The 288358-nt window shown below is 40.3% G+C and overlaps 1 protein-coding gene across 4 annotated transcripts; it reads right to left on the reverse strand.

Annotated features, from left to right (window-relative positions):
- Positions 1-15441: 15441 nt before the first annotated feature.
- On the reverse strand, positions 15442-185359 carry foxp4 (forkhead box P4). 4 transcript variants are annotated; one of them, XM_036559387.1, is made up of 19 exons: positions 184269-184667; positions 134102-134279; positions 105522-105611; positions 84225-84347; positions 73470-73556; positions 65249-65402; positions 63681-63725; positions 58853-59057; positions 57130-57228; positions 54579-54683; positions 43760-43847; positions 38913-38996; positions 36307-36508; positions 36013-36089; positions 35571-35672; positions 29894-30015; positions 26616-26682; positions 22172-22344; positions 15442-21555 (listed from the first exon to the last, which is right to left on the reverse strand). In XM_036559387.1, exons 1-19 carry the CDS (start codon positions 184286-184288, stop codon positions 21408-21410), a joined length of 2169 nt encoding a protein of 722 aa, XP_036415280.1. In that variant the 5' UTR covers positions 184289-184667; the 3' UTR covers positions 15442-21407. The 4 variants fall into 4 exon arrangements, with proteins under 4 accessions (XP_036415280.1, XP_036415281.1, XP_036415282.1 ...); XM_036559388.1 differs by lacking the exon at positions 184269-184667 and adding an exon at positions 184727-185359 and having other exon boundaries at positions 21408-21555; XM_036559389.1 differs by lacking the exon at positions 184269-184667 and adding an exon at positions 134658-134806 and having other exon boundaries at positions 21408-21555.
- Positions 185360-288358: the final 102999 nt, after the last annotated feature.

Raw genomic sequence — 288358 nt, forward strand, 5'->3', positions numbered from 1 at the left:
AAATAAACACTAATTGTAGAAAAATAGAATAATAAAAAATATATAAATATAGAAGGTCCTGAAATGAACACTAAAGTGATATAAGGCACATACAGATTAAGGTCTGTGGGTATAAATAGTGCAAATATAAACAGTAGTGCAATTAGAATGAGCTTATGGAGCTGTTAAAGTGATGAGTGCATAACAGAAAGTGATGGGTGCGTAACAGTCCCTGAGAATGTCAGAGTTCAGTATTGGGGAGTGGGGGTCAGTAACCTGTGTTTGGGTCCAAACTCTGTGTGTGTGGGGGGCAGAAGTGGGGAAAAGTAGGGAGAGAGTTCAGCATCCTGACAGCCTGGTGGATGAAGCTGTCCCCCAGTCTGCTGGTCCTGGCTCGGAGACTCCGCAGTCTCCTCCCTGATGGCAGCAGGCTGAAGAAGCTGTGTAGTGGGTGAGTGGGATCACTTGCCATGCAGAGGGCTTTTCGGGTGAGACGGGAGCTGTATATCTCTTGGAGGGAGGGGAGGGAGGTGCCAACGATCTTCTCAGCTGCTCTCACGAGGCGCTGGAGTGTCTTGCGGCAGGACACAGTGCAGGCGCCATACCACACGGTGATGCAGCTGGTCAGGATGCTCTCGATGGTACCTCTGTAGAAGGTGCACATGATGGGGGCTGGGGCTCTGGCTCTTCTCAGTTTGCGGAGGAAGTAGAGGCACTGATGAGCCCTTCTGGCCAGTGATGCTTTGTTGTTGGCCCAGGAGAGGTCCTCTGTGACGTCCACGCCCAGGAACTTGGTGCTGTTCACCCTCTCCGCAGCAGCACCGTTGATGGTCAGAGGAGCATGCTGGGTGCACGTTCTCCTGAAGTCCACTACGATCTCCTTCGTCTTCTCAATGTTCAGATGGAAATTGTTGTGTCTACACCACAAGGCCAGGCGACTCACCTCACTCCTGTAGTTTGTCTCATCATTGTTGCTGATGAGACCCACCACAGTCGTGTTGTCCGCAAACTTGAGGAAGAGGTTGGAGCTGTGCGACATTAGAGTGAATAAGAGGGGCTCTGTACACATCCTTGGGGTGCCCCCGTGTTCAGTGTGATGGTGCAGGATGTGTTGTTGCCGGCCCGTACTGCCTGTGGTCTCCCAGTCAGCAAGTCTTACAGCCAGTTGCGCAGTGAAGTGTTCAGCCCCAGCCAGTCCAGTTTGAGAATGAGCTGCTGGGGGATGATGGTGTTAAATGGATGGTGTTGATAGAGTCTTTTTGTCCAGATGTGTGAGGGCTGAGTGGAGGGCGGTGGAGATGGCATCATCAACAGAGTGATTAGGTCGATATCATACATCTTTGTTGCATTTTCTATATATTTGTTGCAGTATCTATATATTTTAATTGTTATTATTTTAATTAAGTTAAAAATTTTAAAAAGCCCTCTCACTGAGGATTTATCTCAATATTCTGCACCATGTGATATCATTTCCTCTGGAAAAACATGCTTGAAGGACTTGAAGCTATGTCCTGTCATTCCTTTTTCTAAATACGTTTTTAAAAGGTCTGCTTACAGTGTTGCTCAAGTGCTGCTGTAGTGTGAGGAGGCTGTGGTAACCAGGGTATCTTTACTGGATGCCCTTATATCACTATTGATGCAATTTTATATCTATGATGGATAGCCATAGTAACAGTACTGGACACATTTATTCTATTTATTTTCCAGTCAAAACAGCCTTTAAGCATGAGTTATTTATTTTTCAGTATCAGAACTACTTTTTTTCCTGATGCTGAAAAATGAATAACTAATGCTTAACAACTAAATGTAATAATATTTTCAGTAATTAATGTGTCCTTTATTTAGCTTCCAATCTTTTTGTGAGACTTGCTTTAATTTTTTCAAGGAAATCTGCAGGAAGATTTTTTCATACCTCCAAACTTCAGTCTTAGAAGCTGGTTGCATTTTCTGCTTTTCACAACCTGAGATTTATCAGTCCATAATACAGTATTGCACATCTTAGAAGTCCAGTTTCTGTGTTCTAGTGCAAATGTTCTTCTTTTTTCTTTCTTTTCTCAGCAACTGCTTCTTAAAGGCTACACATCCTTTCAGTCACATAGTGCTGAGTGTGAAGGATCACAGTGGAAGGATCAGAAACACCTGTGGATGTTTTCAGATCTGAAGCAAGAGTGGAGCTTGATTTTCTCCTCTCTCTCAAAGATGAAAGCTTTAAGTACTGTTTCTCTGGTGGGGACAGTTTTGGTGGTCTATCAGGTCTTGCATGGTTAATAGGAGTCCCATTTACTCTGTATCTTTCCATCGTTTTTTGAAGTTCAGTGTTGGAAACTTTCCTTTGATGTTCCTCTTCCTTATGAAATATTTTGTACATAACCTCTTCAGAAATATCTCCTTTAGCCATTTAAATGCACTCTCTTTTGGGACAGCTTTTGTTGGGAGGACACAGCTGGAACTTGTTGGTTTTAAGATTGGAAGGATGGAAGAGTTAAATTGGCAGTGGAGTGCACATATATTAACAGTGGACTACTGAAATACTAAGAGATGTGATATTATACCTAGCACTGAAGGCTTTTGTATAGATTTTTGTTAAATACATCTTTCCTGCTTTATGTTCTGACAGTGAAAAATTGACTTCTACTTAATAGTCTTTTTGACTGGAAATTAGACAAGAGAAGGGGTGGTCTCTGACTTTTGCACAGAACTCGTTATCATAATTGCCCATCATGAGTATAAAATTGTACCAGTAACGATGTAAGGGGTTTGAATAAAGCAGTGGCGAACCATGACTATTAAAGCAAGGCCTTCAGTTCAGTTCGCCATATATGTCAAAACTACACTGTATGATAATACTAATCTCTGCTAGCTTTCATATGGAATATTTAGTAGTTTGTTAGTGCTAAGCTAACAGTGATTTGCATAAACAATTTTTGGCAGTTCTAGATGAAACATGCTCTTGTTCAGTTAGTGACATATCTAGGACTTCCAGAAGGCTTAGAGTTATTCTCACAAAATTGGTACCACCTATTGATAATGAAAACGTGACTGGTTGATTGGAAAATATTGATGATTACACTAATACCTCAGCCCAAATCAATAGGAGAGCTTAGCTATGTTTACCTAAATACCATGGAAAAAAAGAATTCCTGATTTTCCCATAAGGCAATGCAAGAATTTAATCTTTTGTTTCCATCCAAAACTCAGGAATCACATAGTATAGTACTGCAATACTTGCAGAGTTCAAATACAAGCATGATTAAGTATTTTTTCTATAAGCCTTCATTATCTATGTAAATCAGCTATGCAGTTAAGACACTAGAAGGTCTGGGAGCCAACAGCCCCACAAAATGCTCTTTTAGAATTAGAATTATTTTCATAAACATTACATCTTTTTATGCAACATTTGTAATGTAATAAACAATAGTGCATAAAGAGGCCCACTATGTTTTTTTTTAAATAGGACCCATAAGATAGTGGTTACATCATTGCCATATGTTAGCTATGATTTATTTTTCATTTCACCTGAAGTTCTAATGTTTTTGATCTACAACCATGTCATCCTTCAAATCTTATCATGTTTAAGTGCAGCAGATAAGGATCATATGCATAATTGACATGAAGAAGAACAGTTGGTGTTTTGTGATTCGTAAATCAGTTTTATCTGCTGGTGGATCCTTTTGTTCTGGCCTAGGTGGCATGGCTGATTTTACACATTCCAATTTATATTCATTTTGTCTGCTTTAATCTTGAATTCCTCAGGCCTGGAGAAAATGTGGTTTGCACATTTTCTACACTATATATTCACTGTGTGCCTATATGTCTGGCACTGCACCTTCAAACATGGCTGTAGAGTAAAGGAACAGGGTGTTTACACCGATATAGAGTGTTCCACTTGTAGTATATGCACATAATCTCAGTTACATGTGCTCAAGTAAAATTCTAATGAATTTATTCTGTCCTATGTATTTTCCAATGGGGAACCATGAAGGCCTTCAAAGAAGGCCAGATGATGTCTGTTCTCTAAGTTGAATCAAAGATGAACATAAGTGAAAATAAATGAAAATAAGTCCTCTATAGAGAACAAACATCTGCACATTTTAGTGCACAATTACAGTTTATTTGCTGATTTTAACATATTAGGAAAAGAGTAAAACATATATGAACTGTGCGAAAATCATGCTGATGAAACGAGGAAAGGGTGTGTGAGAGAGAGAGAAAGAAGAGAGAAAGGTCGAAAGAGAAAGATGCAGAAGAGAAAAAGGGAGACAGGGGAGAAAGAGAAAAGGAGAGAAAGAGAAGGAGAGAGAGAAAAGAGAGAGATACAAAGAGAGAAAAAGAGTAAGAGATTACAGAATGAAAGAGGGGAGAAAGAAGTAAGAGAGAGGACAGAGAAAAAGAGACAGAAAAAACATGTAGAAAAGAGAACAAGGAAGACAAATGTGAGGAGAAAAGAGAGAGAGAGAGAGAGAGGGAGAGAGAGAGAGAGAGTGAACATACTGAACATACCCTTCCTGTTTCATTGTGTTTGCAGGTGTCATACATTGTCCTGCTGTATGTCTGTATCATGGCCTCAGTTTAAGATACTGTTTCATGGAGACAGTGATCTGCTGTTCTCCTCTATAGGCACAGTTTAATGAAATGTGGGCCAGTCCAGGGCTAATGGTGCTTGGCCAACCATCAACATTGTTCTACATGCAGCCTGCCTGAGCATGTGGTATAGAAACACACATATGTCTGCCTACAGAGTCTGGCAGCGCAGGGGAAACCTAGGTAGTGCATATGTCCAAGACTGGACTGGACAATCTGTGTAATCAGCTACGCTACGAGCAACGGAAGCCTTCTGCAGGAGGAATTACAAAACAAAGTTAAGTGAATCTCTTTCCAGGGAACAGCTTGTGATTGTTCTTTCATTAAAAGAACTGAAATGGATGATGCGATCCAGACACATCAGTGATGATCAGAGTAAACAAGTAGAGATGGAGATAAAGAAGCAGTGGAGATAAGAACTGAAAGACAGACAGAGAGAGAACATAAGAGAGCATAAGAGAGAGAGTCAGAGAGAGAGAGAGAGAGAGAGAGAGAGAAAGAAAGAAAGAGGGATAGAGGAAGAGAGGGAGATTTTGAGAGGGAAAGAGAAAAGAAAATGAGAGAATGAGAGACAGGTATAGTAAGAAAGTAAGAGAGAGAGAGTGAGAGAGAGGGAAAAGGGACAGGGACAGAGAAACAGAAAGAGGGAGAGTCACAGAGAGAGAGAGAGAGAGATACAGAGAGAGGAAGTCACAGAGTGAGAGAGAGAGAGAAAGAGGAAGAGTCACAGAGTGAGAGAGAGGGAAAAGGGACAGGGACAGAGAGACAGAGAAAGAAAGAGGAAGAGTCACAGAGTGAGAGAGAGGGAAAAGGGACAGGGACAGAGAGACAGAGAGAGAAAGAGGAAGAGTCACAGAGTGAGAGAGAGGGAAAAGGGACAGGGACAGAGAGACAGAGAGAGAAAGAGGGAGAGTCACAGAGTGAGAGAGAGAGAAAGAGAGACATTTCTGGCAGCATCTAAAATTCAGTAATCCAAATTCACTACAGTATAAAGCACTTAAAACCCAAGAGCTCAGCCCTAAACCCAGTCCCCTCTGTCAGCTGGTTATGAGACTAACTAACCCACTGACCCCTAACACACAGCAGCCTCAGTCCAGCACTGCTGACCAAAGTCCAATCAGAGTAAACCAAATTATCAGACACAGTAAAAACACTTATCTGGAACATTGGGACAGCGAAACCAGAACTCAGTCTAAATTACAGAACTATCGGGCCCTAAACAGAGAGTATGAATTGGCAGAGTATCTCTTCACCGTCAGAGACCCACAGCAGAGACAGATCCTGACCAAGTACAGGCTTAGTGACCACAGTCTGGCCATAGAAACGGGCAGATATAAAAAAATCCTGGCTGCCCAGAGAGAGAAGACTGTGCGGTCACTGTGAGAGCGGTGAGGTCGAGACAGAGCTGCACTTCCTCCTTCAGTGTGAAAAATTCAAATTGGCACGAGAAAATTTCATAATAAAATTAAAATCATTCTCCCAAATTTTGAAATTCTAACAGAATATGAAAGACTACCAATCTTCCTTGGTGAGGGCAGTACAGCGTCTCTCGCTGCGAAATATGTGGCAACTTGTCACGGCCTGAGGGACAGCAACACACTCCACACCCCCACTTCCCTGACCCCTCCAAACTCTTCACTGTATATAGGTTAAATACACCGATTGGAATTATTTTTATTATATAAAACACGTTGTCTTATCTTATTTATTTACTGTATTTATTTATTTACTTTACCAAGCTTTACAACATGTATTATATTGTCTTATTTTATTTATTTACTTTATTTATTTTAACATTGTTGCTGTTATTTCAATGACCATTATTCATTGTTACTATTAATTCTATATTTGTTTTTTAGTTCTACAAAACATGTTCCGCTTTGAGCTGAATTTTATATGCTTTGGCAACATTGTACTCAAAACAGTCCTGCCAATAAAGCTACTTTGAATTTGAGACAGAGGAAGAGTCACAGAGTGAGAGAGAGAGAGAGACAGAGGAAGAGTCAGAGTGAGAGAGAGGAAGAGTCAGTGAGTGAAAGGGAGAGAGATTTTGAGAAAGAAAGAGAAGAGCAAGAAAAAAGAATGAGGGAGAGGGAGAGGTAGAGAGGGAGGGGAAGAGAGAGTGAGTGAGTGAGTGAGAGAGAAAGAGAAAGAATGAGAGAGAAAGAGGGAGCAGTAGAGAGAGAGAGTGACAGAGAGAGAGAGAATGAGAGAGAAGGAGACAGATGAGATGAAACGTATGAAATACCTTTGAGAATTCTAGGTATATGAACTCTGTGTGTGTGTGTCTGTGTGTGTGTGTGTGTGTGTGTGTGTGTGTGTGTGTGTGTGTGACTGATGTATGTTACACGCTTTGGCAACACTGTCATGTGATACAGTCATGCCAATAAAGCTTTCTTGAATTGTATTGGACTGTGAAAAGTCAGAGAGAGGAGTAGAGAGAGAGACAGAGAGAGAGAGAGAGAGAGAGAGAGAGAGAGAGAGAGAGAGAGCATGATATACCACAGGTATCTATCAGTACCTTTTTCTTTTTTTTTTGTGGTATTATTTTAAACTTTTGATGCTGTTTGTTTTCAGTGGGTTTGAGCAGTTTGGAACGGTGGGGAAGGAAGTGAGAGAGGGAAGGAGGAAGAGAGGGAGAAAGAGAGGGAGGCGGATGAAAATGTGGTTCCAATCACTCACAAAGATGCTTTTGTTCTGCTGCTGTGGTGCTATATGAGCCAGTGGTCCAGCCCAGGCTTAGCCTGTCAGAGAGCGCTTAATTAGACTCATTAGGGAGGGGATGAGTGCAAAGTCATCTTGTGCAGCAGAGAGCGGAGCTTAGCGTGGATGTTGTGAGGATTTCAGCAGTCATAGTCATAATCTAAACAGGTTGGAGCCTGCAACAGACAGGCTTACAGGGGCGCAGCCTTCGCCTTTGAGTTCTGGTGATTTGTTTTAAAGGCAAGTCCTTAAAGAGCCCAACTAATTTAATCATATACATTAGGTTCCTTTTTTAAATAATGTAGTATGTAAACATTATTGCATAATGTAACATTCACTCTCCAGTCAGTACAGTCCATTTGGAATTTTTGTTCTTATAATGTCACAAAAAACAATGGATTATTCAAGATCAGATACTCTTATTCACGCTTAAGGTAAAAGGAGTGTTTCAGCCTGGTCTGCTTTTTGAATGAGCAGCCAATCAGAATAGTTGTATGTCATATGCAGAAGTTTGTGCACCCCTGGTCAAACTAGTTTTGTTGATTTTGTAAGTGAAACTAAGTTAACATGTCCTCTACGGAGAACACACTTCTGTACATTTTAATGCACAAATACTGAATTTAACATACAAGAATAAAAAAGAAAATATAAAATGTGGCCTGTGCAAAAGTTTTAGGTTTTTTTTTTTTCAATATGTTAAACTCAATATGTTAAATTAAATAAATGTGTTAATATTTATGGCATATTTGGTTGGAAATTGGTCATATATATATATATATATACACACATTTGTATTGTCAGCAATTATCTATATATTAAAAGTAAATAAAAAAATACAAAACTAAGACTGATACAATGTAAGACTGTAACAATGTAACAATTAAGAAAAGAAAGTGTTAAGTATCAATTAGTAATATAAAAATGTATATATTAATAAAACAAAACCGGACATGCGTCTGCAGTATATAACAGGAATAGACAGAAAATAAATATAAATATAACAGAAAATAAAATCTGATGTATTTATGTAATTAAGTAGGGAAAAAATATATACACACAAGTATATATGTAATATATCATGTATCTGTCCCTATTAAATAGTCCTTAAATCTTTGAATGAATGACAGAATTTGAGTCTGTAATGGTGAGAAAGATTCCTCTGCCTCCATACTGGTGTGGGTCAAAGCATTTGTTGTGGGTTGTATCCTACGTCATGCATTCACACTGGCCAAATGCTAATTTGCTTATTGACACTGCTGTGCATCATGACATTTTTGGCCCTCTCACTGCCACTGAGGTTGACTGCTGCTTACGTATGTCACACATTAACTCTGTTTTCCCAAAATTTCACTAAAGTATCCTTAGAATCCAGTGGCCAGGGTCAATTTCCTGCCTGACAAACCACATTCATTCTTTCAAGAATCACCTCAATGAAATAAAAATCTAATTCTTCCAAAAATGTCTCCAACCTTTTGCAGTGTTTGCAGTGAAGCACCTTGTCAGGAAAGAACTGGCTGTGTTTTCTGAAGTTTTGAGGGCAGATTTCAGACATGCCGAGCTATGGCAGATGGGAGAAGAGAACCTGATCCTGAGCCTAAGTGAGCTGAAATAACACTCCACACCCTGTGCATGTGTGTGTGTGTGTCTGCACAAGGTTTTCTCAGGAGTGTGAAAGGGCTCTCTGACTGGGCCTGTCCTGCTGTTTTTCCTTCCCTTGTTGAATTTTTTTTGTGTTTCACTCACTTTTTGACTGGCTTATTTACCCCTCCTGGTGGACAGAGCCTGTAACACAGCAACTGAAAGGCCACTGGGCAGTCACCGTGCACTCTGTGACTTCACAGCCCGCTGCGGTCGAAGTCCTGCTGATCTGAAAGCCTCTGCAGGAAACAGCCAGAGAGCGCAATCGTCCCAGATGCACTAAAACCTTCAGCATTTCACAGTTTTTGTCTATAACCAATGATTACTGTTTTTTCGAGTCTATGAACAATGTCTTTATGAATCAGACTTTGAGAATTTTGCAAAAGCTGTCAGTCATTTATGTAAATGGTGGTTGTATTTTTATAATGAAGATCCCTTAAAGGGGAAGTCCACAATTTTTCAAAATTTAATCATTCAGAGGTAAACACTGTCATTCAGAGTAGTTTCATGTCATTTATAGAGTATCAGAATCATTCAAACTGGTAGTGAAAGGAACCAGACATCTGAGGCATTTAAAGCCTCTTAACGCTACCTCATTTAAAGTTATTACGTATAATGGTTATGAATACTTTGCCTGATGCATAAGATACTCTTTTACAATAGTTTTGAGATATTTTTTAATATAATATAAAAGTTTATACACAGTTCCTCACTTTCATAACTACAACTTGCATATTAGTTTCATGGTAAATCTAAAATAATTTACGGTAGTTACTGAATGAGTCTTGAGGTTAATAACTGAATAATAAGTCTACAGTGTTTGGGTTTAAAATACACAGCACTGGCTTTTCTTCAAACACTTTTGTCTCTAAGATTGAGCCATTAGTTTGGTCTGAGTCACCAACATAATTCTTACTCACCGAATGTGTCACTGAGAGTGATGACAGCTCAGGCCACTGCTGGATAACTCATTTCCTGGAGAGGAAAACAAAGCACAGCTGATTAACATGGCCGGCCCATAAATGTGCAATAAAGTATCTCACAATGTCAATGGTGGACAGTAACAGAGTGCATGTATTCATTACTGTACCTAAGTACTTTTTTGAGTATCTTTTACTTTAATTTCACCAAATTTCTAAGTAACACATTTTTCACTTCACCACTGTCTGCAGGAATATGTCATCACTGCTTACTCTGAACTGAGAGAAAAACAGATTTTTTGAAATATTTAAAAAAATGTGATGCACTTTTGAATAATTAATCATAGCACACCTTTTACTAAATGCCCTAAATAATGATTGTCCAATTACAGTGTAGCAGAACATTTAACTTTAAAATGTTATGTTTTTATTCTGTTATACTCTGTCTATTCTACCAAACTAGTTCAAAGTTAGAGATGAAAACACATTTTAAGTGACTTGGACTTAAAATCCTTTTGCTTTGAGTGACCCTACACCTTAATTATGTTTATTAAAGAATATGATTGAACATTTCATTTGGTCACTACTAAAACAATAATAACACTACTGAAACGTTACCAAATGTTTCAGTAGTGACCATTTTAGCTAATTTTGAGCATAAATGCTAGCCAGTACATGACTAGCAAACACAGCTTTGAACAGTTGTACACACATAAAATCATAATATATTTCATTAAAAAACAAAAAAGAAAATATGTGTTGCAGTAGTGACAACACATCATGTTACACACTGATTTTCAGACTTAGGGACACATTTACTTCAAAACAATGGGATCTAACTGCTCACCATGTGGCTATTAGGGGCAGCCATGCAGTCTCACCTCCTGCTCTAAAATGCAGGGGTGTGGCTAAAATAGCCTCCACCTATGGACTAAAGCTCTGTGTTTTGGTAGTGACATGCAAGCAAGGGACAGCATTTTTTTTTTTTTAATATTTCAAAATTAAACTTATGACAAATATAAATCTTTCAACATCAGTTTAAAAGAAACAAAAGATAAAAAAAAACAAAATTGGTAAAAAGTATTATTTGCTCAAGCTGACATTTAGGGGTTAGGGTTTGGGTCAGCTGCCTCACTACAAAAAGTACCCTATTAATGATGATTTTGTATATATTTAGCTTATTACTATGTCAACTGATGCCTTTAAATAGGTCATGATGGTTTAAATAGATCATAACATAATCCCTCCAAGTATCAAAGCTCTGATAGTTGAACTGGACAACTGCCCATCCTGTCTGGTCTGATGCTGTTCCAAGATCTACCTCTTATCCTATCAAAGACATTGTTCACCTGCCTCACAATATACTGAGCTCTTCACGTGTTCATACTAACGTGCTTCTAACAGTAGTCGTTGGTTTCCATAGTTCTATTTCTCATTGATTCTCTGATAAGCCTCTAACAGCAGTCATCGGTTATTACTGGTTAATCTGAATACTTCTGTCCAATGACAGGCTCATTATTCTGTACTCACTATTGTAGACTGTCATTGTCAGTTCTTCTTTCTTTATTCATATTACTCTGGTTATGTTATTGTTTTGCTATCCAGTGTTGACCAGAGGAGGATGAGTCCCTTTTGAGGGTTTTTTTCTTGACACTGTCGCCACTGGCTTGCTCATGGGGGCTCGGACCCAAATTTTTTTTTCTGTACAGCTGCTTTGCGACAACGACTATAGCAAAAAACGCTGTGTAAATAAATAAATCTTGAATTTCGAATCTTTGATTGCCTGATATACACGGTCATGTGATATCAGTACAGAGCCCTGATATCGTTTCAAATTCACTTTATCAAAGAGAGAAGAACAGATGGGAAATAAAATCAATCTTTTATTATTCTCAAGCTTGGCCAAGGGGAGAAGCCTCACTGCCCAGTTCTGCATGGTATTCTCATAAAAATGAGAGATTATACGTAGGTTTTTAAACCAAACATTCCTAATGCAATATTTTAAATAATTGTCTTCTCATTGGCTGATTATATTTTAAGAATCTCTCATTGGCCGAATATATAATTAGCATGTATATTGAAGACTGAACATACCGTTTCTGTTTAGAAACGTGTTTTCTTCCATGTTGCTAAGAATCTATCAGACCTGTTGGCTGTTCAAGGCCAAAAGCTGTCTTATCTCAGACACAGCTGGCTCCAACTGACCCTTTTGAAAACAAGCTTCATTTCTGTCCTAATTTGAACCCAAACTATAAGGCTTTAATTCAGTAAGAACAGAAATTAAAAAAGAGAAGAATCACAGCTTCACACACATTACAAAAGTTCTCTCATGATGAAATGACTATATACAAGTAAATATAAGACAGCGTAAGAGTGCAGAAGAATTGAAGTATAAAATCTTGATGTATAAAAAGAATAAAAGCATAAAATCTTCTCCTATAGTAGCTTAGCAACTGTAACCAGGCATGGGCTCCTCTGACAAGCTTTCAGAAATGAGCCATATGCTGTAATATGTGAATATAATCTGTTTCTGATTCATGCAGTTTTTAAATAAGCAGGAATGTTGGCCTAATTGTAACTGTTTTGCATGTCTGCAGTCTCTTCATTAAAATGATATAATAGTTATATATATTATTTTTTATACCTGAGAACATTTAAAAACAAATAGTTTTGTACTTTAATGCATGTACAAATATAGATACAAGACTTTTACTCAAATAATAATTTTACAAGTTAGGTACTTTGTCCACTGTTCTAGATGTACCTAAAAGGGAAATTTCAACGATTCTTCAAATTGTATGTGTAATTCAAAGATGTAAATTCATTCACAGTGGCTTGATGTGAAATGCTCTATTGTAGAAAACCTTAACAAATCAGAATTGTTTACAGTGGTGGTGATAGGAACCAGACACATTTAATGTCTCTAAAAGCTCCCTCACAGAAACTTATTACATGAAATGGTTATGAATACACTGATGTTGATACCTGATGCCGTTGTTTTATGATAGTTTCGAGAGAAGGCTTTGGCCAAAAAAACATATGTTGTACAAGCTATTTCTGGCACAGTTTTCCACGCAGGACATTCTAATGTCAAAGAATTGCCAAAGAAATTTTTTTTTATTTCCATTATTTTACTCTTAGGTATCATTATCAACGTTACATATAAAAACTCAGAAGATTTGAGGGAGTTTGGGGAGTTTTGGTTCCTATCACCACCACACATTTCACATCAAACCACTCTGAATGACTTTGTTTACATCTTACATGATATAATTATGTAGAACTTTTGAAAAATCAGTGTAATTTCACTTTAATAAATGGCTCCAGACTAAATGCACCAAAAATGCTAAGGCATTTTTTTGATTCAAATGTACATAATTTCTACATTATAGAGGAATTTTACTGATTTTTTTTTTTTAATTTCTGCATAATTAAGTCGATCAGATGTAAAGAGTTAGTTATTGGGCTAATGGTTACGAATATGCTGTGATGCCTGAGACATTGTTTTATGATTATTTTAAGATAAGGTTTTCTAAATGCATTTTTCCAAATTACATTGATGTGAAAAATGACGTACATCAATTCAATGCATCACATCACAAGTTCTGTGCTGTTAACAGTATAACGCTTGCTTTCATCTGCTAGCCGATCTCTGCCCCTTGAGATGAGGGTCACTGGCTGCAGCTCAGACTGCGTAGTATCTGTAAGAAAAGTGTGAAGTGTGCGAAGGACCACTAGTTCTAAAAGTAAAAGCAGAGGCAAATAACTGTCATTAACTTGATGCTCTTAGACAAAAGCGCCCTTGTAAACATTACTTTATTACTGTCATTTCTGCAGTGAGCAGGCATGGAGGCCTATTTCAGGCAGACTTCAGCCAGTCTTCGGGATTAGTGTTATTATAAGACACCCCCCACCCCCTTTGCTCTCTCCAGATGTTTACCCCCCAAATGTTCCTCCCCAAAAAAGCCGCTGTCAAAATGCACCAGCCCACAATCCCCCTTCCCCACCTTCCCCCCACACCGCTTCCTTTTCTACACCAGCCAGTTCAGATCGTTCCTGAATGGCAAGTGCTATGCAGACATTTCCGGAGGCCCCGCAGCAGAGGCCCCGGCTTTCGGGTCCGATCATTTGCTCGTGCCAAACTCGATGCGGCCAAGTGTCACGTCTAATGCTATTTTCTTTCTTTTTTTCTCCCCTTGTTTTTTAAAGTGAGACTCCTCCTTCCTTCTCACACTCCTAATTGAGAGCACATTTTTCTGCCTTCGCACACAATGCAAGGCTTTCTGCAGCTGTGAAGAAAAAGAGAGAGAAAAAGAGACACAGCTGATAACATATGGCTGTCACTAAGTCCAGCAGGGTCTACATGAGCAGCTCTCACACCTCGACTTATGTTTGTCCTGCAAATTCCCCCAAAAAGTTTGCTTCAGACTAAATGTCCACATTGCCCTACTCTAAATTTACCCAACTGTGACAGATTTTACATTACACCTGTCCATTTGTATTTTGTACTTTTATATTTTCAATATTTGTAGGTTTATTTTAGGGACGTCACAGTTACTCGAATAATTGATAAAAAATATATTAGAATACCATCCAGTTGAATCGTTATTAGCAATTTGCATGATTATAATGCACATTTGAAATAGACTAAAACTAGGCTATATATGTGGATTATTTGACATGAGGTTTTTAATTATTATTTTCATTCATTATTTATTTTTCTTTACATTTTCCAGGAAAGTGTTTTAGAATTGAAGCATATTATTATTTTTAATTAATCTATTGAACTTTAGCTTTTCATTAAATCACCATTGATAAATTGACCATTTGCACAATATGTATCTGATGTATTTTGTCACAGGGTTTTTACTGGTTTATCTTGAAATGCTATACATGGTTTGTTATTATTCAGTTAAGTCTTAATTTTTTAATCTTCGGCCATAAAAAAATAAAACAAATGAAAAAAAAATATTTCACTTGAACAAATGAACAAAACATAATTTGACCAGGGTTGTTTAAACTTTTGCATGCAACAATAGATTACTTGATAGTGACAACCCTGCTTCATTTGCACTATAGTTCTTACATATCTAATTTGTTATAGATTATATTATATATGACTATTAAATATAGTTCTTTAAAAAGATGGTTCTTTAATGGTTCTAAAAGAGACAATATGAACACTCAAAGAGCCATTTGCATGGTGAAATGGAGAATGTGTTGTATATAGCTCTATGCAGAACCTTTTTGAAATGATTCTATATAGCACTCAAAAAGTTCTTCTATTGTTATGATGTCAAGCTTCTAACAATGCAAGAACCCTTTTTGGGTGCTATAGATAACCCTTTTCATCTATAGCACATTCTCTATCAATGTGAAGAACGCTTTCATGCTGCAAAGAACTCTTTAATCATGCAAAAGGTTTTTTGAGTGTTCATGGTTCTATATAGAACAATTTTCTTTGCTATTCTTCTTTGCTAAAGACCCCTGGAAAATCATTTTTTAAGGGTGTATATTGTATGTATTTGTCTCTGTCAATTCAGCTGTGAACACACTAATAATTTTGCTGCACAGTGAACTCGACATAATTTGAAAAGGAGCACACAAACCAGGCCCAGAGGACAGTGTAATAAGTATTTTATTGCATTTTATAATGCCATTGTCAATAATTAGTACAGATTACATGCAACTAGAACTACTGTACAGTTTTTTTTATTGTCTGCATGGGCAGACACAAGAAGATTCAGGTTACAAATACACAGATATATGTGTTTTTTATACAGCATGAAGAAAAAATGGCAGTGACTGGCATAAACATGGTCACCCCGGGGTAAAAACAATAATGGTGGATGGCTAGTTGCCTTTTTTTTTCTATACCATCTCAGAACCACCACCTATTCTTTCCCCAAAGTCTCATTTGAAAGTTAAAACCAAAAAAAAAGTAAACAAAAAATATATATTTATATATATAATAAACTAAGTACATAGAAGTCACTGCTGAAAAATGTACACACATTCTTAAGATGCAATGAAAAGGAGAGCTGAAGTGGTAGTTCCATTCGATTGGCCAAAGAAGTTAATACCATCAGGCTAAGCTCCCCTGCAAGGATCCCTTTCCTGGACAAACGTCACCTTGGAGCTGTCAATCAAAGGGCAGTGGCGCTTTAGGCCAATCACAGGGCTGGATGAAGGCAGTGCTTGCTGCTCTGTGACAGTTAAAAAGTCGTATAGTGGAAACGAAGGAATTGGAGAAAGCACATTTGTGCTGAAACGCTGCTGTTTCACCTTCATTATGTCTTAGTTTGGTTCCAGCTGTGGTGGATTTCACCAATTTGGAGCAAAGAAATCTACACACAACCCCTTTGGCAGACAAAGAAGATGAACTGCAATTCTGAAAGCCTTTGCGGGACTCTTATTTGGTACGCTGCTGAGGAAAAGTCTCAAAATTCTATGCAAAAAAGAAAACATAAAAGTATAAATAAAGGTAATCAGCGTCTGTGGATCTAACCTCTCTCTGAGAGAAGAAACAATGACTGAAATCATGATGCCATTGTGTTAAAGACACGTTTTCAATGGCTCTCCATGCAACAAAAGAGTGAGTAAGCCAGTAAAACAGCGGACACTGCATCAGCTTATTTTTAATTACCGCACTGTTAATGCCAATTAAGCTAACGAGTGCCTTTCCCACCAAGCCTGCCGGGCTAAGAGCCAACAAAACGGAACTAAAGCGCCACTGCCGGGTGAGAGACGGCTACACGGTTATGATAACTACAGGAATGATTCGGTTTAAAGGGAGTCTGTACACACATATTGGCACCTAAAAAGGACCCACAAATAAACACCTCAAAGTTGCTCTTCTTTAAAAGCAAGAGAGGGCTACATATTTTTCTTCAGGTCTGTTTTTTTTCCTCTTTCTCCTTGTGAGGTTTTGGTCCTGTCTTTTTTAAGAAAAAGTCCTTCTGAGGTATCATTACACAACGAGTTCAACTTTTTTAGTTTTTTGTTTTCTCTCATTTTTTTTTCCTTAAAAATGCATAAATGCAATACAGAGACAAAAAGTATCAAAATAGACCTAACTAAGATAAATATACAAACAGGTGTTTACCTAAACCACTTATCTAACTTTTAATCTTTTTTTATTCTTTTTTTTTGAGATACACTTAAAAAAAATCATCGTCCCAGACGTTTTATGAAGACAAAATGAAAAAAAGAGAGGAAACAAAAATAAAACAAAACAAAACGAAACCTATTTAACCGTGATACCTGCAACACATAATATGATAAATACATACACTTCAGCATAAGCAATACAGTATAGGAATTCTGAAGCTCAAAGCTTTACAATAGCTAGACAAGTGTAGAAAATCAAAATAAACTATGTAGAAAAAAAAGAAAAAATAAAGAATCGGGGGGAAAAAATGCCCTTGAGAGCAAAGCCGAGCGGTAATATACAATAATACATCATTACAACAAGATTGTAAGAGTAACCAAAGTGTTATGGTGATCGCTAATACCATTGACGTATGTCAGTCTACACCTTATAAAACAACTTTGTTTACAGGTTGTACCTTAAAGCACAATTGACATTTTTATTTAGTGAATGCAGCAGTTCCTTTATTACTGAGAGATTCAGTAAAAAAATCCATATTTATATGCTTTGTTATCGTCATTATATCCATCTGTTTCTTTTTTTTAGCATGTACAAGCACTTTTCTTTGGATATTTTGGTTTTATTTCACTAGCACTAGTCACATAGTGCTTCTCTGCAGCTAAGCCTGTTGCTTGTCTTGTATCGGAATGATCTTTGAGTGATCTACAGTATGAATAAAAGACCCACTGTGTTAGTCACCGCTAGTCAGAGCACCACGATCACTCGAGTGTGATTTTCCGTGCGTGCGTCCGTGCTTTTTTCTTTTTTCTTTCCCTTCTCCACAACGCCCCCCCCCACTTCTCTCTCCACCCAAAGCCGTCACAAAGCTACACTCTGCATTAATTGGAAAGCGGGGGCCATTTGAGAGAGAGAGAGAGAGAGAGAGAGAGAGAGAGAGAGAGGCCTGCGCTAATGCATTCTGCCTATCATCGTTTCTGACACCCAACTGACTGCCCCATTGAGCGCACTCTAATGACCGGCCGTTTCATTGGCTTAAAGCGGGGCCTGGCCCCTCATTATGCATGCGGAATTAGAACACACAATTAAGCCTCCGCACAGAGGACCTGTACATAGACACTATGCTAATAGATCACTTAAAGATGGCGAATATGCAATTTGGAGTAGACCTTTTTCAATATGTTGACCACTTTAATGCTTTGCACTTAACAAGAGTCAGCATTTTTTTTTTTTTTGAAGAGGGGAGAGGTAGTCATTTCTATTTTTTTCCCCAGCGTGTTGTGTGTGTCGTTTGCTTGTTTTCATTCATGCTAATGAATTTGGACTCAAAGATAAGCCAGGCGAGCTTTGTTCACAAGTATGCATCAATAAAGCATATTTTGGTTCTCAACTGGGTTTGGAGGATGAATGAGAAAACTACACCGTGAACATGACTATGAGTGTCTTTCATTGGCCTTTTTTGTTTTTGTGGACTATTTTCAAAAGGAGGTAGCAACATTTTTGGTCTCTATTTATTTATTTATTTTTTTTAAGTGTAAGAAACATGTGTCCGTTCCTAAACCAGGTGTGTTTAAACCTCTCTTAAAGCAGAAAAAAAAAAGACAAAAAGACTGTGTACTGTTTAAAAACGTCCCTCCCGGATCAAACGCAGTTTGAAGTGCAATCATTGTTTAAATCATTGCTCAAACGCGTTTCGTCTGTCGTTTCTGAAATGTTTTCATTCCTGTCAGTCATCCCTTACTTGTTTAGCGAATGGTGCGCTTTGTAGATGAGCGTTAATCTTTCAAACAATAATTTTCAAAAGACTCTTTTAGCGCTAATAAAAATCATCACATAAACGTTAATTGAATCTCAAACAATAGAAAATTAGTGGATTTGGTGAAAATGCGTTGGATGAAGAGATCATTTTTTTGTTGTTTTCGTGAAATGCTCGCCTGTTCTTTTTGGTATTTGTCAAACTGAAGTGTATTTTGAAGTATTGATAAACACTTCATTTAAGGAAATCATATCTAATGAACACAGGAACACTGAGTATTTGCTGCTGGCTTCTAGTGTCAAATGAAAGTGTTTCACTGTCATTCAAGTGCCTTATGCATGTAAAAGCATTATTTGCAATCTTAGACCTTGAGGCGTTTTTCTAAGGTTGTGTTCTTAACACTGCCATTGCCTGAGCACGAGAGGGTAGAGCTTTTTTTTTCCTACATTAAGTGCTTTATTTTATTATCTAAGGAACTGCAAGAGGCTTGTTAATACTGTTTTTGGCCTCATACCGTACATAGTTTTAACTCATTCACTTAACATATACTTAAACAGTTTTTTTCTCCTTAAACCAACAAATTCTCTTTTGCATCTCACACTTTGGTTTTTGGAATGCTCTGTACTGTAAGTTATAAACAAATTACTTCAAGCTAAAAAAAAGAAAAAACAGAACAAAAACTAAACATTAAATTAAGAAATGACTGTTCTTTTGGCCAGTTATTTAGGAAGAAAGAAAAGAAGAAATTAAAAGATGGAGGGTTTTTGGTTTACTACAAATCTCTTTGGTAACCTGTAACAAAAGCAAAAAGGGGAGGAAAAAAATTAATTAAAACTTAGTAGAATTTGGCATGGCACTGCTGAGAAGGATTATGCTGTTTTTGTTGTTTTTTCTTTTTAAGTTCACTGAAAGAAAAAGCTAAGTTTTAAAATCTCACATGCGAACGAGACACTTTTCAACTCACACAGTGAATTGCAGATAGCTTTCATATATCTAGATACTATAGATCTTTGAAGCTGAAATGGAGAGAGTCACTATGTTGGCTAGCCACAGCAAGGATCCTCCTCGTAACAGAGCTCAGAGGAAACACCGTGGTATGAGGTATTCCGTGACCGCAACGTTTTTTTTTCCGTTAAAGCAATACTTTGTATCACAGCTGATGTTCACCCACTAATAAAAAGATATTTCTTAAAAAAAAAAACAACCTAATACATGATGTAAATAAAAAAGGAATGAGTGCCTGTAGGGTTAGTCCAGGAACGTTCAGGGAACCTGCACTGTGTGACCCACTTTAATCTAGCCCATCTCTCTGCTATTAAACCTTCTCTACCTTCTTTGCTATGGGAGTGTGTATCTTCAGTTGTCTCCTTGCTATGTGTAGACTGATTTCATTTGTGGTCTTGCTTCCCTCTACCTTGACGATCCAACAGAGTGGAGCAAGTAATAGGGCATCATGGTAAAGTCTGAAGGAAGGATTATCGATATCCTCTCAAAATCCAGCCCGTCTGGAATGATGACAGAATGATTCAATAAAAAATGTATATATAATACTCGATGAGACACATCTATAACTGAAGTACATCACAATGTAAAATGTTGATCCTTTTCAGAAATAGCTGACTATGAATATGAAATAAAAGAGAGTCAAAAGCTACCTCACACATTTCAATCAACAGTACAGTCATTTTCTATGAGCCTCCTGCTGTTCCGCTGTAAATCCAGCACCAGTTGGTCCTGCTTCTTTTTCCTGAAAATATGCCTTTTTTTTGGGAACGATTTCTTCTTTTTTTATTGGTCTAACAAAAGCAGACAGAGAAAGAGAGTGAGAGAAAGAGAGAGAGAAATGTTCTAGCTGCTTTTTTTTTCCCCAGCTTGCTGATATCATCAGATATCAGGCAGCGACATCAGACGGCGACAGAGAACGGGCCAGTCAGTGTCCGAGCACGAAAGGTTAAAACTGCTCCAAGACAGGAAACGTCCCCTCTTCTTCTTCCTCGAGTCCGGTAACGTTAGGGTCAGGTGTCAGCGTACAACAGAGGCAGTCATTCGGTCAAACGGCCGTGCATCGGCCCTTTTTGCGTTCTGGAAAAGGAGCAACAAAGCCATATGACCCCCTGATAGAACCCATAATAACAAGGACAGAAAGGTCATTCTGAAGATGTTTCTGCTGTCTTCTCCTTTGAGCATCATTCTGAGGTAAACCACAGCTGTAGTTTAGCCCAAAGCATAGCAGTGTTCTCAGGCAAAAAAAAATAAAATAAAAAAATAAAGTAAAGCTGATAGAGAGAGAGAGATGCCTCGGGGGACTCGTGATGTGTTTGCCTGCAGATACACACAACCTGTGTGTACACTGAACTTCGGGGGTTTCCCCTCAACAGTTTTCAATAGGGATCCAACACTCACCGCATCTGTTACCAGTCCAAAATACATCAGCGGCTGGTTCTGGATGACTTAATGACTTAAAAATTGTCTCTCGGAGTTTAAAACACGTTTCTTAGTGAAGAAATGTAGAGAAGGAAAAAAATGAGAACAAAACGCATGTTCCGTGTTTTTGCATTATGAAGCGATGAGGTCTAACCCTGTTTTGGTTTCTTGACATTGTAGTTGGTTCTGTATCATCTCTCTTTGTTTTCCTCGCTTGTCTGTGGTCATTATTAACTTTACACCTTTGCGCAAGAACCAGTGGCAGGGCCTCCTGGCTCCACCCACTTCCTCCCTCCTCTTACTCCAGTTCCTCGGTGGGAAGCTCCTCATCCATGTCACGCTCGTCAACAGGCATGCTCAAGTTTTGAGTGACAGATGCCATCAGAGACACGGGCCTGCTGTCCTCCTCCATCTCAGCCGGTTCCTCCTTCACATGGACCTGGTGTCTGAGGCAGAACATATACATACAGAGCAAATCAATCCACTGACATGTTACTAATGCAGTGCATTTTGAAAATATTATTTGTATTTCCGTTATATACAAATACTAATACGCTAGAAGTAATGCGGGCAAGAATATCCTACTGTTCAAAAGTTTGGAATCACTTGTCATTCCATCACAACTTGAGAAATATTTATTATTTATTTTTTATTAAATATTCTAAACTTCGTGAAACAACAAGAAGTACTAGCGAATTATCCATTTAAAGTAATTTTGTATTATTTCCAGATTTGATCATCAGTTTTCAATTATGAGGCATTGAAAATGTGTTATTATGGAACCATGTATAGATATATTAATCATTATGGAAATGTCTCTCTTATTTTTTTTATTCTTCTTATTTTTTACATTATTTTTACATAATTTTGTTTATTATTTGATACATCTTGTAGGGTACTAACAACGTATTACATATAATCACTATGCAAATGACACATCTCAAATTGTTAATTTCCTAAAATAATAACATCATATTAGGATGGTTGTATACTTGCATCTGCAACGAAAGTAGTAGTGCAGCTTAAATTTAGACATGTTTCTTTGTAGCTGACGTGTCATACCCGTATTGTTGTGGGGACAGGCCGGGGCTGCAGCTGCCGTTGCTGTTCACCTGCTCCACAGTGCTGCTCACATCGTCATGGCCCACATGCAGCATGTTGAGGCTGGCGCCCGTGCTGTTGTTCACCAGGGTGGGGCTGTTCAAGAGGCTCAAACTGCTCTCCGCCAGCGCTGCCTGCATATGCACACACATTCACACTCATCAGTGAAGATCACAGCAGTCATTTTTTAAAGTAATATATACAGAGATAGCTGGGTGTTGGCAGTATTGGAGGGTGAAAGTAGATCATTCCATCTGGTGCTTGAATGGTACCAAAAACAATGGCTCTTTTGCCAGGCACAGCTGTTTATACAGTGTCAAGCAGCCAGTGCTTCACTGATAAAAACTTTGCTGATGATAAACGGGCTCAAGGTGGGCTAAGCCTTGAGTGTCCGTGTATGTTAGAGGGTGCAGTGAAAAAGAGAGACCATTAACCCCTGAAACTCAAGGTCTTTATTCAGATATTAATCTACTATGTAAGGTATGTAGTTGCAGGAGTGAGGAATTTTAGTTTGGAATTTTAGAGTTTATAGTGGATTTACGGCCATATTAAATCTACGAGGCAGGTGAAGCCATCTGTGCTCAGGTACCAACTTGCAGCAGCAAGAGACGAGCATACAGCTGGACTGGTTTATGACATGGCCAGGGTGTGACCACACTGTAGTCATCCACATACAGGCCTGAACATCATCTTTTTAACTTCTGCTCCATGATTTTAAACCTTGCACTGCCTCTGAGGCTGAATCAGCAAACAGGTCAACAACTGGGGGGGCATTTCACCATTCATTCACATTTGTGTCATGCAACACTTGATGTTACTGTGCTGTATCAGTGATGATCCGGGTGGATCCAGTTAAGCATGTCTTTATTTGCGCTGGAACACGATGGATCCAGATCTGACATCTCCCAGATTGGATCTCCACCGATCTCGAACCTTGCTTGTACATATTTAGTAAATTTAGGCTACAATCTGTAAATATCTCTTTAACAGTATGCTGCAAGTTTGACTAAAAGTAGCTAGCTATGAAATTTTCAGTTAGTCACATGTGCAGATCACGACAATCATATCATGCCATGGAATCCAGTTTACATTCCAATCTTTTTTTTCAGAAGAAATCTGGGAATATAGAGTGTCGTATATTGATTATTTTAAGCAGGGTCCTGAGCAAGACAACTGGCTCATGATATTAATGTATAAACTACCCATGTTAAGACAGTCTATGAAGCATGTTTGGGAAATCCACAAGCACATGGGCTTGTAGGAGTTGTAGGTTGGTGCGTGTCACCACTAGGGGTCCCCTTGCCTCCACACAACAGCTCTAGAGCCTCTCTCTCAAATTGCCTTGCATTTTTCCTCCGCTCACAGACGACTGTAGGAACGCATTCACTGCCCTATGTAGTGTATTTATTTTTTTAAAATTATGCTAAAAAAGCAAAATATTTTTGCCTTAACTTTTTTTTTTATTTCTTCTTGTCTACACATTTTTTTTTACCTAATTCTGAAGAAGATAAAGCTATTTTAAAAATATCTATGTGGCGTAATAAATGTTGGCCTTGGCTGTGTAAAACTGTATTCACAATTTGCTGAAATCACACAATAAAACTAAACTGAACTTTTCCTACTCTGCTAGTTCTTAAATAAATGTAAAAAGCAGGAGTTTATACAGGGGAAGTGAAAAGTGATGGTTGGGAGTCAAAAGAAATACATATTGACATTTTAATGCTTGAAGGAAGGTGGAAAGGAGAAGGAGTCCTGGTCAGTGTCTGCAGTTTTGCCGCACTCAACTTCAGAATGAGCCGAGCCGAGAATTTTATGTGCGGTTTTGTGCCAACCGAAACGGCCGGGACTTGCCAAAATGTGCCGCAGAGAGAGAGAGAGAGAGAGAGAGAGACAGAGAGAGAGAGAGAGAGAGAGAGAGAGAGAGAGAGAGAGAGAGAGAGAGAGAGAGTTAGAGAGAGTTAGAGAGAGAGGGAGAATAGGCACTCATTTCATTTTCACAGGGACAGAGCAGAGGTGGTGGATCTAAACTGGGTCAGACCGGGGTTAATTGAAACTAATGGGTGCCAAAAAGGAAACCGTTTTTGCCCTCAAAATATAACAAACTAACATCACCTCTCGCACCCTTTTAGAAAATGGCAAATACAGACACGCTGGAATGTATCACATGGATCTAATAATGTATTTGATAACGTGACATCAATTGAAATAACTGTAATAATTCATCTTTTGTCAGAGGTGTCGAGTGACATAAGGCAGAGCGTGAGCTCGGTATTTATACAGATATTCTGAAGTGCAAAATGTTTTTATAAAATTCTGAAAGTTCAAATTAAAGCAAGACAATATCTATGTCATATAGAAACCTCATAAACCTGTTTTTTCATTTTTTCGTGATAATAGAAATGCTTCAAAACTGGGTAGGATAAAGTCGAGTTATATAACCTTTTTTCTAATTGTAATTCTAATTCTAGTTTTGAGAAATCAACTGTTGCTAAAGTTCATTAAAAAGGAAACAAAACTATAAAACAGCATAAAAAAGTAAAAGGTTGCAGCACATTTTTTGAAATCAAATTCAATTCTTTTTAATACTTTTTTAAGACCTCAAGATAAAAAATATTAGCATTGCCACCACACAACAGTGCATACAGCCTCAAATATGTGGAATTCCACCAGTTTTTCTAAATTTCTGCAGATTCAAAAGCTGAGATGTAAACAGTCATTCAGAATGTTTTAATGTAAAACTTCTTTATGGATTTCTTTGATGTGGGGGTGACAGAGATCAGGGGGTGCGATGTCTATGACAGAAATATAACCATTTTATCCAAAATGACCAGTGAACCCACATGTCTTTTGAGTTTTGTTGACAATGATAAAAAAGTGGTAAATCAAAATAAGTAAGTTTTCTTTGTGCTATTTTGCATTTACCTCACTTCGATGAATTGCTTTTAGCAGAAGCTTTGGAAAATTGGTAGAATTCCCTTTTATTGTCTATTTTATTTAAACAGTGGTCAGTTTCTAACGATGGTGCAACTGGTATTTTTGTTTTTCTGAATTAGTTAATATACATAATGACTCTTTTCAGCCTGGTCTTCAGGCATCATCTTTAGGCATACCACTAATAATTAAAAGAAGAGTTTTTAAGACATTTTATGACCGTAAATTTTTAAAATAAATGTTATGACTTTATTCCGAGAATTTTTAAAGATATGCATGAAGCCTACATTTCTGCCAAAAAAGCTGCTCTGTTTCTGTGCACCACTGTGTGCGTGTGCTCTTTTGTTAAAGGTTTGTTTATGTGTGGCCTTTTCAGGATGAGCGGTCCCATTTCCATAGTGATGGCCCGCAGGGTCAGTGAGGGACAAACTGGGCCAAGAAGATGTGTGTGTGTGTGTGTGTTTGTGTGTGTGTGGCTGTGATTAGCTGGGCTGTTTGTTTGTCAGGCGCTGACATGGCTTGTCCTGTGAGGAGATGGATGAGCACAGAGCTGACACACAGTCTGAGCACACAGAGGCCGACCCCCCAGATCCATCTCTGTTCTATCACAGTGTGTGGGAAAAACATACACAGACAGATAGAAGTGTGCACACACACTCTAGACAGAGAAACACCGGTGATGTCAAAGATAAAGTGTTAATAATGCATTAATGCAATTAACTATTAATGGCACTAATTTGTAAATGTTTCTAATGCATTTATTAGTTTGACCCTTTAAACCATCCGTACTTCCAGCCTGTAGTATGTTGCTATGACTGACTCCTGCTACTTGCATACCGTAAATTTGGTTATCACTTTCGAGTCTCAAATAAGCAAATCATAATGCTGATGCCAGCCATATCAGTACTATCAGCAACGTTAGCACTTAGTTTGGTTTCAGCAGACTGGATGGTGAACTATGGATAAATCAACGAGCAGCAAACTAACAAAAGCAGCAGCTTAGAAAGGACACAATACAGTGGTATGAGAGCAAGAGGACTACAATCACAAGAAAAAAAAAAAATTACACACACACATACAAACAGACACCAGCAAGAAGCGCACTCTCTCACACTCCATCCACACTGTGACGTACCACACAGTCAGTTGAGGTTTTTTGAGTAGGCAACACAGAGCGGAATAAGCGGCGTGACACAGTGGCTTTCAAATGGATTTTCTAGGACAGACACTAATTTTATGCTGTGACCTTAATTGACAAATACTTGATGCTATAAATCACGGCGGGCTGGCTGAGAGAGAGCGCGCTAGTGTGTTTGGGGGAGGAGAAGAGAGGAGGTTTGGGAGAATGTGCTAATTAGTGGAGGAAATTGATATCAGTGCCCTTGTGCGCTTGATCCAGCCCGCTCCTGAGAGTGCGCGCTCACACGTATGTGTAGAGCTGGGATATAGACAGTAGAGACAAACACACACTCACCTGGTAGCTGGCATTCAGGGAGCCAAAGCCCAATCCAGATATCATGTTCTTCACCAGAGTGGGACTTCTGCAGGACAAAGAGAGAGAGAGAGAGACATAGTGAAAGAGAAGGAGAGCGAGGGGACAAGTGACTACATGTCTGGCTTAAGGCATGACATTTTCACAACACAGTGTACAGTGGCCCCAAAAAATGTTTTGGCATTTGTGCCATACTAAAAACAGATTAGGGCTGTGTTTGAAACGTAACAAACACTGCCTCCTCATAGATTATTCTGAGGCACGAAGATACCCAGTCATGTCTAAAACGAATACTGCCTGCCGAGGTTCCTCTGTTTGGCCGTTTTTTTGAAGGCAGTGGACATCTCTTTCGCTCAATATCCCATAATCCTGTGTGTCAGCGCTAATGTGGTTAGGAAAAAAGAACGGCAAACACCAGCACTGACAGAGTAGAGAGACTGGTTTGTGTACAAATACAACACTTTATTTTGGTTATAAAAAGTTCAGTATGCTAGGCGTCTTAAAAGACTTTTTTTGCGTAAAAGATAATGTCTAACGCTAACAGCGTCTCAAATGCCCTTCTGTTGCAGGTACCTTCATCACCTTCAGGCACCTTCAAGCACTGACGTGCCTTCTAAGGCACTGACTTATGATACAGCACAGGCAGCAAAGCAGCTGCCTTCAGTTTTGGACACAGCCTAAGTTTAGGAAACAAAATGTTAAACCAAGTGGCATTTATTTTAAACAGACCATTTCAAGACTGTCATTTCTTTTTGGCAATGTATTTTCATTTGAGTAGTTTCTCTGCAGACTTCTACAGGTTTGTGTCCAAAATGTCTTCTGAGTTCATGATCCCATCAATGAACACAAAGTCACTGACACGACTGTAAGAAAATAAGAAACAGACTTTAACGTTTCCACTTCTGTGCTTTACTTTACCATTAGTGCAGTCTGGTTGGAATTCTTCTCCAGGTTTTCTCCACACAATGGGTCTACCATCAGTTTGATACTGTGCTAAAAGTGTTTTTCTCTGAAATAATAATTAATTTGTCGAGCTGTTTATGAAGCAACCTAAACAACATTAAAGTTAACCAAAACGGTTTAACTGTCCAAATATGTTTTGGAGCGACTGTATGGAAGTTGGGATGGACAAAAATGTAGCACCACAATAAAAGAAATATGAAACATACACAGTTACTGTACACTAGCTGTTGTTTACAGATGCTCTACAATTGGTCTTTCTTCTGATACACACAGTTGTTCAGTGTTTTAAAAATAAAGATGACTCCGAGAAGCGCATCATGACGGTATTGATCAAGATAACATATCTTCATATTGCCCGCCGTTAGTGTGGAATAATGCATAAGGAGAAAAGAATGCTACAAAATGTGACAAAATGCAGAGGCCCTGAATTACGCAGGCTTTCTGAGCACCAGTAACAGTTTCAATATTATGTGTGCATCTGTGCAGACACGCAAACATGAATTCACGTAGTCTACAGTTATTCATTCTGACAAAGCATATTGTTGTGTATAAACACACACACACACACACACACACACACACACACAGAGTGTGTGCTGCAGGCTGAAATGTGGTGTGCAGGCCGTCGGCTGGGTAATTTGCCGTCGTCTCCCTGGCAGGCCTTGAGAAAGCGTCTAACATCTGTTTGCACAAATGCGAGCAAGCGAGCTTCTCTGCCGTGCATCTGCTTGCCTTGTACACTAAACACTAAAGACACCAAGGGGAAACGCATACACACACATAGGCATGCAGCACAAAAGAGACCTTTGTGCTTTTCACCGCGGAGGCAGCAATAGGGTAATGATGGTTAGCCCATTAGGGTAATCGTACACGCCAATAACGATTACCTCCATGCTTACAGGCAGGACCCACCGGCCGGCAACACAACTACACTCCACACGCCGGACTCTACTGCCAGACCAAACTAATCTATTTACAGCTCAACCAGGGCTTCATGGCTCTACTGTATGCAGCTGGTTTATAAAACCTTTAATAAAGGCTGAAGGGAGAGAATAACAATTTTAACCCTTAGATGCTGCAGTTATTGCTTGCAATAACAAACATATAGTTATTTTATATGAATAATTTCCCAGACCATTGAAAGAAGCAGAGAAATTCTGAAGAAAGTGCAAATTCATAAACGTTCTATTAATGCCTCATAAAAGTTTGTGATCACTTGTCATATTGATAATTGCTGCTATCTCAATAATAACTTATACAGAGTAGATCGAAATAACATAAGCTGGACACCAGAAGGTATTTTAACATTTTAACTAATACATAATATACTTTAATTATTGTAGTTTCTTGGTAAGTTATCTGATCACCATGTTTCAAATGTGAGGCATGTTTTAACTTTATTCTCAATGTTATAAGGCACTCTTATTCGTTCTCAGCTCTGTTCATCATTCTGAAAATATTATTGAAAACAGTGATTTCAAACTTTCGAATGCTAGTGTATATGTTTCGTAGCAGAAGAAGAAAAATTGATGAAAAGTTATTTTGCCAAAAAAAAATGTTTTTGTTGTTGCTTGCCTTTAGAACAAATAGCACAGACTGTTGATACAGAATGCAAGTTGAATGTAAATGAAATTAACTGCATAGCTATGTAGTTCTGCTATGTATACATACATAGATGTACATACATAACTATGTATTTCATTAGGTAATTTCATTTGAACAATACGGCAAAAAGAAATTCCTATGATAACTCTCAACTTATTAGAGTTAACAGGATGGAATTTGTATTGGGAACCACCTGTGTTGAAGAATGTTGCACTGTGATTGGATTTCAAAAGACTGGCATCATGCCACTGTGCCATTGATACTTGGCATCATGCCATTCTGCTCATGGCATTCCAGTGACATCAGCTATCAAATGTAATTCTAAACTCATATACCAGGACACAGCAAGGAACTACAATGAAAAAAACTGAAAGCAGAGAATCCACTGATTAAACCATGTACACCCTGTTCAAATTAATAAAATCTAACACATCAACACATTTGCTTTCAGGTTTACTTACTTTTGGAAAAAAAGTGTTGATGTAATGCATATTATTCATGTGGAAATAATATTCAAATTTGAATCGAGTCAATTCAGTTGTTTTTTTTTTTTTATAATAAGGGAGATGGCAGCAAAGAGATGGGACTGAAAACCACCCAAACTTCTGCTTCTACTTCAGAAAGAAAGCACTGGAGCGTTGTCTTTGGCTGCAGTTCTAGACTGGCGCAGAAAGGGTGAGGGGTCTACCTACCCGGTCATCTTTGGTGGTCTCCTCTTTTGGTATTCCACTTCATCCACAGTCCAAACGGCACCCTTGACATTCTCCACTCGCACGAAGCACTTGTGGAGGCTCAGGTTATGGCGCACGGCATTCTGGGTAAGAGAGAGAGAAAGAGAAGGGGAGAGATTAACAAGTGCATGTGAGGAAAAATGTAATTGTAGGACAGCTACATCTGTCTGGAGTTCGAAAGCATGTTCCGACGGTTCATTAATGGTAACAAATTCAATTTCAATATTTGTATCAAATATTACTGTAAAGAATGAGAGAAAGCAGGAGCGACCGGGATAGAACAAGAAAGAAGAAGAAAGAGAGAGAAAAAGAGAAAGACAGAGAGAGAGAGAAAATGGCACAAACAGAGCTGGTCACATGACATTACTGGAAATGCAATTACAGTACGGCCTCATATAAACAGTCTTTAATAGGAGTATAAATCGTATACCTGCCTTCTAATTAAAAGCCTGGATGTGGCGATAAGCACAAAAAGAGATTGAACAGTTGAGTTCAGAGAGGGATGTGTGGGTTGAGTTTATCTCCCCATCTCATATTCCTCCCTGCATACACACACCCACGTGATTACACACACTTATGCCTTCCACCACCACCAACACCACACACACACAGCACCAATTAAGTGCACATTCCACCAAGGGGTAGTGACACTGGGGTGCCATACCATCAAAACAGTAGGAGGCAAAAAAAAAAAAGCTCTCTATCTTCAACACTAAAAATAAGAAAAAGATGCGCTCCATCCTCCCCCCTCTAGTGAGCCCCCTATTTTTTTTTTTTAAATTTCACTAATCAGCCACTATCTAGAATAACACCCCCAAGGGAAGCCCCTTTCTTTTCATCTGCTATTTGTAGTTTGTTCATGCCCAATTTCATTACCAATTTTAATTCGTGTATAATTAAATCCTGTGTATTTTTTCTGACACGCTGCTCTAATCCATGAGGGAGGGACTGCTGCTGATGCCGGAATCACTCCTAACCGTAATTACAAGTGCCATAATCAGACGAGGCCTCCCTCCTTTGAATAAATTTCCCCCATGCAGGAGCGATGATGCTTAGTTTTGCAAATTAGTATGACCCCAATTTCAGCCTGCCACCTCGCCAATTTTATTTGCATTCCCATCCGTGATGAAAGACTAATTCTCCCAGTTAAAACATTAGCAGCAATTTAAAGGGGGTCAGCCTTGGCAGACATAAACAAAATGCCTCGCTGGCTGTGTGTGTGTGAGCGTGTGGAGCGCGATGACGGGGTGGGTGCTCTGGAGAGGGGCAGAGATATTAGAAAAGATGGAACTCGTGACGTGTGTGTCAAATGGGTCTTGTCTACTCGAGTGGCGGTGCCCACACAAAGAGGCTAGCCGCCATTTTAGTGCTGTGGCTATTCGTCTTCCTGTGGCCATATTAACGAACCGGCGGCGAAGGAGCTAAAGCACAGCCATTTTAAACACCGCTCAGACATACAGCTAAACGCTCTCCATCCATTTAACACTCAGGAACACAAGTCACTATAATGGGCTTAAATACTGGATAGCTTAGCGAAGACACAAGGCTAAGCACTCATCTTCAGCACAACAGCCATTAAATTACGCATGGCTCAGCGCTAAAGCAGGGACTAACGGAGGCTAAATACTGAAAACACTCCAGAGGAGCAGTCACAACAGCAGGATTAAGAGCTGCCAAGCAGAGTTTATAATAATGTGCTTATATAGGCAGATGCTTCATAGCAAAAGCATATAACATAGCCAACTTACACCATTCAGAGAATACGAATAGATGTCAGACGTCATTTTATCCTCCTATGTCTTGTTTAACATGTTAATTGTACGGCTTTGAGGCTCGTTTAGCACTGGTGTGTACTTACTGCATTGTAATTTGACTAGTCTATGCTCCTCCAAAATGGTTCTTGGATCTACAGTTCCAGGAGAAAGCTCTAACTTGTATAGGCCTTTAGATTCTTTGATCTTTGAAAAGGTTCCTCACTCTCACATAAAAAGTTTTAAAAGAAACGTCCACTGAAAAAAACTTATTTGACACCTTTATTTCTCTGTATGCCTTGATCACTTCTTGTTCTGTATGGTCCAGTAAATAATTGCGTGTCGCGTTGAGGCCAGAACATTGTTTCGTTCCAGTGTATACTTAAATACGGATGGGATGACAAATTTCTTTTTGACTTGACTATTATTAACAGTTGTTCCCCCATTTATAAAAACAAGGACGACTAGACTAGAACTGGAACCCGCAAAAGCAAAGTTGAACTGCGGGCCTCACCGTCAACTGACATCAAACAGCTCTCCTCAAGCAAACACACTGCAGGAGTGTGCGCTACAGAAAGAAGCATTAAGATAAATGGTGGTGGATCACGGTTCCAGGCAGTGTCCATCTTATGCCCAAGAGACAGCCTCCGACTGATCAATGACTTCCCCCTGCTCTCTAGCTAAGACTTTCTATGAAATATGGATGGCCATTAAGAGCGCCGGAGAACACAGATCGCCATTTCTATATTTAATACCGCGGCCAAACGACTGGCAAGAGAGAGGGAGCGAGTGTGGGGACGTATTAAAAAAAGAGAGGGAGATCAAGAGAGGCAAGTAGAGAGAGAAAGGTGGTGGAAAAGGAGAGGAAGAAGTGAGGATATATCCATTAATTGTTAAATTTCATAAAAATAAAATGAGTTATTAAAGACATTCCTGCCACCTCCTCTTCTCTTCTCCCTCCATCTTTAACCTCTCCGAACTGCTTTTGGGCATTAAAGTGTGGTGAGGTCATTGGCTCACACCTTTTCTCCCCCCTCCACCCCCTCTTTGCTCTCTCTCTCTCCCTCTCCAGAGGCTCAGGCTCAGGCAAATTAGCATGAGGCCAAGTCTGGGTGGACTATGCTGGACTAAGCTCCACTCCAGATGGCACCTGAGACACTTTTGCTAAGGAGGCATGAGGAACAGGGGGACATTAACACATCCGTGTCTGTGCGTGTGAGACGAGAGCAGAGCAGTTTTAATGACTGGTCAGGCCGAGAAAGAGCAGTGATGGTGCATGTGAGGGTTATGGAGCCAGAGTACACCCTTAATGACCTCTAATGACCACACTGACTGCACTGAACTAAACCACAACTCCAGAGCTTTTAGTAGCCGCACTGACTGAGAATGAAAGAGAAGGAAACTTGTCGACATACATTATCAATTTAAAAGCTTGGAATCACTTTGGAATCATATCGTTTTTTTTACGTTTCATAGAACAATAACATGCAATTTAGATTTAAATATTACACAGTTTTTGTGTATTTTTAGATGCTTTATGCAATATTGCAAGTGATTGGGAACTATAAAAAATATTAAATGATAAAAATAAACTAATTAGGTATTTACAATATTATTTGTAAAGTTGCTTACGAGGCATTCTGGATGTTAATTTTATTTCATTCTTGATGCTATACAGCTTTCTCTGCCAGTTTAGAATCATCTACATCTCAGTTCATCACACATTTCTTAACTTAATTTATTTTGGTTGTTAGAGTTCTACTAATAACTTGAAATTTGCAGCTGCACAAGACCAGTATGTTAGAATGATTTCATGCATTTATTTGCAAACTTTCAAACAGTAGTCCAGTACTAATGTACTAATTACTGATCATGAGTTGCAGCAAATCTATAGAGAAAGGCAGTGTGGAAAACTGTTGGGAGGAGAAAGACAGACAGATAGAGAGAGAGACAAAGACGAAACGGATGAGCGTTCTATTGCTTTCCAGTATCAGCTCCCCTGCGCTGCAGGTGGCACAGTAAGCGAACCGCATGCGCCTGTAGCAGGCGACTGGACATCAAAGCTCAGAGGTAAACACACACAGGTGGGAGTCCGGTGGTCTAGTCAGCAGTGGCAGATGTAGTCAGGCTCCGTGGCCAGAGGTGGTCTGGGTTCCTGGTGGGGGAACTCAAGCTGAGCAAGGCGGGCTGGAGGTGGGCCTGAGATGCAGAGCTGAGATAGAGCAGGGCAGTGGAGCAGCGGGGCGCGGCCTAATCAAGCGGGCCAAATTAAAGCAGCAGATAAGGGGAGCGCAGCATTGCACTGCTACGTGCCTGTGGTCTGATAAAACAAAGCCACAGAACACGAGTGTGAGTGTGTGTGTGTGTGTGTGTGTGTGTGTACACACAGCCAGCAGGAACAGTTTGACTCCACGAGAGAAAGGCTCATGCATAATCATAGCGCATAAAGAATGTACAATTCAAGAAACTTGGAAAGATGTTTTCATATTCTGAACATTTTACTCTTATTGCTCAAAGAGTATGGCTCAGTATCTCCTGTCTTGTACCAGTCCTGACACTAGAGTACCCCTGTCCTGCGCATTTGAGTGTTTTTCCTGGTTTAGCTTCTTTCTAGCTCATTTCTTGGTTAGCCAGACAGCTTAGGTAAAGATTCAAGTCCTGCAGGAGGTCAAGTAAGGTACTTTCCTACTGGACAAACTTTAATTAATCTATCCATGCTAAATGCATTCTTTTGTAGCTACCATTGCGAGTTTGGACAAGCTTTACAGAATGATCTTTGTTTAGAGACATCACATAGGTTGAACAGTTCTGTAAAGCTTGTCCAACCTCACAACAGGTGCTAAAACATAGCTGGTTTATGGGTGGAGCATGGATAAGTTTATTGAGGCTTAAATTATTCAGCTATCTAAGATATCTTTCTTTGTGAAATCCTGCCTTATTCAACTAACAGCTCACCAGCAAGGAATCTTAAAGTTACAATGGGAGTGGGGTACTCAAGTGCTAGGACTGGTGACCAGTCCTGCTAAAGCCTGTCCCAGCTCCTTCATCATCAGATCCAGCATGTCTACAGGGCCAACAAACAATTGTCCGAACACCAAGCGGCTGACCAGTCCATTCCTCTCTCTCCTCTATCAAACACTAGTCTGCCTGCTTGGCCAAACATCACACAGCTTTCTCTCCCACAGTCGCATGGGAGACAATGGAGAGGGCAAATCGGGACACTGTGAGAGAGGGTGATAGAAAGAATGGAAAAAGAAAGGGGGGTCTGAGCGGCTGGGGGTCACGTCCTGGCCGGCTGGGACAGCCCTGGCATCATTAATTACAGCTCTGCGTTATCAAAGCGTTCTGCTGGACGGTATTGTGGCTGGACCTGCAGTGGCCCTTGGCACCACGGCAGAATTTACTGCTGTTTGCATCAGGCAGAACAATGGGCTAACTCACTGTGTCTGCATTTTATCCACAGCAGGGTTGCACAGGGGAGACAGACACTTAGCTTTACAGCAAAGGTGTTCACCCAATAAAGCGGATGCACGAAGGAAAAACCAAAAAAAAACAAAAAACAAACCTGATTGACAGCTGCTGTCTTCAGCTGAATTTGCCAGCAGGCCAAGGAGAAAGCTGACTAGTGGAGCAGTTGAAAACAAAATTGGCCTTGAAGGAATACTTAAGTGTTTGTCAACCTAATCTCTACCTGACTCATCTGTGTTGTACAGCACCTGCCCATTAGCTTCAATTGTGAGTGTCTGAATCATCAAAATGATTGTCTGTGGTAACTATTTGTATGCTACAGATGTGGCATACTGAGATTAGGTTAAAAATGCTGGAGTACACTTTTAGGTTTCATACTTCGTAGGTTTATGTTTCTTGATAGAATAAGAAGCATTTACCTTCCATGTTGCCGTATTTCTCCTGAAATACGCAAACATTCTCGTAAACCAGTTGTAGATTTCGTTAAGAGTCAACTGTCGATCAGGAGATTCCAGAATGGCCTAGAGAGAGAGAGAGAGAGAGAGAGAAAGAGAGAAAGAGAGAGACAGAGAGAGACAGAGAGAGAGAGGTGATTTTAAATGGCTGCTATTAGAGGCACATTAGCTGATGAGCCATCTACAGGCAGTGTGCTGTGACTAGAGGAGCATTTCAGCATGGCCAACACTCAGAACGTTCAGGAATCATCATAAATCCTCAGTTATGAACACACACACTCTCGCTCATGTATAGGCATACACACACACAGTTGCAGAAGGGTGCCAGCACACAACATAAGATCTAAGTCAAATATCCCGATGTCTCTGACTCTCTCTCACACACAGTTAGAGGTAGGTGACTTACATGCCGTATAAGGGAGGCATATGTAAACGGAGGTCTGACATCTGCGTTTTTGTAGAATTCACAATTCTGTGCAAGCTCTGCAAGACACACAAAACAAGATTCAATTAAAACTCATTGAACCCCCTAAAGCTGCAGGCTTATTATTCTGTTATTAATCTTAAGGCTTATTACTACTATAAATGATTTGGTATCTCCTATGAAAGTAATATGAGAATGAGGAACTAAAGCCTGCCCCCACACACAACGTTCACAGATACAAACACTGTACACTAGTAAATGTTTTAGGGTGCTGACCCGATGCGATGGGGGTGCAGAACTTGTCGGAGTTGCGTCGGCGGATGGGCCCAACCCCGTGCAGGCTGGAGGAGCTGATGACGGAGGGGCCCTGCCTCAGGGGAGTGATGGGGGTTGCTGCTGAGGTGGGAGGATGAGGCAAACCCTCAGGGAAACCCTCACTGTCCCGCTTCAACAGAGAACCACTGGAGGCCAGATTCAGCTATAGAGAAAGAGAAGGAGAGAGAGAGAGAATTAAGATGCTGCAATTAAGGTTAGGGATCAGTTTTCTGTCCAGGAACCCATTCTTTATATATTTGCCGCATTTCTGTCATTTTTGACATCAAAACCAACAGAAAAAAGTCAGTGCAATCGAGCATAAATATAGTTCATTACATAACAAAGTGGAATTAATTACATAATTACACATTCACATTTAAATAGAGCAGTAAAATGACAGCAATGACTCGACTTCTAAGGTTTAAATCTATTAATCTGCATAAATCTAATCTGTGGATTTAGATTCACCAGGAAACTTCTTCCTCTCACCAGAAGTTGCTAACTTCCTCCTCTAAACGTTGACACTGACAGGAAGCTGGTGACATGACTTAGTGAACGAAGTTCATTTGATTACACTGTGATTCTAACGCTGCGTCCCCATCCGTGCTTTACAGTAATCTGCAGCCTTACTCATTACAGCGTTACGGGGAGCATAATCGCTGTCAATTTGCTATCCCTCCCATGCTGAGAGGAGCACGATCCGTGCCAGGACGGGCTGGCACGCCAACTCTATTATCAGAGACGATCCCACTCAGCCGGCGGAATTCAAACAAAGCCCCCTGTGCGTCTTTGACACACACTTGTGCGCATACACAAAAAGCTCCTTAGCGGCATATAGGCTGCAATTAGAGTCATGCAAAAAGGAGCGAAAACAAAACAATACAATGGAGGAGGGGGAGAAAGAATACAATCTGGCAACAAACAGCGTGTGCCAAAGCCGGCTGTGGTTAGCCGCCCTCTTGGGGGCCTTCGCCATTGCCCAATTAGCTTTAGCGGGCACGGTGAGGAGCGCTGGGAACTGTCCCCTCAAGCCTCCCCCCCACCAACTCAACCCCCTTTAGCCGCTGAGGGAGGCTTTTCCAGGGTTGCTTGTTTTGCTCTAATTAAAACCATCATGAGCACGCGCAAACGGAGAAAAGGGGGGTTGCGAGGGTGCGGGAGGACAGCGTAGCGGTGGGTTTGAAGCTAATATAGCGAATTAAACTGGTGCGGCCCCCTTTTTTTTTCTCACCCCTCTCATCGCCAGAGGAGCCAACCTGGCCCATCTCCAGTAATTAGGGGGCAAAATTGTTTAACAGGTACTTAATTAACGCTGGAGCCGTGCCAGCTTGCTACAGTGCCCGCCGAAGAGCCAAGACTGAAGGCAGATGCTAAGCTCCGCCTACCGGTGACACCCGCTAACGCTAGCTCAGGGCACCTCTGTCTTTCTCCTTCTCTCTAGCTCTCTCTCTCTTTCGTTTCCTCATTCTCTCTCATTCCTTACTTAAATTTCTCTCTCTATCTCTCCTTCTCTCACTGTGTCTATCCATCCTTCTCTCTCCCTTTAGCTCTGTTTTCTTCCTTCTCTCTCTCCCTTTCTTTCTCCCTACCCCTCTTCTTTCTCTATCCTTTACTCTCTTTCTCTCCTGCTCTGACTCCTTTTCACCCCCTCTCTCTTCCTGCCCCCACCCCCCTGTCTACGTCTCTCTTTCTAGGCCGTAAGGGTCATGCCTGGGCTGCGCTCCCCATTAGCGTGTAATGGCAGCCAATCCAGTGAATTTGTCACCAAACATGAGACGCGGCCTACTTTACCCGTCCCCCGTCCCCCTTCCTCTGTCGCCATTTATATCCCTCCCCCGAATTAAGACACTCCACTTCTAATTGACAATTAATTTCAACATCTTCATATTTTAATAAGACTCCTCATCAATCTTGCCATGAAATATTCATTAGATACCTAATAATTGCGTGCTGGGGTTGGCAGCTGTGGGAAAAAAAAAAATCCAATGCCTGAAAATTAAGGCTCTGCATTAACTATGAAGGTACGCTATTCTCTCTTTTTTCACTTTTCCTCCCTGTTTCTCACAGATCCACACTAACACATAGTACACACAAGCAGAAACATACACATAGCCACATTTGATCCATTTAGTTTTGAAGAGGCAGACACTAGTCCAACTGTAACTGATTTGTGTATCTTTAAGAGTCTAACTCTCACACCGAGCTCATGTTTAAACTGGATTGGAGAGGTTTGTTTGGACACATGATTAATTACTCAAGAAAACATGTGTAGTTGGATAATTGGTAAACAGTTACAGCATACTGTAGCGCATAACAGATCGGCCTGGGTGTTTTCCTCCACCGCTCTCGAGAAACAAATAAACGTTTTACAGCTGCAGAGGGTGAACGACTGTGGCAGCTTCTCCACAAGCCAACAGAGTGCGCTCTTCTGACTACAGATAAACCTAACCTGTGGCACCACTATGGGCTGTTATAATTTATGCATTAAAAATGGACATGAAAACAAATGCAGAAAAAAAATAGAAAAACCCCAGCAGGCACACTGGGGTCAAAGGGCATGAACTCACAGGTTGGTTGAAAGGCTTTGGCTCTGATGGACGCATGTGCAGGTGGGTCATCATGGCCTGCAGACGCTCGCTCTCCTTGGCCAGCTGCAAGCAAACACAGAAATATACACGTAAGTACCCACACATTACTAATGCCACAACACAAATATATCAGTGTTTACTCAGCTAAGATGCTTTAAGTGTTAAAAAGGAGACAGTGCTTGACCACAGGGCATTTTCTGTCTCTGAGCATGAGGGTTTGTTATTGCCTCCAGCAAAGCCTCACCCTACCGGCTTAAAACACTCTCCACGGGTTTAAAAGAGGCCTCTTGTGCGCTATATTGTTTTGCAGTGTACATAAGGAGTGTATGTGCGTATATATAGGCTTGGGCAACTCACCAAGGTCACCTCAAACTTTACTTGCACTCTCTGTGTGCAAGAGAGTGAGATAAGAGAGAGATAAGGGATACAAGTTGATCTATTCTGATTGTGAACACATACATCACATGTCCACTCTATATTTTATATATTTTCTTACGGTTCACATATATTTGCGGATCAAAATGGGCCAATCCTATCAATAGGAAATCAGGAATCAGCCCAACAAATACTGTAGATGGGTCCATGCTTAAGGTGGGAGTTTTTTAAAGGGGCCCAGAGTCTATGTTTTTCTTCTGTATGTGTTTTATTTTCCGCATGAAGTCCACTTACAGCACTAGAGTGGATCTATGTACCAAATACAGTCACAGTTCATTTTACATTCACATGATTTTTCCAACTTCTCTTTATCTCTCAGAATTAAACAGGCTGTTTTTGATACTTTTAAGATGGTCAGCTCTATTGTGCCTCATTCAAAAGGAGTCTTGACTGAAATGAGCAGTAACAACACTATTTATCACTTCAACATGAAGGGACAGGCCATACAGCTGCAGGCTACATGGAAATGTGCTTATAGTTGTGATGTCACAGCTATAATGAATTCAAAACTGCAGAGTGGTATGTGCTGTATGGACTGGGTAGTGAAATTTTAACAAATGTTCACACAGCATGTCAAACTCTTGCTTCATAAACACAGGCTGACATTTGGTTTTCCATGATATGGGCCCTTCAAATTGTGCAGAGAAGCAGATGTGCATAAGAAGAAATGAGAGAACGTGTGAGAGAAAAGGTGAGAGAGCCAGAGAGGAAGAAGGAGATTCCGGACATCATCCTAAGAGCGTAATTCTCAATTTCTGTCGCGTCAGTAAGCTCAATGGGACCCTCACACATCATCTCTCAGCTCCGGTTACCCACGGCTGGAAACGAGCCTTTCCCTCGCTCTCTCTTTCTCTCTCTCTCTGATACTTGACTTGCAGCTGTACTCATCTCTGTATGACTCTGGTGAACTCTATTTACAGTGTGTCGCAGTGTTAGTGGTGCCTTCAGCTCAAAGCTGTAGCAAGAGCTACGGCAGTTATTTATATGGCTCTTATTACAGCAAACACTGGCACAAAGCAGCTTTAGAGAAATAAAGGTCCAGACCAAAAAAACCTGAGGGTGACAGTGGCAGTATAATTTTTCTAAGACAAAATATTAAAAAAGGACCAAGACAGTGTGGGTAATGCCTAATAATGGTTTTCAGTTGGATCATGAACACCACAAAATCATAAATAGGCTGTTATAACACATAAATAAAAAGGCAACAGTGACCATTCACTTGCCTAATAATGATTTCAACTACAATGAACAAGAAAAGACATTTCATGATTTAACAGCCCTAATCTGACTTGTGGTAAAATGATAATTACACCAAAACTATTATGCCTCACATAATTGAAATAATCTGATTTGCAAAATCTAAATAATACATTTTGCTTACTGCACAGGCCATCAAGTACAATACTATTTCTGCTGAAAAAGGTCCCTGCTGTTAAACTCTTGTTCAAGGCCAATTTCCCCCCCTCTGTTTTCCACTCTCTGCATGTTTGTGTTCTGCTGTGGTGCCCGCTGCTGCTAGCTGCCCGCCACCCTCCGGCCTGTTTATTTGCCCATTAGCTGATCTGTGTTTAATAAGGCAGCGGTCGGCACTGGTCAGCCGCTTAACAAAGCAGTGGAAAAAGTGAGCTTATGAGCACCCAGCGAGTGGGCAGGCAGGCATGGCTAGTCTGGGATGGCCTGGGTTGGCCTGGCACTTGGCAGGAGGACCAGTATTGCGGGGGGGTGGTCAATGAGAAGTAGGGAAATGTGGTATGACGGGGGCTGCCCCTTGCATTGTTTAACATCTCCCTATGAAAGCAGGATGAAGGAGCCGCACTACTATTCAAAAGTTTGGAATCATTTGTTATATAATAATAACCTATATAGACTTACACATTACAACTAGATGCCAAGATGTATGTATTTGTTAGATATTTTACTGAATATTTTAAGTTTTTCTGAGATCAAAAGGGGTGTACTAATGCTTATAACAGGCTGCTATTATGATAGTTGATTATTATATACAATGAAGGATGCACAAATTTTTTGGCTCATATTTTTGGCTTATTCTAATATTCTTTTAAAAAGTCTGTGTTGTTTTTATTGTTTATACTCCACTACTCTGCAAATATTTCAAGATCCAGAAATTAGAAATTTTATGATTGACTGAATTATTTCTTGAAGAATTAGAATTAAGATGAATAGTTGTGATGTCAGAGATTTACATCCATCACCAGAAGTTATTAAATGCTAAATAATGCACTCTAATTGTCACCACTTTTGAAATACTATGCGTTCTGCCCGTTTAATTTTAATACAACTTTATTCCCTTTGCCATGGAGCTTTTACCTCAGAATCATCTAAAATTTTTCCTTAGAATCATAGAATCTGTTCTATAGAATTCTTTTATCCTTAGATTAAAATGAGTTTCAACCCAGCAGAATTATCTGCAACCAAACTGTTTTTGAAGGGTAGCCTTTGCCGGGAGAGCTTTGCTGGTGAAGAGGTTATTTTTGGGATCGGACGAGAAAGACAGGCATGAGGCGTGAGAGATGGAAGAAGCGTCCCAGTTTTCGGGGCCGTTTGGCAGGCTGGGTGAACGTGTGTAGACAGGGGTCTTGGTGTGTGTTATTTGAGGCTGGAAGGCCTGAAGCGGCCCGTCAGAGTGTAAACACAACTCAAAGGGCTACGTCTCGCTGCTTATTTTACAGCTTTAAAGGAGAGGAAAGTCCAGGCTTCGGGCACTGACAGGTTACCTCACTCGTGTCACTGTGCATTAAAGTGTGCAAGAGCATGTGTGTGTATGTGTGTGTGGTCTTCTCCCAGACTCCATTTCCTACAGCCAGTAGGCCTTTTTTCCTAATGCGACCTAATGCGGCTGACCGATGGCTTGTCAGCGTGGGCCACTGCCCAGACATCATCAGTGTCCAGCCTGATCACGCGGTCAGACACTAGATTCCAGTGCTATCTTCACCATTCCCCAACAGCGAGGTTAGCTTAAACGCTTTGATGCACGCTAAACGCTTGAGTGATGGCTAGACGGATGCGTATTAGCAGCCAAATTGACTCGGAGGTAGCATCTTTGTTTGGCAGAGTACAATGCTGGAAGCAAGTGGGGGGGATTGTTTTTGCCCTTTGATGTTATACAAAGTGATATTTTAGAGGTGGATTTCAATGCTGTGGGCTGTAAATAATACCAAAGACAGTGAAGATGGCTGGAGACCTTTGTTGGATCACTTTTAAAAGGCTGTCTAGCACAGGACCAATTGCTCATGTTCAGAAGTGAATGTCTATGGCACTCTTCTTGAAATGAAAGTCTTTTTCTCCAACTGTTTAAAACACTATGCATTAACACCTTCATTAGACACTTAATATTCTATACTCTGAATTGTTTTGAGCTGATTTGCTCATTCTCTGTTAGAGAAAGAGATAAAAATTTTATGTGTATGTGTAAATGCACTATTAATTATATCATTTTATTAGTAATCAATTAAGTAAGCTATTGATTATTCTGGTGATTGACACTTTAAAGGAAGATATGGCTTTAAAGAGCCATTATATTTTCTAACATAAAAGAGTTTGATGTAACATGTAAATACTGTTTCGAAATTTACCATTAACTCCTAAGAGCATACAGTTTATACATGAACACTAAGCCGCAACAACAACCCATTTTTAATGTGTTTGTGACGTCACCAAAACCAACACATTAACATATACAGTCTACAGCAGTTTAGCTTCATCCACGGCACCTGAAGTTATAAGGAGTGTTTCAACCTCGAATCCTGGTTGAATGAGGCACAATACAAGGCAGTCAATTAGAGCATAGATCAATTACATACAACAGTCTTAAAGGCACAGTAACAAAACCAGTCTCCCTCTTACTAAGGGATAAAGAGAAGTTAGAAAAAAGGCAATGTAAAAATGAACTTTGAATTCATGTTCTTGGTACATAAATCCTCACAAACGCCACTAGTAGGTGCCAGGGAAAATATAAAATACAAAAAGAAATGTAGGATATGCATTTGTAACAATTTTGTCTATACTGAGTCTGCGAAAAGAAAAACAGCTCTCTTTCATTGAATTTTTTTTCATTTCTCTAATAAATGTGATAGTAAACATAACATAGTGTTGATATTTTCTGTGTGTAGAGCCCATTCCCAACAATGTTTATCACAAAAAAAATCTCAATGAGGTTTACGCTGCTATTTGCAATGAAACCCTTCAAATGTAAAAATACAATGTGGGGTAAATGCAAATAAATTAATGTGTACATCTGTAGGAGAACTGAAATTCTCAGCAAGCAAACTGCTAACTTGTCATTTCAGGTTTATCACTAAGATCGTTTTTAGTCGATTTTAGCCCCCCCCCCCAAGTTGATTAATCGATTAATCACGACATGTATATCTCACCTGGATCTCCAGCTGCTGAACGACCTGCATCTGCACCCGACACTGGGCCGTACTGCGGTCATCAAGGGCATGCTCATTGTTGAGGTGCCTGAGAGAGAGAGAGACAGAGAGCAACAGAGAGAGAGAGAGAAAAGAAAAGCAGTTCAATGAGGCGATGGGATATGAATGTGATAAGACCTCATACGAATGTAAACTCAAAAACCGCACTTGTAACTCTACCCAGAAGAAGAGCTCATTGTGAGTATACCCAAGGGCTTAGAGAGAAATCTGCCAACATGCTGAGGCATCTGCCACTAAACCATATGCTACTAGCCATGAGTCTGCTCATACACACACACACACACGCTCTTTGTAGGCCCGCCGCAGAGACGGATCAGGGCGTGTGCAGCGTGTGTTAGTGCTACAGCCACCACTGCCTGACAACACACACAAACACAGAGGTCACTTCGGCACCAGGCAGCCAGCGAGGACGTCCCGGCCAAGCATGACTTCATATAAACAAACAGCCACATCAAAATCCAGCCACCAGATAGTTGATTATTTTCCCATTTTGAGTGAGGAGCATTTTTTCGCCGCTCCTCTGGGTTTTTTTTACGACGGCCCCTCTAAGGAAACGCTCCACAATAGTGGATTTCCACCCAAAGAAACACTTTTCACTAGGCGTATAAACTTGATTTCCTCTAACGTGAAAATAAAAATAATTTGAGTACATGAAAGGGCCGGCGGCAGACCTTTCGGTGTACTGTAGTATTGTGCCTGTGTGTGTTTGGGTGGTGGTGAGGGAGTGTGTAACAATCAAGTGTTGTGCAATTGTTTTGGGATAAACAGGAGGGGGAAACAGCACGCACGCACACACAAATACTTTTATAGGCTTTTTCCTTTAGTCCTAACCTAGGCTGTGTACTATTAAAGAAATCATCTTAATAAAACCTCATATCTCTAAAATGGTCACTATATACGAGAAAGAAAAAAGCATTCTTAACTTTAATGTACAGTAATGTGCAATAATCTAAGACAACTCATCATTTATTTAATTCCCAATCAAGTACTTCATTTTTCAGGAGATATTCCAGAGGAGATTAGATATAAGACAATCCACTTGAAGAAGGACGAAGGGAATAAGTCAAAAGAGAAGTTTCCAAAACGGAAGTTCAAAAAATTATTAAACGACACAGAGTAAATTATTAAACGACACAGAGAAATCATGCAGGACCTGAAAGACCACCAAACTGTCTCCATCAGATAAATAGTACTTAAAGCTTTTATCTTTAAGAAGAAAGGAGAAAATCAAGCTCCACTCTTGTTTCAGATCTGAAAAGTTCCACAGGTGTTTCTGTCCATCCTTCCACTGTGAGAAGACGATTCAACACTATGGGTCTGAATGAATGTGCAGCTGTCAAGAAGCCATTACTGAGAAATGGAAATTTACAAATCCAACAAGAACCCAGACCTTAACATCACTGAATGTGTTTGGGATTACTTGATGAGAAGCAGAAAATGCAACCAAGTTCTAAGACTGAACTTCGGAGGTGTGGAAAAATATCCCTGCAGATTTCTTTGGAAAACTGAAAGCGAAGGGCCACGAAGTTAAATACTGAAAAAGCGGTATTATATTTAGTTGTTTGACTTCTGTGTAATTTTCTGTTAAATATACATTTTCTGCTTTTTTCCTAACACTGAAAAATGAGTAAGATGAAGATTTTATTCTAAATGTTTTTGGATAATCTCTTTTGGTCTACTCATCATAAATTTTCACACATTGTAAAAGGTGGCTGAGGTTATCAAATGGTGTGTAATGTCCGGATACAGTAATTTAGAAGTATCAGTCAGCGTAAGAGCCTTCTTCATCATGAGGGGTCTACAATGTCACAGGTGTCCAAGTTTCTCCTTACCCAAAAGTAAAAGAGGCACCTTTAAAAGCAGGATGTTGTTACTATTTCATTTAATTTTGTTTCAAGTTAAAAAAAAATAATGTGCTGCAGGCCATGAACTCCATGAGTGGGAGGAAAAAAAGAAAACACCTGGATATGATATCATTTGTTTTTCGGGGGAACAGTCAGCAAACTCCGACTCACAATCTCGGAGCGCGGCCGACAGTCGTCCAAAACGATGTTTTTCTTCGTGAAGCAATCGCGTACCTCTCCGAAAACAAAACAAACAGATGATGAATAGCGAAAAAAAAAGAGTGAGAAAGGGGAGAGATGAGAAGGCGGAGGGAAAATAAGCGAGGGATGAAGTCAGAGTGAGAGAAAAGAGGGGAGTTTGAGCGATTGACAGGAGAAAGTTGGAAAAGAGGAAGGAAGGAGGGGGAGGAGGGAATGCGTACTGCTATAGCGATAGCGAGAAAAACACATATAAGAGAATAAAGAGGCTGTGTCTGCCAGGCTAACGTGTGGAGGGACTGGGTGCTAAACTGTAAATAACCCGGATAGGGCTGGACGGAGGCATGCTGGGAAAGATCACAAGGTCTCCCGTCCTTCCCCATCACAGGAAACAAACAGTTTAGACAGTTAAAACACACACACACACACACACACACACACACACACACAATGCCGCCACCGCTCTAGAATTTTATGTGCCAGTGTGCTGATCTCAAATCTGTAATCTTTTATAACAGATAGATCCGGTTCTAAAATCTGATAAAAATAAAATTCTGGATGTGCACACATATGATCAGATGAATTCTGTTTTAATGTGCCACTGTGCATAAGTCAGAGACCACCCTTCACTTAATTTCTAGTAAAAATGACAATTAAATACATATTACTGATTTTCATGAGATATTTATAGGGAGATTACATGCAAGATATTTAACTTGTGCAAAGAAGGAGACAGTCAAAGGAAAATGAATGAAAAAAACAACAATTTCAGGAGTAGGTTTTGGGTTGAGGTTAAGATTAGGGTTAGGATTAGGGCCAGGGTTAGGGTTAGGTTTTGCGTAATGGAAGTGATATTTTAACAATACATCTACTTAATGTAAGTAATGTATAAACAGAACATCTACAAGATATTTACTTCAATGTTTTCAGATGCTTCACTACTGCTACTTCACTGATATGTAGTTGATGTGTTACTGATAATCTGTTGAGAATTTGTTAATCATCTACAAAGGACCACTCCAAATAAAGTGTTTCCACAATTTCCAAAATGGGAATTCAAAAAAGGATTAAAACTTTCAGAGAAAATGTGATTCCTAATAACTCCTAAGACCTGCTAGACAACCAAAGCTTGAATTTTTGAGAGGAAAATCAAGCTCCACTCTCCAGAAAAAATCCACAAGTGTTTCTGTCAATTCTTCCACTATGGGTCTGAAAGGATGTGTAACTGTCAAGAAGCAAATACTTGCACATCAAATCTCAGAGTTCAGATCTCAACTTTACTAAATATGTTTGGGATTACACGGACTGTGAAAAGCAGAAAATGCAACCAACTTCTAAACCGGACTTTAGAGATGTGGGAAAAAGGAAAACTAAAAGCATGCACCTTGAAATAAATGTAATGAAGGAAAAGAGTGGACGCTAAATACTGAAAGATCTGATGTAATGTGTAGTTGTTTTTGTGTGATTTACTGCTAAATATTTGCTAATTTTTTTTTTTACTTGGTTTTGTTACTTTTCTATGCACCACAATAATCTGCTTGGCTCAGGCAGTGAACACAAGCTCAGTATAGCCATATTTCCTTTAGTTCTGGCGTTTCAGTGTGGAAGGAAAATGAGGGAAAAACATATGGACGGAAAACAATGACATGAAAACCATTTTCAAATGCACCCGTATTAGTGTGGACAATCAGCTGCTTATATGACCGCACACCTGGTGAGGCCATAGGACCCTGAGGTCAGGGGTCATGAGAGTGTCCAGGGAAGAGAAAAGGAGGGAACAGTGGCGTGCTTGGACTTCCCCTTTACGGAAATCAAGTTAAAAGGTTTCTTCCTCAGGCTTCTAAGCCCATAAAGTATGCGCTCTCTGGGGTCTGAAGGTTTGAGGATTAGTTTATCCCGAGGGGAGAATCCCCATGTTAAAAAGCAAGGCTACATCAGACACCCCCCTTCCCACCCCTTCGCTGACTCATATCTCATAAGCGCTGATCTACAAATCACACGTACTCCCCTGCTAACTCACGGCCTAAATCTCTCCGATAATTCTGTCCATCGGGGAATTCCCTCACTGTGTTTTCCACCGTCACGCTCAGCAGTGGGCGGACGAGTGGACTGGATCCTGGCGTGATGACAGAGCATCGTACCGACTCCAGTAGGCTGCCGAGGAAGACTCTTAAAGTGATAGCTTGGCAAAAAGATCAAATTTACACAATTTCCCCTTGACCCAAATGTAGTCAATCAGCCAAGACAGGTTGAAGTTTGCACTGGAGCATCATATGTGTTTCTGGCACTGTTGGAGTTACAGTTATCTATGAAATGTCTAGACAAAAGTATGGATGCACAATGAATGGAATCATATCACTATTGACAGCTAATTGTTTAAAATATGCATCAGCACTGAATAGTTGCTTAGATTTGACAGATGATTCAAACCAATTTTTGATGAACCATTTACTGTATTTTGGAAGTTGAGAATGGTTAAGTAACAGCTAAAATGTCTGTGTTTTATTCATGTTACTGTATTTGTGATCCTCTACAAATAAATATGACATTTCTCTGTATTGCTAATTGACGATCTAGTCACAATGTCTACCTTTCACAAATGCATATTGCTGTTGTCGGAAGAAAACCTCATATCTCCATTTTTGTTTTTCAGTTTTTGACACAATATGAAAACGCCTGTCGCCCTTTAAATTGTGTGTAAATTTCATGATGGACGGACCAAAACAAATGGCCCAAAATGACTTGAAAAATGAAAAATATCAGACAGTGGTATTGGCCCACAGTTCCCATACTGGTGCACCCAAGAAAACAGTATAAAGAAAATTCAGGCTTTAAGACTGTTTTAGTCACATGATGTATTTTTGTTAATTTCTTGTAGATTTCTAAGAGTATGTCATCACACAAACTCATTTATTTGTGATTACTTAACAATTTGATGCTGTATGAGACAGATTTAGGAATGATTTAGGCATTATGCTAATGATTAAAGTAAGTAAGGTTCCATTATTTGTTGGCTACATTAGCCTAGCAGCTCCAGTGTAAAACTAAGAAGCAAACTTCATACATCAACTGTGTCTTGGTTGACTGTCTATATTTGGGGAGGTATGGGGAAAATTTCTGGTAAGGGGAAAATGGTGTGATTTTTTGCCAAACTATTGCTTTGAACTCTGCCGCTTGATCTCATCCTCCAATCTTTGAGTATTTCTCTGCACTTCTTCGTCTGTCCATTCCTCACTGATGGACGCACAGCATCAGTGTCCAGGGCACTTTTTTGTTTTTTTGTCCTGAGAGCGCCAATTGTGAGGAGGCGGCTGTTCGCAAAAAATTAAACGAAAACAATGATGTCACCCACTCCACAAACCCAGGCGCAGATAGCAGTTTTTCCCCGCAAGCAAATGATGATAAAAACATGATCTCACCCCTCTTTTCCTTCTCTCACTCTCTTTCTCTCTCTCTCCCTCTCTCTCAACAGAAGGACACACCACAAGCTTTATGGCACATAATAAACAGTAGCCGCATTTTTTCCGAGGGACCCGACAATGAGGTACTGTTTACTTGCTGCGCCCCAACCGGGATCTAAGCAGCATTTACGACAGCTTAAGAGAAAGCGCCACGGGCCGGCCCCAACAAAAGGCCAGAGTATTCTAACACATGTAGTCGCGGCATGCCAGAGAAAATTGAACATCATTAAAAAGCTCAAGGGTGAGGGAGAGAGAGAGAGAGACAGAAAGACAGAGAGACAGAGGGACAGAGGGGGTAATGAATGACTGTTTTATCATACTTGTGCTACTCTATAGCAAAAAAAGGACAGAGATGGCCATAGCTGCTACAAGTGGCAGGCAGCCAGTTGGGGCTATAGAGGAGAAAAAATAAAGACCAGACAGAAAAAGAGAGAGAGAGAGATGGAGAGACAGAGAGAGAGGGAAAGAGCGAGGGGGTAAGAGAAAATAAATGAAAGAGAGAGAAAGGTAGAGAGGAAAACAGAGTGAGAGAATGAAAGAAAGAGAGACAAAATGAATGAGTGTTTTGTCATACTTATGCTACTATATAGAAAAATGACAGAGAGGCAGTCAAAGCTGCTACAAGTGGCAGGCGGCCAGCATGGGGAGAGAGAGAGAGAGACAGAGAGAGAGAGAAAGAGAGAAAGAGAGAGAAGGTGAGTTGCACACAAAGAGAGAGAACGGGGGATAGAGACAGAGAGAAAAAGGCAGAGAGAATAGGAAAAAAGCAGAGAAAGAAAGAGACAGTAAAATGAGAGGGCAACAGAGAAAGAACGCAAGAGCGAGTGAGGCAAAGCGAGAAAGAGTAAGAGTGGGAAAGAGAGAGTGAGAGAAAGCAAGCTGAGGAGAGAAAGAAAAGGAAGAGATAAATAAACAGTGAGAGGTGTGTGAGGGAAAGAGAGAGAGAGAGAAAAAGAAAGAGGGCAAGAGATGAACAGCAAAAGGGTGAACAAGAGAGGAAACGAGTGAAGAAAAGAGAGAGAGAAGGAGCTAGTGTACCATATCCTCTCTCTCCTCTGACAGTGATGAGTAAAATGTGCTGGCTGGGTCGTGGAGCTCAGGACTGACAGCATTATCTGTCACCCCCTCCCTCCTTTTCTCTCCCGTCTTTCTTTTTTCCCCCCTATCCCTTTCTCCGCGTGCCCCTGGGCTATGTGAAATGAGACACCGCGCAACCAAACAACAGCTTTGCTCTTAAAACTTTCCCAGACTCTCTGGCTCTTTGATGTGTGTGTCAGCGGGCCATCATCTCTCCGCTCCCGCTCCTCAGGCCCGTCGCCAGGGACGACGGCAGCTCATTTGCATGAGGTGGAGTGGCTGCCTGTCAGAGTGGGTGACCCCCGGAGGGGGTGGAGCCCCGGAGCCACAGGCTAAACACACAGGACCACTGGGCTGTATATGTTCATTAGTGGCTCACTAGGTCAGTGAGAGAGAAAGAGAGAGAGAGAAAGAGAGAGAGAGAGAGAGAGAGGGGGAACGCCCTGACCTGTACAATAACAAAACAGAGGAAGATCCTGAGAGATAGAGAGAGCAAAGAAGAGAGAGAGAGAGACGTAAAACTTTGTAACATGCTTTGGCAATACACATGTAACACTGTCTGTCACGCCAATTAAGCACCTTGAATTGAACTGAATTGAGAGAGAGAGAGAGAGAGAGAGCGAGTAAGAGAGAGAAGAGTTGTAATTGTTGTTGTTATTATTGTTGTTACTGTTAGTGTTATTATGCTGTGTCAATGTTGTACTTGATACAGTCATACTATTAAAGCTATCTTGAACTGAGAGATAGATAGAGAGAGAGTGAGAGAGACATAGAGATAGTATATATCTCAGGACTCTGTGTGTTCAGTGGGCTCTGCAAGGCCTCTAGGGCAGCAGCAGTAGTAGTGGTGTGAGTCACCCTCATATGACAGGCAAACGTGTCAGACCCCTTCCACTGTGAAGTCTCATTATTTTAACACACAAAGACAACGGTGCTGTTTACCAGCCCATTCATGCTCTGATCTACTCCCGCTTTATCTCCCCAATCCCCCCTCCACTGCACCCCCCACCATACACCCCACCATCCCTAAAGACCCCCGACCACAACACACTCGCTCCACAAGAGTGAGGGATGGAGAGAAAAAAGAGGAAAGAGGATGGGGAGAGAGGCAGACAGAGACGGGGGGTGGAGGGTGGGGGCTCCTTTTTGATGTCTTTGCTAGTGTTCAAGAAACAAAGGGGTCTAATTGTAAATGAGCTAATTAAGTAAACCGCTAACGAAGCATGAAAACAATTTGCTTGACCCGACGGAGGAGTGCGCAAGGGACGCTGGGGAGAGGAAAAGAGAGAGAGAGAGAGAAGAAAGAGAGAGGGAGCTAATCAGGGCCTGACAGCAGTGAGGAGTTACGGGCAGCTACCTGACAAGACACACACATATGCTCAAAACCAGGGGATAGGGCAACAGAAAGGAAAAGGGGTTTCAAGGGATATGTCACTATGGTTACTCAGTGGGGCATGACCTGCAGACATGTGCAGACTGGCTTCCTGGAAGAAAGCATTAAGTGCAGCTTTGGGGGAAAGTCATGTGAGAAAGCCAAACTGAAGCAAGAAAGTCTAGAAAAAAAAACTAGGCGACAGACTGAGCATCCACATCAGGGTCAAGTTTCAGATTCTGCCATCTTCATAACTCATCACAATGAGCAGTTTTATTGGCTTTAATAGCTGAATGAAAGCTTCACTACTCAACATGCTGATACTGTAACATGGGCTCATTTTAAAGTGGAAATACTGATGATTTTTAGCTTTCAAATATGTCACTGCTGTAGCTTTAGGCAGCTCAAAGTATTTAACGAACAACTGGTAAAAAATAAACGAATAAAACAAGATCATGGCATAGTGGGCTGCTGTGACATCTAGTCAGGTTCTTGCTACTATGCAGCTCCTATAGACTGGTTGTTTACAGACTTAAGCCACAGTCATACTGAACACGGGTAAAATCTGCCTTGCGAGAAAGCCAGTTCACTTGAATGGGAAAAGACACAAGAATGTAAAAATCAGCTCACTTCTGGCAGTGTTAAATCTTGCCTCATGTCAGGTTCATCTAGGTGAACTTTGATGCAAATCTGGGAACCGTCAGCCAATAGCATAAAATGCTGTGGCTTCTTCATTCTGAAAAATGTCACTTGTCACAGTTGCAATAAAAAGTTACCTAATTTTAACTGTTTTATGGAACTATACGCTCCCTCCAAAGCCAATGAGAAAAATAGCGAGGCGGCAGTCCAGTGTGACTGTAGCTTTAGAGTGATCTAAATCTGTCTTTTTTTAAGGTGCAGCCTGTATCTTGTACTTAAAAAGAAGCAAGACGCTCTTCTTAGGGGGCATGTTAACACATTTGATAAGTAAGTAAACATGAGAGAGAGTGACAATCAATAAATATTTTGAAACTGACACATACAAATGAATAGACTATTCAGATTTTATTGGACAACAGCCAAAACTAGCTTTTCCTTCATGCTGAAAAAGTGACTGATATTGATTGGTCAGGCGTGGATCATGCTTTTGTGTGTGCTCAGTGGCTTTTCAGTTTAATGCATGATTTTAAAACAGAAGTCTGTTGTGCAGGCTGGAGGAGTGCTTTTCGGTTGCTCCATAGACAATGATGAAAAGAAGAGTGCTTGAGAGAGTTGGAAGAGGCAGCATTTGAACGTCATCTGCAGTGGTTCAGTGCTGAAGGTGCATTATAAGCACTCAGAAAAGTGCATTATATTTTAAGCAACAGTTAGTTCCAAATATATAGTGTGATTGGTTGAGAGGCATTTTACCCATGCTTATATCACATAATACATTTCTCACTACAGCTGGATTGTTCTGCTGAGCAACGGTAGCTAAGTAATGGCTTGTTTTATGCTACAGCTAATCGTTACTACGTTTCTACTTGTTTTTAGCACTTACAAAAACAGAAATGGATAAAATTTGATAACTTTTATGAGACAATATTTGACTTTCAGTCCAGTTGGTCAGATTGTTCATCAGTTGACAGCTATGACAAAACAACTAAGCAAACTAAAATTAGCCAGAAACAAACAGAATGCAATTTTGCAAACAAGATGGGCTGTAATCTGCTTTACAGACTGGACTGAACAAAATTATATTAAGGTTAATCTGGCAAATATTGAAAAAGCTGAGCTGAATGAGTTTTATGGTTCTACCCAAAATGCGAAAGGTAGAAGGACTTGCGTATACTAAAACACATTTGATACAATGTTCAGAGCTTGTTTTACTTTTTTATTTATTTTACAGGACTGTTGCAATAGAACACTTGAGGTTGTGCATTATCGCAAATAACATGACAGCTCTGATGAAGGATTTTACTCACATTCGGCTCATGCATGTGACCGAATGTTACACGCGATAACGCTCTCCCTCTCCTGTTCTGCTGCTTAAACTGATCACAATAACAACAATGTATTATTATATCGTCTACCCCTGGTTCACAAACAGTAAATGCTAGAATGTTCTTTGTAGCTCAGAACTACTTTTAAGCGCATATCTTACTCACAGGTAAACCATGAACTAAACTCATATAGTACTACATAACTGGTGAAAGCCACTGGTGTTCCCCTTTAAACAGTGACAGGGGACATTGTCAGTGTGTTTAATTTGACAGTGATGTGTGTTTCTAGCATGGCTGCCCTCCAGTTGTACACAGTGTTCAGTCCCACACCGACGGAGAATCTCTCACTCCTCCACCAGCAATAATCTCTCTCTCCTCCACCTCGCTGTGGAATTCATCCCTCTCTTTTCTGTTCAAACATGATACCTAAAAACCGATACCACTCTCTCGATCGTGCTCTTTCTGGTTCTCAGGCTCATATTAACCTGTTTGCGTGACAGAGTGACGGAGAGTGCTTATTTTGTCACCAAACCGCAAGCTCATCAGATGAAGCACATGGAAGATGAAGGGACATTAGCTACAGCAAAGCTAAGTTTGTTTGTGGAAGACGGACGGCAGTGAATGTTGGGTCATCATCAGTTCATGAGAGTTAAAGCCCAGTTGTTGCAAATGAAACTAACGTAAAATATGTAATTACTGACGTATGCCATAGGTCTTACGAAAATGACGAGGCCTAACTTCTTGGTGCTATAACATCTTTAAAGGACAGGAGTTCAACTCCCTCGCTTTAGATGGTTTAGGTGTTGTGTGTATGAGTGGGACAATACTTGACTGACAGTCACTCACTTGATAAACTGGCCCATGTCTTCACAGAGCGCCTCGCAGCCTGGCCATTTACACTCGCCGTGGCCATAGAGCGGATGCGAGGCTGTGTGCTCCTCATGGGTTGAGCTGAAGGACAGAGAGAAAAGAAGAGGAAAATTGGTTAGTTTGTGCCTCTCCAGCTGAAAACTCCCACAACATAGATTCTAAAATATCTACTACAAAATCTCACTGCCATTACATTACTCAACAACATACCCATCAGCTACAAAGGTGAGAGACACTGTTTAAATCAGTGGGAAGCTGCACTAAAAGCGTCATTCAGAGAATATAAAGAATAATGCCTCTATAGGGGCATAATAAGGATTGCAGCAGGTGAAGTTTCTTAAAAAGAATAATAAGATGAATACTGTTTGCACAACTAGTCAGACAGACAAAAATTACTTTTTCATTTAAGGAGAACATGTATTTTGATTGTTGCAACAAAACCTCATATTACAAAAATTGTAACTTCACAGGAGACGGAAAAACACTCATAATGGTCTATGTAAGTTAATGTAAAGAGATTTTAATCCAAATTATTTTGACTTATTCAATTGGTCCGTAAGTCCTGAAATTTTCACACAATGTAAACAAGAGCTGGTGACAAAAATGGAGACACAAGGTTCTGTTCCGACCCTGATGATACACAGTGCCCCAGTTTGTCTCTGGTTTTCCTACAAAGTCAGAAAATCAGGACTTTTGTCCTCAAAATGTACAAAACACACACAGACTCTTCTAGAACTGTGGCAGGTTAAATAGCTTTTAGACATAGTGTGGCCCCAAACTGCTTGTCAGCACATAAATGCACACCATTCGACTATTACATAGCAATGAAATCTGACATCCAAGTCTCAATGGTGCACCACTGCTGAAAAAGCGTGCATACTTCTCTTGCGGGCTGGAAAGCTTGGACGTTTCCAGGGTTTTTTGACATATCTTCTGAATGGCAGCGTCCTTTCAAAAACACCTGATGTGAGTGACATTGTATCCTCTGTCAGCTTCCAACTTCTTTCAAAGCGTCCAAAAACAGCCAACCACGAACGAAAGGCCTAAAAACATTCCGCCGTTTCTCGCCAACTTCTTCAGCCATCTCGCTTACGGATAAGGTGGCTTTGAAGCACTGACAGAGTGAGCTAGTGGAGTGTGTTGGGGGGTGGACTTGTGTTTAGTTTGAGATGCTGCCATTGTGTTTGTTGTGGGCGGGCAGCTGGAGTTGCAGGGTTTGGATCACGTCTTCTGGTCTGGCTTCTCTAAAGACCCACAGCAGTTTTGTCTCTCTCTCTCTCTCTTTCTCCCTCTCTCTCCCTTTTTCATTCTCTTCCTTTTTGCTCTCTGCCCTCTCTTTCCTCTTCTCTTTCTTGCTTTCTCTCTTTACCCTCATCTTTGCCTCTCTGTCTGTCTTCTTTCCCTTCTCTCATCTCTTTCTGTCTTTTTCTCTCCCTCTTGTCTGTCTTTTTTCTCCCTTCTTCATCTCTTTCTCCCTTTCTTCCTCTCATCTTTTTATTTCTCTCTATATATTGCTCATTCTCTTTTCTTGTGTTTTCTCTCTTCTTTCCTGCTTTGTCTTCATCTTTCTCTTTACATTTTTCATTCTCTTCTCAACTTTGTGTTTCATTTTTTCATTCTTCATCTTTCTTCAACTCTCTCCCTAAGTTTTTTCTCTCAGCTTCTTTCTCGTCATTTGCCTTTTTCACTTCTTGCCTCGTCTTGTTGTCTCTCTTCTCCCTCATCTCTTTCTCTGTATTTTTCTTATTTCTTTCTCTCATTTTTCTCTATTTCTCTTTCTCTTTTTCTCCTTCTGTCTCTCTCATTTGCTTCCTCTTTCTCCTCTCTCTCTCTTTATCCCTTTCCCCCTCTTTCTCCCCTGATCTCTCTCTCTCTCTTTTTCTCTCTCTCCCTCTCTCCCTCAAACAGGCATCTTTCATTTCAGTCCCTGGCTAGCGGCCATGGGTTAGCATGTAGTGCAGGCTTTAGCAGGAGCATTGCGACCGCAGTATCTTCTGTCATGTGTCTGATTGCTGCTAAGCATGAGTTAGGGTAAGCGTGTGTGTGTGTGTTTTGCTTGTGGTGGTTGAGGGTCCGGGGAACTCTTCCCAAATCCACATCAGAGTGCTGTTTAACGCAAAGCAGCTTGCTTGCAGATGAGGTTCCCCCTGATGTGGAGCGCACACACACACACACACACACACAGACACACACTCCATTCTCTTTGTCAGATGTGCTGGCAGTAGAGAGCCCACTCAATTCAGAAGCTGCTCCGTCTCTAGACATTACAAACTACTGGCAACCACACTGTCCACATGCGCCATGCATTAGCCTCGCCGCACTGTTTTTCTTCTGCTCGGCATGTGTGTGTGTACGCGCGTGTATGTGTGTGTTTGTGTGTGTATAACTTTGGCCCAGCATGAGCACACAGTCAGAAGAAATGAAGGGGTTAGAACACCCAGTAAAATGGAGAACAGAGAACACACACTGACTTCACCAAGCCCATGCATCATTACGAGGGTGTGTGTTTGTTTGTGTGTGTACTCACTGGGTGCTCTGCAGAGGAGTGCCTTTGGAGTAAGGCGTGAGATGCTCGTCACTGGACTCCCCCTTGGTGAAGGACGAGATCCACTCAAAGAGTCTTGCTCTTTAAAAATGGAGAGAATCCGTCAGGACCCCCAAACAAGGGGCCACATACACATGCTTGCTTTCATACAATGTTAGGAGATGGACGTGGCCATATATATATATATATATATATATATATATATATATATATATATACTTAGCACTGTGCAAAAGTCAGAAACCACAAGTAGTTAATTTTTCAGAGTCCGGAAAAAAACATCTATATTACAGCTTCCTTTCTTTTTAGGAGACTTGCTTTCAGTTTTGCTAGGAATTCTGCAGAGATATTTTTCCACATCTAAAAAAGTTCAGTATTAGAAGTTGTTGGCATTTTCTGCTTCTCATAATCCATGGAATCCAGAACACATTCAGTGATACTGATCCAAGGCTATGAGTCTGAAAGGATGTGTAGCTGTCAAGAAGCTGTAAATGAGAAAAGGAGGGAAGAGAGAGCAAAATCTGCAAATCAGCCGCTCCAAACCGCCCCACAGTCCAGACCTCAAAATCGCCAAATGTCTTTGTGATTTCCTGGATTATGAGAAGTTGAAAATACAAACTGAACTTTGAGGTGTGGAAAAATGTTCCAACAGATTCCTTTGTTAAACTGAAAGCAAGTCTTCTGAAAACAATGAAAGCTGTAAAAATGGCGACACACTGAACAGTGAAAAAATACATTATATTTAGTTGTTGAGGCTTCAGTGTAATTTTCTGTTAAGTACATGTTTTCTGTTTTTTTACAGAAGGCATGGAAAAATATCCCTGCGGATATTTTGAAAAACTGAAAGCAAGTCTCCTGAAAAGAATAGAAGCTGTAATAAGGGCAAATGGTGGACACAATAAGCACTGAAAATGGCTGTCTTGACTGGAAACTAAATAAATGAAGGGTGGTCTCTCACTTTGCACAGTACTGTACAAAACCTATCATATATGTATAAATGTAAGTACCTGTATGTAATAAGACTTTTTAAGACTAATCCGCCTAACCTAGTAACACAGTTAATAAAAACAAAAGTTCCACCCTATCCATTTAAAAACTAAACTTTAAACTTTATAAAATCACAATTACTTTTTTTGGTCCTCACATTATAAGTTATCCTCTGCTCTTTGTCCTGAAAACGTACAAAAACAAGCACCACACTTACGCACACACACACCTTTCCCACCTGGACTAAACCAGTGCACTTTTATCTTCGCCACACACACACACATGCTAAACTAACACAGAGGCGCCAGGGACGCTAAAGGCATGCTATATTTTGAAGAACTCGCACAAGCACCAAATATTAAATTAACCCAGGGCACTTTACACCTGCACATCAAATGAGACCCTGACAGCACTGGCCATGAAATATTAGATTTGAGAAAACAAAACACATGTTCATGAAATTTGGGCATTTCAGCAATGTGCCACTTACTTACAGGATGTACTTCATCTGAAAAATACCATGCTATTCATATCATACCCCAGATGTGCTTTTAATACCTCATCAGTCTTCCATTTGGCCCACATTCCAGTGTCAGAAACTTCTCAAAACAGCTATTACAGAGTGAGGGTCAAAGGCAGAGGCATAATCCACATTAACAATACATACCTACCTCTGAGGCTGTGTGTTTTGAGCTTTCGCATTTGAGGCTTTACTCACCTGTCTCTCTTTGGAGTGTGCACAGAGTTCTGTCCATTTGGCAAAGGATGATGGGGGATCTGAGGTGAGACCTTGGAGGCCGAGTATGAGGTAGAGTTGGAGCTGTTGGTGCTCAGGTCGAGGCCTTCATGCTTAATGGCCTCCTCTGCGCTCTGCACGCTCGCCACATCCTTCCACAGCTGCTGCAGGTCCGTGGGACACATGGCTGAAGAGAGAGACAGAAAGAAAGAAAGAAAGAAAGAAAGAAAGAAAGAAATCACTTTAAAAAAGGAATCTGAAGGAAAACATCTAAAGGAATCAAATAACTAAAGTAAATAAAAAACTAAATCGTTTTTTGTAAATATGTTCGTAAATGTGGTAGTGCTTCAAAAATATTCAAGAATTTTATTTTGTCCAAAAAATAAGCACATACTGTATTGTATATTATTGCAATCAATTATAATCCATTATAACACTCTTAAATACACACTCCAGGCCAAACATTTGAAAGCAACCCAAACTTATTTTTTCAAGGCAAAACAGAAAGTGAAATAGTTATTTACATAAAGTAAAAGGGTTAGAGGGTTAAACAACAGCGCTAGTGTACAACTAACTGATTTCTCATCTGTTTCGCTCCTGGTGATTCTCTTGCAGCTCTAATCAGATCCACTCACTCAGATGCTCCCGAAAGTTTTTTAAAAGATGTGAATGTCAAGAATGTATAAAGAACTGATGAAAGTAGAGTAGTTATCAACAAAGAGCGTGAAAGCTTTTTCACTGTAATATGTTACAGTGAGCGATCACTACAAACTAGTGAAATACTGTGGAATAGACCTCTATTGCGTTGGTTGTTGATAAATTAACTCAGTTGTAAAATACTTCCATATTTTTGTCCTGTAGTATAACTGAACTTCACAAAAACAATGAAAATTGGGTCTCTATTAAATTGGGCATTATTAAGAGAAGTAGTTTGCATGCACTACAAAGACTATACATAAGCGATCATTTTATTTGTATTTCCGCTGAGATGCAACAGCCACAGGCTGTGAGAGATACTCTAAGTGTGTGTGAGGAGTGATGGGGATGCCTCCTCTTTATCACCCCCTCCCTCCTCCAGCCTTTTCTTGAACGCATGCCAACTGGCACAGCGCGTCTCTCCCTGGTAGATCATAAAGCCTTGCAGCACGCTGACATTAGCATGGCAAACCCATAAAACACCAGGCTTGCCCCACGCCACACTCGGCCGGGTGAGCGGGACTTGTTAACTTCGTGGGAGAGCAGCAGCAGCAGCAGAAGAGGAGGAAAAGAAGCTTGTCCCAAATCGGAGGAAGCGAGCAGCTAATTCCAGCATGTTTTTGTTAGCTTTCCACATCTCTGCAATTCCCCCGGCTGCCCCTATTTGTAATTATTGCTGTCCCGACCAACATCGCTGCCCCCTTCTGTCACCGGCCGTATTAATCTTGGCGAGGTACTTTCTTTTCTCTCTCTCTTTTTTCCCCTACTCTTTTTTTCCTTCAAACTTGCTGAATTCAGGGTTGTTTTTGTTCCTCTCACTTTTCCTCTACTTTCAGCCGCAACAGAGGAGGGGGCTGCAGGTTGAAGCAAGGGGATGGAGGGAGTGAAGAAAGGCAGAAGAAGCAGGAAAGGAGGAGGGAGTAATTCCATTGGTCACTTTACACCACCATCCCCACCAGCCCCCACCCCCCATCCACCCTACCCTGAGCATGTCTGGCGCAAGCTGTTCCCGAAAAGCCACAGCCTGCTATGCTATCACACATGGCAGGGACTTAATAGCAATCCAAATATTATGTCTGGTGCGTCGGCATTCTTGTCTCGAGCCCCGCCAAAACAAAACTCCTGGCTGGGGCCTCTGCTCTTGGCTCTCAACAGGACGGGTGCTGGGGGGGTGATCTGCAGCACCACTTTAAGCTTCTGACCTGGCCACCCCCCTCCCCCTTTATGAGACAACCTGCCGAAGCAGCAAAGAGCCACTGGTCCCCTCTGACCCCTACAAATCACCACTGGTGGGGCAAGAGACACAGCAATGAAGAAAGAGGGGAAAAGGAAGACGGAGAGAGAGAGACTGAGTGAACCAAGGGCGATACAAGAGAGAGAGAGAGAGAGAGAGAGAGAGACAGAGACAGAGACAGAGAGAACAAGACTGGGTGAGCCAGGGCAATTTGCAGGCCAGAATGTAAGTGAGAGAGAGAAAGAGAGAGAGAGAGGATGCAGGGTGGAGACAGAATGGTTTACCTACCATGAAGTGTTTTTGTTTCTCACTTTCTCCCCAACACACACACACACACACACACACACACACACACACAGACACACACACACACACACACACACGCACACACACATACAGAGGGGCAGGTGGGGCGTTTCCTCTGTGGCTAGACTCCAGTGCTTTTTCTCAATGCCCACAGCCACCCCTCCTCGAACAAATATGCATGCACACACAAATCAAACACCTCCATTTCGAGACCACCGAGCTAAGCACCCAAGAGAAGACCATGCAATTCCAGAAATCTCTGTCTTCCTGAAAGAGCAGCATATGGTTTATGCTTTCTTGTGCATGTATGTTAATTCAAATATGTTTGCAAAGACAAACTGTTCTAAGCAAAACTACAGTTTGCCTTCCCTACACTTCTTTTAACCCCTTACACTATGGTGGCTCTATGATTTCTCAGGCTCATAATTATATTCCTTACATAGTAGTTTCACGGTAGTTACTAAATAATCCACAGTAGGTACTGGACACCAAGCCTTAAAGGAATCCTTCAGCGTGCTTTAACCTAATGTCTATCGGCCACTACTGCATCATACTATCTATTACCACAGACAGTCGTTCAGCAGAGTTTCCCTGTATTTACAAGACAACATACAGTCATATGTTTTAACACCCCTGATTGCATGTTTTGTTGATTGTGAAAGTGAAGTGAAAATAAGTTAACACAGCCTTTACGGAGAACACACTTTTAAACTCACACACTGTTAAATTCCGAAAGTACACAGTGATCGTGCATTAAAATGTGCAGAAGTGTGTTTTCTGTAGAAATTTTCAATCAGAAATTCAACAAAACATGTTATTTGACCAGGATTGTCCAAAATGTTGCATTCAATTGTATTTCTGGATGTTTTCAATTCTTTACGTCCTTTTATCTTATTCTATTGGTAGATTGTTTGCTTGTTTAAAGCCATAATACAGATCATTTTAGTAATAATAGTCCAAACAAGCATATGATCTGCCGACAGAACGAGGCAATTTCTCTAGATAAAATAACAAAAAGTCTATCAATATTCATACAACAATCTCAAAATGAGAAACATACTATATAATCCAACTAGACTGAAGCTGATTTCACTTAACAAGACAGTTCTTTCGCAGTATAAAAGCCAGAGGGCAGGTGCTTCAACATCTGCCCACTGACCTCATGAATATGTTTTGAGTCAACATGTTTTCTGTTCTTTTACACAGTGCAGGGCAATTCCATAAAAAGTCTGGGGTAACTGACTGTATACTACAGATGTGACAGATAGACATTTGATTGGAAAACATAAGAGTATTCATTAAAAATCAACAGCTAAATAATAAGACTAGTTTAAAGGGGTTAATGTTCTTATGGCTGTTGCTTTTTAATATTAAGCACAGTGAGGGCCCAGTAAGTGGGCTGCAGTGACGGACAGCACTTTCAGCCTATCAGTGTGTTAAATCTTCCACTGCCTGCCTTTCAGTCCCTCTTCCAGCCTGAAACAATGCAGATGAGAGGCCCTGTGAAGGAGGTGTAGAAAACTTTGACCGAAGAAACCATGATGCACATGACAGGTATTGATATTAGAAAAACAGCCACAGTTAGTCATCTCTCTACGGGATTTGGTATTGAGTCATTCACCAAGTCGAAAATGCCAGCCTGCCTGAGGGAGCGATTTGCGATGCGCAACAAACAAAAAACAACGCACTAGGCGGTGGCGCCACCCGTGGACCGGGAGGACAAATCCTTTTCAAGCGGCCGGCCGTGGCCAAGCATGACTGGCCTGAAGAATGTGCACGGTTGGCTGGCTGGCTTTAATGGAAGGCCTCTTTTCAGAGAGGGATTGCTGGGGAAATTCCACAATGCTGCTGCTGGCCTGTCGCGGCGATTCGAGGAAGGGAACCCAAGAGCCTCGGCTTTATTGTTCTTCTTTGGACCCCTCGGAACGATGATGTCAACAAGGGGGTGGTGGGCGGGGCTAGAAATGACATGCCAAGGCCAAAAGTTTGCAGCTGTCGAAAAAATTACGTCCCCTAAGCCTGCAAGCCTTCCATATAAGCTCTCTTGGTCTCTCTCTCTCTCTTTTCACTCTCTCTGTCTTTCCACCAGATGACATTCCTAAAAACAGCCTTCTATGTGTGTGCACACGTCTGCACACACGTGTGTACGTGTGTGTGTGTGTGTGTGTGTGTGTGTGTGTGCAACGGGCCGCTCAGGACAGAGCATGGCGAGAACTGTTTTCTTAAGATTGAAATAATCAGAGATGTCAGGGGCAATGAGAGCAAATGAAAGTCAAGCGCAGTAATAGACGGCCAGTCTCATTTCAGAGGCCCTCTCTCTCTCTCGAAGGAGAGAAGGGAGGGGAAGTCTGCTGCGGAAACTTGAGAAGCCTCCTTGTTTGTTCTCTCCTATTGAGGCTTTTGTAATGTTACGGTCACTGTGGAACCCGTAAAAAGCCATGTGTCTCGTTACGAAGCACGCCGGGGCCGGCCAGTTTGCAGTCAGGACTCATTTGCGGAGAGGCCAATTGACGAAACGAGGGATGTAGGAAAGTATATATAAGGCACACTTAGAGCAAAATAAAAAAAACTAACCAAAAAGCCTCATTTCCTCTGGCGGGATCAGTGCGTCTGGCCCACCTAAAACTCGAGGACACACACATACACACACACATACACACACATACACTTAGACAAGTGCACACAATCCTGCACAGAGACCAGTGAATTTTGTGGCATATTTTACCTATTATCCAAATGACTGCCTTCCACAAAACCAACAATCAAGTGTGCCTTTTATCTTTTTACGAGCTGATTAAGTTAACAAGCTTCACATGTGGCTCTGCGTACAGGGCTGTGGTTAGTCTCCGGGGGGTCACCCATCCCACTCTAATAGATTAAGACGATAGGTTGTTGCTCAGTTTAGAAGAAGGCCATGGAGGCGCTTGTTTTATAGCTAGCATTATTAGCGCTTGACACTGCGCGTGTACATGTTTATAGCAGGGGGGTCAGCTTATATGTGTGTACATATAGAAGGCCTACAGGCAAAAGTTGTACAGGCAGAACGTATGAGAGTAAGAGTTAGGCTGGCCTAGGCCTGTGAAGACCATCTGGTCCTGGGCTAAGTTAAGAATACACAGGCTGTGTTTATTTAGCATGCTGCATTTTTTCCTGGGCTACGCATAGAGTTAGCTTTCCTTTAATAGGCATCTCTAAAGAAGTGAACCCAGGGATGTGTGGTGTCCCAGTCACAGGCCTGGGAGAAGAGGAGGTACTGGATCAGAGAGAGACCACCTGGATGAGAGGCTTACGGGTGTAGTACCTCCCTCTGAGGCTAGGGGGAGCTTTAAGCAACATCCTAAATGGAGCAAAGGCAATTTAAGCTTGATTTCATTTGAGAGTTTATCGTTTTTTTCGTGTGAAATTATCAACAGAATAATGCCATACAAAATTGTTGATGCATCAATCTGAAGATGGTAAGTCAACTGCATCGATTTTGTAACTTTAGAAAGCATTATTATAATACTGAGTAAAGTATGTGCTCATTTTTTTTTTTGGCCAAAATGAAATTTTTTATCAAAACAAAAATAGTAAAAAAAAACCCCTCAATTTTGTGAATTGTTTTTGTATATACCTCACTCTACAAAAGTCTTATACACCTAAGCAGAACCGGTAATCTGTTCTTGCTTGTAAAAACACAATATTACATTAGAATAAATGCAAATCAATATCAATGCAGTAAAATGTACAAAAAAGTAGTTGATCTTATAAGCTAGAAGTTCTTAGATCTTATAAGTTAGAAGAACAAATTTTGTTTCTACAAAACTGTCACAAACTTGTCAACACATTGACACACACAGAATCACTATTTACTCTGTGAATGTTCTTTGTATTTTTTTTCCAGCACAAACAAACAACTGCTGCCCCAATAAATGGGTACATAAACATTTGCACGGTACTGTATGTATATTGTTTTTGTACTATTAAGTAAATACTTGCTCCAGTCACATTTGTGTATTTAATTTATTTTTAAGAATTATCCTGAATGACCAAACTAATCAGATCAGATCTCATGAAATAGTGGTGAAATTAGAGATCACCAAACAAAGAAAAATGAGTAAGAGTAAGTGTTTGAATGCTTCTGGATACTTGTGCATGTGTACCTTGCTGCAGGCTCTGTATGGGTACTGCTCCTTGGCCAGGCTGCAGGCTGACGAGGCCCTGCCTCTGCAGGTTGAGGATGTGCTGCTGCTGCAGCTGCTGCATCTGGATCAACTGCTGCTGGAAGGCCAGCTGTTTGTTGCCCAACTGCTGCTGCTGGAGAGAGAGAAAGAGAAAGAACGTTCAACAAGTTAAACAATGCAAAGGGATGGGAAAAGAGAGGAAGAGGCACAGAGAGTGGCAGGATGGAGAGGGAGGGAGAAAAGGAGACACTCATTTGCTTTTATAAGCCTTCAAAACCTCGACCAGGACATGTTTAGATAAGACACATCCTGGAATAGAGAAACTTTTTTCCCTTTGGTCACCACTGTGCTTCCTGCAGCAGTGGACATCAAGTGCCCATACACGAGGCAGCTGTGTGAAAAAAAAAAGTGTTTGCCTGGAGTCGTTATAGATAATGCACGATCTATGAGTGACTGCACATGTGGTCTGGAACCCACTCCACCATGTGTAGCAATCTGTTAGTATGTGGCTGCTGCACAAATTAACACAGCAATAAACAATGACAAACGACATCTGCGCATGATGTTAAGCACAGTTCCAAATTATATGACATCAGATGTTTATCATTTTACGATAAGGCGCAATTCTTGCCCCCGCCCACGACACACACACATAAAAATTCTCACTGTAACTCTAACCGAAGAAAAGTAGGGCCTCCAAAAATCCCCATTTAGAAAACAGGCCTAAATGTGTGCGGCACACTTAAAGTGGCTATGAGACTTAATCTATGATGTGTGCACTCCCAAGAAAAAGAGAGAGGGAGGAAAGGAGAGAGTTATCCCATTCGTTATCAGAGCTATGACATAAGGGCTGGAGCAGCAGGAAGAGAGCGGCCTCTCGGCTTCATCAAAAGCACACGGGCTGCCTAGAAAAAAAAAAAAAACACACCTCTGATCTCTGGCCAGGGCTAGAAGGAGTGAGGTGTGGGGGGGTGGCAAGTGTACCCCAGTAGAGTGGAGGAGTGAAAAACATGCACACACAGTCAAGAGTCCATCCATCTCTGGGGTGGAGAAGCTCAGATTTGGGGAGCCGGGCCGTGTGTGTGTAAGGGCTAAGGGTGAGCGCTGCAGACTACATGGCATGTGCCGATAACGTCAGGCGGTGTTGTGGTGATAAATGTCCCCCTTCCTGAACGGCTTTCCAGCGGGACGCTTTTTGATGTTCCCCCAAACGCGAGATGGGGCCTTATCACGCGCCAGATAACGGACAGAGCAGGGAGAGAGTACAGAAGGATGAAAAATACTGGAGGAGGAGAAGGAAAATAAATAAATAACAGCAGTTTCTCCATCTCGGGCCGCCGGGGCAGGCAGTCTCAGGGGGAAACACGGGCCAGTCGGGTCAATTCTAGCTGCTACAGGGCTAGAAATCCACTACTGCTATAAAAGCCTATTGAACCCACAGTAAAGCACTGCCTCTGAAATAAATCTACAGCTAACAGCACTCAGCATTCAAGCACCGATCTAGACCGGAGCGTGCTTCTGAGAAGTTTTGGAGAACTGAGTGACAATGGACTATGAGACAGATGTGGCCTGCTGCTGGGGGCACACCTGTTTATCACTTGGAAAACTAAATGATGGAGGAGGGTGATGACAAAGAGAATGAGAGCATGAGGGTAAAGAGAGAGCAGGAGGGAGGGAAGGAGGGAAAGAGGGAGAGTCTAACCTTCAAATATGTTGCTTAATTTTAATGTTTACCCTTATTGTTTACTTATATTTTTCATATTTCTGTCAGGGTTGTTTCTTTTTCCTTATTAAATTTCTTTGATATATTATCGTATTTAAGCTTCCAACTTTATGACTTTCTTTAAATCATTTCTTCATCTCAATTCTGTGCTTGTATATTACTGATAACATCGATATAACCTGTACAGGTTTGGCAACATAGATCATTTTCCTCTGTCATGTCAGTTAAGCATATTTAATTTGATTTGAGAAAGAGATGGAGATAGTGAGTGTGAAAGAGAAAGAGTGACAAAGAGATAAGCAAAAGAATGGAGTCCTAAACAACTACTAGAAGAAAAGGCACTTCTCATTTCCTTCTTTTTGTCCCTGACTGTTCAGTCTATCCTTTTCCACTCATCCCTCCCTTCTCCATCCACCTCCCCCTACTCTCTATGTCCATTTCTCACTCTCTCTCTCTCTCTCTCTCTCCGTCTGCGCTGTTCTCTTCTCTCCTCGCTCGCTCCCCTGGGACACGGTTCAAGTTCTTTAACACATTGTGTCTGCACGCTGTTTACATTAGATGCACTTGAGTGGCTAAAGCTAGCGGAGGAACAGGCCTGTCAGCTTGATTTATGAGCACATCAAACAGAGTTTGGGCATGCCAGCCACGAATGACAGGCCTACTTCATTAGGCTGACTCCGGGGTGACTCCACGGCCCAACCGTCAAACACACACACACACACACACACACACACAGAGAGCCGGGGAGAGAGAGCGAGAAATAACAGAGGCAAGAAAAAGTTTAAAATGCCAGAATTGACAACACACGCAAACGTGAGTGGCAACTGTCTCTCTCTCTCGATCTCTCACCTCATGTACATGCTGCTATGCTGACAAGAAGTGGAGCGGGCAGCAATTACAGTGTGCTTTACTGTTTTACTGCGAGAGGGAGCAAACTTCAGGCCTCCTCCACACATTTTCAATCCCTTTTAAAATCAAGGACTTTGTGTGAGGTGGCCTTGTCAGAACTTTACACACTGATGACATCAGCAGGTTACATCGCTTTCTTTTTTTCTTTCTTTCACCACTCCATGCGCTGTACACAAGTTCTGACTTAGCTCAGATATGATAAACCTTAATTTTAAATAACACACTGTATAAATTACATTATTCAAGATAAATGTCTCCTGGCAAGGGATATCCTGATCACCTCTTTTGGGCCTTGATTTTAATCCCAAGTGCAATCTGATATCTGTTTTTTTCACTGACACCACAGTCATACAGTGTACACTTCAAGTAAAATAAATATAACAAAACCAATCCAGTTTATGCAAGCTATATATGGGGAATGCGCTAAATTTGTCTTTAAAGTTGCTCTAACGTTCACAATGCAGGCCTACTCCTTTTTTATTGCTTTTTATTAGCTTTACTGCTAATAATAGCCACACATTCATTCAGAGTGGTTTGATGTGAAATAGTTCACTGTACAGGAGCTTACTGACTATAAAGTCTACAACAGCCATTTTATTTACTATCCAAAATGATCAGTGAACTTACATGTGTCTTCTGAGTTCTTATATGTAATGCTGATAGTGGTAAAACAGTGGTAAATCTAAAAAAAATGTTTATTTGAGGACTATTTTGCCTTAGAATGCTGTGCATGTACCTCTCCAACATGAAAAAATAGGTTTTAGGCAAAAATCTCATCTCAAAACTATCATAAAATGATATCAGGCATTTGGGCCATGTATTTGTAACCATTTAATGTAATATCTTACTGTGAAGCAGCTTTTAGAGGCATTAAACGCTTAGGACGTCTGGTTCCCATCATCACCACTGTGAAGTTTCTCTAGAACATAGCATTTCTCATTAAACCATGCTAAATGACTTTGTTTACATCTTAACTATTTAATTATGTGGATATTTTTGGAAATGTGGCCGCTAATGCTGGGTATCGAAATTTAATACTTTATGGTACCGACCGATTTTTAATGAGAATATCACAGTGTCACATAGTGTTTAAGCCACACCCACTCTCAGTCTCCAACACTGGCCTTTCATATTGGATTAGGACATCCCCACTACTCACTGCAAGGGCAGTCAGGGCGCACTGGTAAGCAGACTTGTAAGGCACATAAGAGAACAGGTGGTGTGTACTGGTGTGTAAGAATGTGTTGGTGAGCAGTTCATGTTTCTGAGCTGCTCTAGCTAACCCTTCTCCTGGGTTTACATGGAACAGTTAACAGGGGTGAGCGTGGGCCCCAGTGGACTAGCTGCCGGTTCTGGACTCAACCTGGGAATGAATCAGAGAGGAGGAGAGAAAGAGAGGGATAAAGGAGGGCTGCAAGAGAGGCAGAGGGAGGAGAGGCACGCATTCTTTTCTTTCACGCTCTCTTTTTCCTTCTCTCTCGCCTGAGCACCTCTCGCTTAGTCAAGCATGGACACAACTCTTTCCCCCCAGGGCGCACTCTACACACCGAAAACACACACACACACACACACACACACAAACAAACCATAACCCAGTCTGGACATGCATCTACCCCTTACACATCCTCCTTTCTGCAGTGCTATAACCTAGATCTGTTCACGTGACCATGTGTAGCCCACTAGCCCCAAGCTGACCCGTCCGTTTGCAGTGTGTAGTGATGAAGTGATATAAAAATGCTTGGCTAAAACTGAAATTCGGGGAAAAAAAATACACCACAACTGAAAACCCAAACCAAAATCTGTGCCATATTTTTTGTGATATTTCATATCATTTTAAAATTATATTAACTAATTTTGCTTTTGTGATTAGAATGAAGCTTTACTGAAAAACAGAAATGTGATGAAAAAAGTATATATTAATGAAAAGTCAGTGATCTTTGAGGACCAAGAGGAGTTAGAAGTTTTCGACCCTAACTGAAATTTCGGCAAATTAAATTTTCTCCAAACTGGCCTTTTAACTGAGACAGGAATGCAAATGTATTCCTTTTAAACAGTCCTAGTTTGTATTTGTAGCATTAAAAGATAATACTTTATTTTGATCCTATTAAAAAAATATTAAAAAAATGTCTCAGTGTTACTTTTTGGTAAAACTTTTCAATGTTCACACATGCTTGTTAGGTCACTCCCATCACACAGTGCTACCAAAATGAGAGAGTGAGAGTTAACATGTGCAAGTTAACAAGTGCATCTTTACAAACATGCTTAGAAGAGAGTTTTGGCTGCCAATTCTCTTAAGTCAGCTAACAGACATTTGACTTGCCTGGCTGCTCTTTAGGAAACCACCTGAAGTAATATTGAATAAGAAGATATCTGAAAAGTCCTGAGTCTTTAAATTAGATTAAAAAGATTTTTCACTCTCTCCAGAGCCTTTTCCTTCTTTCTGTTTTTTTCCTCCTTTTATCAGCCTTTGTCATGTTCCTCAGCTTTCAGGGAAATGTCACTGGAGGTGTGCATGATCTCTGGATCAACTGTGTGTTGCACATGGATCACAACTTAGAGCGTGCTCGTCTATCAACGTTTTTATGTGTCTCTGCCTGTGTGTTTGTAACTGTGTGTTTGTGAGTGAGTGTGCTGAGACACCTTGTTGTGCATTTGCCACGCATTTGCTCCATCAGTCACAATGCTGTCTGGGCCGTTTCTAACAGCTCTTAATCCCTCTTCTCTCTGGCCACACTGCTTTCCCTCAACCTGCCAGTAACTCCAGACCTTCTACAGCATACCTGCTACCTTCTACTGCTACCTTCATTTTTCTTCACATCTTTACAATACACTACAATATTAGCATTAGTTCATATATAGCACCAGTCAAAGTAGACATACCTGATCAAATGCATGTTTTCCCAGTCTCCAAGATTCTTTGAATTAAACACCTTTGGTTAAACTGGTTAAAGACTCAAAAGCGTTTTTTGTAAAGTTATTTAGATCTATATATATATATATATATCGCTGCTGTCTAAATAAAACCTTTTATCTCCATTTGCATCTCCTTTTCTCAGTTTTTGACATAATTTGAAAGTACCTGTTGCTCTTTACATTGTGTGTAAATTTCATGATGAAAGGACCAAAAGAAATGGCCCAAAATGACTAGGAAAAAAGTCTGGTTCCATTGACTTACATTAAAAGTAAAGTAGGTTTTTTTCCTTTTTCTGTACAGTTATCATCATGGAGATATGATGTTTTCTTCCGACAACAGCAAGATAGATACACACTCACACACACACACACACACACACACACACACACACCCCAGAATTCAAAAGTTTTCACTCAAATAAAAAAAAAAAACCTACAAATTTGATGCAGATATATGTATAAAATGATTATTATTATAGTCTACAACCACAACTTCACAGATTTCAACTCATTAACTGGTAGCTGTGAAAAGTAAAGAATGATTCTAAAATGACTAAGAAATGTAGTTATACTAAAAAATTAATATCCAGAATTCCTTGCATTTGACAGCGGTGATCAAATCTCACTTCTCAAAAAATATATATAAACAGATAATTACAGTATATTTTAGTATGTGCTGCCAAAAACTTCAAATACAGAATAAAATGTCTCAAACACCTTCTGAACTCTAATTTATAGTATTTTAATCTACCTTAAATAAGTTATTACTAAATAAAATTGCAGTAACCTTTAATAGGACAAGTAATTTTAAAAGTTAATTACGACATATAGTTTTCAGTTGCTGACCAGCGGGCTTGTGCATTCGGAATCAGCTAAGAATGGAATCGGCCCATCTTTGCTCTAAACAAACAATCAGCCAAATTATTTTTGCTACGGCTGATCTGTCTTGTAATTTATGATAATAATGTAAATAATGTGAGGCAGGTAAGTGCCCTTACCTTGGATGCTGCTGCTACACCCATACCAAAACGTATTAGCACCTCTACTGTCAAGTGCTCAGCATATGTGAAAGTTGCGATGGAAATATAAATCTGATTAAAGCTATCTGGCACTCTTCCTTCCTGTCCTTTCACTGTAAAGATAGATTACACATGGACACAAACACACACTGAGAAAAAAACGAATTCCTTTCAGCTTCTGTAAGTGCCTTTCTTTACAGTGCAGCAGCTGACCAGACCAGACTCATACCCCCTCCCTCACTTCTGCAACTTCACTCAGACAGAACATTAGGAAGCCATGACGTCTTCATACAGCCCCAAAAACCCATCAGTCTTTCTCCTCATTTCCTTCTGAGACCCTACGTGTCCCTATGCTCCAAACTCCTCTAATCAGTGGCTCTACCAGGCACGACTACTCAGGCATTCAGACTACATGATCACTTCAAGTACTGTAGGTCTGTCATGATTACTCAATTTTAAAAACGATTTACTGAAATCTACCTCCTTAATGAATCAGCAATAATGAACTGGCAATTTGCAAGCTAATGTATGTCACGTTGTTTTTAAATATGCTTTTAAATTTAATCTTTTTATAACTTCTTAGTTTATTATATTCCTATTAAAGTATTCTGGAATATTTAAAAAAACATTGTTCAGTTAAGTCTATTTTTATTGTCTAAAAAACAATTGATTAGTCATTAATCAGTATTAATACAATCAATATTAACAGCTTTAAGGATTTTTCATCCATTCTAGCAGCCTCCTAAATAAAGTATTATGAGTAATTTGGGAACTAAAGTTAATTTACGTATTTATGAGAGTGAAAAACTTAAGTTGTGGGTTGAACGAGGTGAAGTTTAAGGGATTAAGGTATCTGAGCAATTCTGCAATGGAGAGTGGGAGTCAGTAAAAGACAGACAGACAAACATAGACAGGAAGACGGACAGACAGACAGAAAGACATGGATTCTTAACTCCAGTGCCACTCTGGCCACTGAAATTTGGGATTTGGTTTGAGCATCAGATTAGAGGTGATCTCCAGCTCCACTACAGAGCGCAGGCAGGCCTTTGTTGTTTTCTGGCTTGATCCACTCACCTTCATTACCCAAAGCAGCTCTCTCCTCCTACACTGCCTTCACTGACAATTAAAGAAGCTCTCCGTGCCCGCCACAGATCCGTAATAGGGATTTTCCACTAGGCTTAGCAAGCGGCGACTTGTAAATTAATACTTAACGAGTATTAGCGAGAAGCCCGTGGTGAGGTTTGAAAAACGGCTTCGGGTCTTTTGGGGAAAAATAAAAATCCATATTCCCTTGATGTCTTAAGCTGAGCGTTCAGATTGCAGAGTACACAAGATGCAACCAAGCGGATGAGCGGGAAAAAAGGAAAAGTATAATGTGCTGCATCTTGGTTTTTCTTTCTGATGTTTAATAGAAAGATATTTTGGACTACGTATCACTATATGAGCATCTCCTATGTTTTAATCTTCTATGTTTAAATGTTCAGTTGCCTGGGATATTATTTAGAGCTTTATGTATGGAAGAAAAATATTTCTTATCCCAGTTGTGTGGGAATTGTGAGGGAATATTGGCCTTTGCTGTGTGTTATGCATCTTGATCGCACTTATAAAGGGTACATATAGGAAAAAGTACACTCACCTCTTTGGCCTGCTTCCCTGCTTGCTGCTGCTGGCTGAGAAGCTGAAGATGCAGCTGCTCTTGCTGTTTCTTATAGTACTCCTGCAGCTAGAGAGAGAGAGAGAGATGGAGAAAACGAGAGATTAAGATGGATGATATTTTGCTTAACAGATCTTGTTGGTCAACTATAATTACGCATTTCTTTCTGAATACCACTGCTGTCAAAACAACACCTCATTATAATTTTTTATTTTCTTGCACCTTTTAAAAACATCAGCTCCCTCTTACAATGCGTTTCATGATGAGTGGACCAATAGAAAACACCCAAATTAGTTGGAATAACATCCCATTACGTCAACAAACGTTCTCCTATAAGGTTAGCATTTGAGAGATACAAAGTTGCGGTACAACTCGGACTATAGTTGAATTCAAGTCCATTAGAGGCGAACCTGAGTCAAGACCAAGACCTGGACACATCAAGTCCTTTTCAAGACTGAGAACAGGAGTGGCGATACCGAGACAAGTCCAGATTAAGTTTTATAGAATATAAAGAATATAAAAAGAAGAAAAGGGGAAGTTTTTAAAATTTACTTGTAGTTCATTGTACATTCAATATAATTCATTATACACATATACTATTATATTTTATAAAATATTTTGAATAATATAAAATGAATTTATATTATCTTAGTCCAACTTTTGTAACTTATTCACAAGCCACCTCCTAAAGTGAAATGAATATAAACCAAACAACAAACATCCAATTTTATTATTAAATGAAATATATGCCAAATCGGAAAGTCATATTATTTTGTAACCAACCAAATACTACCCAGTTAAACCAACACGGAAAAAAACATTAATTAGATCGTCAATCGGCAGAAATTATTGTTGTATTATTGATATTAAATAATAGAAAAAAGTTCAGTTTCCAATGACCTCAGATGTAGGAATCACATCACGACTGGTCTCAAGAACAATTTCCGGGTCCACTTTCCCTCAACATCAAGACAAGACTGAGTCAAAATGACGTTGTGACTGAAACCGAAAATGTACGCTCTCAAGATCGAGACCGGACTCGAGTACTACAATACTAATGCTGACATTATCCAACCTACCTCAGTCTACACCAAGAACAGAGTGCAGACAAATCAAACACAGAGTATAACAGTGATAAAGCCTACAATATAAAAATGCAAGGGAAAAACACAGTTAAAAAAAAGTTCACCAAGGCCGAGACCTTTAAAGAAAGAGTGGTAGGCTCGTTCTTTTAAAAACGCCCGCATGCTTCCTCTTCTTCATACAAAAGCCAACCATCCTGTTTTCGTTCTTTTGTTAAAAACCAGACAAAGCTCGAAAAGCAATCAGAAAACAGGCGCGTGGGTGCTGGTGTTCTTGAGGAGTGGAGATTTCAGACTATGTCACTACTACCAGAAGCATCCTCTCCAACACAAAAACAGAGTGTATAGAAAGGGTACACAAGTCGTCTTATTCAAACCCAGAATGAAGATTTTCTAGTGTCTATTAGGTGCTGACCATTATTTTGTTTGGTCGATAAAACATTAAGATTACATGTACTTACTGGTATCGATAAAACACTTCTAATAAATGGCTTGTTTTATAACGAGCATGTTGACATGAAATGATATTCATTTGTAGAATGTTTTACAGTTTCATGCTGTTATGCAAATCTTCACAAAGACTGCTAAGCTACACTTAACCAACCACTCACAATATTTACATTAAGATTTTGTATTTCTGCCATTTATTTGAATTTAAGAAATTTGACAAGTGAGAGCAACCACTGACCATTAACAGCTAACAAGAGACAGTCGGTAAGCACTATTTAACTTAAAAGCATCAGAGTTTTTGTTTTTTTCATATCAGTTGGACCATAGTACCTAGAGAAAAGCTTTTGAGGGACCTAGTCAGGAAAAAAAAAACAGCCTTGCATGATAAAACAAGTTTGATTCTTGCTTAAGGGATGAAAGGTTTCCACCAGAAAGACACATCAATTTTTTTCTGTGCTTTCGGTAAAAGTGGAGAAGAAGCACCTGGCGAGGGGTGTTTGGAGGCAATCTGTAAATCTTCCCGTAGACGTGGCACACCTGACAACATACAAGCTTCTTTATATATGACTGACTCAACTTCAGCACCTGTCCCAAGAGAGCTTTGGGATGAGTCGACTTTTAAACTGATTTGAGACAATATTTTCAGTTTATGATACCTGAAGGTTGTGAGGGATTCGCCTAAGGGGAACTGATTCTAGATCAGTATAGAGGGGCTGCCATGGAGCAGTGAGCAGTTAGAAGATACTTGGTGAGCAATGGTGCCGTGACATAACTACTAGTAGTACAGGAAGGGCACTAATACTGGGGGCTGTGGGTCAGAGGCATAGTGGGGGGCAAGTGCAATATTGCTTTCTGCATCACAATTTTATATCTAAAAGTTATAAGTAGCTAAAAACTTAGAGCACAATAGAGCATACACAAACAAATGTATTTTTTATTGCATATTTTCATACACTACCATTCAAACATGTATGTACTCATAGAAAGGTTTTCATTATATTTGTTGCCCATAATTTAGAATAAAATAATTTAGTCTATAAGGAATTATGTAGTGACCATCAGTTAAAGAAATGTGTTAAACAAATCAAAACTGTCCCCTATTTTAGATTCTTTTCTCTTAGGCAGCTTCATGAGGAGACTGTTTTTTCAATAGGCATCAAGAAGATATACATATGCCAAGAACATGCTTTTGCTGAAAACCACTTGTTGGAGGCATTTGAAATATACATTCATATGCAAAAGTTTGGATACTCCTGTTAAATGGCATGTTTTGTTGATTTTCTATGTTAACAAATCCTTAGTTAACTAACATGGAAATGTCTGCACATTCAATTTATCTGCTGAATGTAACACACAAAATATTTTATATTATTAATTTTAATAATATATTTTATTATCTTATATAAAATACTATATTTTTCTTTTGAAAATAATTTATTACAGAATTTTGCATTTGGCTTAGACACAAATTTCATTCGCAATTCATCTTAAGCTTTTAGATTGAAATGTCCTTACAAAAAAAATCATTATAAAAATGCATATTTGTGTCCAACAAGCTCCTATATGATCTCCCTATTACACTAATGTCACCCTATTCCAGCCAGGTAGCTCTAAGTTAGGTTGGTCTGTTCTTTTAAAACCATGTGCTGAAGATTTTAATACTAAAAAAGACTGTTTGATGGTATAATCACAGGTTGGGAGACCAATCTGAAATGAATACATTAAAAATGCTGTATCTCACTAATGGTTCTACAAACACTATTAGTCATATACAGTATAATTATCATGTGTTACCTTTCAATGACCTTGCATACACATGCACATACACACACACACACACACACAAAAGCCCAGAGGTAACAGACTGTGTGGCATACACACTGACACCTAGTTTCTGAGAAACAGCTCGATGTGTTTGCCCTGGGGGACAGGAGGAGGTTGGTTAATAAAGAACACGAAAGTGTGTTTACACGCTGGTTACTGATTTAAAGCTCAACTGAATGAGCCGCGATCTTTGTACACAGGTAAACACCGCCGTGTGTGTCTTATCACAGGGAAACACTTCAGAGCGACACACCTTGCCAACACAGATTACAGCCTTGGGGAGATGTGTGTGCGTGCGTGCATGCATGCATGCATGTGTATGTGTGGGACTGGTGTATGAAGAGTGCGTTTCATTCTTCTGAACAATGGAAGGTAAATACAGAGACTGTAAAAGTATACAGGTGCCAATGAAAATAAGGTTGTTCATCAATGCAGTTATTTATTAATAAAGCCAAGGAAACCGTGTTGAGAAATTCTGAGGCTTGATGAAACAGGTTAACCAATGTCATCATTTGTTCCTCAGTCAAGAAAAAAAAACTGAAAATAGTTCTTAAAAATCTCTAAAATGCCTTTAAATTCAAATACTTTAATATTTAATAACAGAGCTACACATGCATTTGCTATATATTTCCTTGTTAAAATAAATAATTTATAAATAAACAAACACATAAAAATAAATACAGATACACATAAATTTATGTAATAATGAATTAATTAAATATATTACTTTATCAATACAAAATAATGCAACTATACATATTTTCCACATTTTGTGCCTAAAACTATATTAATAGAAATAAATACATAAAATGTGTAATTTAGGTAATTTATAAATAAAAAGTAATTTTATGAAAAATCTTAAATTAATTAATTAATATTTCCTGTCCTGTTATGCTAGGGAATTTACATTTTGCTTTGCAGGGCTATCGCACCAACATGGCTGCACAGTCATGCCACATCTCCTGCTGCAGCGCTCCCCAAAACCACAGTGACCGCAGCATGGCCTGGTGCTGTTTGTTTTCCTTTCAGATTATTAATTTACCCAGGAAGCCCCATTAAGATTAGAATCTCCACTTCGTATGGATGACCTGTCCGACACGGAAGAGTGTGTTGGCCGGGGGCATAAAACAGGGGGGCATTTGGTGGGGCCACTGGCTGGTACCTCAGGGATGCCAGTAAGAAGAAGAGGGGAGAAAATGTTACAACAATAAGCTCATTAGGTCCTGCTTATTCACTGTATGAAAACAGAGGGTGTCACGTGGATCTACAGTTACTTGGCATGGAATAACCTTGTGGTTGCATATGGTTGCAAAACCTTTTTTTGAATGAATGATATTATTTTGATTCCTCCCGCCTTGTCAAACTTGATTGTTTAAATAGCAGTGTTGTACCCTGGTTCATATTCCATTGAGGGACCTCCACCTCAGGCCAGAAAGAGCTGTCTGCTTTATTGCTTAGTCATGGCCTCCATCATTGTTAATGCATCACTTAAGGAAAGCATAGCCAACTAGAAGGGTGTTCACTCATCACATTTTTTTGACAGCCATTCATCAGAAGGCCAACTGGCCTAAAGTAAAGGGGTTGGCCAGGAAGTCCAGGCCATAAAACTCAGACAGGATGTCTATGCAGGAGACAGCAAAACCCCTAGTTTATTTTTTCTTCATCTTTTTCTCTCCTTTCCTTGTGAAGCTTCGAAGAAAAACTTTTCTTGGGCTGACCGGGGGTGTGCACACATCTCTGGTCACAAATGAAGCCCAAACATACTTGCTCCAATTTGAAGGGTCCATATTGTGGAAAAATGTTCATGCTTTTTTGAAATACAAGAGTTTTATGTATTCATTATCAGAGTTGCAAAACACACCATTCACTCCACAGTCCATACTTTGTGGAAACTAAGCTCCAAAAACAGCTATTTTTAATTCACTGTTTTTGTGGTCACAAAAAGTTACGCATTTAAATTAATCTGCCCATTCAGCTTACAGCAACTTAGCCCATTCATACTGAGGTTATAAAGAGTGTTTCAGTCTGGACTGCTTTTAGAGTGAGGCATAATTTAAGTGAGCCAGTCACGCCAACTGTTATATACCTATATCAGTCAAAACAATATTAGTTACGACTGTTTATGGTACATAACTGCACATAAACCTAACACAAATGTACATAAAATGGACCTCAGGGAAAAAAAATCAAACAAAACATTAAGCATAAAGCTTAACAGGTAAGCAACTCCCCTGAAGAACATGCACAAAAAAACCTTTTGTTATATCAGGTACTATCCATCGTTTCACTGATTTGCAGGACATTTTAGGTGAGTTACCTGCTTCGCCAAGCCCAGGCCATCTAAAGAAAGGCTTCAGCCAACCGTGCGACCGGTGGCAAAACTCTATTTAACGCACTGGAGCCACACCGATCCAATATGTTGGCCATTTCTCCGGGCGGAGCTGCAAATCCACGCCTGGCTGCCATCAGGCCGGCCCCGCGCCCACTCACCCGCTCATTACCCTCTTAATTCATGCCCGTGTGGAGACGAACGGTTGGGGGAATAATTAAAAGGATAATTAAGGGTTTTTTTAATGATTTGATTCACTGGACCCCTTTCACGTTAACTGCACTGCCTTTAGAAGGCATTCACCTTAAAATTCCCATTATTGTGACCTTGGCTTTCTTTAATAGCAGAGAGCGCAGAAAAAAGTGGAAAAATATATATCAGCTGGGCTGTAATTAAGGGTTGGCGGGATGTAAAGGTTAACTCGTGCATGTATAAGCACACACATACGCATGCAGTATGTATAATCAAACGTGTATGGCTATTCACAACAGGAAAAAAAGCTTTAGCCCACTCTCTCTCCCACACACACTAGAATGAGAGCAGAAATGGACCACTGTGTGTGCGCATATATGTGTGTGAATGTAAGCGAGAGAGCGAACAGCTTCAGCATAGCGGAACACCTGGTTAAACAGCGCTGCCTTTTACTGGTGAGGTAAAATGCACACGCTGCATCCATGCTCCTCGTTAAAAAATGGAGCGAGAAGAGTTCTATAAGAGCTGCTATTAAACAGCTGAATTTTGATTTCTGCGAGCGAGCACGCTTTTCCATCCTGATAAATTCGTCAGATCTTCTCGACACAATTTCGATTTGCCTGAAGCAACCTCCTCCTCCTCCTCCTCAGCTGATTATAACATCCACTGGCTTTTGTAACTTCCACTGTTCTTCAAGTTCTTTAATGTAAAACAACTCTCTTTCACTACCCCCTCTTTCATCAGTGACAATTCTGTTCACATCTTGAGTGTTGAGTGTTTACGTATGTGTATATTACTTCACCGATACTGATACCAGTCTGATATTTCTTCTTTAAAAACTTCTGACGTTTAAAATAATATAAAAGAGGTATTGTTGCTGAAGCACTTCACTTAAGATGAACTAGAGCTTGAAATATTTGAACAAACCTGACAGAACCCAACTGTTCATGTCAGGTTCTAATGTCATTTCACAAACATGTGTCAGGTTGGGTTAAAATTTCATGCTTGGGTTCTCACAGCCCAACTTTGAACAGATTTTATCCTGCATTTCCCCTTGCTTTAGTTTTACTTTAATTCCTTACTAAATTACTTTCTCCTTACTCTCTACTTTCATTACTTTAAAACAGTTTTAATCTGGGGTTACCCACTCAGACTGAACGTAGCACTGAGGTCCATTAAGCCAGTGATTGTGAGAAAATAGATGCAGGTACATAAAACAGCACATCAATTCAGGAAAGTACAGTTTAGTGCAGCCAAAGGAACATTTATATACAGTTAATTTAGCCAAAAATCATTTTTATGTTACATCTATGTTTAGAAACAGAGTTTTAGGATGAAACAGGTAAAGGCTAACATCTTGTTACATCAGCACTGCACAGCATGAGAACAGCATAGTTTATCTAGAATAAAAAACATTTGGGATGTTGTTTGAAAGCACTGAAAGAGTGAAAGAGTGCTGGACTCAAAACTTGACAATGTGGGTCGGGCCAAGTTCAGACTCCACACTTGATGTGGGGTTAATGTTGAGTCAAGTTCAGACAAAAATCTGTAAGGCCTGGGTCAATTTTGGACTCCAAACCTGATGTTGTGGTTCAGGTCGGGTCAAGTTCGGACAAATTTTGTTGGGCTCAGGTGGGATTCTGATTCCAAACTTGATGATGTGGTTCAGGTCAGACTTAAAGGACAGAAAGGTCTCAGGCTGTACTCAGGTTTCCCAGGGAAACATCTAAAAGCAGGCTACCATGCTCTTGAACAATCTACAACCCCACAGGAATAAAGAACACAGCTAACAACATCACAATGTGTGCTATTACAGGGTGGATCTGTTACAGAACTGGACCAGATTCATCATCTTATTTCCTCCGATTTCCAATCCAGCCTTTTCTGCTGATACCAGCCTGATACTGATAACCATCTATACCAACATGTCATCTCTACACTCTGTGATTCTGTGTGTACATGTATGTGTGTTGGGGTACTTGAGTGAGTTTGTCCGTGTAATGATCAGGGGCAGAGCAGGATAACCTAATTTCTGTGGGGTTAAGTGGTTGTGGGGCAGAGCTTAGGGAGAGTTGTTAAATATTTGAGAGACGTGTGCGAGACAGAGGTGTTTGTTTCTTCTTGTCGGTGCAGGGGCCACACCCCGGCCCCCTGGCGACAGGGTGAGAGAGTAGAGGCTTCAGTAAAGAGAAAGTGAGAGGAAGAGAGGCTGTATCCCAAATGGGTTCCAACTGGACATGTACCATACTATATACAGAAGCCACTATTTCACTACCTTCAATAAAGGGTGGCAATACAATGATGTTATTGATATGGTGATTACACCACAATAATGTATATATTTAATGTATATATTTATGTATGTATGTATACACACACACGTGTGTGTGTGGTATGTGTCAAGTTTTTTTCATTTTTCTGTATTATAAAAGACCACCTTAGAAAGCCTGTAAACAACAACAATCATGGCAAAATAACTGCATAAACTGCATAATAACAAGCAGCTGATTGGTACGTTACGATCTGATGGTGACAGTTTAGATGGTTTACCAAGTCTTGCATGGTTGTTAGGAGTTCCATTCTCTCTGTATTTTTAAAGATTTTTTAACTACTGTTTTTACATTTATTTGACTTTGACTTTATCCTTCCTGCACGTGGATATAACTTTATCAGTTCTCCTTAGAAATATCTCATGAAAAGATTTCGACTGGAAATTAAACAAAAGAAGGAAGGTCTCTGACTTTTGCACAGTACTTTCCTTTGCCATATCATCCACCCTTAACCTATGTCACTATAAAGGGAGTAGGTGGAGCACTTTGAGATTCTACCAAAGAACAGAAGAAGAAGAAAGAAAGAGGCAGGCGAGAATGCCTGTCTCACTAACATAAGCTTTCCATGGCTAGCAGCAGGCGAACGTGTACATGCATGAGCCAAAGGAGGCGTCGCCCGACCTCATAAACACTGCATATAAAGACACGGTGCCAGAGCACATCAAAGCCATGAGACTTATCATTCTGTGTATGTCTATAAGGATGCAATCAAACCGTACTGTTTCAACTACTCTCCTACATTAAACAGCCTCATACATAAACTTCCTTTAACAGAAATCGCACCTAAATATAAGGCATCTTCATTTACTGCAAGCATATACATGCTTATATGCTTCTATAAAAACCCAGGGAACAGTGTTCGTAATAAAGAGTATCGGTTTAAGACTTCCTTCACAAATTTCAGCTTCTGCACCGAGTTGGCAGAGTAACTCTGACTGAACTAATTCACAGTGAAAGCATGTGTAATGAAACTGAATAAAGCTGCCTCGTTCACTAAGAGTCTCAATTAATACGGCTTAAAGCTGAGGTGTGGGAGAACACTCAAGCAGCATGAAACTAAAACTTTTAAAAAGAGCTCAGATGTGTGTGTATACTGAGGGGAATGAGTGTTTGCCACTGTACGTGTATGTGTTGCAAACAGGCCAAAGGTAGGACAACCTGGCTAGCTGTAAATAAACCTACAACAATATTTAGCCCCCCACCAATTCTCAATTTGTGTGAGTAAACCTTATATGTGTGAACTTTATCATGATCTTCGTTAGGCCATCAAGAGAGTGGTCAGTTGACCTGCTAAGACTGCACACCCAGCTTCCAGCTCCAAGCGACTCAGTGACTTGTACCTTTAGTCAGCCCAGCTGGTCTGAGAAGCAGTTCAGTTTATTTAAAGGAAGTTAGTGGGATAAACAGCTGACTGCTCTTTAGCACATCTATTCTGGTTATGCCCTGTGTTGTAGAGCTTTTGGTCTAGTATGTTTCAGTTCTCTGAAATAGAGTCTGAGCCACCTAACCAATTTTTTAGAACCATGTATCTCAGTGGTCATTGTATGTTTGCAAGTAAAAACACCATAAAATAACAGACTACACTATGGCTGTCAAATGATTCAAATTATTATTTATGATTTTATTTTGTCTAGTTAATCGCAACTCATTACATTTGTCTTACTAGCTTTGACTGTAAAGACTTTTTGTTAGAATTATATAAGCAGACAATATTCGCTTCATAAGAATGTACTTACTACCTTCAATAATTCACCCTGAACATTAAAACTGTAAACTGCCTTCACCTTTTCTTCAACACTGATGTCCAGTGAGAGCAACAGTGGCCGCACATTCCAACTCCTCTGTGATTGCAGCTTCATGCTATGTTACGTCTTGCTTTGAGTGAAACTGTAGTTTTCCAGTTTGCTGTTGCTTTTCTTAGACTGTGAGGTTTGCAGGTTGTTGATTTATGCTTAGTTCTCCCTGAGCACTGTCCAGCATAGTCTGTGGAAAGGTGTCCTCCAGTGTTAATATTACTGTTATTACTGATTTGCCTACAGCAGCCCTGTGTTTTTCTTATAAATAATATTTTGTACACGACAAACTTTAGTGATAAATAAACTCAGGATAAGGCAGTAGTTGGAAATAGTTTTATCAAGAGAACCATCAACGGAAACTGCCGTTCCAGACAGGCTGGAACTATGGATGGTTCAAAGGGTCAAAAATGGAAAAATAAGTAAATTTGTGTCGTTAATAATTTAGCGCATTAACGCTTTAGTAACGCTTTAGTTTCATGTTTAACAACAGGCTGTAAAGGCTGGCATGGTTGTGGCTAAAAATGATAATCTTTTCAACTGAAAACCAACTTCTGCACCATGTCAGAGATGCTCCATATTACTACAACTGAGTGGTTGCACAGCTGTGACCCAGGAGCACAGAGAGTTTTAACTTGGTTTGTAAAATTTACTCTGTTCCTCCATCTTTTTGACTGTGTGTGTCTGAGCGTGTGAGACTGAATGCGAAGGTGAGGTCGTGTGTGTGAGTGTGTTACCTGTTGCAGCATTAGGGCCTGTTGCTGCTGGAGCAGAGCCTGCAGCTGTGGAGGGGAGAGAATCTGCTGCATCTGCTGAGGAGTGATCATCTGAGGGGTCATCATCGCCATGGACACTGGCACCTGGCCAATCACAGAGCAGAAAAGATGCTGAGCAAATTGAATTATTTTATCTGTGTCTGTATGTCGCTCATGCACACAATGACCATAAGAGAGTGAATAAGGTGGGTCTGTATTAATTAATGTTTTATTTCGCCTCTCTCTATCTCTTTCATACATCTAAAAGGAAAGCAATCTATTTTTAATAAGTGAACTCCAACTCTGCCATTCCTGAAGCGTGCACAACACAACTGTTCTGTTGACTCAAAAGCACAGCACACTGTCGCCATTGTAATAAACCTGGCCATTGTTCCAAAAAAGAAATAGAGAGAAAAAAGTACATATACATATATCACGGTGATCAAATTTTCTTTTGGCTATGAACTCTTATCTACTCAGAACTACTTCAATAAACATATTATTATGATGTGCTATCTAGAGAATCGAGTCTTTGGCAAAAATAACAAACAATCTGATAAGATCGTTATCATCAGGAAATGGCTTGCAACAGTCTGGAAAAGAGAGTGCAATTTGCCCGATGACAGCGAGGCGTTAAAAAGAGAGGAGTGATGCTTATCTTACTGCAAATATGCCGAGAGAGAGAGAGAGAGAGAGAGAGAGAGAGAGAGAGAGAGAGAGAGAGAGAAAAAGAGAGAGAGAGAGACAGACAACAAGAGAGAGGGAAAAAGAGAGAGACAGAAAGAAAAGAGAATGAGAAGAAAGAAGACAGAAAAACAAAGAGTAAAAGGGGAGAACAAGAAAATGAGAGAAAGATAAGAAGTGAGAGAGAGAGAAAGAGAGAGAGATGGAGACAAAAAGAAAAGATAGAAGTAGAGAAAAAGAAGGGAAGAAGGAACGAAAGAGAAAAGGAGAGAAAGAGACAAGGAGAGAAAAAGAAGGAAAGAGGGGAATGAAATGAAAGAGAGTGAAGGGAAGAAAAAGAGAAGAGAGAAAGAAAGAGAAAGAGAGAGATAAAAAGAGAGGGAGGGAGAGAAAGAGAGAAACAGAGTGACAGAAAGAGAAGAAAAGACAGAAAGAAAGACTGAGAAACAAAGAGTAACGGGAGAACAAGAAAACGAGAGAAAGATAAGAAGCGAAAGAGAGAGAGAGCGCGATAGAGAGTAAGACAGAGAAAAAAGACAGAAGAAGAGAAAAGAAGGGAAGAGGGAAAGAAAGAGAAAAAGAGACAAGGAGAGAGAAAGAAGAGAGATTAATATAATGAGAGAGAGTGAAGGGAAGAAAAAGATAGAAGACAGAAAGAAAGACAGAGAGAGAAAGAGACAGAGGCAGAGAGAATCAGAGTGAGAGAAAAAAAAAGAGAGAAAAGTACATACAAAGCTGCGATTTCGTAATTTGGAAAAGGCCCCAAAGGCATACCGCCTGGACGAGCTGACTGACCGCTTCAAGCCAGCGGACCTGGCCACACTGAGCGTTTGGGCAGCTTTTAGTTAGCGGACTAGCAGTTTCCTCCACCGCAGGCTGTGAACCACTTCCTCGAATACCAGCATCATTCACAAGAACACACGCACACACATAGCGCAGCTTAGCTGCTCCGTGGTGTCCCATTTATTTTCCTATTTACTGCTCAAGGGCCATAACTGATCATGTCTCTGCGACTGCTCAATAAAAATAAAGCTATTTACAGGCAATGGCTGCTTGAAGCCAGATATATGAGCCCGAATTACAATCCCTATAACACATACATTCATCAGCGTTTTCTTCACGAAGGAGGGACATAAAACAAAAAAAAAGACGGAAGAAAGCTGCGAGAACTTCCCAGCCCACTGCCGGTCCAAGATGACATTTGCATTCATTTGTTTTGAGACAACGCTTGAGTGCGCTTATTTTGAGCAGTCTATCTATTCAAAGCCTGAGGGGCATGTAAGGAGGAGTAGAAAGAGGGAGAGATAAAGAGAGAGGGAGAGAGAGAGAAAGAGAGAGAGAGTGAGAGAGAGGGAGAGAAAGAGCGCTGTCAGTGGCCAATTAAATCTGTAAAGGTCTGATTTGACTTTGTAAACAAGACTGGTGGTAAATACGAACACACTTGTTCTCTCTCTCCCTCTCTTTCTCCCTCCCTCGCTCACTCTATCTCTCTCATCCTGAGAAAAGGATAAAGTCTCTCTCGCTTGAAGCCGGAGGCGTGTGGTTATCAGTTGAGGAGCGCGAGCAGCGGGCCTTGTCCAATCCTTTATTGTAAACCGCCGTATCGTGATCAAACAAGCCATCCATAACCTAACACACTCAATCACGAAATCCCTCTAGTGGAGGGGAAAGAGGTGAGGAAGCACTGACAGAGACAAAGAGACAACATTACACACTCCCTTAGCCTGTGTGTATATGTCTGTCTGTGTGTATGTGTGGACGACACGCTTGGAGTGGAGATGCGACGCTGGATTGGATTGGCGTGAGTCATGCGGAGCCATTCTATCAGGCCCATGTTTGCCGTGGCAACTTCAGGCAAGTCCGGGCTTCACTGAGCGAAGATGATATCATATCTCTGATGGCGATGTCTGGCTGCTATTAAACGAAGGTTAAATATGATAAATGTGTTAAGTGCCAGGCCATTTTGATATACGGTTCCCTACAGGAGATCTGGCAGGCTACCTAAGTGAGTTCAGGCAAAAAGTTCAAGCAATCGAGAGCTCTCCAATTAGAGCTTCTGAATCAGAGGTGGTGGCTACGTGATATGCAGGTTTTTGCCTTATACCCACTAGTAAACCACTAAAGCTGGCAGTTCACTTCAAACGTTGTAAGAACTAAACAAAATCTGACAACAAGGTTGTAAGCGCACGTAAAGAGAACTACATCTCAGCATCGTTAAAAGACTTTGTGTAGAGGACCAATCACAGTCAGTGGAGATCTTCGGTGATTAGAAGCTCTGTACAAACTGTACTGCTGTGTTGTTTTGGCCAAAAAGATGTGGTTTTGCTTGAAAATGTCATTGTCTTCCAAAGTATACTGCTGGATTAAGATTTGGTATACTCACTTAAAGTTTCACTATTGCTGTATGTGCAATTCAGATGCAAGTATTTGCAGGGAACTTCACTTCTGAACTGTCATGAAAATTAATCTCCTTTTCTCTTCAAGAATTCGAAAAAATTAAAAACAAAATGTCACAAGAGTCACACAACTCTGTATGAGTGCTTGTATGGTTCTTTAGAGATCCTGGTAACGTTAATGTTGCCAACAGCTATTTTAATTAACCTAGTTGGAACTAAATTTGCCACACAGTGATTAGTAATCAAAAATGTACATATGTAAAAATAGTTAATGTTACAGTCATAGTACAACTGAAGTGAAATGACAGTATGGAGTTAATGTCAATAGGTTATATTTATGTAGTTTACGGTAGTTGCGATTTGTTAGATTTCAGCTTTTCGCTACTATCACATCAAGCATTTTAGCAGTTGGTTTTTACTAACTCACTAGCAAACCAAAACAACTGCAACATAACAGAGGGGGGGGGTGGTAAGCTAGTTACATATCCACTACTTCAGAACAGACTGCAACAGGGATGGGAAATACGACTGAAATATCACAATAGGATTCTTCGATATTTAATTTACCAAGATAACAGTAAATATTGTCATATTGCCCACCCCTAGACTGCACCAGTTAGTCAAAGAGTGAGAGTAGTGGAAAGTAGTGGAACAGAGACCGCACCGGGATAGGGTCTATTCAAACTGAGAAAGGTTCGTGGAACCAGGGTCGGGCTGGACGGCTGCATGCACACGTGTTTGTATGTATGTGCCAGCTCAGTTAAGCCGGGTAGGATGATATTCAGGTGGGGTGGGGGCGGGATTTGCTGTAGGATGCCAGGCGTTTGGCAGCGCGCCAATTTGCCGCTTGTCACCAGGGCTCGGCTCCCGAAACGCAACCCCATAATTAATCCCTCTTCCGCGTCCCATTCTCCGCCACCGACAACCCATACACTTTATTTTATACACACGTTCATTGACATTTCGGAGTTGCGGGCGTAATAATTACCGGAGTTATAACACCTTCCATTGCGGCAGCGGCGGCGGCCCTGACGGCCCGGCTGAATGCCGAGTTGTTAAGGTTTGACGCCGTTAATTGCCCCTATAATCTAATACCACAAAGGCGGGCCATTACGCGGCCGTGCAATTCGACACTGCGGTTTCGGGAGCTGCTGCGCGAAAACAAAAGCGTCGCCATTAGCCGCTTGACGGCTGCTGACAAAAGGCCGTGCACAATGCCGAATTATATTTTCATTCGGCTTTGTCTCACACCATAAATGATTTTCTCTCTCCTAGCCTCCCCCACCCCCCAATCCCTCCATCCCACCGCCTTTCATTTGGAGCTGAATGGGCCTTGTAATAGAGGAGACCAAAAAACCTCCAACCATTTGAAGTCAGGCATTTATTAAATGCATTTAATTCCCCCCCCCCATTTCTTTCTCTCCCTCTCTTTCCTTTTGCAGTGAATGTTATTTTAAAAAAATAAGAGAGAGGGAGAGAGACAGAGATGTATGCGAGATTAGCATAAGGCAGCGAGGGCCTAGGTGAGCATAATCAAGCTCCAATACTCCCTCTACTGTACTTGCTTTCAAAACAGAGACAAAAGGCATTGTCTCCACGTGTCATGAGGGAGAGAGATACGTACAGAGAGAGAGAGAGAGAAAGAAAGAGAGGGAGGCTTTAGAGGTGTATTGTTAGTTAGAGCATTAGCTTTCAGGAGGCTTTCAGCAGCAGTACTACACACAGGCCTTGGCCAAAGCCTTTGAAACACAGGCCAAGCCCTCAGGGAGAGTAGAGCACCTCTTGATCCACAAGCACACAAAAACACGCCTTTCTTTCACTGCCTTACTTGCTCGCTCATTCACTCACTCACTTTCTCCAACCGCCTGTTTCAGTGTGTGCGCACTCAGCATTTTATGTCTGAGTCTGCAGGCTGGCAGCACCCACAAGGAAAGGACAGGATCAGGCCATCCTCTAGTGTGTTCTGAATTCCTGCATTAGCTAGTAAATAAGTAAAGTACATTAAGTAAATAAAAACAGGGACTGTGTTTGTGTGCAATTATACTCACTCATTGGTGGACTACTAATTATTCAGTTTAACTGGTCCACTTATCTTATAGGTGCACTTTACAGTTCTACAATTACAGACTGTAGAGCAGAGAGAGAGAGAGAGAGAGAGAGAGATACCAGAGTTTTGTGAATTCTAGGCATATATTTGTGCCAGTGAGTGTGTGTGCTTGTGTGTGTGTTTGATACCCCCCACCACCCCCACCAAAGCCGTCTCCATGAGCATCTGAAATTGTCTCTTAATGAGGCAGTGCCTGTGGCACCTCTGCAGCGTCCCACTGCCATTAAGATTCACCAGCACTGTCCACACATACCACTCTACTGACAGAGGTCAACTCCTACAGAGAGACAGAGAGAGAGAGAGAGAGAGAGAGAGAGAGAGAGAGAGAGAGAAGAGTAGAGAATAGAGAAGGGAGAGAAAGAAGAGTGGAAAAAAGTGAAGCAGAGAAATAGACAAAAGGAAAGATAGTAAGAAAAGAAAGAAGTAGATAGTAGAGAGAGGAAAGAACGAAGAGGGTGAGAGAGAAAGAAGAGAGAGTAGGAGAGAAAGGAAAAGAGAGCTAGAGAGAAAAGAGTAGAAAGTAGAGAAAGAAGGAGAGAACGAAAGGAGAGCCAGAGAGAGAAGGGAAGAAAGGGGAATGGAGAGAGAGAAGAGAAAAAATGAGACAGAAAAACAGAAAGACAAAACAGAGAGGGAGAGACAGAGAATAGAGAGAAAAAAATAAGAGAAAGGGGAAGAAAGTGAAAGAAATAAGAGCAGAGAATAGAGATGAACAGAAAGAACAGTTAGAGGGCGAGAGGAGACAGAAACAGAGATGGAGAGAAAGAAAAGTGAGAAAGAAAGAGGACAGGAAGAAAGAGGGGAGGAGAGAAAGGGGAGAAATACAAATGGAGAAAAGAATAAACAATAGAGCTAAGTGACAGAAAGTGAGAGAAAGGGACCGAGAGAGAGAGAGAAAGAAAGGGACAGACAGAGAGAGAGAATGAATGACAGAGAGAGAGAGAGAGAGAGAGAGAGAGAGAGAGAATGGAACTGAGAGAGAGAAGGATAGAGAAAATGCAAAAGAGGTAGACAGAGAGAGAGACAGAGAGAGACAGAGAAAGAGAGAGAGAGACAGAGAAAAGAGAAAGACACGGAGAGAAAGAAGACAGAGAGAGAGACAGAAGGATAGATAGAGAAAATAAGAAGGAGGTAAACAGAGAAAGAGACAGAGACAGAGAGAAAGAGAGAAAAAGAGAGAGAGACGGAGAGAAAGATGAAAGACACAGAGAGAAAGAGACAGAGACGGAGGGAGAGAGAGAGAGAGAAAGAGAGTACAGCAGCAGGGGAGATGGGCATTTGCAGAGAGCGAGGAACAGTAATTAGAGGAGCTGTTTGAAGAGCAAGTTTAACTGATTAACAAAGGGAGGAGAGTGGAAACGAGGGAGCGAGGGAAGGAAAGAGAAAGAGAGAAAGGGAGGGCAGGGGAGAGAGCGAGAGAGAAGAAGAAGAGTGATGCGTCCCAGAGGGTCATAAAGGAAGAAGTGGAGATGTAACCCGCATTTCAATGAGTTCTAATCTCATCCTTTTTTTTTTCGCGCCCTTGATGAATCGCGATTCTTCATACCGACCCATTCTACTCTTATTAATCAAGGCACAAGGACAATGATGCAAAGCTCCCGCGACCCCACCGAGCTGGACACTACGTCCAGATCCCACTGTGGCATGCTTTTATATGGGGGTCAAACTCCGAACAAGAGAATTTCCTGCCCAGTACATTTTAATACATCACTCCTCAGCACAATGCGCTGTCCGAGTGCCAAACGCTTCATTTTCATTAAGCTAAAAACCGACCCGCTCTTAAAAGCGAGAATTCTGATCGTCGTCCATCCACGCTACTGCACTCTATTATATTCCATTACTGTAAATGTATGCAGCTTCATAATGCCTGTCCACAAATTATAATCCGCGCCACCCTAATGAAGCGACCACTCAAATTATTAGGCATTTAGGAATGGATTCGGCTACTTCAGGTTCAGAGTAAATTTAAAAAAAAAGAGCAGGGTTGTGCTGGACTGAGTAGTTGGTGATGAATCGTTAAGAAAGATTCATGACTTGCTGGAAAAAACAATCACTAAAATGTCTTTTGTTAAAGGGGAATTCCACGACTTTTCAAAACGTCTGCATAATTAAATGGTTAAGAAGTAAACAAAGTCGTTGAGAGTGGTTTAATGTAAAAAGATCCACTCTAGACAAACTAAGTCAGAATTGTTCACAGTGGTGGTAATAGGACCCAGACGTCTGATGCGTTTAAAACCTCTAAAACAGGCGTATTATTGACTGGTTATTTTGGATAGTAAACAAAATGGCTATATTTGTTTGCACACATCACAATCCCTGGTTTCTATAGCCACCACCGTAAAAAAATCAAGAGGATGAGTTTGTTTTGGCTTTATGTCTCATTGATTGAATTATGTATATTTTTAAAAATGTGCATACACATACACGTGGAATTTTCTTTAAAACGATAAATATTATGTATTACACATGTATTGCTATAGCTGTACTGGTGTCACACAACAATACTGATTCAAGTTTTAGCAGTATTGATAGATCAAAAGTTAGTTAACAGTGTGTCGTTTGCTGAGAGCTTTTGATTGTTTTAAAACATTCAAAATATATACAAAACACTAAAGGACTTTTGTGGAAATCTAGTTTCTTTTGGTTAATGTTTAGAACAAGGTTCACTTGGGCGTCATTTTAGGAGAAGCAGAACATATAACATGGACCAAACTGTCCACTCATAACCAGCTATGTCAGGTTTGTAGGCCTTCGTTTAGTAAAGAATACCAATCCTCAGAAAGCATGAGGTCACTGACGTGATTACAGGGCTCATATGATGTCACAAAAATCTTTACATTTACATCTATCTGCCTATTCACATTTACAAAAGTCCACCTACAGCAGTTTATACTGAAGTTGTAGTGTTACAGCTTGGCCTGCTTTTGGAAAGAGGCAGCCAATCAGAATGGCTCATTTACATATACTAGTCTTAAAGGCACAGTAACAAAAACAGCCCGTTTAATTAAAAGGGACACAAAGAGGCTGGAAAAAGGTCATGTAAAGATGAATTAAGCCAGTTGCACTATGTACATAACTTGACATCACATCTGAGCTGACTTCACATGAAATCTGATAATACTGTAATAAATTTTAGCAATACAGCCCAGCTGACATTTGGTAGAAATTACCAATGTGAAACCAATGAAGCTTCGAAATAACATCATCAACAAAAATCTTTTGAAGCAAATTTAACATAGGACTCACTAAGTAGCTGAATGGAGAATTTACTGGTAAACCCTTGCAGATAATGCCTTGCAGATAATGCTTTTCTTTCTTGCCTCTCTTTATTAGAATTTGGGGGAAAAAAATAGGTGCAGTGAGCAACGGTGTGAGGACCGAGGGATGGGGAGAGTCGTTCTCTTCAGAAAAGGTCAGCTAGGCGGTAATGAGCGGTACACTAAATTATGGTATTTAAATAAATGGATGATGAATACATCTCCATTCTCTAGAGGTTTCTCTGCCATTCCACATTACGGGGTAATTATCACACGTAGGGCTGTGGTGCATACACACATACACACATGCGCATCCACACACGCAGAGACACACACACACACACACAATCAAGAGAGGGAGGGAAGGAGAAGGAAGGGAGGGGGAGAAAGCCAGCAGCTAGCGCGCATAAAAACATGCGCCTAAACTTTGAACAGACGTGGCGAATCAGCTCCATAAAGCCGTAATTGGGACTGGCTGAGTTCTTGAAAGGTTTTTTATTGCTGGAGAGGAATAATATACTCGTCCATATAAAGAGGGGGGAAAATCTGATAAATGGCGCTTAAAGTTGGTGAATTTAGAGAAGGCCATGAAGGTCTAGTGCTTTAAAGACTGCGGGAGAACTGCGCCTAGACATCCAGCAAGAATTATGACATGAAGCACGTTTAAAGGAATACTCCAGCGTTTTGCAACCTAATCTCTATTTGCCACATCTGTACAGTCGATTAAACAATAAACAAAAACACATTTCTCTGTGCTTTGAAAAGGAGCAGAAAACTTTCAACTAAAAACTTGCTCATAGTAGAAGTTAAAGTGCAGGTGCTGAAGCAAATGCTCATTGATTTCCATTACAGACCCTGCCTATTGTCTTCTATTGTATGTTTTAAGTCAACAGTTTTTTTTCTTTCCTAAGTATAGTAGAGGGGAACCCTCAGGGCCTTCTAGGCCTCCAGAAAAGGCCTAATAATTCCTGTGAAATAAAAAAAAAACACGTCTGTAGTTTTTCTTTAATAGAATCATTAAGCTCATTGTATAAGCTACAAGTGTTGTAGTACTTGGCATTCTTAAATCACCCAATTAAAAATGATTCAACCAGGATTTTCTCAGTGGTATCTAGGTAGATACAGCCATGTTAGCTCTCAGATTGGTTAGGACTTCAGGAGCTGAACCGCAGACTAGTGATGAACTGACCAATAAACCAATCACACTTTGATTGCCAACAGGTGCAATTATAGAAGTCCTAGAGATGTCACTTGCCAAAATAGTAACATGAAATATATGTTGATATGGCTTTTATAAATTAATATGAAATATACATTAAAATCTCTTTTACAAGTTTTAGATAAACCTGGAATGTCTTTTATAAGATTTTAATATTTGTGTCTAATCCAGAATAGCCATACATTTTTCACATGAACCTCCATTAGCTTCATGCTAACATAGTTCTACTTCCATAGTGGTGCTAACAGAAGTTAGAATAAATCACAGAAGTATTTTTTTCTCGCTTTTTTGATTCAGTTTTGAGATTTATGACCCAAACTGATGGGCCACAAAAAGTCACATTTCACAAGTGAAGTACAGGGAAATCACTGCTCATGGTAATCAACTGTATGCTGCAGATTAGAGATTAGTTTGCAAAAATTAGGTTGCTGGAATATTACTTTAAGTTACTAGTGCATGCCAACTCATATTGTAAAGTCGAAACAGAAGTGTAGTCATCTACCTGTAAAACCTTAGCTGATATATGCTTGCGCACACACACATTCACACAAGCAGGTTGTTTCACGCAGCAGAGACAGACTGTCAGATAGTGGTGAGAAAATGAACACAACTGTCCCTCTGTGGCACGCTCCGTAGCAAGAGGATGAATTTACTGCCAGAGTAATTCTCCCTGATGCATGCGGCTTTAACAAGCCCCTGAGCCCGCCTGCTACTGCTGCAGTCACTGTGTCTGTGTGGTGTGTGTGTGTGGCTCTGAAATAGAGAGCGATGGGGGAGAAAGGAACATATAATCAAAATATAAACAGCACACTCCATCTAAATGATCTGTCTTCAAGCTCACCAGCAGTGCCTAGGGACCTGGGAGTGGGGCAGATAATTGAAAAAATGACAAGGAGATAGCTGAAGAAGTAGCGCACACACACACACACACACACACACACACCTCAGCGCCGCGCACTAGGTACAACATCCCAGTGCTGTTTATCCCTGTCAGAAAGAATTACCCACCTCACTGAGGGAGGAGTGGACGGCCTACACACACCCACATGTACGTATACTTGTTTTTATGCAATGTCAGGACATTGGGTCATTCATATGTCCAACATGTATTATGTATTAGACATGGGCAATATGTTGATTTGTACTGTTACTGTGAATAATATATTTAGGACATCTAAACACTAATCAACTGTGTCATTAAAAAGATAAATATAATTAGTTATAATTAATTATAATTACTAGATGTAAGTAAATACTAGCGTCTATAAGCATCAATATGTTCAAGATGTCTGCAGTATTTAAGGTCTCTAAAAGCTACCTTACAGAAATATACTACGTGAAATAGTTACAAATATGCTGCCTGATGTAGAAACATTGTTTTCCGATCGTTTTGAGGTAAGTTTTTGGCCTAAAATGTATTTTTTAAAAGGACATTCATGGTGGAGAGGTACATGCAGGGAGTAGTAAGGCTCCCCAAAAAAAACCTGTTTCTTCAGATTTATTGCTATTTTACTATCATCAGCATTACATATAAAAACTAAGTAGACATGCATATGTATACTGGTCATTTTGGATAGTAAATAAAATGGCTATATTTGTGTTGTAGACATTGTGACCCCTATTTCCTATCACTACCACTGTAAAGAAATCTGAGTAGGTATGTTTTTCCCCTTGAGCACTTTTTTTGTCCTTTCAGTTTTAACCAGTGAAATGTGTAGCCTTTGTAAAATGTCCTCACGTTGTAGATTTTTCTCTGGTTTTCCTGCAATGTGAGAACATGTTTTGTCCTGGCAATGTATGAAAACAAATACACACATACACACACACACACACTTCACTCACTTTTTGTCTCCTTCACTACTAGTCACTCACTCTCTTGCACCCCTTCGCTCTCTGTCTTTCTGCAGGGTACCTGTGCTTTTTGCTCATAGGCATTATGATCTGTTTATTCACGCTGGTTCTCATCAGCCTCCTCTCGGTGGGCTCTAGCCGGTAAACAAGCCGTCACATCTCATTTACACAGCCTGCCGTTACTGCGCTGTGCTAAGGAATACCAACTACCAGGGCCAGAGGTGAGGAGAAGAGAGAGGCCAGAGGAGGGGGGCACTGAGGCCCACTTGAATAGGCTGGAGGGGGGAGTGGTAGTGGGGTGATGGTTGGGGGGAGGGAGGGGGGGGGTGCATGGTGGTGTAAAGAGTGAGCAACAGGACACTGTAAGCCTGCAGTTTTTATCTTGTGATTTGCAGGTGCACAGTTGAGTTGGGTGCAGTAATTTCAATACACAGATATGTGATATTAGTACTGGTTAACTTAAATGGATCTAAAAAGAACGGCATGTGTAGTTCAGAATAAAAAATGAAATAAATTCTGTATCATTTGCTGATCACTGTGCTGAAGGTACGACCACCAAAAATGTTGAGACACAAGCAGCTGCTATCATGTTTTATGTTAAATCAAATGGAGATGTCTCAGATATACTCAGATACTTCAGAAATCTATGCAGATCTATGTACTAGTGCCTGAACCACCTTAGAAATGACCCTCAACATTTATCTCACAACCCTGTACAGAACACATATTCTTTGCTGTTAGCATAGCATTTGTGACACCAACATATTTGAGGAATTTTTCAACTTAACCTCCATCTCCCATATGGCTATTTTACCATCAATATTTTTATATTTAGATTTTTAATGTAATTAATATTTTTAATTTGATCATTATGAGTTTACCTGCACTTACACTGTGTTCACATGGTTTCAGAAACTGCATCTAACATGCTCCCCCCACCCACCTCCCCTTTACCTAACACTAACGCAGCTTATCTAGCCAATCAAGGACTTCTGAAGAAGTTAATAATCTGAAGCAGATGTGACAAACTGTGGTTGGAACTAGCAGGTAGAGAGTAGACTGAAAAATGCTGGGGTATTCCTTTAAGAGAGAAGACCAAAATACCAGCATTGTACCACTGAAAAAATCCACCTCCCCCTAATCCTCAAAAAAGGCCAAAAGGTCACATTGCTCAGGTGCAACCGATGAGGGAGGCCCAAGCAGGTCAGTGAGAAAGAAGGGGGAGCATTTAAACCACCATACCGCCACCTTCAAACAGGCTGGAAGATATTAGGCAGCTTGTGGAGAGTGAAGGGTCTCTATTGAGTGGGGACACGCTGCTGAAGAGGGCTGTCATGTTAATAACGGCTGTGATGAAAGGCTCCAGGGACCAGGTGGATCCATAATACAAAAAAAAGACCCAGACAAAATCAGGCATGATGCATACAGTCCTGCATCTTTTTAGAAACGACTCCCTATCTCTACAGTAGGTGAGTTGATAAATATTGTGATACTGACCTCAGCAATACTGATATTGCAGACGGCTACAGTATGCAAATAAACTCTTTACCAGATTATTTTATTATTAAATGTGTACTATGAGCATCATAGATCCAGATAAGCTTCTTTAGGTGTTTTGATCAATCAAGTAATTCACATGACCATCACAATAATCTTAATGAGTGTAAAGAACTTTTCAAATAATTTATACATACTGTAATGATTCTCAGAGGAACCCTTAAGTTGGTAACAAACTCTTACACTATGTGAAGGTTCTTTGAACCTTTAAAAGGTTCTTAAGGAAACCAAAAGTGGTTGTTCTATGCATGAACACCCCTGTTCTACGGAATCACTCAAAGAACCATTTGTGACCTTTTTTCTGAGTGGTTGGTATAGTATGGTAGTTAACACCAAAAAGAGTCACTGGGGCTCCTAACACTACATTTGCCTACATCTGTAATATGATTAAAATTGTAAGTTGCTTTGGAAAAAAGCATCCGCCATAAATTTAAGGGTGTGGGGATTTTTTATGGGTAATTCTTGAGTTCTTTATCAAATGTTACAATATGTATTGCAAAAAAAGCTTAAAACACTGCAATCTGACTATCCCCCCTACATTTTTTTGGGTCCAATTTTTTTGAGGGTGTGTCTATGTTTAATAGTGCTTTAGGCAGGGTAAGCAGAGCCACAGTAAGTAATGAGAGCCAGTCGCTGGGGGCTTTTGGGCTGTCACTTGCTTTACTCACGGCCAGTCCAAAGCAACCTCGGCCAGCACAGTGCCCAGGGAGCACTTTTTCGACAGCGTTTGGACAAATGAAAAAGCAACGTTGTGCGAATGCCCCGAGCAGAGCAAGTTCAAGTGGAAAATCCGCCCCCCCCCACTCCCCTTTTCCACCTCCTCCTCCAACACCCCCCCCCTCCTTCTTCCATTAGGCTCCTGCTTTTCTGCGCTCGTCTCACACACACACACACAGACACACACACACATCCACACCCTCATGCCTCTATCTAACGCCCCACTGCCCCAGAATAAAAATGACAACAAATTTCCAGTAGAACACAAGAGAGAGGCTGACGGTAGCGGGGGGAAGTATAAAAGCCCATTATCGACTGGCCTTCATTGCTCGTTTCACTCATGTTTCACTTCAAAAAATGGAACTTTCACACTCGGCTGCTCCGAAACCCAAACTCCGAAACGGCCGGCCACTGCTTGCCCTGGACATTTCTTCTCCCTCCTCCATGGCTCCCTCTCTCTCTCTGTCTCTCTCTCTTTCATTCCATCAGTCTTTTTCTACAATTCCCTCCCCTCTCTCTTCACACCAAAGAAAACGAAAAAGTTCCAACTAAGCAGTTCCACTTAATGGACAAAAAACCGAATCGTTCCTGAAAGCCAGAGTTCAAGGGAAAAGCGTCCACGTCCAATGCGGATGTCTTTTTTTTTTTTTGATCAGAGGTTTCGATGAGAGTGTGTGTGTGTGCTGGAAAGAAATGCGGCTGAAGAACACTTCACATGACCTGCGCTAAAGCGGACATCTCCATAACAAAACCACGGCGTGAGAAAGAAAAAGAAAAACATGAAGCACCAGATACTTGGCGAGGTTAAAGTACTTTGAAAGTTTTAGCGTGTTAGCGACGCTATAGGAAAGGAACACAGCATGCTTGACCGGAGGAAGAGAAGTGAGTGATTATGTGAAAGAGAAAAAGAGAGTGAGGGAAGGAGAAGAAGAGAGAGGCGTGCCAGCTGGAGACACACATCTCTCCATCAGCTCATTTAAATGTGGCACTCTGTGTGCACAATGGAGCGGTGGCGACGCAGCCTCTCTGTTAGTGCGCAGGAGAAGGAAACTAATTAGCATGTCTCTAATGAGTCTTTTCATTTTTTTAATTAAACGAGGTCCTCAATAATACATGAAAAGAGGACACTTTTCCCCCCTTTTCAATTACCAATGGATATGTGGCTAGAGCCACGTGTGTGTGTTTTTCTGTGGGTGTATATATATATATATATATATATATATATATATATATATATATATATATATATGCGGTGAGTATGCATTAACGTGTGTGTGTGGTCTATTCCTGCCAAGTGAGTTTGTATGCCCCTGGCACACGCCACTGCCCCCACACAAAATTATACTTTTGGCGAAACCTGATCTCACCCAGACGGGAAAGGTTGAAATAAATAAATAAATAAGTTGTAAATTTGGGTTATCAATTAACTAAAATAATTAATTGTGATTAATAGTATTATTTTTATTTAGGTAATCCTGATGAATCAAATTGACTTGCTGAAATTTGACCCTAAAGATAGATTTTTCCATTTACAGAGTAGTGTATTGTAGTTACAGCTACACGAGTGGAAAAAATAAGCGACAGTATATCTTTTACCATTCAATAACATTATTTTAATCATTTAAATGCAGGGGTCACATGAACCTTAATATTAAAAATCATGTGATCGCAGAGTGAGAAGGATGAAAGCAGTTTCCAATTTTCATCACTGACATCCAGTGAGAGTAACAGAGGTTGCATGTTCCAGCGCAATTCTAGCCCTCTCACTTTCATTATGTTACGTTCTGTATTGTTCTAAGGTGCTTTTGTTAGTTTATGGGCTGCTCATTTGGCCACAGTTTTACAGTGAGCACTGTCCTCTAGCTAGTGTCTCCTTCAGTGGTAACATTACTGGTATTGCCAGTATCAGTGGAGTGATTTGGTAGTAAATAATGTTTCAGATTTAATGTTCTTCAGTGATAAACAAATTTACTGCATTGTAGTAGCCAAAAATAACTTTAGTACAGCACTCAATGGAACTGACATTTAAAAGCTTGTCATGAGAACTTGAATGAGAGGGCTAAAGTCACGGAGTGGACAAGGAGGTGGGCTTCAAATTAGACTATTTTAGACAGTTTACTAAATTCATTGAGTTAACATATTATTAACGCATTAACTTTGACACAAAAAATTGTAAAAATGTGAAAATATAACAAAATATTATCATAGATGTAATCAACCCAAATTTTGACCAAAATTTAAAAAAGCACCTCAATAATCTAACATTAAATTCTAGCCTAAGGCAGACTCATGAGCTAAATAATAGCATTAACTGTGCTGATCCAGGGCATCAAAAACAACAATTCAGCTCAGCAGCGCTAATCTGAGGTCCACAGAACTTCCCAAATAAAGGAAAGAAAAGAGAAGAGGAAAAAAAGTAGCAGAGCACACAGGGAGGAGCCTGTCGGTCATGGCCAAAGATCTTCTGGTGCGTTCAGACAAAAGGCTGCCTAATGTAACTTCTGTCTCCTTTGGAAAAGAAGAAGGGAGAAGAAAAAAATTCTAATTATCAGGCAGCAAAAAGATTATTATTCGTTAGGCTCCATTTGCATCTCTGAAAAGGGCTCCGCTAGGAGTTAACCCAAGCGGCAGCCATTTTCTGGCCGGTTCTCGCGAAGCTGTCTGTCATTGCGTCCTTCTTGCCCGCACCTTTCTCAAATGGCTGGATCTGACGACTTTCACACTTTGCCCTTACCACCGCTGGATGATTGCTTCAATTAGAGGGCCCAAAACCCACTGAAGAAATTCAGAAACCTTACAAAAATGATTTTTCGAATAAAGACTGAGAGTTAACGCCAGACTCCAGTGGTGAGCTACCAGTCTGCTGAAGCCCTCTATGTTGAGTCCTGTGAACTGTTTCCAAGCAGGAGTCGACTCTTCAATCTTATCAGTGAAGTTAAAACAAGCATTGTAAAAGGTTTATGTAAAGATGCTAGTCAAAATAGATTTAATTTTTTTCTGTTTTGGACAGAATTTTGTTGAGCTGGGGTAAGTTTCAGACTCAAAACTTGATGTGGTTAGAGCTCAGACCAAAATTTCAGGCTCGATTAAAGCTCTACCGGCCAGTAAACCCATGCATTACACCTACACATAAGGTAGAAACACAACTGTATAATGCAGAGGGCCTCTCTTGGTCTTGGAGAACCAATACCCTACACAGAGGCATTTTCCCTATATTAACTCTGAGCTAAAGAAAGCCTTGTTAATTTGCTGATTAGTTGGACCAGGTGTGGAAGGGAGCAATGGAAGACCAGGACTGAGAAAAACTAAACTGATGAAATAGCATGATATATTCTGTAGATAAATGCAATAAATTAATATAGATCAGTGATCTCCAAACCTGGTCATGGAGATCCACCTGATTCCAACTGCAATATGTCACACCTGCTTCAGCTAATTAACTTCTTCAGAAGTTGGTTGGCAGAAATAGAGGCATCAAAGATCTGTAAGGGGGAGGCAGTATATCAGACGCAGATTGAATCTAAACTCTAAAGGAAAGCAGATCTCCAGGAGGAGCGTTGGTGACACAGACTGATACAGACAATAACTTGTATATTTATGGTACTGTGCAACAGTCAGAGACCACCCTTCATTTATTTAATTTTCAGTAAAAAAGAAGGACAATAAGTGTAAGTTATTAATTTTCAAGAGGTGTGTAGTGGGTAGCGCTACAAGAGCGCAGCAAGAAGGGCCTGGGTTCGGTTCCCCAGTTGGGCGATCAGGGTCCTTTCTGTATGGAGTTTTCATGTTCTCCAAAGATATGCAAGTCAGGCCAACCTGACATGCTAAACTGCCCCTAGGCGTGGATGTATATATCTGTCTGTCTGTCTGTCCTTCGACGGACTGGCGACCTGTCCAGGGTGTTTCCCGCCCTCCGCCCAATGATTGCTGGGATGGGCTCCAGCACCCCTGCGACTCAGAAGGATAAGCGGTTTAGAAAGTGCGTGTGTGTGTGTGTGTGTGTGTGTATTTCTGAGGACTTTAGATATAAAATAATACATCTAAATAAGAAAAGATAAAGTGAAAAAAAAAGTGAAATCCACAGCTGTTCCTGTCCATCCTTCCACTGTGAGAAGACAACTCAACGCTATGTGTCTGAAAGGATGTGTAGCTGTCAAGAAGCCAGAAAAAAAGGAAAGAAGTACAAAAAATAGAAGCTGATGGTGCTCTGAAACAATGGACTGGCCACCCCAGACCTCAACATCAATGAATGTGTTTGGTAAGGACTGAGCTTTGGAGGAGTGTAAAAATATCCCTGCAGATTTCTCCAAATTCTCCCAAAAAGAATGGAAGCTGTAATAAAGGCAAAAGGCAAAACATTGAACATTCTGGAATTATATTTAGTTGTTGAGTTGTTGTTCTTGTTGTGTAATTTTCTGTTAAATACATGTTCTCATTTTTTTCCTTGAACCTGAAAAATTAACACCTTGTAATTAACACCTTGTAATGGCAATTTGACTGAGAATCAAGTAATTGAGAGAGCACTCCCTGACTTTTTCACAGTACTGTAGGTGTACATGTGTGAGAGTGTACATTGCCATTATGAGCTACTGAGATGATATTTAGATGCTGTAATCATTTGCCAGCTGACAGAACTGTGTGAAGGCCTAAAGAACTACAGTTATCTTTTAATGTGTACAGCTTTGGAACTAATTAATCTAATGAGAAGTTAAACATTCTCTAAAATCCACATCAGCTGCCCACAGATCTATCATTCTGACGAATGTGTGCTCTACATGCTCATACACACACTTTTACACACACACACACACACACACGCTGACACGGGTCTGGTAAAAATGTCCGCGTTTTCCCCCTTCCTGACTTTTCCTCAACTCGACACGCCTGCTGTAGCAAACTCCGGCCTAGAGTTCAATCTAATTAGTGTGGTTTGTTAATTAAATGAGCGCGGCACTAACGAGGTAACCTGCTGTTCCTTGATAATGTTAATTACCCTGAAGGGAAAACCTCTCAACACGGCCATTTAAACTGTCAGCCCACATTCGCCGCTGGATTATTGATGATTTGAAAAATTCAGGCCTGTTCTTACGCACTCCTTCCATCACTCACTCACTCTCTGCCCGCCCATTCTTCCCCTCACACGCCTTATTGACCGCTTCCTCCTGCCTTTCCTGCCCCAGAGTAAAGGTGGTCTACCTCTCGCTCCGCTGCTTACACCCCACTCTCTCTCTCTTGCTTTCTCGCTCACTGGTTCTTTACCTTGCTCTCTCTCTTTGTCACATTCTCTCTCTCTCTTTCTTACTCTGCCTTTCTCTCTCTTTTTCTACTATGCTTGCTCTCTTTCTCTACCTCGTTCTGTTTTTACCTTACTTGTTCTGTTTCTCTCTCACTCTACCTTGTTTGCACTCTCTATTTTCTCTATTTCTCTACTTTGACGTCTTGCTCACTTTTTCTTTACCTTGTTTTCTCTCTCTCTCTACTTGGCATGCTCTCTCTTACTCTACCTTTCTTTCTTTTTACCTTGCTCACTCTGTCTTTTTGTCACTTTACTGTGCTCTGTCTCTTTCTCGACCTTTCTCTCTCTTTGCACCTTGCTTACTCGGTCCCCTTTTCTACACTGCACTCTCTCCCAAGCTTTCTTTCTTTTTCTGTTTTTCTACCTTGCTCTCTCCCTCTCTCCTCTTTCTTCCTCTCTTTCTCTACCATGCTTGCTCTCTCTCTGTCTCCCTCTTTCTCTCTGTCTCTCTTTCAGCATCAATAGTATTTACTTCCATAGCTCTGTGTATCTGCATGCCAGTTTGTGTTAGCCTCACAGCCTTCTTTGTGAGTGTGTGTGTGTGTGTGCGTGATGAGAAAGAGTAGACATGGTTCATGACTGTGATATCAAAGCCTCTTTCTCTACTTCTGTGTGTGTGCTGCCTCTCTGCACTATTTTTCTACAGAAGGCCTACAGTTATCACTGTTGGCCCAATTTAATATGGCAGGTGTGGAGACTGGATTGTTCTGCTGGAGTAGGAATTAACACACAGACACACACACACACACACACACACACACACACACACACTTGAGCACACTTACACACTCTGCAAACATCAGACCCCACAGCAGATACCAGCTTACTAAAACAAAACTGTTAAAACTAAACTGTATCAATTCATTTTTGCCACTGTGACAACTCACAGTGCAGTTCATTTAGCACAAATACAGTCGGACAGCAAGCTGAGAAAAGCATACAAGTTTCTTAGAAAACTGGACATACAAGGAACAGTTTATAAGTAAACAGGTAAAATGTGACATCGGGACAGCACTTGACCGGTTGGGCAAGTTCATGTTGGTGGTGGGGGGGGGACGCAATGTGTTAACAGAACAATGTAACTGAGGCCAAACTCAGTTCACTTGAATGTTTAAACCCTCGCCATGCAAAAATGATCCTCATTTACGCAAAAAAACAAATGGTATTATTTATTTACAAATTACGTCAGAGCGAGACGCACATTAAAACGTTGGAGAAGCGTGAATATGAAGCAAGGTGCGTCCGCAGCTTCATTCCCTCATGGAAAGCAAATGCTAATGCTAAGTTTACTGACAACTTTAACGTGAATGTATTTTTAATAAAACAGAAATATATATAAGCACACCATGATATATATAAAGTATAACAGCACAACAGAGTACAAATTATAATACTGTCACTGTCATAACAAAACTTCATATTTCCAAAATGTACCTTGATGCAACAAGATATTTTAGGCCTTTTCTGTTGGTCCAGTCATCATGAAATATTCACAAAATGGAGAGTTGACATCATCATGGTGTAAAAAATAAAAATGGGAAGTTATGAGGGTTTGCTATGGCAGCAACAAAATGTTGTCTTAAACTACATTTAACTAATATATTAAAACATCACAGTGGGACAGTGAGCAAATATGTGGGCTCTACCACTAACACAGACAGATCTCTCTGTTACTTTACTTTTGTGTGTGTTTGTGTGTGTGTGTGTGGAATGGGGGATGGGGGCGTCAGGTGGTAGGGGATACTGCACTCCAGCTAACCTCACACTCACAGAGGGAACTGTGTTTGGACTCCACACAGTCCAGTGCACAGCTCTTCACTACAAAGAGATACATTCATCTGACTGCTTTCTAATACTGTACAGAGGGAGACAGAGAGAGAGAGAGAGAGAGAGAGAGAGAGAGAGAGAGAGAGAGAGACAGACAGAGAGACAGACAGAGAGCAAAGGAAAGTTGGAGAGAGAAAGAAAGAAAGAGGGAGAGAAAAGGAAAAAGACAGTAAAAGAGAGAGAGAAAGAGAGAGATGGGGCAGAGAAAGATGGGAAGAGAAAGAAACTGAAAGAGAGCGACAGAGACAGAGAGAGATACAGAGAGAGAGACACAGAGAGATAGAGAGAGAGACGCTAAAGAGAAGACTTCTGTATTTTGTCATAACTGTGTGTGTGTGTGTGTGTATGTGTGTGTGTGTGTGTCTCACCTGTACAGGGCTCTGTTTGACCTCGTTGCTGCTGGGAGAACTGAGTCCTGTGGCCTGCTGGAGAAGGAACTGGCGCGCTGCCTGGAGAGCCTGCGGACACAAGAGAGAGAGCACGGTGGTGAGCACCGCACACACTCAAAGCTTACATTTCCTCAAAATCACAGGAGAGATACACTTAGCACTGCACTGTGGACCCCATCCGAGTAAACAGTGTGTCCTTCTGTAAGAAATGACATAAACGTGGACAGATTTTCTGCCAAACCAGACTCACAACAATAACTCTGCATTAAGTTTTAGATCATAATAAAATATCTTCTCTTCTACTTACAAACACAAATCTGGCATCAAGTGCAAATTTAGAACCTGGAGAATAATAAATACAAAATCATGTCATGCTTTTGTTATCCCTATTGATAACTGCAACTTCTACAGATCAAAAAGCTTCCTCATACTCTGAATAAGAGGAGAAGGGGTATGTGGTTATATATCTCCTATAGTATCTCCTATAGATGTATCTATATATGGCTACACAAATCTCCTTTCTCCTCCCCTCTACTCAATCAAAGCGACACCTGCACAGCACCGTCCCACCGTCCTCAGGGCAAGAATTCTAGCCACTGTTTTTGTTTGACTGCACCAGCCCCCAGGACTGGCAGGCCAATGGCAAAGCACGGCTCTCCAAACAAAAACACTGGTCGGCAGTAAATCAGGGGGCAAAGGCAGTTTTTGAAGAGCGCCATCAGGATGCACATTTGTTTCCTGGCCCCGAAGAGTGAGAGGAAGGCTACATGGTAAATATTGATATATGAGGGGAAAAAAAGATGGGGAGGGGTTCACATAAAACAAAAAGAAAAGGACAGTAAGCATAAATCTTTAAAGTCACGCTCGAGTGTTGTTGGTAAATCCACCCAAAACAGTTCTTTCTCAATCAAGACAGCTGTGCTAGGAGCTTCAGTGATGCCAGCTTTACAGCTGAAAGGAAAGATAAGACTGCTTTATATAAACTGGGCATCAACAGACGCTGCTAGCACCTGTTGCTACAAGCCAGAAAATAAGTCCTAAAAATTAGGACGCAGGCCATGGATGCTGAACAACGAATGCACTCAACCATACTCAAATTGTACTCAAATGTGTACATGACTTTTACATGAATATAACACATCCCTTTTGTCTTTGTGTTTACACACTTTTGCCCACAAATGTGTTCATATAATGTCTTTAATTCAATGTAAAAGTAAATTTAATGCATTACTCTTTTTGCATGCATTGTCTCCTCAATATGGAAAATAAATATGATAAAAATGTCACTACAATTTTTTTTTGTTTTTTACAAATGTCTCGCTGGGTATAATTAATTAATTTAGAGTAAGATTAATAAAGTCATTTAGGCATCACCTGACACCCACAGTTTGAGCTAATAATGATATCAATTGCAAAAGCACTTGAGTGTGTGGGTGGGTGTATTGTGGAGCCCACTGTGCTGCCCTCTACATAAAAATCCCTATTCTTTTAAAAGAGAGAGAGAGCAAGAGAGAGAGAGATAGAGAGAGAGCCCCCATTGCAATCAAATCCATTGGTCTGCATGATGAAAACCATCTGCTGCATCGAGAGCACTTGTTACTTTTGCTGAGGTCGCAACTGAATAGCGCATGTGCATACGCACACACACACACTCACATCCCCACACACACCCTGAAAAAGCCCCGCAGTCTGGCTGCACAGGAACCAGTCCCTCAGAGTGTGTGACCTCAGCAGTAGGCTGTCCAAACTGAAGTGACCAAAAGCACCTCCCAGCCTCAGCAAGGCCATCTGTACACACACACACATAGTCCAGGCATGTGGTGAATATTAAACACACACATGAGCCTGTGTGCCTATACCCACACTAGCATTAGAGCATGTGCTTAAATACACATAGACACTCAGCAATGATGGCCCAGACTAGATGGGATCTGGCAACAATAAGGGCTAATTTGGTCCAAATTACCTCACTGATTACCACACTTTGGTAATAAACCACTCAAGGCGCTAATAAACGCAACTATTATCTTGAGGCGATGTCTGTCTCTACTTGAGCTGTTTCAAAAAGTCTGCTCGTTTGCCTTATGGTAGAACACGAAACAGCCTAGAAGGAACGGGTGGTCGCCGCTTCTGTGCTTCGTCAGGCTGAGCTGAGAGCAGCTCGGCAGGCCAGAGGTCAGCCAAGCCAAACAGAGCTGGAAGGAGCCCGGGCTGACCTGGAGTCTCCCTGTGGAAACTAGCGCACAGGCTTTCTCCGTTAAGGGTGGAGGAGAAGCTATTGGATTAGCCTCGACGATTTACAAACTTTTGGACGGGCTGAGTAAACTTGGACTAAGGAGTTGAAAAGGAAACAAGAAAGGAAAAGTTGTTTGGCAAGCTAGCCTCCACAAAAACTATAGTCCATGGGAGTCTCTATGCCAGCTAGCCTCCAAAGAACTAAAGTACATGCTAGCCTCCATGCCAGCTAGCCCCTATGTACTCTATGTATATGGTACCCTCCATAAACCCAACATACCAGCTAGCCTCCAAAAAAAAAAAAAGGACAATTTAGCTTCTGCTTCCCTTTCAGTTGCCCAAGTTTCTGATAACTATTTTGAGGGAGCTTTGAAAAGACCAGCCAATTTATAAAGAGCTGAAAAAGAAACAACAAAGTTAGCATACCCAGTCTGACAAAAAAAAAAATAAAATAAAGTAAATGCTAGACTAAATACTACACTAAACTACATGACACTAAAGTGCTAGCAAACGTTCATATTATTGGAGGCTAGCTGGCATTGAGGACTTTTCCTTATGGTTTCTTTTTTTTTTTTAGGAAGGAGTTGGGAGAAGCTTCTGAGGAAGAAGCTCTGAAAACATTCCTAAGGGAACGTCTTCGATGCTAGCTAGCCTCTAAAAACTAAAGTACATGCAAGCCCAAAGTAGACTGAAGTACATGTCACTAGAAATAGTTTAGAAATGACTGCTTGCCAGTCTTGGATATACATCTTTTATGTATAGTAACTGGCTGATTTACAAACATTTGGACAGGCTGGGGCAAACTAGAAGGGAAAAGTCCTCGGCCAGCTCGCCTCCGAATCATATGGCTACACATGCATGCTCTCTTCCATGCCAGCTAACATACATGTGCTAAAGTACACGTCCCTTGCAAAAGTTAAGAAAAGACTTGATTTATTTTTCTTGCTTGCTCTCCTTCTTTGCTTTGTTGCCTGTCTTTGACATAACTCTTTGAAGCAGCATTAGCATTGTACACTGACCAGCCGATCCTTTGGACCCTCCCAAAGGCCTGTGGCATTCACTGGCCAGCACTGCACCTTTAAAGAAAAATATGAGGGGAGGCGGCGGGCGGCTGGGCCCAACAACAGCTCCATTGTGCTGCAACGTTAGACAGGTTTTATTGCGGAGAGGGCGGGTGGGCGCTCTGAGAGAGTGAGGGAGAGAGGGAGGGAGAGAGAGAGAGAGAGAGAAAGAGAGAGAGAGAGAGAGAGCGAGAGAGAGAGAGGGAGTGAGGGGAAGGGGAGGGTGAAGAGGTCAGAGCCCAGCTTGGCGGCCCAGGCTGCACAGTGTGTGAGTTCTCCTGACTTGTCATCAGAGCACCCCCCCCCCGCCAGTCCCTCCCCCGTAAATCAACACTCCTGACATGGGCTTTAATAACAGAGCATTTTTTAATTCAGCGGGGCCGAGAGGGTGGGGGGTGGGAAGAGAAGGGGTTTGAAGAAGGGGGGATGTTGCAGTGTACCCATTTTTCCCCCTCTTTCTCTTCTCGTCTAGCCCTCATGTTCTCTTTAACAGGCTTCAGAAAAAATGGCTGACAAGCGGGTTTCTTTTTTCACAAAAGGGACGTGAAGGGAGGAGCTCTGGTGAGGGTCCATTAATGGAAAATAATAGGGAAAATTTAGTTTTGGCATAAGGCGGCGCACGTTCTCTTCATTCTCCTTCTCCACGTCCACCAAAAATAAAGTTGAACTTTTTTCTTTCATCCTGTTTGACGGATGTTCCAAAACGAGGCACTGGGATGCACAAACAGAGGGGGGGCTGATTGCGCGCCTCTTCCCTGGCGGGCCCAGGTTCTATTCATTAGGCTCAGGTTGCTAAAGCAAACAGTGCTCAGAGGTGATGAATCTGGGCCCCGATTCCGCTGTGTTTGGGTGAGCGAGGGGCAGAATGTGGGGTGTTCTCTCTCTCCTTCTCTCTCTACCCCCACACCCACCTACACCTTCCCTCTCTCTCTTTGCTGTAAATCCAAAAAAGAGGCAGGGCCAGCTTGTCTGGGTACAGGTGGGCACCAGATGCTGGAATGATCCATCATCGCTGACAGAGGACCATTGTTGACGCCCGCAACAACCCCCATGACTACTCCCCCCGTAGAAAAACAAGAGCCTCCGTCCCCATGACTTAGACTGTGGGTGTGTGGGTGGGAGGGTGTATGACTGGGAGGTTGCTGGAGGCAGAAAGGGTCAAGAGGAGTCTGGTTACCAAAGCTGGCTGGGCCAGGGCCTGCCGACACCTTCAGCCAGCCACTGTCTGCTGGAAAGCAGTCTGGGTCACATATGGACAGAAAAGAGAGAGGAACGAGAAGACGTAGAAGCAGGGACTGTTCTCAAGGCTTTAACCCTGAGAATATACAGTTATCACTGGTAATAACACAGGAGCGTGGTGCAATTCAGTTTTAATTATTTCTCACGTGTAACTTACTGAAAGTAGCTGAAAAAGTCTGTTGAGAGGAGGATTCTAAACTTTCAGTTGAAACCATACTTGTGTTTGTAAGTTGAGGAAATATTTTACCTAGATTTGAATTTGATGAAAAGTTACTGCTGTGTGCACAGTCGTCTTGAAAAAAGAAAAACTATCCTGTATATTTTTGCCATAGTTTTGCCATTTCCTGACTTGGAAACACATAAAAAAATGTTATGCAAACTGAATGTTAATGTAATTCATTATGTAACTAATATTGCAACTGCAATCAATAATGTAAATTGAACACATAGCTACATGAAAATAACCTTAGACTTCTAACAGTTAAATGGCTGTGTCTCAACTGTCAGACAAACTTGGGATATTTACAAGACATTTTTATGAAGTCAGTGCAGTGACGTGTCCATGACACATCCCTCAAAACTGTAGCACTTTTAATTCATTCTTTAATAGCCCCCCTTGTCAAAGCATTCCAGTAACACACTCAGGATTCTTCCAGCAAATGGCATATTTACTCCTGCTCTAAAGCAGCTTTGAGGTATTATATCACACACTCCGTGACTGGGCACAATAATGCTTTTGTCCTGAATGACTTCTTATTGGAGGGGAAAGAAAAGCAGATGATGAGACAACCAGGAGAAGCAGCACTAGATACAATCACCATTTTGTTTGGTGGAAGGGAAAGGAAAGCGGGAGAAGAAATCCCTTGTGTGTGAGCTTTGCAGTAGCATCCTGGTTTGAAAAAGTCTACAGTCAGTTTTCTACAAAATGAAAAGAAAAAAAAAAGAACTTGAAATGTCCCCTGTAATTTGTTCACACTGTTTAGAAAAGAAACTAGGTGTGACCACTATCTGACTAATGTTACCTACCTCATGCTAGCATGGAGCATATGGACCAGTGTGGTCAGACTTCTCCAGCAACAGACCAAAGAGACCCACAGGAAGGACTATTTTAAAACCAGGAGGGACGAATATTTTTCCAATTAACAAAATTACACTCCATAAATAACAAGTAACTGGATCTTTTTCCACACTCATCATTTTCAACTTTGTCAGGTGGCCCAGGAATGCGAAAAGCTTTAGAAAAACACCAAAGGCAATTCACACCAGGAGGAAAAAAAAAAGGTCCACCAAACTAAACTAAACTCAGCCTGGTTTTTGAAGTAAAGGCTGAAGGAGGACTCGTCACACTTGGGCAATTCTGCGCTGCATGCTTGCTAACTCAGGATCAGCAAGGAAGCGAGAAAAAAAGAGAGACAGCGAGAGAAAAAGAGACAAAGGCTTCCCTTCTTCAACGGATGGCATTCAACCTTAAAGGAAAAGCCAAGTTATGCCAAAGCTGTTTCTTTTAAGCCTAAGTCTTAGGAAGTTCTGTTTTCTTCATGTTCTCAGAGAGAGGGAACACAAACAGCAAAAAGACAGAGAGAAAGAGACTAGGCAAAGGAAAGTGGAGGGGGAGAGGTGGATTGTGCAGACATACATGCCAGGAACCCAAAGTGTCACTCATGTAAAAGGATTTGGCAAAATGCGCTGCACCTGGTTGTACAACATCTTCAGCTGTGGGCAACACGAGACGCTTAATACACCCGTGCCTGGCTGCCATCTCCGTCTACTGCCAGCAGTGCTGTGATTAGGCCTGGTGACTGCTATGACAGCTTGCGGGATTGCTTCATATCTGAAAGGCATGTTTAAGTGAAGCATTGGTTTTGTTGCTGCCCGTAATGTTTTGAATGCATCACTGTCGGCCGGTGGAGAAGTGTGTGGCTCCATTCAGAAAACCACTCCGGGCCTCAGGCTTGTGGTGGGCCAGCATGTGTACACTACAGCCGCACAATATGAACAAAATATTACATCACGGTCATATACTAACGTTCAAAAGTTTGGAATGAGTGTTTTCAATAAGATAAAACAGATTTTGTTGCAGATGCAAGTATAAAATGGTGCTAACATTTTAAAATGAACATTCTAAAATGCTATCCTAGTGTTCTACAACTTGATATAATTTGCAGGAAGCTATAAAAATGTAGGAGTTTTTGATGATTCTATAATAACTACATATATATATATATATATATATATATATATATATATGTGTGTGTGTGTGTGTGTGTATATATCATAAAAAACACCATAAAACACTGTCTGGTGTCCATTTTACAGTATTTCAATCTACACCGTAAAAATTATTATTGAATAAAACCAGGGATTGGCCAGTATGGGAACTGTGGACAGATGCCAATATCCAATATTTTTTATATACATAAGAGCTGATGCTGATACAGAAACCTTTCAAAAATGTAGAAATTTAGCCGTTTCAGAGACATTTATTTCTATAGGGTTACAAATGCAATAATGCAACAATAATGAATAAAAGCCAGATATTTCATTATAGTAGCCCAACATCACGTACATGTTCTGCTCTTCCAGAACACATACATTATCACATATTGGTTTGAAATTTTGGTCAAATCTAAACATTTGACTGATTACAATATTTTTTAAAGCAATTATCTACCGATACTAATATGGCTCTAATATCATTGTGCATCCCTAAATAAAATAACTAATTGTTGTGCAACATGCAGCACAGCTAGAAAGTAAGAGCTTCCAAGGCATCCCACATATGCTTATCAGTAGGGCTGCACAATGCATCACTTGTTAATATTGCTATGATGCTTTTTGCAATGTCAAAATCACAGAAGGCTATAATAAGTTTACTCTCAAAATCCCTAAATGTTGAACTGTGTAAACATTCTGACTAACAGACATAACAGATACGTTCCAGATACAATGTAATGTTAATAAGTCGCAATGAATGTTTTAATGTGAGTGCGATGTGTTATTTTGTCCACATTGTGCAGCCCTACTAAGCAGACTATCAGTGCAGTGCCTCTGAAATTGCTGTACATCTAGGCAGATGATGGAGGATTTATCCTTCGCTGGAGATCTGCCTGCCTTTTTTAAATGCTGGAATGCCTTGACACAGCTGGTGACCAAATGAGAGACGTCTACAGCCATGCTGTAGTCAGACACGTCTGGGCTGTTAGCAGCTGTCCGACCTGGGCCACAGGGCGAGGTGCGCACTCTTGGACCAGACCGGCCTCGGCCAAACTTTTCGTAGATCTTAATTTCGTCCCCACGACTCATTACCGTGGCTGTAGTCTGCCGAGTCGGCCAATTTCACGGTGGGTTACGAATAAACTGCACTTTTGACCATTTTTCTCTCCTTTTCTTCCCCCCTTTTCTCCCTCCTGTTGACCAAAGCTGGTTTTAATTTGCCACTTCCTGCTCCATCATGCAGTTTGCAGGCCCTCTCAGTCGCTTGTCACATTTGTTTTTACTCAAAGCCATTAGAATGTTAATCTAAAAAAAAATTGAAAAACCAAGCGAATTATCCAACACTTGAATTATTTGAGCGACCTTCAAACACACTATGTGCTGTCCTCTTTTTTGCCATTTAATGTAATGTTTCCGCAATATAAAGGCTACGGCAAAACCTTAAATTTTAAACAGCTACAGCAGGCCTCTCTGGACTCACGCTGGCCATTAAAATGAGGAAAAGGTGAACTGGAGCCAAGGCAATAAAAGAGAAAAAATAAAAATAAAGGAGGAGGGGGGAAAAAACTTCAAAATATGCTGTAATGTTTGAAAAGCCTGACCAGTTTTATTTTTTTTCACATCCTATTTTTCACAAAAGGGACCTGTTTGAAACTCGCAGTCTCTGCCGCTTTCCAGATGTGCGTTCCTCACCTCCAAGCCCTTAAAAAAAAGTCCAAACAAAAAAGAAAATAGAAAAATAAATATGGCCCGCAAAGTAATAAGTAACATTTTTTGGATATTGGAGCTATTCAGTGTGATTGAAAAGCGTACTAGAGATCGCGAGAGCTGTTGGACTCATTAGGGATGAGGAAACGGTAAACGGGACTCAAATGAGCTTGTGTGCCTTATTGCACTCACTCTCTCTCTCTCTCTCTCTCTCTCTCTCTCTCACACACACAGACACACACACAGACACACACAGACACACACACACACAGAGGAGTACGTTATCCCCATGTCTGCTCCAAAAAAGCCAGGGATGAGGATAATCCACTATTGCAAGGCTCTCAGGGCATCATTACTTTCACTGCTGGCACCATGAGACCAGATCACATTACAGCACATATTGAGATAGACACACAGACAGGTAGACAGACAGATAGGTGGACAGGTACACAGAGAGTGGTGAGATAGGGAGAGATAGTGAAGGGAGAGAGGGAGAGAAAGAAAGAGAGAGAAAAAGTAGAGCAAGTGAGAGGGAGAGAAAGAGAGATAACAGAGCAAGAGAGAGAGTGTAGAGACAGAGAGAGAGTAAGAGAGCACAGACACAGAGAAAGGAAGTGTTGAGCGAGTGAGAGGGAGAAAAAGAGAAAGAGAAAGATGGAAAGAAAGAAAGGTCATATCACGCAGGTTTACTCTATTGAACTGTACCGAACTGATTTAAGAGACACAAAACATTAAATTGGCAGTAAAGATAGAGAGAAAAAAGTCAATAAGAGAGGAAGAGAGACAAAGAGGAGAGTGAGAAGGAGAAAAAGAGCTAACGTAGAGAAAGGGAGAGAGAAGAGTGAGCAAAAGGGAGAGAAAGAGAGAATAAAAAGATGAAAGAGTGAGTGAGAAGGAGAAAGAGGTAGTGTAGAGAAAGAGAAAGAGAGAGAGAGGAAAAGAGAGGTACAGTACAGAGAGAGAAAGAGTAGAGCAAGTGAGAGGGAGAAAAAGAGTGTAAGTAAGAGTGAGGGAGAGTGAGAGGTGATGCTTTGTCAATACTGTAACTAAACATGGCCATATCATCTAAGTTTACTGGACTGAACAGAACTGAACTGAACTGATTTGAGAGACACAGAACAATGACAGCAATAAAGAGAGAAAGAAAAAGATATCAAGATGTAAGTGTGTGACTGTAGGCAGATGGGGAAAAGCCTCATCAGCCCCAGCAGCAGCAGCAGCAGCAGCCGCCGCCTAGCCAGCTAATTGACGGCAATTGCACGGCAGTTTTGCTGCGGTTTTCTTAACACCACCTCCCTGGCAGCGAAACAAAGTCTTACTTGATAGAGCTTCAACATCTCTCTGCTGCGAGCGCTGCAGAAACTAATAAGCAAAAATGGCCTTTCAAGGCCCTAAAGAGTTCTGAGCGCTTTTCAAGATCCTGCACCAGAGATGTTACTGGATTTGCTGGGACGAACGAGGGCACTCCAGGGGTGTGAGGCTGTTTTAAGTCATGACCTTCTCCACTGGCCCTAAAAGAGATGAAACGCTGCAACCTCCACCGTCCACCCTACATGCACACACTGATGAGGATTGCACTGACTGGCAGCACAGCGTCAACACTAGACATATGGAACACATTTCTGTGTTATTATTAATAAAGAAGAAAAAAACTAATAATAACGCACACAGAATGCTGCCAAAAAGTGAACTCTGGAGAAAAAGAAACATACACAGAGTATTGTTTAAACAGATGAACACCACGAGAACATTCTAGACCACTCACTCGGAAACCCATTACCTTGCACGTCTGGTCAGGAAGAGAAAAAAAGGAGAAGAAAGAGCTTTCATGTTTTCAGTTTAAATTTTCTACACCTGGTAATGGCTGAAAGTGCAGACGCAGAGGCCTGAGAAAGGACTAAAGGATCTCTAAAAACTCTCCATGCACGGCCGGTAAGAGTGGAGCCATCTGAAAAAGTGTGATAGTGTGGGTGAGTGGATGAAAGAGTGATTTAGAAGAGAATAACTCCTACTGGGCAGAAACAAGGGCATCACAATAAGTAAGTAAGGCCAAGTTTCATATTCATGCACCATGCTTTGTCTCCTGTTCACACTAGAGTTCAAAAACATTGACACCGATAAGGAGGTAAAAACGGATAGTAATTTCACATAGAATCCAATAGTTAAACAGGCCTTTACTGACTGATACAACTGCCATTTGTCAACTTTGAATTCTCAAATATGACTCAAAATTCATAAACACAAGTAAACACCAGAAACTATATAAGGCTGCTCTTATTTGTCATCAGCACTCTTCATATAAAGACTGTTTGTGTTACAGCATGATATATACTCATGCTAAAGACCAAGTCGGGGTGCATTTTACACATTTTTCTTATTTTTACCACAATGGTGGTAACACTGTGTACCACTTCGGTTTGAAAGTTAGCTGAGGGTGACTGCCAACGTGCTAAGACTGGTATGAAAAAATCAGACCACTTAAGATTCAGAAATGTTGGCTCTCAAGTGGCACAACCATCTTCCAATGCTGGTGTCTGTTAGCTGGTTTAACATAATTAGCAGTTGGCATTCTCCTCCAAGCATGTTGAGCTGACCAATAATGCTGCTTTACCAGCAATTTGAAAAGATCTGGTGGCACTTCACGTCTCGGAAGAATCGCATGCTAGCCTTCACTCTCCCAGCTTTGTAGCATCTTGTGACGGGGGAGACCCATCTAACAGGTAGAACTGGCTGCGACTAAATTGGGTAAATAAATTTATGGAAAAAATACCCTTCTCAAAAGTTCAGAAATGAGTGATTTTACTGTGTTTTTTTTTTTTAAAACAACAACAAACAAAATTCATGCTCTATTACACAATCAGAAGTTTTTTCACTTTTGGCCTACCAGTATATCTGTCTGGTCTTATTACACTACACACCAAACCCTAAAGAAAACAGGATGATGATGACAACAGGTACATAAACAAATTCCACCAAACACTGAGGATATCATACCGTATGAATACACAAAGTCTAGTGAAAGCAAACAGTGTATCCAAGACCACAGTAAAACCAACCACTGAACAAAAACCCATCAAACTCATCAATATTCAATTACATGCGTAGCATCGGCAATCCATCATCAATCAGTGCGATCCTGGCACAAAGGGCCTTCATCTGGCTTCCCTACCCAGCTTTGGCTATTAAAAAAAAAGGAGAAAAAAGAGAGAAACCAACATTCTCTCTTCTTTTCTCTTCCCCGATGCTTCTCCCTGTTGACTTTAATCTCTTTTTAAGATGGCAAACACAAAAAGCCAGCAGAAGCAAGCTAATTAGCAACACTTAAAAAAAGAATCTGGCTCCATTGTCTGGAGTCCCTGGCCCCCGCCAGTTACCACGGCAACAACTTTGAGAGTGTCGCTGGGTGCATTTTCTTTTTTCTCGTTTTTTCTTCCTCCTCTCCTTCTTTTTTATTCTTTATGCCCCCCCACCTCCTCCCACTGGGCACTCTATGACACAGGAGTGGAGAGTGGGGAAAGAGAGGGAGCTCAAGAAAGTAGAGGTGTCACCCCGTCCCACAGTGAGCAAAGGTTTTCTTGGATCGCATGGGGCTAGGCCTCAGCAAAAATGAAAACATGCAGTAGGATTACACTTATAATTTCTCACTCATTGAAACAAGCAGATGAATTTTGTCAAATTTGTGGATTCTGAACTTTCAGTTGATAACATTTGTGTTCTTAAGTAGAACGCAAGATATTTTATTGTGATATGAATTTGATTTAAAGTTATTTTTGGGTGCAATGTCTTGTTTTGCATTATGTAACTGCAATTATTACAAAAATGTAAGTATGCAATTAGTTATGTACATAATTACATAATTATGTTTAAACAGTACAGCAAAACAACAATCATTTAGACTGTTTTAAGACAGGTTAAGAAGCCATGCGTGGGGAACTGGTGAGGGAACGTCTGTGTGTTTATGTGTGTGTGTGTGTATATGTGTATGGGTGGGGGTCGGGGTGGGGGTTCCATTTGGCACTAGCTCCTGACAATTTTTTCTCTTTCCGCCTCGTCACCTGACCAGCGCTGAGACAGCAAAAACACACGCCAATTAGTGTCAATTATGGCCTCCATTTCCTGACGTGGACAGCGTCCAGTAGGAAATGTACTCTGGGCACGGCAGCCTACAGACCTCACTCTTCCATTCCCACCCCTCCCTGCCTCTCTTGAACCCCTCCACTTCCTCCCAGTCCCTTCTTTCTCCTCGTTTCCTCCCTGCTTCAATTCTTACCTACTCTCTCTCTCTCCCACCCTCCCTCCTTCTCTCCCTCCCTGCACAACTCTCGCTAAATCGCTAAATCCATTCACCCCCGCCATCCTTTGCCGTTCCCTCCCTTTTCCTCTCTTTCTTCTCCTCCCTCTCTCCCTGCTGCTCTGTCAATCAGCACGGAAGGAGCCGTGCCTCCCGACGCCCACACGCATTAACGTCCAGCAGAGGATCTTTCATAATCGCCATGGCGACTGGGAGAAGGTCAGTGTCCGCGGTGCCTCAAGAGCCGCCTGTGAAGTGCCTGAGTTACAGCAGACAATTCATAAATAAACTGTGCTCCTGGGACATCACTGTAGATGGCCTGTTTATGAAAGTTTTCTCTAAGGTGAAAACAATGACTAGAAAACAAAGATGTAAAACTAACAGGTGACTACAGTCTTAAAAATAAAGGTTCCTAAATGGTTCTTGGCTTGGATGTAGCATTCCAGGGTACTTAAATTGGTACAGATGTGGAGGTTCTTTAGATTTCAAACAGGTTCTTCACATTCACACATCACTAACATAAATTCTTTCAGAACAATGAATTAAAAGGTGTTTGTGGTTCTTCTATGGCAACACTCCAAAGAACCCTGGGCACTTATTTTTATGAGTGTAGGTGGACAATATCAAAAGAGTAAAATGACAATGACAGTAAGACAGTAAGACAGTTTGCTGGCCCAAACTAGAGTTCATGGCCTTTGACTCCACCTGAGTTCCATCACAGACCTGCTACTGACCTCAGTCTGGCCAGGTCACTTCACATAGCCCCGACAGCCACAGCGGTGACCTCTGACCGCCTACATGTAAATAACGGTCCACACAATCAACCATTCACGCCGCTACACAGAATGCTAGAAATTCCAGTCAACAGGAAGTACCGCTTTTGTGGTCAGAAATAAATGCCAAAAGTGACCATATATCAGCCACAGTATGGGTGGTGTGTGTTTGAAACCAGTTCAATTATATTTAATTATTTTCTAAACTAATATAGCCTATTTCCCACTGAAAATTTAGTTTGTAAAACCTGAGTCGCGAAGCCCAATTAAAAGCCAATGTAAAATACTCAATATACACTTACAAACATATACTAAGTTTGAACATCGCAGTCAAACCATGGGTTTTTTTGATTTTCCAAGTGAAAGTAAGCGAACACATCCTCGACAGCGAACAAACTTAAATATGGCATTTTTCTGCAACTTTTTAATTTCTATTTGTTTGTTAAGTTTAACATATTGGAAAATAGTTCAACATAAAACACAAGATGTGTCATAACCTTTAAACAGACCACAGTGAACAGAGGATAAATGCAGATGAAATGACAGGAACTGGAAATGTGTGTTTGTATATCATTGTTCTTTTATTTTTTAGATTCATTTATAGACTACTAATCAAAGAACACAAAACTACTGTACTACTACAATCTGAGGAATTTAGGGAGATGCACTTGTAAGAGACTGACCCTAAAATGCACCACATATGAAGATATGACTTCAATGTCACACCCCTAGTTTAGCTAAAATTACTCCATACAAAAGAATACCAGACATGCATACACACACACACACACCACCACATACATGCACACACAAACGGTCGACCCTGTGTAGTCCCTGGAAAAAGTCATAAATTAGTTTTATAACCGCCCCATAAATATGACATTCCCACATTCCAGAATTAGGACTGTGTGAAAAAATCATTAAATGAAGAATATAGGATATCACACAACACATGTGAAATCCATTATTTCTCTTGCACCCCTTCGCTTATAGAGCGATGCACATGTAAGCAATCAAATGTGTGAGATTACATGACTACATTCTCCCAATTTTAAATATATGCTTTTTATTTGCATTTTAACAATGTATTAATAGTTTTTTTGAGTTATATATATATATATATATATATATATATATATATATATATATATATATATATATATATAATTTATATTTGATAAAAAGTTTTTGTTGTGTCTCATTTTGTTGACACTGAAATAGACGGAAAAAAGTTGCAAGTGCAGCTTTTACTCTGTCCATACAGAAAAGTAAGAAAGAACAAAATTCTTTCTTTTTTTCATGAGTGGTTACTTCCACTTGTTGCATTCTAATTTTTCTTAGCCACTAAGAACCTGGCTAGGCAACAAAGTCCCCCTCCACACAGACACACCAAATGGCTACCGCCACACTGCCACCCAGCATGACCTTTCCCCTTTAGTGGCCTCCGGTACAATGAGCCCATCGGCAATTAAAAGCACGGAATGCTTTTAGGAGATGACACCTTTCAGTGTGCCGACAGCATCTGATTTACTGAATGTTATTAAGCTGGCTTCTGGCCTAGACCCCATCCGCACTTATCCCTGCCTAAAAGGGATATCATACTCTCATTCAAAGCCACAAATCTCTTCCTCCATTCCACCACTTCCCTCCATGCCGCCTTTTGTTTGTTAGCCTTAAGCTAGCCTTAAGCTTAAGCTTCTGAGGGACGAGAGAGAGAGAGAGAGAGAGAGAGAGAGAGAGAGAAGATGAAGAAAGAAAGAAAGAGAAAGAACAAGGGAAGGAGAGAGGGAGAGAGGGAGAGAGCGAAAGAGACAAGGAACACAGAAGGAAACATGAAGATGAGCACTTTCTTATTTCATAACGTCAATCGGATTTCTTGAATCTGATTATTGTAAGCATGTTAAAAGAGTATTCAAAGAGAACTCAGTCAAAACTTGGTGAACGACGTCTTGTGAAGATGTAAGTGAATTATCTACTATTCGCATCATATCACTGTTGTCAGAACAAAACCTCATATCTCCAAAATGGAAACTTTACAGGAGAAGGAAAAAACATACTTTACTTTTAATGTAAGTCAATGGAACCAGACTTTTTTCCAAGTACTTCTGGGCTATTCCTTTCGGTCCATTCATCATGAAATTTTGACACAATGTAAAGAGTAACAGGTTCTTTCAAATAATGTCAAAAATGGGAAAACTATAAAAATGGACATACGAGGTTTTGTTCCGACAGCAGAAATATATTAATTTTGCATTTGAGACCTAAACTTTGAGCCGGACCTTCTTTCTGAGTCTGTGCGTGCAATGTAAATACTTAAAGAAGTAAGGGCTGACAAAATCCTCCAAAATTGACCCACTGTCTCTGACTTTTAAATGACTATTTCAGGCTTTACAGAGTGACTCATAGCAGCACACAGACACATCGTATTTTATCAGGTTTTTTTCTGACTCAGAAATATCACTTCTTTAAATTTTAACAAAAAAGTCTTTCATTGTGCAGTTTTAAAGTAATTGGCAACCTAGCCTATCTTAGCTAAACTGGATTAGTGTTGCTAACTTTCAAGTACATAAATGCATGTACAATGAGGCTGAACTATGTGTGAAAACGCAAAATATCAAAAATCGCATCAAGACTCTGTGTCAGCATATATTCAAAATGAATATTAAAGGACTTGGATTGGGAACAACACTTGATTGGGGCCTCCATACTTTATTTTACACAAGGACGCAGTTCAGCCAGTATCGGCCATCCACTGCCGGCTGGGTAGTTGTTTCCTGGTCATAATGAGGCCACAGAAAATCAAACTGCAGCAGGTTAGCGCCTGTCCAAACCACGTCTCCCACTCGACTAGCCCTGTCACCCAATTAGAGCGTCTAGACTGACTTTGCAGGTATGCTGCAATCTGCCAGCACCATCATCATCCAACACCGACTCGATGCGACCTAATCCGCCCAGACATCTGAGATCTATATCTCTTTATATGTTCCTGTAGACACTTTAATTAAAGACACCATTAGGTCCAATTTACCAAAGCCATAATGGCTTCTTAATGGAAGATAGTACAAGGGAAAACAATACACCCTGCAACAGGCACAAAACAGTGGTATAAAACATTACTTTAAAGCATGATAGGGGGAATTTCATGTCTGTGAACATAAAGTCTACCTGAAAATAAAGACAAAGTTATATAGTTATATATATTGAAAAATATATGTATCTTTCACATAAAAGGTAAGTGGGAAGAAAAGTAAGTGCTATCCTGCTAATTGGCACACCTTCATTTCACCCATTTAGAGAGAGAGAGAAAGAAAGACAGAGGGAGAGAGGGAAAAGACAAAAGAAGTGCTGAGAAAGTAAACAAAAAGACAAGCTTGAGGTGATTGAAAGAGCAAAACGAAAGCAGAAGGGGAAGATGAGAGGAGTAAGAGCGGTAGGAGAAGAGGAAGTGAGAGAGACAGAGGCCAAGCACTCTCTCCGTCTCTCCATCTGTGTGACAAGAGCGAGCGTGTGCTGTGAGATGAGAGATCCATGGCTTCCACATGCATCATCTTAAATCCTTCTAAAAGCAAGCTGTCTGATGGCCAGCACTGTGAAGCTCTTCTGAGCGCCTGGCACAGTCCCAGAGGGCCAAGCAACAGCAGTCTCTCTTAGTCTCTCTCTCTCTCTCTTGCAATTTATATACTATATATATATATATATATATATATATGCGAGAGAGCGAGAGAGAGACTTAGAAAGACTTGCTGTTGCTTATATATATATATATATATATATATATATATATATATATATATATATATATATATATATATATAAGACTGGGAATGTTGTTAAATTTAACCATGCTTGAGGATAAAAGCATGGCATCCAGGAAAGGCCTTGTCTTTTATTAGCAAGGATGCATCGCGGCTTGTCGCTTCCCCAAAAGCACATAAATAAGCAAATAATCCAACTGTTTAAGAACAACATTCCTCAGCGAGTGACTACAGTACATTTATTGAAAGATTCAGAATACAGAAATACAATACAGAAAAATCTTTGAGTAAAAAGCAAGAACAAAAACCCTAACTGAATGCCTGTGACCTTCCACCCCTTAGATGGCACTGCATTAAAAACTGGCATGCTTCTGTTATGTATATCACCGCATAGACTCTGGAATACTTTGATGAACTGTTGTCAATACACACTGTTCGTGTTTATTGCAAGACTGTACTATGCTCAGTGGAAGTCAAATGTCAACAATATCCAGAAATGCTGCCAACTTCTCTGGACTGGAGCTTACCTGAAATGGACTGATGCACAGTGAAAACCTGAATTGTGGTCTGCTGAGTCAACCTTTCAGATTGTTTATGGAAATAAAGGATGTTGTGTTCTCCAGGGCAAAGAAGAAAAGGACCATCTACATTATTACCAGCATAAAGTTCCAAAGCCAGGATCTGTCATGATATGGGGCTTATTTGTGGGTAACTTACACATTTGTGCATACACAGCTGTGTAATCAGAGAGGGAGGCGTATGGCACATTAAGAAGTGCAAAATACAACAATGAAGGCGCTGTACAGTTGCGCAGTTGAAGACCTGAGTAACTGAAGAATGGCACAAATTTCCGCTTTCAAATCTAGATCAATTAGTGTCTTCAGTCCCCAAATGTATATTAAGTGCTGTGAAGCAGGCTAGAAAGTTTCAAAAAGCAGCATATGATGCCATGTTCTAAAGAGATTTAAATACAGATTCAAAGCAAAGTCTTTGAAATCTACCAGTCTGGAAAGGGTAACAAGCCATTGCTAAGGCACTGGGACTCCAGCGAAGCACTGTGATTTCTCCATTACCCACAAATGGAGAAAACATGAAACAATGGTAAACCTTCTTTGGAGTGACCAGCCTACCAAAATTTTACCAAGAGCGCATTGACAACTCATCCAGGAGGTCACAAAAGAACCCAAAGATCTAAAGAACTTCAAGTCTCACTTGCCTCAGTTAAGTTAGATGTACACGATTCCACAATAAGAAAGACACTGGGAAAAAAATGGCATCCATGGGAGAGTTACAGGGTACAAACCACTGCTGAACAAAAAGAACACAAAGGCTCATCTTGCATTTGCCAAAAAAACATCTAGATGATCCCCAAAAATCTGGGGATAATATTGTATGGACTGATGAGTCAAAGGTGGAACTTTTTGGAAGTCATGGGACCCATTACATCTGGTGTAAAGCTAACACCACATTCCACCATAAGAACCATAAGAAATCATGGGTCCCATTACATCTGGTGTAAAGCTAACACCGCATTCCACCATAAGAACCATAAGAAATCATGGGTCCCATTACATCTGGTGTAAAGCTAACATCACATTCCACCATCATACCAACAGTCATACATGGTGGTGGTAGTGTGATGGTCTGGGGCTGCTTTGTTTATGCAGGACCTAAACGACTTGTCATAATTGATGGAACCATGAAGTCAGCCCTCTATCAGAAAATCCTAAAGCATAAAATGTGCAATACATTTTTGCACATTTAAAAGTTTCTAAAAAGGTAATTAAAAAAAATTAAATCTACCAAAACGCACAACAAAGACTGAACATACCTAGGACTGTACTGTCACCTAGTATTAATTAAAGGTTTTAATTAACTTAGAATTAATTCTTTTTATTCAATAGATTTTAACCTACACACAGTCTGTGCTAAGAAACAGTCACTCCACTTGTTGCATTTTCATTCTTAGCTGCTCTGAAGTGAAGCTGAGAGCTTCCTTTGCCCCGGTGTTCCTTCTTTAAGTTTACCCAGAAAACCTAAACTGGGCAGAAGCCAGAATTCAGCCCAAAACTTCTCTCTCTCACTCTCTCTCTCAGCTCAGCACGCTGCCCGACTCTGCTTAGTGTTACAAAAAAAGGAGTCACCCCCTCCCCTTTCTCTTTTTCTCTCTCCTTTCCAGTTGAGTGGTACTCCTGGAGGAAATGGCACTTCAGTGGCAACATACGTCTCTCCTCTCTCTCTCCCCTCTCTCTCTCTGGTGTGCTGACACACAGGAGCGCTGCTGGTTCAGGTGCTACATCACAAAACGCAGCCCATGCTAAACCAGGCCTCTTACAGCTGATGAGAAGAGGATGCGCTTCTGTTGAACGAGGGGCTGTCTGCACTGCAAAGCCTCAGAGAAGGAAGGAAAACACAGAGAGAGACAGCGAGAGAGAAAGAGAGGTTTCCTGACAACTAAAAAAATGTGTGGTACCTTTTTAGGTGGTGGAGCTTAAAAAAGAGCCCAAAGTAGGGAGCAGAGGAGAAGGAAAGAGAAAAAAACACAAAGGGAAAAGAAAGGCACCTGGTTCTCGTCAGATACACATACACATACACACAAAGGCGGGCAGCAAAAGGAGGGGCTACTTGAGGCTTCACAGAGCCGGTCTGGTCCTGCCGATGTTTGTAACCTGCTCTGTGCCATTTGGAGCACATCCTGTCTGAATGACTGCTTTAAAGTAAAAAAAAACCTACTGGAGAGAGAGAAGGAGAAGGAGAGAGAAAAGAGTAAGAGAGAGAGAGAAAAGAGAAAGAGAAGGAGAGAGTGGGGAGGAGAGAGAAATGAGAAAGAGAGGAAAAGAGAGAGCTGAGAAAGACAACGATATGGAGAGAGACCGAGAGGGATCTACATAGAGAGATGGAGAGAGACAGAGACAGAGACAGAGAGAGAGAGAGAGAGAGAGAGAGAGAGGAGAAGAGAGAAAAGAGACAGGAAGAGAGAGAGCTGAGAAAGACAACAGTATAGAGAGATATATATAGAGAGAGAGGGACACAGAGAAAGAGAGAGAGAGCTGAGAAAGACAGAGCAATGTGGGAAAAAGGGGAAAGACAAAGAGAGTGTAGAGAGAGAAAAAGAGAGGGAGAGAAAGAAAGAGAGCAGAGAGAGATATACAGTCTAGTGGGTCAGCAGGTAAAGATGTGGGAGAAGCATCTGAAGATGTGAAGTGAAGCACTCACAGCAGTGAAAAGAGAGAAGGAAGAGAGAACAAGCAGAACAGACAGGGAGTGAGGACTGGGGCTGGATTCCTGTCTTTGTGGAAGAAGGGGATGAAATTCTAAGAGCACTCCACTAGTGTGCACTCTTGTTTTTTTTCTGTCTTCCGTCTACCCCCCCTCCTCCCTCAAAGTGGAGGGCTCCTCTGGTCTTAGTGTTGTGAAGCAGACAGAGGAACATTCCTCAGGGGGCCCCCAGCCTTTCTGACACATCTCAGCATTACACTTTCACCCCCTCTCTCTATCCCCTCTCTCTCTCTCTCTCTCGCTCCACTTCCACCCCACTCTCCCCCTTCTCTTCTCCATCTCTTACCCCTCCATTTTTTCTCTCGCCCTCTCAGCCCCTCTGTCCTAGTCTCCTCTGTCCATACCTCTCTCTCTCCTAGCACTCTTTCTTTCTCTTCCTCTAAGCATTTTCTCCATGTCTCTCCAAGTACTCTTTCTTTCTTGCTCTCTCTCCAAGTACTCTCTCTCTCTCTAGCTAAGACTTCTTTTTATTTTTCTCTCCAAGTACTCATTCTCTATATCTTTCTCCAAGCATGCTCTCTTTCTCTCTAAGCACTCTCTCTCTAAGCATTCTCTTTATCTCTCTCTAAGTACTCTCTCACTTTCAGCATTCTCTCTGTCTCTCTCCAAGTCCTCTCTCTCTCTTGGCATTCTCTCTGTCTCTCTCTCGTTAGGCATTCTCTCTCTCTCCAAACTGTCTTCCTCTCCCTCTCTATCCAAATACTCTCTCTCTCAAAGCACTCCTTCTCTACCTCAGTCTTTACCTCACCCCCTCCTTGACTTCGGCTCATCTCACTACTTTTCGCCCCACCCCTCCACCCCCCTCTATCTGTAGGATTGTGTTTGTTTTGTTGAAGGCCGGGGGGCTCTGTCGGAGACGGTGATGGCTGTGATTTCTCTCAGGCTCCCGAGGGGCCGATGGAGAGAGCGCTCTGTGTCCTGACAACCAGGGCCTTGTGAAGAGCAGCCCGACTGCTGCTTCTTCTTCTCTCTTTTTTTTCTGGTCCAGTGCCTCTCAGCAGGGCGTTTGGCCTCTCGCGCCAAACTGTAGCGCGTCCAGGTGAAAGTGTTGGCCTTAGAGGAGGAGCACAACGGCGTTGGGAGGGAGTATAGAGAAGCGATAAACAGAAGGCTTGGGGGGGGGGTTGAGAAGCAAGTATGTGTGGGTGGGTGGATGAGTGAGTGTGTGTGTGTGTGGGTGGGTGCTTTGGAGTGGGTGGCAGTGAGGCACTTCCTGAGAAAACTGTGGCAATCTTTGTTTTTGCTTTTTTAGGTGAGTCAGAGAGAAGTGAAACACAAACCATTAACGGATTTGAGCCTGCAAAAGTCCTTACATGAGTTTTCAGAAACTTAGGGGAAGTTTATAGGTTTATATACAGTACTGTGCAAAAGTCAGAGACCATCACTTGATAAGTACAAGTACATAATTTTTCATGAGATATTTCTCATGAGATTAGATACAACACATCCACAAAAAACTATTAAAAGATACAGAGAAAACTCCTATCAATTATGCAAGATCTGGTAGACCACCAAAATTGTCACCATCAGAAAAACAGTACTTAAAACCTTCATATTTGAGACAGGATAAAATCAAGCTTCAATCTTGCTTCAGATCTGAAAACATCCACAGGTGTTTCAGTCCATCATTCCACTGTGAGAAGACTCAACACTATGAGTCTGAAGGATGTGTAGCTGTCAAGTAGTTGTTACTGAGAAAAGAAAAAAACAAAATCTGCAAACCAAATAAAAAAGCTGCTGATGTTCTTAGTGGACTCACAAACCCAGACTTCCAAAGCAAAGTCCAGACTTCAACAAATGTGTCTGGGATTATTTGGGATTATTTGGTCTTGGCATGATGCAGAAAAACAACTTCTAAGAACGAACTTTGGAAATATGAAAAAAAAAAAAACTGCAGATTTCTTTGAAAAACTGGAAGAATTGAGACTTCTGTGGTATTTTCTTCTAAATATGTTTTCTGTTTTTGTTCCAAGACACAGAAAAAACTAATTACTTTTATTTAAAGGCTGCCTTGACTGCAAACTAAATAAATGAAGGGTGGTCTCTGACTTGGCATAGTATACATGTAACATATAGAAACAAAAAGTTTTGTACTTTCATTTTGTCGTTATATTATTTTTTACACCATTTAAAAAGACCAGAAGCCCTTGACATTGTGTGAACAATTCATGATAAACAGACCCACAGAAATTCTAAAACTGAGTACAACCTTTTTGAAATTAATATTAAACGAAGTTGAGAATGTTTTTTTCTTCTCCAATAAAGGTTCCATTTCAGATAAATGAGTTGTTAGACGCTTTATAATCAGATTTTAACCATACAGCAACTACATTTACATCTATTCTTTCTGTTTTTGACCCATACTTCTACCTTTAACGAAGCTTTACACGGGACAAGACATGATATTTCTTATTAACCATCTGCCAGAGGCTTGCAGGAGGGCAGGATATTAGAACTTGATAAATGATGGTTTTAGGAGCCTTCTCCCTGATTACACGTTACTGCTTGCTTTGCCATTTTCAGACCCTTATTCATTAAAGCCGTGGGCTTCAAGGCCGGCCTTCTCTGTCCATTTATAATCAAACGAGGAAACGGACCGACAAACTAATTCATTCATCAGATTTTTTATGAACAATTATAATCTAAGAAAGTGGAAAAATAAAGGCAGAGCATTTTTCTGGGGCCTTGCTGTCAGTATCAAAGGACGCTGTATGAATGTGAGCTGAAAGAAAAGAGGATGATAAAGCAGGGAGAGAAATAAAGCAAGTGTTTGTAATGTTTGCTCCTTGGATGAACAGGCCATGGAACGTAAGGAATGCAGCTTAGAACAGTGACAGTGAGTCCAACAATCTGGAACAAAGTTATGACTTCACTAAGTCACTAAAACTGAGCCGAACAAAACGCATTCAATTCCTTTTCAGTTTTTCTTTTTTTTCACATTTTTCAAATATTAACCTAGTATAAGGTATTATGGGGCGAGCGTGTGGGGGACATAGGTGGAGGGGGGGGGCTTGGAGCTATGGTGGGTGGAACTTCTGGCCTGCTAGTACCATGAAATGATAACTTTTTAAAAAGAAACACCATTAATGTTTATTATAAGCTATTATAAAGATGTATTCTAAAAAAAACAGCTTCTTTACAAACACTGATGCACCTCCTAAAGCCTGAGGAGACTGATAAATCAATGTGATTAGCCAGTTATTAATCCTAGTGTTACTAAAATCCTTTGAGAAATGATTGAACCGAACATCTTACACAGTAGTGGACATGTTCACAAGTGATAAGCTTAGCATTGCTGCTGTACTGGACTTGTGCATGCATTTTATGGCAAATTACAGTCATGTCATTACCTAAAAATCATGTTTTTGTTTGTGTTTGGAATTAGTTGTTTTTGGGATATGCTGAATTGTTTGCCTAGCTCAGAAAATGGCAGTGAGATTATGGTAACAGCAGTGGACTGAAGCTGGCGATGAGTCAAAACAATACTGAAAATTTTCTAACTTCATTTAAATACGTGCATTTTTCATGAAACATTTTGACTGAAGAATTACATAAAAAACAGTAGCAACTAGTACCTTTTCAAAGGTCTAAATATATGATGAATAGATTACTTTTCCATTACTTGTATTTTAATGGAATACATTATTAAATACATTAAGGACTCAGCATTACTACTTATCACTACTTTCCCAAAGTATTTTGCCCAACACTGCGTATTACTGTTACATCGCCCAACCCCTATGCCTGTATCACCCAATCATAAAGAACCAAACAGTTAATAAAACCATTTGTGCACTGGTAAGTTTCCAACATCAAAAGTGACAGCAGTTCAAACAGGCACCCTGGAGGGTGGTTCTAAATCTCAGAGTCTTCAGGGAGAGTCAGGAGACACCTCAGGAGAACGATGATAAAACGAGGAATGGGTGAAGAGCAGGTGTGAGGAGCTTCGCAACCGCTGCCCTGAGGGCTTGGAGAAATGGAATCCTTACAAACACACACAATCTCCCACACAAACACACACACTCAAGCCTCTCCACTTTCAAAGACCAACCACTGCCATACATTGCTATTGAAGCCCTATCCTCTACTGCATATAAGACTGCTGTAGCCTACACGGCAAACTGCATATAAAAGTTAAAGAAGGGGAAAGGAAGGAAAAAAAAGAAGTTGAGGGAAGGAGTGGTCTCTGATTCACTGTTTCCAAGAAAATGGCTGCTTTGTGGCACTTCTGGTCTCATGATATGACACAGACAATCAAAGTACAAACACCGAACAAAAACACAACCTACTATTGACGGTCCAAATGACCATCATCTAGTTTGTCAGCAGCACAGAGCAACAGCCTTACTGTAATTATGCAATCATAAATCCCAGCACATACTATCTTAGCCAAGAAGCATTCAGCAATGCAAGCTATTCTTAAACAATTATACTGAAAGGTCAGATTTTAAATTGGAAGGAAAATGTATTATCCTTTTTGTCTTATGTACGTCATCACTGCAATAAGAAAACCTTCAGAAGTAACCTGCATTTTTTTCATCCTTTATGGGTTTTTATATTATGTGAATTCACCAGCTGCCCTTCACACTGTGTGAACATTACATGAAAAATTGACCAGTAGAAATCCTGTTGCATTACTTTATATTTAAAGAACAGAAGTTTTTCATTCCCCTGTGAAGTTTCCATTTCAGAGAGACAAGGTTGTGTTACGACAGCGATAATACGTACGGTTCTGTGCAATACTCTTAGGAACCTAAGTAAATGGTTTCAAACTATTTATTTTGGCCTTAGGTGTGTAAGTGTGCTTCACTTGTAAAACACCTTACGATCTTAGAATGAATGCAAACCATCATAAATGCATTAAAAAGTAACAGAACAATTCTTGTTTTCAAAACTGTTCTTGGTATACAGTAGATAAAATAGAAGAGCACAGGTTTGGTTGCAGATTTCCATAAATTCCATTCCCAGCAAACCTGACTTAAAACAATAAAGAATTGATTAACCAAACTAATCATATCGGGCTGCCACGAGGACAGGTTTGGAAATGCTAACACACTGACATATATAACATCACTACTTATTGTATAATATTATTGTATTAACATTGGCATTTTTCTAAGCAAATAAGTGTATAAATCTATATTTCTCAGATGCCTAAAACCCATGCACATTATTGTATGTATGCATGTATGTGTGTGTGTAAAACTGAAAGGATGATGAAGGTGGATGAGGATATGATGAAGAGGTTCACTCTAAAATGCTGTATGTACCTTGGTAACAATTTTTAAATATAACAACTTTTTGACAAGAATAACAGCTGGCATATAATTTAAAACAAGTCTGGCTCTCTAAAAAAGGCATTAATCAAATTATGGTGAAACATCTTGCATTTGTAAAGCCCAACAACATATAACAAAAAAAAAGAATTCTCGAAAATGGTCAATAATGCATGGTGGAACAAAATCATTCAGGTACACTGATGCAATGATAATTTTTTTATAATTATTTACAAAATGACAAACCTTCAAAATCTTACAAATGACCAAGGCTGACTTTCTGTGTCCCTCAAAAACAGAGGGGGTTTAAGTAGAGAAAAAAAACATAAAGAGAGAGAGAGGTAGAGAGAGATTTTTCTAGGTTGAACATGGCAGTTTTCCCCTTACATTGTGTGACAATTTCATGATGATTGAACCAATAGAAATGCCTCAAAATCAACTAGAATAAAATCTTTTTCCATAAACTTACATTAAAAGTTAAGGGCATTTTTGCCCTCTCCTGTAAAGTTACCATTTTAGAGATACTTGTTTTTTATTGGACAGCGACAATATATATATATATATGTATACACACATATAGCAAAAGAGAGAGTGCACAGTACTGAGGCTGTAGCTGACATATGTTTGACATTGGAAATGGTCTGGAGCAGGAGGAACCGGCAGTTTCTATCTAATTAAAGGCTTCGGCTCACGTGACCACGCACAGGTGCAATAACACAGGCCTGCTGCACCATGGAAGAAAGGCCTGTTTGTGTGAGGTAAGGCCTCTCACTCGCTCAGTGGGAGGCTACACACATATTCACACACTCTCACTCGCACACAGGGGATGGAACCAGGAAAAGGAATCAAAGAGGGAAAGCAATTCACTTCAATTACATTCATTAGAATCCTCTTCCTCATTTCAATTGACACAAGTAGGAAAATGAGGAGGGTTTTTCCTATTTCCCCCCATTTATTTTCTTCCTTTCTCTCCCTCTCTGACTCTCTCTCCCTCAAAAAAGACCCTCAGACTGGGGCATCTGGTAACTTTTAAACTTTTGGCCGTCTGCAAGCAGCTAATAGGCATCGATCATTCAGCAGTCGCTGCGTGCTATCAAAGCTCATATGTTTGTCGTCTCGGTGACTCATACATTTGCAGTTCTTTTGTTCAGTAATATTAAGATAAATCAAATGAGTGAGGCAAACACCATCGTTTGGTAGGAAGGGCTACGTTTACCAGCATTTCTTTGGAGCCTGCAGACATTCAGCTGTCCAAGGCTAGCCGTTTTGCTATTACAGAGGCTATCAAAATGTTGTTGCAGTACCGCACGGCTTCTGTCAGAGTGACGAAGAAATAGAGACCCGTAACAGAGCAGGCTTGGCCTGCGTTTAGGGGGATGGTGCGAACAAAACGCGAGAGCGTCTCAGCCAAGAAGGTCCGGGAAGCAGCGAGGAAATTCCAGCTGACACACACTCTGGATGGGGGGAGACACTGACGCACAGGCCAGAGCAAAAAAAACACACATCAGCGCGGCATTCTCCGTGCTGACGTGTCATCCAAAGCAACGTGCCGCTGGGAGCATTAACAGGACAGGAGTTGCCATTAGGATTTGCAGGAATCAAAGTACTGATATGGGCTCAGTTACTTCTAGATCCCACGGTACTACAAAAGACAAGTGTAAAAATGCATCTATGCACAGTGATGCACCAATTTTAGAAGCAATTATAATGGTTCAAAACAACAGTTACGTTTTGCTACCGCTAAACAATAGGGGTAAAAACGCATCAATGTGTTGTGATACACCAATAGAACCGCATCTATTTTAACTGTTACAGTCAATTATAATGATTTATAACAACACTTAATTGAGTCTTCAGGGTTTTTTGGGCACTAAAAACAAGTGTAAAAATGCTCATTCAACTGCACTCCTTAAAAATGTTAAAATGACGACAGATATTAACAAAATATGTACACATACTTTTTGTACTTTTTGTGTACTGTTTTTTTGCCTACTCCATAGCAGTGTAATCAGCTCTTCCAGTCACATTTGTGTGTTCGAATCATACTAAAACTGTCAAAAAATTTGAGATGTCATGATGCACTGAATCATGTCCCAAAACGATTCCTATCAGAATTGAGTTTTACATGAATTGAAAATTACATGTTCAGGACAGGTGACTGAAGACGTAAAGGCCTTCATTAGAAAATATAGAGAGATCAAGGCTTGATTTAGGCTTTATCATAAAGACTGCTGGTTCTGCTGGTGAGAGATGTTAGTTATTCAGCTTAGAAGTGACTAATTACTATTGTATTATATTACAGAGGACAAAGTTTGCCCTGTCAAAAGTACAGATGGCTATTGTTGCATATCAGCTTCTTTGGAAATATGTGAATGTTTGCTTGCTGGCTGTAGGATATTTACTTAATGTGCACTTCTGATAAGGTAGAAAAGCCAGTGATAATGCCTAACCAGAGGGGTGAGGAAATACACAGTGTACACTTAAAGCCCTGCGATAATGAACTTGCGCAATGAGTGGTGACATGCTATATGGATTACAGTGTGCAATGTAAACTGCACAGTTTGCTTCTCATAAAAACCACTTGGGTGTTTATACATTACACAAGCAAAGAAATTGCACAAGACACAACTAACGGCACAACAACAGCCTTCCTGATTTAAGAAAAAAAAGCAGTGTGGGGTGTAAAAAAAAACTCTCTCTCTCACACACACACACACACACACACACACCTGCTGCTGTTGAAGGTGCAGTAAATCCACAGGGCTGATCTCGCCATTGGTGTCGCCGTTGGACCCGCCCTCTCTTCCTCCGCCCTCCGATTGGCTGCTCAGACTGCTGACTCCATTTTGATTGGAGGATGTTGTTCGAATGGTCTCAGTTGCTGATTCCACCATCATCACGTGGCACCTGTGGGTGAACAGGGACAAAGAGGAGGAGGGTTAAGCTGGCTGGGGGGGTTTTAAACCAAACAACGACTAAATGACCATGAACGATTGCAATTGCTGAAGTCATAGCTCTGGGCATGTTCAAGTCTCAGCAAGCAAACAAGTTTCGCAACAAGCGCAAACACACAACTCCAACCAGGAACACAAATTGCATTCGCTGCATGCCACAGCCCTTGACAATGGAAGCCTTCTGTGCACTACACACATTTCTCAGGCAATCTGAAGAGCGTCCTACAAAATGTCACATCTGCCAACCTTGAAAACACTCAGTAAACATGTTGACTGCCACTCTTTCAATTGGAGAGGGCCAAGATACCACCTGAGCCTCTTAATGACCTACACAATTGAAATATGAGGAAGACTTCAAAAGCTACTGGGATGAAGGTCTGACAGAGGTCTTCTTGGAGAATGCTCCTGCGTGGAGTGGAGCGCAGAAGCATCGTGTTGATCAGAGCCCTCCCAATGGGGGCGGCACGCTTCTCTTCATGCAAAAGGTTACCACACACAAGCACACAAACGCGTCTATTTCTGAGCATTGTCTCTTCGGGTACTTTGAGACAGATCTCCTGCGACAAACACCAAAGGTCCCTTTTAATTAGAAATCAATTGGGCAACACGCTCAAACAAAAAAACAAAACCAACCACTCCCGCACCTGCTTGTTGGTTGTTTTTTTTTCCTGAGATTGGGAAAGAAAAAAAAAACAGCATGTTCAATAACGCAGGAATGCAGTGGTGGAGGTTAAGAAGAGGGGGGAAGAGCGTGGGAGAGGAACGAAGAGAACAAACTGCTGGGGCGCGTGATCCATAACAAAAAACCTTCAAATGTGCGAACGGGGCCCTGTGTACCTCTTCTCATAACAAGCAGGAGCTCGTCTTTCTGCCTCTTCCAGTTTTAAAAATAAAGTTTTTTTGTTTTGTTTTGTTTATGTCTTTGTGTCTCTGCAAACCTGGGCTCGTCGAACAAAATGCCACGAAGGCATACCGCCGATGATTAGCTTCTGGGAACGAGGGCAAATGTTTCATTAGTAGAGAGAGAGTGAGAATGAAAGTGAGAAAGACAAGAAGAAGATGAAGAAAAAAAAAAACTCGAGGTGAGAGCCTGACATTTCCTTTGTCAAAACGCCAATAGATTTTCATTTAGAAAAATAAAAGGGAATGGAGGGAATAATACAGGCCATAGCAGGCTCTGTTTGTTGTGGGAGCAAAGTTATTGGTACATAGTGCAGCCCAGCACTTGTGGCCAGCCACAACAACAGCTGTGAAGCTCAAAGATAGACAAGGGCGGCTTCTCCTCCTCCTCCTCTCCCACTATGTCGCCCAGTCTGTGAAATCCTGAAAGTGTGTCAAAACGAGTCTTGGCTCTTGAGACCCCTGAAAAGTAGGTAGCTTTCACCGCGTCAGATTTCAACACAGTAAAAGCTCCATAAACCATGTCATTCAAACACACCTGGTGAAAGTTTGGCTGCTCCAATAGGAGCCAAATGAAGCGTTCATGCTTAGCCGCCAAGGGATGCAGGCATATCCAGCACTTATAGGGGACTGCAAACCAACATGAGGGTGGTTTGACTGCGGATAAGCCTCAAGACATCAGTGGTTAGCGTGTGTTCAGCCCACATTGCAATGTTTTCATTCTCAAGATCTGTTTCTTTCAGTTGTTCCTGAAAGCTTCAGCATCTTCCAGACATTGTTTCCAAAAAAATCAAATTTACACAACTTCCTCTTGCCCCAAGACATGTATGGTGTTCTGAGTTTTGTACTTTGTACTGAGGTCAATGTAGCCTGCCTCTCCAGGCTTACACCTCACCAATTAGCATTGCTCAAATCATCACACACTTGTTATCATATTGTTAACTGATCTCAAATAGACTTGATTGTGATCTCTGATACTGTATGACAAACTTATCTATTACAATTATAAACGTATAAAAAAAATTAAGGCTTCAAGATGAGCGTGTAGAAAATTTAGGTTGGCCTATTTTTGTACATTGAACATTTTTATTATGCAATTTCAGAAACATAACCAAATCTATATGAGATTTCACTATGATTTCAATGATTGAGGCTAGCAGCTTACATAATGCTAACTGTTGATTTAAAAGCTGGCATTACTTGTTAGCTTCATTAGCCTCGTAGCTCTAGCACAACACTAAAGAAATGAACCAAAGAAATACCAAACATGCTATGATAGCATCATGACATCTGGGTTAAGAGAAAAACTGCATAAATTTGATTTCTCTTTTGTTTTAAATACTTAGTTTAAATACGACAATAAATACTTATGCTCATCCGGAAAAAGACCTTTGTTTTGTTTCTAAAGTCTCTCCATTCAGAAGGTGCCATAGAGCTGTCCCAGGATCTTCCAATCCAAAGGGTTTTCCTGAGTGGCCGACAGGTATGCAGGGACAACACTGGCAGATCAGCCAGCGTGACAGGGCCGCACAGAAGCAGCTGGAGGTGTAAGCATGCATGAAGCCTTGTCATATCCAGTAATGGGCATATATTGCAGCTATAATGGGAGGTCGTGAAAAGAAGCAAGCCGATAAATCAGCAGCCGGGAACCACTGATTATGGCCGGGAGATGGTAGTTTGCAGAGTCTTGTAATCGTTTTTGGCAGGCTAGGCCAGCCCGGTGGTGGTGTTGAGGCTTGCTGCGTCTCGTTCAAGAACCCCCTCCAAACCCCTCCAGGTGAACTTTGACCTTGGAGAATATAGAAAGATGCATTCTTTCTCCCAGGGGTGTAAGCAGGGGAAGGAGGGATGGAAGGTGGGAAAAGGGGGGGCATTCTTCTTCAGATCTAAGAGATAAAGAATGCATTTAAGGGGCAAAGAGGAGGGGGAGCTGAGCAAATAAAAACGCACGTTTGCCTTTTAATTGGACGGAAGAGAAATGGGACCGAACTTGCCTTTGCTTCAGGGACTCAAAATCAGCTTGCTATAGATTAAAAAAGGAAAGAAAAAAAAATCAAGCAAAACCAGCGTCTTCCTGGCATAGTAATATGTAACGCATTTGCCCATGCGCTGTGAGATTTTTAATTTCTCTCTTTCTATTTTTTTCTTTAAACTTCTGATATCAGCACATTTTCCTTGGCACTTAGACGAAAGGGTGGAGGGGGACTGTGATTCATTCTCTATCCTGTTTCTGCAAGTACAGAAGGCTGCAACAAGCAAACCTTGGAAGCTCTTTCTAACTGCCTGTTAAGAAGTGTTTATACTGCTGATACTGAGAGTTGCTAAGGTAAGGTGGCAACCAAGGAATAAATACCTGCCTGAGTTTTGGTCGCATTCCAAAAGTGCTCATCTGCAGCGAGAAAACTGGAAGTTTTGCCAGTTTAGACGCCTTTTTTTTCATCGTGCATTGTAATTTAGGGAAGTCAAATACGCAAACAAGCTCAGGAAATGGTGAAACGAACCACAACTTATATCATTTATGACTAAATGTTGTGCTTCCCCGAATGAGACATTTTCTGTTGCTGTCTGAGGCCTGCAGACGCCCAGGCGTTCAGATGTTTTTTTTCCCCTCTCAGTTTCTCTCCCTCCTCATTTTCTCACTCTCATTGATCCTACACATCATGTTTGTTCACTTCCAGTTAACCTCACTCACTCTCTCTCTCTGGCCCTGTGTTTCCCTGCAGCAGCAGCAGCAGTTCCTGTGCTTCGGGCAGGGGCTGGCTGCTGGCACTGGAACAGACGGGCCAAAGCCGAATGGTGGGTGTCTGAGCCAGGTAGGCCAAGGGGCGGGAGGTCTCCCTGAGGGAAAAATCTCCAACAGGTGGGCCATCATTTCACACCCTCCCCGAAATGCAGCCGCTCCGGAGATAGCCATCGGCTCCCAGGTAGCTGAAACAGGCAGAGGTGAGAAGCAGATGCTCTTTATCCTCCCCAGATCCGATTTTTGTTGCTTTGGGAAACATTGATGACAAAGCAGACATTAATACACGCCTTATGAGCGGTACGTATGAAAGGTCTGCCTATCATTTCGTCTCACAGAACTTTATTTATCCCCTTGAGGCAATCTGTTTCAAGTCATATAAGTCACTAAAGAGGTAGAGAAGCACACGGTGTATTGATAACCAGAGAAGACGGTACACATAGAACAACTCTAGCCAGTAGCTCAAACTAGTTTTAACCACCTGCAGGCCAAAATTCCACAATGTTGTACGACGTGTTCATTGAGTGACATCTTATTTGTTGAGGTTTTGCTGCATCCAAAGATATAATACTTGAAAACGTCAAAAATAACTTTCATACGATACAAAAAAGCAAAGTTATTAATGCCGGTCTGAAATGGTTTCAGTTTATAATGTTCTCTTAGACGAGTATCAAGTTAAATATATTTAACCTACAGAGGTCTAGGGCTATTACTGTTGTTTTACTGTACTATTTAAAGTTTCCAAATTTTTTAAGTCAAACTGGAAAGAATGAACATGTTCTCCAAATAAGCATAGCCTTTCCTCCAAAACCATAAATACACTGCAGAAAAGAGTGCTAGTGCTAACCAACTTAAGTAGCTTTGTCTTAGGTAGCGAAATAATGAAGTACACTTGAATGATGACAAGCTCTAGGGCCTTGGCACAGGTACTGGAAAACTGTTCAAGCAGAGTCGAAGAGGAAGTAAATACCGAAGCTCCATCTGAACCTCTACGGCTGAGTACCGGTTCCTCAATGCTCCCATGGGCTGAAGATTGAAGCTGGTGGATTGCACGAAGCAAGCCCAGACTTTAGATCTAGTTCTGTTCCAAAACAAAAAGTCCAAAAGTCCCACTAAAGCTCTCCTACTTCCGCACTTTCAGCCCGGATCACCCCGGACACTCAAGAGAAAACAAGAAGCAGCCACTGCATACAGACCAATCTTTACTTAAATTACATACAATTTAAACTGAAAGTTTTTTATGAATCTATGATAATTGATGGAATCGTCTAATGCACATTGAAACCCTGATCATTTTATTGCACATGAGAAGTTTTATTATTTGCTATTTTTCCTGTCAAACTTACAGAGTGATAGGACAGAATTCTCACTGACCTGAAATGGGACATTTAAAAGAAAAAGAATAAGAAGAAAGAAAAAAAAACAATGTTAAAAGTAAAGGAAAGAATAGCATACCATAACTCACTTCCCAATGTTGACAGACTGGTTTAAATTTGCAACTCGGGCAGGGCTACACACACCAGGGTTTTGCTTAACTACAAAGAGCATCTCCCGCTTTTAAAAAGAAAATAAAAAACCATAATATGACAACGATGACAAGTTTGACCATATTTATGAAAATGAAATACGGCCTTTTGCTTCCATTCCATATTTTCCTACATTGCCTGCCATCATTCTCTATGTTGCTTCTTTTTTTGATCTCTTTCATTCTGACTTTTTTACCTTCTTGAATCCTACTTGAAATCTTCAAGTGTATGCTGAAATACATTATGGCTCATTTTTCATCAGTAAGGTTTAATCTCTTTTCTGCACCTGTGGCTACCCCCAACAACTCTGCCCCACCCTGCCCCGTCTTTCTTCACCTTTTTGGATTTTTACAGCATCTTACCGGCTTAATAACTCCTACCGTGTAAAAGCTTCATGCGGGTTTATTTATACAGGCCCCCAAAAGCCTGTTTCTACAGCCTTGCGTCAGCTCACAAGAACGCATCTTATTAATAAAACAAAGCTGGAAGTTAAAGTGATTGGAAGAGACAGTTGTGATTGTGCCAACACATCTGCCAGCCTCCCCCCATGGGCTGCCCATACCATATCACTTCCACTGAAAAGTGTACACTTTATCAGGGGTGCGTACTTCCCCCCCCTTTTTGCTCCCCTAATGCTTCCTTTAGCATATCTTATTTTGCAAGGGAGAGGACTCTGTAAACATGTGCCGGAGAGGAGTAGCCTGAGGGCTAGGAGTAGCTCCTGGGACAACTGACGACTGATGAAGACCACTGTGGAACTAAGGTGGAAACTGCATTAATGCAATGAAGGAATATGATACAAGTGTTATGAAAAAAGAGCTCAGTACAAACAAAATAAACCATTCTGTTCAATTTGGCCTGTAGTTACAAAAACTGTTTTTAAATTCTTAAACTGCAGGCTTACAATTCAGTTATTCATTTTGAGACTAATCATTTACAAAACGTTCATAGTAAGGAGAGTGAGGAAATGAAACTTGGGCCCACATATGAGCCCTTGAATTTGAGCCCTTAGAACTAGAAGAGTTATTCTTGTAATTTTGCTATTTTCCTATTTAAATGTAATTACATAGATACAATTAATTGCACAGTTGCATAATGAATCCTGCACACATTTGCTTTCTGTATCAATCGGTTCAGGCCTGCACTTAATATTTTTTTGGTTTCAATTTCGATCAAATAACAGTTTCTTCTAACATTTATAGAGTTAAATGTAACATTCCAGGGTTAAGCAACTGAAAGAAATAAAATATCTAGGTGGTGCAGTGATATGCATTAATATTGTTTATTTACTCGCCTGGACAGGAAGAACTGCCTTGGCGATACAAACACTCCAGACCATAGACTACGGAAGGATAGGGTGTATTTGTGTAAGCAAGCCACAAAGCTGGGCCAAGGGGCAGAGGGCAGGTGTGTCCTTGCATGTAAGTGTGTGTGTTTATGTGGTGTCTGTTAGTCTCTCGTGGTTAGAACACACAGCTTTCAGGCAGTACAGATGATATGAAAGTGCTACTTCCACTGCCTTCTCCTACAGTGACAGGTCATTCGTCAACAGTTGGGTCTTACAGAATGGCTTCTTGTCCAGTTATACTTTGAAAAAAACTCAGTTTAAATGGTTCTGGTGAGATTGCCATCTGTGCTAATGATGATTTTGCAAAAAGTGATGCTTTTGCAAGAACTACATATTTTCAGTGTCACATTGTGTTTCTTCAAAGTAATGACTGTACTTTTGTAAAAATTACAGTACTGTGCAAAAGTCAGGGACCACCTGTCGTTTAATTTCCAGTTAAAAATGTTACTAAACACAGATTCAGTTTTTAGGAGATATTATTAAGGAGATTAGATATATGATAATTCACTTGAACAATGAACGGGACAGCCATAGAAAAATAAGTCAAAATACAAGTTTCCAAAAGTGGAGCTGGAAAATGGGCCTCCAAACAACAGTGCAATATCTGGTAGACCACCAAAACGGTCACTATCAAATAAACAGCACTTAAAACTTTCATCTTTGAGAGAGAGGAGAAAATTCACAGGTGTTTCTGTCCATCCTTCTACTGTTAGAAGACAACTCAGTGCTATGGGTCAGAAAGGATGTGTAAGAAGCCAAGAAGCCAGTACTCAGAAGAGGAAACTAAAACAGACAAAAAAGAGGCTGCTGGTGTTCTCAGAACAATTGACTCGCCACCCCAGAGCAACCGACTTTGGAGGTATGAAAAAACATCCCTGAAGATTTCTTTAAAAAGTTGACTAAAAATTAAATAAATAAAATAAATAGTAGACTCTGACTTCTGTACAATACTGTATTTGAGTACCTCCAAAGTTATATAGCTTTGTGATTCATCTCCCATTGCATCGAGACACAAAGCACTTCAGTTTCAAAATTGAAACTACCTCATGGCACAAAACTAGTCTCAGTTTTACAGCATAGTGTTGAATATACACACAGCCAACAAAGAATACAGCCATGTTAATCAAAATCACTGAAACCTTAAATAGGCTGCGTCTCAACACGATGTAATTGATATAATCTTGTTTGCCTAAGTAGGTTAATTCTTGATTAACAGTCATAAATTTGCCCACAGATGCTCAGTGTAGGCAAGCTAAGTGGAACTGGTATGAGGAACATGTAAAGAAATCTTCTGGCCTTTGTATTTAAACAAACCTAGTCAAAGCACAAGTTCAGAGCCAAAGAGAATGACTCTTTCTGGTAAACAGATCCAAAGGAACCTGAAAAAGATTTAAGTGCTCAACTTTACCAGGTCAACCCACACTGCTGTAATAAAACTGAACGACTGATTATTGCCAGATTAGCAGTCGGTGTAAAGACTGGCCTAAGAGCATGAAACCCATCCTCACAAGAGACATTCTTTTCATACTAAAAAGGTGTGTCCATTACAATATAGAACAATCCACTTATAAATACTGGAGCTTTATTGTAGATTTTTTTGGATGCTGATAAATTGGTAAATGTTTGCAAATGTTTTCTGCCGGACCATAGTGTATGTATAGGTACGGCAGCCCAGAAAGGAAAGAGTTCACTGTCAGTCATGAAGACAGACAGTGGAAAGAGCATGAGCATGCAGGGCAACAGAAAGAGAGAGAGAAAATGAAGCACTCATAATAGATGAAAACGAAACAAAGCAAATGAATGAAGGCAACCAAGAGAGGGGGCACAAAGAAAGAGAACCACTGGGTGTCTCCTGGTAGATTTCACCTTGCTCGTCTCTCAGTGGCCCACACCGGTCACTTCAAAAGGCTTCAAGTCGAGCTCCTCCCCAAAACCCCCTCAACCCCCCTACCCCCACTCCCATTAGCGAGCAGCCTCTCAGGAATGTCCTGAAGTAAAGGAAAGCTCCTCGTTTGAAGACCGCTTAGCCGAGCACTCATGCGTTCTTTTTCCTTTTTTTATGAGCGGCCATCTCAGCCTCCATAGCTGTGGCCCAATGCTCCACTTGGCATTCCTTTGCTGTCCTTCTCGCCACTCACTCCAACCACTCACTGCTTTAGAAAGCCCAATATTCCACGTCTCCAACAACAAGAGCCTATTCTATTGTCTAGCTGCTCTTTCAAAGCAATGAAGACTCAAACACACCTGTGGAATTTCAGATGTGACAACGCAAGTCTTTTTTAAATACAAATACTGGAATAGTATTTCATAAATGGTCCAAGGTCTTTTATTCTTACATATTACTGTTAACACTTAGACAATGAGTTATTAATGTCATTTTGCTGTACTACTGAACTCTATAAGCATTTTCAAAATAGTTAAGTAATGAAATACATTTACATTCTGCATTTACAAGTTCTCAGGCTCAAGTCCACTCTTTGACTACTTTTATTGTTTTGATGTCAACAAATGACCACAATGACAAAACTAAAGGTTTTTTTTCTTCCTGCAAAATAAGACTGTATGCACAATAATAATTTTTCCTTAAGTTCAAACCATAAAACACCTCTTCTACTTATAAACACAAATATGGAGTTATCTAAAAGTCTAGAAATTACAGATTTTCTCTGCTTGTTTTAATGAGCTATGTATAAGAAATAATATCAAATTACACCTTGCTTTAGTTATCGGCAGAGATAACTGCAGCGTCTGAGGGTTAAAGGAGCACTTCTACTCGTTTGAATGGAGCAGGCGAGTCGATGCCAAGAGCTTTTCTCTCTTGTGATCGACTGGAGTAGGTCCAGGATATGCAGGTGAGACTCATTACTACACACACCTACCCACCCACCCACACACACACACACACACACACACACACACACACACACACACACACACACTTAGATAGCTGCACTCAATCCCTTCTTCTGCTCAGTACTCTGCTTCAAAGAGGAATTAACAGGCTTGCACTCCTCCCCCTGACCCAGCATCTTAGAGAACTCCATGTGTATGGGTGTGTGTAGCAAGGGGGCTTCCCACCATGCTGATTTAAAGACCATGAAGAGCAAACATTGGGAATTGGTTCCATTTTTACAGAACGCTAGGCTAATTTTACAGCTCCATCTACCCTCCGATACCACTCTGTAAAAGGCAGACCCCCCGTGTCCAAAGATAACCAATTAATTTCCTTAACACACAGACCGAGACGAAAGGAGCAAAGAAAAAGAACTAGAAAACGAATGAAACCATCTATATTCATAATGCTGATAATACAACTTTGATCTCATGATAATAGCACGTCTAGGTTGAAGACCAGTTGTCCTACTTTTTCGGAGCTAGCTTTCGCTGAACCCATCCTAGGCCATCTCCCATGATTCTGTGCTCTAACCTATAGCAGCTGAGTCTTCGGAGGAAGACGCTTAATTGCAGACTGTCATAATAACCATCTGAAGTGCGTAAAGGACAATTCAATTATCAAGGACACGTTGGAATGGAAAAAAAAGGATTCTCAGTGGGTATAGGAAAAGAGGGCACATCCATAAAGAGGGTGGAATCTGCTTGAACTGGAGGATGCAATAAAAAGTATTGAGGGAAAAGAAGAGGGAAAAAAAGGCAATGATCGTATGCACCATATGGTGCTCTGCCGTGTGGATCGGCCATATTCGATCCAGCGGCAGAAGAGGCAAAGTCCTGTTTGCAAAGCCCATAAAGATTAGCCCTTCAATCAGGTGGGCTCCACCACGGTAGGTAAACACTGCTGACATTCCGGGCCGATGAGATCGTCTCAGAGTGAGTGTGTGTGTGTGTGTGTGTGTGTGTGTGTGTGCGAGAGAAAGAGAGTGCGTGTGTATATGTGCGTGTGCAAGCGACCAGGGCAAACATTCACTCCACTGCCACCACCCACTGCATGACCCGCAGTAAGTGATTTTCCAGGCTGCCCTTGACGTTTAAGAGAGTGGAGATTTCTATACGAGGCCCCATCTCCATCAGACACGCGCAGATCCTGGCAAATATTTGGAATAGGTGCAGGGCCCTCGCAAACGCCCCATTTATCAGGCGCAGAACACACACACACCCGTGCAGGCCACATCTCCCCAGACATCGCTGTAAGTTAGCAGACACATGACAAAGACAAAAAAAGAGAGATGGTCCAGCCTATACTACACTAAAGTCCATACATAAGCTGCGCACTTATTAAGGGAATATTTAGTCTTTCTTCAGCATCTGTCCATTGGCTTCTATTACGAGTGGTTTTCAAGTCAACAGGTTTCTGTACTGAAAAACTCATCAAAATGATTGCCTGTAGTAATAAAACATAAGCTACAGATGCAGCAGATAGGGATTATTTGATAATTAGTTGGAATATTCCTTAATACAGCTCTTCTATTATAAAAAAAATCTAAATGTTTTCTGTTTTTGTTTAAAAAGACAAAATTTAGTTATTATTTAGTACTATGAATTGTGCTATAACTACTAAGATAAATATAAAATAATATAATGTTGTTATAACAAATCCTTGTATCTCTGGTAATGGTAAAATAATAATTTTACAGAAGGAAATAATCTCTTAACTCTAATGCAAGTTAATCTCATGAGGTTTTATTATGAATTTTTAACCATTTCTATTGGTCTATTGTCATAAAATCACTTTTGTACAAGGCACAATTATTCGCTTTATTTCTTTCCAATACATAAAATAAAGCAAATAAACAGCAAATGTCCCTTAAAATGTGGAGAAAGATGTTCTCTGCAGAGCATTATGTGTATCTAATTTGACCTGGAGTGCCCAAACTTTTACCTACGACTGTATAAGGCTGGCTTTTTTAAATGATGTAAAAGGAAAAATGGAAAAAAAAGTTTTTACTGTGATTTTGGTGATATCAATTATGCAGTTATGGGAGTGCATAACTATGGGCCCCTCTATGGGCCCTTAGAGTTTAGGAGGTTAAATGACCCAAAAGCATACATGCATGCTATGACCAATGAGTTGCCCCAGTAAAAGTGCTCTGCTTTGATTTGAGCGGGTCAGTCCGTCTGAGATACAAGGGTAAGTGCCCTGTCCTGTACTGTAGCATGTGTGTGAGCAGGGCTGACGGTGCTAGGAGGTGTTTAAGGGTCACGTTAATGGCCGGTGGATATTATCCTGTGATCATCAAGACGAATAATCCTATTCCTCATGTCCTGGAACAGTTTAAGAGGCTAATGACAGGGCAAGGGCAGCCTTCTGGACGGCCTGAGGAGCTAATACCCAAATTGTATTTAACATGGCAGAACAGAGGCAAAAAGGGGGGCTTTATGGCTTCCGCAACAATCGCCCCCCCGCCACCGCACAATTAGCAAAGCGAGGGCTCTGGCGCGAGGCCTTTTTTATGAATATGACCTTCAAAGTGCGGCTCTTGCCAGGATAAAGTTTGAAGGATGAGTGACTGGGATTACAGTGAGAGAGGGAAAGAAAGAGCAGAGAGATGGTGGAGAGAGGTGGTGGTGGTGGTGGGGTGGGGGTAAGGGACAAGAGAGAAAGACCAATTAAGGGTTGGCTCTTACAAGTCAGCTGCTCTTTAAGAGGCCGCGCTGGATTAAATGCGGACTGGGAGATGGGGAGAGAAAGCAAATCGGCCAGAAAAACACCACGTTTCCGCTGTGCAGCTGCCTCACTGATAGAGGAGAGGCTACGAGGAGCAGAAACGTATTAATAAACATGAATACATAAACAGCGGCAAATCTGAAGCATGCATTAAACATGGAGCGGACAAAAGGGGGAGGGGGGCCTGGGGTGGGTTTGGGAAAAGGAAAAGTGATCTCTCGCCATGAGGGATCAAATCCACAGCACCAGAGTCAAGCTCAGATTAGCCATTCTAATGCGGTTATTATCTGCTATGGCCGTTTGTGGAATAACAGAGACAGCAAGAGAGAGAGAGAGAGAGAGAGAGAGAGAGAGAGAAAGAGAGAGAGAGCGAGAGAGAGAGAGAGAGAATATGAATAAGTAAGTCAGTGAGCAGCAAATAGGATGAGTGGGTGGAAGAATAGACAGATGATCGTCCAGTGTGTATCTGCCTTGGAGGCAATATGAATGGATAAATGACAAAATATGTTTCAGAAAAGACATTTTAGTGACAATGCTGAACAACAAACAATTGATAAACCCTATTTGAATAAGTGGTTACAACATTAACTTTGACAGCTGTTTAGGTTAATGTCATATGATAACTATTTAAAAAAAAAAAAATGATGACAACAAGAACCAGTGACAACCAGTAATGACAATCGAATGCATAATTCAGTGGTTTAGATATGAAAAAGTTATTGAGAGTGATGTGAACTGCTTATTTCTAGTGATGGTGATAGGAACCACATATACCAAGCATTTAATGCCTCTAAAATGTTCTTCACAGAAAATTTTTACAAATATATCATCTGATGCCAGAGACACTTTTCTATGAGAGTTTTGAGATAAGGTTTTTGCCTCAAATGTATTTTTTAATACATGCAGAACAGAGAGCTACAAGTAGTATGTTGTAAGGCAAAATAGCACCCGGTTTCTGTCATCCTAACTGTAAAACACTGTGACTTGAGAACTGCACCATTCATGCATGCACCATTTAACATCAAACTCCATTTAGATATCAACAACCGAATGACATTTTGGAATTTTTGGAAAAAATGTTAAAATTACCCTTTACTGCAAGTTAGTTTATGCAGTTGTTTTGTATATATATATATATATATATACACTGCATATATTTTCACAATCAAATTTATACACACACACATACATATATATATATATATATATATATATATATATATAAAAACAAAAAAAGCATTGCTAAAAATGGCGAACCGTGACGAAACACTATATTGTGAATTCAGCAGTGGGCAAAATGAGCTGGCTAAAAATTAATATGGATATGCTATTATTTTATAAATCAGCTTCCAAGAGTGGCACTCTGCATTTCAGAGTTAATTAATTGATTGGATCAGAGTGGGTTTAATCAAATAAAATTTAATAACTCTATAATAAAAACAAGACTTTCGAAGGAGAAATAAGGAGAAATGATAGCGTGTCCATTTTTCATATTAATTGAATTTTACTACTTTTGAACTCAGTCCAAGGGAACTTGAGGAATTACTTCACACCAGGCCACACACACACACACACACACACACAAACACACACACCCCTCAAAACAGATTCACTTCCTATTAGGCAGGCAGGCATAGACAGACACATACACTTTCTTTTTCCATGCTGAGGTTTTCGTATTTTTACACATATTTTTCCATTTTTCCATTAGTTGCTCATGACTGCCACTTCCATTTCTTCTATTTTTATATTCAACATAATAAAAGTGAGAGCTAAAATATTACTACTTTCTACAGTAGCACTGATTGCACAAAAAGAAATGAAATGTCTGTTTTATAATTTAGCACGAAAAGAAAAATCTTTGTTAAACTGACTTGAATGCAAATTAATATCACTAGAATGAACATGGGAGGAAGCATTACTAATTTGCATCATACTAATATTAACAGAATAATTCATAGCGTAATATAAATAAATTAATAAGGTAATTCGTTTGAAAAGGGATGCCTTCAATTCAATTTACCGAAAAAAAGGGGAGGGGGGTGGAATAACCCCGCACATAGACAAGAGCATTAATTGCTCTTTGTCATGAGGTGTCAAAATTAAAGAACGGAGTGGGGAAAAAAGCTAAACATGCACAGTTCACTTTAAAACTACATTAATATTTCAGCTCATTTATTCAATATTCATGAAGAATGCGTTCGCTCTCTGGCTTGTCTCCTTATATTTAGCTTGTGTTTTTTTTAGACGAAAAACAGGCGCTAACAATTCAATTGGAGGGCAGTTAGCTGAAAAGCTGAACGTGAGACTGTCTGCTCCTTCGTTTTTTTCCTCCTCCTGTTCATGCCCCTGCAGAACATAAGCAGATGCTTTTGTGTCATTATCAGACTTATTACACATCATTAAAACATTGGCAGAACATTCCACAAGAAATACACACATCCAACCACAGCTCAGTGCCTTTCTCTCTTTTCTACTGCTCTCCTTACTCTCTTTCTCTCTCTCTGGGAGTGTGTCACACTTTTCTGCATGTGTGTGTGCTCGCGTGTGCTTGCGCGCGTGTGCGCGCCCAAGTGACAAAAAAAGAACAATATAATTGGAGAAATGTACGCAGTAATAATAGGTATTCAGAAAATGATAATTCATATTAAACAGGGTGCATAAAGTCAGCCTCATTTGCATGTTTTAGATTATATGCATTTCAAAAGTAATTTCCGCGGGGCATATGAATGACATTAATTCCCGAGCGGTTTCTGCTATAGACCTCAAACTATCAAACACTCAAACATTCAAAAGATGAAAAAAAAAAAGTACTGCCACATTTGCAAGGGGAGATTTCAAGGTTAAAGTATTTGAATGCGTGTTTTAAACTTCTGTCTTGCTTGTTTAAAGTTGTTCCTAGCCTAGTTTAAAAGTTCCACGAGTCTGGGTTTGGAAAGCGAAACCTCGCTAACCTTTTGTAGGCCCAAAATTTGAAATAAAAGGCGTAGATGTTCTTTCCCTCTCCACAGATTCACTTCTTAGACTTGGAGTAAACACTTTTTCAACACTGTTAAACCTTAAATCGGTCACTAATGTAAGCACTTACATACTGCTGAAATGTTAAAATGTATACATCTGAAAAATAATAAGCCGTAAATCCTACCACCACCACAATATGTTAAAAAAAGACAGAAACTAACAAAAGAAATGCAGTTTAAGCTCCGGGAGCTATTATAATTATCATTATGGTGTGAAAAGGAAGCAAGGACAGTGAGTAGTTCAATTGCCAACTTTAATATGGGCCTTCCAGCTAGAACATGGAGAGAGAGAGAGAGAGAGAGCGAGAGAGACAGAGAGAGAGAGTGAGATCCCTTTTAGCCTCAATTCATTTAAAGAAAAGAGAAAAAAGAGGACGATGAAGACCCAAGGGCAGGAAACCCTCGGAATCTGCGACTCAAGTGGAAAATCAGCTCTGGAGTCAATAGAGGACATTTTTGTGTTATTAGAGAATTTGGTGGAGAGCCACGCTGTAGCTTCTGATTCATTACAGGGGGAAGCAGACAGACACTGCGCATGAATGAGCAAGATGGCCCCCACCTGTTTGTCTGTGCTGCCTTTGGCTGATTCACAAAGTTGCCCCTTAAAAAAAAAAAGATGCGATGAGAGAGAAAGAAGGAATAAAGGGGGAAGATATAGAGAGAAAAATAATAAGATATAGAAAGGAAAGTAATGAGTGTAAGAAACTGAGAGGTACAAACTGAGAGGTACAGATAAAGAGAGAGAGTGAGAGAAAAAGAAAGATAGAAAGAAATACAGTGAGAGATGGAGAGAGAAAGAGAGAGAGAGAAAAACAGAGAGATGAAGAAAAAAGGAAGGGACAGAGACAAACAGGGTGACAAATGGAGATATAAAAAGAATAAGGGGAGAGAGACAAAGAGGAATATGAAAGAAAGAAAGAAAGAAAGAAAGAAAGATGAGGTGGAGAGTCAGAGATGGAGGGAGAAAAGGAGACAGAGAAAAACAATGAGAGATGGAGAGAGACAGATAAAGAGAGAGATAAAGCTAAAGAAAGATAAAGAGAAAAAACAGAATGAGAAAAAAGTGCGAGAGATAAAACAGGAGAGAAAGAAATAAAGAAAGAAAGAAAGAAATGGAGAAATAAAATGAGATGGAGAGAGAAAAAAGGAGAGAGACAGAAGAAAGAAAAAAAAGATATAAAGAAATAGAGAGAGATGGAGAGAGAACGTGAAAGACAGAAAAAGGGAGAACAGAGAGAGAGAAAAGACAACAAAAGATAAAAAAGGCCACCAGGCTACCAGTCTGCAGATTGCGTTGTATGTCTTCTAAATATAGTGCTTCTAGTTTTCTTTCCAATCTGTGATTATCTCATTATGAATTTATGGCTTGAACACGAAGTTCAAACAGATTTGTTTGTGAGCCGCTTTGTTTGTGCCGCCTGTTAATCTCTCCAGCAAAAAGAAAACAAGAAAACAGAAAAGGCGTGCAGCAAACGCAAATATAGCACCAACCAACGGCACCACCGCTTATGGGAGTCAATTTGTTGTGTCAGTCCCGAGCTGTAATGAAACGCTGATGATCCTGTTACTTCCCAGACGCTCTGCAAAGCTCCCATACACAGGTGCTGACAGACTGCACTAACACACGGAGAGCGAGATTTACAGAGAAGGAGAACGGAGCTGAAGGAAAAAAAGGGGATAAGTAATCTGTATCTAACAGAATTATGCACCATACAAACATCAGCAACAACATACTGGAGAAAAAAGAGAATAACTTCAGGTCTACAAACAGGCTTATGGTGAAGTACGAGAGGAAATGAAGGAGGAAGGGAGAAAGAAAAGAGAAAAAGAGGGCGAGAGTAAGAAAAAGAGGGAGAGAGTAAGAAAAAGAGAAAGGGAGAAAGTGGGAGGGTGTGAGAGAGAGAGAGGGAGAGAGAGAGAGAGAATATCTAGGGGCAGAAAAATCGAGCTAATTAGGGTCTGGGAAATGTATTTATTTTTTGTTCCAATCTCTCCTTTTTTTTTTCTCTGAGTTTTTCAAGCCCGCTCTATATTTTCCTTCAACAAGGGGGGCATGAAAAGAGGATTATATTTCTTAAGTCAAGAATCATGACGCACAGGGGGGAAAAAAAAGAAGTGCGCCTTTTGAACCTTTCGAGTCCTCCTCATTAACAATACAAGTGCATGCACTTCCAGAAACTTCCAAAAACAAGATCCTAAACAATACAGTCAGGCTCAAGAATCGGAGAAAGGAGAAAAAAAGACTGCTCCAATCTTTTACCATTAAACTCTCAGCAATTACGCACTCCCCACGCAGTGCACGATAGCAAGGGCTCATTCCAGATCACCTAATTTTTAGACTTTTCCTTAAAGGGACCATTGTACTTTTTACTTTTCTTTCATTTTTCCCTGAAGTCTACTTTTTGAAGTCTTTATTTGTGTGATTTAATGTACCAAAGACATTCGTAATTCATTTTAAATCAGGAGCATTTACAAACATGAATGGTTGGACTAAATAGCTGAGTGGCTGAATGGGCAATCAAGTTTAAACCTGTCACCTGACTGTGACATCACAACCATGATGAACTCAAACAAGTTTTGCAGCTTTCACTTCCTCGTTTTGATTGTTACATAGCTAAACTGAATGGTCATATGAAAATGTGCTCATGGCCAGTTTTGGACCAGAGAGTGAACAATATGTTCTGAAACCTTTACAATGATTACACAGCACATCAAACTTGTATTTAAAAAAAAAAAAAGCCAAGAAAATTCAGGTTTCTACAATATGGTCCCTTTAAAACAGAATAACGGTAATGACGGTGGTGGACTGAGGGAGAGGGTGCCAGGCATATCTCTGGCTTTAATTGGAGGCCTTGCATGACTAACTCGGAGAGGTTAGCGCCCCAGCCTGCAGTCTGGAGTCTGGAGCCTGGAGCGGAGGCCCCCAAGCACAGAGGCAGCCAGGCAGAGCTAAGGCACTCTGTCAGGAGGAGGTGGCTGTCAACACAAAGCCAGCGTCAAACTAAACACTGGGGCTAAAAGGTAGCTAGGCTGGGAGAGAGAGAGCGATTGAGAGAGAGAGAATGAACAAGAAGTCACCATGTTTGCACTAGAGAATTAGATTGCACTGACTTCCACCTTTCCTCAGTTTTCCATGTAGCTCACTTTGACACTGGCGTCGGCCTCAACGTTGTGTTCCAGCATGACCTGGTACTGCTCCCACAGGTTAAAATAAGTTCATGCCTGTAACGCTAACACACACCCCTGGCCACTGGTCCCCAGGCCACGCTGTAAATGCTCTAAAGTTACTGCAGTCATCGTTGCACTTTCAGAATTGCATGACATTCTCCATAATATTGAGGCTACAAAAACCCAACAAATTAAACAAAAAAAATTAAATAAGATTCCAGGTCTACTACTCAGCATTCCCGAACTTCAAAAACATCTAAAAAAACAGGCTGAAAGTTTTCAAGACGGCTCAGAGCGAAAGGTTTGGGGGGAGGGGGCGTCTAGTATCTTTCACCGAAGACCTCCGTTCTCCTCAGCCTCACCCGTCTTTTTAATAACTTCAAAAACAGAGGGGTGGAAAAGAAAACAAAATCGCATATTTGTCATTTCCGATTGTTTACCTTTTTCACGGCAAATTGATTTTTACATCTCCTTTTCCTGGAAGCACCCGAGCGAGGGCCTGCCAAGTCCCGTCTCCCTGCTTTATGGCACAGGGCCTCTGGAGAAGCTTTAAAGTTTTCAGCTCCGAAGTCATTTAAATGATACAATACCACTTTTGTCTCAGGCACCTCTGTTTCTTTTTTACACTTTCTCTCTTTCCCCCTTCTCTCTCTCTCTTTTATACTCTCTCACTTAACCGTTCTTTTTTTCTTCCACTTTTCTCTTCGGTGAGTTCATGACTGTATGTTTAAAAGCCTTTTTTTTTGCCCCCCACCATCTCTTTTTTCATGTCTCGCCAGTACGTGTTCGCCTTGAAAAACAGAAAAAGAGGGCTTGTTACATCATGACAGTGGGATGATCATGAGGGATTAAGCGTTGGGTCGGTAGAGGCCTTTGTGGACCCTTGGGTTTATATGCGGCGGTCCGTTGTGTTGCTGCGTCACTCCGGGAATCGGCATTACACTACAGATTATTTTTAACGTGTGGGCTTCATCTAAAATTGGCTAGACCACACAGGTTTTCATTTCTAAGACTAATGATGAATTTATCCTGCCACAAACCAAGCAACTAAGAGCGAACTGCCATCTTCTCTTGCTATTTGGAAAATAGATACATCTCTTACAAATTGATTCCATATGAGTTTTTCCAGTCTCAGTGGAATAACAAAAACTGTCATGCAGCTAAATTGGTGTCACCTACCAGGTCATGATTAACAGTTGTGTAAATGTCTTCGCATGGAGAAAGAGACAAAGGCGAGTTCTCCTCTAACAAGGGCTCTGAAGCACAAACCCAAAGGTAAAGCAGGCGAGCAGGAACCATCATTAAACCACCAGGACTCCAGAAATTGTTAGGCCAGATGCAACGGCATGATTAAACATTTCTCATGTGCACATACATGCTCAAAAACTGGAAAAAAAAATCAATCCATGCATGTAAAATAAGTACTTCCTATAAACTCTTGTGTTTTCCAGTTTGCAGTACATGATACACTCTCAAAAATAAAAGTGTCAAAAACAGTTGTTTGGAGTGATGCCATAGAGGTATGACATATGTATGAAGCTTCTTTTAAAGCTCAAAGAACACAAAAGTTCTAGACATCTGGTCCTTTGGTACACACACTATACATACGTAACACCTAAGCCACAGCATATATACTGTACCTCAATAAGGGCTTTCACCTCCTACGAATTGTCTGCCTCTAATTACTCACAGAGGAGCAAAGTACAGAGTGGCAAGAATACGGTGCATAGCTGGCAATATTCACTGTTGCTTATACACACCACAGGCTAACCCTCTAATCTCATGCTAAATTTCAGACCAGACCACCGATTAAAAGCCCTCTTACGCCTGTCACCTCAATTAGCGACATAGCATCCTATTTATTTAAAACTCATTTAACGAGAAAGCTACAAATAAATAGTAACACTTGTGACACAATTAGAGTCTAGTTAATCGATTATTCCGGCCTGACTCGGTTGTTTGACTAAAGAGGGAAGCTGCTGTTGTAATTGGGCTAAATAAAATAAAAATGCCACTATGGCCGCTCACATGGCGACGAGACAGGTGTCAGAGAGGTCTCCTCTCATTGTCGGCGATTGGATCAAATTGTTGGACGAGTCACAGAGGCGTTCCTCTCCAGTGTCAACCAATTAACATTTCCCCAACACCTCGCTCCTCTTTGAAGCTAGGTGTCTCCATTGTAATGGGAGGTTTCCAAGGTCAATGTCTTTATGGAGGCACTCTGTCACATTGTTATTCTCCTCAGTAGCAGCTTTTAATTGTATTTTGCATCTCCTGCGTTTGCCGTAATGGGTGTTGTATATGTATGGTTTTTATATATATATATTTCAGGTCCTATACCAAAAGATGCCATGTCGGCAGAGAAGGCTTGAAAGAAGCACAATGCAGCTATTCATTCACCTGAAAAAATGCTGAGATGACATACCATTCCAACTTGATCTCCACAAACGAACGCCACAAACACACACACACACACGGACAACTGGCCTGCACAAGCTCACAATAAATGACAAGCAAGACGCTAGCAACCTTTCATCCATCAAAAGCGCCTCATAATGCACACACACACACACACACACACACACACACACACACACACACACATATACACACGTACACACAGGGAGAGAGAAGCTCTCTGCCCAATATTCTGTGGTGGCGAAGAGCACAGCTGGCAACATCTGGAGGCATTTTGAGTCTGTTTACTTTTCCAGAACACTGAAAAATAGTGCAGGTGCCAGAAGAGTCATAAAGAAGCAGGTCCCAAAAAGAGGATTGTTTAAACTCTAACGGCTCTCTGCCTCTCTCAGCCCCACTCCCTCTCTTTCTCTTTTCATACTCCTGGTGCTAGCCCACTCCCAACTCATTTTTCATCAATCGCACAACACTTGCTGGTCATGAAGGAAAAAAAAAAACAAGGCACCGCAGACAGACTCTAGCAATAGAGAAAATGCATGTAAGGGAAGAAAAGAACAGAGAGAGGCAGAGAGAGAGAGAAACCGCTAGCATAAGACAATTAACTACTAAAACTAGTCTACTAGAACTAACTTTAAAACTTCATCCTTTTCTCAAACAGGAGCCAATTTGTTAAATTTCAACTTAACCGTATTTCAACTGAACTTCAGTTTTGAATGCTACAAATTTCTCGACATTGCTTATTGCTTCCACCACCACTGTTAGGACTTGATTAAAACTCACATTATAGATCATTCATATATCCCTCTTTCATATATCCCCTTCTTAGCAGCTCTCAAACAAGTCACAATTAAACAAGTCCGTTTTTCACTCCAAGACCGTACGCCGTTTGGTTAGCAGGCAGAGGGGTGTAAATATCTTTCGCTAATTGGACTGAAGCAGACACCACTTCAGCTTTGCCACTGTAGCTAAAGTCGAGGCTTATCGCATTGGTTTTGCAAACTGTGTTCTATTATGGCAAACCACCAATACCCAGCGTTACGCATATGTGAACCATACAAGCCTCCTCCACATGGTACGACTTAGAAAAGGCACGCGTACACATCCACACACACACACCAAGCTGCGCTTAAGCTGGTCTGATCTTGCCTTAAATGCAGAAAACAAAAAAGAAAACTGCTTGGACCCCGTACAAATCAAAACAGACACGAAATGGCCCCGAATCCTGACATCACTTCGGCTGCCATGGCAGGGCGAGCGCAGAAAGGACCCAGCTCGAGAGGCTGACACACAAAGGCACACGCTGTGTAGAATGCAATTACAGTGATTGAGTGTAATTTACCCATGTAAGCTGAAACCGGCCCTGGCAAATGGGGAGAAGCCCTAGATGAAACCCCAAAGCTGATCAAGTCATGGCGCAGCCCTTCACCTTTGAACTCTGCAGCATATGTTATGATGACACACTATGAGAGCATTATCATGAAAAGATGCTCATTAAAAATCCACAGTCTATAGCAGTGGTTATCCCAACTGGCTCCTCACAGCCCCCAGACGGTCCACAGTTTTGCTCCAACGCAACTTAAAACACATAGGTATGAAGGAAAAACGTGGACCATCTTGCGGCCACGAGGACCAGGTTGGGAACCACTGGTCCAGAGGCTTAACTTGGGCATGGCCATGATGGTGTTATGATTCTCAGTGGTCACTGTAGTAAATTCTAGGGGGGTGGTTTGTCCAAGTCGTCCAAGGCAACCTGATTTGTAAATCTAAAATACAGATAAATTGAAAATATTTTTCCCAGTTAAACATGAATGCAACTTTTTTCAATGCAAAAAGAACATTGTTGGTCAGGATCGTTGACACTGCAATGATAATATCTTTCAATTGACCAATAGAATTTAACACAATTGAAAATGTAACATTATTTTTAGTTTGGTGCAATTTTGTGACCTGCTCCGTATTAAAAAACTGCCCTTGGGATTTCGGTAATCCCCTAGGCTATTTCACTTTCCCGTGGGAGCACTCTCACACCTTCCAAAGTAAAGCAAAGAGCAAGAGGAAAAAAATGAGAGTTGTACTCGTCTGTGAGACTTTCCCTCACTTCAGCCATCTCGTGGCCCTGGCCGCCAGAGACTTCTAATGGATTAACATCAACACCGATTGTTACCTTATGAACAAAGTAGCAAGAAGTGAAGGAAGGGGATAAAATGAGTACAGTCTAAAATGGTCAGTCACATGTTAGTCCACCATGGAAGCAGACTCCAGCAGACTCCTGGGAAAGGTCCAGAAACAGGCTGAAGAAAATGTGGACTATGCGTGGAATTCAGTGCGGTTTGGGAGCCATCAGCAGAACTTGGCATCGACCTGGGACAGAACGTGAGAATCGCTGTGAGGTCGAGGGGGACCAATGTGCACCAACCTCCATTCAATGACTCTTTGCTTGTTTGTCCAAGTTTTAAAAAACAAACTCCACTGCACACAACAGCGCTTACACCAAGCTTGTAAGAAGAATTTTAATCAAAATTTCTTACATTTTTTTCTTAAAGTTTTATATTAATGGAAAATTTTAACACCATTTTATAAAATCTCCATCACTATAAAAACAGCAGTGCAATTTACTAATACACATCAGCTTAGAGCTCAGGACAGTTTGGATTCAAACTCTGAATGCACTATTCTCAAGAGACTCAAGTACTGTATATGTATGTTTATAATAATAAAGGAGCTGATCAAAATCAGCTTTCATCTACTCCTAATTAATATCATTATTATATTACTGTGAGACTATTGCAGACCCTGTGAAGGCACTGTTTGGGAGATGCTGTACTTCAATGAGAAATTCAATGTTCATCATTACTGTTTTATTCATTTGAATTTGGCATCTAATATTTCCACAACAACTAACTAGCTCAACTTCCTAAAGTGTTTCTTAATTTAAAGAACACACCAGAAATCAAAGCAGTTTGCACATTTGTATGAGCTTTGCACTGTCAGTTTATTATTCATCAGTTGATACTAATTAGCAACAGTTGCTGGCTTTGTTTATCATTCAGACAAATTTTATTCCCAAAGCAATAGATATGAGTTATTGTGTTTTTGCATTTTACATTACAGAAAGTACTGATGCTACTAGCATAAGCCAGATATGAAAATGGCTCATCTTACTTTAGTATGTTCAAAGAGAACATAAATGGCAAATGATATGCAAACCCATCACTGACACATTAGCAGTGTACACTTTGGCATGTTTGCTACAAAGCAAGAAATGTTAGCCTAATTGCATTATACTGCAGCGGTAGTCTTTCAGCTCCAAAATGAAGGCCTAACAGGACACAGGCTGTACTACATTTGATATACTGCTCCTAGGAAGTTAAGAACAAGTGCATTTTGAGCTTTCAGCTCACCACGTCATTAGCTTTTCCTCTTCTCAGGCTAAAACGGTCATGACCGGCCGCCCTAGAGAAACCAACTCCACGGCAGGCTGGCAACTCTATAAACATTTAATAGCCGCCACAGCCATTTTTCAGCCGTGTTTCAACCCTATGCGCGAGTGCCACCTCCTCTGCCCTCTCTGCTAGTGCCGTTCTGTAATATGCCGTTTTTTCCTCCCTGTGTGTGTGCCAGGATGGGTGACTAGCTGGAGCTGGAGAGTGTGTGCGAGTGTGTGTGTGTTGGCTGGCCTCCATTTCCACCTTCCCCGTCTCTGTTTCATTGCTTGAAGAGCTCTTTATGAAGACTGCACTTCACCTGTGGGTGTGTGTGTGTGTGTAAAAACATGAATGTAACAGACTGAATTATGAAATTCAATTCAACATTGCTCATACGAAACTCAAGAGAAGTCTAGCACTTTCGCCAAACTCTTGCTACAAAAACACTGCCTCTCAGTCGTCATTAGCTGTGTAATATTGTGCTGTAGCATGGCGGCATCCATCAGCACTGTGGGTTTCCTAATGAAAGCAATGAAAGCGGATGAAACTGAATGTGACACAATATACTGTCAAAGCTTGTGAACCCTGAGTTCACGACACACAGAGTGCAAAAGAATGGTGGGCAATATGATATATTAGTTAGAGTTATCACAATAAATTTACATTATAAAACACTTTCCTGAGTTTACTGGGGTAAAGTGGTAGGGCTGATTTGGGGTAAATATCTCTGGGGTGATTTTTTTCTGACCAATATTACAATTTTAATTGTGAGTAAATCTACAGGTCTGTTTTTTGCCAAGAAAATAACGTGCACTTTTTCTGGCTTTAACACTGAACATAGTGCGCTAGCCTGCCAGTTAGTTATGGGTGCTTTGCTGCTTTTGACTGGTTTAATTCATACGTTTTCAAAATTCAGCCCTTGATTCCAGTTTCCGGTCATGGATTTTGCTGATAGGTATGCCGCTAGGCGGCCAATTAGTTACCTCAACAGTTCAATTAAGTACCAATGATTACAAATTCCAGAACTGGGAACTGGCTTCAAGATCTGTGTTTGAGGACATCTGGTGTAATTCATTTACAGGCAGTTCACAAGCTCTGTGAACTCTACATTTACCCACCTAAAACATGTTATGACTATGCTTATAATTGTACTCTTTCAAACTGATATAAAAACAATTTATCATTCAGCCTTAAACACTAAGACAAAATTTAGGCTGTAAACAACAACTGCATAAATGCCAAATAGCAAATAGCTAAAGGAAACATAATTCCATTATGACTTCATCTTTTTGTATATATTTATTTTCTAACAATTGATTTTTCTCTCTTTCCCTTCTTAAACAGTTTTACATTTTTCATGTTGTTTAGTGGCAGTACTGTTCTGCTGGTGCATTTATTCTTTCCTAACTAACTAACACACAACAGCTCATGAAAAATCCTTCATTACTGCATTATCTTCAAGTATCGCAATGTTATTTTGTTTGCTAAATCGTCCACACTTACAATTGGGATCCAACATCGTGAGAAGCACCCTTGACCTAGCTCAGATATTTATAATCCATCATGTGGCCCCTCAAGGGTCGACAGAACAGCAGTGCGTGCACAGTTACATGGACTTCTACACCTTCCAAACAGTTCGCTTTCACTTGCTTTACTCCGCTGGCTTTAAAAGGTAAGAGAGAGCATTTAGACAGGCAGTGAAAAGAAGTCAATATCCTCGGGAGGCCCAAGCAGATTAGAAAATGTCACTTTCTTGCAGCAGACAGAGAGGGGCCAGGCTGGAGCAGCCACACACACACACGCACCACACACCACACAAATAGAACAATAAGTACTCAGAAAAACTCCTTCTTCCTTCAAATTTCCTTTCTCGCTCTTTCTCTCTCTTACGCACATACACACGACCCCTGGGTATCACAGCAAGCTGGTGCAGTCCTCCGCTGTTGTCCCCTCCTGTCAGGAGCATCTCACAATCCCCTCTCGGTGTCCGAGCAGCCAACCAACCACGAAACACACTCCTCCAGCACTTCCACAAATCTACTCCCTCAGTGCATGAGTGAGTCTGTGTGTGTGCGCCGGGTATCAGATTTTTGACCAATCTCTCATCACATCGCTCCTCTGGTGAGTGTCCAAACCAGCTCCCATAAACAGTTTTGTTTGAAAAAGCTTCACCAGCAAGCCAGAACAGCAGTATGGAGCGTGACACGGTTGTAGAAGAATGTCTACCCAAAGCCACTGAACGCTTCACAGCTGCAGTTGAAAAAATGTGCTTCACCTTCCAGTGATTCTCACACACCTCCTATTTGCGTCCAACCTGCACTTGCTCTAATAAATGTTTGCATTATATAGGGGTGTAACAATGCACTGTAACACTGTGATATTGCAGTGCAAAAATGTGATAAGGTGCATCGAGAATGAACATTCTGTTAATATTGTCACCTAACACACCTGCATTGTTAAACACCAAAGTCTGCGTACAATCAGCACCAACTCGCTTCACTTCTCCCGCCTTCCAGTTCCACTGTTGTAAGTAAATAAGTGCAACAACATGATTATATTCATTATTATTCTGCATTCGAATTTTGTTCTAAATATCATGAGAATATCAAATTTTGAACGCATTACTGTGAATCGAACTGCCGGCTGAGTGTACTGATACACCTCTAATAATATACCCTCATCGTCATTTTAAAAACTTCAATATCTTCAACTTTGTCCATTTTTTTGTTGAAAACACAAGGTTTCTTTAACACTGTGTAAATAATTCATCATGAATGGACCAAAACAAACAGTCCATCATATTAAATAAATGATGTTAAATTAACTTACATTAGTTCATTTAAAAATGTTCTCTTTTGGCATAAAAATTACTATTATGACAAGGTTTTGTTCTGATGTGTGAGACATGACAGGATGTAATGATTTCATGTCATAAATAATATAATCCAGCCAAGCACATGCATACAAGTGTTAGGCCTACCCACCAGCATTCTCATATCAGTGCAGTCGTTTAGCCTTTAACATTTAAGCTTCAAGTGAAGATCGAATAAACAACGTTATCAAAAAAACTTTGACTAATAAAAAAATCTGCCATGAGTAGATTTGGCTGGAAAAAAAGAACATGATGGGTCATAACAATTCATGATAGGTACACCTCTTCAAGAAATGGGACTCAAAAAGAGGAGGAGCCACTGAACAATAAAATAACTCTTGCTATAATACTGCAATAAGATTTGAAAACATCTTCTTTCTCTGTATTTTGTTCACTGTGCTTCAGAAAGTCACAGCATCATCAACATTCAACCATACGGCATTTGAGAAGATATCCCATTCTAGTTTCTCCTTTTCTGTCTCCAAGCCACACAGCCCTATTAAGCCTTCTGGTTTTCTATTAAAACTCGGCCAAGGATGGTGAAAGAAAAAAAAGAGGGAAGGAAAGTTCATACTAAACGAAAAGCATTCCAATTAACACTCTCTCACACAGTAATTAGCTATTAAAATAGCTAATGAACAAACTGAAATCCCTGGGAGCGGAGATGCTGTTTTTCTAATTAATTCAGAAAAATCTGCTGCATCTCTTCCATGATAAAGCATGATCATTTGTTTGACGGGACATCAACATTCGAAATAAGAGGGAGAGAGGGCTTGCGAGTAAAAAAAAAAAATAATAAAAAATACAGGGGCTTTTTTTTTATCATGTGCTTCGCTTTGTCCCTCACCTAACCGTGTTGAATTTAGCCCCATTCTCTTTCGCTCTCTTTTGTCTGTCAACTTTCATTTTTCTCCTGCCGTTTAAGGAGGCTAGGAAGCGACATGGAACATTAGAAGAGGGAGCTGAAGACCGCAGCCAGGGAATGTGTGTGTATGTGTGAGAGGGGAAAGAAGTAGAACCTCCTCAAAGGAGAGCTAATTAATAGATAGCATGTTAGAGCCTCTGTCAGGTTTGCTGTCAGCTTATGTGTAATGGAAAAAAATGAGGAAAAAAAAGAAAAAAGGAAGGCATGTTTTATTGTTCTGCCAGCACAATCTGCGTATGCGCCACCACATACTCTGAATGTAACCTCAGTGCTGGGGGACCCATGTTGACGTAACACACCCTCTGTCTGATAAGACGTTTATTACCAACTGTAAATGAGACTGTGCTCAATTAAAAAAGGAAGAAAATAAAGGAAAGGCTTGTTAAGGAGGTGATTGACAGGAGAACAAGGGAAAACTGGAAGCAAAGAAAAGAGAGTGAGAGAGGATGTGTGTCATTCATTTGCTTACTGACGGAGCAGTTATTCCACTCTTGCTAGGTGGTCGCCTCTCTCTGTTTCTCTACCTGTCTGTCTGCTTCTGTCTCTCTCTCTTAGTTCTGTCACTCATTTTTGATTTGTTTCCGTTTCTTTTTTCCTGTTTTTCCATATCTGTCTTTTACTCAGTTTCTCACACTCTCTCACTCATTCAGTATCTCTGTTCATTTTGTCTGGCTCTCCTTTTGTGTTTTTCTGTTTTTGTGTCTCTCTTTCTGTTTCTTTTTCTCTCATTGCTCATCACTGTCACTTTTTTATTCCATCTATCTTTCTCTGTCTCTCCATATTTTTCTACATCTGTCTCTGTCTCCCTCTTTTCCTTAACTGTCACACTCTCTCGTCATTCCTTCTCTCAAGTTTTTTTCTCACTCTTTCCCTCTCTTTCTCTCCCACTGTTACACTCTCTCGTTCCCTCTCTCCATTTTTCCATCTTTCTCTCTCTCTCTCTCTGTATGTGTGCTGGTTTTCAGTCTGTTGGTTGGTGATGCAGTAGTGTCAGCAGTAACTGTATTGAAGCAGTACTCAGTGCAGCCCCCCCACCTTAGTGTCCTGCCTTCACTCCAGCTGCCTGTGGGCTGAACTTTTAACCCCTTTAATTCCACCAGGCCTCGCGAGTAGCAGTGCACTGCTAACAACGCCCGTGCGTATGCGCGTGTGCGCGCACACATCTGCGCGTCAGTCATCCTCAGAAGTTTGACTAGCTTGTCAAACTCCAATTAAGCAGCTCATAAAGCCGCCGTCACTCTCCACACACACAGGCACTCATGAGCCACATCAGTTCATTTGATCAAAAACGTTTAAATTACCGAATCCTCAATCTGAAACGATTCAATGTGCCAAAGAGTCATTTAACTTAGCATTTCTCTACCACAGGTTCAGAAAGAAACTCATGTCCTTGTCAATCCATCCCTATCCAATATGGTTACCAGGTGCTTCCTAAAAAAAGAGTATTAGCATGACTCGCAACTCGCAATGTGTCAGTTGGACTGCGTAGATAGTGGAGGCCATCGCTTCTGCATTTTCTAGGCTTTTTAATACGCCGTGATAGTCATCACAAAAAACGGAACAGTGATTTTACAAGCCCAGCACTGAGGGGCCTTTATCAGTCTCAGATCCGAATCTTGTCAGGTGAACCTGTGATAAAGTCAGTTTTTAACTACGCCAATCGATGAAAGTAATTTATTTACTTCGGCTAGGCATTTTAAGTTCCGTCTTAAAGAAGCTGGAAAGAGCAAGAAAGAGACAAAGAGAGACAGAGAGAGAGAGAGAGAGAGAGAGAGAGAGAGAGAGAGAGATTTGTCTTGGCAAGCCTTGCATGAACACTTTATAGATTGATATTCCTCTCATGAAATGCTCTCGGACATGCAAGGCTACTCCATAAACCATGCTGAGGTTAATACACCACCTTAAATCTACACAGAACCAAAAGCAGGCCACTTCTGTATCCGCACTAAAGCTGCACATTATATTTTTTGTCAACTGTTATTGAGATACTAGCCTGTACAATACTGATATCATTGAAGGTTGTAATATGCAAATAAGCACTCTAATCAATCACAATGTTTTTTACTCTATGATGTGAGCATCTTGACCAATCAAAGTTCACAATGAGTGTTTCTGTGGTTGTTCCGATTATGCAGTAGGGGTGGGAATCTCAGGCACCTCACAATTCGATTCGATTACGATTCAGAGGGCTGCGATGCGATTAAAAAATAATTATCGATTTCTATTTTCTTACTGTCTGAGGACTTGGTACTTTTAAAGCTAAGTATTTGTAATGATCCATAATGCATTTATGTCCAATATCTTTTATTAATAAAACAAATGGAAGTGATGTGGCAAGTGAACTGGAAGGCTCTCATTCACTGCTCTTGTTTGGAGACGCTGCTGCCACTCATCTGCGATAAAATGCGCTGTTAGAGTGAAATAAGATCCAGTGGTAATGGATGACCACGCGGCACATTATAGCCGTCCTACCCGTTTTCTTTTAGTGATTTTATAACTTTGGTTTTGGTCTCGTGGTAGAGACGGAGGGGCGGTGTCGCTGTGTCAGTAAAATATCTTCAAGACGGGGCGTATGCAACATAGCGCGAAAGCCCTGTGTCTCAACGACTGAGAATTGGCGTGCAGACTGCAGGTCACCTAGTAACGAGGTTTCGCCTGGCTAGTAGCGAACAAAAAAGGAAAAGAGAAAGACAGACGAACATTTGGAGACGAATGGACTTATTTGCATTTATAAGCAGCGTAGTTGGTTTCCTGATACGTTAAATCTGCAACGAGAGACTGTCAAACACTAAAAATGTGGAAAGATGAAGTCGCTTCTCTTTCTAATTTTCCCGTTCCACCTTAAATGGTGCCGCATTTACCTTTGGCACCTCAGTTAGAATTTAAGGTGGAACAGGAAAGTTCGAACAAGAAGCTGGCGAATGAGAAGCGACTTCAGCCTCATAAAACAGCCGAAAGCTGAAAGACATTTTACAAGAAACTATTCAACTTTTGAGGAAAAGTTTTCTGGTGGAGATGGAAGAAAAGTGGCTATAGCTAAAGCTTAAAGCAGAGTAGAGTAAGTCTGTGTTTTCATTTATATTGTTTAGTCTATACTAGGACATTAACACATACTGAGACATACTGGACATTAAATGTTGTGGCTCCCAAGGTGGTTTGATTTTTGTTGAAAGGTCAAAATGTCTCTTCTTAACATTTGGGTTGTGACTCCTGACCTAACCTGGCTTTAATGCAGAGGGTGCCGGTCGGATTTCTCGCTCATCCTGTTGTGTTATGTGCTGCCACGGAGTGTCCGGGCGCTGCACTTCCGCACTTCCAAGTTCCGCCCTTTGCGTTCCGTCAACATTACGTTATAAATGAAATATTTAGAAAATTGATTTTTGACATTTGTGAATCGATTCAGAATCGTGCACGTCCGCATCGCGATGCATCTAAGAATCGATTTTTTCCCGCACCCCTATTAAAGGGGATTCAAGTAACCCCCAAAAAAGTAATTTTTTTTGTCAATATAATGGAGGCCAATCTTTTACCATGACACACAACTGATTCATCTATGCTTTTTTAATGTATTGCATTTCATTTTACAATCACAATATGAAGCAATATAATCTCAACAGTAGTATTTTGTCTATATCACGCAGCATTGGGAAGAATCAGAAAGGGGACAAAATTTCAGCACCTCTGACCCTGACTACAGCTTCCTGACACTTGCACACCACACCAAAATGTCCACATGAGTGTTAAACGTAAGCTGGTTTTGCTGGACAGTATGTGCTAGGACCATTAGCCTCTCTACAGTTACAGCCCAGCCCGAGTTTGCACTTTAAATGAGCTGCTTGCTATTCAAATAAGCACGGACTGGAGCGAATGGGAAGGCTGTGGTGCTTAACTTCTGAATGATATAAAAGGTACTTAAAAGACATAATAATCAATACAAATGCGAGCACATATGGATCCTACTCAGTGGGTGATGAATATTCATTATCTTTGTAATAGGGGCGCGCAGAGCAGGCGTTTGGCATGGCAGTAAACCTATCAGCAAAAAAGGGCAGCCCTAAGGTTAGCTCATTTGTAAATAGGAGCATAATCTGTGTGTGTGTGCATGTGTGTGCGCACGTGTGTGTGTGTGTTTGTGTGTGTGTGTGTGAGATACAGAGTGTGTGAGTGAGTGAGAGAGAGCGAGAGAAAGCACAAACAGGAATTCAACGGTTCTTGGCATGGTCATATGGTTCTAGGAAAACTCTTTAAATGGCATGGAACCTTCACATCATGTGGAGGTTCAAATGGCTCTTTAAAGAATCACGCATCCTTCCGGGACTTAAAGAGTGGTTATTCTATGGCACTGTGCCAAAGAACCCTTTTTGGCACCTATTTGTAAGACTTCAGACTTATGATGGTGCATGAATGTGTCTTCCTCACACCAAATATACAACACAACAGGCAAAATTAAAAGGTCACTTTTAGAAGAGGAAAAATTCAGTTCAGTCCCATAAATAATTATTTTAATTGACAAACTCCTTAAATTTAGATACAAACGTTTATCTTTCTATTAAAATTAATAAGCCACTCATGGATTTTTTTTTTCTACATGGTGGGATATCTTAGGACATGAAATTCGCAAGGGCCAGAAAATTCAGGATTTAATTTGATACAGTGCTGCCTTAATTCAATAATTTTTTTGCAATACAACTAAAATAAGGGTAATTGAAAATACGTTATGTTAATGCTTCCAATTTTAGTTTTTAGAGCAATCATTGTTATAAAAGCACAATATTATGTAATAATGCCCTAGCCACAAGCTAATATATTAATTTTTTCCCCTGGTCTTGATTTTGAGGTAAAGAAGAAATAATATTTTCGGAACAGGGTCTGCCCTCCCTTTTATTATAAATCATATAGTACAATCAGTATTAAAATGAGTACTTTATTTTCTCCAGTCTAATGAATTTATTGTTTAATCTGTACATATTTACCTATGATGTTTACACTGAATGATGCAATATGACACATTGTATTATTACACTCCTATTCAATGTTTTGGGCACATTGGTTCATAAGAGAAGGGACTGATCCGATGAGATAAGCAATCAGATAAGCTCAATTTATAAAATTTTAGATGTTACTATTAGACTACAGTTTGACTGACAGACAAGCCTATGAGGCCCATTCAGACAAGTGCCTGAAACTTTAGCTGCTGTTTGGTGAACTTGACAAACATAATCATTTCTCTTTTCGCCATGTTTTTTTGATCTCTTGCTAATCACAATGCTGCTTGGGGAGGCTGAGGCAGCTGTGAATCTGTCTTCCAGTCCAAGCCCCTCTTTGTTCCCTTCTTCACTGTTTGTGATCTGAGTCTATGGGATGGCCAGTATGATGGCCTGCTAACAGTGGGTAATATGACAACAGACACCCAACTCATGCACCCTTAAGAAAGCAAGCCCTCTTGGGCTCACCCTGAGAGTGTGCAATGTGGCAAAAATGTTGCGATACTGGAAACATTTCCATGATACATGAGTATGAAAATTATTTTTTAAACAAAACTTTTGCAAAAATAAACTATGAAAGAACAGGCCGACAAATCGATCATTGGTAAAAATAAAATTAGTAAAATAAGACAAAAGCATAACAAATTATATTTACTTTTTCACTATGCAGTTCATGCAGCTACTATACACTAGCTGTTGTTTACTAGATCTGCATAAATGGTCAAAATTTTTATTTTTATCATATATGCAGTTGCTCTGACGATAGCACTGGATATTGATCTGGGACGAGCCTCCCATTTCCAACTCCCACTCATAGCCATTTACATCATAAATCAAACAGCTCTTAGACCAGCCTACCAACATGACGAATAATGTATTCCCATGCATGTGAAGTCATCTGTGTACACCTGGGAGTTGTACTTTACTGCCCTATCCTTAGCCCATTATTGTTTGCGGTGTGTCGTCAACACAGTGGACGGTATCCCAGAAATAAAGGCCTTGGCCTGTCTGAGGGGAGGCCTCACTGCCAGCAACATTAATTAACTCCTCATGCCTGTCACAAGCAATAAAGTACGACGGGTTTAGACACATCGACAGGGCCAGGCAGTTGCAATAAGGTTTCAAAGAGGTTCAAAAAAAAAGGTGCAAATTCAGAGAAAGAACTCAACACAGGTACTACATTACCCATGTCTGAACTGGAAAATTTACTAAACTACAGGCTGCCGACGCGACGGTCGTGGAGCTAAAGCATGGGAATCGGATTCCAGCTCCACTTCAAAAGCACAATGCAATAATCACATTTTGGGCCCCTTCCAAGGGCCATATAAAAATATCCATGATTTAAGAGTGAGTGAGAAAACGAGTGGCTCTGGTGTAGTTTAATAATGAAAGCTTGCATGTACAGTATGCTGGGTGGAGGGAAACATCAACAGTTTTGATATTAAGTATGAAATCACCAGCATATGGAAGATGTTTAGCCTCCACAAACAGTAAGCTTGCACTGTTCCAAAACTCTAATCCCACCTACTTTATGGAAAAAAAAAAAGACGTCAATCAAGACTGCCTTCTCCTTCATCCGGAGTCCCTCCTTTCCTCGGGACGATCCATTTCTCAGCAGTCCCGTATCCGGAAACAAATCCGTCAGGAACTTGAACCAGCACACTGCTTAGAACACTGATAAAGCTTAGGCTCGAGGTGCTCTGGGCCGCTACGCTAGTGTTCCGCACTCACCCATAAACTCAGCCCTCCATAACATCCTAAGGGGGCCCCGTTTTAACAGTACACAAACTCAACCCTCAATTAGAGTTCTGTGAATACACTCAGAGGCTGCGGTGACCAAACTGTTTACCATCATTTCTCAACATTTTAATGGGATCCAGCCCGATTTTAAATAAATGAGCACTTCCAGTGAAAATCCTGGGCCTTTTATACTGTTTATCTAAAACTACCTCCTTTTGACCCCAGTGCCATTCGCCTACTTCACGCTTCCTAAAAGTCATCTGGTCCCCAAAAAAAAGAAAGCAAAAGAAAAGAGAGAAAATTACAATGTGCGGTCACTTTAAGGCAGCTAACGCTCAACAAAAGCCAAGCTATAATTTATACTCGCTCGCCGGACAAAGCCTGGAAAAGCCGGTGGAATGTTTGCTAGCTGCCTGGATACCGCGCGAGAAGCAGGGCTTCTTATTGACGCAGGGCCTGAGAAAATAACACAGGCCTGTTTACCAAGCCCATGGCCAAATATCCACAAACGCTTTTATCAAAGAGTCTGCTTGTAGCCTCAAAGAGTGGAGCTCGGCAGCCTAAGCATAGAGAGAGAGACAGAGAGAGAGAAAGTGAGGGGAAGGAATCAAACAAAAATTAAAGTGGGGGGAACAGAATCAAAGAAAAAAAAATAGGGTGAAAGAGAATGAGGAAGAAAGTTTTCACTAGAAATTTTCTCTTTCTCGCCTCACTTCCTTCCTGTCACTTACGTGATAAAGTGGATACATCATAGCCTTGAGAGCAGGCAAAAATGCAGGCCAGGTCATGGCATGTGTCAACAGTCGCCGTCCTCATTCATTTCCAACTGCAACTGTCCCTAAAGCCTGGCTCATTTTCAAAAGGCAAGTAAAAGAAAAACTTTCCATATTCCACAAATGAGTGGGACATCTGGTATTTTGTGCAGGAGGGCTGTCGCACGATGGGATTGAAATAAAGCCTCGTCACTGGTACAAAACCAATCCCTGCAGAGAGCAAAGAGAGACGAAATGGCTCTGCCATGTCCCTGCGCTATGACCTCATCAGCCAGCACTCAGACTGCCTGCGGAGCCATGGCAGACACCAGACAAATTCCACCGCAAGTTCCTATTCTCTACTACAGGCTCCAGGCAATGATAATAAGAATGAATACTTACTGAACAGCAGATGATCAGATTTCCCAGTACCAAGAAAAAACAGTATACACATGGTCATGGACTTTTCCGACTGATTCCTATTCTCAAGATTCAGATCACTTCAGTGGGGCAAATACAGCACTAGACACAGGCTAGCAAGTACCAGTGAAAGAAGTTAAGCAGCGAAAAGAAGAACTTGTGCGATTAATGCAGATGCATTTCACCTTGTGCTACTTGCCCACCAGACTACTTTCATACTCTAAGTAAGACTGCTAAATACTGTTTTGTTGATTTTTGACGCTGTCATAACAAAAAAACTTATTCCTCAAAAATGGCACCTTTCAGGAGAAAGCAAAAATGTTCTTACCTTTTAATGTATGTTAATGTACAGACACTTTATTGCAAGTAATTCTGGACCATTTCTATTGGTATAATTGTCATGAAACATTAAAACAATGTAAAGGGCAGCCAGTGGTATCAAAAGATGTAAAAAAAACAAATGGACAAGGTTTTATGACAGCGAAGATATGCTTCAAGTGCAAAAGAACTACACTGGAAACTATACTAGAAATGTGACTAAATATAACTACAAAAAACACTGCAACGTTTTTAAGTGATCCCCACAAATATATAGTGTAATATGGCAATGCAAGCTTATTAATTATATCAGAAGTACTGCTATTTGACAGCAAACTAAAATTAATGTCAACATGTGAGATGGTAAAAAAAATTAGCACATAAGACCAGAGCAGTAATGGCATAAACAAACACACACACACACACACACAAACAGATGTAAGAGTGGGTGGTGGGGGGCTGAAAGCACGCGCCGCCGGCTGCCAACCTGGCTGCTAGTGGGCTTTTGTAATTGGAACTGATCTGTAAGCCATATGCCACTTTCGCTTCTAGTGCCAACAGATGCCACCCCCCACCCCATGTCACCGCCTTGCTGTCACTGCTCTGATGCCAGGCACACTCTAGCACCCAGGAAAAAAAAGCCCCTCCACTTCATTAAGAAAGTAAACACAAGTACTGTCTGAAGTGTCTAATTAGTCCCCTAATTACTCCCTGCTCGTTACTAATGCAAATTAGATTACGCTGCTTAACTTCATCGTGTCCACAATGCCGCTGTTAATTGAGGCCTTTTGAAATTAAATTACTCGCTAATTAGCATATCAAAACCATTAATTCGGTGCCAGAAAGAAAGAAAGAAAGAAAGAAGGAAAGAAAGAAAGAAAAAAAAACAACAACAAACGCCAAGTTTTGCTAATGAGTTTTGCTAATTGAATATGTACGTTCAATATTGAGTTTTTGCCAGCCGGCCCTCATTCAAGAAGCCTCTCAGCCTGTGCACACGAGTTCAAATGGAGAAAGAAAAAGTCAAGCTTCTTTAAAGCTGTACATAATTTAAGGAAAAGCATTCAATTTCTCCAATGTTTTGTCAGTATTTCTCCCTTACACAGCACAAGATCTTGGCTAAATGACTGAAACAAACAGCAGTTAAACCTTTCAGCAGATGTCAACCGTTAATTAACAAAAAAGCTAACTAAACTCAGGTATTTGTGACTGAATTTACCCCAAATTGTAACATCTTACAGCACCCCCTCACCGCACACACACAGATATTCAGTTAAATGTTAATGACACCAGCTGGACATGCGTAAAAACTGACAAATATGCAACAAATCACAACAGAAGTGCACATTAAAATTAGTTAGAATTAATATTAAAAGGTTGTACTGAACTAAATATAACTCGCAAAACAATCTAAAGTCTTAAAAGACTTAAAACTCTAAACTCCAAAAGACTTTTGAAATCAGGGCTCACTAATGATTCATGATATTTTCAATAAGCAATTTTTAAAAAAATACCACGCAAGAAGATGAAAACGATGAGGGGAAAAAAGTCTAATTACACAAGAGGTTCCCATCAATTTCACGCAATTGAAAACTTTCACAACTTTTGCAATAATCTCATACCTTCATATCCAGCTGTCCATTTGGTATGAATAACCCTTAAGTAATAAAAGTTCATGGCTATTAATTCATATAATGTACAGTCTCAAGGGCAATTTCTGCTTTAAATGTGAATGACTCAGATTAAATTTAACACTTCCCCCCTGTACCAACCCCCTCCCCCTTTCTCACCAAAATATCCTTCCTATACGGATTTATGAGAAAAGGCTATTCATGTACTCTGTTGTGAAAGTTTCATTTTATTACACTTTCCAACTTCTCATTTGAATATAACCCTAAGAGAAGATTTGGGGTGGGGATGGTGGGGGGAGCTCCTGTGGTAAGACTACAGAAATTGAGAGGTAGCCACACACAAAAAAAGAGAAAAAAATTAAATAACCGTAATAATTAGATGTAAAGATATTATAATTCCTTTAAGGGGCTGCATTGAAACTGCTGCACTACAATATTTGCCCTAATTGCCAGAATTACCATATTAACCAGTTACCATTTGAGTAAGTTGATTAAAAAATTGATTATTCGTCTATTTCTTTTAGGAGTTTCTTAATCAAAATCTAACATCCTTGAAAAATTAATTTGAAGCCCCTCTTATCAGTTAATTAAATCTGGTTGGAAGTCATTTTTCTGTGAAGAGTGATTAGACAGTGCGTTCTGCTCGACTCTGTTCAGACAGCATGACGCTAGAAAACTTTTCAATGTCTCATCAAACATTCAAAAAATAAGAAGAATAGAATTTCTTTGAAGGGCTGTTTCTTTTTTCCCCCAACCCGCTTTTTTTTCCAAACCTATACGCCTTTCTGATAAATTGTGCTATACCCAAAAGATCTCTCACTCTCGTTAACAAATTCTCATTAACAGGCAAGAAAAAGAGAAAAGAATGGGGGGTGAGGGTGGGGCGGGTGATGAAGGGGGAGAAGGAATAATACGATTGCAGGATGGATGGTTGTGTGGAACTTTCCCTCATGTACTCTGACTGTGTGTGTGTGTGTGTGTGCGCTTGAGGTATTGTAGAAAAAGGGACTGCTCGCTCTGTTGGGGGTAAACCTTCAGCCAAATTAGAGGAGGAAGCACAGCCAGACACATAAATGTGCTTTTCAGATTGAGACTCAGCTGAAGAGGGGTCCCTTGAGAGAGCTTACATGCAATTCCTCAAAAAAAAAAAAAAATCAGAACTAAGACACAATAGCACTTTCCAAAAAAGAAGGCCTCTCATTTTTTATTACCCCCTTTTTGGTTTTCTGTGCAAATCTGACAGTAAGGAATCCCAGATTGCAGAGCCGGAGGATCTGAGAGGGTCGATAAGTCATATTTGAGCATGGGGGATTTGATATGTATATATGTATTTCATCACAATAAAATACACTGTAATATCAATATCTTTAAAGTGTCTCGGTGGACAGAGTTGTCAAAAAGATAAGACAGTTCATGTCGAGCTTGGGGTGAGTAGAGGGTTTGTTGAAAGCGGCGCTGCTCTGAAAGTCAGCCAACACACACCACGCTTAAGCGATTTCTCCAGACAACCTTGGGCGAACTGATGAGGACTAAACATCAAAATGTAGAGATAACGTAGGTGATGGGACACTAATTCCATTTTTCACCCAGACACGCATTTTTTTTTTTTTACTCCCGTTTTTTTCCAGCTGTACGCTCTTCCTTTCAGACTGTAAAAAAGGTTCTTTATCTCTAATAAGAGGACAGTCAACTAATCAGTACATTGATCAAATTCCCAATGATCTGATGCTTGTTATGGGGGCTTTCCACAACACATAACAGGACGACACTGATTTTCCATGGCTCTACTGCCCAAGTCTCTGGCTCGAGTACAAACTGACTACACAAACTCACAAAACACACTTATCCGGACTTCTAATGAATCACTCTAACCACAGTGTTAAAACCACGCAACACTTAAAAATCCAACTGGGCATCGTTAGAATGGCATCTGATGGTATTAAAACAAGAGCACAAGGCGGCACGAGGAAAATAAGTGTGGCACTCTGACCAGCACTCTGTCTCTCTCCCACTCTGTCTGTCCACAGTCGCCCCCTCAGGTGCATATGCAGCTGTGCTGCTCCCCACCCAAAATGAGCGGGTCAATTAGCCTGATTAGGCCTTTATTAAATGATTGGAGGGAAAGAACGCTGATTAGCACACTAAGGGGCTCAGCTTACCATCAATCAATCAGAACCCACTCCAGCACCTCCAGCCAGCAGTACCTTGTGGGCTTCACGTCTTCCACCCCTACTCCCCTTCTCTTTCTTCTCTCTTTCTCTTTCTTTCCTCCTCCCTTTCCAGCTCATCATCAGTCCTTTGGAGGTAGAACCACCAAGTGGTCTTGGTGGGATCACAAATTCTCTAAGCCACAATTACCAGAAAAGAACTATCCATTTCCTACAAATTAACCCTGTGAGGGAACTGCAGATACCTGGTGGCAGAATTCTTAGGGTTGCAAGATTGACCAAACTGCACTTTAGCTAAAAAGTGGGCCAAAAAATGGATTTAAGAAGAAAGCATAACATGGTTATTCTCTAAAAAAAAGGTTCTTTGCAAAAATGTCGTAGAAGAATATCTTTTGCTTCTCTAGAACTGTGATTGGATCTTCAAAGAAAGATTTTTCTAAATGCAAATGTGAGTTCCACATTTAAATTTTAAATTGTAAATTTGTTTTCCTAGAACTATTTAAGGAACGCTTTTATTTTTAAAAGTTTAGGGATCGACTTGACCTCTTTTTATACCGCTCTAAAATCAAAATTACATCATATTGATATCTCTATGCAGTTTTGTACTCTGACAAAATGCTAATATACATTTAGGAATAGAGCGGTGGGGGGTGGGGGTGTAGTCTGACCGCAAAGCAGACCTGATGAAAAACGATCTTCCGCGGGGAGTGAGCGTCTATTTGAAGAGGGGATGAAAAGAGGACGTTTTTTAGAGGAGGCGGGTGGATTGAAGGGGGGACAAGCTGGGGCTGTGTTTTGGAAATTAGCCGTGGCAGAGAGAGCAGCAGAGGGGTTACTCCGGGGGTTAGAGTGAGAGAAAGCAGCGGCCGCTCAGCCTTCTTCGCCTCACGCTCCCCGCCGTCTTGGGCTAAACGGCACCCTGGAGATGCGCCTCGGTCGCACTGTTCTGGAAAGTTCTCCCAGGCTACCGGGTCGCACAAAGCCTCAGCATGTGGCCTGCTGATACAAAATGTGTGCTAGAGCAAGCAGGCAAAGGCAGCTTCCCTGAGTGACTCAGACTTCCCTCTTTTTCCTTTCGCACCTCTTCAAGGGTCATGCCCTCTCTGTAGAATACGTAAACCATCAAAGCCAGGAAAAAGAACTGACTCAAACCAAGAGCAAATACAATAAAAGATATTAATTCATTTTTTTTTCAATTCTCAAATATTCTGACACTTGTTTTTATAAGCAGACTTATGCTCCAAAAGCAAGTCATAAATGCTGTTGGACCTTGAAATAAATTTGCATCTGTATTTTTTCCATTAGTAGCACATACTTCAAAAGAAACTTCACGTCAGAGGGGAAAAAATGTTGCAGAAAAGTAAGTACTGAAATTAAGGAATAAGTACAATGATACTAATGTTCTGAACTGGATTTCTGCCCACTACTTGCTTGTCTACATGCACACCCCAAAACTTCACATATCATCCTCAACATTCTCCAAGAACACAATATGCACTCAATCTGGAAAATTCTATCCAAGTACAACTCATGCATAAAAACACTAATATCACACACCCAGACATTTAAATTCAAATTAACTCTTAGCTATTAAAATGAAGTGAAATAAGGTTTTACTGAATTACTATTATACCCACTCAACACACTTATCTGATAAAAAATAGTTTTGATTGAAAAGAGGGAAAAAGATTGCCCAATAGATTGTTAAAATTAAGCATAAATTTGTAAGACCTTTATAAATACAACCCTATTCAGAATTATCTGCAAATTTTATCATTTAAGTTCTTTTAATAAAATCTGGTCAAATGTCATACGAGAAAAGGTAATTTAAATGGAAAGTGGGGAATCTCTGTAGAATGCCATGTCATACCAATACCGTGGCACCTTAATTTTGATCTATAAAAAAGTGCGTTGAAAAAAAAGATATAAAAAATAAAGAACATGAATTTGGTTGTCAGTCCTATTTTAATTAAGGCATTCAGTCTCCTTTCATAAAGGGTTCAAGGATGCCAGGAGTCTAATTAATTTTAAAAGGTAAAATGTCTTGACGTAAATGTCTTCCGTCACAGAGATTTGAAAGAAAAAAAAAAGAAAGAATGAAAGAAAGAAAAGACGTAATGAAATGATGGGTAAAGACAAAGAGAGGAGGAAGGTTGAGTCACTTCAAACTGCCTTGTGATTTAACTCTAGTGCCGTTTAAGTGATCAGTAGGAGCTGGGAAAAGAGCACTCACGCAGCAATAGCGCGGTAGCGCTCGAAAATCAGTGCACGAAGAAACACACACACACACACACACACACGAGCACAGATCTCTGCTTTCTCAATCTCGGCCAGAGAGAAACTGTAAAACATCTTCTCAATGAGGCTGCTGGAGAGGAGATGTCAGTTTGGGCAGGCTTAGAGGACTGGTCCAGGGAGAGCTTCTCTCTCTCTCTGACACACATACACACGCACACACACATACACACGTATAGAGTACTGGGATTACTAAAGGAGAAATAATGAGTCTTTCTTCATGCTGAGTGAGGGAAGAAAGAGGTGGGGGGAGCATCTGCTGTTGGACACACTGATAAAGAAAGAGAGCGCTTAATTATGGCCGAACACGTTGCCAGTAACAACAGCCGTGTTAAAGAGCACAGAACTTGTAAACTTGTATAACTCTGATCGGTGAACATTTCTGGTTGAGAATTCATTATAATGCACATATTCAAATCAGCACTGATGTTAATTACCTAAAACAGAGAAAAAAACATTCTAAGTACAAAGGAAATTTGCCCCATTTCCACGTGGTGCTGGATGGTACTGGTACAATTTATTTCATGATATTTTTCACAGTACTGTGATATGAAATGATACTGGTGAAAATAGTACCCACCAGACATAGCTTGTTTTGTTACACGGTATTTTAAATGAGACAGAAACCTGACTTCCAAAAAGAAAACTTCTTATTTAGTTTATCTGTATTTTGAGCAATTCTTTTGGACGAATCTGAAGCACCCAAGAAATTACATTACAAAGAACTGTTTTCTATCCAATACTCTAAATCTGAAAATCAACACAGCTAGAGTTATTTCCACTGATTCTTCTCTGCAACTGCTTAAAATGACAACACCTTTAAAAAGCAGCACACAAGCAGAAGAAAGAGAATGAAAAAAAAAACTCAGCTAATTCACTCCTATACAAGATGAGGACTGGACAGACAAGGTAATCCCCTGGGTTTTAGGGGGTTGTGTTATTTCCTCTGCCATAGGGGGTTACCCGCGCGAAATCCTTTTACAAATGTCAGACGACTGGCAGTGACCGTAAGGGCGGACATACACCAGCTAAAGCAACCCTCCAGTGCCCCTCTATGACCCGCAGCCCAGCAGCATGAGCAGAAAGGCCAGTCAGACCCACAGCCTGACCACAGACCCTCCAAAAGCCCAACAGCAAACCTAAGGAACACACACTGCCTGTGACTTTTTCACAGCCCAGAGGGAGGGAGTGTGTGTGTGTGTGTGTGTGTGTGTGTGTGTGTGTGTGTGTGGTGTGGAGTGGGTTGGGGGGTATTACACAATTATGCAGATAACAGCTGGGGATAATATAGTGGCAGATGTCCCTTGGTCAACAATGCCTGCAGCCTGCAGCCGGAGAGCAAAAGGCAACTCTACTCAACGGTTACTAGATCTGGAAGCACACAGACTTACACACACAAGAAAATTTCCAATGACTTACACCAAAAAATTCAACAGAAAATTATACATTTTACACAGGTTTTTAAATATGAATCACCTATAATTTTAAATTAAAGTCACCAAACGTGTCAAATAGCCTCTAATAAATCTGTCAAATCCAATCAAGTTGCCTTGTGAAGAGACATTAATGTACTGTTAAAAAAAAAATCAAGAGGTAAAGCTTTGGCCCCATTAAAAAAAAGAATTATCTTAATTTTTGCAGCCCCTCAATTTTCACGAAACACAAAAACGGTGAAAATGTTTTTCCAAACTTTCTCCACAGACTGTGTGGTTAGTTGCCTGTTGACTCTAATGAGCAACTCCTCTTCTCTTCTCTATGTTTACCGGCCTGTAGGCTGACTGGCCAGTGACGGTTAGAGTGTTTCGCTGAACAGGAGATATTGTACTCCTTTCCTCTGCACCAGAGTGCCACACTCTGTGTCTAATGTCTGAAACTCTCTCTCTCTCTTGCTGCTCTGGCCTCTATGCTGTTCTGAAGAGGCCTGTGGAGGACTGCCATACACCCGCCCCCCCCTCCACTAAGCCACTTCACCACAAGAGCCTCCCAAAGGAAAGAAAAGGACAGGAGAAAATGAAAGCTTCGTCTTTGGGGGGCCGCAAAACCCTGCCCTGTGCATGGGCACAACTCTGCATGTCTCTAAATGCTACACATTACATAGTCATTAATAGTTTTTTTGTCTTAAAACACACAACTTTTTTTTCCAACTCCAAGATCAAACCAAACGCAGATACTTTGCATGAGCATGAAGTAGCAAGTTGAGGGGGAAAAAAAGGAGGGCGGGAAAGAGACAGGAAAGGAGGGGGTGCTGTTGAAATCCACCACATCAATCAACACAGAGAGGTGAATCTGATTTTGTTTTACACATGGTTAGGAGATAATTCTGTCAGAAGATGTATCGCGTTCGCCTATTTCAAATGCAAATAACTTAAGCAGGCATCCCTTGTTACCCCATTACTAATACCATAAAGCAAAGCAACACCGCCAGATTCTCGCCAATGCTTTGCGGATTAGTGAATGAAAATTAGATGCATTTATATGGTTATTACTTATATGGTCACCCGGTGGGAGAGAGGATTTACCCAGGCCTGTACAGTGAAGCGCCAAAAAAAAAAAACACCCTGACGGAATGCGTTCCACACACCTTCAACAGCTGGGGGTGGATTAAGATTTTTTTAAGTCCAAACTAAGGTTCGTCGCTTCTGGCTACAGCAACGGCCGCCACAAAACAAAGCCAAGAGGACCAGGCGAAGCAAAAGAAGACAGAATAAAAGAAATACTCCTCACTAAACAAGCGTTCGGCTCAAGTTCGCTAATCACCACCATGTCACACTCTTTTCGCGAGCTTAGCACATGGGCCTGAGCTGTCGTCGACGGGATTTCGAGCAAAGAGTCTTTAAGAGACGCGCAACAGTGGCCTCTCCTGCTCTCTACAGCAACTTTTGCGCTACGTATTAAAAACGCGTTCGCAACAGCTTTGCTCCGCAGCTGTCATTTACCCATCACTCTCGTGTCTTTTATGGTGGCATTAAAAACTGCTGAAAGTTTCTCTTCCCTCTTTGCTTTTTTCTCTTTCCAGAGGAGCTTAACTGATATGTATGCCTGCCCGTCCTCTGTTTGATGGACGTGATGGTTTGTCAGTCTTTAACTAGGGTTTTCAAAATATACAGAGAGCTGTGTTATGAAGACCTTCATAGGGGGGGCTAGAATGAAGAGAATGGGGGGGGATTGAGAGAAAATCCATAACCCAAATACAGCTGTCAGACGGAATGCAAAGTTAGCAGAAGCAGCTTCGGTCACGGCGGGGGGAAACAGGGCTCTGGCTTCAGACGCCTTCCTAGCTCTGATGCTATCTCATCTCGGGCACTGACACAAGCCATTCCACACATTACAGAGGTGTTCCTCATCAAAGCAATGGAATCTCAAGGCTCAGTCCATTTAAAGCTGCATGACAGGCAGTGAACCTATTTTAGACTGATTAGATATAGTAGCAACTTGCATTTCCCAAAGTAGCCAAGAGGCTGTATAGGTCAGGATACTGAGATACAGTACCTCATGTGGGAGGTATTACTAAGAATGGTCTCATTCTCCGTCATCAACTCACTTTCTCCCACTTCCTCACTCTCGTGCTTCTCTTGCTCACTCACTCTCTCTCCCTCTTCCTCTTCCTTTCTTTCCCCTTCTCTCTCCTGGGAAGGCCTGGACACAGGGCAGCTTGTGGAAGTGCTCCGTGAACTCCGCTTTTCCACCAGCGTCTGCAGCTCCGAGTGCCAATAATAGGCCATAAAGCCGGGGCCACTGTCTGCAGAGCGCTCTCCGGGGACGCTTAGCTAATGGATACAGAGGAATAATGACCAACGCCTCCGCCTCTAATACTGTCATTTCCGTCCAGTGGACACCCTGCCTTGCCCTGCGCGACTTTCACCAGCTGCGTTAGAAACAGGCCTTAAACCCTCAGCTTCAGGCAAGGGACACTTTTAAAGACATCCATCACCTCATAACGGCCTAGCACTGTCCAGAACCAGGCCTCCAGTCCACACAAGAAAGACACAGGAGTCATGAGTGAACGTGAACTTTCATTAGAGAATGAAGAGAAGATCAAGGCTTAAAAGGGACTCTTCTAATAATGTTTAGACTCTATATAAGTTGAATGTCATCCTGAAAGTTACACCACAAAGAATTTCCTACCACGGGCAGCCTTAAAGCTGATGCACAACAGAGAACACGTTTCTGCCCCACTTGCCTGGTTCCTCCCAAAGCTGACATGGTCCATGCCAGCTCTACACAACATCAAGCACAAACTAATCAGATCAACTGTGTCATCTGGAAAACATCCCTCCTTTTCCACCAGCAGAACTTTTTTTTTCCTGATTCACAGATGGGCATGATGCTGAAGTTGGGTAAAATTGCTTTACAGAAGAGTGGCTTAACTCTGGTCTCTATATCTCTATTTCTTTTTTAATGTTGTTTTTCATCGAGGAGAAAATGACACCACTCTCCGAGTTGTAATAAAAACAGCCTTCACTGTCAAAAAACGTGCATAATTTATTATTCACACACAGAAGAAAATGCCTGGGCTCGCCGTTCCACTGAATAACATCTTCAATTAAAACCACATGTTTAATCACCATTCACTGGCGCTGCTGGTTACTGCTGGTCAGCACTGGAGGCGACGCATTCACAGAGGCAAATGGCCGTAAAATCCCAGCCTGACCTTTCACTGAAGGTTTGTCGAAGTATAAAAGAGCGAACTTAATCATCGCATATTTTGCACAATTGCGTTTCAGAGTGCAGGAACGCTGTTAGAAAATAGTGAACACGCCACACAAGGTCAAACCATATATTTAGGGGAAAAAAGTATTAATAAATCTTCATTTACAGATGGGTGTGTATTACTCTTGAAAAACACTTTGATCTGGAAAAAAGCACTTGTGCAAAAACTAACATTATTTTTGGACCGGCAGAAGTGTTTAATGGTAGTGGAGCCGACAAGTGAGGGACAGCGCTTCATGAAATCAAAAGTACTTGAATCGAGCACAGTGAGGATTGAAAACTTAAATCTACATCCATATCACTTGACTAGGGCTCATGTGAATTTGGAGTGAGCAGAGAGCAAGCTGAAACACACACACCTATCACACACACACACACACACACACACACACACACACAGGTAACGCACCTCGTGCTTTTGCACAGAACTTCAAACAATATCAAGGCCAATATCTACAGTAAAAAACTGACACAGCTTTGGAGCTATCAACACAAATATTCCTCCTTCACACACAAACCTCAGCGACTCACCACATTCAATTCTGACATTTTTTAGTCTCGGCCACCCTGACCCGCACACGCTGAACTGTCAACCCCACACCATTTCCACCAAACAAAACCTCCTGTCTTTGAACGACCACCTCAGAAAATACTTTATCACCGTCCCACTAACGCCCATATATGCAGTCTTACTTAGAATGAAAAGATAGAGCATTAAAAAGCATTTATCCTCCATAATAGAGTAATAAACAAAGTCTAAGTGGAGGAAAAGCTAAACTAAAACTGCACGGTGTTTCAGACCTGCTGCTTTTGGTATTTGGCCGCAGGGCGGGAGTGTGAAAACTATCGGCTCAAGTGCCGTTTACGGCTGCTGAAGCAACACAAAAGCCTACAGAGCAGCTGAATTCGGCTCCTTCAAATTATCCTTATAGCTATCATTTGAATTCACGCGCAAGAAAAAGGGAAGATGTGCATTCTTTGCCCGGTTGGTCTTCACGCTGAATTACCTAATCACTCAACCATGACTGAAACATAAAGTGCAGGTAGAGGAAAAGTGAAATTCAAACTTTCATTTCTGTACATGTCGTTATTAAAGTTTATAAAAGAGAAAAAATAAAGAGTGTTAAAGAAACAGATTTCTTCAAATCTCACAGCGTATTTCAAAAGAAAAGATTTGAAGTGATCCTTGTGAAATGAAACCTCTCTTAAATTAAAATACAAATCTGCATTATTTCTCCTAACATTCTTGCAGTACATTTATAAATCTGCTAAAACCTGAATCTGTGGCATTTTGTTAAATAAAAAGCTCTTAACTTTTTTGACCTATAAAAGCAGCCAGCACCACATCAAGCAGATACTCCTATTTTTTCTATCTGAAAATTACCTGAGTGCATTAAAAACACATAATAAATTAAAACAAAGTCATCGATTTAAATATGCAAAAATTGCACCTTCCCAACCTTTATGATTCTATTTAAATCCCATAAGGAGGTTAAATTAAAAGTATGTGTTGTGCTATTAATGGCAACAGGCAGGCAATGCAGCATCCACCTCAACCACTGCGATGAGAAGAATGCCAGAGGAAAACAGGGTTAGAAATGTCTAAATGAAATTAATTGTGCCCAAAGCCCTATCCTCCATCAATCACCTCATAATAACACGCTTGACACACACAACGCCATCTCATGTGGATTTTTTTTTCTGTCAGAGAAAAATGTGGAAAGAGCTGCACATGTCACCATTACCTACTGGGACTGTAGAGATTTATACACTAAATGCATGCAATCTGTTTTTTTAAGAATTCATTCTTTACATGAAGATGCTTTAAAACATACGTCTATTTTTTTGTTTGCCTTTAATTTAATGTTATTTTATTTTTTTTCAGCAGCACACTGACGGGCATGCACAATTTTAAAAAGCCTTTTTTTCTTTTAATAGATCACTTAAGTAGTAATGAAAAAGTAGGAAAACCTTCAGTAAAAGTAGCCACACTATGCCAATATTTACAGTAGAGTTGAATATACTGGAAAAGCACTAGTGATTTATATTTCAAATTTTAGTTGACACATTCAATTTGATCAAGTGAGTTACATTTTTTTATATTAGTACGACTTGAAACCGTCGTTTTGTGAGAATAAAAAGCGAGAAGAAAAAAATCTCCTGTTACGTGTTACATTTTTTAGCAGTTCCTTTAAAATGGATTTCTGGCTTAAGTCACCGTAACATAAAGATTTGTGACAGAGTTATCTAAAATTTAAAAATCACGCCCGTACAGTTTTTCTTCTGAAAGATGTTCAGAATAAAAGTCTCAACTGCTCTTCTAGAGCTGTACAGCGAGCGTCAGTTCATTCAGCGAGGCCTTTTGGATTTGTGAATTAATCAATAAACATCTGTCCTTCTTAACATTTTCTCCTTCTCTGTGCTACACTAACACAGGGAAAATACAGCCTGAACAAACAGCGAGCCGCGTTTGAATTGATAACCGAATGACTTATTATTTTAGGTTTGTTTGAAAAGCCTTAGTCTGGAAAAAAGGGAAACTTTGTGCGTTAAAAGCCTGAGATCAGCATCTACCTCAGCCCACTGAGGAGAAACGCGTGGAGACAATTTTAAGAACCAAACACGCTACAATGTGGGTTTACTGTTAGTTAAATGAAATAGTTTATATAAGTACATAAGGATTTACACTTTTATTAATAAAGCTGGGATGAGTCTTAAATGTCTGTTCGGCCTATAAAACTAATTGTTTTGTAGCTCAGCTAACGTCTTTGTAAAGTAGCCTAGCGAGACAGACCGAGTAAAGGAGATGCTGAAAACCTAACCTGCTGTTTTAAGCGATATCAGACAAAGCGCAGGCAAACGGCTTCTGATAAAAATGAAAGTTAAGCTCTGCTCCTGACTTTGTGTGTCCATGGCGGTCCGACTGGAGGGTCGAAATGGGCATGTAAATCAACTTACCGCACAATTTCCCTCCTCATGAGCTCTGACAAGACAAACAGGCTCAAAATGTGACGAATTTTCTCGTCACTTTCGTGAAACTAACGGTCGTGGAAGCGCTCGCGCCGCCTATTTGAAAGTGAAGCGTTTCTCGTTTTCACACAAAAAAAGTCTTTCCACACAAACTTTTTTTTTGCCGTTGAGTTCTGAACAACATGTCAGGCTTTTCGAAAAGTTCTGAAATGTAATTCTCAGCGGCTCAGCTGTCTTCAGTGAAATTACAACGAAATTCCGCGCATTAATTTCACGTTGACTTTTCAGTGATGAGTCCAAACCCTCAAACTTCTGTTCAGAAACGGACTTTCTCACACAAACGGACAACTTTCACACACACACATCATGCGTGAAGGAAAAAGAGAGAGAGAGAGAGAAAGAGAAAAGAAAAGAAAAGAAAATGATAAAAGAAGCGGGATATCAACCTGTTCGTCAATAGTGAAGAAGTGAACTTTCACGCTACGCGCTGGACCATGTGGAGTCTCTCGCTTCCAGCTTCGGCGCAGCGTCCCAGCGACTCCAAAATAAAAACAAAAAAAGCAATCAACGCGTGAGAAAAGAAAAGAGGAGCAAAGAAATCACCTCGACCTACGACTGATCTCGCAGGACCATTACTTTGAAAGGCAAACTGTCTTTATCAGTCCTTCCTTTTTTGTTTTTTTTTTATTAGCTTCCCCTCTCAAACTTAATCACTCAGCTGGGTGATCAGTCGAAACAATAAGCCCGCGCGCTCAGCTCACAGGCTGCATGCTCGCCGCGCTCACAAAGTTCACGGAGGGGGGAGAAGAAAAAAAAACACACACAGAGAGAGAGAAAAGCACCGCCGCTTTAACGCCTCTTCTCTCGTAGCTTCCCGGCTCCGTTCAACCCTTCAGTCCTCTTCTCCTCTTCTCTCTCCTCTCCTCCTGTCCTCTCTCACAGCTTCGGCTTTTCTGAAGTCCCGAACCCGCCGCTCGCGCCGCTTTCTTCTCGCATCCCCTCGTGCGTCTCCGCGCTCATTCGGTAGAGAAATCAAAGTGTTGGGTTACTCCGCTTGTGTCTAGTGTTTGGCGATAATGTTAGGGGGGACAGTTTAGTCCTTTACCGTAATGCGTGTAAGACATGCGCGCGGCGCGTGCTCCGGCTCCATGGCAACAAAAAAAAAAAGCTCGCGCACGCACGCACACACACAGCGGCGCCGCTTCTGGGGTAACCAGCTTTTGTCTCTGAGGTAACGAACCGGTTCTTTTTTCAATAACCGATTCACGAGTCCAGCTGAATCGATCTTTTTCGTGTCCAGCATCTAAGAGTGGGCGATAAGGGAAAAATATAATATCACAATACTTGGAGACATTTTCATGATATTCACACGATATTTTTTATGATTATATACACTATATTTTTCATGATATTGACACGGTATTCAGTTTTCCTGAGGGGTTATTAGTTAGAAAAGAAAAAAAAAAATGCGCCAGGAGTGCTAAATGAAAAAATGACTATAAATAATTTTTAAATCTGGTTAAAGGGGAATTCCACCGATTTTTCAAAATATCTGCATATGTCAGTGGTTGAGATGTAAACAACCACAAATGTAAGTCATTCGGCATGTTTTGATGTGGAACGGTAAACTGTAGAGACACTTGCCAACTCAGATTTCTTTACAGTGGTGGTGATAGGAACCAGGGGTTGGGATGTCTACAACACAAATATAGTCCTTTTATTTACTATCCATAACCACCAGTGAACTTATATGTGTCTTTTGAGTTTTATATTCTAAAATAGTAGTAAATCTGGAAAATATATATTTTCTTTTGGGCACTATTTTGCCTCTTAACACCTTGCATGTACCCCTCCACCATGAAAAGATACATTTCAGGCCAAAACCTTACCTCAAAATGTTGTAAAACAATGTCATAGGCATCAGGCAGTATGTTCTTAGCCATTTCAGGTATAACTTTCTTTGAGGGGGCTTTTAAAGCCATTAAATATTTCAGACATCTGGTTCCTAACATCACCACTGTAAACAATTCTGACTCAAAAAGTTTCTCTAGAACGGAGCACTTCACATCAAACCACTCTTAGTGACTTTGTTTATATCTTAATGATTAAATCATATAGAATGTTTTGGCTCATGAAATCACAAAATGCCATGTTATTACACATTAAGAACAACTGAATTTGCTTACTTATTTTCTCTGAAGATTGTAGCTGGTGTCCTGTGCTATAAATGTCCAGAGAGTAGAAGTAATGCGCCTGCAAAGGATTTTTAGACATCGAAGTCATTGAATCGTCTAGCGGGAGTAAGTCAATGCAAATGGACTTGTGGCATAACCTTACTTTTCATAATTATAATACAAGTCTACTCATTTTGACTTATTACTTTTACTTTTTAACAGACATCAGTTTCATTTGTTGAATCAAAAGAATCAAGCTTCCCACTACAGTCTTGGGTCTGGCTAACAAGTAACGAATGTCAGTCAAAAAACTCAAAGATTACCTTTAAGAATTCAATGTTCACAAAATAATAGGTCTGCTTCTCTCAGTGAGGCACCATTAGCCATCCTGCATTCAGTTTTTTACCTGTTTTTTCATGGAGTGTCTAATACCTTTTTTTACAGATAAAAAGGCCCTACTGTTTAGTCAAAACTTTTAACTAACCTTTTTAATTTACGGTCAAATTAAGCTTTTCACTTTTCACCTCACTTTTGCTTCATCCATCTAGAGAAAAGATGCCAGTCCTTCGAATGTCCATCAGATGAAATGACCTCCATCCATTGAGGCCTATTAGAGAAATCAATAACACTAAAATGTGTGTGGGTAAGCAGTGGACAGGCCTAAAATGAAGAGGGCCAGGACCTCGTAAAACAATGCTGACTTTGCTCCGAAGTCCTGCAAGTATGGACTCCTGAAGTCTGGCCAAGCAAATCTCAACTGATTGCGATCTGTAATAAAAATTTATGGTACATGATTTATACTGATGAATGTATCTTTTTGGGAGCGGAGATGTTTTTTTTTTTATCTGGTTACAGGTCTAGGAGGAACAGAAAGAGAGGGGATATATGATTTTGGGGTTTCTTGGATGGATGTAACAGTGCGGGCAGTTGAATGGTTCTGTTTTCCATCAGACACACACACACGTATGACCAGGCATGACCAAAAACACAGTCCAAAACAGATACCTTGACCCTGCACTAAGACAAAGAGAGAAGGCCATGGCTTGGGCCATCCACCGTCACGGGGTTAAGATTAAACACTCTTGCGCTTTTCCCATCTCTGGCTAATGAGGCAACCACAGCCGAACGGATTACAAGGAGAACTTCAAGTGCAGCTGACTCTCACCCCTAACTAGCTCACAGACAGTACAAATCTCTCTCTCACACACACAGCGGGAGCAGTTCCCCCATGCACAAGCTTAAAGTTCATCCGGACATTGCTGCATATCTCCAGCCACTTTGCCTTACATCATCCTGGGCACTTGTAATGTCTGTCGTTAAATGTCTGGACTAATGTCCCGTATGCATCTTTGCCAGATGAATGGACCCTGCCTCATTCAGTTTTATATATACCCACTGGATTAGTAGGCATAGAATGGAATGCTTACATTAAATATACTGCATCAAATATGTATAGTCAAAGCAGGCAACATACAGCATATTCTGAAATGTCCATATTCCTGAACTGTAATATTGATGTACTCTTTACCAGTTATCAGCTTTGCCAAAGACACAATATACAGCAGTTCACACAGAGTACTAAAAGTGAGGCTTAGCCATAGAACTGTTTTGACATGTCGTCATATGACTACAGTGAGGAGGAATTCTCACCCAGCTAAAGGCATACACATTAGTTATTTCATTGTTTCCAAAGCGTACATCAAAGGTTATATGGATTTATGTCCAAAATGGCTAGGTTGTTTTTTTTTTCCAAGTGGGAAGGGGAATGGGTGGGGTTCAATCAGCCTCAAACACATAGCATTGTGCAAAAGTGAAAGACCACCCTTCATTTATTTCCAGTCAAAATGACTATTGAGTTATTCATTTTTTTGAGTATATATATATATATATATATATATATATATATATATATATATGTAATTTAAACCGGTGTACTGGAAAAACCAGTATATCGCCCACTATATGTGTATATATATATATATATATCTATGGTGGGCGATATACTGGTTATTCCAAATTCTATTTATAGTATTAGTTTTGTCACCACCGTTATACCTGGATGCAAATAAATGCAGATAAACATGCTGATTCCCCTCACGTGTTGCAGTCTAAGGTAAGTTAGTCCAGTCAAAGAAACAGACATCAGATTTTAATGAGTTAATAAGCTAACTGGGGGAAAAGGGAGTGGAAGGAAAAGCCAGTCTCTTGAGGTTAGCCATTAGCCTAGCACAGAGACTAGCTGGCTTTCTGTGTGCGGTGCTCCTGGCTCAGCCAGCTGCTTCAGGCAGCACCACAGTCTTGGCCTACAAGCCAAGAGGCTCCATAGCTTCAACTAAAACTGATTATATGAACGGCCTGTAATACCTGGTATACCAAAACTGTCATCATCTGATAAACAGCACTTAAAGCTTTGAGAGAGAGGAGAAAATCGAGCTCCACTCTTGCTTCAAATCTGAAAAAATTCACAGGTGTTTCTGCCCATCCTTCCACTGTGAGAAGAGAACTCAGCACTATGGGTCAAAAAGGACATGTAAAAAGCCGTTACTGAAAATCCAACCAATTTCTAAAACCTATTCTTCTTTATTTCCTTATGTTCATCCTGTTTATTCTTGTTCTGCTTTTTTTCCTAACCTTGAAAAATGAATAACTCGAATAGAATAAATTAATGTAAGTGATAGACTGAGAGATTTAGAAGATTCAACAGCACAATTAAATAGATTCAGCATTGCCCACAGTATGTGTCGATGGTACATAAACACAAACTGGTCGGAAATAAAGCACTTGAATAAAGTGTGCACTTACCCCACGATTAAGACCAGGCCTGGCCCTACAGAGTCCTTCTCCACTCCTCTTTTCTCGTCTTTTCTATTCTCTCCTCTTGCTGCCTACCACAGGAACACTGCCAAAACCCAGGAACATGCAAAACACAATCTCTCTGTTTACTGTTTGTTTACTCGCTTCTCTGTTTGTTGTTTTGCTTCTCTTTCTCTCTCTCGTTCTCCCCCGCCAGGCATTGGCTCGGTTCATTTGCCGGTGATGCGATGTCTGTTTATCTGTTTGTTTGTTTGTTTGTTGTTTGTTTACTTGTTTGCACAGGCCCGAAGCCCAGGGAGGGTGTAAACAAGAACGCACAGCACAGTAAAGGAAAGGCCTTCTCTATGAGGGCATTGAAGGGCCTAAGCAAGGACGCACGCACACACAGCATGTCACAGATCGACACCATCCACGTAGCCCTGTCAGAAATATTGCAGGCTAAGGCAAAGGTTAGTTCTTCCGTCACAACGATGTAATAACATCCTCTGTTCCGAATGTAAAAATAAAAAAACACTTCAGCACTTTAGCTCGTTTTCGATTAACATTTAAGAGCAAGCTTTGTGGTTAATCAGGGGTAATAATTATCAAAGTCGACAGGTAATTAAATTAAACCATAATTGGCTACATGAATTGGCTGTTCTACAACATTTTTTTCGTACATAATTAAAGAGAAATGTGTGGATTCAAGGAGTGAATGATTGGGCTAAAACAAAAAAGAGGGGCATTAAAAAGCCACACCACTGAGTTCTAACACACTCCAGCCTTTAAAGATGGCCTATATATTTAACGCAAGAATTTGTATAGTGTCATGCTTGCACAAACATTCCTCGACTTGATCAACCTGGGCACAGGCCATCCTTCATAAAACATCTATTAGACATTAATATGAGTAGAGGACTCAAATGAAGAGGATGAGACAGCAGTAAAACAGAAAGTGGCACAATAAGCCCTTTGCCCTCGGCACTGTGAGGGCGTTTACTGCTGGGTGGAGTGGAGTGTCTCGGTGAAGTGAAAAAGCGAAGGCCCTTCTTCAGTAATCTGCCGCAGAGCGAGGCTGGAGAGAGGCCGAGGTCACTTCTGAAATGACGCTGGCGGTCTCTAATGCAATGCCCTGGGTATGGATAAGCCAACAGGTATTAAACAGAGGGCACACTATAGGGTGGGTGATATGATGATTATATCGCTATCATGAAATATGTCATCAATATGTCTAGAACACTGAGCAACTGCCTGGATTGTAAAAGCTAATCAATTTTAGAAAATGCCTGTAAACAATGGCCATTGTACAACTACTGGTAAACAGTCTATTATGACATCAGCTTATTTAATTAATTTATTTTTTGCCAATTGACCGCTTGCAAAATTATGATTGACACATCTCTCAGCCAATGCCAATCATCTATGAACGCTACTTCTTCCACCAAGTGAAGTAAAGCTTCTGACAGAACTGCTTAGAACAAACTCATAGTGAGAACGACAGTGGCAGTAAATTAACTTGAAATTTAAAACTGAAAATTAAAACTGAAAACGTGTTTGATGCCTAAGGTATGAATGGTACTAGGACATCTGTACTGAAATTTGACAAACAAAGCCACAATAACTAAGGGTGGAGATGTGACTTCTTCAGAATTAGACAAACGGTCAATTGTTCCATTTGTCCCCCTGTTTGTTCTTAATTTTGGAAATGCTGAATAGTCATAGTTTGTCATTTTCTATTTTAAATGTGATGCTACTGTTTTGCTGGTGCAATTTGTCCATCCACACATCTCAGAAAAGCAAAATATCACTATGCATATGATGTGTTGTGCAGCATCATGATGTTATAGTTTTGATATTTTTGCCATATTGTCTACCTTTAAACCACAAAACACAATCATGCACACATAGCCATGCACATAAGCACATAAGAGGCCAGTGCTTTTAGACAACACACACACCAAAGGTCTGAGGTTGCAGAAGTTCCAAGAAAATCTGCTCTGTTTGTGTATTGTGTGTCTGTGTTTTGCTCACCAGTTTGGATGTGTTTGTGTGGGTGGTATTAACTTTAAAAAACAGCTCCTTTAACTGCCATGTGGGAGCAATATAGTAAAATAAAATACGGCTAAATAAAAGTTATTGCCACCAGTGTTTACAAACAAACTCTACGGTCCAAAAAACGGTGAGAGAGACTTTTGAAAATTAGAACGGTTGTACCCCTGAGATTTTAGCGAAGGCAGGGATGTTAGCATTTTAGCACCAGAAGGAAGAAGCAGGAATGGCTATTTTACCACATCGCAGTTAATCTCCACAGTGAGCTGTGACCTCAGAGTTAGAGAAAACAACTGATAAAGTGATGTCAGTTTAAAAGGCGCGATCTGTGCAGTGAGACAGTGGCTGGGTTGTGCAGCACAAATTATGCCGTTTGATTGGGGAGGCAGATCAGAGGCCCGGCAGCATGTTTTCATTAAAGAGTCATAAAAGTGTTTACAGCTGCAGCTGGCTCTGATTAAGGCACAATAAATAACACCGTACCGTCTTGTTTATCCCACCGCCGCTGCATTTGGCTCTGTTCGGGGGGATGCATCCTTCACCCTGCGCTGTCTCTGTTAACATATCCATCTACAGGCAATTACTAAATCATCCACATAGTGCTCAGGGTGCAGTAACTGATCCTAAGTGACTCTGCCATGTGAGACGCTTCTTCTTGAATGAAGCTGTCATAAAAAAAAATGGGGAGGGGAAAGTGAAGGAGGGGTGGTAGGTCCGTTAAAAAGAGGACCTGGTTGAGGCCAGCGTTTAACGAGCTGTTTTAACGTGCCGCCTTTTTAATATGGAGAACGGGGTTCAAATCTAGCCTGAAGGCGTTTACAAAGAGGCGGCCGGTGCTTGGACCCCGTGGATGGTCACCTGAGGCCCTGAGGGCAGCAGTGGTGTTGATTTGTGGGGGGGCGGAGGGGAGAGGGGGCTCTCTATAGTCAGACTGTGGAGGAGCGTGGGTTTTCATTCACAGTGCAGCAGCTCAGAGGTGGAGCCAAGCAGCAAAGACGTGAGCAGAGCCGCCTATTGTACAAAGAGAGAGAGAGAGAGAGAGAGAGAGAGAGAGAGAGAGACACGGCTAAAGGTCCCTTGTTGAGGCACACACACACACAGGGATACAGACACTCACTCATTCACTCTCTCTTTCCCTCTCTCTCTCTCTCTCTCTCTTTCCCTCTCTCTCTGTCTCTCTCTCTGTCTCTTTCGCTCTTTCTCATTCTCTCTGTCTCTCTATATACAGTCATACTCCAAATTACGTTTTGTTGATTTTCTAAGTGAAAATAAGTGAACTTAAATATGGCATTTTTCTGCTAATATTACTCCAAAATTTCTATTTATTTGCTAAACATATTGGAAAAAAATTAAATATAAAATGTCCCAAAATGTTTGCATGGTCCATATTTTAAGTTTTTTAACAGTGTGTAAATTTAGCAAATAAACAGTAATTGTGCATTAACATGTGCAGAAGTGTGTTCTAAACATAAAAACTGAGGTGCTCTTAGTCTTGGATGAGAAGCACTCCCACACACACACATGCACACACACACACACACACACACATACCAAAACAGGATAGTCGCATACACTCACACACACTAGTGCCTGAACAATATGAACATTTTGCCACTGATACTGATTTTCTTTACTGTGGTGGTGATAAGAACCAGGGGTCACAATGTCTACACAAATAAAGCTGTTTTTGAGTACTATTTTGCCTTACAATGCCCTGCATGTACCTGTCCAACATGAATGGATTTAAAAAATTTCAAATATCAAACTATCATAAACAGTGTTACAGGTATCAGTGTTAATTCATATCCATTTCATGTAATAACTTCCTGTGAGGGAGGTTTTAGATGTATAAAATGCTTCAGGCATCTGGTTCCTACCATCACTAATGTGAACAGTTCTGATTCAGTAAGTTTTTATGTAAGGGAGCATTTCACGCAAACCACTCCGTATGACTGCTCACATCTAAACGATTGAATTTTGCAGATATTTAAAACATTGGTGGAATTCCCCATGAAAATGGGGTGCTTTGGTACAGCTGTCTAAAAATTCACTGTACCATCAAGTGATCATGAGTTCCAATCCTTGCCATAAGTGAGAAGTAGTAAATTTCAGCAATATTTTTGTAGAGTCGTCAAAATTGGCCAGTACTGTCAAATAATCTATATGGACCATTGTACGAAATTAGTTCAAAATCACAATTAGTTCAACACACATTTTGGACTTTTAACTGACTTGGACTTTAGACTAAAATCATTTTGCTTTGAGTGACCCTATACTTTAATTATGTTTGTTTTATTAAAATAAATGATTGAACATTCCATTTTTTGCACTACCAAGACAATCATATTATTATCATATATTGTTTCGGTAATTACAATTTTAGCTAATTCTGAGCGTAACTCAAAAACACTAGCCAGTACTTGACTCGCAAACTCAGCTTGTAACAGTTGTAATACAATTATAACAATTTCAGTAACACAACAACAAAATTTACGTAAATTAAGTTTACGGAGATCTAACTGCTCTGCATGTGGCCATGAGGGACAGGAATGCAGTCTCACTTCCTGTTCTAAAATGCAGGGGTGTGGCTAAAATAAGGCTCCGCCTATGGACTCAAACTCGTTTCGGTAGTGACATGAAAATGTGGGACAGCATTTTTTGACTAAAATTTTAATAAATAAATCAAACTCATGACAAATCTAAATCTTTCAACGTCATTTTGAAATAAATCAATAAGATCTTAAAAAACAACCGTGAAAAAAATGCAAAAGAATGTATTACTTTCACACTCCACTCTATTAATTATAATTTTGTATAGATTTAGCTTATTACTATCCAAATTAATGCCTTGGGTTTAAACAGATCATAACCCTTAAGCTGAATACTTTTTTTTAAGTTTGTTTTTTTAAATAGGTTTACTTTGGGACTGCAGTTTGAACCAATTCAGTAGAATACTCCACATATCGGTCAAGCCCCAACACACACAAAACAGGATAGCCACTTGCTCTCAATGCCTCTCTCAGTCACACGCACTCCTCACACCCACAGGAATACAGGAGTACAGACGCTCGCTCTGTCTTTCACCCTCTTTCTCAGTCTCTCTCACACACACACACACACACACACACACACACACACACACACACACACAGTGTCTCCTTCCTCAGCTACGATCTTGTATCAAAGCAAACAAATGACATGCTGTCATTCCTCCTTCTTTCTTTTTTCTTTCTTTTTTTTTTTTGATCCTGCGTTCACTAAAATGACACTCCATATCTCCAGCAACTGACATTATCAATCGGCAGCGTGCTCGAATCTTTCCGGCCAAACTGGCCGTTCCCAGAGGGGGGCTCAGAGCCTTGTCCTTTGTTTGCTGAGAGAAATCCCGCCGGAATGGGCCCTGACTTTTCCTCAGAGCTGCGAGAGCTGTCATACACTCTGTTTAGCACACAGGCCGCCAGATTAGGACAGCCATTGTCAGCTTCGCCTTCTTCCCTGCCGCTTTCAGCCTCTATTACAAAGTGTATGGCGTGGCATTTCTACACTGAATGCAGGCCTTTACCTCACTGTGAAATATCTCGCCGCTCTGTCGTGCAGACGCTATATGAAAGAAAGGTGTGGTGGATCTGATAGGACATTTCCACATACGGAACATTTACTCCTCGCTTTAATCTACAGATGTAGATAGTGTTGACAGATTTGGGATTGTTTTCATTTTTTAGCTGTCAAAGAATATTGCTCTGTGTTGCTATATCTTTACTGAGAGTTAAAATGTTTGGATTTTGAACTATAAACTGCTTTTTTCTCTCCATGTATGTGATATGTAGCCAGTAACTATTCATACACGTACATTTCTGTCCTTAGATTTAGCTTTGCTTCATATAACAGACTGTTAGAATGTATAAAAATGAAAATATAATCTGGGTGAAACTGCTGTAAATGTATAAAAATATTCTAAAATTATTTTATTACAAATCCAATAAGATATATCAGTTAAAGATTAATATTGTGTATTCAATGTCACTAATATTTATGATAAGAAACAGTACTTAGCTACTGATAGTAATAATAATAATAATAATAAGTTATTATTATTTAGTTATTAATATCATTATTATAACAAAGCTAACAACTATAATAATTACACTAATAGTAATTATTGCTGTTGTCATTCCTATTATATACTTTGTTAACTATGGTTAACTATTGTTCATAACTAATATCAACAATATTATTATTTATTATTTTATTTTTATTCTCAAGATATAAACAATACATTATTGTTACTAATATTAATAATAACAACAACAACAACAATAATAATAATAATAATAATAATAATGGCAACACTACTTATAATAATAACTATTTTGTTGTCATAATTATTGTTGTTATTATTATTTTTAACTTTGTTAACCACAGTTAACTGCTTATTGTTAATATTATTTTATTACTACTGATATTATTCTAGTACAGAAGGGCTTGTAAGTTGAAAAATGTGTGAAAAGAAAAGTGAGATAAAAGAAAAAAAGGTGCTTTTGGTCATTTTTACTTACCATGATAAAAATAAGTGGACTGTCCTATTCAGTCCTTGTTGCTGTGCCAACATGCCTCTGTTTCTCTCTCTCTCTCTCTCTCTCTCTCTCTCTCTCTCTCCCTCTCTCTCCATTTTTTCCTCTGGCAGGTGCCTTTGTCAGTCAAGGAGACTGAATGAGTAATGTGCTGAGTGTGTAGAATGGACAGAGCGAAGCAATTCATCCAGGAACGAGTGCCTTCTCATCCTCTATCTCTCCCAGATGATCTGGCCCTTAATCTGATGACCACAACCATAATGCACACTAGGCCAATTACGCCACCAATAACTTTCTACCTCTTTAAAGATGTTCTCATGCATTTTTTTACACCTTCTGGCTGGCCATGAGTTGATTTCTGCGATTTCCAGAGTTAATCCTGGTTTAAATTCAAATAGAAGGAAAAATGATTGCGTTTTTTTCCACCCCTTTCCTCTATTCTCTCATTCTTTCTCTCCGTCTTCGAACAGAATACCTGACCTCTGCGATTCTGCTCGTCCTTGAGACCCATTTTAAATATTCAGCGGATTAAAAAGGGGAAAGGCATGAAAGCCTGCATTAGCCATATATTTCAAAAATCCCATATTCAGATAATCCATGTATTTGTCAGAATCAAACACAAGAGAATATAAAAAGACAAATTACATAATGAGCAGGCAGGAGGACTTACAGCGGAGGGGGGAATTAGACTGAGAGAGATACATTTAGCTGAGTGTGGTGGAAGAAGAGGGGAAAAGAAGTCCTTGAGGATGGATACTGAAATGCCTACAGAGGGCTGGATGTGACGATAGAGACATATGGCACTGCGGGAGCGTTTCACTGCCCTCTTTGGTTATAGGGGGATAAAGAGAGGTCATCTATGAAGGGCTGCTGCTGCTGTTCAGTGTTATAGTTTAATGAGGGGCTGTGTGTGTGTGTGTGTGTGTGTGTGTGTGTGTGTGTGTGTGTGTGTGTGTGTGCGCAGTGTTACATACGTTACTAATAAGAGTGTTCTCTGGCTTTTCACTCATCGCTGGCCCTGCAGTAGCCTGATCTTTATTTATCCCTCCATCCCTAAAATACTGAAATATGTGTTTCATATTCTCTCTCTCTCTTTCCCTTTCCCTCCCTTATCATTTCTTTTTCTTCTTTCTCTTTCCTTCCCTCCCTGCCTTTCTCTTTCTTTCTTCCTTTCATCTCCTTCTTCTCATTTTTTATATCCCTCTATTTCACTCTCTCACACACACACATACACTTCCTCTCTCTTTCTTTCCCTCTTTCTCTCTCTCCCACTGCCTAACATTCTCTATTTTTACTTTTTCTTTCCCTCGCACCTATATCTTTCTCCTTCTGTCTCTTTCCCTTCCTCCCTCCTTCTCTCTTCTCTTTCATCTCTTTTTCTATCCCTCTATCCTTCTTTCTTTCTTTCTCCTCACTTTCCCTCCCTTTTTTTCTACCTCTCTCTCTTCCTATCTCCTTCTGCCTCTCTCTACCTCCTCTCTCTCCTTTTCTCTTTCTCCTTCATTCCCATGCTCCCTTTTTACCCCATCTCCCTCCCTTCCTCTTTCTCTCTCCCCTTCTTCTTTCTCTTTTCCACTTTTTCTCTTCCCTCCCTCCTTTCTCTATCTTTTTCACTCTCTCCCTCTTTCTTTCTCTCTTTCCAACTTGTTGCTTCCTTCTCTCTCTCTCTCTCTCTCTCTCTGTCTGTCTCTCTCCCCCTTTTATGAGTGAGTCATTACAGATGAAAGCTGGGGCAGTGCGTCTGGTCAGCCTGCTCTCGTCCACGCTTTCTCTCTCTCTCTCTCCCTCTCTCTGCCTCGCGCTGACGCAGATTCGTTTAAAAATGAGCTGCTTATTACCCATCCAAACTTTTTACAGCCCCGCAGCGGCCGGCAGAAGACAGCTTTATTCCCACAGAGCCGCGGCCCGGGCCAAAACGGCCTGCAGCCTTTGATGGTTATATACGTGCGCCGGCCGCTGCCTTGGCAACCTCTCTAGCAAAGACGGCTGTGATTTGTAACGTTACCTTTACAGCTTTAAACTGATTCAAACAACTCTGAGACCTCTTTATGACACTAATATGGAGTATCTAACGTATCACTGCAATAAAAAAAAAGCAAACACATATATAAGAATACACACACACACGTATGCACACTCATTCAAATGTTATGACACTGTCCAGAGCCTACAACTTTATTCCTTTATCTCTTTCACAGGTGACAGTTTATCTGTGCTGAGTAAAACAAGTTAAACTTCATGGTTTTGTGATTTTAGTGTGCATGCCTGCAGACGGATGTTGCTTTTGTTCCAAACACATGGAAGGCTCTCTGATTGTTCCAGCACTGGTCATATCACTAGCTAAAACATTATTAGACAACATCTCAATGCTCAAGGTCCACATGCAGCATTTTCCATATTGTGTTATTTCTTCGCTGAATGACAATTCTGAAGCGTGATATTGTCTTCTTAATTTAGTGCCAGTCTGGAGCAACAATGCAGTTTCAGGTTGTGTCCTTGAGTCTTCTCTTTTTTTGCGCATTACAAAAGCAAAATCTCTCAACCGAACCGAGAAGTGGAAAATAGGCAAATCTGTGATCGTGTTTTATACAGTAAACATTGCTACAACATTTTTCCTTATCTTATTTACCTTACCCATTTTAATTTTTTTATGAAATATTAAATGTCACCACATAATCAGAAATAAGAAGAGATGCACTATATATATATATATATATATATATATGTATATATATATATATATATATATATATATATATATATATGTGTATATATATATATATATATATATATATATATATATATATATAGAATGCAGTGATATGCAAATCATGTGATCCATATTTTTAAAGGAAAATCTTACAAAGACAACATATCAAATGTTGAAACTGGGAGATTTTATTGTTTTTTGAAAAATACATGCACATTTTGAATTTGATGCCAACAACACATTCCAAAAAAGTTGGAGCGGGGGCATGTTTACCACTGTGCTGCATCACATCTTCTTTTAACAAACTCTGTAAGTGTTTGGGAACTGAGGAGACCAACTGCTGTGGTTTTTAAAGTGAAATGTTTTCTCATTCTTGTTTGATACAGGATTTTCTGCTGCTCAACAGTTCGGGGTCTCCTCTGTCGTATTTTTCATTTCACAATGTGCCAAATGTTTTCAGTGGGTGACAGGGTTGGAATGCAGCTGAGTGATCTTCACCCGGAGGACACAGTGTCCATGATTTCCAAAAAGAATTACGAATGTTGATTTGTCGGACCACAGGACACTTTTCCACTTCCCCTCAGTCCATTTTAAATGAGTTCAGGCCCAGAGAAAGTGGCAGCATTTCTGGATCCTGTTTATATATGGTTTCTTCTTTGCATTTTAGAGTTTTAACTTGCTTTTGTGGATGCAGCGACAAACTGTTTTCACAGACAGTGGTTTTCAAAAGTGTTTCTGAGCCCATGCAGTGATTTCCACTACAGAATCATGTCCGTTTTTAATGCAGTGCCACCAATGCAGAGGGCCCAAAGATCATGGCCAGCAAATACTGGTTTTTGGCCCTGTCTTGCAACCAGAGATTTCTCCAGATTCTCTGAATGTTTTAATGTTATTATGCACCGTAGATGATGAAAAGCAAAAGTTCTTTGCTAATTTATGTTGAGAAATGTTATTCTTGAATTGTTGCACTATTTGCTCACGTAATCTTTCACAGTGTGATAAACCCCTCATCATCTTTACTTCTGAAAGACTCTCTGGGATGCTTTTTTATACCCAGTCATGTTACTGACCTGTTGTCAATCAATCACCAGGTGTTTTTTTTTGCATTACACAACTTTACCAGTCTTTTGTTGCCCCCTTCCCAACTTTTTTGGAACATACTTACATGTTTTCATTGTTTTTTTAGAGATCCAATTGCTGAGTTTAGTTAAAAAAAAAAAAACTTTATTCAAAAAGGGCTGGCCCACGTTTTGATACTACTGATACACAAAAAGTTTTTAGTTCATAGCTAGAGACTTATTTTAGCCACACCCCTACATTTTACAGCAGGAAGTAAGATTGAATCCTGCACCCTGGACATGTCGCCATATATATATATATATATGAAAGGAGAGAGATTTAGTGAGTTACAACATTTTGGGAACCGTTCATATGGAGAAAGGAATTTTTTATGCTGTTTAATCTGATTTTGTTGATATTCAATAATACTGACTGAGACTGAGACAAGACCAAGACCGCTAGTTTGTCATTTTGAGACTCAAGTAATTACACTCAAACCCCAGTGACTCAAGACTCAACTCAGTTTTGAACCCCAGTTATTCTTGATTCATTATACTGTGAGGCAAGTGTACAATGTCTAGGAGTGAACAGTTTTAGTTAGAGTCCATGCAGGTATCAGTCATCACCAGCCCAAACACAGACTTTTGCAAAAGGAGTGCATCTAAGCAGGAATGGCACTGCTAAATCAGTAAGAATGCTTGAGCATTGTGAATGGCTGCGGGTAAAAGTGTTTGCTAAATAATGTAATTTATTCACATAAGAGTAAACCTTAGCAAAGGTTGTCATATCTGATCCAGCTATGCTATGGCTTTGTAAAACCCATCTAAGGTCTTGTTGCCCTTCATATACCAATTACTATGTGAATTTATTGTAAAATACAAAAAATTAAAAATATCTGTTATTGGTGTTGGTCTCAAACAGAACATGGGATAAAATAAGGCATAAAAGGAACACCTATTTACCTACAAAGAGCTGCGAGGATAAATGCCGTTCAGGAACACTGCTCCAAGGAACAGATTTGAGTGTACATGTTAAATGCTCAATCATTAGAAATATGTTTTGAAAAGAACGTCCTGAACCAGAACTTGGGCTTGTGGCCAGAAGACCGGCAGAGTTCTAAATAACACTCAATGTGCGTCAGTCCGTCCAGCACTTCTGAGCGATCTGAGTCATGAACTCTTCAGGACGCGGCCTGGTTATCTGCCATACCGCCGCTGCGATTAACTGCAAAGCTCCACATCAACTGCTTACACCAAGCGCTGAAGGCCAGAAGGCCGTTTCAGAAGAGCCATGATGTCACTAATGGCTTTCGCAGCCTTCTTTCTGAGTGGAGGTGTGGCTTTACTTGAAACCGACTGCTGCGGTAAGACAAACACACCTGTAATCCTCTCCTGAGGGCTATTGTTATGAGCTTTCTTTATCCAGGCTCTTCTCCAGTAACACATGAGGAATTCTTTAGAGTGACATATCTCTTCACCTAACCGTATCTGAAAACCAGATCAAATACATGTTGTTGCTGTCAAAAACGTCATATCTGGATTTTTTTTTTGGTTGTTACATTTTTTTATACCATTTGAGAACAACAGCTGACCTTTATATAGTGTAAACATTTCATGAAGCTTCTTCGGACAAGATTTTATTAGGACAGCAACAATATGATTATTTAATAAACAGTTTTAGTTTCTGTCTATGATGGGGGTTCTTGCCAACTAAATAGGAAAAATATAAACCTATAAAGCCCTTTTATTACATTCCACTTTTACTGAAAGCATTATGAAATTAACAGAAAGCTTCAACAAGGTGAAAAAACTGGAGAACATTAAAATAACAGTTCAGCAGAAAGTCCAATTTCCCCTTACCCCAAATGTAATGGGATTAATCTGCCAAGATGCATTTGTGTTTAGTTTCGCAGTGGAGCTCTGAGGCTAATGCAGCTAACAAGTAGAGTAAGCTTATATCTCAACAACTAGCATCATCCAAACTGCATCCAATCATCCTGAGTTGTTAATTAATCTCGAATAGGCTTGCTAATAGAACTTCTAACACAAATAAAACAGTAGTAGCAGTCATCTCAAAGCCTGAAATTTGTCCGTACTTGTGTCCATTTTTGTAGACTGATGACATTTAGGGAAGGAGACAGCTGTGTAAACTGTGTAAACTATTCCTTTAAAAGCATTAGAGCTCTGTGACCGGTTTGACCGCTTTGCAGTGAGATAGTGTATGATAGCTAAGGAAAGATCTCTCTATCTGTTAAAATCTCTCTTGACACTGCGCGTTCAGAACTGTGTGAGCATGCAGTGAGAGGCACATCACATCACACACAGCCAGCACCTCTTACTCATTATTTACTGTTTCTCCACTCTCACACACACTCACACACACACACATGCTCCTCTCTGCTAAGTCCACGTTTCAGTCCACTCTCCAGAGACCAGATCTGTGTGAGCTCAGTGGAGAGACGGCCTGAAGCCACGAGACAGGAAGAGAGAGGGAGAGAGAGAGAGAGAGGGAGAGAGAAAAATATAAAGTGAGAGAAAGAGAAACAGAGAGGGAGAGAGAGAAAGAGAGTGAAAGAGAGAGATACAAAGTGAGGGAGAGAAAGAGAAATGAAAGAGAGAGAGTGAGAGAGAGACAAAGAGACTGAGTGAGAGAATGAGGCAGAGAGAGAAAGACTAAGAAGAATGAGGGACAATGAGGAAAGAGAAGAAAGAGAGAGAGAGAAAAGTAATGAATGAGAAAGAGAGATGGAAAAAGAATGTGAAAAAATAAGAAGTGGGGTAGGAAAGAGAGAGAGAGAGCAAGAGAGAGTGTAAGAAAGAGAGAGAGAGAAAAAAAAACAGTGAGACAAAGAGAGAGGGTGAGAATGAGCGAGAGAATGAAAAATGGGATGAGAGAGAACTAGAGATACAGTGAGAGGGAAGGAGAAGAATAAGAGAATGAGAGAAGGAAAAAGAGAAATAAAGAGAAATAATGAATGAGAGACAAGAAGAATGATGAAAGAAGAAAAGGGGAGGGAGTGAGAGGGACAAAGAGAGAAACACAGAAGAAAAAGAAATGCAAAGAGAGTGCAAGACAGAAAACAGTACAGAGGGACGAGAGGAAAAAAAGTAGAAAGAGTGAGAAGGAAAGAGAGTGAAGAAGAGAATGAGAAAAAATGAGAAAGAAAATGGGAGGAGAGAGAGAGAAAGAGATAGAGAAAGAGAGGGATAGAGGCAACAAGAGGGAGAGTATAAGAGAGAGAATAAGAGATCAAAGAGTCAAAGAGAGAGAAAATTAGAAAGAGTGAGTGGGAGAGAGAGAAAAGAAGAGACATGACATGAAAAGCTCTGATTGGCCGGGATGGTGAAGAGGCGGGCAGATTGATTGGTCGATTAATGTAAAGCCCCTGGAGGTGCTGATTAATCAAGCTGATGTAAACCTGTGCGATTTGAAAGGAAAGCCGACTGACTGACGCACTGCGAGACGTAAGCCAGCGGCAGTCATTCACACAGACGTGGTGAAGGGATGCAGACCTGGTTGCTCTGATTGATTAGCTGATACGCTGATAAAGTGAGATGGAGTCTTTTTCCTTCAGACTGCCTCCGCTCGCTCTGTCCTGCCCCAGCATTTACCCCCCAGTCTGTGATCCCCTCAGCCCAGCAGGGTCCATTACATCTGCCTGTGAATAATGCATGTGCAGGCTGCTGGAGCATGGTGAGTAAACATGTGTACTCATGTTTTATTCGGATGGAGGGAGCAGAGGCAGACGAGTGCACTCAGAGACCTGAGAGTGAGCATACACCTGCTGTTGGCTCAGGCTCCGTATAGACTGAGGCTGGGGGCTTCAAACGGACCACTGCACTTGAAGACACTTCTACAGTACACACATACACAGACACAGACAGATATAGATCATTCTACTGAATTGGTTCAGATTCAAAATTCATAACACATTTCAGACTTTTACCTGACTTAGAATTTAGACTAAAATCCTTTTGCTTTGAGTGTCCCTGTAGCTTAATTATGGTTATTTTACTAAAACAAGTGACTGAACTTTCCATTTTGGCACTACCAAAACAATCATAACACTACTGAAACTTTACTAAATGCTTCAGGAAGTTACTGTTTCGATAATGACAATTTTAGCTCATTTTGAGCATAACTCAAAAATGTTAGTGAGTACATGACTAGCAAACACAGCTTTGAACAGTTTTACACATATAAAATCATAATAATTTAATAATATAATAATTGCTGAAATTGTGTTTCAGTAGTGACAATTTCTAACGTTACATTCTGATTTTCAGACTTTGGGACACATTTACCTCAAAGAATGGGATCTAACTGCTCACCATGTGGCCATGAGGGACAGGGATGCAGTCTCACTTCCTGCTCTAAAATGCAAGGGTGTGGTTAAATAAGGCCCCGCCCATGGACTAAAACTCCAGGCCCAATTATCTAAAATATCTTTTTATGCTGTAGCATTAACATTATTCTTCTTTAGAACTAAAGGGCTGAGCCCAAACCTTGAAAAACAGCCTTGGATCATAATTGCAAACTTTACTGTTGGCACTATGCATTCCAGTAGGTAGTGTTCAAAGTCAGTTCCTCAGTATGACTCATTCTGCTGCCAGTGTTTGTCTTTGGAGACTGCATGGCTGTGTGCTTGAGTGTATATACCTGTTAACAAGTGTGTTGCACCTGAACTATGTCCACATACTCTTGGCCATATAGTGTACCTTGAATGTGACTCCAGTGACCATTTGTGATTGGAAGTCATGGCAGGACCTGCATTTGCTGTCAAACAACAATGTGCCATGAGTTCTTAATCGAATAAATGTAAAGGTGGTAACAAATGTTTAGACATATAAACAAACAGAAGAGGAGATGAAGAAAAAAGCTACACAGCTTGAATAGACAGCCTTTCATTCTTGCTGGGGACACTTCAGCCGTTATTCTGCATCTCATATGTGGTCTTATTTGTCTTTGACCACCTCCAAAGGTGGTTTGAGTTAGTGGATCACAATACTTTTCCACTTTGGACTGCATTCATACTTGATCTTAGCACTGTCCAATTATTATTGATTGTTAATGCTAGGTGTGAACAGGGCCTAAGAATGTCAATACAATACACAATCAGCAAAAACCCTCAGTCCACAACTACACAAAGAGGGATATTGTAGTAGTGGTGCACAAACTGGTCACTGTAGAGTTTAGTGGTGCACAAACTGGTCACTGTAGAGTTTAGTGGTGCACAAACTGGTTACTGTAGTGTTCAGTGGTGCACAAACTGGTCACTGGCACTGGTCTACAGAGATAAAAAGAGATACGGTCATATGAGTCACTCTTACCATATTCTCCCCAAGTGGGTGAGTGCATGTGTGGCACAGACCAAGTGAAAGCTACAGGCCTGAATGCTTGACCCCAACAGTGAGGGAGTCCAGTGGCTCTGTTATGTTGTGAGGGGCATTTTGCTGGCACTGTTTGGGATATGAGAAGCAACATTAAAGTAATGGAATTCAGACAATCATGCGATTATATGTTGCTGCCACCTTTTACTTCTCACTGGTTATGATGAACTGGATTTGAAATGATCTGAGATTTAGCAGCTTTAACAGTGCAATGACAATCTCCTCCAAAAATGTGCCTGAAAATCCCCAGCAACTGTATTTATGAATGGAGCAGAATGCAAGCGCAGGTCACCACTGTAAGCTAATAACAGAAGAGGCCCCAGCAATCGTCTCTAGCCGCCCACTCATCATTTTTTCCCTCTCCTCCTTCAGCAGAGGGCTTCTTGCATGGAGAGAAGGATGGAGATGAGTGCGTGCCTGTGTGGCCAGGCGACTGAGCGCATGAAATGGCAATTAAACCGTGCTGACCCCGTCGCCCCTGCAGGTCGCATACTGTCACAGTGCTGACTAAGAGGAAGAGTGCGGGAGCAGGAAAGCAGGCGGGTGGAGGCATACATGATATGATGTGATCCTCCTAAAGCTTCTTCCATAACAAACTAGCCAGCCTGCACCGGCTCTCAGTGGATTTATGATGCCTGGATCCCGCCAACTGACTGTTCAGGTTAAAATCAAATTTAAATAATTTTCCAAATTATTTCAATCTGCTAAGACATGTTTGCCATCTGAAGTCTGCTTCTTTAGTTTTGCACAGGATATTGGAGGCTAATGTTGCTAACAAGTACTCGAGGCTTATAGCCTCCAATTAGCATCATGCAAACTGGAGGTCTATATGATCACATATTTGTTAAAGGGCCTTAATCGTACAGTTTTCTTGTATTTTATTTTTTTCTTTGAAGTGTAATTATAAAATTTGTGTGGTTTTTATACACCAAAAATGGTCATAAATCATTTTTACATGACCATTTTACAACCTCTCTTTATCCCTTTGAATTAAACATGTTGTTTTTGTTATGGTGCCTTTAAGACTAGTATATATTCAATGAGATCTGTTTTGATTGGCTGTGCTCCTGTATTGTGCCCCATTCAAAAAGCACTCAGACATGAAACACTACTTAGAACTTCAGAGTAAATAGGTGGGGTTAAACTGCTGCAGGCTGAATTGGAGATATGATCTTGTGGCATCACAGAAAAAGTGAATTCAAAATGGGATGCTTTTGCAGCTCAGTTTCCATATCTGGATAATTGTGAATGGTACGATTTGAAACAATGTTTACATATTACAAACTTCTTTATTTCAAATAAGCAAAGAAAATTTGGTTTACCTTGGTCTTGGCCCTTAAAATAATGTCAAATAGAGTTGATTCTATGGTTTCTCACAACCTATGACACTGAAATCTATAAAAATGAACAAAAGTACAGACACAATTCAGACTTCAAGGTAGCTGCTACTACTTATTTTAGCTACTTTTGCCTATTTAAATAGATAACAGCATGTCCTACAGTGTCAGGAAGTGCATGAGCAAGTCTATTTGAGATTAAGTTGCGATTAAGGTCCCATATCGCACATTTGTCTTATATTTTATTTGCCTGCTTAGGTCCGCTTATAACATTTGTGTGGTTTTATGTACCAAAAACTTTCAGACAGTAAAATTTAAAAAGCAGCCCAGGCTGAAACACACCTTATAATTTCATCATGAACGGGTAGGGCTAAACTGCTGTGAGCCAAATAGGTGGATATATTTAAATGTGTTGGACATCAATGAATTCAAAACAGCCTAGTTTTCATATATGGTACTTTTTGAAGCTTTAACAGTGTTCATGTTCTACGTCAATGTTGATATTTAAAGAAAGTGAGGAAAATTCAGTTTTCCATGATATGAGCCCTTTAACAATTCCACACAGTGTGTGATGATGATATAGGCATATAGTTTGCATGGTGCTAAATGGTCCCTATAAACATCTTACTTGTTAGCTACATTAGCCTTGTAGATCCAGTGTAAAACTAAAGAAACACCAAATATATCTTGGCTAAGAGGAAAATTGTATGAATTTAGTTTTTCACCAAACCATCGCTTGAAGTGTATTGTTATGACCCAGTTCCACCTGTGTGTATAAACAAGGCGCCGTCACCAGGGAAGCCGAGCATGTTGGGACACTCAGGGCTGGTAACGACGCCTCACGCTCCTCTTTAAGCGCCGCAACAAGCATTTAGGCTGACAGGCCGCTGACAGACACGTGCAGAGTCAAGGCTTAATGGGGTGACAGCCCAAACTTAGGTGTATTTGCTTTGGTGCAAGAGACACCTGGGCTGTGACTGTTCAGTCAAGCAAAGGTTTAAACTGTAATGCAATTTATTTACAAAAAAGAGGACAACAGCCAACTGCGTCCTAGCAAAATGGCACATTACAAAGACTCATATTAGGGATGTGCATTCTGACGGATTTTGATATTCAGGTATCCACAAGAGTAAAGGAACATATATTTGGTTAACTGTGTTAAACTGGTGCACTTGTGCTAGCAGGCAAGAAAATTCAGGAGCAAGAGCAAAAGTGTGGCAGGTCACAGAGATCTTACTGTTCCAAAATAGCCAAGGGAAAATGTTTCGGTCACTGTGCTTAAATAATGGAAGCTGGCACTTCAGATGAGCTAATGAGCTAGCATGAAGGGTGAGTTTATACTTGTAGTTTGTTTCCCTTGGTCTGGACCAAAGTAGAAAATAATACATAGTTGCATTTTAATTCCGGTTTGCTTAATGTTAATACTGACATATTTAACATCAAACCAAAAGATGTAAACAAATATCATAGGAGTGAAATGTCACAGGTGATTGGGTAGATTTTACAATGTACAATTACTGATAACTTTCTAAATCATGCTGTTCTCTCTTCTATCTGGTTTAGTTAATGTCTTGTTTTATATATCTTTTGATATGAGAGCAATTTTTGGGTGGAAGCCCTGTGAAAAATAGCGTGGGTAGCATGAGTGGCTTTTACAAAATGGAGAAACCTTGGAACCTTTACACATAATATAATTTATGTGTGTGATCAAATGTGTATATTGAGTATTTTCTAATGACTTCAAATGTGCCTCAGCCTTGGTTTAAAACTGAAACTATCCGATTCATAATTACAGATTCAGAATTTACAAAGACATGATAAAACACATGCATGTGTCAAAACAGCATCAGAAACTTGTCTACTCCGTGTACCAAACAATTTATGCATGGAGGAGACGATGGTTCATTCTGTCTTTGGCCCATTTAGACATCTTTGGTCTGTATTGTGCTTATACTGCAAATGAACTGTACCAGAGTGTGTTTTGAAGTGAGCTGAGACCAACCTGCTCGGGGGTCTCGGCCCGCTTATTTGGTGCGCACTGTGGTTGGCAGCGCTCTCACTTGGTCTAACGAATGGCACTAACATGGTTAATCGCACCAGGGTTCATTTTAATTGAACAAACCTGCTAAGTCTGAACCTACCCTAACACTATTTGAGGTAACAATGAGTAGAGAAAAATCATTACTTTACGTTCTAGGTAAGGCCAGCTACAGCAGTTAGCCTAGTTACAGCCGTGCTATCTCTGCTCTCTTAATTATGTTGTTAACGCATCCTTGGCACTCATGTTCCGTTGTATAATATAACGTACTTAATGATAAATGAAGAACTTAAAGCTTATTTAGTTAATCTGTTTATGCTTTTGGCAACAATGCTGGTCATTTCAGTTCAGAGACTTTTGTGATTCCTTGGTATGATTTTGAGTTAGGTGGGAGAGAATTGGTCCCAATCCCATTTCACCCCTTGGCCCTACTACTTAGCCCTACCTCTTTATCCTGATTTTTGTTGAATTAGAGGGGTAGGGTGATGCGTTAGGGCTACATGGCCCCCAAATGGAAGTTTTTCAGAGGCACACTCCAAACAGAGTGTTATGAGAAATCAAAGCACAAGTCAAAAAACACAATACATGTGTATCACAAATGGGTTCATCAAACATTAAAAGAATCCAGTCATTAACGTTACACACTCTAGTAAGCATGCCGTGGTTGCTAGGCTAATTACAACAAAACTTGTTTGCAGTCTATCCTACATACCACAAACCAATCCAGCAGCATTCCCAGGCATTGAAGAGGTCTTTGTTTTCGAACATTTATCTGATTTGCCGCAGACAACCACAAAAGGATTCCTTCCAATGGGTAAGGGGACACTCAAAAGCAAGGGATAGGGGTAAAAATAAAAAATGGGATTGGGCCTTGGAAAACATTAAATGATTCCTCGAACCAATCAGAATTAGGGCAGATTTTTCATCACTGGCTCCTTTCCACATTCCCACCCACACATATTAATATCTCTTTAGTTGATCCTAACCAACTCCCAGTAAACTAGCTGAAAAAACACCCTTTAAAAAAGTGTCTTACTTTAAAAAAGATCAACTCCACAATTTAAACAAGTGCCAAGTAGAGTGTGTTCCTTCTGCAAAGTTGGCTAGTACTTTGCTAATGTTGCTTGATTGATTTACCACCTAATATAACCACCAAGCCATTAAATCCATACTTTAGCAAATCCTAATGCATTTGCATACTGTTTGGATTATTGGCTAAATTCATAATTTTGGTAGTCACTAACACTAACACTTACACCACTCAGGCATAACATTATGACCACCTCCTTGTTTCTACTCTCATTGTCCATTTTATCAGCTCAACTTACTATATAGGTGCACTTTGTAGTTCTACAATTACAGACTGTAGTCCATCTGTTTCTCTGCATACTTCATTAGGCCCTTTTACCCAGTTCTTCAGTGGTCAGGACCCCCATGGACCCTCATACTATTTGGGTGGTGGATAATTCACAGCACTGCAGTAACACTGACGTGGTGGTAGTGTGTTAGTGTGTGTTGTGCTGGTACGAGTGGATCAGACGCAGCAGTGCTGCTGGAGTTTTTAAACACTGTGTCCACTCACTGTCCACTCTATTAGACACTTCTACCTTGTCAGTCCACCTTGTAGATGTAAAGTCAGAGATGATAGCTCATCTGCTGCTGCACAGTATTTGTTGGTCATCCTCTAGACCTTCATCAGTGGTCATAGGACGATGCCCACAGGAATAGAATAGAATAGTCCACTGGTTGGTGGACTATTCTCAGTCCAGCAGTGACACTGAGGTGTTTAAAAACTCCAGCAGCACTGCTGTGTCTGATCGTACCAGCACAACATACACTAACACACCACCACCACGTCAGTGTTACTGGAGTGCTGAGAATTATCCACCACCCAAATAGTATCTGCTCTGTGAGGGTCCATGGGCGTCCTGACCACTGAAGAACAGGGTAAAAGGGGGCTAACAAAGTATGAAGAGAAACAGATGGACTACAGTCTGTAATTGTAGAACTACAAAGTGCACCCATATAGTAAGTAGAGCTGATAAAATGGACAATGAGCGTAGAATATCATAATGTTATGCCTGATCGGTGTATCACTGTGGTTACCACAATCACTCACAATCTGTAATTCAATATCTAACACTTCTGCCAGAAAACAAAAGCTGCTATGGAGTTCTCAATGCTGCATTGGTTACGCCACTGCCAATCAGAGTGGTCTGAAGTGCACATATAGTTGTGATCAGTCAGAGAATTTGTTTTTGTAGATTTTCACTCCATTTGAAACATTGTTTAAGATTTATTTATTTTTCTTCTAATCAGACTTTGGTTAATTTGGTTAATCAGGTAAAAAAAAATTGAATCACTGAGATATTAAAATTTGCCATTGAGCAGCCCCTTTCACAGCATTTCACTGAATTGTTGGCTTATACACTTTTAGCTTTTCACTGAATTTGTTATCTTATATTGACTTTCTGTGATGCAACATAACAAATACCTGAACAGTGAATTAAGTATTTGAATACTGTCATGCGGGATGGTTAACTAAGTACCTGTGCACATCCCTAACTCATCTCACTATGAAACGACACAGTAGCTGATTTCACTGCCACAGGTCACTTGGCAAGAAATCTATATATAGAGTTCCTGTCAAATATTTCACAGAAAGTCCATATAATTGATTTGTAAGTGAATCAATTAAAATAGCTCAGTTCTGATGGGTAACTCCCACCACATATGCCTTCTCATGAACATGAGCAGCTTATATTCAGATATAATAGACTACTGGCTGGTCATCAATTCATTTGATAAAAGCATATCAAGCTGAAGTAATGATGATGTTTGATCAAAACAGAAAAGAATGATTTGTAATATGGAACCTGAGTACTTGATTTAGGAGTTGCAGTAGTACTGTATGGTTACATTGGCGTTAATACTTCAAGCAAAACATTTAGGCAGTGATGGGTGAAAATTTATGTTCAGATTTTATTCCGTTTCACTGATAAAAAGAAAAGAAGTTTGTTCATGCGTAGGTTACGTTGGGTAATACAGTGCATTTATTAAAGTACCTTTGCATTTATTTATGGAACTGCACGACCATATGCATGTTGTGCTACACAGATAAAAGTCCTTATCGAAATGCCTTGAAATATCTTCCACAAATGCCACAGAATGAGGGATTAATCACTAATCCATGACCTTAATGACCCATAGGTGGTTTTTCAAAGTGACGAAGTGTTCAGGAACACAATGACAGGCTGCCTCGCCGCGCTTCTGTCGCTTATTAAATTATTCCCTCAAATCTGTTTGATGATTTTTTATTATTCACACTGTACTGAAATATTAAGGCCTTGAAAAGCCCTTCACACTACTTCAAAAAGCCGAAGAGAGAGAACTGAAAAGAATTTGCCAAAAACAGGCCGTGAACTTAAGAGCCTGGAATTCAGGCGTCAGTCTCGATGGAGAATTTGTTTATACAGAGGCAAGGCTAGGTTAACGTATGGCAGGCATTGCAAAGCATCGATCTCAGTCTAGGAGTACTTATAGGACACCTTTTTAGCTGTAATGTAATAGCATCTTCCATGTAAACCATATATTCAACCACTGATTGAGCTCACTTGAATAATACGCAAATACAATGAACTACACTGCCAATAAAAATGCGATTTACCATTTGTACGCAGTTCAGATTCGGATTCAACAGAGGTACTCTGATGTCCTGGAGCGGTATGTTGATTCAAAATGTCTCAAGCCATCAATTACATATTGACAGTGTTAACTATAGAACATTTATATGTGACAGGCTCTCAACAAGAGTAAATTAAATTTGTGGCACATTCAAAAGCTCAGGCCTTCAGGGTGGCGAGGCTCCTATTGAGTCTTTCCTCAAGGCAAAAGAAAAAATGAATCTCTATGGCCTCTCTCACTCTCTCTCTCTCTCTCTCTCTCTCTCGTTCATTCTCTCTCTCTCTCTCTCTCTCTCTCTCTCTCTCTCTTGGTCTCTCCCCCCTGAGGAATAGAATGGATCATCCCCAGTCTTCTTTCAGCAATTACTTTCTCCTCCCGTTCCATTGTCTCTATGTTTCCCACTTAACAGAGGCTCCAGAAAAAAAATCCCCCCGCAGCTCTCTCAAATGTAATCCCCCAAGGCCTCGTTCAGTATTAAAACAAGTCCGGCTGACCCGCAGACAAATCTACCAAACAAACAAAATGCTGGAAAGACATGAGCGAGATTAATACAGGACCAGGGGATTCACAAGCAGCGTGTATATTTAGAGTAGGAGTTAAAAGGTTATATTACTATAACCCCCCCTCCACAAAACCAAAATAAACATTTCATCAAGTCATGCTGAGCACCAAATAAGGGTCATATTCAGACTAATATTATTTCACGTACAAGCCCAGAGAGGATAGTGGCCAATTTTATACAATTCTGCTGAGATGAGCTGTTATAATGCTTCATAATGCTGCAGAGCTTCCTTACTTGCAATTCGTTCAGCCAGAAATCTGTGTAGATTGCCTAGAGTGTTGGTACGAATGAATTTAAAATCTTTTAAAACATCATATTCTGTTGGTTTAGACTCTGGTGGAAATGAATAAAAGATAAAACACACTTAAAACCTAGTTTATGTCATTAGACAATATGAAGGCTGTATGGCTGTCAGCTCAAAACAGGAAAACTTCAGGATGCATACTAATGAATCAGAGATTACAATAATCCAGGTTGGAAACCTGTGTATTGGATAAAAGATCATGTAATTAAGTGGTAAAAAATTGCGTATTTGCAATTAAAAACTTGTAGTAGCAGTAAAAATTATGAGTATCTGTATAATTTGAAAGCTTTTTTCAAAAACATTTTGCATTATTTTAGTCTTTTACTGGAAAAACATAAAAAGAAAAGCTTTAATTGAAATGAATGAAAAACAAAAACTTATTTAATGTCAATAGACAATATGATGGCTGTCAGCACAAATGAAAGATTCTGATAAAACCTAATCTTTTTGAGACCAATTTTTATTGTCTTTTAAAGCAAAATGATCAAGTTTTCAGATCAGATCAGTTACCATTATCAATACTGAGCCACTATAGGCTGAAAACCTACAGTAAAGAACACAGTTATGATCTTCACTGGTATTGTAGATTCAACAAGCCAGAGTGCTGGAAGATCTAAAGCTGCCACTAGGTTCGCACTTAGCCACGCATTACCAATCTAGCGCCTAGTCAAAGGTCTGTCGGTTCAAGCCGCCGATTGGTTTCTGCCTTTTAGCAGTGGGGAGGAGGTCGACAGGGGCATTGAGAGGAGAGGACTAATCGGGCCCTCATGCAGGGCCTTTGTGGCTGGCTGGAGCCCAGCTTCCTGCTCTGAAAGGCTGGAGGTGCCTCTCGTCATTGAGGCAGAGCGCTCCGACAAAGAGAGGCCATGGGAGGAATGCAGCAAATTCAAAGGCAAACTGGTAGATCTGCACTGGTATCAAGCGCACAATAGACCAGTCAAGGATTTCGAAGCATCCACTCGAGGCACAGTTAACGGCGGGCATACTGTCAATTAAAGGGAGATTTCCATCTCGAGATTGTCATTCCTCCATAGCTAAAGGTCATTGTTGCTCATTGTCATGGGGAATATTTCGCTTCAGTGGAAGAATGGCGGGAGCGCATGATAAAAAGCGGTCCGATATCCAAACAGGCCGTTTGTGAGTGGCAAAGTTGGAGGAAGAGTTTTTCGTAAGCTCGTGGAGCATTGCTTGAATGTTAATTTGACCAATTTAGATTGCGAAACCATCTGTACCATCTCAACAATCGCACTTCCCTTTGATTAGGGGTTTTTCGTTAGCTTTTCGAGCATGACTTGAATGTTAATTTGACCGATTTATATTACGAAACCATTTCAACAACTGCATTTCTCTTTGATTATTTCTGAAATGCTTTGTAGCAGGCTTTTTGATGAGGCTGAAAAGTTCTGACTGTGTACACATGATTTTTGTATTTCACTTTCCTCTACACAGGCCACTCCACAGATACCGTGATAGGCCTTCTGTCAAGGAAAGTACCTCAAACCGAGCGCAGAACGTGATTCCGTCCCCCACTCTCCCTCCCTACTGCCTCTTTCACGCCAAACTCTACATGATGTGCGCCTTGTTGTTCGGCGGTTATCTTTTGTTGCGCCGTGGGCCGATGCCCCCAGAAGTCAAAGTCGATTTCTTTCTTCTCCCAGACAGATACAATCTTGACTAGCCCATTCAGAGGCCGCAGACAGAGTGGCCCGGGCCAGTCTATTATAACGCCTTAATGTGCCCTCCGGCAACATCATCACTGTCGAATCACAAAGGTAATAGTCAGAATTGAATGAAGAGATAGGCCTTTATGCTTTCTTACTCAAACATAATTCTCTTCTTCTGCCATTTTGACACCATCATTTCTTCACCCCCTCTTCTTTTCTTTTTTCTCTCCTTCTTTCACACTCACACACAGCATAACAATAACTATTTATTTCTTTACCTGCTCTGATACACAATACTCAACCCCTATTTCTCCTTTAGAGGTTTCTTTCTCATCTTGGTCCATTTCTTCCATTTTTTTCCACCAAACTTCCAAGGTCAAACAGGACAAACAATGCCACTGGTGTCTGCTCAAATGGTGAACGCCACTGGCGACCATTGCCTTGGTTTCCTAGGCAACACACTAACCATTAATTTTCAATTAAAGCAGACAAAAGAGATGACAGCTCAGGCTCTATGGAAGATGTCAAGAATCTGTATTAATATACGACAAGTGAGCGTAATTGTGCCCCCCTCACCCACTTTTTTTTTTTGAAGCCTCATCTATGCTATCAGTGAAATGTGAATGCCGTGGATAATTTGAGGGGCTCACTGCCACTCTATGTGTTTCTTTTAACGAAGGTGCTTATGATGTATCTTTCCAAAATAACACTCATGATTATTTCCTCAGAGTAGCAATTATATTTTCCTTATCAATTTTTGCCATTATTTTTCCATCCAAAGATATCTATATACATGAGCGGTGATTGGCTTGCTGAGAATAATACAGTGTGGGGATGTGTTGCATAGGTGGGATGGATGAGATAGCTGGCTAGTCAGTTGGAGAGATGGTTTTGACAGGTCTACAGGTAGTGGTTTCACATCTCTCAACAAGAGCATCTCATCACCAGCATACCAAGTGAAAATAAGACAAATAGTCTTCCATGCAATTATAATTGCATTTTGAGAAGCAAGTGGTTAAGCTAAGAAAGTGGAGAAGACAGTCATAAACTCAGAAAAATGAACACTCAACAGCTATTATATCAGAGGAGAATGTTTATAAATGGTTTCTTGGAACTAAAAATTATGTCTGTAATTTTTTGTTCATTGTTTAAACAGAATCATCATGCTTACTGTATTTACACTCTGCTAGAATTGCAGTAATAGTCTTATTTTGTTGCTAAGTTTTGGCTGGGAATGAAAGCATTAAAATCTTTAAACTTTTAATGAGATCCCCCCCCCCAGTATCTAGGTAGACCTGGCCAGGCAAGCTCTCCCTCTAGTTAGGCCTTCAGGAGCTATACAGAAGGCCTTAAAAGTTAGATAAACCATCAGCATAATAGGATGTGACAATAGAATCAACCAATCATGTTTTAATTTACAGTGGGTAGAACCAATTTTGAGAGGAAAAAACATCAATCAAGACCTTCTATAAGTTCTAGATATGCCACTATGGTTTTATATGAGGCTGGGCAATAAGAGAAAAATATAGCACAACGCTTGACGATAAGCAATAGACAAGATGCATCAAGACATTTGGTTTTTCTGAAAAGTCAATGATATTCTCAAAAAGCATATCATGGCATAATTTATCATGATATGATAAAATATCGTCATATTGCCCACCCCTATTTCTATACCAATAAAAGGTTTTCCTACAACCGTACATCCAAGCCAAGAACCATTTAGGAGCCTTTATTTTTAAAAGTGTATATGACAAAAAGGTTTTTAGCCAGATAAATTTCCCACACCTAAGGCTACAGTGGTTCTGCCTTGAAGGGTATTGCCCCAGTGCCAAGAGGTACAATGATGTCCCTTTTTGAGGGCATATCCTGTTAGGTAATACATAACAACAACTTCTGAAATGAGGCCCAGCTCCTCAGAAAACACTGTTTATGCAAAACAGCATGTAGTTGCATAACTAAGTCTTAACGTTCACAAAGCTGAAAGAACCTTATCAGGCGCAAGCTTCCTTTAAAGAAGAGGGCCTCTCACAGGGTGCAGAAAGCAGCTCAGTCTCCGGGCCGGTGCAGAGCAGAATGTTATCAACCTTTCACCTGTTCAGTTCAATTAGACCCTCGTGAAAGCTGAGCCCTTTTTGCGAAGGCTGTTATCAGAGCGGTCTGCATGTGTGGAGAGGAAACCGGCGGCGCCCGCGGTTCATTCTCAGTGTCTCCGCCTCTGTGGCAGTGTGTTACTGTAGATAACGAGGCGAGACGCGGGCATCGGGCCGCCGACGGCCAGGCCAGACAAACACGCGCGCAGGTCAGACTGTTGACGGCCGAGGGGTGAGGGTCAGTAATGGGGAATTTACAGCAGGTCCGCACAGGCTATTGTCTAAAGTAAAGGAGACGTCGACGGGGTGAGTTACAAATGAATTAGGGGTTTGCTGAGAGGGACTGTCTTGACGTTGAGGAGGAAGGATGGGGCAGGGAGGACACAACAGGGCCTGCTACAGTAGGGATGAGTATATAGCCGCTCTGGGGAGAAGCTGCTGTTCTAAGAATAGGCACATTACAAGCCACAATGAAAACCTGATGTCAGATCAGTGCTAAAGGGCAACTTTTACCAACAGATTTCCCATGCATATCACCTAATACTGAAACCTCAGCATGTGAATCGATCTATTGATCTAAACTCTAGGCTTATTATTCAGTGAGTATCTTAAGGCTTATAACAACTATGCATTACACAGTAATCACCATGAAACTAATATGTATGGTATGTAGTTTATTAATCATTTTCACAATGTTGCTTTTTGCAGTACTGATACTACAAAAGGCTGCAATATGCAAATTAGCCCTTTAGCCAACCACCAGGGCCATTTCTAGCTATGAGCAGTATAAACAGTTGCTTGGGGCCCCCAAGCCACCATGCAGCCCCATTTGTTTGTTCTTTTTTAATATCATTTCATGATTTCATTTTTTAATTTGAACACCATTTGGTGTCAAGACCAATAAATTTCAAGATGCAGTGATTCCATATTTGCCATTGTTATTTTTCAAATTTGCACACAACATAATCTGGTTAGGATCGAATTGGTGGCCCCCAAAGTAGAATTTCACTTAAGGCCCCAAACTTTCAGAAATGGCTCACCTATTACGACTATTCTTTTACTGACTGTGCTCTGAGTATCTTGACCAATCACAGCTTCAAATGAGTGTTTCAGGGGTGTTTTGATGAATTAAGGCAGCGATGTGGACTCAAGTCAGTTTGACGTTCACTAACTCGACTCAGACCTGAGACTTAAGGCTTGTGAAATTTTAACCTGAGAAAAAAAACACAAATAAGCTTACAGTGCCATCAGGTTCAGTACGGATTCAAATAATGAGCATTTTCATTATAGAAAAACCCGATGGACAGAACTGAAGCACCACACGCAGTGTTCAAAACAATTTGAAAAGGTTGGCTAACATGAGTGCTAGCTAACGCAATAACTAATTTAGTTGAAGTTGTCAGCTCATCTAGCTGAAGTTTTAGAGCACATCCTTTTAAAACTTAAATTTCACCTGGATTAGCTATAATGCTAGCTAGCTAGCCTGATGTACAGAGCTGAAGCACCGCACACAGTAAATGCAGTGTTCAAAACAATTTGAAACAGTTGGCTAGCATGTAGGTTGGATAGCAAGCGTGCTAGCTAACGCAAAGGCTAATTTAGCTCATCTAGCTGAAGTTTTAGATCATATTCTTTTTAAAACTTTCAAAATTTCTAAATATTTCAGCTGAATTAGCTATTATGCTAGCTAGATAGCATACTCAATATGTAAACTACAGACTAACCAACTGTTTCAAGTTGTTTTGCTTCTTTCCTTTAAACACTGCATTTACGGTGTGTTGCTGCCAGTAATTTAGTAGGGTTTACTTTTGAGTAAAAATGAGACTGAACTGAAATTCTCTACTAAAGACTCAACTCGTCACGTACTTGCATCCACATTGACTAGCTACTCGGCTCAGATTTGCATAAAGCAAGCTGTGAAAATGGTGACTCGGAGTGGTCAGTCCACTGCTCTGAGAACATTTTCAGGCCCATAGCATTGAGTTATCTTCTCACAGTGGAAGGATGGAGAAAAACACCTGTTGTTTTTTGTGCTTAAAATACAATTTGTAGTAATATAGTTGAGATGCTAGTATTTTGCTCACATAACACAGGCTTAATATGTAGTTATGAAAGAATTTAAGTGGTTAATGCATGACCTTCTCAAAAGAATTCCAAAAGAGGACTGAACAGATATAAAAACAGAAGACTATATAATGTGATAATGTGTAAGTGAGAAGAAAAATGGGAGAGAAAGCGTGCAGAAAGAGTGCACGTGCGCTTCTCCCTCGCTCCCTAAACTCACACTGCTGCACTAAATCAAACAGTCCCTAAACCAGGCCCGTAAAAGATGCCTCCCTCTGTCTCGCCACATTAGTGCTTTTAATTAAGGTAATTACTTTCAAAGCACTCATAATAGGATTCTTTTTTTTCCTCCTGCCTGCCACGGTAAATACACTTTAATACGCATCCCCCTAAACCACACACTGACCCACTTTCCTCAGCCGCGTGTGGGACACTAGGGTGTGCGCGACTTTTCCCAGTGACCACCTATCCTTAGGAGCATGAGCAACTGTTCAGAGGAAAAGCGAAGAGGCCAAAATAGCTGTTCAGGAAAACGTCTGCATTATTTATTCCCAAAAAATGCTAAATGAAGTGATGGATTTGAAGAGGGGCGTCTAGGCTGAATCCTCTCAGATTGCTTAATAATTAATCACATATTAGCTCTTCTCCTGTGCTCTAATTAATTTTATGTAACAATCATTTTTAATTCACATATTTAATGTCCTGTAATGTAGCTTTTCATTTAGCATATTTTGCACATTACTCTCCAGCCTCAGAAATGGAGATGCGAGCATGAAACTGGCAGGTGGCGTCTTTGTTCGTTGGCAGGCCTGTGGTAGCTCTCTCATTCTCTCTCTCTCTCACTCTCTCTCTCTCTCTCTCTCTCAAGAGCATGTTGCCTGGATCTTTTTTGCACTGAGGTAATGATTAGTTAAATGTATACAGTCAGGATACAAACAGGGCCATACAGATGATACTGCAGACAAGTTCAAAGGTGAAGTTGACTCAAACAGGTTCCAAGAAATGCAGGTATGAAAGTTACATTCACAGAGAAAGAGTGTCACAAATAACCCGAGGCAAAGGGCGACAACTTTTTGTCCCTTAAAACACACATACTCAGGCAAAAAGTGACCCAAAATAACAAGTTATGTATTAAAAATCAGTATTTACACATCAATAATACATTTTCTAGTTAGCATTCTGCTTAAATTAATATGCTATTTTGTATACAGTACTGTGCAAAAGTCAGAGCCCACCCTTCAAGTATTTAATTTCCAGTCAAGACGGTCATTAAGTATAAGTTAGTAATTTTTCAGTATCAGGAAAAAAGCAGGAAACAAATATTTAACAGAAAATGACACAAAAGCCTCAACAATTCAATATAATATCAAGTCTTTCAGTATTTAATGTCCACACTCTTAGTCTTTTTAGGTGACTTGTTTTCAGTTTTTCAAAGATATCTGCATAGAGATTGCATAGAAGTTGATTGCATTTTCTGCTTCTCACAATCCAAGTAACCCAAACACATTCAGTGATGTTCAGGTCTGGACTCTGGGATGGCCAGTCCATTTTTCTGAGAACTTCAGCACCTTTTTTGTTTGATCTGCCAATGTTCTTTTTTGTCTGTTTCCTTTTTTTAGTAAAAGCTTCTTGACAGCTACACATCCTCTCAGACTCAGTGTTGAGTTTCTCACAGTGGACGGATGGACTGAAACACCTGTGGAATGTTTCAGATCTGAAGTAAGAGTGAAGCTTGATTATCATCCCTTTAAGCACCGTTTATCTGATGGTGACCATTTGGTGGTCTAGCAGGTCATTTTTTGAACTCCAGGTTTGGAAAGTCTTGTTTTTTTAAACTTATTTATTGACTTTCCCCTTATGCAAGTAGATTATCTTAAATCTCATCAGACATATCTCCTAAAAAGACGTATTTAATGGCTGTTTTGACTGGAAAATAAATAAATAAAGGGTCTCTGATTTTGCACAGTACAGTATTTTGCACTAGTTAACATTCATGTTTGCTAAATGTCCCCGTTTGTGTATAACATGCTATTTTCACCATGTACAGTGGAATATTGTTAACAGAATAAACAGGAGAAGTTAATATTGCCATTTACATCCAAAATAGCTTTTGTGGTCAACCTATATAACCACTTTCACCCTCAGCTCACACCACACCCTGAAGCTTTACGCCACAGCCCTGTGCGTTTGATGATGGTATGTAACACACACACATATATATGTACACACACTGTCTCTCCATAACTAAGCTCCACACACTCAACCACGCAAAATTTCTTCTTTTTCCCTCTACTAACTGGAGGCCAGTCTCTCTCTCTCTCTCTCTCTCACTCTCTCACTCTCTCTCTCTCTCTCTCTCTCTCTCTCTCTCTGTAGTCAGCAGGGACTCTTAGCTATCCTCTGATTTGCATGCAGGGGCCAGTGCATGTAGAAAGTGCCGGCAGGCCACAAAGGCACCTTGGCAGATAATGAGTGGCGTATTCCAGGTACGGCCCCGGAGTATCGGCCCTCATCAGGGGAATTTTCAATTAAGGCGATGCAGATTAATAAAGAGTAATTGTGCGGCTCAATCTGCACATGTAGAGAGAGAGAGAGGAGGAGGAGGAGTCTGGTGCATGGCGACCCCCCACCATTCAAAATGGCAAAACAGTCTGTTCTAATAAAGCACCTTTAGCAGACAAGACACATATACAGATGTACAATTAAGATATTTGTAGCAAACTGCTTCTGAAGCTATTTCATGTGCATTACATTGTGTCTTTATCTTTCACACACTGAACTACGCAAATTCTCTTGTGAAATTAAAAGTAAATATAAGTAGTGTGGTTAGGGGTGGACAATGTGGCCATTTTTATCGCTATCATGATAAGTTATGTCACATTGTGGGAGTATATCATTGTGATCTTCAGTACTTCTGCAACACTGCACATAACAAAAAAAAGACTAATTCAGACCATTTATAGAGCCTGTAAACAACAACAACCAGTGTATAACAGCTGCACAAATTGCAGAGTAACAAGCAGCGAGAAGCAGCCCATTATGCTAATATCTTTTGTTTAATTTCATTTTACTGACTGTTTGCATTTAAACAATAGTCATAGTTATAGCTTTCATAGCTTTAAAAGTAGAAATGCTGTTATGGTATTTTGTTAATTCTTTTTGCCATATTGCCCACCCTTATCTCTATCGAACCAAATATCTTGCTGGTGATGAATTCAGAGACTTTGGCGATGTTCCTTTTAACTCGTTTACATCTGCTGCCAGCATGTTGGCCATAGTAAAAGGCATCAGTGCATAGAATAGGAACTTTCCATGCAGTATTGTGTTTCCTATCACTATATAAAACATGCATAAGGCTGTTGTTGGAAAAATGATAACTTCACAGGAGAGAGAAAAAACATACTTTACTTTTAATGTAAGTCAATGGAAACAGACTTTTTTCAAAGTAATTTTGGGCAATTTTTTTGGTCCATTTATCATAAAATTTACATACAATGTAAAGGGCAAGTGACACATTCATATTATGTCAAAAACTGAAAAGTGACAAAAAGGACATAAGAGGTTTCATTCCGACAGCAGCAATAAGCTTTCTTTTATTGTTGGATGCACTGTGATTTTACTGAGTGAGTGTGTGAGCTTATACGCAATTTGGATCAATAAGAGGTTACTATTGGTTTGTTTAACCCAGTTGAACCGAGCGTCTCACATGTGATCCATTCTGAGAATTTGGCAATGGCCCCTTCTACTACATTCAAATCTGCCTCCAGTGGAGTTAAAGCACGTGCAGGTCCACATTGGCCAGAGTGAAATGTATCAGCATGTAGAATCAGAGCTTGCTATGTGCTACTGCATTTTCTATTACTGTATAAAAGGTGCACGAGGCTTCCTTTTATTGCTAGATGGACTGTGAGTTGTTCCCAGTAAAAGGGTAAGCTTGTGTGGAGTGCAATTTAGACCGGTAAGCACTTATTATTGTTTTGTTTATTCAGTGTAATAATACAATAAAACTCATGTATATTCCTGTTCATGTGTTGTCTTGATCAAAAAGATTGACAAATGAAATACTGCTACATCACATGCTTTACGTATCAAATAAATGCAACAACAACACTGAGAAATCTAAGAAATCATGCTGTTAAAGGAGAGTTATGATAAAATGTGACTGCGCTCTGAAAACTGCAGGGATGTTGTTTTCTACCTAAACACTGAGTTGAGCCTGTTTGGTAATTGTGTTGGGTTTTTCCACAGTGCTGGGTAGATTTTGGGTAGTTTCTGTAGAGCCCAGCTGTTGGGTCAGTGACTGCGCAAAGCAATCACAAAAACAATCCAGCCAAAGTGTTCATTTTTTAAATCATAACAGCACCAATTAAGAGTAGAGTAAACAGCTCCTGATCAGGCAGCAGCATGGAGTCACGACTAACAGGAATCCGAAAGTTAACTTCCATAAAATACTGACTTATCACTATCATACAAAAAATGTAGGCATTTTATTTCAAGAAAAATCTATATTAGAAACTGTATTTTTCTGGCTGTGATGTGAGACTGTCTTAGCTAATATTAGTACACCATAATGTTTGTTTCTAGAGGGTCACTGAGAGCAGTAGCCCATTATATTACATTTCTCGATATTTATAGCTAAATATTAGGTCATTTTTAAGTGAACAATAGCACTATCTGTGTAATAATTTTATTATATGTGGCTAATGTTGGCCCACCACCTAACCTAGCTAATGCTATTTAACCAAACAAATTTAGCCTAGACTTTGTCATTACTCTTCATTTAATGTGTGGTACACTACTTTTTACTTCTGAGTGAAACATGTTTGTCGTGTTATATTAAGTGCCTGTTTTTTTGTTCTTGAATCTTGAACTTTTCTATTTACAGGTTAAAACAACCATGACAAAGTATCTTAAGAAGCCTAAATATTACTAGAGATTTAATTTTAATGATTTTACATAGATTTTATTAAGTAGAAGATAACAATATGAAATGTAAAAAGAAAGGAAAGGAAAGTAAAAACAAGCAACCAAAATATCAGCAAGCCAACAGAAGTTACTGAGCTAAAATGAACCCAGTGCTGGGTCAAAATAACCATATTTTGGGTAACTCTAATGAGTTGTTTCCCTTGGCGATTGCTGGCTGCTTTGGGGGCGCATGACTCAAACACATGCAGATTGAGGTGCAAAAAGAGATGTAAGCTAGTTCTGAACTCGAAAGCAGCCTAATACCATTTTAAACTTTTAAAAAATCATCTAATGTAATAAATAACGTTTTATCAAAGATTATATTTCCCATTCTTCGTGCGTTCCAAAGTTAAATCTCACTGCGCGACTTTGGATATGACACAATCGGTTACCACCTACTCCACATATCGCTGCTGTCGGAAGAAAACCTTGTCTCTCCAAAATGATAACTTTGCAGGAGAAGGAAAAAACCTTCTTCACTTTTAATGTAAATCAATAGAACCAGTCTTTTTTGGCCATTTCTTTTGGTCCATTCATCATGAAATTTATATACAATGTAAAGCGAAACACACACACACACACACACACACACACACACACACACACACATCATCTAAACCGCTTATCCTTCTGGGTCGTGATTGTAAAGCGAAACAGGCATTTTCAAATGATGTCAAAAAACGAAAAACGTTTTTTGATGATACCAGGATACCAGATTGATCGTCGCTCAGCTAACTTGCATAATTTCGTCCAGAACGAGAGAGCAGAGAGAGGATGTGCATCAGTGGTCTGATGTGACAGTTACATGTATATACTGCCATCTCTCGCGTAATTACAATGCAGTATGACACATTCTTACAATTATATTTGATCTAAAGAATCAAAAAGTTCAAATGGAAAAAAAGCATGACATCATCATTCAAATCACGTATGTGCTGATTAAAATTTCAGCATCCCCAACTTAAAACACCTTCCCTCTTCCCTGATGATCCTTGTAATGGAGATAAGCTGAAATATGCTCAGGCTATCCAGGGCTGAACGTATGTTTCAGTAGAGACATGTTTGTGTACATGTGTGTGCTCACGTAGCTAGCTGATTGGGTAATGTATGCATTTCAGTGGAAGCATATGCACTGAAACGTGAATGGTATGTGTTCTGTCAAGGGTAAGACATAGTGCGGTGGCTCCACGGTCAGCAGGATGTTGATTGTGTGTAGATTTCAGTAAGGCTCGCTACACCTCCGGCAACATCGTATAATGAAATCTCCATTTAGCCTCTTTGCTTCATCTGGGTAGAAGAGAGCAGAGCAAGGCCTTCACTAAAGCCTGCTGTACAGAGAAGAAAGAGAGCTTGGGTTTTTTTCTTTGTTGGTTAGTTCAAAAAACATTCCTTTCACCTCCACAGCTTTGGCCTCCTGTCACTGAGCAATGTTTGTTCAAAGAATGTGATTTATCTGCAGCATTCACCACACACACACACACACACACACACACATACACACACACACACACACGCACACAGTACAATCTCATAAACATGCTTACACAACCCTGAGCTGAACTGCATTATTACAGAGCAGCTGCAATGATAAGACATAGAAGACGGTTTTAATAATCAGACTAAAAGTTTGTTTGTAAAGATAAAATAGCTTACAGGCTCAGACAAAAGCCATGATGTCTTTGAGAGTAGAAGTTAACAACCCAGGCTCCAATATGCTTGAACGGCAAACGTCACAAATGACATATGGATGTGTTAAAAGGTTAAAGTAACTTTTTGATTTTTTTAGTTCTGTGTCATTTCAGATCCAAACAGAAATTCTGACATCATAAAACAAATAGAAAAAGCAGCACTATGAGTGGTGCAGTTGTGAGAGAAGAGTATTTTTCTCACAAGAAATGGCAATACAGATAAAGATCAGGGATTGAAAACATACAGAGAAACTGTACTTAAGTGAAAGTATGAGCACTTTGTCAAAGTGGAGCCAAAATATACTTGAGTGAAAGAAGAAAGTATCAACATTTAAACATACTCAAATCTATGAAAGAAAAAGGGAATGTTTTAACAATAACATTAAAAGTTTTCTTTGTTGGTGTATAAGGCAGTGGTGTGGTGACTAAGTACTAGTCAGCAGTACTACTCCTCACCCAAATGACCATGTCAACAAAACATGTCATTTGACCAGGGGTGCTAGAAATGTGCATATGATTGTCTAAGTTTGGTTGGACGGTTTCATAAAAACATGACCGATTTACGAGTGAAAAAGACAAAGTTCTTCTGACTGCTGAGACTTGTAACAAGTTCTTTGAATGTCTAAATTAATGTTACTTTTTCTGCTGAATAAAAGCACAAGTATTCACTCGTAATATTCGAGCAAAGAACAAATCTAACTATAGTAATGAAGTACAATTACTCAAGTATTTTCCACCCCTGATAGAGATATGGTAATAAACATGAATAAATGGCAATTAAGATATGGCAGTGTTATAAAATGCTGGGTGTTGTTGGTTAAATAAGGTCGCCCTTGCAGACTTTTCCTCATAACTGTACATGTATAAGCGCTGTCAGCATGTTTTCCTTTCTTTCACCATCAGTTTGTGCTGCAGGTCCTGAGGGAACACAGCTGCTGTCTGATCGAAACCCGCGTGGGCTGCAGGGAATCAGGGCTGCTACAGCCTACCCTTCTGCACGTGTGGAGGAACGCACCTCCACAGCACATTACCTCATCATGCTGACCTCAGATCGCTTTTGTTGACCCTCTCCATCCAGATTTAATTTGACCTATCCATTTGAGGTGGAACAATAACACTTTTTCTTTTCCAATACCAAAACTGAAAGATTGAGTATTGGCTGATGCCTGAACTAAGCTTTTATTTTGTCATTTAAAAATGTAGCAAAGCGTAGAATGTACAATTCAGGGAGGCTAGTCCAAGATCAGTGTCTAAAACTTTCACACACACAAAATCAACACTCTCCAAATGTAGGCATTTTGGTACATGTCTGATTGCAATAAATGTGATTTTTGCCAATGTTTTGTAGTACTTGTCCAACTTGACAACAATAACTATGAAAGAAAAAATGTGTGGGCAGAGCATAGGGAGATGAATACAAACTTGGACAGATATTGTTGGTAAAATCGATCTCATAGCCCTACGCTACAGTTTCTAATTAAAGCTTTTCCAACCTTGGATCGGTAGCTATAAAAGAATGCATTTGTGGGCAGAGCATAGAATGGCAATTCAGGGAGGCTAGTCCAAGACTTTCACACACACACAAAATCTCTCCAAATGTAGGCATTTTGGCAAATTTCCGATTGCAATAAATGTGATTTTTGCCAATGTTCTGTAGCGCTTGTCCAACTTCATAACAACAACTATGAAAAAAAATGTTTGTGGGTGGAGCATAGGGAAATTAATTCTAACTTAGACAGATATGATTGGTAAAATCAATCTCAGAGCCCTGCGCTACAGTTTCTCATTAGTTGAATTGGATTCTAAAGCATTTTCTACCTTCATACAGTAGCTACAAAAGAATACATTTGTGGGCGGAGCAAGGGAGGCTAGTCCAAGATTGATGTCTGAAAGCAGCTTAGTTTCCTGCATACACTGAACTTCTGCTGTTTGCACTTGAAAACATGTCTGTGGCGACTAGCCAGCCTTCTCCAGCGTTTATGGTAAATGGTGAGGTGTTGATGGTTGGAGATATCACTCGTCGTGCGGTGGTGATGATTCATGTTGTCTGATGATGGGAAGACAGTGGAGCATTGTTTGCGTTGGGCTGGGATTAGTGCTTACAGGTTTATAGTGCAGTTTGAAAAGACAGGACAAGAGCAATGAGTAACTGAGGATCTAGGGTTCACCACAGATATGCACTGTGGGAGTGTGTATGCATACACACACACACACACACACACACATACACATTCATACGTTTACTCACTGCAAGTCCTGGCCTGACTAAGGCATTTAAAACAAACTTTTTTATTAGTCTTTCTCTCTCTCTGTCTCTCTCTTTGCAGATGTTCAGGCATAAAGTGGTTGAAAAGTAAAAGCAGGTTTTTGTGCAGTGAAATCACTACTGCTGAGCGAAACAGATATCACTACATTACATCATACACAATACTTGCGCATGCAAGGGTATATGCGCTCACACACCATTAAGCTTGCAACAAGCAACTGAAGCCATCAGTTTGATGAAGAGTAGTAAAGTAAGATCATTATCTTGAGCAGCTGGAGTAGTACTTCCAAAGCCATTCATTTTCATTACAGACCTGAGCACAGAGAATCGCAGAAAAGTTATGATTTTAACCCTTAGGAGTCAAGTACTGTTACTTTTGTTTTGCTATACTACTCGAATGTAGTTACATAATTGTCAAAGTTATTATGTTAAATGTGATAAATTGTTTACATTTCTTTTAAGTTGTTAATGCGTTTCCCTAGTTTGGCCCTTTAAACTACATGTAGTAGTGCAGGCTGAAGCCCAGCTGCATGAGCTCTTTATGCTGCAACAATAGAATCCACAAACATAGCCTTCTCTTTCAAATACAGCTTTTAAATGGCTTTTAAAGCAATAATGTAAGCAGACTATGCTGGCCAGTGCTTGTGAAAGATCTATCAATAAATCTACGTGCAGCAAACTTACAAAAGCAGTAGCAAAACAGCTCCAGTTCCCCTTGAAAGCCTCCACTCAACAGGAACACACAAGCTTTATGAATGAGAGTGAGATGCTACAATCACGGAGGTCTTGGAATCCACTGTATATAGATATTTTACTGAATCAGTTCAAAACCCATTTCAGACTTTTAATTGACTTGGACTTAGGGTCATTCAAAGCAAATCTTTTGCTCTGAAAGACCCTATACCTTTATTATATTTTTTTATTAAAATAAATGATAGAACATTCTATTTTGTCAATATCAAAACAATCCTAACGCTTCTGAAACTTTACCAAATAACTCAAACATGCTAGCCAGTACATGACCAACGAAAACAGCTTTGAACAGTTGTACACATGTAAAATCTTAATATTATGATTATGAAAAAGTTTACTTAATTGCAGAAAATATGAAGTATATATACACTCATTGGCTGGAATATTGGCTGGAACTCTATAGACTCTCTATGAGAACAAATGGTTTTCATGTTCAGATTTATATGAACACCACAAAACAAAATGCACTGCTTTTAAAATAGTAAAAACTGTCTTTACGGTCAAATTTGAGAAAATAAGACAAATGAGATTTATTACACATGTCTATAACCTTAGAATAGCTCAATTTGCAGTGAAATCCCTGTAGTTACTGAATAATAAGCCTGGAATTTTAAGGGGTTAACCAAGTTTAACTATTAAAAAAAATGTTCTACAGCCCTAATTTTATTACAAAGAGCATTTACACTCTATTTACATTTAGTATTGACAACCTGGAGCCTGACCTAAATTTTTCAATTTTGATGTCAACATGGCAAAAATGTAAAGGCTGTACAAGATGGTACACACAACAATAACTTTTCCTCAAATTCAAATCATATATCAATCTGTACCACTGACAGAATTTCTCTGCTTGTGTCAATGAGAAATGAATGAGAAATAATTAATGTCTAACTATGTCATGCTTTCGTCAGTGTCAGTGCTGGCTGCAAATTCTTGGAGTTAATGGGAACTCTGAAGTTCCATCTCTATGTGAGGATGGAGGAAAGATCAGAAACAAAATCCAGATCTTCCTCTGGCCAATATCACAGTCTTCCAGCACATAATGATGGTTTAGATTTGGAGCGGGAGATGACAGAACATCTTCACATCAAGCTGGCGTTAACGTTGTCACCGTTTTCTCAGAGATCATAGAGAAGAAATGTGCATTGCTATAGTGCTGGATTCAGACTCCACACCAGTGACACCTACTACCTCCCCAATCATAAGATAACATCTACTTTCCCAATGTGGGAATTACGGGCAAATGTGTTCAGCTTTGGAGACCAGAGGAACTGAGGGATTGAGAAGAAAGGGATGAAATAGCATGGAAAAAAAAGAAAAGTAGAACAGAACGACAACACAAGGAGGAGAGGACTCCATCAATCTGCAGCGGCAATGAGCTCTCCATTACAAATTCTGGAGCATCCTCCATCATTGTTAGTGTTTAATTAATTTGTAATACTGAAACAAATTACCTTTGCATGGAGGAAAATTACACCTAAATGTAGCGTGGCAGTCCGCATTCGGTGATTAAATATTCCCACAAGAATCAGGGGCTGTTTGATAAAGCGAACGGCTCGATGATGAACTTGTGTAACAATATTAAGTTTGCACGAACAACCGCCTAATTTCCCTGTGTAAACGTTTGTTAAAACGAATAAGCAATACTGAATGTGACACCTGAAGTACATCAATAAATACTTCTGCAAGATGGAGAGGTAACACGTGAAGTGCTATGAAAGGGGAGTGGGGAGGAGGAGGAGGAATGAGAGCAAGAGAGATAGAAGGAGACTGCTGCTCTTTCTAATTCTAATCTCTTGCCACAGCTCTTGCCATGCCTGTCTCGGCCATATCAAGGCCTTGGCTGATGTCTCAATCGTTCTCGGCGAAGTTTCATACATGACTGCCTGTCTCATCGCCTGTCACGCATGATGTCATAAAACCTGCGGTTGACTTAGCCACTACTGACTGATGCTATCGTGGAAAATAGAAAAAAAAACGCTCACGAAAAACCACACAATAGCAGCAGTCGACCTGCTTTCACTCCCAACACTGGAGAATAAATAAACCAGGAAAATATCTGGGAGCCAAATAAAGTGCCATGTTAGAACAGATAAAAGAGGAGAACGGATATAGCCAGGTGCCTTTGTTCCCTTTAGAACGGTGGCGGTAGATTATATTAATAAGTTAGTTGGACTCAAATGTCTTTACGCGGTCGCCTCCACTTTGTGGCTTAACTGAAGAATAGAGCTCCGACACTTTCCATATGTGACACACGCCGCCACGTTCCACTTTGTTTTACTTCCGCAGATGGTAGCACGTTATCAATGGGTCTTTAGCAGATGCCTAAAGTGGGTCTTTGTCAGGTCTTTAGCATAGGCCTAAAGTGGGACTTTATCAGTGGGTCTTGGGCAAACTTTTTGTCGTTGGTCTATTGTGAAAGGAGCTGATCGGCTGAACGCGATGCGCTGATATACAGAGGTTGGGGAGCCTCTCAAAAGCCTGTGCAAAGTTACCCAGTTCAAACTTGATCTCTTCAGAACTCAGCTCTTTTCAATAGCAGATTGATGCAGCAGTGTGGGTGCAGCAGTATAGTTTTGATAAGGCCTATAAACATGGCTTCTGTGTTACTATGACAACCTGCATTCATGCTGGCCTTGAGTTCATGTTAGCAGATGCTACTAAAACTGTTTACAGTTGGTTAAATTTCTTTTTTCAGTTTCAAGCTATTTTCAAGCTAGAGGCACCACAGCAATTGGTTCAGCTCTTATATAATGTTAAACTGACCAAACACTGCTACACTGACTCAACGTTCTCCAGAAGTACAGTTCATTGTCTCATCTCAAAGTTTTCAATGGATGGTTCTTTAAAGAACTATTTTGGTAAATGAGATGAGTGAGTGTGAGGACGCTTTTTAAAATACACATAATCTACATCAATTTTACTGAGAACCCTGTGTCCACCTAGAGAGAGCAAAGCCTATGACATCACCAGGGACTGAACTCATAAAAATATTGGATGGTTTCAGCACGCAGGAGCTCTAGAACCTTTATCTTAAAGACTGTACTTGTGTAATTGTTGAAAGTTTCCAGAACACTGGTCTCCAGCCCTCATCCTGGAGAGCTCCCTTGCGGCAGAGTTTAGTTCCAAGCTTTATCCAATAAGCTGCCCCATGCCTTACTTAACTCTAATACATCCATTCCAGCCAATCGGGGACTTGGGAAGAGGTTGATTAGCTGGAGCAGGTGTGGCAAATTGTGGTTGGGACTAGGCTCTGCAAGAAGGTAGCTCTCCAGGACCAGGGTTGTAGAGCACTGCTCTAGAATGTTCAACTTCACTCTCACTAGGGCCTTTGGCTTGTCATATTTTAATCTGAAACAGCGTAACATGTTTTTTATATGCAAAACTTTGGTTGCCTTTGTTCAATAGACATGTTTTGTTGATTTTCTAAATGAAAATAAATTAACCCCTTGCAGTGTATATAACGGCTCAGCCAGTTTGCATTAAGGTCCCTGTAGTTACTGAATAATAGGCCTTACTATGTAATAATCCTGGAATTATAAGGAATTTTACACATCTTCTATGGAGAACACACTTTTCTCTACAGAGAACTGCACATTTAATGCATAATTACTGTTTATTCACTGAATTTGAATTTGGAAACAAAGCAAAAGGTGGCCTGTGCAAAAGTTATGACACAGGTTTTATTTCTTTCCAATATGTAAAACTCAGCAAATAAATAGAAACTGTGCACCTAAACTGGGCTAAAAATCCAAACTTAAGTTTGTTCCCTGTAGAGAATTTGTTGGAAATGACTGTAAAACCGAAAGCCAACAGAATGCTGGTAAGTATTGGGCAATAATGGCTCTGTGCACCAGAGCCTAAAGCTGACCTGACACAGAAAATGAGATGATACAATAAATCTAAATCTTTTTCTACAGTGAGACAGAAAGCAAGACGTCTAATTGAACAGCTAGAGTCACCACTAAATTATAAATAAATCAACCCATGCGGTGGCGTCTAATGATGGCAGTGAAGAAAGTAACATGCACTGATGTAGGCCTCATGTTTACTTGCGGCACGCTCTGAAGTTCCAAAGCACGCCGTTCCTCGGAAGAGCTCTCGGAGTCGATTTGCTCCGGCAGGCAGGCATGCAGGCATTACAAGGGTGGGAACGGGAGCATCCGTGTCAATTATTTCCCCCTGATCCTATGTACAAGCTCACTTGAAAGCTCCAGCGACCGTAATGGGATCGCTTTCACACGCCCATGATAAGCCATACTCTCCGTGTCACCTCAAATGGAGGCACAGCACTGCTGGAAGAAGATTAAGGGCAAGGGGGAGAGAGCAGAAGAGTGAAAAAAACAACAAATCTTCCCCAACAGGGGAATTTGAATATGAAACATTGGCGGGAGCTGACAGGTATTAAAAGCCCCATGGCAAGGCAATTGTTACAGCCTTGAGAGGAACATGCAATACAAGAGGGTTATAGACTAATAAACAGCAGCGCAAATACAACAGGCAGCTTTTTTTTGTGAAGAAGAAGAAGAAGAAAACAGAGGCGGGGGGAGAGGAGGAGGAGGAGGGAGGGGTGAAAAACGGGGGAAGAGATATGTAGAAACTGTCAACACTGTCAGAGAAAATGGCCCTCAAATTAAGCGCCGCGCGTGTGGCGGCACGGAGGAAGCGGGAAATTGCCTTTTATCACCTCCCCAAACAATGGGCAGCCTGACAGCGCTTAGCCAGATAACTTAGCATCCCTTTATTTACATTTTTATGCCTCCCTCCATTCTCTCTCCCTCTCCCTCTCTCTGTGTATCTCTCTTTTCACAGTGTCGACTTAAACGGCTGCAACTTCCCTGTCCTCTATCCCTAGCAGCTTTCAAGTCTTTAATATTATGCAAAATAACTGCGTCTCTTTTCCCAACAACTAACAACACCCCCTCACCCCCCACACCCCCCCACAGCGAAGCGCTACAAAGTCGCTTGCTAGCTCTTGCACGGCTGCTTCCACAATTGCTTGGCCGTTATCTCCAGCCCTGTTTATTATTTTCCGTTATTATCATACCATAACCGTTTGCCTGAAGAGGAGAATAGAGAGGGAGAAAAAAAGAAACACTTGCCGCTGTTCCTCCCATTTGACTTGTTAAATAAACTGCCTATTTACAGTCCCGACAAGAAACGAGACTATTTACAAACAGGCTATTACAAGCGTCTCTTTATCACCCGTGCCCTCAGAAAGCCCTCTGCAGCAGAGCAGCCGAGGGAGAAGCTGAAGAGGCCGCCAGTGCTGTGCTTGCTAGTCATTACAGCGATTGAGGCTAACAGTGGCAACCCTCATAACAAACCAGTTGCTGCCACTTGAAAGGTGAAAGCAGCCAGTTGCCTTCCTGTGTTAACTAACCTCTTTTGACAGTATGACCTCCTGTTTTGACTGAAATTTCAATAGTCTATCAAAAAGTTGTTTTTTTTCCTGGAAGTAGGCCTAACTTTCAGTTTGGAGTCTTACCGTCAATTTTTCTTAAAAAGGGCCGCTTTTGACATTTGGGTTGGTTTTTGCACCAGATAGAGTAATAACTTTTTCCATAACTATTTGTGAACCTTTCTTTAGGCCTCAGAATTAGAGGCTGTTTTTGTCACTGTGCCTTTAGGACTGTTCATGGCTTCCCTGTATTATGCCTAATTCAAAAAGCAGCCTGGGAAACACTCACTACAACTTCAATCTGAATGGGTTAAACAGACTGATTCTATTCAACTCATTTAGGTTGCAGCATAGCCATGGTTGTGGACTGATCACAGGCCTACTCAACCAAATGAGGAAATAATAGTCATTAATATTCATTAATGTAACAGTGAGATGTGTAAAAGTGAGACCTCTTTCCTGATAGAGTTGAGTATGTCCAAAGCCAAAAACATATTTAAAATTGTCATTGTCAAATTTGGTATGAACATTGCTCTTTTACTACAAAAGCTAAAATGGACTGTGTCAAAATGTCACAGCAGTTTTCTATTTCATTTATTTTTCAAGTATACTGTCCGCTGTGGCAGTATGCTTTAGCCTTGGATGCATAGATTTAGGTGTTAAGTTTGTTGTGCTGTTTTTCATCAACACTTATGCTATCTGATTTTAACTCTGTTCTGTTGTCTTCATTGGACAAAAAGTTGAAGAAGTGTGCTTTATAATGAGGGGTGTTGTGGTGTTGGTCGGGTTAATGTGAATCCAGCACATTGGTTGATGTGTACACAGTCTTGTTATTGTTTTGTCTCACTATAACTGTTGGGAGTGATGACTGCACTGCTGTCAGCAACAGGTTATAGCTTCATGTTATGACATTGCAGGACATGGCATGTTTAGAAGCCTGCCAAAAAAAGCATTTCTGCCTAAGCCACTGGGCTGATTAGGCTAATATATGTAAGTATGTTGGTTTTTGTGACATAACACAAAAACAGTGAATTCAGCTTAGTTTCAAAATTTTTTTCAAAAGTTTTTTATTTTTTAAAAAGTGAGGAAAAATCTGTTTCAGTGATATGGGCCATTTAAAAAGCTCAGGCATGTTTTCTGGTTTCCCAGCATTATTGGCCTTAGCTTGGACGTTCATAGCTAATGGGCCTCAAGTTTTTCAGTTATACTACAAGGCCTAAGTTGCCTGACTCTCCTCTAGACTTCGAGCCACAATGTTTAGCTTAACAGTATGACATCTATAACCACTGCTCCACCACTACTGAAGGTCAGCAGCACTTTAGCCTTTTTCAGATGTTATTATTATCCCTAGTGCTTTTTGTATTTATTCATAACTGACTAAGATGGCAGTGGTGGAGAGGCTAAGGACCGCACACTGGTAAGAATAGCAGCATGATCCAAGTCCAGTTAAGAATTTTGGCTTAGAGTTATCATGGAGAACTGCTCAAGTTGTTGTCCAGTGGTTCTGAGCTTTTAAAAAAGGCTGCTTGTCCATGCATGCAGTATGATGGTTATGTGGAAAAAATGGGAGTATTTCCTTTGGGTTACATGGAGTTCACAACAGTTTCCTACATCATTGTAAGCACGGCAGACACCTGCTCATTCAATGTTTTTTCTGAAATCAAGGGTATTGACAAGGAGACTCCCCCTTTTCTGCAGTAACAGTCTTAACTCTTTTGGAAAGGCTTTACACTAGATTTTGGAACATTGCTGTGAGGGTTTGACTCCATTCAACCACAAGAGCATTAGTGAGTTATGATATGAAACCCAAACTTTAAGAATCCCCAGTCTTATATGACTTATATGTAAGTCTACTAGAGTCTATCAAACAAATATATGCAAAGAATATATGCCACTATTTTGACAGGGTCCAGTGGAAATCATCTATATTTCAATATTTTCAGTTTGTCTGTTGAAATCACTATTTTCTATGACCAGAGGAATATAGGACCAAATTTTGGGGTTAAAAAGTTACATCTTCAGTACACACAGTACATGAACTGAAATTCAACCATTTTAAAAATGCTCCAAAGAGTTCCACCCTCTTTCTGTTCTACTAAATAACACTTTTCACTGGACTCCTATGCCAATAAGGCAATGCACTGGCTCACTTTAATTTTCTACTGTATACATAGCTATAGGCAAGGACTACCTAAAGTCAAAGCAGGCAAAACACAACTCGTCCCAGTGTGCGGCGGCATTAAGCAGAGGACTGCGCTGAAAGCACAAAGCCCTCTATCGGAGTCTGCGAGAAGACTTCCTTTGCTTGGAGAAGTGGGATTGCATTAATAAGGGCAATCCTCTGAGATTGCGTTAAAGGTATGATGATATGACGATCTTCGGCTAAGTGGGCAGGTAGATGCTGAGGGCTTAGGCAGACAAAGAGAAATTGGCAAATTCTGCTTTGAGGCAATCTTAGCTATTACACCGGGTGCCAAAAATAGGCTTTTCTGTGTATGTGTGTGTGTATGTGTGTTTTGTGTGCGTGAGGGAATGAGCGAGTGACTTTGAACGTGTGTGTTCCTTTAGTCCTTTGTGTATTAGGTTGCTGTTGCTGTAATTAATGTTCTACTTTTGGTGTTGTCATTTTTTTTAAATAATGGCAGCTTCTGAAATTATAACTGATTCCTGGTGATGTCACAGCTATCCGTAGCCAAGAGTCCTCATCAGAATGTTGCGAGTTCGATCCCCAGTGATGCAACAGCCATCCATAACCGGGAGTCCATGAAAGCCCACCCTCTCCCCCCCATCACTCAGTGAGATGCCAACCGATGCTGACATGTGTCAGCTGATCAACTGAGCAGTTAGCATTCTACTCCAAGTGCTTTCAACTGTCCATGTATGTTGCCTTAGTGGCAGTAGATGATGAGATGTAGCGGCAGAGAAAGGGAATGATAGCTTTCACCCTCACAGCTTGGTGGCACTATGTGATGGGGAGACTCCTGAGGAAACTGTTAGCGCTCAACTGTTGCTCTGTGATGGCAAGAGACATAACGGTGATTCTCTTAGCATTAGACAAAAAGGGGACATTAGATACAGGAAAGATAAAGTAGAGATGAGAGTTTAGTTGCAGAAAAACTTTTATTTAAATGTTTACTGGCATGTTTAGGAGATGTGAGCTTGCAGGGGTTGCTGTCTCAGGAGAAATATCTGAGCAGCAGGAGAGACTTAAGCAAAGGTCTCCTTTGTCTTTCCATCTGATCTCATTGTTTTCTGGGTGAAAATATCTTTTTACAAATGTTTTTCCTAAGTTAAAGCTACACTATGTAAGATGTGGCGATTTGGTAGAAATATGTAATTGCACGCAACATGCGGAAAAAGATTCTGTATTGTTGGTGGTGCTTGTGACTCCTTCTCCAAGTTGATGAACCTGATGACTGTGAGAACAGTGAGAGGAGATTCAAAGCGAGTACAGAGAAAACTTGGTGAAGAACAGGACAGTCATCATATCTTCATCAGTATAATGAGGATTTTGCATTTGAGAACTAAACATTGAGTCAGACCTTCTTTCTGAACCTCTGCATGTGGTGTTAATATGTAAAGATGTATGACGCGGTCAGGAAAACCTCCACAAAATGGCTCTGGCTTTTCATGTACACCATATTTTCATGACGCTACTTGTTTAAATTTCAACAAAAAACCTATCATAGTGCAGCTATAAGAAAGTTTTTCCTTCTCCTAAAAAAGTCAGTTTTAGGTTTTATTCTGACAGCTAAAAATTGTTCAGTTAAGTCTACTTTTACAGGTCTACCATTATTAAACCTATGATTCCTTAATTAATCATCAAAATAATTGGTAGATTACTCAATTACTAATACAATCAATAGTGACAGCCCCAGTTGCAATGTCTCGTTTGCCTTATCACAGTTCTAGATGCTTCCATCAGTCTAAGAACAGAGATTTCAGACTGCCACGCCATGAAGTGAACACAAGCCAGGCTGAGTGAATTTGCACTCTGTGGCATCTATCGACTGCCTCTGTCACATGGTTTAAACATCAACCTGACTTGACGCTTTGACTCTTAATCTTCAGCCATTAGAATGCACGGCCTTTCACGTGGCAGTATATACCAACTTCCACACACACATACAGACTACACACACACCCCTGGGGACCAAACATCGCACTCAGTGGCAGGAGAGACCCCACTCCTCACCCCTTATTCTCCTCTCCCCCCTCTCTTTCTTTCTTCCTCCCTTTATTCCCCCCTCATTGGAGAGTCAATTATAATCATCTTCATTTGTGGAAACGGCAAGGCTATCCCCAGCTGACTGCACACTCACTCACACCTAATGAGCACATGTTAAGTGGCTCCTCTGCCTGCCTCCGTCTATGCAAATGCCCTATTCATCCCTCGCTTTGCATTTCTGGCCCACAGCCTCCTGTCCTGCCGTTGGTCGGGATTCTATTAGAGCCCCCCCTGTTTAATATTTATACCCCCTCCCTTTAACCGACAACTACGACCCCCCTTCAATTCTCCTCCAGTCCATGGGCAGTCCATTGAGATGTTCCGTTTGAAGGTCCCAAAGATGACAATATGCTCGCGGTTCCCCCAAATTGTTTTGATGGCCTTTCCCTCTGGGGGTCTTTAGAGCTCTTCCTAAAAGCCCCCGGTAGATGCAGCTAGCTGTCTCTAGTGGGGTGGGGGGGTGCTGTATGATTTTGTACACTTGCTCCAGGCCTTATTCTTGACACCGGACAGGGAGTTCTATGTGTGGGGGATGCGAGAGTTGACGGCTAGCTGACAGCTAGCCACGACCTCCTTATTCTATCCCGGTATGTTTGTACACACTCAAGCATGTTACACTCCCTGACACGTATGACGGATAAAGCGCTCTCATTTTTCATTCTGGAGCCAACCCGCAGCCGGATTAGCCTGGATTTGACAGGGCTTTTTGCGTACGGGTTTATTAGGTATTAATGCCGCTTTTCTGTGTATGCTGTGCTTGTTTGTAAAGCACTATTTGTTAAACAGATGTTCTGCCCCGGCTCCTTGCCCTTCAGAGCTGCTGGAGTCGACAGGGCAGACGTGAGGATGGTGTTTACCAGAAGCTCAGACACTGAGATGTTCAGCAGCACACACAACGCTGGAGTTTCAAAGGAGTCGTGTGTGATTATGACCCTGGGATTTCAGAGTGTACGGAACATTTCGGAACCAGCTGAACAAGCTGAATTTAAAGGAATAGCAAAAAATTGGAATTGATACAATTTTTCCCTTATGCCAAATGTAGTTGACCAGCCAAGACCAGTTTTGGTTGGTTACCTGTAGAGCCCATATCTTGGAATATTATTTACCTTCCTTTTTTTTTTAAAAATAAAACACCTTGCTATGAGAACTATTCAGTTACAAGTTCATACAGTCCATATATGGATCATTCAACTGAATTAGTAAAAAAATTGTCAAATTGTCAAGGTCAGAGCTGAAAATACATTTTTGACTTGGACTTTAGACTAAAATCATTTTGCTTTGCTGAGCCTATGCATTAAAGATGTTTATTTAATTGAAATAAATGGTTGAACATTCCATTTGTCACTACTAAAGCATTACCACTGTCACTACCAGTCATGTACTGGCTGGCATTTTTGAGTTCTGCTCAAAATTAGCTAAAATTGTCACTACTGAAACAGTCACTACTGAAATATTTGGATACATTCCAGTAGTGTCACGACTGTTTTGGTAGTGACAAAATGTGATAAAACAGTCACGACACTGCTGGAATGTTCCCAAATGTTTCAGTAGTGACTGTTTCGGTAGTGACAATTTTAGCAAATTTTGAGCAGAACTTAAAAACACTAGCCAGTACATGACTAGCAAACAAACATAAAAACATAAGATTTTTCATTAAAACTTTTTTTAATTGCAGAACATATGTGTTTCAGTAATGAAAATTCTTATACACAGATTTTTAGACTTTAAGACACAGTTATTTTAAACCAATGGATTGGTCTCCTTGTGGCCATGAGGGACAGGGACGCAGTCTCACTTAATGCTTCAAAATGCAGGGGTGTGGCTGAAAAAAGCTCCGCCTAAGAACTAAAACTCTGTGTTTCAACAGCGACATGAAACGTGAGACAGCAATTTTTTTTTTATTTCAAAATTAAAACCAAAATCAGAAATCAAAAAGACTTCTTAGAAAACAATGTGGAAAAAAATAGAAAATTGTGTAAGTATTATTTTCACAGGTTTAAAATGAAGGGTTAGGGTTTGGGACCGACACTCCCAATAGAAAATTTGCAATGCACTGCTTTGCAGTGCAAGCTGCCCTTTACATTGCGTGAACGTTTCATGATGAATGGACCAATAGAAATGGTGCACAATTACTTTGTATCGACATAAACTGAGTTCAAGAACATTTCATCGTTGTCGAAACAAACATCTCCATTTCTGGATTTTTCATTTCTCAACACAATTTGAAAATGCCATTTGCTCTTTACACAGTATCAACATTTAATGACAAATAGAACCAAAGAATTAGTCTAAAATGAAGGATAAAATCTGGTTCCATTAACTTACACCTGAAAGTTAAGAACATTTTTTTCTTTTTCCTTCTTCTTCATTTGGAGATGCGAGGCTTTGTTCCAACAGCAACATTGTGTTTCTTCTGTAAAGTTTCAAATGTTTTATTATGACAGTGCTAGGGGTTTAAAATCCTCAGTTTGAATGTTAAACCCCAGAGTTATTAACTCTCTCTCGGCCCTGGCCATCTGTGACTTGACTCATCTCAACCACACCTGTGGATATTAAGGGGGTAATTTACACTGTGGGTGATACAGTCTGATGACTAAGACTCTGACCTGCATCTCACCTTACCATAACCACAACAACCCCCACCCACCCAAAGGGAGAGAGAGATATAGAGACAGAGAGAGAGAGAGAAAGGAAGAGAGAGTAAGAGACCCTTTCAGTGAACCATTTTGAGTTGAATTCTAGTCTGTACTTAGACTGTTTGTTTTTCTGTAAGTGTGCATGTGTGTGAAGTACACGCTCTTCTGAAATACAGTCTTCCATCAATAGCACTCTCTGGTGTTTAGTCAACAGCGCAGCCTGAGGCTCGGGGGAGTAGCTCAGAGCTTATCAATCTCACACTGTGCAAACACGGGCAACTTCGATCTTATCAGCACTCTAACCCACTGGCGCACACACATACACACACACACGCACACACACACACATGCATAAACACACACCGAAGAGGAGGAGAGCAGGTTCCACCCTGTGGCCTCTACCTGTCAGTGTTTCCACCTGTGAAGGTGAGTGGTGAAGCTGATTGGTGTCTACAATATTACTTTGACACCAGCCAAGCGTTACATATCACAGTGGTATGCAAAAATTTGGGTCAAATCACAGATTTGTTAATTGTCTGAGTGAAAGTAAGTTAACGAAAATTTATATATTTGTTTAAACTTTAACAGTGTTAACATACTATATCGAACATTCATTTCAAAAAAGCAAAGTAACTTTTCCATTATTTTGTTGACATTAAATTCAATTTCAGCACAAACTGTATTAAGGAGCTCATGTTGGGAGTTAGGAGATGTCAGATTATAAGAAAACGAAAATTCTGTCTTTTAATTAATACGATTATTTAATAAGGTCAATTTCAAGTTTAGGTTGACGTTAAGGGAGAAGATTACATTAAAAGGCAGAAACAGCCACTTCTTGGCCTCTGTATTAACTTATTTTGCTAATCTGTTTATGCTTTTGCTTATAGGGTCCAGCATGAATGTACTACTGATTGTGCCTTTAAGATGGTTACTGTGCATTTAAAACTCATATATGTAGAACTCATATATGTAAATGCCCAATACAGAACAGCCAATCAATGCCCTGATTAGCAGTCTTATATTTTGCCTCTTTCAAGAAGCATTCAAAGCTAAAACACTCCTTATAACTTCAGTGAGAATGGGTGGGGCTAAACTGCTGTAGGCTGAATGGTGGATATATGTGAATGTGTTGGTTTTTGTGATGTCACAAAAAACAAAAAACTGAAAATGCGCTGTTTTTACAGCTTATTTTCAATATATGGACTAAGGAGTGAATGGTACAATATGAAACTTGAACAGTGCTTTTATTTAAAAAAGCAAAACTTTGATTTTCAATGATATATTGACATGATTGTGCTCACTATTAATGTTCAGCACGAACAATCTTCAGGAGCTCATGTTGGGAATTTAGAAAGTTCTCTACATGAGCCTACTGGGGAGATTTCTTCAAAGAGGCAGCTGTGTTGAGTTGTGTTAGTGGGTGTGGGGGAGTGGGAGGCAGAGGAGTCTCCTTAGAGGAAGAAATAAACACTGACGTGATAAACAGACAGTGAGATCATTCTGGAAAGTTCCTTTCATACATTCGCAGTCCCACACACACACACGTACACACACACACACACCCACATCTCTGATGGCATTCTGTCTTAGAGATGAGACGTGACTAGCTTTTCATTTGAGATAATTAGTTATGGCATCTCTCAGGTAGAGATGTGGCTCAGCATGTCCACACGCACACACACAAACACATGTACATCATCCCATATGAGTGTCCCGTTAGGGGAAAAATCCCTTTCTCCCCTATTCTCTCATATCCCTCAGGATATGAGTCATACTTACTGGCAGGCCTTTCTTTCCTAAACAAATTTAATATCACTTACTGTTTATTATTTAAGATTGATCAAACTATGTCTTTGATAAAAGCCTGAATTTTGAAATTTGGACAGTTTGGAAGTTCTTTATGATTTAAGAAATAGTCTGTGCCAACACAGTCTCACAATAAGCATCTTAATTTGCATTTTTACTGTGAGCCACTACAAACTGTGTGGAATACAGTTGGATTTTATTTTGCAAAACCAATTGTGATATCAGGTATATTAATATAAACTGGAAAGATTTCCAAAGCTCTGTTAAAAATCTTCTACAGCAGCGTCTCAAACTAGAGAGCTTTACACAGCCTGTGACATATTAACAATTTATCCTTAATCATTTTTTAAATATTTACATGTGACGGTTAGATTTTCTTCACCCATCATACACTGAGACTGGTTACCCAACATAAGCTGCCACCTTAGGCTGATGCTTAGGATGTTAAACGCAGAAATAGAGCTCCGCATGCGAGAGGAATTATTCAAACAAAAACCTGACGTAGCATGAACACTGCACACTGAGCAGGTTATAATTAGCTATAACTAACGTAGCTATTGCTCTAATTTGGAGTGCAATCTGCCTTCGAGGATTCATTCATGACACTGTGGTACATACAGTGTGTCAGAATTAAGAAATTAATGGAATTATTAAAAGAATCCACTGAGAATGCAGATTTAACATTGCTGCCAACTGTCAATGACTGCACTCGCATTGAGTAGGAACGGCAATGCTTTCACACTAAGAGTCCCATGTAATTCTATTCTCTGAAGGTAAGTTTGCTTAATTTAACTGAACACTAATACTAATACCAATAATCTACTTCTACTACTACTACTAATACCACATATATTATGTACTTCTTCTAAAAAAACTTGTCTAAAAAATACTTTTTCTCTGTTTTCACCAGGCACTGCTGCTTACTTTTTCAACTGGACAATTTAATATCACTTACTTTGACAAAAGCAAAATGAATCTTGGCAAAGTTAATAACGAATGTTTGCAAAATTGTATCATATTGTGGTCTGAAAACCAAAATACATTAAACGCAGCCTGTCCATAAGCTACAATAGCATTCAAAAGCTGCTGTTAATATGTTTGGAAGCAGTATTTTCAATAAAATAAAACAATTTTGCAGACAAGTGTACAAAATGACTGTAATATGCAAATTCACAGCCTTTAAATAATTAGTAGGATACTAAGAAGCTGTAATTAAAAATAAAGAAACGTTACATATGCCCCTTAATGATAAACGGAATCACAGAAATTTTAAACTGTCTGTGAAAGCTGTATAACATCAGTGACAAAGTTCTAAATAATTCATTGGTATTAATTAATTTAATTAATATCCAGAAATTCACATATTTCAAAACTATTGACCAGATCTGAAGGCAAATATTTTGACAAAATGTATACAAAGCTACAGTATGTTATTTATCATTTTTTGCAGTTCATGTCCATAAAATTCTTGAAATATTGAATAAAGAATAAAATACTGTATGGAAAGTAGTTAATAATAAATCCACATTGTAGACGTTATTTTCTGTATAAAAATAGAAAAATGATTACTATGGCAAGTGATTCCAAACTTCTGAATGGTATCATACATATACTACTGTTTGGTAAAGAAACACTAAGAGCTCCTAAAGTATTAAATCAGTAATAGTGGTAAACCATAAAAGCCACTTGTGATATATGAACAGGACAGAATATGCTAATTTGTCAGTAGTGCGTGCACCATATGGCTTTGAAATATTACAATCATTAAGGCAAAATGTGAGCTCTTATGCTTATGTGGATGAATTGATATTCCACGAGCAAGTTGCTAACTGGCAACGCAGAAACAAATACAGAGGAGTGGGTGGACACACATTTGTCTCTTGGAGCACTGCAACGAAGACGGGAACAAAAACCCATAACCCCAAAGCCACTGTCAAAGCATCAGAAGGCAGGGCTGGATTTCAGCTAGCGACCCAACAAACAGGCCCTGGGCTACTGTCCACACTCTACAAAGAAGAAGAGCAGCAACAGCGCAGAAGAAAGGCATGCTCGCCATGGGCTGCGATGGCCCAGGTGAAGCCTCCCTGACATGAACTCTCCACTGGTGGCTCAATGCACGTTGCTGCCGGCCAGTAACGAACACCGCATGAGTAACGCAGCACAAAGGCAGAGTGCAGAAAGAGGAGAACTCTGATCTTTAAGGCCGAGTAGAGCGGTTTTGTTTTCCCTTCAAAGCAACTAAACAAAACGCTCATTCGCAAGCACCTGCATGCTCTCAGATATGCACTGCATACAATGTAGATGAACTACAGGTGATAGACATGCACAATGGGCATGTGCAGTACAATACAAACAAAAGTTCCAGGACATCTTGTCCTTTGTTACTTACTGAGTAAACCTATTATTAAGTAAGAAAAAATACCGTTTTGTTTATGTTTTGTTTATTTACTAAGTTAAAATCAGTTAACACATCCTCTACAGAGAACATATTTCTGCACATTTTAATACACAATTACAGTTTGTCTACTGAATGTCACATATTGTGAAATAAAAATCAGAAAATGTGGCCTGTGGAAAAGTTAGGCCACATTTTATAATTCATATATTATTTTTTTCCAATATGTTCCAATATGTCCCAACTCAGCAAATAAATAGAATAGTAGGTGCGCTACAATTGGTAGAAAACTGCCATATTTACATGTGTTCCCTGTGGAGATAGTGTTACCTTATTTTCATATAGAAATCAACAAAACATGCAATTTGACAAAGAGAGTTCAAACTTTTGTAAACGATTGTATGATTACTGCATAATTTAATAAAATTCAGAATTAGCCCTGTTCAATAGTTTTATGATATGACACAATGAAAATCGTTTGACCCAAAAGTGGTTTAAATCTTTGAGATGTTTGATTTCTTACATCAAAACAAGAGGATAAAATGTGTGTTTACTGTTTGCAACAGCTTTCATGTTTTGATAAGAAGGAAAAATGCCAAGATCTAAACAGTTTTCTATTGCAAACAAACAGAGAAAACACGCTAATTTACTAAAGACTATAGCTGTCACAAGATTGAAATAATTAATCACAATTAATCACGTGTTGCTTCAATTTAACCCCACATTTTGATGTAGTTATATGTATTTTTTACTTTCAGTAACATTTTCATCATGTGAACACATGATTAATTAGTGTCTATACACCAATCAGGTGTATAGCAGCACTGCTGTGTCTGACCCACTCATACCAGCACAACACACACTAACACACCACCACCACATAAGTGTTGCTGCAGTGCTGAGAATTATCCACCATCCAAATAGTACCTGCTCTGTGAGGGTCCATGGGGGTCCTGACCACCGAAGAACAGGGTGAAAGGGGGGATAACAAAGTATGCAGAGAGACAGATGGACTACAGTCTGTAATTGTAGAACTACAAAGTGCACCTATATAGTAAGTGGAGCTGATAAAATGGACAATGAGCGTAGAAACAAGGTCATAATGTTATGCCTGATCAGTTTATGCTAATCAGTACTGTCTAGTTTGAAAGCACCCTTCATTTAATTACTTACAGTCAAAACGACCAAAACAAAACAAAACAAAAAAAAAAACTCACTCGCTTCTCACAAACCCAAACACATTTAATGACGTTGAAGTCTGGACTCTGGGATGGTCAGTCCATTGTTCTGAGATCGATCTGCAAATTTTCTTCTTTTTTGTCTATTTTCTTTTCTCAGCGACAGCTTCTTGACAGCTACACATTCTTTCAGACTCATAGTGTGGAAGTGTCTTCTCACAGTGGAAGGATGGACACAGTGTGAGAGTGGAGCTTAATTTTCTCCTCTCTCTCAAAGATAAAAGCTTTAAGTACTGTTTATCTGACAGTGAGAATTTTGGTGGTCTATCAGGTGACTGTTTGGAGTCCCATTTAATAATTTTTTGAACTTCAGTTCTGGAAAGTCATAATTTGTTAATGTGTTAACTTTGATAGCCCTATTAAATAAACATTTTGAAAAGCTGAATGTCCCCAAATATTTGATGAGCAGGGTCTATGCTATATGCTACATGCATGGACCACACACACTTGCCTACAACAAAAATGAACTCACATGTGAACTATTACTTAGTGCTACACATTTACATATATGCTAAACACATGGGCTGGGGCACTATATACAAAATGGATACATGAAAAATTAAGTATAAGACTGCAAGAACTTCATTTCACTAACCCCTCCATCTAATTCCAATATAATTTCCAATGTAGCACATTAATTGGACGACATCAAGAGAGAAAGGGAATGAAGATAACTTGAGCAGAACTCTCCAGCTGGGGCACCCAACAGGCAAGACAGCAGCACACAGACAGGCCTCATTGTCTCTACCCGAACGCAGTCTCCGTAACTTCAGAAAGAGTGTGAGGACACAGTGTTCGGTTTAAGCCTTATCATAATAAGGTTTACAAAAGACTCCTACCTATTTACAGCCATCATGACACACATACATGCACACAAATGATGAAAGTTAGTATGGAGGAAAGAATATTTATGTGTTCAGTTGGCAGCTTTTAGCAGGTTCTACAGTGCTTCTGTGAGGAAATTGGGTTCCAGCACTTCCAACTGGTTTTCACAAAGCTATATTAAAGGGGTGGTTGCTTATCAAGCCTGCTTTGCAGAAGCTTTAAAAGAGAAGTTGTGTATACTTATCTGGAGACTTTCATTTTTACGCTGTGTTCGAAAAAATGCAGCCATGCTAACAATGCACAGAAGGCAACAAGAAGCCTTAAAAACAATCTTCTCTTTTATTTCTTCCCAGACTGTCAAAAGAAATTCTTTTACTAAAACAAAAGACAAACTAAATTGCTTTTTTTTCTCAGCTTTCTCTTTATCTCATTCCAAATAGCTCTGGAGTTGTACTGACTGTGATCACCTTTTCATGTTTTGCTAGCTTCCTCCTGTTAAAACTCTGATGTGGACTTTTGTTACCTGTGGGGTTTCGGGACTGACGGACAGAAAAGAAAGCGCACGCTAGGTTGGTTAGAACCACAGCCTACATGCACTTTGTGCTCTAAACCCCTCCAGACAGAAGAAAAAACCCACTATAATCTAGCACATCTCTAGCCGAGCTTGAAGAGATTCCCTCTCACAGGCTGGACTGACAGCTTAGGCTAGACACTCCAGAGCTCGGAGGAGCTGCGATGAAAGGGACTTGGCCGTGGAGTAGCGTAATCCAGCTGATCTCAGCGAGGGCCAGCTCCACTGTTCCTGATTACTAGTGAGTTGTTTGCAGCCATAAGGGACTGAAAGAAGCCTACTTGCAGTGCTGAGATCGGAGAGGCTTCTACTAGCATGCTGCTTGCTGGAATCTCTTAAAGCAAAACTGCACATCGGCAGGTCAAGGTAAGCAAGGACTTTTATACAGATACTACTGAACATGGATCAAATTGGTTCAAAGTAAGAGCTGAAGACACATTTTGGACTTTTATCGGACTTGGACTTTAGACTAAAATCCGTACTTTGAGTGACCCTATACCACAATTATGTTTATTTTATTAAAAGTAATGATTAAACATTCCATTTTGTCACTACCAGAACTTTGCCAGATGTTTCAGTATTGACTGTTTCAGTAATGACAATTTTAGCTTATTTTGAGCACAACTCAAAAACGCTAGTCCCTAACTAGCAAACATAGCTTTGAACAGTTGTACACACATAAAATAATGTTTCATTAAAACACAAAATAACTTTGGTACACATTTACTTCAAAACAATGGGATCTAACTGCTCACCATGTGGCCCTGAGGGACAGGGATGCTGTCTCACTTCCTGCTCTTAAATGCCTCACATTAAAAGAAATAAAAAATATATTTTAAAAACAGTATTTAAAAAATGCAAAAAAAAAAAAAAGTGTTATTTTCACAAGTTGAAATTTGTGAGTTAAGGTTTGGGCCAGACACCTTCCAACAGGAAGTACTCCATAAATGATGATTTTGTGTATATCTTGCTTTCTCAATTAATCTCAATTAATGCCTTGAGTTAGAACACAATCAATTGATAAGCCTCAAAAACTGGAAGACCAGATTACAGTTTGTCAAATTACTGTATCTCAAAAAGCCTGTACAGTTCTGGAACAACATATGGACAGAAGACACAAAGATCAACTTATGCTGGAATGATGGGAAGAGAATAGTATTGTGAGTATTGAGGAGGGAAGGACCTGCTCATGGTCCTAAGCCTACCATCTCATTTGTCAAGCATGGTGGAGGTAGTATTATAACGTGGGCATGTACGGCTGCCAAAGGGACTGTTTTCCTTAGATTTACTGATGGTGTGACCGCTGACAAAAGCAGCAGGATGAACTCTTTAGGGCTATATGATCTGCTCAGATCTAGTCAAAACTTGTTGGACGGTTTAGATAGACAATGACCCAAAGCATACTGCGAAAGCAACCCAAGACTTTTTGAAGGTAAAAAAGATGAATGCTCTGCAATGACCAATCAACTGACCTCAATCTAATCAAACATGTATTTAATTTACTGAAGGCAAAACAAAAGGTAAAATGCCCCAAGAACAAGCAGGAACTGAAGACAGATGCACTAAAGGCCTGGCAGAGCATCACCAGGGAAACCCAGCATCTGGTGATGTCTATGCGTTCCAGACTTCAGGCTGTCATTGTCTGCAAAGGAGCATTAAAATGACCATTTAAATTATAATTATGTTAGTTTATTCAATTACTTCTGAGCTCCTAAAATGGTGGGAATATATGAAAATGGTTGTAATTCCAACACCATATACCTGAAGTGGATGTAAATACTCCTATTAAAGCTGCAAGTCTGCACTTTCAGCTCATATCATCATTTAATGTCAACTCCAATATGTTGTGCTATACAGCTAAATAACAATCTGATAAAACCACCAATGAGTGTAGGTACAAGCGAGGTGTACCTCCTGGCAATTAAGGATATTTACCAATGTTCAGGCAAGATCAGTCTGAAGAAGAGTGGTAACACTTCCTATTCAGTAGAACTCTTTCCAGTTCAAAACTGAACTCATAGCAGTTTAAGAGCTGTGGAGAGCATGTATGAAAGTGAGATACTATGAGAAGGAGAGAAATAGAGATAGAGTGAATGTGAGCCATAATAAAAGAGAGTGCCAGGGTGCAGTATGTTGACCTCTGCAGAAAAAGCTCTCCAGACCGGTCCATTCTGACTCCTCTCGGCTGGCCTGTCTATCAGCAGAATAAAATCAGAGATGAATGTCGAGGGCCCGGGGTTCAAACGGAGGCAGCTTTAATTTCAGATTCTATAACTCTGGCCCGTCTGGAGAGGTTTGACAGCCGCCACAGAGCACACACCTGCCCTTTTAAGACACTTGCCCAGGGTCCCTCCAAGCCGCTTGCCGCCGGGCCGCTAAATAGCGCTGGTCCCTCGTGCCACAGCCGTCCTGCTTTCCCTCCCTCTCTCTCTTTTTGTCCTTGTCGCATGCTTGTGCTCAATTGCTTTCTCTCAAATTTCATCACTGGCCCATTACTCCGATTCCTCTCAGGTTTCCATTTGAAACTAGTTTTCTTTTCTCCTGCCCATCTCTTTTCCCCCCGTTTTTTTGTTGTGGTTTAGGGAAGATGGGCATGGCTCGTGGTGCTTGGATCGTAATGGAGAAGGACACTCCTTAACTGAGTGGTGTGGACGCTGCTGAAGAAGAAAATGGACAGCTCCTTAGGGTGAAAGCTGATCCTCGATTCGTCCCCCTCTTTGCACCGTGAATGCCGTATGGAAGTTTAGAACATTCAAACAGTCCCGCTCTGTGGAATTCCTTTCATCCCCGCTAAAGTAATGTCTGCAGATTTACGCTGCGATAAAAAACACTCCATGCTGGATGCGTGTAGGTGCGTACAATATGAAGTAATAAAAAAATGTGCTCTGGACAAGCCATGCTTTTGATGCCCAATGTAGCGCTGGTACTAAATGAATGTGCTCCAGAAAAGCCAGGACTCATTCATACAAACAGATAAAAAAATGATGATTTGCAGGAAAAGGATCTTTTGATTTGGCAATAAAAAAGTCATAAACTTTATATGTGCCATTCACTGACCAAGGACAAGGACGCAGATTGAAAAAAAAAAATATGCAGGCAACCTCATTTTTCCCCACATCAAATAATTTCTATTGCTCCCCACTGATGCTTTTCTTCTTAGATCAGACGCAACGTGTTGCTCTGTGCCAGAATATAAAGACTTGGCGATGAATGGCAACATAGTGGACTGCCTCCTTCTATCTATCTTTTCTTTCTTTCTTTCTTTCTTTCTTTTTTGTAATTTTTGCTTTGATGAGGACACGAGGTTGACCTGTGGACAGGGAGGGGGTGGGGATACGACTCATGTCAAACACACAAGGGCCCCTCAGTTCAAAAAACGGGGGAAAAAATCAATGTCTTCAGCCCAATAGGTCCCCGACTGCAATTACCAAAAAAAGCGGTTACTGCTAACAATTGTCTACCACTTTGTTCACAAGTTACACACGCACAAAAGAGAAAATATAAGGGCACGACAAGGGCGGACAACAGATATTGACGAGCCACAATGTAAGCGAACAAAATGGAGTTGCTCTGCAGAAATAACAAGCGCTTGTTGGTCGTCGGTCGACGCCAAATACCTTGGTTGCTGTTGATCTTGTAACTGGGACAATGCCAGCAGATTTGATCGCAATCAGGCACCTAATAGAAAACTACTGTTGCGAAAATACCTTCCACAATGAGCTCCGCAACACCTCCAATGTCTTCCTGCGAAACAAAATAACTTTTTCATTCAGGAGACGCTTCGAGGAATCAAACAAATCCAGGTCTATTTGGAGCATCCAGCAAGCATGCTCCCCAACAAAGAGTGCCTGAAAATACACAACTGGGGATGTCAACCATAATTTTGACTTCCTGCCTTTTACCCCTTCGTAACACAAAATAATATTCCCATTTCCTTGAGCAAACAAAACAATCCAGTTCTGCCTCCAGCAAAAACTCAACAAAAAGGCAAATCAAATGGCAATTTTCACTGGTATCTGCAATTATATTACTGTGTTTGATAATAAGCTACAGACCGATTTATTTACAACACTGATAACAACCAAATGGTTTAAAAATTGGACTTTAAAATTGAAGTTAGATACAGGTTTGTTCCCTGGCGATGCCACAACCCTCCATGGCTAGAAGTCCAAGAGAACACAATTGGCCTAGCTCTCTCTGGGTGGGTAGGATGACCCTTCTAATCCCCCAGCACAGAGCTGGCCAACATGGACGTTTGTTAGCTGATTTAACAGAACTGGGCGGTTAGTGTCCTCTCAGCGTGTTGAGCTGCAGTTTGAAAAGATGTGCCAGTGCTTCATGTGTCTCGGACAAAGCTTATCCTAGCCTTTACCCTCCTAGTGTGGGAGCGCAGCACGATGGAGAAGACCTAACCAGCATGTGGAATTGGCAATGGATAAACTGGGAAAAAAATTGGGCCAAAAAATACATAAATAAATTAAAGGCAAATCAAATCTAAAATTTTCTGAATCAGTGCACCCCATACGCATTTCTACCAACATTCAGTAGTGTGTGAGTGTGTTTATGTGTGTGTTTTCAGGTCGGCGCCTGCTTCCTGTAGCTGGAAAAACTGCTGTAGCAATAAACACACTCTGAGTTACCTTTGCAAATAGGGGTCAGGCCTCGTTCTGCTGAACTGGAGGAGATGAAGTGTACCTGGGAGATGCTGGCTGTGACAGCTGTGTTATTTGTGTTGCCGCTGAGGAAGAACAGATCACCATCTAACTGCTGAAGAGAGGAAGAGAAGAGGAAACTGCTTTTCACCCTCTGCGTTTTCAAACGACACACATGGACGTCCTCAGACAGACTGTTTCTCTGCCTCTCTACACACAGAGAGACTTGTTTTCATACAGTGTCAGGACATGGGCTCATACGTATGTCCGATATGTATTATATATCATTGTTGTCGTATCAAAACCTTGAGAGTCCATGTCTTCTATTTTCTGCACCATTTCAAAATGTCTATTGCCCTTTTCAATGTATGAAAAATTCATAAAACAAATAAACAAAAAAAAAACACATACATCACTTATCATTTTTTTAATTATACATTTGAAGTTTAGAACTTTTTTCCTTCTGCTGTAGAGATACTTTTATGGCAATTTGAGGTTTTGTTATGAAGGAAACAATAAATGTAACTTTTTTTAAAAAACCTAACCCTGAACCTAATCCTCATTTTAACCTTAGTAATCAATAACAAATGTTTTTTTTTCCTTTTCAGTTTTAAAGAGCCATATCAGATAAAACTGAAATGTCCTTGTTTTTTTTGTTTTTTTTAAATAAAACAAGTTGAGGTAGTATGTTGCTTCAGTTTCAAAACACACCGTTCACTCCCCATATATGGAAACCAAGCTGCAAATACAACCTGTTTTGAATGCACTATTTCTGTGGTGTCATAAAAACCAGCACATTTACATATAGTCTCATGCAAAACACCTCTGATCAAATTACATGGTTTGTTGATTTTCTAAGCGATAATAAGTTAACACACCTCTATAGGGAACAAACTTGTGTGGCATTTGTCTGCTAATGTTCATGCACAATTTCTATTCATTTACTAGTTTAACATGTTGGAAAAAATATAAAATATGCCATAACTTTTACACAGGCCATATTTTATGTTTTTTAATATGTTAAATTCAACAAATAAAGAGTAATTGTGCATTAAATGTGAAAAAGAGTGGTTTCTGTAGAGTATGCGAATTTATTTTCACTTAGAAAATCAACAACACGTTACTTGACCAGGTGTGCCCAAACTTTTGCATAAGACTGCACAGTAAATCCACCTGTTTATATAGTAGTTTAGCTCTGCCCATTCATGCTATAAAGAGTGTTTCAGCTCAGGCTGATTTTTAAATGAGGTAGCCAGTCAGAATGGAGCTCATTTACATATATCAGCCTTAAAGGCACAGTAACAACAACAGCCTAAAGGGATAAAGAGAAGTTAGATAATGGTTATACAGGTGAATTATAATATATAAACTCACATAATCATAATTGGACACCTGGAAAAAAAATATATACAAGAAAAATGCAGGGTATGGGTCCTTAAACTAATGAAACGTAGCTTTTATTTAAAAAAAAGCACTTCATGATGTTTTTGTTCCTGTAGGTTACCTGTTTTTCTCTGATTTATCAGAACAAGGTCCTGTAAATGTAGGAAAGCGAACGCGCACACACAAACACACATGCGCATCCAAAACCGCTTGTAATTATTTCTTATTTAGACCGTGCTCCCTTGGGGCCAGAAATACCTTGGTGTGTGTACTTTGATGAGACCTGAGCGAATGTGAATGTGAAACTCTAGTCAAGTGCTAAGACTTGGCACTAGCCTGGAGGAGCAGAAAAAGAGGCCAGTTTAATTTTCTCTGCTTCATTAGTTAGCAAGACCCCTGTAAGCCCCCCCAGCGAGCCAACCTGCCACCACACACACACACAGACACACACACGCACACACCCCCGCTACTTGTCTGTAAGGCTGTTGACTGCTGTGCTTATTAGGCTGACGCACACACACACACACACACACAGACACACACACGCACAGTTCAGGTGTGGCTCCAGGCAGCACGCATGTCTCAGCTCAATTGCTTTTTATCAGATTTCATCAGGGGACCATTACCTCTCTCTCTCTCTCTCTCTCCCTTTGAGCCTTCTGTTACTCTGCCATTTTTCTTCTTCTGGTGGTTGCCCAGGCAGATGCATGCATGTTTAACCATATATATAGTGTGGGTGAGAAGGTTAACTGTATAACGTTAACCTCCCCTGGCTATTTCCAATTTGGCAGAATTGAACATGCGGTAGCCTTTAACATTAGCGTAGACATTCAATTTCACCTCTTTTTAGCATTTCACTGGCTCATTCATGCCGAATCTGATTCGGTTACACTGAGTAATAAGAAGCTGGCATAAAAATGGGCCTTGTTGGTGTTCTTAAAAGATTTCCAATGGTTACAAGTGGACTACATTTCTCTCCCTGTGGCTAAGGCAAAGATTTATGAGAAACATTTGCCAGCGTAGTATTTTAAATGAATTATAAACGCTAAAGTTAACTGTTGAGTGGATTAATCACCTTAGCCACTTCACTAGGGCTGGACAATATATTGGAATCCTATTGGTATTTACAGAAAATCTCCAAAAGAGCAACTTTAGTGGAGAAGGCAAAAACACTCCTACCCTCAATGTAAGTTAAAGTAAAGAGGTTTTATTCCAAGTGATTTTAGAGCATTTCTATTGATCCATTCTTCATGAAACTTTCAGACAACATAAAGGACAACTGGTGTGTTGAAATGATGTAGAAAAACAAAAATTGACAAAAATGGAGATACATGGTTTTCTTTGGACAGCGACAATATGTAAGTGACGCTTGGATGCTACACTAAAACATCTGCATTTTTATAATTTTACTCTATTTGTAACCCTATAGAAGAAATGTAATGCTAATCCAGGAAGATGGAAGTTGGATTGCTATATTTCATAAATGTTTATGTGCTGGCATCGTCACTGGCAACAGTAAACAGTCGTAAACAACATTTTGGGCACCCTGGTCAAATTACATTTTTAAGTTCTGTTGATGTACTAAGAAGTACATACATCCTTTACAGAGAACACATTTTAATGTATTATTACTATTTATTTGGTGAATTTAACATATCGGGAAAATGTGTAAAATTTAAGGCACATTTTATATATGGCACAGTATTTTTTCCCTCCTCAATTTCTACAAATAAATAGAAATTTTGCATTACAATTTGCAGAAAATGTTCATATTTGAGTGTGTTCTCTGTAGAGGATGTGTTAATCTATTTTCACTTTTTTTTCACTGGGTGTGTCCAGGCTTTTGCATATGATTGTGCATAAAAAATTACAGATCGGTCCACAATTAACACATCGTTGCCTCCCTATTTCTCACATTTATTTTTGAAACTATCAATGTTATTCACTTTTTGTGATGTAACACTTTTTTATTTGATCTTTAGTATCTAATAAGGCAATAAAAGGTAATCCAACTTCATAAAGTTGTCTCCTGCCCTCCATCCCAAACCTCTGATCAATATCCTGCTCAGTAAAGGAGCTCTATCAGTGGAGTGCTTAAAGACCAGAAATATACTGACTTAATTCACCTCCACTGAGCCCTTCAGAGAAATCAACCAGTACTAATACAGAACCAAAGAGCATGGAAGCACTTCCAAAGAGCTATAGCGTTTTCTCTCAGTTTAATAAGGAGCTGGGCACCATCTGGGCTGGCATTCAACTCTCAGATGGCATTGGTATGGCGTTAGGGCCAGGCACGGGTGTCGTTTCTGTAATACGGCCTTCACTTATTGCCTTCAGGATAATCCCTTTTAAACAGTAACAGCTACCTACCGCCATTAAGGCTAATCCCTCGGACTCTGTTTAATTGGCCAGTCTCTACGAAGCTTGGCGAGGGCTGATGGCCTCCAAGAAGCAAATGAGAAGAGCTGAGTAACATGACCAAATGCCAGCCACGAGTCAGGAAATCTTACTAGGAGGGTCTGAAGAGTTAAAACTTTTTGAAGAATGATTCGTGGGATGCTGAGGCCTAAAATAAAGAAAGACAGAGACAAAGAGAAGGAGAGAGGAAGGGAAGCAATTTCATTCATGTTTTAATGTCAAATATACTTATATACTGATTTCTCTTTAGTTTGTGTTGTCAAATGAGGTCACACAAATTCATTATTAAACAACAATAGAGGACCCTCACGTTCTGATTTACCTTGGGTTTTGTGAGACTTTATGTCTCCAGCTAGCTAGTGTGTTTTGTAAACAGCACTGACACAACAAGACCATCTGTGATGATCGCGATTGACCGAACAGTAGTTTGCAGCATTACTTGCTCCCCCCACACATTCCAGCTTGGCACGAATACTCAGGTATTACCAGTGGAAATGACAAAATGCGTGATTGTCACAGTTCTCAGTTTTGGATGGAAACAAAAGAGTTAAATTCTTGAAAAGCCCAGCAGAAAACTGTTTTTCTTTGTAGTATCTATGTAGATATAGTTAGCAAACTCTCCTATTGGTTAGGACATCAAAAGCTGAAGAGAAGCCCTAATGCGTTAGATTAACCATCAGCATTAGTACAATTTGACAGAGAAATCAACGAATGATGTATGACTTCTAATGGGTGGAACCAATTTTGTGAGAAAAAAAATTCCGTCTAGGCCTCCTGAAAGTCCTAAATACCTAAATATGAGCGGCAGCCTGATCAACAGGTTGTTATGGAAAACAGTTGTGGAAGCTCTATACCAGGCCTCTCTACCAAAAAAGTCATTGTGAAAGTGCTACAAGGTAAATATATGCTAATAGGTCTGTCACAAGCTTCAAGTAAAACATGGCATATCTTTCAGAAGCTTGAAATGTGATTGAAATTTATATTTCCTTAAAATTTGATGCTAAGTCTAGTCCAATGGGGAAATCTGAACAAAGAGTGATGCTGACCATAAGGAGGACAATGATGATTTTTCACTGGGCAATGAAACTTGGCAGGGAGGGAAATGTAAACTTCTGTTTGGACACAATGTTAAATAATGTCTACACATTTGCTTATAAGCCACAATCATGCTGTCTACATGAGTTCTAGCTCATGTAAAGTGTAGAAACCAGAACCAAATGGAACAAAACAGCATGTTAGCAGAGGGGAAAATTGTTCAAGTAATCTTGTTGAAAGTGTGGAAAGTGCTGGGCTTCAAAAATGGGTTCTTTTTCAAGGCATGGCATTTCTCATTTCTATGGCGATAATACAGCCACATACCACTCCAGTGTGTAATGTGGTCAGATCGTTCTTCATGCAGCTTGTTTTGCGAGCCACTTTATCCTTCATACCTGCCAGCTCTTTTTCAACCACTGGTCCTCAACCCCCCACACAAAGATTGCACAGTGCATCCACAAAGCATGCATTTATCTCCTCTGCAACCAAGGGGCATGGGAATGCCTGCAGCAATTAAAGTGTGCATGTACACACACACATATACACACACAACCCAGCTGTCCACTCTTACACACACACACTCATAGACCCATACTTTCAACAGGGGTCAACACTGCCTATTCCCCAGCACCCCTGGCCACAACATTTCTCATGCTGGCCATTAAAAATGCAGAGCCTGTAGCTTGAGTGGCCACTTGCCTTAGAGATTATATATTTTTGCATTATAACAAACCTGTCTGACTGGACACAGAATGAACTAGACAAATCAGATTTTGTTGCTCATGTGGTGGTGTCATGTCTGTGGTGGTCCCTTCACTGAGCCTGTCCACCTGGCCTATTTTCCACCTATCCCAGATGTAGTCAATCTGTCAAGATATGTGTGGCGTCCAAGTTTTGCTTTTTTAGTTATAAACAGGAGGTACAAGGCTAATGTTGCTAACAAACACTAGAAGTCAACAGTCACCCAAATCTTTTTTGAAAACACATCCCAAAACCTTCTCTTAACCTGCTATAAAACTAAACAACACTTCAATATCCTAGCTGGACATTGCAGGCAGCCACTACAGACAACAGAGATAAAGTTTGCTAATATCATTCTATGAAATAAGGCCTTAAATGAAATAAGGTGTTAAATAAGGTCAAGCACGTGCACAGACATATCGGGAGGTGGCGATGGGGCAAGCATTAGAGCCCCTATGGTTTTGCCCTCAGGTTTATGGTTGGTGTGTATAAAATTTATATTTATATATAGCTTCCATTGTTCCTCAATATTCGTTTCAATGAGAAGCTCAGCCTTGCCGCCAGAACAGAAGTCATGGGTCAGCTTGTGTTGCTTGGAGTCCTTCACTCTTGGATGCCCCCTCTGGTGCAGTACCAACAACCTAAGGTTCTCTTCAGCAACACCTGCCTGTCACTCCCACCAATAAAACGCTGATAACCTCTTTAAGAAAGCTTTACATTCCAAATGTGGCTATTTTGAAGAACAAATATAATGGTGGCTTTACCAGATTTTTGTTGTTGTAAAAAAATGTAAAAAAAAAAGAGTTGCAATTAAATTCTTTATAGCAACTAACCAGTGTAGTAAGTAACGCCACAGATTTGCTGGCGACTGCAGTTCAAATCCATGCATAGGTAGTACATTACTGTTTTTGGCTGCCTTAGGAAAAAATCTGAACACTAAAAAAACTCAAACATATCTGAAAGATGATTACACTGTCTCTCTTGATAAGAGTGAATGCAATTTAATGCAAATAAATTAAGTTTAATTCATGTTCATGTTGCACTTTTTTCCCTTTAGCACCTTCTTTCCAAAATGTCTGTGCATAGACTTAAGTAAGGTGCTATTATACTGACAGGTTATCACTGTAGTAGCTAAATAGTAATGCAATATGCAAATATTGATGACAAGAGGCAGACAAGATTGGCTTACAGGACCACCGAGGTCACCACAATGGCAATGTTCTCTTCAATGTAAAGTTTTTGTCAATCAAAAAGCAACACCTGACTGGTTTGTGCTGCTAAAGCATGCCTGCTGATGGTTAAATACAATGTATACACAACAAACATGTTTCTATTATTCTGGCCACAATTTCTTAAAGAAGATTGATTGGCTTGGTGGCCCACGGGGCCAAGTGCAGACGTTTATATCTGTCCACCCCTCTTCAATCAATCAAACAATCTCAAACACAACCTACCCATCTCTATGTGAGTGTGTGAGGTGTTTATGAGTGGCTTGTTTGGGGCGGATATGAGCCTGGTCTCTGACCCAGACTGCAGGCCTCTGGGTAGGTCAGATGCTCTTGACCTCCGCGTTCCACAGGCTCGGCCTGTTGCCGTGTGGAGAGACCGCAAAATGCCTCCCAGGCAGACACACTCACAAATACACACACACACATAAACTCTTTCTCACTGAGTCAGTCTCACGGTTCCATATCAGTTAGCCTCAGCGAATCATCATTTAGATATTTCTGAGGCAACAGGCACGATAAAATATCTTAAAACTAAACAAAGTTGTTTAATTATGTGCAATCAAATGGGTATCTTTCATGACGAAAAATCAGCGAAGAGGTCATTGCAGGCGTCCCATTGTCACCGTTTTGAGCAAGCTCCCAACTCCGCAGTTTAAAAATTAGCAAAAAAAAACAGAGAAAATGGGACTCCTAACCACTGCCCAAGACCTGGTAGACCACTAAAACTGTCCCCTTCAGATAAACAGTACTTAAAGCTTTCATCTAAGAGAGACAGGAGAAAATCAAACTCTATACTTGCTTAAGATCTAAGTGTGTCCGCCTATCCTTTCACTGTGAGAAGACAACTCAGCACTATGGGCCTGTTTACACCTTGCATCACAATGCATTTCTGGTGATTGGCTCACGTTCAGATTTCACTTCTCCACATGAAAAGCCAGGTGTAAACACTCCTAGGACACGTTATGATCAGATTACAATGGGATCATTCAAACCACATTTGGAAAGTGGTCAGAGACAGAGTAAAGTGTAAACAGAATGCGTTTTCAATATGCAGATACAATTACATAAGCGGAAATGCATCTGCCAAGTGCAGTCTAGCAGGTGAGAGGATAAACAAGGAAACAAAAGACATGCAAGGCTAGAGTTATCCCCAAACCAAGAACCTTTAAGTATATGCAAAAACTATATCCAGATACAATCCGTACATAAAAACTTATGTTAATGGGATGAAGACTTTACTGAGAAAAGTAAACAGACAAAAAGGAAGAACATTTGCAAATCAAAGAAGCTGCTGGTATTCTCACGACAGACTGACCACACAAGAACCCAGTCCTCAACATCATTAAATAAGGGATTACTTGGATCACAAAAACAAGAAAATGTAACTTCTTAGACTGAACTTTGGAGTATGGAAAAAATCCTGTAGATTTATGGAAGTTGAAATAAACAGAAAAGATGGACACACTCAATACTGAAAAATATATATATTCAGTAGTTGAGGCTTCTAAGTCATTTTCTATTAAATATGTTTTCTGAATTTTTCTCAATGCTGAAAAATAACTTGTACTTAATGGCTGTCTTAACTAGAAATTAAATAAACAAAGAGTGGTGTCTGACTTTTGCACAGCACTGTAGTGTATGTGGGTATGTGTAACAAAGAGACGGAGGTGTGTGTTTACACAGTCTTCAACAGATGTTCAATTTGGCATTACATTTAAAAACGCACTGTTCAGTCACTGGCCCACAAAATCACCAATCTAAACATTCCTACCTCCAAGCTTCTATTGATATGAGCCATCAGACTTGCAAACGCATCTCTGACACTCATCCTCATTGCTGACCTAAAACCTAGACACAGATATGCAGGTTTCCTCTTCTTTTTTCCACTTTTTCTCACTCTCACTCTCCTTCATTTCCAACTTGTTCGAAGCCCCCAATACTCTCTCCTCCCTCTTTCCTCACACTCCACTCATTTCAGACTAAACAATTGTGACTTGGCTGGGAAAGAGCTTTGGATCCAGATGCTATTCCTCTGGATCTCCCCTCTGTTGCGTTCTCTCTCTCTTTCTCTTTTTTGCTCTCTCTCTCTCCCTCTTTGGTTGCAGTTTTTTTTTTAATTGGAGTGGCAGGCACAGACACTCTTTCAACAAACGCAAATGCACAGGGGAGTCCCACTCCTGGCAAAGGCCCTCCATTAGCGCTCCAAATAAAAGAAAGTTGAGAGCTGTGTTTCAGGTGTTTATTGCTAACTCAGCTTCAGGCAGCTGTCTCCACTCCCCCTTCTTCCCCTCCTTCACTCCTGTCTGCCTCAATCTGCTAGAAAAAGTGTGTGTGTGTGTGTGTGTGTGGGGGGGGGTAAAAAACAAAACAGATGGTTGGTCACTGAAGGTGGTGCAGTTGATATGAGCCATTCTGGAAACTGAAAGTTATTTGATCTTATCATGTATTTCTCAATTTTCGCCTTTTTTCTGCTGAACTTTTATCTCTAGCACATAATTTGTATCTTCTCACTCATTCTGAGAAGCGCACCATACACAGGCTGTTGCGGAGGCGGTTAGTTGTTTACTTTCATTAGCCAGTGTAATCCGAACTGCACATCTTTCAGCATCTCCATCTTGTTTTATTCTCATGCGGGATGGAAAGACTTAGCCACCTGTGGAGGCCAAGGCCAATTCTTCAAACTCACTTTGGTGCCCTCCTGCCCCGTCGCCTCAAAGCAAGCATGAAGCAGCCTCCAGAATCCAACAGGGCTGAAGACCAGGCCAGCAGCTGGTGGCTGAGAGGGCTATGGAACATTGCCCTTTTCCTCAACCATGGAGTCAGCAGTAGTGTAGTCTCGATACCCAAAACCTCGAGTTCTGCAAAGACATCTGGTGATTGGAAGTTTTAGGTCAGTGGATCTGATTGGGTCTGATGTTTCAGCTGAATTGCCTTTTTGCTTTTTGAATGTCACTATTAAAGGGAATATACCTTTGAAAAACAAATTTCCCTGTACTTTTTTAAATAAAAGAGGTGGATGTAGTATGTACCGCGACCCTAGCTGGACTAAGCGGTTAACGACGACGATGATGATGATGATGATGATGTATGTAAACACATAACAGTCATGGGTCCCAGTCCATGAAGTTCATATATAAAAAAACTAAGCTTCAAAAACAGTCAGTTTTTGTGATGTCGCGAAAAACAATTGTTACATATCGTCACTGTCCAACGAAAAACATGTATCTCCATTTTTTTCGATTTTTTTTTTTCTTACATCATTTGAGCACGGCAGCTGGCCTTTACGCTGTGTGAAAAATGAATGAGGATTGGACCAATAGAAATGCTCTGAAGGTGCTTGGAATAAAATCTCTTTACATTAACTTACACTGAAAGTAAAGAATGTTTTTGCCCTCTCCTGTAAAGTTGCCATTATGGAGATGCTTGTTTTTCTTTGGACAGCGATGATATATGCACCTACTCAACCTAAACCAGTTTAGCCCCACCCATTCGAGCTGAAGTTATAAGAAGTGCTTCAGCCCAGACAGCTTTTTGAATGAGGCAGCCAATCACAACAGAGGCTTGTTTACATATATATCAGTCTCAAAGGTACAGTAACAAAAAAAGTAGGATATGGGCCTCTTGAAGTACAAGAGGCCAAATTGCTGTCTTCAGTTCAAGCTCAAATAAACAAACAGCACAGGTCCACACTACCAGCATCGGTCCACAATCCCCACATCAATGCATCCCTACAAACTGTAGAAAATAACTGTGGTCAGCTTACGTTATGCAATAAATTCAACAGGCTCACATATACTACTTAAGTTTCTCAGATATTAAAATTTAAGTAGTATACATGACTCAATAAGAGAATGAGGAACCATTTAGCAAAGAGCATGATTCTTGCCTGTTTTTTACAAAATTATTTGCTGCAAAAAATGACAGACATTCCTCAAACACATGGGTTAATTCAACAGTGGTGGCTATATTAGTGTATGTACTATTATACTGCTTGGAATTTGTGGCTAGTAGCAGGACTACGTTGATTAGGTGATTATTGAATTTTCTGTTTTATGTCCATATTTGTTTTGTGGGAACAATTTGCTATGTGTTGCTGCCTGTCTTGGCCAGGACAGGATTTTAAAATTCAGTGAGATTTTTTCCTGGTTAAATACAGGTAAATTAGTCAACAAAGGCAACCATGTCAATTACAAAAAAAAAAGTCGACATGAATTTTTAGTCTGTGCATTGTTTACTTAAAAAAATAGTCCTCAATGCTCTTTAACGTTTATATATTACATTGCAGTACTAGAGAAGATTACAGTAGTGTAGAAGAAACGGGTTTAGAATTAGACTACCCTTATAAAGCGTTCATAAATGGTTTTAAACTATGAATTAGTTTATTAATGATTATTAATTAGATCACAAAAAACTTTCAAGTGTTAAAAAGCAGTTGAAACATGTTAATCAAAAAGGTCCAATGTGAGGTTTAAAAGTATAAGTCAATGCAGGTTCATTCTTTGGCAAACGACAACTCATTGCCCTTTTTATTTGTGTTGTAACCGCTTAATTAAATATTTTAAGGTGTTTATGACCTAACTAATTTGGACAAAAAACTTTATGAGGGAAGTCTCATTCTAAAGTTGTACCAAAGAAACTGCTTGCCGCACAGTCAAAAATTTTTCTAGAAATATTTATTTGATTAAGACCCTAATCAATGAGAGCGCTAACCCTAATCAGAGATAAGAGCCTCTCTGTTCTTCCACCTTTTACACACTGTCATCTCAACAGTGAGCGTGTGCAAGATCTGAGGGGAGCTAGCTGAAGGCCAGCCTACAGGCTTTAAGTTTTACTCCACGTCCCTCAGGCATACCCAGCTATAACGACTCAATTAACTTTTCCCCTAGTCCAGTTTACTCGCCTTCCCCTCATATTTGTTCAAAAATAAATCAAAAATGAAGAAGGAAAAACAAGAACAGGGCCCAGAAAGCCTTCCTCTGTAATCCCTCCATCTGCCAAGACCAGTGAATCTGACACTGAAGTATGAAGTCTAGTTCTTCTAGCCCAGTGCCTGGACACATGAGCCACCAACACTCAGCCTTGAGCATGACCGTTTGACCCTCTCGATCGAGGACCCCCCACTTCCTCCTCATTATTTCCCATATTTTTACAGGAGGGGGTTAAATAGGTGGTCTGTGCTTTTGGGGTGCGAAGGAAGGTCTCGATCCCCCAAGCACCCTCAGCCTTGCTCTCTTCAGCACATTTCCAAACAGCACCTCGCAAAGCCCTGCTCCAAAATAAAATAAAAACGTGGAAAGAAAAACAAGAATGCAGCACAAAAAAAAATGGAGGAAATGTTATTTAAAAGGTACCAGACCGCATCATTTTCCACTGATATTATATACTCCCTGCTGTATCCAAAATATATACGGGAGCGGTGCCAAGAATGTAAAAATAAAATACGTAGACTCAACATCTGGACAGAGGCTGAACAAAACTTTCATTTAATCAAAGCTGAATAAAGCGGTTTCCCGTTTACTCCTGAATTCTTCTTTTTTTATGCTTGCAGAGGCAGTTCGTTCCCTTGGGGGTCCGCTGGCCCTCTGATCTGGCTGTGGCTCGCCTTTCAGCCACTTTTCCCCCTCGCAACTCCGGCAAGGCTGTTCATTTTCATTAGAGTTAGCCACATTGTCCGGGAAGCACAGAGCAGCCTCTGTTGCCGCCTGGCCGGCATACCTGTAGCGTGGACTGTCCAACATCCACTTCAGAGAGTTGCTGTTGGCCAAACGGCCTGGTAGATTTTGGCAGGGCGGCGGAAGGGTAATAGTTGTTTAAGTTGCGGGTTCGGGCCCTGGCCGGCCTCCAGCGCTTTGGCCCGGCCCGAACGGAAATATTTACTCCCTTAATGAACTGGCTGGGAGGGACGCAGACACCCGGCAATTACAAGAGTGCGAGGTATGCACAAGGTGTCCGTAACAACGTGGTTTGGCAGCCTGCTGGAAATCACAGACGCTAAATGGGCTCTAGTCAGTGCTTTGGTGAGCTATTCACGGCTGTCCTTGTAGATTTACATCCACGTGGCTGAAATGGGCATTTCTGTCAGCAAAAAATGCATTTAGAAAATACTAATTGCACTACACGATACAAACACTGAATTCCTCCTCCGTGCATTGAAGGAATATTTAGCGAGCTCAGGCTGAATCAAATAGCTGTGCAAAAAAAAATATTCGTTAAATGGAGGAACAAGTCTTGTTGCAAGAGGGGGAAAAATTTGACCATATATTCATTTCAACACTTTCACCAGACTGGCCTTGCACCAGAGCCATTGCTCATGACTGCTTTATTGGCAAATGTACATACAGCAAGCTTATATTATTGTTCACTGAATTAGCTAGCAATGCAGAGATGCATTAACATTAGGGATGCACTGATTGTTAATATTTATGACCAAGGTTTTACAATGATTTTCTGGCCAATTTTTATTAGTTGAAGTTTTTCTGAAATCAGGCAACAAAGAGAATAGATAATATTCAATCAGCGTCATGTGCCACCTTTGCCATACTGTTGACATACCAACAATCAACGTGGCAATGACAGTAATAAAACATCCTGACATAAAAAATATAGCCTTGTGTGTTGCATGGTTCATGACTGTAGTACCAAGAGCAACAAAAAACAAAACGGTGTAGGCTTAGTAGCATCCCAGCTAGGGGTGGGAATCTCTAAGCACCTCACGATTCGATTACGATTCAGAGGGCTGCGGTGCGATTATAAAATGATTATCGATGCATCTTTTTTTCCTATATAGCATTTATATTTTCTCACTGTGTGAGCTCAAGTTTCGAGCTCAAGTTAAGTTTATTCATCACTTGCACAACATGTCAGGACATTTATGCATTGAAATGCTTGTGGTGAGGCTCAGCTAATCACTCTACAGAAAGTAAATAAGTAAAAATAAAAATACAAGAAAAACTAACTGACACATATTAAATATACACAAAATATACACAGAATATAGAGACAATATTCATTTTAAAGTGACTAAGTGACTCGGTGTTATTGTTATTTAAAGTGACTTGGTACTTTTAAAGCAAAGTATTTGTAATGATCCATAATGAATTTCTTTTTTAATAAAACAAATGGAAGTGATGTGGCAAGTGAACTAGAACTAGGCTCTCATTCAGTGCTCTTGTTTGGAGCACGAGAAGCTGCTGCTACTCATCTGCGATAAAATGCGCAGTTAGGGTGAAATAAGATCCAGTGGTGATGGATGTCCACACAGCACGTTACAGCTATTCTACCCGTTTTCTTTAGTGATCTTATAACTTCGGTTTTGGTCTCGTTGTAGAGATGGGGGGGATCGCTGTGTCAGTAAAGTATCTTTGAGACGGGACGTGTGCAACATAGCGCGAAATCCCTGTTTCGCAACGACTGTGAACCAGCATGCAGAGACTGTCACACACTAAAAAGTGGCAAAGCTGAAGTCAGCTTCTCTTTTGAATTCTCCCGTTCCACCTTAAATGGTGCCGCATTTACATTTGGCGCCTCAGTTAGAATTTAAGGTGGAACGGGTAAATTCGAACAAGAAGTGACTTCAGCCTCTTAAAACAGTCGAATGTTGAGAGACATTTAACTGATGTAACTTCTGAGGAAAAGTTTTCTGGCGGAGATGGGAGGAAAGCGGCTACAGCTAAAGCTTAAAGCAGAGCGAAGTAAATCTCCGTTTTCATTTATATTGTTTAGCCTATACTAGGACATTATCACACACTGAGACATACTGGACATTAAATGTTGCAGCTCCCAAGATTTATGTTAAAGGACAAAATGGCTCTTCTTATCATTTGGGTTGTGACTCCTGACCTAACCTGTCTTTTAATGCAGAGGGTGCCGGTCGGATTTCTCGCTCATCCAGTAGTGTTTTTGTTATGTGCCGCCACAGACTGTCCGGGCGCTGCACTTCCACACTTCCAAGTTCCGCCTTTTGCGTTCCGTCAACATTACGTTATAAATTAAATATTTAGAAAAAACGATTTTTGACATTTGTGAATCAATTCAGAATTGTTCACGTCCGCATTGCGATGCATCTAAGAATCGATTTTTTCCCGCACCCCTAATCCCAGCTGTTCCTCTTCAACCATCTCACTATACCAAAGTCTGCTTCCATCAGTCTGTCACAGGTAGAAGGATGAATTCTGTAGTTTTCCTCTTGGTCAGTTTTGAGTGCTGAGAATTATTTACGACTAACAACTGATATTGATCTCTCATGCTTTAGCGAGACAATAAATGCAATTGAGAGAATGCCAGAATGTTAGCAGGGCTCACATAAGTTAAACTAACCTCAACACTGATAAACCCCCATCAAACATAGATATGTTGCTATTCATCACTTTTGCAACCATGGCGATGTTTGATAGTGTAGTTCATAGTATCAAAGACAGAATATGACCCATCCACAGACAAAATAATCATATGATTCTAGCCATTTGTATGCTTTTAGCTCCTGCAATGTGTAGGCTGATGCAGTATTTACAGTAACGTATTAATTTGGTATGGATCACATCTGATCAAACTGACTTTTCTTATATCTTGAATTGGAAGCCATGCACATCATACTGAAGGAACGTTAACAATATGGGTTCCAGGTTTTGCAAACAGAATCTATAACATTGGTTATTAACACTTTGCAGGTTAAATAAGTGTATGAACAAATAGGCCATTCATACACTTTGAACTATTTCCTAACAGTAGACATTTTTGACAATGAAAGCTTAAAAATTAGTTTTTTTGCAGATTTTGACCATCATAGTGACTGGGTGCCTTACTATCATTCGTGATACCACTACCAGAAAAACAAAGGGGGTGATTAATTCAATATTTAATTCAAAAATGAAATAAAAAGCAGCCATATGCATGGTCATGGCGGTGATGTGCTCACCACTCTGGTTGCCAAGTTACTAAAGCAGTGTTGCGGTATCATCACAGCTCTAGCTCTATGCACACACTGTTGGCTAACATGATGACATTTACTAGGAATGCACAAATATGAGAATTTTGGGCCAATGCCGATATCTGATATCATGTGTGTATCAGAAGATGCCAGTACATAAACATTTATAAAAAAACATTGGTAAAAACTGAGACTACATCAAACAAGATCAGCATTACAGAGTAACATACCAATTATTTGTTACAAAAAGCGCTACAAATGCAGCAAAACATGTCTGTTTGATGGAGATATATCTTTATAAGCAATAATTGCCAAATTTGTGTCAGGAACGAACGTTGGTTAAAACACAGTGATATGGATGTGCATACAACTCCAGGGAGAGAGAGAGAGCGAGAGAGAGAGAGAAAGAGAGAGAGAGAGAGAGAGAGAGAGAGAGAGAGAGAGAGAGAGAAAAGGCCAAGCTGTTTGCTATTGCCTGTTTGTACTCCCACGGTGTCGCAGATATGGGCTCTGATGCATTGGCTCTACTGCTGCCTGCGTTAAGCCAAGAACAGATAGAGCTGTCAAGAGTGGCCAGGTATCAGGCGCGGATGCCTGATAGGCATTTATCACAGTAACACACACAGCGCAGCCCTTTCCACTGACTACACTCTTCATACCTGTAATTTTGGCAGCTGTCACGCAGACTGACAGTTAACTTTTTGGCCAAGTTTGAAAAATGCCCATCAACAGCTCAATATTCAACCCAAGAAAAACTCAAAAAACAAATAAATAATCAAATCCAAAGTTAAGTTAATGATCAGGCTGTATTAATGATTATTCCTACAATTGATTAACCTATTGACTGTTACTTAATCAATCAGCTAATCTCACTATTGTGCCTTCTTCAGTTCCTCTCACTTTCAAAGTTCCATCTCTGTGACAAGTAATTTCTTCTTTCATGTATCAATGAAATAGAAGCAATATCACCCCTACACTTTCTGCGGTGTCCTGAAATCTGTCAGAATGACTATCATATGAACATAATAGAGCATTACACATTGCTAGACGTACACACGAGCGCAGGTACGGCGTAAAATGGGCCTTGGTGCACCTGAATCGAATGTTCAACGTACTAAGACTGCAACTTATCATGCAAACTGCTTGCAGCCCAGTTTAAAATGCACAGTGACATAACAGAGCTGTTAACAAGCTCATGACAAAACAGACAACTAAAGTTCAGTGATGAAGAGATAACGGATTTAATAAAGGAAGTTCCCACCAAAACATTTTACAGAGGTGTTATTGTACTCCAACTAAGAAAACAGAGTTTGTGAAATGATAACACGTACTGCGGACACATCACAGGATATTTTGCAGCATGTCTTCACACATACATCTACTCCTGATAGGCTAAACAGTGATATTTTGATGCTGAATGTTCTTTCAGCATGTGGCTCACACCTCCATTTAATCGCTGTTTCTGGTGCCATCAATCAACTTCTGAGTTTTCAAACACCTCAGCATCACTGCTGGACTGCTGGAATAGTCCACCAACCAAAATATCCAGACAACAGCGTCCTGTGGGCAGCATCCTGTGACTACTGATGAAGGACTAGAGGATAACTAATATAAAATGTGCAGCAACAGATGTGTAACTGTCTCTGACTTTACATCTACAAGGTAGGAGTGTCTAATAGAGTGGACAGTGAGTCGACACAGCAACACTGTTGTGTCTGATCCACTCGTACCAGCTCAACACACACTAACGCATCATCACCACGTCAGCGTCACTGCAGTGCTGAGAATGATCCACCACCCAAATAATGACTGCTCTGAGGTGGTCCTGACCATTGAAGAACAGGGGGCTAACAAAGTATGCAGAGAAACAGATGGACGACGGTCTGTAATTGTGGAACTACAAAGTGCAGCTAGATGGAAAGAGGAGCTGATAAAATGGAGTGTAGAAACAACGGTTTTAATGTTGATGATGGCTGAGTGGTGTATATAACCTTTTTATTGGATTCTGTAATGAACTGTGAACCTATGTAAGAATGCTAAAATTAGAGTAATGTGATCTCTTTTTGCCATATGAGATATCCAGTATATTATAAATCAAACTAAGCAAGCATTTAATATACGATTTGCAAAATTCTGACAAGTCACACCTCCCTTAGTTACCATGAAACTTTCAGTTCAAGTTACCCAGTAATATCTGTAACACTTGCATTAACAAACTAAAAAGTTCAGCACCAAAGGAAATGGCAAAATGTTAAGTAAGAATAAAACAAAAACACAGCTGGCCCACAGATTTCCCGAGATTTTTTAATATGGCCCTTTTAGTGGTTGAGTTTGACACCCTTGTCCTAGCATAATAATTCAGACTGATTTAGTGATGGCCCCATTCTCACCGCAGGTTCGTTGAAACATAGGAAGTAGCAGATGACTGTAACTGGCTGAGAGGCATGTCAATAATTGTTTTACAAATAGTAAAAATTAGTAACAAATGACTTTAGTGTGTAATTTTATGTATACTGTTGTATCAAAATATCAGTCTTAACCCCAAATAGAGAATAAAAATCCATGATATTTTTTCATATTCAAATTTCTTAACTAACTGTTGCAGCTCAGGTGGAGGTTCAGCCATATTCCTTCTATTAGTATCCACAGTCTGGGAGAGTGTGAGGTTAAGGTGCAGGGATTGCGTCCCCATTTGTGTACACAGCTTCCTGGATCAGATAAGCGAGGAGCGATGCCGTGCTGTATGCTAACTCAATTGTGCTGTGACAGGCCGGATCAGAGATGGAGCGCGGCTGACAGGCGTTTACATGCCTCACAGGCTTCTCCACGCGACTTATCAGAACGGCACATTAAAGTCACCTGTAGAAGCCCTCCCCCGCGATAAGCATCTGAATATCAATACAGCTCAATGAAGCTTACGCACACGCCACAGACAAACACACACGCTGCTGCATAATGCCAGCTGACAACTAACATGTTGATACTCTGAATAATACATATTCAACACCTGTCTCATCTTCTCCTCTCTCGCACGCTCACACATAAACACACACACAGCGTTTTCAGCTTTTACATAATATTCACTGTTACTGCTCTGAGTAAATAAGACAGTGCTTTGTAAGTGCCACAGTCAGACATGAATAATGCAGTATGTTGCTTCACATGTTACAAACAAACTCATTCCTTAATGTGAAAATGCAAACGCATTTCACAAGTCTGCTTGGCTTTTAAAGGGCACCTATCATGGAAATCAGAATTTTCTCACTTTTCTGAAAAAAACTTAGTTTGATGTGGTTTGTAAACATTGTTAAAGTGTCAAAAGGTACCATTATCTCCTCGAAAGAGTTTTGCCACCCAACGCAAGCCAGTCAGAACCTGAACAAAGAAGGATTTTGGGCTGGATATAGGCTGAACTTTACAATCTACAACATCAGGTTTGGGTCAGGTTGAGGTTTGTCTTCTAAAAAGTGATTTTCTATGTAGTAAATTTGTTTTACATGAAAAAATATGCCTATATATATTTTGCGGACATTTTCTCCCTTGTGCTCTTCCGTAACGTTACAGTTTATAGCTGCGTTTGGAAAGCCTTTCTGCAAGCAGCAGCAGTGGCAGATCTAGAGAATTCTACCAGGAGCGGCAAAGGGGTGGCTAGGAGTTTTAATAGGGTGGCATGTTTTTAGTACAGTTGTGGTGAACTATCTATGTACCCCTCTAATCATTGAACAAACTTTAAAAACACACACTACAGCAGCTACCAACATGTATAGTGTGTCCAATGTGTTCTGATCAAATGTGTTTGAATAATAACAGCTTCACGCAGACAGAAAGAACTTCTTGGGTAGGCCTACGAAAAAAAACTGGGCTAGCTTGAGCAAGGTGTACTTATGCCATGTCATACCATCAGGCTACAGCCTCACGGCAGTGCAGTCATCACTTCACCTATTCCCATGCTCCTACCAGCGCAGATACACCAACACTGCAATACCCTTCACTATAAAGCATGCATCTGCTCATACCCCAGATCTTTGGTCCAGCGATGATGACCTAACAGTTCAAATCTGACAGCTGAGAAAATAACACAGCAAACTTAAAACCACACAAACTCACACACACTTTGTAAGTGCACCTCAAAGAAAAAAAATACAAAAAAGGATTTGGGCCCCTATGAAGCTCCTTATCTTTATGACAGAAAGTTCTGTAAATCAGCCATAAAGTAGGCCTAGCCATGAAGTGACACATGTGAGACATCAGACAGTAGCCAGTTAGCCGGATTTGCACTAGCCCTCTAACGCTTTTCCATTAGCTAATCGCACTACATCGCCACATGAAACAGTACTTTTCCTCTCTCACTAGCTCTAATGAACTGTTGTTTACATGAAGAAAATCCCCAGAGCCTGCACGTTTTGTCTCGTGTCTGTTAAAACGCATGCCTGAAAGCAGTTTTGTTTGTCTGTGCAGATTTATTTGTTTTTCAAAGTGGTAGACTGGTGCTGTTTATGAGGTCACCTCAGCCCACGTTGCCCTCCAGTTCCCCCTGCGTTCCTCCTGCAGGTCAATGCTATCCACTCACTCTCTCGCGCTCTCTCTCTCTCGCTCTCTGTACCACTTAACTAGCTCATACTATTTATAGTGTTTAGCTTGTTTTCCTCATAAACAGCCATTTCATCTCGTCTTTCGCCATTGCCAAGTGTTTACGAGCTGCTGATGTCAGCGCTCCACTGCATCTTAAAACACGAAAGGCTCTGATAGCTTCCCTTAGGAAGAGAGAGGGAGCGAGAGGATGATAGAAGTGGATAAAACCAAGGTTTTACTTTTAACACAGACTTTCTTCAGGCCCTGTTACCATGCAGGTAAAGGCAAAAAAATTCCTGCCTTTTAATATACTCTACTACTTGTGATTTCTCTGTTCTTGTAATCATTATAACCCTATCAAATTCACAAGCTGACAATACACTCAGGGACTTTGGTAACGGCCCTTTTAACTCTATTAAGCTTGAATCAACTCTTAAAATGGATCAGCATGTGAAACTGGAACTTTCTTTGTGCTGCCATGTTTTCTATCACTATATAAAAGAAGCACCACAAAAGCTCATTCAGAGCGCAACTGACCATAATTGATCGTACAAAGGAACGTCTACAAGTAGGAAGGAGTGCATTTGAAACATTTTTCATACTAACTGTCAAAAGCTAAGTTAAGCTAATTTGTTAGCTTAACCCGTAGCTTACCTTAGAGCCAGCAAGTCAGTCTGCATAGGTGCCTGAGCAATGAAGCAAATGGAGCACATGGACTGCTACTTTTATTAGAGGGGTAATCACCATACGCATCGGCTCCTTGACTTTCTATTAAAAAAAAAATTTACTTCCAGTGGAAATAACTGCACAAACACAGGTTTACAATATTAATTTGCAAGTTTAGATTTTTCATGTCATTTTTCAGGCTCCCATCATTTGAGAAGATCAGTGAAAATGCCTGACATTTTGCTGAGATATGTAAGCAAAAACAAGGCACGCCACAATGCAGAACAGTTAATTTGAAAGTGCATTTCCACCAGCTAGAGGAGAAAAACATCACCTGTTTATTTCTCTCTTTTTACCTCAAAACATTGACCATGACAATGAATTTTCATTACGCTGAAATAATGGTTTATTTTTTCTGGGATTTTGACTGATTATTTCTAAATAACATCTTATATTCTTGAGATTTTGACTGATTATGTAGAAGTATTGGGTTATTTTTTCAAGATTTTGTCTGATTATGTCAAAATAACGGTTTATTAAGAATTTTGACTATGTCGAAATGCTGTCTCATTTTCCTGAGATTTTGACTGATTATGTTGAAAAATGCTTTGTTTTCTTAAAACTTTGACTGATTATGTCAAAATAATGGCTTAGTTTCTTGAGATTTTGACTGATTTATCAAAATAATGTCTAATTTTCTTGAGATTTTGACTGATTGTGTCCAATTAATGTGTTGTTTTCTCGAGATTTTGACTGATTATGTCAAAATACTGACTTACTTGCTTAAAAATTTGACTGATTATGTTGAAATACTGGCTTACTTGCAACAAAACACTTTCACAATGTTGTAATCAATAAATGTAGCACTGGTCTCATTACACCCAAATATCAATGAAAACAAACCTGCACAAATGATAATACTTGAGTGATGTATGAAAGGTAACATATTTTTACCTCAGTTTACACTCTCATTCGGACTGCCCCCCAGAAAACTGCAATTTGATTTAAAAAAAAAACAATTTGACTTAAAATTAGACATTCCTCAATAATAACTTTCCACCATTTCTTAGCCTAATAATTCAGACCAGTTTACTGCCAGCGCTGTTCTCACTGCAGGTTTGTTCTGAGACATTTTCCTTCACATGACAGAGAAAGCAGTGTTTAGAGATGACTGTGATTTGCTGAGAGGCATGTCTATTGTAATTTTGCAAAGAGTCGATTCAGTTTGTGATTTCTTATTTTGTTTTATCAGGGTAAAGATGAAAGGCAACGGACATGATTTATATTTCTATTCATGTATTTGCTTGTTTGTTGGTAGTTTGTTACAAAATAAATATAAATCTAAACATTTTCAACCTTGTTTCATCACAATCTTTACATATCAAATAAAACAACAGCACAGCAAAGAGCAACACACTTTTTGCATTGGCCTAACAGGCTAATATGTAAAGAACGTGCTACAACAAAGCTGAAAATTTGCTGAAATAATTTCTGTTGAAATAAAAATAAACCATTAGAGAACTATCTCAGTGCATCCAACAACAAATGTAGCCTAATACTTCTTTCATATAGTGATAGAAAATGCTGATCTGTTTTACTATGGCCAACATGGTCCTGACTACCCTGGGGAGAAATTTAAAGGGGACAAAACCAAAGTCTGTGAATGTATCATCAGTAATACATTATCCACACAGTCCAAACTCTCACCCTGGAACATTAGTCACCATTTGTGTGCTGGACGGTTCCAGTGAATGGCATGTATCAGAGTAGACTGCTCCGTCCCCTCCGCTGATTCACGCCTGAAGAATGCTCCATGATGTCACTGAGGTGCAGGAACGAGCTGAACTCTCCTCCAGACCTCTGATAAATAACATTACAACAGAACATTCAACATTTGCAGATTTCCAAATAAAAGACACAGAGAAGTGAGATAACGCAGGCTTGCTTTATGCTACCGAGTGAGCCACGTGGCAATGATTTAACCTATTGAACTTTTTGAAGCCTTACTGTTAATTTATTAATATTCAGATTATACAGTCACTACTATGATATTTGCCAACTAATATGAAAAGAATATGTAAGCTATACATACCGATACAGACACTTACAGTTTAAAGTAGGTCTGTACTAGAAACAGAAACCTCCTATTCACAGAACCTTGAGAAATGCTTAAATTGGGACTTTAGGGGTTACTTCTATTTTTGCTTTATCTTTTATTTTTTAATTTCCAGCAATTTCCTGTAATTTTGCAACAGCCTCTAACACTGAAGCAAACACAGAAACAAAGGACTCATGAGGCACTTGAGTTAATACTCAAGTTAATAATAGCACAGTTTAGTAAAAGTTCTAGTTGTTTTCCTTCACTGTGGGCTGTTACCAGGCTAACTTGGTTAACTATTACCTAGCCTCAGCCTCAAACACTCGTGTAAAAGGTGCGTCTGACATCTACTGAACACTAAGCTGGCCTTCACTTTTTATATTTTGCCAGTTCCATTCCATTTAGCTTCTCTGTAGCGGGTTTTATCAGGGAAACACATGTATGCAAGTACCTGCAGGCTGTGACTGAGCCTTTTAAATTGAAGAAAACCTTTTTGAAGCTCACAGCATTAAATCTTTAAGAGTGATTCAAGAGTTATCTTTGAAGCATTTAGTAGATTTTAAGTGAGTTTGCAGCCGCATTTGTTTGCCACACCTTTTGGTTGCAGCACTCTTTTGAAAATCACACACAAAAACAACAAACTCTGTGGTTGGTTAAGGTTGTGTCTATCAATTGGTGGAGCTTTTTGGCCACTTTGCAAAAAAATGCACCAGATTCTCTGATGACAGGCAGAAGTCTGGCTTGTGAAACTACAGGCCTAGTTTAAGGGCTAAAAAGAGGACTTTTGACTAAAGCCCTATTCGAGTTGCATTAGTTTTACCAGGGCTGATCTGATGGGATGAAGGATCTGTGTAATTTCCCCAGATTACCCCAACTAGCCCGGATTTAAACATCATTGCGTGGACACTTATGTCAGCATTATGTGACAGGCACCACACACACACCGAGCAGTAACAACACGTTGTGTGGCTAAATAGCATGTAGAATTTCATTAGGCTAGTAAAGTGGGCTCATTCAGCTGAACAAATGCCGCCCAACAAGAAAACGCACTGCCTTGTAAGAGGTACTTTTGAGATATTTCATTTTCCTTCTCCTTGTAACTCAACCATCACCAAAAATGTTGTGAATTTTCTTGCACTTAGTAATGGACTAGAGGATTAAGGAATTGTGTCAAATCAAGCTCCATTTTAGCTGTTAGGCCGTGTCTTTGTGTGGCAAAAAAAAGTAAGAAAAAAGGAAAAATGGGGGCACCGTTTTTTATTACCTGGTTTTGTTGTTACATTACTGTGATCAAACAGGACTAATATTACTGAGGGAGCTCTGAGTTTGGCAAATTATAGAAAAAAATTGCTCTGGAATTTTACTCAGCAGACTTGCAGATTTGTGCTGAATTAAAATCACGGATCTCGTCATTAATCACTCCAGGCACCTGCCCAGGTATAACTTCTCCATCTTAAATTGGATTTAAGATTATGTATTATGTAGGAGGTGAACTATAAAGTATAAGTCTTCATAAAAGGTAAAAGGATCATAGGTAGGAAAAAATACAAGCAGCAAATCAAAACATATTTATATAAAATTATATCAATAATCTGCCCCTCTCCTGAGGGTCTCTTATTTGCTGCCTTTAATGGAAGCCAATTTCAGTGATCAAACATAGGCATCTGTGCATCCTGTCAGAATGAAAGAGTAAAGTGGGAGCCGGGGGGAACGTCTGTTTAAGAACTTGTTAATTTGAGCTAAACCAATTTGTGTATAAATCAGCCAAACCAGATGATAAACTTCAATTTATTAAGATTGAGGTCTGTGTAAAAGACATAAAAGATTGGATGTCAAGTAACTTCCTCCTACTTAACTCTGCCTGATTTAATGCTAAATTCTGATAGCTTCTCAGGTGCATCCGGTAGACTTGTGATAAACACTTGCGTCACGATTGATCCATCCTTCAATGCACATACAAATAATATGACTAGAAAAGCTTTCCTTCATCTGCAAAATATTGCTAAGTTAAGAAATGCATTTCTCTACAGGATGCAGAAAAAGTAGTTGATGCCTTTATTACTTCAAGGTTGCATTATTATAATGTCAAGCTGTCTGGATGTTCCAGTAAAAGCTTAAACAAGCTTCCGTTAGTCTAGAATGCTGCAGCCTTGTAAGAACTAGAAAGTTTGACCATCAGTCTAGTTCAGTTTTTTCTCCGGAACTGCATGCGGCTCTTTTACTGCCTTGTTGCGGCTTCACAGCAGAATTAGATTTTAAGGTAAAAATAAAATAATCCTCCTTTGCAGTAAAATAAAGCTCTGTTGAATGTTCTAACACAATTTCAATGCTGGAGTTAAAGCATAACTGCTAATTCACCAACCTTTAACCATAAAGATTGACACGCAGACTGCTGGTCAGTCTAGCAATGCAAACAACAGTCTCGCCTAGCTAGTAGCTAAGGAAAAGGGAAAGAGAAACATTTAAGACGAACACTGATCATTTGGAGACTACTGGACTTATTTGCGTTTTTAAGCACTGCAGCTGGTTTCCTGATACATTTAGTCTGCAACAAGAAACTGTCAAACACTAAAAGTCATGAGGCTGAGGTCAGCTTCTTATTCGACAGCTTACTGCTCAAATTTTTTTTTGAAATGGTGCAACAGGTACATTCTGCCACCTCAGGCACCAATTAAGGTGGAACAGGAAAATTCGATCAAGAGGCTGGCGAATGAGAAGCTGACTTCAGCCTCGTAAAAAGTCGAATGTTGAGAGAAATTTAAAAGAAACTATTCTACTTTCGTGGAAAAGTTCACTGCTGGAGATGTGAGAAAAGCAGCTATAGCTGAGCTAAAGCTTAAAGCAGAGCAAAGTAAGCCTGAATTTTCGTTTATATTTTTAGCCTAGTTACTAGCACATTAGCACATACTGAGACATATTTATAGTCAAGATGGTAAAATAGACATAAAATGTAGCTCCCAAGGTGGTTTGATTTTTGTTGAAAGAACAAAATGGCTCTTCTTAACATTTAGGTTGCTGACCTGGTCTAGTTTAATCAACACTACATTATCTGCCAGTAAACACTCATTGTGAAAGACACTGTATGAATAAATCTTCAATTGAATTGCGTGGTATGTAATTAGAGCTCTTAAGAATGACCTTTTAAACACATTAAATATCAAAAATCATACAAAACCTAAAAATATGGGTATGGTTACAGCACATTACTGTTCCAGTACATTACTGGAGTGTACTGACTTTGATGCTCGCTGTGAGTGACGGAGTGAATTGGGGGTGAGGCACTGCCTCCATACAGTTTCCCATAAAGCTGTCTGAACAGAACTGGCCTTTGTGTGTGTTTGGGACAGTAAATGCTATTCTGCTGTGCCACAGCCTCATAGGTCATGGAGGCCATTTTAATACAAGAGGCGCAGAATGCGGCGGTTGATTAATTAATTCGCTGACTTGTCCGAGGTTAATCGCAATCGCTTGCTGTTATCGGAAAGAAAGAAGGCAGGAAAGAGTGAGGGAGGGAGGAGCGGAGTGCGATTAAAAAGAGGGAGCAGAAGGGCCCGAAAGAAGATGCCTGCTGTTGTTGGCCCATCGCCCCGCTTTATGTATTCCACATGGTCAGCTCTCATCTGCTTTACTTCGCCACAATAAGCACACGGCACAGTGGCGACGCTACGCTTCGCTAGCCCAGACTACCCCTCCCCTCCGTCAAACCCGGCCTTTTTCCCCTAACCACACTGCCTCTCCACCCTGCAAGACACCAACAACAAATCGCAATTAAAGGGGAGGAGAGATAATTCAGCCCCCGTCGAGGTGTATGGCTTTAAAACGTGAAGTGGCTTAACACAGGCAGGAAGAAGGAAAAAAGGTCTTGACAAGCTGTTGTGTGCGTTTTGAAGGGTGGCTGTCAGGTTTGAGGGTGGAGGGAGTCAGAGAGAGAGAGTAGGTGTAGTCTATCTCTGGTCTACTTATGATGTCTGTGGGATGTCTGTGTGGGTTTATGTACCAAAAATCAGTAAGAATTCACTTTACATGACCAATTAACCAAACTTTCTTGGTCATTGGTCATTTTTCAACCTATCCCTTGAAATTAAAGAACCTGTTTTTGTGCTTTTAAGAGTAATACAGCCATAGTTAAGACAATGTTTGTCGAGTCCAAGACAAATAGTGACTATGAATAGCCAAAATCGAGTCAAGACTGATTCTAAAAGAGGCCAAGACCAAGTCAAGACAAAGAGCCAAAACAATCAAGTCCTCCTCAAGACCAGGGCTTAATTAGTCTTTATGTCCTTCAAGTACAAATTACTGGGAAATGTAAAGAAAGGATTTTCTTTCTGCAAAACAAAATTCTCTCTCCTACAAACACAAATGTGATATGAATTGAAACTTTCTTGGCATTCAGTGCCTGCTCTAAATGAATCTAACCAATGCCCACTCTAAATGAATCTAACCAATGTCCACTCTAAATGAATAAAACCAGTGCCTGCTCTGAATGAATCTAATCAATAACATCAAAATTAAGATATTTTTTTCTAACACAGATGAAAGTCAAAGTAAAGTCTTCAGACTAGCAAAATGACCTGTTTCAAACAATGATGCCACACACCTGACATTAAGAACTCTTACTATCCTTTTTAACTGTATATCACTTGGATCATCTGCCTTCTGTTTCTAAGAGACTGGTGGTGGATAAAACACAGTTTATCCACCAAACCTGCAAAATGGTTCACCTCTGTGCAGCACTTTACTGACAAGCATTCAGTGGCATCCAATCAGATTGGAATGGAAACACTGGGCCTCATTCACCAACCGTTCTTGAGAAGAAATTTCCTCTTAAAACCCACTTACACAATTTTCATAATGATTCTGACATTCACCAGTATTTTCTTATTTGGAATTTGTTCTTAGGTAAGAACACAATCTACACACATGCAAGAGACAAGTCTGCAGTTTAAGAACACGTCATGAATCTGACGTAGACTTTTTCTACGGATGTTTCTCAAGAAGAAATTTAAGAAAAAACATAGGAACATATTGGGGAATTCGAGCCATTCTTCTCAAATTACTGTAAACTCCAGACTACCTTCTTAACAGCACTAACCAATTAACTCTAATTAGCAAACAATGTTAAACTACAACCAGTGTTAGCTAGCTAGCAAAAATATTTAAAAATAGTACATTTAGAAACAGGTAGTTAACAAAACAGCAGACTAAACATCAAAGTTAAGAAACTAAAAACCCATTTACATAGAACAAGCCAACAGTATGAACAAATGTTTGATTTGGCTTCCTCAATCATGAGCTGTATCTGACTACTCAAATGCATCATATATATATATATATATATATATATATATATACGGATATAAAATGCCACATAATCTAGACCACTTGTTGGGGTATAACAGTTTAAACAAATCTTTTTACAGAGAAAAAATGTCATTAAATAGCAGGAATGAACCCGTAAGTATTTACATGAGGGTGAATCTTAGCAGAATGATACGAGCAGGGCCACCTAAATGTGTAGTGATAAAAAATGAGTGAACTTGAGGGGGCAAGCGAGAATGTGTAACTCTTTAAAGGTTATTTCTCACTGTTTAAATAGTTGAATGGATTTCAAAAAGATTTTATACCAAACAATTCAAAGTGCTCTGCTCTGTTTGTTGTTGAGACAAACCAAAGCTGAAGCTCCACTCTGGTTCACTCTGGCCCAGTTTAACGTTTACAGGTGCTTGAGCTGGTGACAGTTCAAGAAAATGTTTTTTAAATGGTAATTGGACTCAGTTGAAAATAAATTTAGCGAGAACGATGGTCGAGAGCAAGACAAGTCTGAGAATACTATACCTAAAAACTGACATATAAATATAAATTACCTCTGTTCTCACTGGCTGTCTTGTCATGTGCCTCATTCAATAAGCAGATCAGGCTGATATACTACTTGTAACTTCAGGGCGAATGGGTGGGGCTAAACTTCTATAGGCTGAACAAGTGGATATACATAAATGTGCTGGTTTTCATAACATCACAAAAGCGCAATGATTCCAAAATATTCTGTTTTTGCATTTAAACTTCCATATATGGACTGTATGTGTGAAACTTCAACAATGTTTACAAACTATATCAGACTCTTTTATTTTGAAAAAGTCAGCAAAATCAGTTTTTTTTCTATGATAAGGGCCCTTTAAGCCTTCTATTCATTGTTAATTATGATTCATGTGAAAGAGAGAGAGAGAAAGAGAGAGAGAGAGAGAGAGAGAGAGAGACACAGAGAGAGAGAGAGAGCTGATTCAAAACCCGTCTACCTACAACTTTTCTGTAAAAGATGTATAATATCAACCCACCCAATTTGAACTTTATCTAATCTTGGTCATTACTTTAAGCACCACTCTATCTCAATCTGTAATCCAGCCTGACAGTCTCCTTACACCTCACAATGAGTTCACAGTCCTGGTCGTGACCCCGTCCTCTAACCTCTGACCTCAGACTTAAGCACCAAGTACTAATAGCTACATCAGTACAATTGTTCCAGTCACTTTCTTCCCAATTAGAGAAAGAAAGAGGGTGAGAAGCAGGGCTGGAGTAACGCACACCAATACAGTACTGCGCAAAAGTCAGAGACCACCCTTCATTTATTTAACTTCAACTTAAAACAGCCATCAAGCACAATGTATTCATTTTTCATGAGACATTTCTGAGAAGGACTGTGAGAAGCAGAAAATGCAAACAACTTCTAAGACTGATCTTTGGAATATATAATAAAATATATATAAAATACAATAATAAAAGTAAAGGATAGACATGGAAAATACTGAAAAAATTATATTATATTTAGTTGCTGATGCTTATGTGTTATTTCCTGTTAAAAAATGTTTCTTTCAAAAATGATAAACTTGAACCAAATGGCATTTTTGACTGGAAATTAAATAAATAAAGAGCAGTCTCTGACTATTAAGTTTAATGTGTGTGTGTGTGTGTGTGTGTGTGTGTGTGTGTGTGTGTGTGTGTGTGTGTGTGTACGTGTGCACATCAGCTAAAGATGCATTGTGAAAGAGCTGATAGAAGATTCTTAACCCAGTGCCTGGGCTACTCAATAGAAGCGCCTCAGGCAAGCAGGAGCAATTTGCTCAGTAAAGCCAGCTGCACTGACCGAGGAGGTCTCTGCTGGCATCTGACACACAGGGGCCAATCCACTAAGGCAAGCCTTATTCATACAGCTTACAAAAGTGACAACATGATGGACTTGTTCCACTGCTCTTATTCAAAATGAGAGCGACAGCAGGGTCTTCACTAGCTGCTTTTTTACCTGAAAAATATAATACATTGATTAAAGGGGAATTACACTAATTTTGCAAGTTATCAGCATAATTAAATGGTTAAAATGTAAACAAACAAAGTCATTTAGAACGGTGTGATGTGCTGACGAAAAAACTCTGGCTGGCCTGTCTGCAGTCCAGACCACTTGCCTATTGAAAACGTGGGATGCATTATGAAGCACATGTTGCACAGATGACTTGTATAAAAGAAGACTGGCAGAAAATTCTGTTTTCCAAAACTGGATCACTTTGTGTCTTCAGTCCGCAAATGATTATTAAGTGTTGTTAAAAGGAAAGGTGATGTAACACAGTGGTCAACATGTTCCTGTCCCAATTTTTTGGAATATGTTGTAGGCATCACGTTTGCATGTACTAACCAAAAATATTCCAGGGTAAAACATTTAATATGTTTTCTATCTAATACAGATCAAACTGAATTTACTAGTAACTGCTTTCTGTTTTTATTAGCATTTCACATACTGTTCCAACTCATTTTGGAATTGTGTGGCTTAACAGATGAAACGTGGTGAACATGCATTACAAAAGCTATTTTCTAAAATCAAATGATCCTGATGGGCTTAGCAGTCACTGGAATTTTAGTTGTCCGGCAAAACCAAATCATTCTTGGACACACTGACCGGCACTAAACTTTCACAGCCAAAACTTTCAGAGACAGTGAGTCTATGCGTTGTGTTCATATTTAGAGACATTGCATGTCTGTAAATTCGCTATGAATGGAAACATTGTGTGCATGTTTGGGGCAAAATTATTTGCAGAAATATTGAAAAATAAAATTTGTCTTTTTTTTCAGACATGTATTTGGAAGATGGTGAAAATATTTAGAAATTAGCCAATGACGAGAACATGGTCATTGTTAATTCATTTAGAGCACGGTGATTGAGCATTAATAATTCATAGCACCTTTCCCCCATGACTCATTAAAAAGCATGCTTGAGTCGGCCTTCCTCTGAGTAGAAATAATAAAAGTGACTGATATGAATGGATGGCTTTATAAATCTTCAGCACATGGGGAGAGAGAGAGAGAGAGAGAAAGAGAGACAGACAGACAGAGAGAAAGAGAGAGAGAGAGAGAAAGGCTTATGAAAAATGCCTTGTATCACTACCTCCCTCTCTCTCGCTCTCTCTCTCTCTCTATTCTTTCTCTCTCTCAGCTGCATCCTGCCTTCAATGGGCTGTTTTTAACCTGAGAGAGAGAGAGAAAGAGAGGGAGAAGGAGAAGCAGAGAGAAAATAAAGACAGAAGAAAGAAGGGAGTCAGTGAAGGGTGGAGGAGGCTGGGCTGGAAAACAGCGAGGGAAAGAAGAGAGGAAGAGGAGGAACGTGCAGAGAAAGAAGGAGGACAATAACAGGCATTAGCACGCATGCTAATTTGGGTTTGTGTTAATGAGTGGCAGGGCTAAATAATGAGAGTCCATCTGACCAAGAAAAGAGAAGGGCCTTATCTTCCGCTATTCAAGCTCACCCGCCTCACCTGCTAGCCTGCCACATGTCACACATACACACACCACAGAAACAAAGGCCTGCATTACTGCCCGTCACTGCTTTAGAAACAGCCCCAAATGAAACCTCCTACATATGCAGCAGATACTGCCCACTAACCCTGTTTCTGCCTTTAAAGAGATAAGTAGAGCAGATTAAATAGACCCTGATGATCTTACACACACAAACACAAACCCCAGAACCCAAACTCTGAACTTTTTCTCTTGGTTCTCCCATAATTAATTTTTTAAATAAGTAATATTCTATTTGTACTCAATTCTTTCAGCTAGGGATGCACGGGATACATGGTATATATTCACTAAAATGTCATTTTTATTACTGGTCTGATATGGATTTACAGAATAGAGATAACTTGGCGCCACATTTGTACATGTTCATGCACTGATGCACTGCCATTCATTTCAAACTAAATAATTTTCAGAATAATTATTGTTTAATGAAAATAATAATAATAAACAAAGACCTTTTGAACACAAAGCATATGCACTAATTTAGTTTTATATGCCCAGAATGAACAAATGGTTTGAACAACTGAGGTTACTGATGAAAAAGTCAGAAAACATTACATAATCTATATTACATATTTTATTTACATTTTATAAGCTAGCCCAGTGCCATAGACAGAAATAATATTTCTGAAACACAGAAATGGGCCTGTTATCACAATGATAATGAATATGTTAATTTTTCAAGAATCTTGCAGATTTCATGTGCTGAATTCCGAGGTCCAGTAAACCAGTATGAGGGTAATATAAAAAAAAAAATATTACCCAAAAATTCATATATCATCTACTGTCATCCCTAAATAAACAGAAGATTCTATTGTTAACAAAATAAACACAAATCTAGAATGATTTTTGTAATGCATGAGTTTGTTATACTAGGCTAATCAAAGCACTATTTACTACAGAGTCCAAACGTTGGTCTTGGAGGCAGTGAGCATCTATCTCACCAGCTGCCATATCTGTTTTTGTTAAGAAAACATTCTATTACATGATCAATCAATACAAAGAGTGAGTTATTTAGAAACACAGTAAGTGTGGGGACATACTGAGGAAAAATGTCCAGCATACTGGACGTTTGGAATGAGAAGGATACTCATATGTGTTCCTTCACATTGCTATGCAGCATGTTTGGGTCTTTTTGAAATCACTGTATTTTTCTGAAATGGTTCTTCAGATCGTTGGATAATGTGCTGTAGATGGTTCTATATAGAACCTTTTTGAAAATGGTTCTATATAGCACTAAAAAGGCTTCTTCTATTGTTACAAGCTTGACAATGTAACTTTTTGATCCTATATAGAACCATTTTCCATTTCACCATGTAAAGAACCATTTAAGCATGAAATTCTTCTATATAGACCCATGAGGTCTATGTAGAAAAAATTCATGCTTAAACGGTTCTTTACATGGTGAAATGGAAAATGGTTCTATGCCTTTGCTGAAGTACCCTAAAAGAACCTATGTGTGTAGCTATTTGTGATGCCCATTACAATGTATGTTGGTTCTGAAGAGCAGCAACATTCTAGTATTAACATATCGCTGCTGTCGGAAGAAAATCTCATATCTCCATTTTTGCCGTTTAATGGATAAAGCTTTAAAAGATGTGGTTACAAAGCTTTCGAAACACACTCTAATAGCATGTATTCTATGTATTGCTATCTGACATTTATTATTTTTGGTAATCAGTAATAATGTAGCACAAAAAGTCTAAAGAAAAATGTAATGTAAACAATGCAGATTAATATTTTGCATGGTCAATTTCACTTTGGGATGGCTAACAATATTTTTTTGGATGGATCTGGCAGGGACAGTTCTGAAAAAGTTAGTCCGAAGCCCTGATTGATATTAGTCTTAGTCACGACAAGGTGTCAATTATCGGTTATCGTTATAGCCCTAGAACAGGAGTCGGCAACATTTGGCTCCGGAGCAACATGCGGCTCTTTTACCTTGCCTTGTTGCGGCTCCGCAGCAGAATTAGATTTTTAGGTAAAAATAAAATAATCAGATATAACAGATATAACAATAAATGGTCTTAAAAGCTGGAGTTGTATATATATAACTTCTTCACCCTTTCACTCTGAAGGTTGGTGCACAGACTGCTGGTTACATAGCAGTGAAGATAACAATCTCGTCTAGCTACCAGCTAACGAAAAGGCAAAGAGAAAGATTTAAGACGAACATCGACAATTTGATTTTCCTGATGCATTTAATCTGCAGCGAGAAACTGTCAACCAGACTAAAAATTTGCGAAGCTGAAGTCAGCTTCTCGTTCGAATTTACCCTTTCCACTGTAAATGGTGCAACAGCTAGCTACATAGTTAGCTACATTCTGGCGCCTTTAGGAACCATTTAAGGTGGAACGGGAAAGTTCACACAAGAAGCTGGCAAATGAGAAGCTGACTTCAGCCTCGTAAAAAGTCAAGAGACGTTTTACAAGAAACTATTCTGCTTTCGGAAAAGTTTCCAGCCAGAGATGCGAAGGAAGGAGTTATAGCTGAGCTAAAGCTTAAAGTAGAGAAAAGTAAGTCTGCATTTTCGATTATGTTTCTTAGCTTCTACTAATACATTAGCACATACCGAGACATATTTACAGTCAAGATGTTGGAAACGTTACTTCAATAAAATGGACATGTTGTGGCCCCCCGAGTGGTTAGATTTTTGTTTAAACTTGACAAAATGGCTCTTCTTAACATTTGGGTTGCAGAGCCCTGGTCTAGAATAACTGTTATACTGTAACTGTAACTGGAAATAAAGAGGACTACATTTAGTTCACCATAATGAGGGGAGTGGGCTACATTGAGCCATTCACTGTTTATCTTTGTGTGGGCTCTAACTGAGTCTCCTTCAGTCGTACACTCTGCTACTCACACAGTCCGAGTGTGAAGAGTGGGCACTGCCTTCAGTCTCCGCCCAGACCACAGCATTATCAGCACACACAAAAAGACCAACAGAGGAAACAGGCAGTGGAGAAAAGACAGACCTCCTCTCTCTCTCTCACATGCACACACACTAACACACACACACGTACATGCGCGGTCGATGAGGAATGTTTTCTTCTGAATGTGATGCTGAGTTCTACTCTCAGCTCTGAGGGAGGAGGATTATGAAGTGTTTTGTCTATGCGTGTATGTGAGAGAGACTGTAAATATGAGGCTGTCTGACTCACTTTAAAGCTTCTAAAGTTTTAACACAACTAACAAAGTACTGTGCAAAAGTCAAAGACCACCTTTCATTTGTTTAATTTACAGTCTAAACAGGCATCAAGTACAAATTCTAAAAAATCCCAGCATTAAGAATAAAAGCAGAAAATTACACAGATTCCTCAGCAACTAAATATATATTTTTTTTCAGTATTTAATGTGTCCAGTGAGTCCTTTATTACAGCTTCCACTCTTTCCATTAGACCTGATTTAGTTTTTTTAAAGAAATCTGCATCTGCATATTTTTTCACACCTCCAAAGTTCAGTCCTAGAGATTGTATTTTCTGCTTCTCATGATCCAAATAATCCCAAACACATTCAGTGATATGTAGGTGTAGACTCAGGGGTGGTCAGTTATTTGTTCCACATCAGCAGCTTTCCTGATTTCCAATGTTTTGTCTATTTCCTTTCCTCCATTAGGGCTTCTTGACAGCTACACATTCTTTCAGATCCATAGTGTTAAGCTGTCTTCTCACAGTGGAAGGATGGACAGAAACGCCTGTGGATTTTTTCAGATCTGAAGCAAAAGTGGAGCTTGATTTTTCTCTGATGGTTACTGTTTGGTGGTCTACCAGGTCTCATAGTTTTCTCTGCATCTTTTACTAATTTCTTAAACTCCAGTTTGGAGCCCACTCATTTTCCTTTGTCTTTCCCCTTCCTTATGCAAGTGGACTGTCTTATATCTAATCAACTCAGATCGTCCTGAAATATTAATAATTTGTACTTAATGGCTATTCCAATGAGGGGTGGTCTCTGACTTCTCCACATTCAGTACTATAGGGGCAATACAGTTAACTTAAAAATCCAGCCAAACAATAAAGTATACACATAAGCGAATACAGCATATAGTATGGTAGAGTATAAAGAAAGGGACTGGACTTTATCAAAGATGAGACAGTTTGAAATGAATAAGGCAATGCAATGTTGGCGACTCAATGCAGCTACACTGAATCAGACTTAACGCTCTAGAAGTGCCTTTCATGTTGCTTGTTTAAATGTGGATTTGTTCACACAGCTCAACTTCACACTGATAACGTGGCAAGACATGTCAATGTCAATGTCATGTC

Source organism: Colossoma macropomum, unplaced genomic scaffold (assembly GCF_904425465.1).
Source record: "Colossoma macropomum unplaced genomic scaffold, Colossoma_macropomum, whole genome shotgun sequence".
Classification (NCBI taxonomy): Eukaryota; Metazoa; Chordata; class Actinopteri; order Characiformes; family Serrasalmidae; genus Colossoma; species Colossoma macropomum.

Excerpts from the sequence above, each read along its gene's own strand:
- foxp4 (XM_036559387.1), bottom strand. The coding sequence starts at position 184,288 with ATGAGGAGGGAAATTGTGCG. Across the intron at positions 43,848-54,578 it reads GACATGGGCCAGTTTATCAA|GCACCTCAACAATGAGCATG; the intron begins GTGAGTGACTGT and ends TCTCTCTCTCAG. Across the intron at positions 35,673-36,012 it reads ATGCCTCCCTTATACGGCAT|GCCATTCTGGAATCTCCTGA; the intron begins GTAAGTCACCTA and ends CTCTCTCTCTAG.